The sequence below is a fragment of the Perna viridis genome, chromosome 2 (genome assembly GCF_037379345.1).
Source record: "Perna viridis isolate PV_CMFRI_1.1 ecotype Kerala chromosome 2, ASM3737934v1, whole genome shotgun sequence".
Taxonomy (NCBI): Eukaryota; Metazoa; Mollusca; class Bivalvia; order Mytilida; family Mytilidae; genus Perna; species Perna viridis.
Genome location: NC_142446.1, coordinates 65,210,552 through 65,498,909, shown reverse-complemented (window position 1 = coordinate 65,498,909; position 288,358 = coordinate 65,210,552). Strand labels below are relative to the sequence as shown.

General features: G+C 32.3%; 10 protein-coding genes and 3 long non-coding RNA genes across 26 annotated transcripts; 6 read left to right on the top strand and 7 right to left on the bottom strand.

Moving 5' to 3' along the window:
• Window positions 1–770: 770 nt before the first annotated feature.
• On the bottom strand, window positions 771–3,233 carry LOC148626517 (uncharacterized). Its single transcript, XM_088570563.1, has 2 exons — window positions 2,943–3,233; window positions 771–1,510 (listed from the first exon to the last, which is right to left on the bottom strand). The coding sequence occupies exons 1-2, from the start codon at window positions 3,184–3,186 to the stop codon at window positions 1,092–1,094; spliced, it is 663 nt and encodes a 220-aa protein (XP_088426689.1). The 5' UTR covers window positions 3,187–3,233; the 3' UTR covers window positions 771–1,091.
• Window positions 3,234–7,153: 3,920 nt separating this feature from the next.
• Window positions 7,154–21,589, bottom strand: LOC148626516 (solute carrier family 23 member 1-like). 3 transcript variants are annotated; one of them, XM_088570546.1, is made up of 14 exons: window positions 21,302–21,589; window positions 20,030–20,155; window positions 19,621–19,778; window positions 18,822–18,952; window positions 17,966–18,015; window positions 16,733–16,914; window positions 15,526–15,664; window positions 14,560–14,716; window positions 13,990–14,139; window positions 12,943–13,046; window positions 11,643–11,772; window positions 9,286–9,429; window positions 8,897–8,992; window positions 7,154–7,705 (listed from the first exon to the last, which is right to left on the bottom strand). In XM_088570546.1, the coding sequence occupies exons 2-14, from the start codon at window positions 20,114–20,116 to the stop codon at window positions 7,422–7,424; spliced, it is 1,812 nt and encodes a 603-aa protein (XP_088426672.1). In that variant the 5' UTR covers window positions 20,117–20,155; window positions 21,302–21,589; the 3' UTR covers window positions 7,154–7,421. The 3 variants fall into 3 exon arrangements, with proteins under 3 accessions (XP_088426672.1, XP_088426671.1, XP_088426673.1); XM_088570545.1 differs by having other exon boundaries at window positions 21,309–21,589; XM_088570547.1 differs by having other exon boundaries at window positions 21,496–21,588.
• An 11,637-nt stretch (window positions 21,590–33,226) lies between these two features.
• On the bottom strand, window positions 33,227–36,115 carry LOC148626515 (uncharacterized). Its single transcript, XR_015920090.1, has 3 exons — window positions 36,048–36,115; window positions 34,743–35,081; window positions 33,227–34,282 (listed from the first exon to the last, which is right to left on the bottom strand). It is a non-coding gene; the product is annotated as an uncharacterized LOC148626515 (long non-coding RNA).
• A 14,369-nt stretch (window positions 36,116–50,484) lies between these two features.
• On the bottom strand, window positions 50,485–61,550 carry LOC148626514 (uncharacterized). Its single transcript, XM_088570560.1, has 3 exons — window positions 56,866–61,550; window positions 55,803–56,039; window positions 50,485–51,274 (listed from the first exon to the last, which is right to left on the bottom strand). Exons 1-3 carry the CDS (start codon window positions 56,981–56,983, stop codon window positions 50,856–50,858), a joined length of 774 nt encoding a protein of 257 aa, XP_088426686.1. The 5' UTR covers window positions 56,984–61,550; the 3' UTR covers window positions 50,485–50,855.
• Window positions 61,551–61,692: 142 nt separating this feature from the next.
• On the bottom strand, window positions 61,693–92,018 carry LOC148626513 (importin-5-like). The gene is made up of 26 exons (XM_088570536.1): window positions 91,889–92,018; window positions 89,371–89,451; window positions 83,918–84,110; window positions 83,348–83,450; window positions 81,534–81,735; window positions 80,853–80,975; window positions 80,607–80,727; window positions 79,916–80,003; window positions 79,385–79,491; window positions 78,735–78,859; window positions 78,253–78,342; window positions 77,242–77,415; window positions 76,664–76,882; window positions 76,149–76,232; window positions 74,288–74,420; window positions 72,568–72,629; window positions 72,035–72,191; window positions 71,399–71,571; window positions 70,901–71,012; window positions 70,271–70,326; window positions 69,954–70,076; window positions 69,268–69,342; window positions 68,182–68,326; window positions 67,515–67,743; window positions 66,179–66,320; window positions 61,693–65,511 (listed from the first exon to the last, which is right to left on the bottom strand). Exons 1-26 carry the CDS (start codon window positions 91,967–91,969, stop codon window positions 65,428–65,430), a joined length of 3,282 nt encoding a protein of 1,093 aa, XP_088426662.1. The 5' UTR covers window positions 91,970–92,018; the 3' UTR covers window positions 61,693–65,427.
• Window positions 92,019–96,619: 4,601 nt separating this feature from the next.
• Window positions 96,620–142,601, top strand: LOC148626512 (cAMP-dependent protein kinase catalytic subunit 3-like). Its single transcript, XM_088570556.1, has 8 exons — window positions 96,620–96,995; window positions 107,429–107,597; window positions 116,961–117,224; window positions 130,559–130,678; window positions 132,392–132,487; window positions 135,240–135,297; window positions 136,622–136,699; window positions 137,944–142,601. The coding sequence occupies exons 1-8, from the start codon at window positions 96,899–96,901 to the stop codon at window positions 138,067–138,069; spliced, it is 1,008 nt and encodes a 335-aa protein (XP_088426682.1). The 5' UTR covers window positions 96,620–96,898; the 3' UTR covers window positions 138,070–142,601.
• Window positions 142,602–145,052: 2,451 nt separating this feature from the next.
• On the bottom strand, window positions 145,053–174,250 carry LOC148626511 (WD repeat-containing and planar cell polarity effector protein fritz homolog). Of its 4 annotated transcripts, none has more exons than XR_015920085.1 (28): window positions 174,198–174,250; window positions 173,768–173,828; window positions 173,263–173,307; window positions 172,028–172,075; window positions 171,126–171,196; window positions 170,074–170,133; window positions 169,332–169,452; window positions 168,927–169,060; window positions 167,897–167,974; window positions 163,443–163,543; window positions 162,853–162,915; window positions 162,251–162,350; window positions 159,587–159,623; window positions 158,916–158,986; window positions 158,482–158,532; window positions 157,480–157,551; window positions 156,523–156,614; window positions 155,457–155,558; window positions 154,905–155,010; window positions 152,608–152,722; window positions 151,818–151,941; window positions 151,079–151,142; window positions 150,398–150,488; window positions 149,441–149,517; window positions 148,807–148,925; window positions 147,765–147,891; window positions 147,329–147,360; window positions 145,053–146,032 (listed from the first exon to the last, which is right to left on the bottom strand). XR_015920085.1 is itself a non-coding variant. In XM_088570542.1 (28 exons), exons 2-28 carry the CDS (start codon window positions 173,826–173,828, stop codon window positions 145,979–145,981), a joined length of 2,175 nt encoding a protein of 724 aa, XP_088426668.1. In that variant the 5' UTR covers window positions 174,198–174,250; the 3' UTR covers window positions 145,053–145,978. The 4 variants fall into 4 exon arrangements, 3 of the variants coding, with proteins under 3 accessions (XP_088426668.1, XP_088426669.1, XP_088426670.1); XM_088570542.1 differs by having other exon boundaries at window positions 147,806–147,891; XM_088570543.1 differs by having other exon boundaries at window positions 147,806–147,891; window positions 174,155–174,224.
• A 199-nt stretch (window positions 174,251–174,449) lies between these two features.
• On the top strand, window positions 174,450–186,987 carry LOC148626510 (uncharacterized). The gene is made up of 6 exons (XM_088570559.1): window positions 174,450–174,566; window positions 174,994–175,085; window positions 176,463–176,686; window positions 182,027–182,186; window positions 185,098–185,322; window positions 185,723–186,987. Coding segments are annotated over exons 1-6 (855 nt in total). The 5' UTR covers window positions 174,450–174,564; the 3' UTR covers window positions 185,875–186,987.
• Window positions 186,988–191,382: 4,395 nt separating this feature from the next.
• LOC148626509 (uncharacterized) lies at window positions 191,383–198,539 on the top strand. Its single transcript, XR_015920087.1, has 3 exons — window positions 191,383–191,548; window positions 195,185–195,399; window positions 196,901–198,539. It is a non-coding gene; the product is annotated as an uncharacterized LOC148626509 (long non-coding RNA).
• A 9,474-nt stretch (window positions 198,540–208,013) lies between these two features.
• LOC148626508 (uncharacterized) lies at window positions 208,014–217,184 on the top strand. Of its 2 annotated transcripts, none has more exons than XM_088570557.1 (6): window positions 208,014–208,279; window positions 209,879–209,970; window positions 210,689–210,921; window positions 211,667–211,829; window positions 214,643–214,870; window positions 215,925–217,184. In XM_088570557.1, exons 2-6 carry the CDS (start codon window positions 209,880–209,882, stop codon window positions 216,092–216,094), a joined length of 885 nt encoding a protein of 294 aa, XP_088426683.1. In that variant the 5' UTR covers window positions 208,014–208,279; window position 209,879; the 3' UTR covers window positions 216,095–217,184. The 2 variants fall into 2 exon arrangements, with proteins under 2 accessions (XP_088426683.1, XP_088426684.1); XM_088570558.1 differs by having other exon boundaries at window positions 209,843–209,970.
• A 159-nt stretch (window positions 217,185–217,343) lies between these two features.
• Window positions 217,344–240,152, bottom strand: LOC148626507 (uncharacterized). 4 transcript variants are annotated; one of them, XM_088570539.1, is made up of 17 exons: window positions 239,994–240,152; window positions 235,507–235,655; window positions 233,759–234,641; window positions 233,197–233,227; window positions 232,496–232,559; window positions 231,132–231,192; window positions 230,036–230,153; window positions 229,403–229,550; window positions 228,707–228,789; window positions 226,397–226,448; window positions 224,473–224,550; window positions 223,666–223,810; window positions 222,558–222,666; window positions 222,035–222,052; window positions 220,367–220,423; window positions 218,995–219,109; window positions 217,344–218,505 (listed from the first exon to the last, which is right to left on the bottom strand). In XM_088570539.1, exons 1-17 carry the CDS (start codon window positions 240,013–240,015, stop codon window positions 218,377–218,379), a joined length of 2,262 nt encoding a protein of 753 aa, XP_088426665.1. In that variant the 5' UTR covers window positions 240,016–240,152; the 3' UTR covers window positions 217,344–218,376. The 4 variants fall into 4 exon arrangements, with proteins under 4 accessions (XP_088426665.1, XP_088426664.1, XP_088426667.1 ...); XM_088570538.1 differs by having other exon boundaries at window positions 233,197–233,231; window positions 233,760–234,641; XM_088570541.1 differs by lacking the exon at window positions 222,035–222,052.
• On the top strand, window positions 222,717–243,860 carry LOC148626506 (uncharacterized). Of its 2 annotated transcripts, XR_015920089.1 has the most exons (3): window positions 222,717–222,803; window positions 223,269–223,461; window positions 242,643–243,860. It is a non-coding gene; the product is annotated as an uncharacterized LOC148626506 (long non-coding RNA). The 2 variants fall into 2 exon arrangements; XR_015920088.1 differs by lacking the exon at window positions 242,643–243,860 and having other exon boundaries at window positions 223,269–224,017.
• A 2,303-nt stretch (window positions 243,861–246,163) lies between these two features.
• Window positions 246,164–257,640, top strand: LOC148626505 (uncharacterized). 4 transcript variants are annotated; one of them, XM_088570565.1, is made up of 8 exons: window positions 246,164–246,284; window positions 248,826–248,921; window positions 250,027–250,216; window positions 250,631–250,719; window positions 251,993–252,064; window positions 255,742–255,759; window positions 256,575–256,586; window positions 257,443–257,640. In XM_088570565.1, exons 2-8 carry the CDS (start codon window positions 248,861–248,863, stop codon window positions 257,589–257,591), a joined length of 591 nt encoding a protein of 196 aa, XP_088426691.1. In that variant the 5' UTR covers window positions 246,164–246,284; window positions 248,826–248,860; the 3' UTR covers window positions 257,592–257,640. The 4 variants fall into 4 exon arrangements, with proteins under 4 accessions (XP_088426691.1, XP_088426690.1, XP_088426692.1 ...); XM_088570564.1 differs by lacking the exon at window positions 256,575–256,586 and adding an exon at window positions 254,973–254,987; XM_088570566.1 differs by lacking the exon at window positions 256,575–256,586.
• Window positions 257,641–288,358: the final 30,718 nt, after the last annotated feature.

The following is a 288,358-nucleotide window of genomic DNA, read 5'->3' as shown; positions in this document are numbered from 1 at the left end:
ATCTACCCCAAAGAACTTAAGATAAAGGATGCTACAGACACTGTGAAGTCAGCCTCATATCTTGACTTATACTTAGGTAAAATCGATGGTAAAGGAAAACTATTGACCAAACTTTACGACAAGCGTGATGACTTTTCATTCAGAATTGTAAACTTCCCTTTCATCTGTGGCAACATCCCTTCAGCACCTGCGTATGGAGTTTTCATATTACTACTCATACATTATGTCAGAACATGCCGAAACTACGCAGACTTTTTGTATCGCGCTAGAACTCTATCAAGTAGGCTTCTGGAACAGGGTTATTTTGCTACAAGATTGAAGTCATCACTACAGAAGTGTTATGGTCGTCATCATGAACTCGTGGATTGTTACGGTGTATCCATCTGAAAACTGATTTTTCAACGGGTCATAATTTTCCTTTGCTCGTTTGTCTACCCCGGACTTGACTTTTTATGGGCAACTCAGCGGGTGTTTTAGAAAAGCAGAGGAAATTACCCTACCGGTACACATGATCCATACTCCCAGTTTTTGGTGGAGTCCGAGTTGCTCATTTGCTTTTGTTACTTTATATGGATGATTTTAGTTACTTTATGTTCTTTGTTGAGTATGTCTGTTTTTCATGTCTGATCTTTGTCCTTGAATTACATTCTTTTGATTACCGCTATAACCTTGGTAACCTCGGTTCCCTTGATTACTCTTTTACTCGCATTTTTTTTTTATTGTTATAAAGTTCTACTATTTGTTGTATCGTATGAATTTTTTTACAACGACATGGACGCTGCCTCTAAGTATGTTGATATTTATCACTTGAACGTACTCAAAGAAACCACGTTTTGAACAGTGATCGAAAGGATATATTCCAAGTATAAAGACTGTACAGAAGAAAATAGACAAACACAACAAATTACATGAAAAAATAAATCAAAAATAAAAATTTAAAAAAACAAAAGTAAATGAGCAATCCGGACTCCCCTGAAAACTGGGAGCATGAACCAGTTGTACAGGTAAAGTAAGCGTCCACGACATCGAATTGATCATATAATGTTACATCCGGGGTAAAAGAAGGAGCAAAAAATATTTAATACCTGGATTCAACGCCTCCTACCACTGCAGTGAGAGTATAAACGAACACAGTCATTTAAAAATAATGAGAATACAAGTACAATAAGTATCACAGCTCCAGTCATTCCTATCGTTTGAGAAGAATGTCTTTTATCACTAACAGAAATTTGTTTTCTTATAAAGGTAGAGGTAATTCTTTTGTCAATCGACAACTTTTGTTTCAGATCACGAATATATTTTTGTACATCTTCCTGAGATATGTTTCTAAAAGTTACACGATCACACGGACAGAAACAATCCGATGATTTTTTTGTTGGTGGTACTGTAGTTTCTGGTGTATTAATATTTGTAGGTTCCATCGTTTTTACTTCTGTTGTAGAAACTTCCGTTTTTGAACTCGAAACTTGGGTCGACACAGGCATACTTGTTTCTCTTTCGATCGTCGATTCTGAGAGAGAAAAAATATTGTTTGTTTGCATTTTAGGTTAGTGATATTATTGCCCAGATTATGAAATGGTATCTTTGTCAATAATCCGTCCATTTTCGGTACTTTTGTTATTTTGTAAAAAAATGAAAAAAAAATATTTTTAATAATACTGTTCCCGCTGTTCAATGTATCGACGCCATTTTGTGAATACTGATGAGTTGAGACAAAGTCATAATTGTTATATTTCAGACTGTAGGCAGAAAATGCCTTAACTACACTGCGTAACTTTCCTTACAACGACGCCAAAACAAAAATAAATAATGCAATAAACTAAATGTATACTTCAGAGAGTCAAAATCAATTTGTTATGATTTAAATGTTTTTGCATGGAGGCATCAAGCCATAAAGCCGAGTGAGTACAATATATGTGACTTAATTTTCTCGTTGAATACGTTATCATGATTATATAAGATAAACTAATTACATCTAAATAGAGAGAGAAAAGGAGTATTTTGTAACTTATTAGCACATATTAAACAGCAAATAAAAAACTTTATTTATAAGCACAAGACATTTGTTCTTTGTATTCGATACCTGGATGATAAATGAGTTGCCATCATGTCTCAGATTTATTTTTTACCTATATCAGTGATTTAGGAAAAGATGTATTTTCCTTTCCAAAAGGCTATAACACAGTGACGGAGTTTGATGCTTCAGAAGAAACGTTTTCCTTTCTGATTAAATATTCGTTTGTTCTTAAGATTTTTATGTGATGAATAAAAACCGATAAGTGATGACGCACAAAACAACACGGCCTTTGATCTATCTACGTAACTTCAAAATTAAGATATTGTTTCATGCTTGCATCTGTGTCCAAAGTTAAAATAATTCAAAACTCATAAATGAATATACCAATACTGGTATATTCTTCATATTTAATATATTTTAAGGAATTGCCACTGATGAGTGGCTGCGGTTTCTTACACTGGTATCAATACATATCTTCTGTTGCATGAGCAATTTGTGGAACAATTGAAATTTTCAATTTCTCTCACGTTTAGATACCTATTGTTAAAAAAACTCTATATTATGTAAGAGATTTACCTGTGGTCACTATTCAAGTCAACCGTGATTTTGACGTAACATTACATAAACAAACAAAGTATGTGACATCGTTTATGCCTTTCTAAATATCATCTATGGCGTATCACTTGTAAATATATGATTGACTGGTGTAGGATTTGAAGAAACATGATAAAAAAGAAAATATCATGTAAAGTTAATAATCGTGATACGACGGTGCAAATCTATGACATACATGTACAATTGACAAAATGACGTTTTAAGGTAAAAAGCAAAACATTATGGGAATATGTTCAGCGAACATTAATTAAAAATATATCTACCAGTCTTCCGACCTTTTTAACCAAAAAAATCACATCCTTGAACCTACCACAATACGGAATATCACAGTACTGCCATCTAACATTCGGATCAATGGTGTAACACCATGGACCATTTGGTTCGTGGTCAGGATTACGACAATAGTTTTTCTGGTCTGCAAGGTGTTTAAAGTAACTAATGTGAGGCGTTGAACTTCCCCATTGTTGACAAACCTTGCCAAATTCTGTTATGTTGATATATCCTCTATACTCTGCACCTAGCATCGTCAGTTTGCATTCTACCACATCAACCATATTTTCTAAAACATACTTTTTGCTTATGTATATTTCATTATCATTATCATTCATATATATATATTGAATGCAAAAGGGGACAGCGATGTTGACTAAAACGTTGATGTTTGCCTGAAGTCGCAAGATCATCTCAGATTGGTATACAAACCGTATATAAATGATGTTTGCTGAAGCAAAACAGAAAGAAAGGGTTATTAAACACGAAATAAAGAAAATAAACAGCGAACGCGATAGGTCCTAATTTTATGATATTTAAAGTCTTGAATATTAAGAGTCTTAAGGAGTCTTCCAATATAGGAGTAGTTCGTTTTTCGTTCTTTGTTGAAAATCACATTTTCCTGATCTTAGATAAAAACCGTGTGCAGACATTTAGGTCGATGCAAAAACTTCTACGAATATTGACGTCCCTGTTTGATCTAATGTTTCATTATGTCATAATAAAAGCTCTTTAAGTAGCAGTTTTTGTAAGAATCATGCAAATTCTGTAATATTCGATACACCAAAAAAAAAGACTACCCATTTTTATTTGTTATTGAGTTGTTTTATGGGTCTATACGATAAAATTGATAATCATTCATTCCAATCTGTCTGTTCTTAGGAGATGAATCACATTGAAATCCATTTCTATTTAAATTATAAAATTTTGTAAATCCTATATTGTGTTGTATTTACACCCCTTCACTTCACCTAATATAATTGGAGATCATGCCATACTGAGCAATATAAATCCTTTTAATATTAGACAGCCGTTAAAAATGGCAAATATAATACAAACAAAATCTTATGAACATCAGACAGCCGTTAAAATGGCGAACATTCTAGAATTTTGATTGGATAAAAGGATAAGTGGTATTCCAGTATAACACCCTTCCTTTGAGTATACCATCCGCTCCGACCGGAAATGTATCTTGTCCTTACCGCACCGGTATTACTGTACATTCCGCCCAAAACAAAAACACCAGACGACATTTTTAAGAATGGTTTTGCAGAGGAAAAAAACACTTCACAATGAGAAATATTAAGTCAATGGATCTTTCAATATGTGTTTATCAATAGAAGGGTGGTATACTGGTTAAAAAATATTCAATATAATATAACATATACTGCCTGCAGTTGAGGGTGGTATACTGGATTAATATTAATATTAATGGGTTTTTTTTTAGACATTTGCTCCCCTCTAAATTTTACTTACCGTTTGCTTCATCTGCTAATGTACATGGCAACTGTCGTCTGTCGCACACTATAATCCAAAACACGATATAGAGAGGACCATTACTGATGATACGTACCATATCTTGTCTTGTCATTGTATGTTTCGTTAACTAAATCTGAGAACTTCCGAATTAAAACTTTACATTCAAAGAAAGGTATATATATACTCAAACGAAACATTTCGATTAGTTCCTTTGCTTATTGGCTTTTGTGTTAAAACATATTTCTCTCACAATTGCATTATTAATACGTAAAACAGTCAATGTGTAACAGTAATTATAAAAGTACTAATTCCTGTCGGTTTATCTATCTAAAAAATAACTATAGCATTAAAAAAAACAACTTAGGATTTTCAATCGTTCTGAATTATTAATGCTCGTTATTATCAAACACTAAAGAATTCAATTACGCGGGAATACGGGTATCAAGACTGTGTTAAGTTTGAGAATTATTTAATCGAGAATTAGAGTCATCCGTGAATTGTAGGAAAATTGACGTTCGTCAAACATTTTCGATATCTGTACCTTAATAACATACAATTTGCTTGTTGAATATGGTTGATGAAAATCTCAAAAAAAATGAAGACTTTCTTATTTATATAGTTGCAAATTATGGTTTATCAGTCATTACGGTTTATCATATACAGGCAAAGGGGCGATAAAGGGCCTTATTGGCCTAAAATTCAACTAAAAATTAATCAATTAATGATTAAATTCTGAATTTTGAGACTTGAACCCTACACAAATGAGAAAACATAAAAATTCTGATATTTCTTCCATTGAAAAGACAGAAAATTTGTTTGAAGTTTACCAATATTTAGATATTTTGTCAAACTGTGCTCCTTTCGATACCTTTCTGGTAATATTTTGGCTAGAAAATAGTGTCCACACCCAATAAACAACTTCATATCTAGTAAATACATTCATTATTACATATTTTATTATATGCAAAAATGTGTAGTTGTTTCTTAAGGTGTGGACAACATTTGCAATTCTCAGCAGTTTTTTTGCTAAATGACGTAAAATCTTGGAACCATTATGACGTCATTTGAATGCCACAAAATATGATATTTCCTTATTTTGATATATTTTACTATGTTATGAATAGCTGTTATGTTATTACAACAAAGTTGATATTTATAGGCAATATTCATAGTTTAATGCCCCTGCACATTTTATCTTTCTGTAGGAGGTATTAATTTGTTGTTGAACCGAACTAAAAAACACAACACTTGTTATATAAACCGCGCGAAAAAAATCTTTCGTGGTATAAAGAATATAAACTTACTATATGTAAACAAGACTATTTCTGTCTCTTCTAAACGGCATCGTGACACATTTTTCATACTTTCCTGTTTTTTAAAACACCTGTTGGTGCTTTCAACATATTTTGATTGTTTATAATGTAATTGTAAGGGTAATCAAGGTGCCAAGATCTAGCAAAAATCAAAAGAATGTAATCCAGGGACAAAGACCAGACATAAAAAACAGACACACATAACAAAAAACATAGTAACCAAATGTACAAAGCAACGAAATAAAATGAGCAACTTGGACTCAAATAACAACTTGGAACCAGGTGCCCGCTAGGATAAGCGTCCTTTTGCATTTCCAGAAACACCCGCCGTGCTCATGTAAAGGTCGAGTCTACGCTAGACGAAAGATGAGAAGAAAAATATGATACGTTGAACAAATCAGTTTTCATGGTGCAGATAAATACATCGTAACGATCTCTGAGTTCATGATGACGACCATAAAACTACTTCCATAGTGACGAAATCCATCTTATAGCAAACAAAACCCTGTTCTATAAGACTAATACAAACAATATGCATAGTTACGGCATAACGTTTTAGTTGTGATGAGAAGCTCTAAAGGGATGTTGCCACAGATAAACAGAAAGGGGACAATATGGAATGAAAACTCATTACGTTGTCGTATAGTTTGGTCAATAATTTTCCATTATCATCGATCTCCAAGTGTAGGTCAAGATATGAGCCTGACTTAACATCATCTGTGGTTTCTTTTATCTCTTTGGGGTAGATGCGATGTATCAAATCCCCGTATTAAGGATTGTTTTATGATAAGATACGTCATTAACATGGCGGAAACTGAAATGAAAGGATCCTGCTAAACGATGTTCCTCCTTTAGGATCAGATCATTTATAAAGTCAGCATTGTAAGAGTGAAGAAATAGGTCAGCAAATAAAGAAAATTCTAACTAAGTATGGAGAATAGAAGTACACGATGTATAAAAAGTACAAAAATCACAGGCTTTATTGTAGTGTTATTGTGTTCTGATAAAAATCTTGAATTGAATGTTTCCAGAAAATCTTTCCAATTTCTAGCATCCACATTGCATTAATACAACCACCGGAGTAACATGTGTCGAGGTAGGACTTGAGACCCTCTTGAAAAGCTGTGAGTATAATAGTGAAGATAAAGTTTTTTTTTGTTTTTTGTTTTTTTATTATTTTACCGTTCAATCCAAAAACGTTGTCATTTCGGTAAAATCAATGTTTTCGAGGATTCAAAAAAGTCCATGGTATATTTTAAATCAATATGAAGTTACAGTTTTCCCTTTTTATGGAATTTCAAATAAAGTTCTGTTTAAAAATGACGCAATTGCACTAAATTCACACGAGCTTACAGATAATGGAGAGAAAAAAAATAATTAGATTGTGAACTAGTGTTTCCATTGCAAGCCAACTCCTGTGCAATGGATCGCTGAACCGTGCAAAGATAAAGGATTCCGGTCAGATTACCACATGATTTAATCAGTATTATACCCGTTCATAAAAATTTTCCAGATGTGATGTTAAGCATAGAAACATTGCCTAAGTTACTATCTATCATACTTTACTTTACATACAGGCGTTTCATAAATATTTGTTTTAATATTTCTTTTGTTTCATGTCTATTTTAAGTAGAATTACATTTAAATTTCCAAAGCTAAATGATACATCATAATTTTAAACATAACATAAAATCTCTTTTACAGATAAAGTCCTCTTTATGAACTCACTATTTCTTTTCGTGGTCAAAACATGGATTATCAGTTTTTAACTCATATCTCCCTGTATTATTATCGTCCATGTTTTTACAGTTACAGCATGTTAAAGTAGGAAACCGGATTTGATCCTCCTTTAATGTCGGACTTATTGGAATATACTGTGTCCATTTCCAAGATCGCAGTTTTGACATTCCAAATGGGAGATCATAGGTTGACAAAGAGTATCTATTGTCTTCTTCCGTTTGGACTGATGAAATTTCTCTCCATACAGAAATTCCCCTCTCCTCTCGTGTGCCTGTTTGCAAATAGAAATTTGCAATACAGTAACGTGTTTAATATTTTTTAACATTACAATTTGAGTGAGTGGTCAATTATAGCTCCCATTTACCTATGGGTGATGTTCATTCCTTTTAGTTGCAACTATCAGCTTATGGTTAACCTGAATTGATCGTACCTAAGAGCAATCTTTCAGCAATTGTTAGACACATATTTACATTTGTTTTTATAATTAATTGAGTTTAAATTTGGATCATTGTGTCCGATCGTTAGAAGACCCCGTCACACCGTCTTTGTAAGAATCTGGCAGTAGGTGAAACAAAGCATGAAAAACACACAATTTCGAAAGTTTAATTTGACTGTTTGCACCACCAGAACCAAGGAAACAAGATTTACCATATCATGTCGGTATATTGAGTAATTATTTAATTGAAATGCACTGAAAATGAACAATTCAAGGGCAGCTAACTCTGTCAAAGGCCATATTTTACTAACATTTTTTGGAAAAATCCTGAGCAAAATTCAGTGATGCATAGCTAAATAATGGTCTTTTCAAATAGAAAATGCATTCTTGACTGAAATTATGTTGCACGATCGGTGGAGTTTCTACATGCATGTTTCTGAATTTTCCTAAATTGCCTCATTCTTACAAAAGCATACACTACGTTCAGTTAAAAACTACAGGGAAAACTATGCTGGAATATTACGGGAGTGGCCTTATTCAAATCATAGAAACACATATATAGAAAATATGTGACACAGTTATTCTTTATATATTTGTACTCTGAAGATCTAGATTATGTGACAACACTTTGCATATTGTATCTTATAATGTTAATGTTATAACTTATGGTCTAAATACAGAACGCTAAATAAAGTGGTATGTCCTGTAAACCATTTATGGTCATCTTTTATAGGATGCAACAGAGCATTCAATGTTGGATTAAGGGGGGACTACTCGTTCCTGTCGTTAGGGTAATGACACTGTAAATACAAAAATAACTTAATGCACTGTACTCGTACTACTGGGGATTCGGTCAATTTTGTTACAAAAGAAATGACAAAAATAGTGATAATCAGATTATCATCACTCATTGTTTTTCCTTGTAACAGCCAAAGCGATAAATGACGAAAATCTATCATTGTAATGTTTAACTGAAATATTGACTGAATGAAAAGGAATTTGTTGTAAAACAATATTTATATGTACCTGGAATGATATTATCTAACACCAATGCAGTAAAACATGCCATAAACATTCCGTTTCCTAGCAACGCAAGAACTACCTGCATGGCATTTTCATTCCCTGAAACATAGTATACAATGCCTTTGTTTTTTTTGTTTTTTTTTTGTTTTATTTAAATTTTTTTTTTTTTTTTTGCTATTACTTTATTTTATTTTTACAAATACTTTTAAATATATGAATTAAAACGATAACACCTTTAAGAATTGATATGAAATTCCCGTTTAGGTAAAGGTTTGTTGACAGCGTTTTTAAAAAATGCTGACTCTTTTGTTCTGAAAACACGATATTTTACCAAATCAATTTTTTTGAAACTGGCATTGTTAAGATTTTTAAGAGCTAGAATATATATATACCTGTTCTGAAAATTGATTCAGTTTCCTTTGTCCATGGTGGCATCGTAAGGCCCATAAATATTGATAATCCAAATACTATCATATTTCGTGACGAATTCAAATCCACATACTGCAGGTTAGACGCACCAACAGCAGCCAAAACACCTAAGATTTTACAATTGCCATTCTTCAAAAATGATTTAAAGAAAAATGAACAAATATGATAATCAAGGGAAACAAGGTTATAGCGGTAATAAAAAAAAATGCAATCCAGGGACAAAGACCAGACATGGAAAACAGACATATACAACACAGGACATTATGCAACTAAAAGCATACATACAATGTAACAAAAGCAAATGAGCAACTCGGACTCCACTAAAAACTGGGAGTATGGGCCAGGTGCACCGGTAGGGTAAGTGTCCTCTGCTTTTATAGAAACACCCGCCGAGTTCTTCATAATTAGTCAATTCCGGGGTAGACAAACGAGGAAAGGAAAACCATGACCCGTTGAATAAATCAGTTTTCATGGTGCAGATGGATACACCATAACGATCCACGAGTTCATGGTGACTTCTGTAGTGATGACTTGCAGCAACATAACCCTGTCCCAGAAGCTTATTTGTTAGAGTTCTAGTGCGATACAAAAAGTCTGCGTAGTTCGGGACGCTTTGGTATAACGTATGAGTTGTGATATGAACACTCCATACGCAGGTGCTGAAGGGATGTTGCCACAGATGAAAGGAAAGTTGACAATTATGAATGAAGTCATCATGTTTGTCGTAAAGTTTAGTCAGTAACTTTCCTCTACCATCGATTTCTAAGTGTAGGTCAAGATATGAGGCTGACCTTACAGTGTCTGTAGTATGCTTTATTTCAAGTTCTTTAGGGCAGATGCGATGTATCAAATTCCAGAAATTAGGATTGTTTAAAGATAATACGTTATCTATATAGCGGAAACTAAGATTAAAGGATCTAGCCAAACGATATTCTTTTTTTTCGGATCAAATCAGCTCATAAGAGTGAAGGAATAGGTCAGCAAGTGAAGAAACACAATTTGTTCCCATTGGAATGCTGACCGTTTGTTGAAAAACATGTCCACTACACTGGACAAATATGTTGTCGATTAAAAATTCCAGGATTTTTTAAACATCTTCCTCTGTATATTTTGAAGATGATTTGGAATTATTTCTTACATATATGAGGAATCTCTACCAATAACTATATATTTGTATCTAGGTTTACCATCTTTTTTGGAAAAACAACGATGTATAATGTTTTTAAGTCGGGATTTTTATTGAGTATGGGGAATAGAAGTATAAAGTGTTGAAAAATCATAGGTTTTAATGCTATTATATTCAGATAATAGTCTTGAACTGATTGTCTCCAAAAGATCTTCCGAATATTTCAGGATCCACAGTGAATTAATACCACTGCGGAGTAGCAAGTGTTGTAGTAGGACTGCAGACCCTCTTTGACAGTTGTGAGTATAGAAGTTAAAAGTTTTGAAAGAGGTTTGGTGTTATATTTTGCAGATCCACCTATGAAACGTTGTTTGTATGGATTCTTGTGGAGTTTAGGAATCCAGTACATAGACGGTAAATCATAATCATCGTCCTTGGTAGAAAGACCGCTAAAACACTACAAATACACCATCATAAAACTCATTTAAAAATAGGAAATGCTTACATAGATCACACCAAACGTCTTCAATAAATGCAAGGCGGTTACACCTAGGATAATTATGCTTGAAAGCCTTATTTTCCCGAGTTAGTTTCCATTAAGTCTCTGGTTTATGAAATTTTAGACAAAAGCATACTGTTACAAATGTCTTTCTGTAAGTCCATACTGCAGATTTCATTTACTTAGTATTATAGTACATAAGTTGACTTCGATTTCATTTCTTTTTACCTTTTCCGGAAACTGTTCGTTCGATAATTAGTGTACCTTGTATTATGATATGTTCCAACTCATATGTGCTTAAGGTAGAAAATATTTGATGATACAAACTTTGCCAAGAAATCTACCTCTCGTTTTCCAAAGAGGAAGATGCAATGTGGTGAAAACAGAATAAAATATAAATATAAGTAACAGGGAAGCCTTGAGCAGAGAATGAGTTGAGATCTGGTGGTTTCAAATGAAACCGATTAAAGGGTAGTTATCTTAAATTGACAAAAAAACATTGTGTTGTGTCTTTTGTTGATCTCTATGAAGTTAGATGAAGTAAACATGCAGTAAATTGAAGACGCAAATATCACTGTCTGCCCTACTAATGCTAGCTACGCGTTCCATTTTTTAATAACCATACACATATATGCTTTTATACAACTGGTATGAACAGGATGCTGGTACCCAAACTGAAAATGTGAAAGGCTTACCAAACAATACAATGAACGATGCTCCAACAATTGGATCTGGGACAGTGACTACAAAAGCACTGAACTTGTTAAAACAGCCAAACACCATCATTAACAACCCAGCAACTAGAACGACTCGTCTACTGCCAACCTAAAATGATAGGCCGACGTTTAAAAAACATGTGTAATAATTATCTTGTATTATTTGATTTTATTATTTAGGACAAAATAGGATAGTGTTGATATTGGAATATTTACGGTACAAGTCACAATAGTAAATGCACGGAATAACTTCTGATTTAAAAAAAAACACTTAGCTTCTGGGGAAAAACAGTTGTAATTGGGTTTCCTTTATTTTTTATTGTTCTCCTTTACTTGCTTGTTTCGATTTAATACCCACAAACAAATCATTACTCTTCAATTTTCTGTCTCTCAATTCCAGGTTCAATATCATTTGTAAAGCAAAACAAATTCACACCGTCAGGGAATTTACACACATCTACATCATGACATATATTCCTGGATTAGTTGCTAAATTCCTATTCTCATTTCTGGTTCACCAAGTTTACAATATTGAATATTTGTGGAAACAATTCGTTCGTTAACACTGTTTAATTTTGTAATACACTTGTAAGTGCATTTCGACAGCATATCAATTCATCGAATTTGTTTAACTGATTTTTTTTGTATTGATGTGTGATGCCTTTTTCCAAAAATATGTTTTTCATGTAGCCACATTGATTGTGATATATTGTTATTCGTATGGCTTTGACATGAATAGCAAATTTCAAAAGCATTGCTGCATTTGAAATTTTTTGATACTTTGATACATTAATATAATAATCTAGCAAGCGCTCTTTACAAGTAATCTAGTTATTCTCTGTCTAAAAATCAGCCAAAATGTGTTTGACGTGTGGCGCATGAAGAAAAAACGAAAAGATACCATTGCCTATTAATAACTTATAGCCTCCAGAATAACCATCTAAGGGTTTTTAAGCTTCTCATTTTCAGATATTGATAGGCCAAACTTAGTAGAAAAATGGAAAAATGGCGGGAACATTTTTCTACATTTTTTTATATAAATAGTAAAACAATATCTACGTCACAGATGCTTCAAGATTAATCTTAATAGTTTTTAGAATTTTGGAATAGTATTGAGGCAAACATAATCGAGAATAATGGTGTTCCACCTATATCCTGATTTTAACATGGAATGGTACTTATTTGTCACAAGATGGATACAACATTTGACAGGTTCGATGTTTAAAACTATATCTATAAATTGTTTGCATCTTAGGGAAAAATCTTGTTTATGGCTTACCTTTGTTAAACTAATAACACCTATATTCTGACTACATGAGGTAACGCCGAATCCAAGTCCAACTGATGCCGACAGAATACAGTCAATGCCTTCGGTGAATATACCTAGGAAAGAAAATAAACTCAATGAAAATACATAAAAAGAAAATCAATAGCTTAAGTATTAAAAAGATATACTTGAATATTTCATAAGCGAAATTAGAATAACGTTAATTTAGATGATTTTTTTTTTTTTTTTTTTAACTGTAAAATTAGAAATCTTTAGATATTTGAATGATTTAGCTGTTTTAGACGCATGATGGATACCACCGATGTTTAATACCCAATCCTAACCGCTACTTTAATTGATGTGAGTCAACTAAACAATGCGAGCTATGCTATACCATTTCTTGTTGAATACTAATTTTTTTTTTCTCTAACACAAACATTTTTCAACAGCATGTTTCTGCCGACATGAATTTTTATGAAAAGTTGCCGCAATATTTACTAGTAATGTTTTTCTTCATCATCTTTCTAATCTGAAAGTAGAAGCGTCCAATGACAGGCAATTTCCATTTCCAGCACAATGCTTTTGTTACTTTGTATGTATGATTTTAGTTACTTTATGTTCTTTGATGTGTATGTCTGTTTCCCATGTCTGGTCTTTGTCCCTGGATTACATTCTTTTGATTACCGCTATAACCGTGGTCCCCTTGATTACTCTTGCATATTTAATGACAAAAGGGGACTTACTTCATAAAAATTACCTCAGATGCCCTACATTTAATATAAGATTCATCATTCTTAAACAACAAAATCAGCGTATAATATGATTTAGATGTAGAAAATTCATTTTGGCACTTAGACACATATTTTACAAAAGAGGTAACAATTTGAATAGGTGCTTCATATTGTATCCACTTGTTTTGATATCATATTCAGATTTATAAATATCGTCCTAAGTTAGGTTTGCGGACAAAAGTAATTCTGAATATGCATTTCTGTAAATAGAAATATGCTTACCGAACAAAATTGTATACTCCTTCAGTTTTATGTAAATGAATTTTACCTCTATTGATTGCGGAGGCAGGTGGAGGAACAGCTCCGGCTATTCTAGCGCATGTGTAATAATCACCAATGGATTCTATAACAGATGTAACCACCCCAGCAATAAAGGCAACAAATAACCCATAATTAAATGTTGGAGCACCAAATTTCCCTGAAAAATACCAATTAAGTATAAATTGTCTGCCGCTACTTGTCTCCGTTTATCCGGTTTGGTTTCACATGACACTTGGTGCTGAGTCACATTTACAATTAAACATCTGTTTCTTTCGTTGGTTTGGTATGGAATATGGTAGTAGATGTATACGTGTTGTTGAGAACTCCGCGACCTTGCAATTTTCCATTGAAAAAAGTCGAATTTTACTTTTTGTTTCATATATTAACTACTCTTTTTGTTGAAACATGCATTTTAGGTATTCTTTCTTACCAACCATTATTCCTGAATTGATGCTTATGGTTGGTTATCTGCTTTTGATTCATATAGGCATATTTTTTAATAGAACGCATAAATCCACTAAATAAACTTGTATCGAACTTAAAACGTACAATTTTTTGTTAAACTATATAAATTTACCTGGATATGGAAAGGAAACCCATGTTGCAGATTTAAGTTCCCTGTCCCTAAGATCTGTCCTAGCGTGATAGCCATAGCTGTCTTTTGACGTCGGAAGAACATCTGATATTGTCAAAATATAACACAGCAGCCACATGATACAGACCGATAATATAACCTATAGAAATATGCTGGAAGTAAATTTTTAGGTGAAAAGGTGTTCAGTTAATATCATCAACAGGAGAAGGAAAAAAACTCATTAAGTGTCAGTCCCTAAAAGAATCAAGCAGTAGGTGAAACATGGCATGAAAAAAATATCATTTTGACAGTGAAATTAACTATTTGCCCCATCAGAATAAAGGAAAACGGACAAGATTTTCCATATCATGCTGGACCAATGAGCTAAATTGAATGTAATGCACGGAAAATGAACATTTCAAGGGCAGACAACTCTGTCAAAAATCTCATTTTCTAAGACTCTATTGAATAATTTCTGTGCAAATGCAATCTTGCAGAGATCAAATAATAGTCTTTTCAAATAGGGAAACATCCTTGAGTGATATTTTTTATTGTCAGATCGGTGGGGTTTTCACATACATGTTTCAAAATTTTTCCCATTTTACCTGATTCTTATAAATACTTACACTTAATGATCAGTTCAGGTGTCGTGAATTCTTTCGATCGATTTATTTTTCATTATGTTTCTGTTTCTTATTTGTTTGGATTTTTTTTTTTTTTTTTTTTTTTTTTTTTGGAATGTAGAATTCGTCCCTTCTCGTGATTTCAGTTTTATTTTTGGCATCCAATCCATGGGCGTACCAATAATTTTCACATAAAATGTATTTTTGGATATATTTCGCTTGTTTTCTAACTTTTTATCATGTTCAGAATTTGACACCATTGACCCAACTCTATGGACTAAAAAATGCAATATTCATACTTGACCTTTTGGATCGAACCAGATTTTATATGCTTGAGGAAACTTACAGAAAACATTTTATGAAAGACAATGTCTGTTGTCTCTTGGTTTGCATTTCTTTCTTGCCCCTGAGACCGTCGCCTGCATGGAATTCTTATATTCAGTTTTGGAATACACTCAGATAATACTATTATAAGTGCTATTGTGCTGAAACAAAATAAGTTCAGTTTTCAGGACTAAAAAAAAAACAAATTGCTGTCCATGAGTTATGCAAATAATATCGAATTTCGTAACCTGCCTTAATTTGAACTCATTGGTTATATATTTCATTTTGTAGGTTATCAGAATGTAATGTACTGCTTATTATGTGTTTGTTTTGTGTTTTGTGTTTTTGCTTTTAAATAAATGTCTCCATGAGAACAAATTTCTTGTAAATCTCTGAAGGTTAAATCAAAGAGAAACTTTTCTTTTCTCAATAATGACAATGAACGAACATACTGTAAAATTTTAATATAAAAATCATAGGTTCTCGAACTTAATTTCGAGATAATTTAGCCTAAATATAGGCGATTTTGTACAAAAATTCATATACATTTTGAAGAGGATTTTCAGTTTCGCTAATAGTTAAACTGTTGGAAGATACTTTTTTAGGAAAAACACTTATATGGAATTATTTCATGTCTAAAAAGACAATTTGGGTCATCATTTTTTTCTTGTAATAATAATACACCTTAAATTCCCTTTTCATTTCTATAGAACATTTTCTCGCCGATTATTGCCCCCTTATAAGTTTCGTTTAATTGATGTTTGATATTTTAACATTTATAGGTTTTTGCCTAACAGTCTTTCTCAAATAATTTGAAGACAATTATTTTCCCCCCACGACACTTGATATCTTCGGTTTGATTTTATTTCTTGACGAGCTGTCAGCTCACCGAGCATGTCAATGTCGGATTTAAATCATGCCTACTCTTTTATAGCACCCGACGTCACTCCCGTTTTTTTTTTTTTGTTGGAGTTCATATTGCAAGTGCTTTACTTTTTTGCGTGCTGTTCTGCTTTCCTTGTCTTCAGTTCTTGTATGTAGTTGTGCACTGTGCTGTTCTCTTCGTGGCAAATATTGATCGTCTCTGTTTTATATTTTCGTATTTTGGATTTATGAAGATTGATGTGTATGAATTGTCCATTTGATTTGATGCTTCGGTACCTTTATTTTTTATTTTGTTTACTAATTTATTGAATTTATTTATTATATTTATTATATATACAGCTTACCCAAAAGCGATTCCCCAGTGGGTTCCTGCCATCTTGTAACCGGTTTCCACTACACCTAATCCCATCATCATTATGGTTGGTGCTACAGTCAAGGGACCTATGAACCTCAACAGAATCACTAAAACACCGCTAGCCCCAAGAAATATTTCAAATACAGAGGCTACCATTATAGAACCTGTTATCTGAATCAAAATGTAAAATATGAAAATTTGATTGCCTTTGAAAATATACTTTGCACTTTTTTCACTATTGATACACCTTTGGAATTGTTATGTCCTAAGAGTAATCATGGGAGCCAAGATTCTAGCAAAATAAAACTAAATTAACAAGTAGAAATAAAAAAAAGTAAATGAGCAACCCGGACTCCACTGATAAAATGGAGCTAAGATTAGGGGCACCGGTAGAGTATGCCTCACCTGCTTTTCACGAAACACCAGAATACCTCAATAGTTTCGTAATATTTGTTAAATTGTATGTTGATTTCGTCGGTATCTTTGCACAGGTTTTACCTTTGGTTTAGTTGTTAAAGTATAATTTTCGTCATAATATATTATTATATTTTTTTTTGCCCGTTTTGTTTTATGAAGTCTTTTATTTGTGTTAAATATTCGAGACATGGAGCAAAATTAACATCCAGCGTGCTATTTGAAGTAAAGATGATTTCTTTAAAATCCGCTATGATAATTCGTGGAAAATTTAAGATAAATCAAGTACGCCTGTTGATAGACTTGAATCATATAATGCTGACATTGATAACCCTACTGTCACGCAAAACTTTATTCGTGAACCGATCAATATCAACAATTGAAGTTGATGGTGAGGGAAGGGTGTTCAAAATTTGTTATTTTATCGGCAATTTCAGCGAAACCACAACTTCTGCAAACACATAAAAGAACTATTATTTGCAAATGTTAAAGTCTCTCTTGCTTGATGAGGAAGATCATTTTGGAGATTCAATATTAATTTGTATCAAGTATTTTGCTATGTATCAGAGTTTAAATGTTTGTTACTATTGCATAATCTCGATCTACATTGTAATTTTGTTCGTTCTATTAATGAAAGCGACCAAATCAATGTACTGAACAACCCGATTTGTTATGATTCTAAATTCCATGTAATCCAAAATAATTGAAGTTGCATTTTATATAGAAATATCTAAGTCTTTAACATAAACATGAACAAAAAAGGCAGGCAAATGTATGCTTTTGATTTGTCATAGTTGTTTATCATTACCATGTTTAAACGAACTTTCCAGTATTCCTCATTTTCGTCGGTTATATTTCCTAAAATGTTAAAACAAACGAAATACAAAACAATCTGACATGACTAACTATATCAGGTATGAGTGAATAATTTGTTCCACAATATGAACATATTTTCACAAGAAATATTTGTTTTAACAGCTACTTTGAAATGTTCTAACACACAAAAAAGAAAAACCATAGCAATAATAACCATCAAATGTCCCATAACGGCTATAAGTCACTTCTAAATACAACATCGTCCAAGTCACTTAAAAGAATTCTATAAAAGGAATATGATAAAATGGCCGTTTTTCATAATTACGAAATGCAAGCCGTTTTAGCAAGTTTTTCAAAGAGAGGTTACTCACCGACACGCGACTTTTTGGTTGGCAGTCTTATTGGAAAAAGGAACAACAGAGTAAACATATTTATTTGAAATTTAAGGAGGTAGGGCTAGGGTAAGGAAAAAAAAATCATTGGAATGTTTGTATTCAGCATTTTACATTAATCATTAATCTCATGTAAGCATCAAAGTAACTTAGACTGATGTCATTCTGTTTCAAATGGAAGCTTGATGGGCTTTTGGGGAAATTAAATATGATACAAACACATGACTGCTTTCAACAGTTGTGTCCCTTACGCTAGGTGTATCTCCTTAAACTACTTAATTATTTAAACGTATCCATGTACTTACTGCAGCTACAATGAGTCAAATATTTAATTTGAGGTGTACTTCTGTCCATTGTCGCCATCGGACAGTTAACCAGTCGATCAGATGTAAGAGTAACTTCTCTTTGCTTGAAATTTTCGAAAACGAGGTCAAAATCGGGGATATTGTTATTTACCTTTGTTGGTATTGCTGTCTGTGTTACCAGTAAATGTGACATTCGTCTCTGGACATTTCCATTTTTCGAAATTAGTCAGTGCTAACATTGGGACGATGTAGGCAAAGGCGGGGCATTGTACAATTGGAAGCCTGTTAACAGAAACCCCATAATAATGGTACGACATTGTTATGGGTGATTCCTCCTCGTTGGATTAATCTATCCTACATAGTAACACCTAGATGAACTGTCCCGTACTACCATACATCGTGTACTAAGTTACAGCCCTAGATTAGTTCTAACATCGTTGGGAATTTTTCAGACCCTTCTATATGTATATATATATATAACCTCAAATATAGAGCGAAAAATGTCTAAAATTATGCAGTTATTTTCATTATACACTTGTTAATAGATTAAAAACAACTGGTATTAAGGAATAATTTGAGAAACAAAAAACAAGATGATAGTAAAACCCAAAGATACCAATCAGATATATGACAACTTTCGACATGCTGTATACATGTTTCAAGAATAACGTCTCATCAGCAGCGTTGGAATCAAATGTATATATATATATATATATATATAAGAAATACTCAAAACCAAAATCAGTGTTTTAGGTACCGGTTATTGTAAATTGTAATATGCAAATTTTGATAAATATATTTTGGGGGCAACTATCTTCGGTTTTGCACTTTAAACAAGTTAAACCTCAGGCGAATGAATTGACAGAAATATTTATATGTTTTTGAAGTAAAAACTATTATGTATTGTAGTTCGTAAGTTCTTAAACTACACCGTAAATTAATCGTATTACCTTACACCAAGAAATGTTTGAATAACGGTGCATAGTCCACAGGCAAACAACATATTTCCCAATAATGTAGACGTCACGTGTATGTCACCCGCAGCGCAGACTATTGTTGCTAGGAGACCAGGTGTTGCTAAGTTTGAACTGAGTAGCAGAAGGTAATGCTAATAGAAAATAATGTTCATATAAATATTTAAGAATTTAAACATTTTATGCAATTTATCTCAAAATACGAATCATGCAAAGAACAGATTAACGAAAACAATAAAGTATTTTTATGATTTGTGATCTCATTTTACAACATCAAGGAACATTTGAAAGTTTGAGTATCATGAAAATAATATCCCATTGTGTCAATGTTTAATCTTATGTATCATATCATTTTAATTTTAATCCCCTTGCCAATAAATTTTACCTGAAGTGCTAGTAGAATTGTAGTTATCCATGGTGGATTATTCTCAACTGTGTACTGTAACCCGGATAAAATTCCTCCTCTTGGCATTTTCTGTTTATATTTGATAAGCACACTATCTTGATTTTGCTAATGTAAACAAGAAAGCAAGAAAATCTATTAGTCGTGAAATATATCTATACTAACGGATCAGGTCAATCTTCTTTGCTTCTTTCTTTGTAATCAGCAAAATGTTTTATGAAAAAAAGAACATTCATATGTACAATAAAACGAAAACTTACATGAATATAGAATGAAACGTTATGCAATTCTTCTTTGAATATTTTCTTTCATACCATGTTTGCGATTGTGACCATGAATAAAATGAAAATGATATACTAATTTAGTGGAAATTAAAATGAATAAATACGTACCATATTTAATGACAGTAAAACGTTTTACCATCCCACCCTTTTATCTTGTGGGAATCAAAATTTGTCGATCCTATTATCCTTGTGTCCCATCCCTTGTTTCATGTCATCATTATCATTTCATATTCATTTTATCATCCCTTTCATGTTCATCGCCTGAATTTAGCTGAAATATTGCTGCTCGGGCGTTAAATCCCAACAATCAATCAATCAACTTTAGAGTTCCCTTTGTGAAAGATGTATGCGGTGATAAGGTAATTACTTTAATTTGATGTGATATGAATCTAGTGTTCTTCAGTTTAAAAGTTGAACCGTTTAATAACTATTAGAAATTTACTGGATATTGGACATAAGCATTATTTACGAAAGGGATTATTTCTCTCTACAAAAATATGACAAACGGCCTTTAGATAACATGAGATTCGTATTATGTTGAAATTAACTTCAATCATATAACATTTGTCCGTAGACATATGACCTCCATTCAACACAAAACTGTTATCATTCTAATCTTTTGTCCGATTGTTCGATGTTTTGTGTAATCATTTAATGATTAATCGTGTGTTTTTATTGCGGATAGTTGCCGATTAATCAGGTGGTCATTTAAACTTATTATTACTTCCGTTTGTAAACAAAAATAAAATTAACCGCTATGTATTATTTTAATATATAAAGAAAAATTGATATAAATCATTATATAAAAACAAAATCGTATGTGTTATTTCTTTTTCTACATGATCATCACATGATCTCATTGCTTCCGCCTGTTAAACCGTTTCTCTCCAATATATACTGAGGAAACTGTGAAGCTTATATCAATTAAAAAGTAACATTGAAATAATTCAACTTTAATAAATATACATACTTCTTACCATACACGAAATCTACTATTACACATAATCCTAGGGTGCATGTAATAATAGTAATGCTCTGAGATGTCTATTAAGAACCGCATCACTAGTACTAATTAGAAAAGAATATGCTCATTAAGCAATCTGTGTTGACATATTATTCGCTGATTCACGTCGGCGAAACCTTTGGCAAAATATATCAAAGTACCTTTCAGTTTCAGCTACACTTTCTTTTCAATACAAATAAACAATTTATTAAGTGTGTGAACTCGTCAGGTAAATCTTGTCATCATTGACATACATATGGTTCACAACTGAATGGTTATTACTGTTATCTTATTTTTAAACGAATTTAATACATTTACCAGGTAGATGAAGGATAATTCACTCTTAAATTCTCAGTTGAATGTATCTGGCATTCATGCAATTCTTAAAAAGAAAAAGTCAACAATGTCACTAAAACGTTTTGTCTTGTAGTTTTTATTTCTACTATGTACAGACAATGCGTTTTGTAAATAATGTATTTCAATAAAAACTAATGTTGAATATATTCATACATATATACTTCATTTTACAAATGTCGTAAATTATTGAATATTATTATGTTTCTGCTTTCCATTCTTGAAATATTTTACGACATTGATAACAAATGATCGAATGCTTAATGTTCATGATCTCAGGCCTTCGGTTAATACTTGCATTGAATCCTATAAGTGTGTCACATGCGCTTAAATGATTAACGATACAACTTAATCTTTCTTATATAAGCAATCCATCACCAACAACGAAGTTTTATTGGTAAACAAATTCTAAAATAACATGTTTGCTTTAGCCGACCATGGCAAACTTATGAAAATTACTCCGATTGTCTATTTAAAAAGGCGATTCGTGACTACGTTTAAATTCTCTATTTGTAATTCTGTATAATTGTTACGAATGAATGAGTTAGTTTATAAGACCGCTTGGCCTATAAAAAGTGCGTGTTACTGTGTGTGTATGACACTAAACTAGAGTAAGACTTTAATTGGCAATTGTATCAAATGAATTTTCCGCAATTCATTTTGATATCTTTGTAAAGGTTCAATGTATAAATAGTTATAAATGAAATGTATCCATTGCCGAATATATATATTATGAATGAGTCTGTTCATTGGAACATTGAATTACTTTATAAATTTGAATTGTGCATTCATTTCATTTTTTCTGCATTATTTATGAATTCATCATTTGTTCTCTTTAAGTGGACTTTACACATGCATAGCAAGATGTAATATTTGTAATTATTCATAGGGCATTTGAACGCCATGCAGGGTATGTAGTTCATGCACTTTGTCAGTTTAGTACTAGTAGTTCTAGTGAACATTCAGTTGTGTTTTATTTTCATTGTGCATTTTTTCTTTATTTTACTTATATTTAACAGTAAATCAACATTTGGTTGTTTTTGACCTTGAGATGCATTTACGAAATATGCGCATTTATTTATTTTTTTCATGTTTAGTTCAGAATACCAAGTAGCTATTTATAAAATTATGAAAAAGTCGTTGAAAAAGCCATATGTATGTCTTGAACTGGTTTCATATACTTTAATAGAGTATCCTATACTTTCTCTACGATTTAAGTATTTAACATGTTTTACATCTTGATTTTTGAATTTCACGGAGTATTCTTTATTATTGTTTCAATGCCCATTTTATTGTGAATTACAACTGGTATAAATGAAATAAAAGAATCCAATTCACAGACTTTGTCACTAGAATCCATGTTACGTAACGAATTCAGTAAAAGTCTTATTCAACGAATAAAATACAACGTGATGACAACTAAATCAGAAATTTAAATCTCCATGTAATATTTCAAATTCTTTGTTCAAGAATAATCAAGGAAACCAAGGGAACAAAGGCTATAGCGGTAATCAAAAGAATGTAATCTAGGGACAAAGACTAGACATGGAAAACAGACAAACACAACAAAGAACATAAAGTAACTTAAATCATACATACAGAGTAACAAAAGCAAATGAACAACTCGGACTCGACTATTCAAATTATATTTCAGACTTTCAAACTATTTTAAATCCATTTAATGTTACGTCAAATGTTTGTCGTACGAAAAAAAAAGCAATTAATCCCATAATATAAATGAATCAAGTATAGAACACTCAATTTCTTTGGTTTCCGGTTGTACCAACCCATTTGATGGTTCGTCAGCATATCACCGAATAAGAATTGTTAATCTTTGACAGATCTCAAAGTGGTTTTACAGATCGGTTCATATTAATAGTACTAGTAGATATTTAAGATTATACATAGATTCAATAACGTTGACTTATATTATACAACCTTTCGAGCAGTCATGGCTAACCTACATCTTAAATTCAGATTACATATCAAACATTCTACCACAGTTGTTTGCAAACGTTTTAAAAACAATATGTCTAGGCCATATTTAACAAAAATACCAGTCGCATAAATATATCAATATTCGTATATTTTGTTTAACAGGGAAAGTTCTTACCAGAAGCATTATATAATATGTTACTGTTGACTTACAATCTTTTCTTTAAAAATATGTTTGACCAGTACTCCTCTGGGGTTTTTTAAGATTGTGAGTAGAATTATACACTTTAGTGTTCTAAGTGTTAAAATATTTATCAGTTATTCTCAGTTTCGAGGATTATAGACACGTATACAGTGCAAATGACTGCTTTCTCTATGTTCTTTGCTTCGTCTTTCATATTATTTTGAAAAAAATAAGAAAGTTTCTATAATCAAGGGAAGAAATAAAGAGGCCAAAAATGTTTAAAGACTGTCAAATTGTTCAGGCCAGGCATATGCTGATTTAACTTGGTCAAGAAAAAATGGAGATCAGACTAAACACCAAGGCTATACCAATATATAACTAACATATAACTGAGAGGGTGGTAGAGCAGTTTGTTACCCCGAGAATATCGTTGTCATCCCAAGGCGTGGCCTGGAGTGACAGTGTATTTTAAATTGGTTACAAATTTTCTATTACCATCTAAGCAATATTTTAAGTTACGTATTTTGTTATACAGAATACATCATTGTCATTCTTTTATGTTTGTCGTTACTTTCTTCATTATAATTGTTATATTTTCTTTTAACTTTGCATTCATTTTTGCAAACTATAAATATCAACTAAATATCCCTGCTCACTAACAGAAAATCATTGAATATTTATTTAATCAAACTGTTCCTGTTTTACGTAGGTCTAAACGAGGCAGTATTTACAACAACCACAGCAACAAAAGGCCAAATGACAAATGCCGTCACCTTTATGAGTTTATAGCTAATCTGATGCGAAGGAAGGATCATCGTGAGGCAAAATCCTTTGAGCCAGTTTCCGCTTTAAAGATGATGTATTATTGAAAAACAATCCTTGTTTGGGGGATTTTATACATCACATCTACCCCCAAAGTACTTAAGATAAGGAATACTACAGTCACTCTGGAGTCAACATCTTATCTTTACCTACACTTGGAAATGGATGGTAGCGGAAAACTATTAACCAAATTATACTACAAATGCGATGACTTTTCATTCCATATTGTCAACTTTTCTGTCATCTGTAGCAACATTCCTTCAGTACCTGCGTATAGATTTTTCAAATCACAACTTACACGTTATGCCAGACAATCATGTTGTACGTAGATTTTTTTGTACTGCAATAGGCTCCTTACAATTAGGCTTCTGGAACAGGAAAATATTGCAACAAGATTGAAGTCCTCACCACAGAAATATTATGGTCGGCATAATGAACTCCTGGACCATTACGGTGTATCCATCTGCACCACGAGAACCGATTTGTTCAACGTGTCATAGTTTTCCTTTCCTCTTTCGTCAACCGCAGTCCTGTCTTTTAATGAGAAACTCGTGGGTATTTCTAGAAAAGCAGTGGACGTTTACCCTACTTATGCAATTGGTTCATGCTCCAGTTTTTAGTGGAAGCCGAGTGGCTCATTACCTCTGTTGTGTTTTGTGTTTATTTTTCCTGGCTGGTCTTTGTCCCTGGATTACGTTCTGTTGATCGTGGCTAGAATATTTGTTCCCTTGACAACTTTTCCAGAAACAGAAAGTTTGTTTTTTTACATTGACGATCAATGAACTATGACATGTTTAAAAATAAAATTTGTCTTTTTGAGCTCTGCAAGGTTAAATTAAATACCACCATTCTTACATTTGTCTAATTGATACCTCAGTATTAATTAAGTATCAATTAATGCCATAATTTAAATAATCTCACCTGTAATTGGCCTTTGTGGTATTAATTACGAAAATGACTGAGGGGAATTAAGGAATATTTTATGATTTAACACTGATTTCCCCATATTTACCGTGAACATAGTATGAATAAAAAACATGTGAAAAAACGACAAACGGTAGTTGCAATGTGGAGAAGGGGAATGTACACCTATTGAAATTTAAAGCAGAATCATTTCTACATAGGCCATCGATTTTACTAATTGTCAAAATGGATGTCGAAAGTAACTCAGTTTTACTACCAACAACTACTTTAAATATATTTATCTGTATTTGTTTACTTTTACTTTAAATCAGTAGGACATTTTTTATACGAATAACATTGATTAATCTTTATACAACATATAATATAGTGTAATGGTTAGCATTGTTAATATTGAATATATTTGATCAGATAAAATGATTTATCATTGCTTAAAAGCAAGGTAATAAAAACAAACACTTCTATTTTTTAGCTATAAAGAATGTTAATGCGGGGCATTCAAAGTGTGCTTTTAAATACTTCATCACTAGTTTTCTGCTTCAAGAACTACAAAAAAGTTCTTACAAAAGGATAAATCGTGTAGTTGTTTTCGTTTAGAACTTTCACAAAAGGTAAGACGCAAATAGAGGAAGTCAAAAATTAAAGAAAAAAGACAAAAAACAAAAAAATGAATTTAATAGCATTGTAAGAAATGGTTTAGTACCTATTCACTCGATGTTTATCGTCGCTTTTATTTGTTTCCTCTGGTATTAAATGGTTTTAAGTGCTACGTCTTTTGTTGCTGTTGCTGTTGTTGTTATGCTGTTATTTGGTTGTTTGTTTTCTCGCGATTTGATTATTATTTTCATTCGTTGGAATTACTTGTGATAATTTATTACGATTTAATTCACATATGAATCATTTCCCTGCTTTAAAGTTGAATATTGCTTAGTCATGTCAGCCTTGTTGTAATAACTTAAAAGTTCTTCATAACATAGTGAAATATAAAAATATAGGGAAATATAATTGTTTGGCATTAGTTCATTGTAATGACGTCATAATGGTGCCACAATTTAAGTCATTTAGCAAAAACTCCTGAGAAGTGTAAATTTTGTTGGTTTTAGCTCACTTGGCCGACGGCCACGTGAGCTATTGCCATCACTTGAAGTCCGTCGTCGTCGTTAACAATTTTTCAAAACTTTTCTCTTCAGAAACTACTTGACCAATTGGAACCAAACTTGGTATGAATATTTTTTGGGTATTTTGCATAGAAATGATGTGGGAATTTTTGATCCGTCGAAAAACATGACCTCCGTCACTAAATATAGAACATAGGCGTCAGACAGTAGTTTTTCGCATATATCTCCAAAACGGTTACGTTCAGCCGAATTCTGACATTGGGTAAAAGTGTTCAGAATGATGAAATCTATCTGCGGTCAAATTTTCATTTTAATCTTTTAAGCTATATTGGAGTTATTGACCTTTTCACAGTTTTTTTGCTATTCTTAATGTTCTTTTTTCAAGAATCTTTTCCTCTGACACTATTTTACCAATTGAAACAAAACACGGTATAATTGTTCTTTGGGGTATCCTGCATAGAATTGAAGTGGGTTTTTTGATCCGTTGAAAAATATGGTGTCGTTTCTAAAAATAGAACATAGGGGTCAGACAGTAGTTTTTTGTATATATCTCCAAAACCGTTAGGTTTAGCCAAATTCTTTCAATAGCTGTAATGATCCTTATTTTTAGGACTACAAAAGTCTCCAGGCATAAAATTTGTCAGACGTCTTCTTATTGCCCTTGACAGAAAAAAATGACAGGATTTTCTTTTACAGTTTTCAGCCAATGTCTTTAAAACTATGATAGATTTAGACTTTCATTTACTGAAATGATACTATCAAAGTTTTCTTGAGTCAAAATTGTTGGGCAACTTCTTGTTTAATTTATTGCCCTTGAATGGCAAAATTCAACCAGGTGAGCGATTCAGGCTCCAGGGAACATCTTGTTTCGGGCATATTTTCATTCAGAAACAAACGACTTTTTTATTTTCTGAAATGATGAACTGTGTAATAATAATAATATATATATATATATATATTACGTCTCAGAATGTGACGACTCTATTCACTACACTGCTCAATCGGATCAAATTGATACAGGGAAGATAACGTAAACTTCTAGAAGGGTCTGAAAAATTCCCAACGATGTTAGAACTGTCAAATTTGCGAAGCAAATTTTTGGTTGTTTCCTCCGCGGGACTCGAACCTGTACCGCTATGACATCTATGGCAACACTGCCTGCACTAAGTCCAGCGCCCTAGACCACTCGGCCAGCTAGGCTATATAAAAAACTTAGTACACGATTTATGGTAGTACGGGCCAGTTCATCTAGGTGTTATTATGTAGGATAGAGGTTCAAATTAATGATGCATGTCACAACAAATCAATATTATACAACGTCTCAGAATGTGACGACTCTATTCGCTACACTGCTCGGATCAAATTGATACAGGGAAGATAACATAAACTCATAGAAGGGTCCTCTATCCTACATAATAACACCTAGATGAACTGGCCCGTACTACCATACATCGTGTACTAAATTACAGCCCTAGATTAATCCTACGAGGAGGAATGACCCGGCCAGCGAAAGCTATATTTTATATAGCCTAGCTGGCCGAGTGGTCTAAGGTGCTAGACATAGTGCAGGCGGTGTTGCCATAGATGTCACAGCGGTACGAGTTCGAGTCCCGCGGAGGGAACGACCAAAAATTTGCTTGGCAAATTTGACAGTTCTAACATCGTTGGGAATTTTTCAGACCCTTCTAGAAGTTTACGTTATCTTCCCTGTATCAATTTGATCCGATGGAGCAGTGTAGCGAATAGAGTCGTCACATTCGGAGACGTTGTATATATATATATATATAAACGAATGGTCTAGGGCGCTGGACTTAGTGCAGGCGGTGTTGCCATAGATGTCACAGCGGTACGAGTTCGAGTCCCGCGGAGGGAACGACCATAAATTTGCATCGCAAATTTGACAGTTCTAACATCGTTGGGAATTTTTCAGACCTTTCTATATATATATATAGAAGGTCAGACATGGAAAACAGACATACAACTCAAAGAACAAAAATAATCAAAATAATACATACAAAGTAACAAAAGAAAATCAAAAGTTAATCTGTCACCAGACAAGTGGATCCCGAAGATGACATTTTTTTTAATTTAATTTCTTTTTTTTTCTAACGAATAAGGGTACATAAGGCGCTTTAGCGCCTACTAGAAGAAATGAAATTATCTCCCTTTAATAAACTCAAAATTGTTCCATTCTTTCAAATTAAAACACTTTATTTCATCTTCATTTCTAACGAAATTAGAAGAGAAAATTTGTTTTGTTTGTAAAAGAAATAAACAAAGTAATATGCATATTCAATTAGCATATGTTAAATAAAGTAAAATACAATTACATCTTAGTGATATGTTTTACGAAATTTGTTAGACATATGTAGTAACAAAATGCGGAGGAAAACCTGGTCATAGAGGCATTTAAGTATAACGTATTTCTCTTCTGTTAAATGTCTATCTGTTGTGTGCGCATGAATTGAGCTTCGAAGCTTCAAATTAAGGAGGTCTATATATTAATTCATCTTCAGTGATGGATGTAATAATTCGTTAGGTAGTTTCAAATTGGTGCAGTCGCGCACTTAGCCCTGTAACTTCTACATTTTATAAAGCTTAAGGCAATTAATCATTTTTGTCTCCCCTTCCGTAAAATATCGTTTTACTTGAATTAAACTTGTATAAAATTTAAAAAATATATATGAAATCGTTGAGTCTCAGAGTATGTTACGCTGAAAACAGAATCATCACATCGAGATGAGGTAAATATACAAATCATGTGTTACTGTTTCTCCTCAACTACATAATAACACTGTATGAGTGGCTATACACATCTTCATAACCACTTAAAAGTCAATAATGATTCTCGTGGTTAACTACAGACAGACATACAGACAGACAGACAGACAGACAGACAAACAGACGAATCCCTGAGGAAAGTGTTAAAAGTTTTCCGAGTACAATAGCGGAAAACTAATAAGCACGTACATGCACAAATCATTGTTGATAAACTTATCAATACTTTTAGTTAAATCAATAATTTCTATAATATTTGCCAAGTTTTAAAAGATATAAATGAGAAAACTAAAATTGAAACATTATTTTTTTTGAATTGATGATTACGAATAATTGTAAATTAATGTGGGGAAGTTTGAACAAAAATACATCTATATAGGTAATTAACCTCCCGCTATCGGCCGTTCTCGGCTTGAACCTCTCAACATTTTATCATACAATCTTCAACGGTCTTGTCCGTCTCCCGGTGGGAGCTTGTGAGAGCTTAAGTTCTGCCGCTTTTAAGATTTTCGCTATTCATCAGTCAAAATAATGGGGATGAAACTGGGAAGGTAAGAGGGCCAGAGGTGACGCACTTCAATTTTGGATAAAAATAACAGGGGTTTCATTTTGTAGAGTTTCCCAAGATTAACGTCAATGCAAATTGTATCTCCGCTAAAATACATGAAAGCTTGGCATATCTTAAATTCAGGTTCGAAAACGTGTTTCAATAAATGTCACGTGGATATTCATACCACAAAACCTCAGAGGATTCACGGTCAGACCATGCTTATTTAATCTGAAACCTACATGTATAAGGCATTGTTGCACTCCATCAAATCCACCACCCGCGACGCGCCTGTTTTTTGTTTGTTTTGCTTTTCCTAATATTTTCAAGAGGCGGATAACAAAATTTTGGAGACATGGATTAAATACAAACATAACACAGGATGCAGTTGACTAAAATAAAAGACAACTTCGTTCACATAAAATATAGACGCTAAAATTTACATTAAATATTCGAAAAACCGACAAAACACTGAAATGCAGACAACAATTAGCATAAAAGGACCGCTTGGCACAAATGTTATATAAAACCTGTTATAACAAATACTAAAACCTACATGTCGGCTATTAAGCACAGATATTTACTTATAAACATGAAGAATTTACATGTACATCCATGCTCCTCCTGAGCGGGGCATCATAGTACTTCCTCAGGTAACAGCTTTGATATAAAAACGGGTATTATAAGTGTCTACATGTTTTTTGGCGTATGTGTAGGTGTTCAATAAATACGAAAGAAATGTTGGTATATTAACTTTATATACAAGAAACTTAAGCAACAGGATTTTATACACACAAAATTGCGTACAATTGACCAGCATTTTGCATATATTAAATTTGCAATATCGCATACATGTAAGGACATGTTTGATATGTGTGCATTATAAATGTATATGTATTGAAGATTTTTCCCGGATAAAGAAAGCAGTTTTGAAAGAATTTTATATAGAACTACGCTTAATCATTGTAATAGATAAATACCCAGAACCTGGATTTTTTTACAGGCAAACAATGCAAACGGCTTTTAATTTTTCTACTTTCAAAATAAAAACAGAATCAATTAAAAAGCTTTATTCGCGCTTGATATATATTATAACAGTGTTTCCAACTTTGCCCGATAGAATAAGGAAATAAAATGCTTTGCAACAATTATTACAAACAAAATTATCTTTAGAGGTGGTGCTCCAGGTTTCTGTACACTATAATGCTTATATGAGCTTATTTAAAGCATTTCCTTTTTGTACTTAGTTCCACGCAAAAGTAAATCATAATGTAGAACAATCTTTTATCGAGGAGATTTATACGGATATTAGAGCAAAAAGATATTCAAAACTATTGGATTCAAATATTAAATCCATATATAATATCCCACGTAAAGGACAGTAAAACGCGGTTCAAAGTATATAAGTGCATTCACGTACATACATACATGTTGATAGCAGTGGCTATATCAAAATCGACGTCTGATCAAAGATTATTTAAGACTTTTTTTCATTCTTTGGCATAAAGGTGAGATGAAAGCTCTTTAATTAATATATCTACTCCACTTGCTACACTAATTACACATTATAATTAGAATGGCCAAGTGCTAAATCATGTGACGGTTAGCTAGGTCACATGATACATGTACAGTTGGACTTTTTTGAAGCGATTTTAAGCGTGATTTTCGAAGGTTTTTTGTTAAATGCACATAGAGATCCAGCGTTAACCTTTTTTTCCCGTAGAAAGACTATATAAATGCATACTTTCAATTTCAATCTTTTTTGGTTAACGCTGGATCTCACTATAAATAAGTGACAGAAGGGTGAAAAAATGTTATTTTATTTACAGAATAGCCTTCCAGGCGGTTTTGTGCATTCGTTTCTGCATTGTTACTCTTTAAATCACAAGCTGAATGCATAAAATTGAAAATTTACAATATGTATTACATTATTATTTAGTTTTCTTCCGAATTGATGATATTTTGTTTACCAATTATTTCAGTAGGCAGAACAAGGCCTTACGGATCCTCATCCTTAGTCCATGTAATATCACTCAATCACAACTATTAAGGATAATCGCACTGTGGTATATGGATACACGAAAAGCGACAATTATCACCCTGCTTTGTGTAATAGGATATGGAGAGTTACCAGGTAATTACACTTGAATCTTTAATCAGATTAACCTCTGTTATTAATATTCCAAAAATTATCAAAACTAATTTAAATGAAATTATGAAGATAAAAATGGTGTATAATTTTTTTTTAATACGAGAATTGGCAATATGATATTTTTTTCAATGAGCAGTACATATATATATACCGAAATAAAGCCATAACATAATTTTAAAAGTTAACAATTCATTTTTTTAAATATAGATAATGCATCCAGAACAAAACAAAACTAATGGTTAAACAGAAAAGCATCAACATCATGGTGTTCTATGTAAGAAAAATATTCAGTTTAACCACATGTTTCGTATCAAAATCAACAAATCAAATTTAAGTATAAGATTATTTATGTCTGTGGTTAGAACTTTCAGGTCAAGACTGTAAAACTACTTTACCTGGCTTAGAATACAGTGGCAGTGTAAGCATTACGGCATCTGGGATATCATGCCAAAGATGGGATTCCTTGACCCCTCATAGTCAACCGCATATAAACAATTTTACTGGCCATTCGAATTACTGTCGTAATCCAGATCGGGAACCAGACGGACCATGGTGTTACACAATGGACCCGAATATACGTTGGCAATATTGCGATATTCCTTTTTGTGGTAAGATGTTAGATAAAATACGGCTATTTTTTTTTTTTTTTTTTTTATTTTCTATTATTTATTTATTTTATTTTTTTTTTGCAATCATCGATCCGTCTCTAAAATTTCATGATAGAATGTAACATGCAGTTGCATATGAAACAAGAGAAACAAGGGCAAAAAGATCAAAAATCATATATACATATATGTTTAATCATATTTTTAAAAAATGGAACTCACAAAACTTTTTATCCAATCGATACCCTATTACAGTGCAACCCGTCTGCACCTAACCCTTTTGAACAGGTATTAACAGTTTTTTTTCGGATTATTCAAGGTTCAGATAAGACTGGTTTTACTGTAAGACTTGTTGCTTAACCTTTTGTGATATTGCTGAAAAATCACATGATCTAAAAGATTGGACTCCTTGGTGATAATTTCAAAAATAACAATATAATAGATTTTTAGATAATTTATTAATTTCCATATCAATTTGCATCTGACATTATGGTAGATGAATCTCCACCATTCACCAGCACCAGTGCAAAAACAGCGGCAACGACGATAGGAACGACGTCAATAAGTGATATGTGCCCCTGTCAATGTCAACGCAACTATACCAGCGATGAACTCAAGCATATGATTGAAGAGCTACGAAACACTTTATCTATTGATAAAAAGTCGACTTCATCGTCCATACGTCGGCGAATATGTGCAGAAGACGACCGACAATCTTCCAAAAACATTGGTACCATCGGTATAATGTTTCTTTGTTTACCATTCGTGTTATTTCTTTTTAACGACATCGTTGGCTTGTTTGTGAAAACGTAATTAAGATAATGAATAATCTAATATATCGAAAATCAGAATAAAAATTATTTGTATTTGTTGAATGTATCTAGATATGAACAGTCATATCATAACCAAACCATACTAATGACAAAAGTGGTTTCTGGTGAAGATCTCTTTCTCGCCCGCTTTGTACTTCTCGTCGTAAATGTATTATTGTTTCTTGTACTTTGTCCTTATTATTATATATATATTCGAACGTCCCAACTAGCTCAAAAATGTAATATAAACGTTTTAGAAACGTTTCTTGAAAAAGACTGAAAACATTTTTTAGAAATGTTTTTAAAAAGGTAAAAATGTATGGTTGCAGAAATGTTATAATAACGTTTTCAATAACAATTCACTATAATGGTATTATAGCGTTTCCTTAAAAAGACTGAAAACATTTCTTAGAAATGTCTTTAAATCGCCAAAAAGTATGGTCGCAGAAATTTTATAAAAACTTTTTTAACAACCATTCACTATAATGTTATTATAATGTTTATCAATAACATGCTTTAAAAACAATCTAAGTTATGAATATGTTGATGCAAAAATCGCATACTCTTTCAGCAGATATAACATGAGTTAAAAGATTTGTAGAGGTCTCTATATTTTGTAGATATAGCGACAAACTAAACGAAATTGCAAAGATAGGTTTTGTCAGTTCACTTATTCATCTTCAGGTATCTCGAGCAGCGACATTTCCGTTCTTTGGTTTCCTGAAAAAAAAAATTGTACAGGATTAATGGTATAGTCACGATGTACATACCTACAGTAGTTATAATTTAAATACTGAAGGAAAAAAATAAACATACTATCAATTATATATCACTTGATATTTTTTGCAACACGTGTATGTTTTAATGATGGAAATACCATTGTCTGTTAGATTAAAACATGCTGTTTTATATCAAGATTTTATTTGCACTTTGAAAAACCATGAATTGAGTTTTTAAGCTGAAATTGTAGTGAGCAGAGCTATGTACACCTTTAAAATGTATGTCCTCTTCAAACAGGAAGTGGATATTCATGGTGGAACCAAACCTCCTATATGTGTTCTATGATTAAAACATTATTGAAGTTCAGCAAAAACTGAGGTGGATCCAAGAGGGCCCATGGCCCCCCTAATATTTGAAAAAAAATAATTTGATTTTATATGAAATTAATTATACTACCTACCTATAGTGACCACCCTCAAAGGCAATGTTTCCCCAACTTTTCGGAGTTTCTGCATCCACTACTGATTTATGTAAAACAGCTATTACATATTGCGGTCAAATGAATGAACAGACACACGAAAAGACTAACAAATGCCATGATCACTTGTCATGGTCCAATCAGATTCTCATCACTTTATAAAACTTAACTTGAAAAAGATGAGCTTCTTTTGTAATACTTATTCCATGCAAGAGAGAGAGATCATGTATATTTCTTATAAAGAAATAAATTAAAAATAACAAGCTTTATGTAATCCAAACTGTGAACTTTATTAGCTCGATCCCTGGAGAGGGTAAAAACCTACAATAAGCAAACGACACAGTTTTTCAAACATGAATATGCAAAAAATCATAATATTCAAAACTAAGAGAACATATTCAATATTATGGGCCCAATTTTGACAATATGTGAAGTGTAAATGTTTCAAAGTTTCTGTCAATTAGGCTTTCCATACATGCAGAGCATGAGGTAATGCTAAATAAATTGTAAAAATAACTCGCAAAGTTTCAAAATAGATTTGCTGTCAGATTCAATGCAAAATATCCGCCTAATTACTCATAAAAATAATCACAATATTCATACTACTATCATGACAATGAAAAATCGTTTAAATATACATCAATAATGCAAAACTGTTGGAAAAAAGACACTTCAAAATTATTGTAAACTGTTGACAACAAACGTCTGTAAAAGAAGATAGTTGTTCTCATTGACACATACCTTAAAAGTACGAAGTTAGGTCACTAAAGTTTGAATTTAAACATTGGCAAAACTAGTGACCGGGTTAATATCTAGGACGTTCTTTTGGACGCTCAAAACACACCTATTTACACAAAGTTCGACAATATAAACATATCAATTAATTCACAGAGACACTTATCTATCATAAGAAAATAATCAAAAGTTAAAAACTTACTCCTTGCGGGGTCAACACCTAATTTTTTGATATAAATTTTGACATGTTAATTTTGTCATCGTGTTACGGACATTAAATTGAATTGACATTATACAAAACCGTAAACGGCGAAACACGTAAATTTTCCGGAGCAGTACAAATTTTCGGGGCTTACAAATACAAAATAAAAACAAAATCAGAAGTCACTTAAGTGTTTGTCTTCACAGCGTGATGTTGTCTAGTGACTGGGAAATTGTAAAATGACTACTTGACCAGCTATATTTATAAGACAAGGTTACACAGACTAGTATTAATTTATAGTACTTTGGCATACAGTTTTTAACTTTCTAATTAAAAAGAATTTTACGTACATCTTGTTGGACAGATCCAGTTCTTTAAATCGTCCTCAAAATAGTGTGCTCCTTGCAAGATGTAAGATAATACACAAACTGATAAAGATTTGTTCTAACCTATTTCAATAGCAACATGTGGCACACCATTTACACTGTTATCATATTATGTCTATGTGTAATGATGTAATTATATATAGCCTCTATTGTCTTATAGTGTTAGATCATTGCAATTTCAATTTCATGGTTTATTTTTTTATTCTATATTTGATATTTAGGAGAAAATTGTTTTTCTTAAATATGTAATTTGAAATATTTTAGAAACATTTTCTAAATTCGTTTTAAAACGTTTTTTTAAAGACAATACATTAAAATGTTTTTCTTACATTTCTACAACTGTTTATTGAACATTTCAGAAAACTTCATTAAAACCATATCTGGAAATGTTTTAACCTGTTCCAAAGGAATGCAATAGAAACATTATCAGAAAATTTTTTTCGTAACATATAAGAAGCATTTTTATAACATATCCAAATAATGTTTTAAATATAGATCCAAAAACATTATAGTGACATGTTATTTTGAACATTTCAATAGCATTTCAATGAACGGTTCTGAAAACATTTTTTTTAACTTAAACGATGAAATGTTTTCAAATCGATTTTAAAATGTTCTGCTGAAAATATTTTAATAAACTACCAACTCTAAATAAAATGTTTCGAAAAAGGTTCGTGCTAACTGGGGTGTCGTGTCCATGGATTTTGCCTGATTAATTTACTAATTTTCATTGGCACTTTGGCACTTTTTCTGGATATGGATATCCATTTAGTTGCTCATCATTGTTAAGCCAGATCGTTTAATTACTAGTTTTTTCGTTATAAAAATGACATATGGTCTTTAAAAAATCCTAGGTTTGAGCATTTTATACATATTATCCAGCCGAAAGAACCTGAAAATGTTAGCCTCAAATCCTTTTCTTAACTGCATGGTAAGAACAAAATCATGACAAAACTATTCGTCAAACGCGATAATTTTTCATTCCATATTGTCAACTTTATATTCATCAGTGGCAATATTAATTAAACATATGCGTATGGAGTTTTCATATCACAACTCATATGTTATGCAAGAGAGCTTGCTGAAACTCTCCTTCTTAACTAGACAATTAGGTTTCTGTAACAAGTTATGTTGTTACAAGATTCAAATTATAACTGCAGAAAATAAGGGTAATAACAAAATTAACGAACACTAATCCGATCCATAATCAAGTAAAATCCAAAATAAATCTAGCAAAATAGATGTTACACCACCGAAGCAACTGCTATTGCTATAGTTCTGACTTGGTACAGGTATTTCAAAATAAATGATGGGTTAAATCTATGTTTTACAGGGTGCTAAACCTCTCTCGTCCATTGCGACATGAATGTACCGTTGGTAATTAAATAGCATTTGCATGTTGTTACGTCATAATCTGTAAATCAGCGATCACATCAGCACAAAGTACAATTCACAAAAGCAATCATTACTCGTCATTTTAGAAGAAACTGAATATTTGTAAGAGGACTTTTGAGTCGCCTTTCAACATACCCTTGATTTAGGAGTCTGTTCCGCAGATATTTATGGCGGTCAGTGAAATCAGAGTAGTTAGTACTTGGTTGTCATTATGAACTCGTAGATCTTTATGATGTATTTACACTATCTGTTCAGCGTGTCATAGCTTTCCTTTTCGGCTATCCCCGATGATGTTTTGTGAAAAACTCGGTTGGTAATTCAAGAACAGCAAATTACGTTTACCCTACGAGAGCACCTGCTTCATGCTTCCATTTTTTCAGTGGAGTCTGGGTTGGGTAAGAACTTTTGTTTCTCTGTACGTTTTTTCTCTTTTTTTTTTCTTTTTTTTTTCTCGTGTTCTCGTAATTTTTTTCAACAAAATGTACCAACGAAAGCCTTTATGAGTTAAGACCTGTGTTGTATTGCATCAAAAATTAGATGTGCACAATATCAAGGCCAAATAATGATCCCATTATGAAATCATTCAACTTCAGTCAGTAAAAAGGCTCACAATGAAATATTGAGACAGTCGCTTAAAAATAAATATGTCTGGGATTCGTAGATTGTTTCATTACATCGGGATAACTCTCCTTGAGACGCAATAAACATTCATCCCTATTGGCTAGTTAATACAGAGATATAAATGCTTAATAAAATGAACATGTTTCTAATTATTTTACCATCTTACACAATGTATAGAATACTTTCAAAAAGAATAAATCCATAAAACTCCATTTTATAGAAATGCAGCAAAACATTAATTCTTACGATGCCATAGAAAATGGACATTAAAATACAGGCAACCAGGAAGACTAAACTTACTTACAATTTATAATAAATCAGATACATGTAGTTCATGATACTACGTGTCAAGTTGCAATATATGAACCGATTAGTATCCCAAAATGAAATCAATGCATTCCACCATATGACCCTAATTATCAAGTTTTTGCTAACTAGTGATAAGTACAGTAATGGAATGAAATTGTGACCGAAAAAACGTCCTGAGCTATCAAAATCAAAAAGTTGAATAAACGGGATAATTTCAATTAGAAAAAATAATTAAAAAAAAAAATAAGAGCACAGATAATGTGCTTGTACATGTCAATTTCTAAGCTTCTAAATGAAAAGAAAGACAGAATACCAACTTGAATACTCAGACAAGAAAGAGTAGGTAAAGAAAAAAAAGAATTTCGACTCCACATTATTATTTTTTTCTGAAATATATATATAATTAGTTCAAACACGCTACCACACATGCAAGACAAAGACAAGAGGAAGTAGTCAAATTCTTTTACTGTTGGTTTAGACTAAAGGTTTACTAAGTAGATGTATTGGATGCATTTGGACTCACCTCTGGATGCGGTAAAGTACAGTTGGTTTGAAACCAGCAGACATTCGTGAATAGCATTCATTATAATCTGTGTTTTTCAATCGAGTACACATATTCTACATGAAACGAAAAAGAGAGAAAAAATAGAGCTACGTATTGTTCACAATTCAAAATGGAATATATTTCTGGTGTTTGGTGAGTGCATCAAAATAAACTAATCTACATTCTACATATTCTAATATTACATGCTTTAAAGCTCTTTAGACCACAGCGGTGGTAAAACAAGTGATAACGTATGACCAATGTCATAGGCTGTGTCAATTTACAAATTTGAAAAAAAATAGTCCTATTTGAATCGAAATAGATCACGGAAACTCCACATCATTGTTTTAAAACGAGCTGGCCGTTTATGTCGTTATTGTATCAAAACAATGCGACATAAATGACCAGCTCGTGGGAAAACTATGATTTATTCTTAAATACATGAACTGCATGTATTATAAATTAAACCAATTTATCGAATCTACTTTGATAAAAGTGGACATGTTCGAGATGTATTGGTCTACTAATATCCGCTCCGTTTGAGGTAAACATTTTCATGATATCGAATTCTTATATCCGAGGAACCATATAGGTGATATCATAAACTGCAGATATTCATCAATTCTTATTAATTGAGATGATATGACTTTTTTAAATATTGAAATTATATTTCAAACATTTATAAACGACATAATAAAATATATACATACATTCGAATGAATTATTTGTATAAACAGACACGATATCCTCGATATCAAATTAATATCCTCGATATCAAATTAATATTTATTAATCGATTGTAGTCTGATAATGACTGATAATGATAATCAATTATTACTGAATTAAGATTAAAATACATTTTAATATCTAGATTCATGTATTATTATTGTAATGGAAGAGATGTTTTGAGCTTGAAAAAAGTATGTGGCCCAGCTTTTGCAACAGGAGCCTTAAATGAAGAAGTATTTCAATTTATGACCACGTTATGCAAATAAAAAAACCTGGAGACACCAAAACATTCATATGAACGGAGCGTCCTACATATTGATTGATTGGTGTTTAACGCCCAAACATCAATATTTTAGCTATATCCGGGAGATGAACATGAAATGAATGATCAAATGAACATGAAATGATGATGAAATAAAAAAAAAAAAGGAATGGGACACAGAGATAGAAGGGTGGACAAATTGAGCAAGTGCAGAGGCGCTGTTTTGTCATTTAATACGTCGATTGATACAATTTTATATTTACTAAGTTATTTAGTAATAATTTAGAAATTATTGGCATATTAGAATGTATCAAGTTTTCCCTGCAGAAAGTATTACACATATACAAATTCTCTTTACTGAATGAGGCTTCGCTTATAGAAATACGCGGTGGGTATAAATAAAGACCAGAAAAGACCAGAAGTCAAAATAAAGGGAAATACACGCTTAATGTCTTATTGTTTCTTTATTGAGACAACATACCTCAATCAGAGGCTATATAAGCATTGGATAACATATCGCCTGATAAATTTCACCATCTACAATAAAATATGGGAGGGCGAACATATACCCGAAGACTGGAGTATAGGAACCTTAGTAAACCTTCCAAGGAATAATCAAAGGAATCAAGATTCTAGCGGAAATTAAACGAATATAATCCAGGGACAAAGACTAGACATGGAAAACAGCCAAACACAAAAAGAACATTAAATAACTAAATTAATACATACTAAGTATGTTTTTGTTAACCTGGTCTGCTAAAACACTGTAAGCATGACTGTGAGGCACTTGTTTTCCCCATCGCTGGCAGTTTTTACATAACTTAGTTATATTTGCATGGCTTTTATAATTTAGTCCCATTGTTATTAATTTACAAGTAATTACTTCTGAATAACATTAGATATTCACATAATCTAAGCTTTTTTCTGTTTGTTTCTTTGATTGTTTGATTGTAACATAAAAATCATAATGGCGTAAAAAAATAGATTCACAGTTGATGAACTATTTTTTTATTAATTTTTTAGGTCTAAAAACAAATTCAATATTTTCATTTTTTAGTTTTTTCACCTTATCTATTTCCGCAATCTAATTGGTTGTAGCTAATAAACACAATTCGAAACGAATACAATAAGAAAGGAAACGAATGTGCAAAATGAAGGCATTATGTTTTTTTCCTGTGGGAATTTCAATTGAATGGTTGTTAAATATAATAAGAGTAATCAAGGGAACCAAGGTTATAGCGGTAATCAAAAGAATGTAATCCAGGGACAAAGACCAGACATGGATAACAGATGTACACAACAAAGAACACAAAGAACTAAAATCATACATACAAAGTAACAAAAGCAAATGAGCAACTCGGACTCCACTAAAAACTGGGAGCATGGACCAGATGCACCGGTAGGGTAAGCGTCTTCTGTTTTTTCTAGAAACACCCGCCGAGTTTCTCATAAAAAGTGAAGTCCGGGGTAGACAAACGAGGAAAGGAAAACTATGACCCATTGAATAAATCAGTTTGCATGGTGCAGATGCATACACCATAACAATCCACAGCACATAACGATTGAGCACATACTACCGCAAAATGATATGTCGCAAAACTCCCATCTTTGACCGGCGTCAGTTGTGTAACACCAAGGTCCATCCGGGTGTTTATCCGGATTTCTACAGTAGTTTTCCAGGTCTGCTAAAACACTGAAAGCATGACTGTGAGGCACGTGTGTTACCCATCGCTGGCAGTTTTTACATAATTTAGTTATATTTGTATGGCCTTTATAATCTAATCTCATATCCGAATTTCTTCTGAATAACGAAATGTAACCATTAGATATCCACATAATCTAAAGTATTGGAATTTGCTGTACATGCTTTGAAGCCCTGGTTTTTTTATTTGTTTCTATGATTGTTTGATTTTTTTTTTAGCGAAGGTCTACTAATATTTCTACATTGATATTTTATATTGGTTTTTGTACTATATTTTTTATATTTATTTAACAGGAAGACATAAAGCATTTTTTTCTAATATTCATTAATATTAGCACTCTCTACACTTTCATGTTTATTTCATGATGTCAAAATCTCTCGCGACACGATATGTAAAACTACCCTTGATCTTACTTTTTCAGAATATGAATTGTTTCATTTAGAACATAATATTCTGATATATATCAAGTAAAGGATATAAAACTCGTGATGACGTAAAAGATAGATTTTAAGTTGATAAACAATTCTTTTATTACTTTTTTATGTCTCAAAAATATTCAATATTTTCATTATTTAGTTTTTTTTAGGTTATCTATTTCTAAGATCTAATTGGACGTAGCTAAAATACATAGTTCAAAACGAGATCAGTAATAAAATAAAAAAAGGTGCAAAATGAAGGCATTATGTATTTTTTCCAGTGGGAATTGCAATTGAATGATTGCTTAATATAATGAGGAAATACTACCGCATAGTGGTATGTTGCAACACTCCCATCTTTGATCGGGATCAGTTGTGTAACACCAAGGTCCATCTGGGTGTTTATCCGGATTTCTACAGCAGATTTCCTGGTCTGCAAAAATACTATAATCATGTAAGGCACTTGTTTTTCCCATCGCTGTCAATTTTTACCTAATTTAGTAATATTTGTATGGCCTTTATAATCTAATCCCATATCCGTCAATTTACAGGCAATTTCTTTTTTTATTTATCTTTTTATTTTGTTTCGGTTTTTGTTTTTTTTGTTTTTTTTTTTTGTTTTTTTTTTTTCTTTTTATTGTTTCTATGATTGTTTGTTTTTGTTTTGTTTTGTTTTGTTTTGTATTTTTGTTTAATTTTGTCCATTCATACATACTTTTTATATGGTGGTTCGACTTAAATATTGTTAAAAATCACGATAAACAAGCCAATTGAATACACAAATCTTGTTCTAACTATTATCATGTAACACTCTCATTTGTTTACGAATCTTATCGAGTGTACTCATTTCTAGCGCACTATGAGTAATTCATGTACTCACCATATTCAATGACAAATGCTTTACTCTGTCGTTGTTTCTCTTGAAATATCAATATCCACAAAACTGTACCAAATGGTGAGTTGAGAAAGCGTAAACGTCCTATATGACTTCAGATCTATGTAATGAATTTTTTTTCAAATTCCAACGAAATATCTTTAAGATTGAAACTGTTAATATGAGTTTTGCTATTCAATTGTAATTTGACTGTAAATCTAATCCATGATCAGTTTCAAACTCATTTATCATAAAATCTTAAATACGATCGGAAAATGAGCTGCTTATGATTTCATGTTATTTTTGTTATCATTTCGTGTCTATTTATTTCATGTTATTTTTTGTTAAACTGCCTACCATAGTTTTTGTTATCATTTCGTGTGTGTTTATTTCCTTCCGTTGTTCATGGTTTGGTTTTGTATGATTGTTTTTGTTTTTGAATTTTATTTGTTGGATTTTTTTTTCAAAGTTTATATTGATATTTTTGCTCTTTATTTGGTGTTGCTTGCCTGTTTATTCTTGATTTTTTTCATTTATTTATTTCTATTTTTATTTTCTTTTTTTTTCTTTTTGCCTATTATAAATAAAGAGGGCAAAGTTGTATCACTAAACACTTATAGTCGCAATGACTGTTGATAGTAATATTCAGACACAAGAGATTCCAAAAAAAAAACCATGTACCCAACGCCATTCCATTATTTTTTGTCATAAATGTACTTGATGTATTTGACGGAAGTTCTTTTGAAGTTGCAGTGCATTTTTACACATAAATATAAAAAAAATAGTTAAAAGACCAGATTTGTCCTAGCTTTTATGATATTCACCCACAAAAAGAGAAACAATTTTCAATAGACAATATGTCTCAAAAGATCGTTTTATATACGGCAAAATAGTGTGGATGATTGAATCATTTTTTTTATTACAGTATCTCAGATTTCCGCAAATTGGCAAAGAAATAGAGCAATCAGTATCATCGAACAATTCAAAACCTAATTTGGACCTTCCATTAATTATTTAACCAAATTAAGATCTGAACTATCGGTCCGATATTTCCTCTTGTTATTGGATTAAATGGCATCATTGCTATCGTGGCTTTATAAAAATTCTTATCTGGTGAGTCCACTAGGGCAAGCTGTGATATTAACCATGAGAAAGTCACTGACCAAAATAAAATGTCATTTATTCCACTTATTAGTTATTTACGATTTATAAAGGAAAACGATGTTTGTAATCTGATATTTGTTCAATATGTTACCCAAAATGTGGACTATTTTATTGGATTACCACTGATTTGTGATACAGTCATTTCAAATTTAGCAGGGAGTATTTAGCATTTTTTATCACAAGATTAATTTGGAAATATCTTTTATGCATTATTTTCAAGGATTTTTAAAATTCTTCAATGGTGAAGTATTATTATATATTTACGGTTTTGCCGGTTCTGTGTTGTGTAGTGTAAACATACACAACGTGACATGGTATAAAATATTCCATCATTTTAAATGATATATTTGACTACAACGATGACGAACCACATTGTACTATATCAAAATGTGGTATTAAAAATTGCAAAACATGCAACATTCTTATAACCGACCCGTACAAACAAAACCTTCCATACAAGATGTCACAATGACTTAAGGTTTCAAATCAACAAACTTAATATATGGATTAGAATGCAACTTATGTGGTTTAGTATATGTCGGAGAAACGCAAGAACGATTAAACAAAAGAATGCGCGGTCATCGTTCGGGAATAAACACCACCAATTTCCCGACAGTTCATCAACACTTTAATCAATAAGATCATTCAATCCTCTCCATGAAAAGTTCGTATTTTGGAAAAAAAATTACTATCCTACGAATAGTCCCGTTCTAAGTAAAAACTATCGTAGGGAAAGAGAGGAGTACTGGATACGCAGACTAAGTACTGCAATACCTTATGGATGTAGTGACAACATCAAAAGTATAGGAAACCTTTCAAGCCAATATAACAATAGCATAAATGTGATGAATTTATTTGACAAAATTCCAAGACGGGAAAGGAGTCATGGCCATCGCCGCTATACGTCACCTAAGTTACATGATGTCTCCATAGATGGTCTCCTTCCATTCATACAAAAATCTCTTGGACTTCATCACATTAGAACCAAACTTTATTCTATACCTCTCACTCTACTACACTCCCTTTACAAAACAAGTCTTGACACTCCTGGTTCTGACCCCACCTCATCATTATACAGACTTATTGCCATCATTTTGGATATTGGTTTTCACAGACTCTTTAAACCAGTTTGTGTGAAAAGTCAAGATGAAGAAAAACGATCATTTCTTCCACTACCGTTTGTCAACAAAGGTATAGATGCAATTAATTTTGCTAACATCCTCCATCATAAAAACGTTACCAACAAAATTTCCCCATATTTCAAAGACAAATCCATACCAATTATTACATATTCCTATACTTCACCCATTGCATCCAAAATTTTCAATTAAAAAAGGCTATTGCAGAACCTCGAGATTGAGGACTTCAAGGCTATACCACCTGACTATTCTTGCAAAACCTCTCCATTCAAATATGGTCCTTCTGGTCACGTCGTTACGGGAGATTTAACCATCATCGAAAACGAATATCTGCGTAATATCCTTTCTAAAGGTCCCAAGTACCGTGAACCACGCTCCATAAATTGGAATTATAACTTTAAAGTTCTTATGGATGCCATCGAGGACTATGCAAGAAAATGGATAAAATAGGAAAACATTGATTCTCTGTCAGAGTGGTTAAAGGCTGTGAGGTCTTTAATTTTGAAACGAATGAAAGATTTAAGTAGGTCAATGAGTGCCAAGGCTACATCAGTTTTCAAAAACCCTGATGTAGCAAAAACAATGTCTACTATACATGACAAATATGTTGTCGTACCAGCAGACAAAGCTCAAAACAACATTGTCTTTGTCTGCAAAACGTTTTACATCCAATGTTTATTATCGTAGACGTAGAAAATAATAGCAATGATCAGACCTATACTGCTACCACTCTCTCCAAAGACGAGATTGTGGAAAACCATATATCTGTGCTATCCTTTTTTGGTCTACCAAGGACGATGATTTACCGTCTATGTACTGGATTCCTAAACTTCACAAGAATCTATACAAACAACATTTCATAGCTGGATCTGCAAAATGTACCACCAAACCTTTTTCAAAACTTTTAACTTCTTTACTCACAACTGTCAAAGACGGTCTGCAGTCCTACCACAACACTTGTTACTCCCGTAGTGGTATTAATTCAATGTGGATCCTGAAAAATTCGAAAGATCTTTTGGAGACAATCAGTTCAAGACTATTATATGAATAAAATAGCATTAAAACCTATGATTTTCCAACACTGTATACTTCTATTCCCCACATTCAGTGTAAATCCCGACTTAAAAACATTATATATCATTGGTATGGTACACCTATATACAAATATATAGTTCTTGGTAGAGATTCCTCATACTTTGTAAGAAATAATTCCAAATTATCTTCCAAATATACAGAGGAAGATGTTTGCTGGAATTTTTAATCGACAACATATTTGTCCAGTGTGGTGGACGTGTTTTTCAACAAACGGTCGGCATTCCAATGGGAACAAATTGTGCTCCTTTACTTGCTGACCTATTCCTTCACTGTTATGAGGCTGACTTTATAGCTGATCTGATCAGAAAGAAAGAATATCCTTTGGCTAGATCCTTCAATCGCAGTTTCCGCTATATAGACGACGTATTATCTTTAAACAATCCTAATTTCGGGGATTTGATACATCGCATCTACCCAAAAGAACTTGAGATAAAGGATACTACAGACACTGTGAAGTCAGCCTCATATCTTGACCTACACTTAGAAATCGATGGTAAAGGAAAACTATTGACCAAACTTTACGACAAACGTGATGACTTTTCAGTCTACATTATCAACTTTCCTTTCATCTGTGGCAACATTCCTTCAGCACCTGCGTATGGAGTTTTCATATCACAAGTCATACGTTATGCCAGAGCTTGCTACAAGATTGAAGTCATCACTACAGAAATGTTATGGTCGTCATTATGAACTCGTGAATCAATACGGTGTATTCATCTGCACCAAGAAAATTGATTTGTTCAACGTGTCATAGTTTTTCTTTCATCTTTCGTCTACCCTAGACTTGACTTGTTTAAGAGCAACTCATTGGGTGTTTATAGAAAAAGCATAGCACGCTAATAATTTGGTTCCCTTGATTACTCTTTTGATATCATTTCTATAATGTTATATATGAAAACGCAATCATGGAATTGTCCTGTATGAGAGTTTGACATATATGTTAAAGCACGGGTTTCTATCTTTGGTGTTACTATCATGAAACCATACACTGATTAAGTATAGAAATATTTTAAAAATCTAATGAAATGAGATAAATGTAAAACGTCTTAAACATGTCTCGATTATATTAAAGTTCATGTTATTTTACAAAAAAATGTGAAATTATCTCTGGTGTTGCATTTAATTGTTCTGTGTGTTTTTAATAAATATAACCTGCATAATTTATGTTATAATTTTTAGATTTCTGTAAGCTGTGCTGTGATTCAAATTAGTGGTTGATATAAAAGAAAAACGTCTTCTAGACAACACAAGTAATGAAAAATTGAAGGTATAAAAAAATGAATGGTAAATTTGTGATTTATTTGATTATTTCTGTGGTGGTACTTCTCTTAAGGTAACATCCCTTATAGATAGATATTACACAGACAAATCATTGAATAAATTGGCGATAAAAAGATAATGAAATATGCTTATCAATTTTTTAGTGCACTTTCTGATTCAGATTATGAATTAATAAAGTTTACTTAGCTTCCAATGTTATGAATTAGTTGGGTGGACGCCACCGACATTTATTTTTAAACTACTCTAGTCCCCTTTTTAATCGTCCTTTCACGGTTTCAAACGAAACAACTGCATTGAGAGAAACCATGTTCAAGTAGGATTTGGTAGGAGGAAAGAACACTCTCTTCCACTGAAGCAATATATGGTATCGACACAGACATGAATATGTAGAACAGATCTATGTAGTCATCTTATGAAAAATCGCTTCCTCTTTCCAGGATCTATACGCAAAATTGTTATTATTTACAGAGCAAAGCCAATCTTAATATGGAAAAATATAGAAATAGCCAGTTTTAATTGAAGGGTTAAAAAAGAAAAGATAATTAACATTTCGAAAAAATAACAATAAAACAATATAGAAATAGCCAGTTTTAAGTGAAGGGTTAAAAAAGAAAAGATAATTAACATTTGGGAAAAATAACAATAAAAAAGTACGTATACGTCAATTAAATAAATAAGATAAACTAAATTATTATGTTGAAGAAAATAAATTACGTTTTACACAAAAGGAACCTTCTTACAATTAATTTTATTAGCGATGAGGTTTTTTTTTACCACAAAAACAGAAAAGTACATTATTATTATTATTATTATTATTATTATTATTATTATTATTCATTTACTAATGACCCATTTCTGCTGTATTTTTTTTCTGTATACGTTTGAATAAGTGATATGACAAAAAAAGCGTACATCTACATCAAACAATGTCATCATTGCATTTTAATTCTTCAATGGGAATTTTGCAAAAACGTCTTTATATGGGAAAACAATAGGAAACTGTTCATTTTCTTACTTGGCGAAATAAATGACAAGTTTCTCTTCAACATTGTTAATAGTTAATCAAATTACAAAAGCCCTTTATTACCAGACGATGAGGCTAATGCTTCCGATTTAAGGAGGTAGACATAGGGTAAGGGACACAACTCTTTCAAATCATTGGAACGTTTATATTCAGCATTTTACATCAATCTCATGTAAGTGTTAAAGTAACTTTGACTATTTCATTCTTTTTCAAATGAAAGTTTCATACGTTTGGTGAAATTGAATATGATACAAACATATTACTGATTTCAATAGTTATGTCCCTTACCCTAGGTCTACCTCCTTAAAATAACTACTATTTAATTCAAATGACTGCATTTAAAATGACATTTGAATACACTAGAATTCAATAATTTGATTATCCTTCTTTAAAAAATAAAAAAGACGCCATGATTAGAAAGAAGGATGGGATATCAGTTATGAGGAAACAACGATTTGGCCAAAGCTAAAACACACAAAACACCATCAATAACATACAAAAACAATAGAAATATGAAATGTTCAAATTAAATGCCAGATGACGTATTCATATATTCTTTTAATTACCGCTATAACCTTGGTTCCCTTGATTACTCTTTGATTACCGCTATAACCTTGGTTCCCTTGATTACTCTTTAATTACCGCTATAACCTTGGTTCCCTTGATTACTCTATCAAGCAACTGTTCAAATACATTTGAAACGTTCTAAAACAAATCACACTGTAGTGTGTTCATTTCCTTGGATCTGCTATTTATTCTGAAATATATTTTGACTGGTTATATTATAAAAATTCTTATGGGAATTTTTTCTGTCCTTTTCTGTAGTATGACGCAACCAAATTTTAAGAGTTAATATCTCCAGTTACCAACATTTATTTGCGTTCCTGTTGTCGAATGCAGTTTTCATGTCGCCTACTGAAGGATTTCCAAACAAAAACATCTGGGATAAAGAAACACATGAATCACTTATCATCAGCTTCTGCTGGTTTTAAGGCAGACGAGAAATGAATATTAAGATTAGAAGTGCATGTTGAATAAGTTACGCACAGAAATAATTTTACGTTATAATACATGCGAGGTTTTCAATGGTGAATGTTTCAAGTGTATTTGAACGTTTACAATATATATTTAGTGCAAATTTTTTTACTTGTTGTTGTTTTTATTGTTTTGTTGCTATTGCTTTGTCTTCTTTTTGTCTTTGTAACAGATGGCTTCTGTTACATTTTAGCAATTGTCTACTTTCCTTTCATCTGTGGCAACATCCCGTCAGCACATGCGTATGAAGTGTTCATATCACAACTCATACGTAATGCCAGAGCTGGCCGAGACTACGCAGACTTTTTTGTATCGCGCTAGAATTCTAACAAATAGGCTTCTGGAGCAGGGTTATGTTGCTACAAGATTGAAGTCAACACAACAAAAGTTTTAAGGCCGTCATCATGAACACGTGGATCGTTACGGTGTATCCATCTGCGCCATGAAAACTTATTCAACGTGTTATAGTTTTTATTTCCTCTTTCGTCTACCCCGGACTCTTATGAGCAACTCGCCGGGTATTCTAGAAAACAGAGGACGCTTACCCTACCGGTGCACCTGGTCCATGCTCCCAGTTTTTAGTGGAGTCCGAGTTGCTCATTTGCTTTTGTTACTTTGTTTGTGTGATTTTAGTTACTCCGTGTTCTTTGTTGTGTATGTCTGTTTTCCGTGTCTGGTCTTTGTCCCTGGATTACGTTCTTTTGATTACCGCTATAACCTTGGTTCCCTTGATTACTCTAGCACATTATATAAATTAATTGCATTGTATGACTAATACTCGAGATCGGTGCCTAAAATACTGCCAAATTTAATTCAATATAAAACATGTAAGGTTGATGCCTGTATTATAACAATTTACAACGACGAATTAGTCATAAAAGTGTTATTTTATTTTATCAAGAGAAGACCAACTGTATTAATTCTCTGAAGTTCACTATTTTATTCGCTGTATAATCCTTTGGTTAAATGATGCGACAAGAAGCGGCTGATGTCATGTGAATAACGATAAATTAGATATGATTCAAGTATTGTATTATCAATTGTTGTTCCAATCTTACAACACCAACGGTGAAAATAGACACTGAAACTCGTGATCAATATCTATTTTGTAAACGCAGTAATACTAAATTATTGTTGATCTAAAAATTGAACTATTCAAAAAAAACCTTTGCTTTAATATTTTATCGGTTCCTCCTATCACAACAATATCGGATCAGACTTAGTAAATCATTTAAGAGTACAAATAAAGCTATGATGCTGAGAAAAACAATCCCAACTGTCCCTATTGTTTGTGATGATTTTCTATCATCGCTTGCAGATATATGATGACGTTTATAGGACGAAGTAGTCTTTCTGTCAATGGTCAAAGTAGATTTAATATTCTCTATCATTTCTACAAGTTCTTCATGTGAAATGATTCTGTAATTCACATGTGAACAAGGACAAAAGCACGTGTTAGGATATGAAGGTCGCGTTGTTTCAGGAGTGTATATACCGGTAGTTATTTTCGTCGATATTGCACTAAACGTCTCCGTAGTCATTTTTGAGCTTGCTGAATAATGTGAAAAGGTTGGATCTGTTTGTATCGAATTTGTCGTTTCTGAAATTAAAAAAAAAATGACATTGATTTTCTTCCAATTTCTTTTTTTCAAAACTCGATATTGTCGTCAATCTATTTCAGTGGATAAACAACTTGACCTTTGCATGATGAGTTTCAGTCTTCATGAGGTTAGGGAAAGATGGTTATATTAACGTATCTCTTGATAGAAAATTTGATACGTCACGTAACGTAGTATACTCTTTATACAATTTTTTACACAGCGTTTTAATATAATATGATATCAGCCAAATGTCATGTTATCAACCCCGAGGGATGATGATATGAATGAAGGCTGATCAAGTATATGATGCGATACAACTATGTAATAATCTGTTTATTACATATTCCAATAACTACGTCAAAAATCTTTGAAAACATGAACGAAGGCTGTCTCCTTCGTGTCCATGGTTATGTACAAATTAAACTCTTCCGGAAATGAATGGACTTTATTAAATATCTCCAAAATTGTAAGAATTAGCCAAATTCTGACCGGTCAAATTGTCAGGAACACCTATTAACTGATTTAGGCGTTATTGTCCTTTTCGTATTTTTTTTTGGGGGGGGCAATTTTTGAAGTTGCAATGTTCAAAATCGGTTTAAAAAAAAAACCGCTTATTGAAATCAAACATGACTTGATTGCTCGTTAGGTATATGCCACTGCTAGTAGACATAATATAGCATTGATACCTCGCATGTGTCTTGATTACTACAGCAGGTTACACTCATAGTGTGGAAAACTCTCCCCAATGTTTTTATTTGAACACTTTATTTGAGTTTACATTAAGGCCCATCATTTCACTTTGTAATGCATTACATCCATGCTCTTAATGAATAATATAGTTTATTTGTAAATTGTTTTAGATCAACAATGATAAAAGTGGTTCATGTTTCAAGGTGAGCGGTTCAGGCTCCTGGGAGCCTATAATTTTGTTCTATTTAGACTTTTGACATAAAACTATGTATGATAAGATATAAGACAAAGATATATTTCAAAAAGCCTCTATTAAGGGGAGTTAATTGGTGCTAAAATGTTTTAATAATGTAATTGGCATTTTGTGAAAAATGTTTGGTCCAAAATTTTCTTTTTGACAGAATATCAGATCAGTGTTCCTAAGACAAATTTGTAAGCAATTCTAAACATCTGTTTTCACTAGTTTTCAAAATAGCATTAAAACAAACCTGAAGAATATTTAAGGCTCAATTTCTTCGAAATCAAGTTAGATTACTAATTTTTTTTTAAATGTTTTCACTCAATTTAATCAAGGTCAACTATTGCTTTTTGTTTCTTCCTCCTCTCATCTGTCACCAAACCTTTTACCTACTGATTTACAATGCATTAAATATTTACTTATTTCATTTATTTTAGCTTTGAACTACCTTTGAGTTTTAACCAGTAATTAATTTAAAATGTAGTTAGTGTAACTTAATCAAATACTAGTGTATGAATTGCCATAAAATTGCTCTTTTTGACGTGACGTCACAATTTAATATGCAACATTTTGAAAAGAACAGGATATTTGGTTTGTCATATAGTAGTAACAGCAAGTTGATTGTAATATTAATATTACATGGTTACTGGATTTACAATGTATATGGTTTAATGCTGTCTCGAGCTTGTGACTGCAATACATTGTACCATCCTCTGCGAGGGGTAATATTCACCAACATGACTAAAATAACCCCTTTTTACATTATACAGTTAAACATGTCTAAACCGAACCCTTTTTACATTGTTCAGTGAACCATGTCTAAACTGAATCTTTTTTTTTACATTTTACAATCAAACATGTATAAACCGACCCTCTTTACATTGTACAGTTACACATGTCTAAAACAAACCCTTTTTTATATTGTACAATAAGACATGTCTAAAACAAACCCTTTTGTATATTGTACAGTGAGACATGTCTAAAGCAAACCTTTTTTCATATTGTACAGTCAGATATGTCTAAAACATACCCTTATTTACATTGTACAACGAAACACGTGCAAACCGAACCCTTTTTACATTGTACAATTCAAATATATCTAAACAGAACCCTTTTTTACATTTTACAATGAACCAATTAACCGAAACTTTTTTTTTATTCTACGGCGAAACATGTCTAAACAGAACACGTTTTTATATCGTACAGAGAGACATGACTAAACCGAACCATTTTTTATATTGTACATTTAAAACATGCCTAAACAAAACATTTTTTACATTGTACATTGAAACATGTCTAAAACAAACCCTTTTGTACATTGTACAGTAAGACATGTCTAAACCGAACCATTTTTACATTGTACATTGTACATAGAAACATGGTAAACCTAACCATTTTTTACACTCTAGATTAAAACATGTTTAAAACAAACCCTTTTGTACATTGTACAGTGAGACATGTATAAACCGAACCATTTTTATATTGTACATTGTACATTGAAACATGTCTAAACCGAACCAATTTTACATTGTACATTGAAACATGTTTAAAACAAACCGTTTTGTACATTGTACAGTGAGACATGTCTAAAACAAACCCTTTTTATATTGTACAGTGAAACATGTCTGAACAGAACCTTTTTTACATTGTACATTGAAACATGTCTAAAACAAACCGTTTTGTACATTGTACAGTGAGACATGTCTAAAACAAACCCTTTTTATATTGTACAGTGAGACATGTCTGAACAGAACCTTTTTTACATTGTACATTGAAACATGTCTAAAACAAACCCTTTTGTACATTGTACAGTGAGACATGTCTAAACCGAACCATGTTTTACATTGTACATTGAAACATGTCTAAAACAAACACTTTTGTACATGATGCAGCGAGACATTTTTTAACCGAACCATTTTTACATTGTACATTGAAACATGTCTAAACCGAACCATTTTTTACATTGTACATTGAAACATGTTTAAAACAAACCCTTTTGTACATTGCACAGTGAGACACGTCTAAAACAAACCCTTTTTATATTGTACAATCAGACATGTCTAAAACAAACCCTTTTTTCATGTTGTACAGTGAGACATGTCTAAAACAAACCCTTTTTTACATTGTACAAGGAAACACGTGTAACCCGAACCCTTGTTATATTGTACATTGAAACATGTCTAAAACAAACCCTCTTTTATATTGTACAGTTAGACATGTCTAAAACAAACCCTTTTTATATTGTACAGTCAGACATGTCTAAAACAAACCCTTTTACATTTTACAACGAAAGACGTGCAACCCGAACCTTTTTTATATTGTAAAATTCAAACATGTCTAAACAGAACCCTTTTTTTACATTTTACAATGAAACATGTCTACAAGGAACCTTTTTGAACTTTGTAATTTGTGGTTTTCTGATGTTTAAAAACATTTAGCTTACAAGTTAAAGTTTAAAACTATCTGGTATAGACAGGTTTTCAACTTAATCAGGATTTCGTTAGAAAGGTTTCATTGCATATTTTTTCAAGCTGCATTTGGGATATCTATTCAATATACACAAGCAAATTGCAACATATGTTTTTTATATATTTTAAAACATAGGGAAACATGTTTAGGGCCAGTATTATAGATAAATGTTTCCGCATTCATGTATTAAATCCTATCGAAAACATATAATTACCAATATGAATTTAGTTTGCTTTTTTTCATGAATTATTGCATTTGTTCCTGTTAAAAATATATTATAGGCTTTCATGTAATACAAAATTTATGCAAGATGAAAACATTGTTCCAAAAGAAAACAAAGTTGTTTACATCAACAAATATAAACACAGGCGATGTATGACTACCAAAGAGACGGTCATTCACCAAAAGCTCACGCAACAAACAATTAAACCTCTTCAGGTCACAGAACCGTCTTCAATAATGGACAAAACCTATACCATAAAGCAATCTGTAAAAGACCGTAAAATGAATGAAGTGACATAAACGACGACAACCACTAGACTACAGGTTCCAGTGTTGGGACAGACACATAAAGTATGTGGCAGGGTTAAACATGCTGTGAACGCTCAACCCTCCCCTAACATAGGACAGTGATGGTAAATTACAACAATTAAACGAACTTTTAAAAATCTGATGAACTCGAATTGAACTATTTTATATCGATACAGAATACAAAGTCATTGCAGAAATACGGAACATAAAATTCGGAAACAAAAACAGTGTATTTTAAAACAATAACAAATTGCCGTCCATTGATCGTCATGTGATACCAATATATCGATTCAAAAGTCGTATTAAAAAAGATGCTTTTTTAATAAGATTTTGTACAGGTTATAAAAAAACACTATGATATGTTTTTGCTTCGTCATAACATATAAGACATTATTATATTTTGGTACTATCGATTTATATAAGAATAAATAACATGGAGGTCCGGATTTTCAAATAAAGCGTGGGTTGACCAAAATGAGCATAACATTCGCCAAAAAATGGTAGAGAACAAAACGAGCATTACGTTTCACATAATGGTACAGATCACTATGAACTTATTATAACGCATTATGATACGAACCAAAATAAGCATAACATACCGCAAAAAGGTACATAGCAATACTCCCATCTTATAAAAGGATCAGTAGTGTAGCACCAAGGTCCCTCTGGTTCCATATCCGGGTTTCTACAGAAGTTTTCCTGGTCTGCTAAATCAGTATAGAAATGAGCGTGAGGCTCTTGATTTCCCCATCTTTGGCAGTCTCTTCTCGATTTCGTAACATTGGCATGACCCTGGTATTCCATACCAAATTGCGTATATTTACATGTCATTATTTCTATTAAAACAAGGATTTATACAAAGGAAATATTGTCTTTAACGCTAAAATGCCGCGATCCACAGTCTACGGCGATATCAAATTTGAACAAGTCCTCTACGTAAGCAACCATTGTGCTTATCTCATTGGCGGGACTGAAGCAAGTATAACAAAACAAGCATTATCATGTGGTAATGGCTCTTAACATTTTAACTCACACTTTCAAATGTTTGCCATGTAACCATGTGTTTGCCATTGATACTGAATACTATAGGGATACTTTTGAAATAACAAAAATTGATACTGAATATTTCCGGAAAAATTTTATAATGACAAAATTGATACTGAATACTATAAGAATCCTTTTAAAATCACAAATATTTGTTCTGAATATATATTATAGGTATACTTTTGCAATCACAAACATTGATACTGATACTGAATACTATAGAAATAATCTAAAAATCACACAATTTGATAATACTAAAGGATATTTTTAAAATCATCGAAATCGTATTGAATACTATAGGTATACCTTTATAATCACAAATATTGATACTGAATACTTTATACAGGAATACATTTTGAAGTTACAAAAAAATGATAATGAATACTATAGGAATACTTAAAAAATCACGAAAATTGAAACTGAATACTATACATGAAAAGTTTTAAAAAGACAAAATTGATACTGAACAATATAGGAATACTTTTTAAATCACAAAAAAACCTATAGCAAAGAATATAAGAATTTTTCCAGAAATTTAGATTATTTATAGAGAACTTAACAATTACAAAATTTACTCATCATTTAAATGAAAAAATGTATTTTTGTAAATGCACATACCATTATCAATGACAGATGATTTACTAATTAATCCTTTTTTCTGAAATAAAACTATCCAAAATATTTTGCCAAGAGGTGAGTTGAGAAAATGTAAACGTTCCATCATGTGCTTTATCATGCAGGCGTTATAATTTCCACGAAAAGGAACAATCGCCTATCCAAATGATCTTAGTCTGGAAATCTAATTGTTGAGTTGTCCATCATTAAAAATAAAAAGCAAAGAAACATTTAAAACTGACGAATACTCAATATAATCTAATCAGCGAAGGTAAAATGCAGCGGGAAATATATATATATATATTGACATTCGATACCCAGATTCGAACGCTATTAAAAAAGTAATCTTGGGAACCAAGGTTAGAATGGTAATTAAAGAGTAATCTTAAAAACCAAGGTTACAGTAGTAATCAGAAGAATATATTTTCCAAGGATAAAGACTAAACAGTGTAAATAGACACATACAACAAAGATAAAAAAAACAAATTGACACGTACACATAAACAAAAGTGAATGGGCAACCCGAACTCCACTTACAACTGGGAGCATGGACCAAGTGCGCCGGTAGGGTAAGCATCAGGACTTTACTTTTCTAGAAGCACCCGTTGATTAGCTCATAAGATGTTACGTTTGGGGTAGACGAAAAAAGAAAGGAAAATTAAGACAAGATGAACATATCAGTTCTCATGGTGAGGTGGATACGTATATGACCATCATAATACTTTTGTAGTGATGACTTCATAAATACTGTATCAACTTAATACCCTGTCTCAAAAGCCTCATTGTAAGAAATCTAGCGTGTTACAAAATTCTTCGTAATTTCGGCAACTTCTGGCATGTCGTTTGAGATGAAATATGAAGTGTTGAAGGAATTTTTCCACAGAAGAAAGGAAAGCTGCCAATACGGAATGAGAAGTTGTTTGTCTTCAGTTTGGTCATAAGTTTCCCGTTTCCATCGATCATTAAGTGTACGTCAATAGCTAGTGTATATAGTGTTCTTTATCAAGAGTTCTTTGGGGAAGATGCGATGTATCAAATCGAAAAGGGATTGTTTAAAGACAAAAAAACTGATATCAACGGATCTGATTATCACACCTTGTTCAATTCATATGATAATCATGTGGAACAAAATCAAGGGAACCAAGGTTATAGTGGTGATCAATAGAATGTAATCCAGGGACAAAGACCAGACATTGAAAACAGACATACGCAACAAATAACATGAAGTAACTAAGATCATACATACAAAGTAACAAAAGCAAATGAGCAGTTCGGAATCTACTCAAAACTTGAGGATGGACTAGGTGCACCGGTAGGGTAAGTGTCCTCTGCTTCTACATAAACACCCACCGAGGTGTTCAGAAAAAGTCGAGTCCGGGGTAGACAAACGAGGAAAGGAAAACTTTGACACACTGATTACATCAGTTTTCAAGGTGCAGATGGATACACCGTAACGATCCACGAGTTCATGATGGCGACAATACAACTTCTGTAGTGATGACTTCAATGTTGTAAATACATAACCCTGTTCCAAAAGCCTATTTGTTAGAATTCTAGAGCGATACGAAAAGTCTGCGTAGTTTCGACAAGCTCTGGCATAACATATGAGTTGTGTTACGAACACTCCATACGCAGGTGCTGAAGGGATGTTCAGATGAAAATCATATAATGTAAAATAGATAGACATATGGTACTCTTATGATCCTCATATGTAAATATTGGTTTGCCAATATGATTTTCATATGTTAGTCATGTGATAATCATTAGTTGACCGAAACATTTCTTGATTGTATCATTGTCCATTCATATTATAACCTTTTGTTTATTACTTTGTACGTATTATTTTGGTTATATATTTTTTGTTGTTTGTGTCTATTTTCCAGGTCTGGTCTTTGTCGCTGCATTACATTCAACTGATTTCCGCTAGAATCTTGGTTCCCTTGATTAATCTTGCACTTCATACTAGTCAGATAAATGTGCGTTATTTTTGGCTGTTTACATGAACATAAAGTAACTGTTTTGACGACTAATCCTGTACACATAACAGAAAGTGTCTCACTAAAATAAAAGCATTTTCATCCTAGGTAGGATATAAATAAAGTGAGTTTTAAAAGACACTTAATTGAAAACAATTAGCATAGAAAAAATCTTATGTCGCCCATTTAAGACTATAATTGAAAACAAAAATGGATTAGTTTGATACTATAAAATCTCCTATAAATCAATAATAAAAAGAAATCAGCGATTTATAGATTACAAAAGCTGAACATCACTGCGATTGGGGCCGGCAGGCAATAAAAATGTTAGCGATTTAAATGGATAAAAAAAACTAGTTCAATTCACTTTTCCCTAGTCTAAAAGTACTGAATATTTAAACGACGATTTTAATCGGTATCAACTCAACTTTTAATGTGTGACTTTTCAGTTGTAGAAAAGCTAGAACAATTTTAAAACAGTCCGACAATTACTTTCAAATACATGTTCAGGAATGCAGAAACAATAATTAAGCGTCATGCTAATGATCAAAGTCGAACCTGTTATTTTATTTATACGTATTCTGTATGCCTTATATTTATTTTTATAAATTCAATCCCCAGCTGACTTGGCTAGAATGTTAAATCGTTTTACAGGAAAGCATAAACGTACTATACGGTCAATTCTGAGAATTTGGTCTCATTTTTTAAATGAATTTTTTTTCTTGATATATGGAGATTCAAGTAATTTATAAATAAATTAGTGATTATTGTTATAAAATGCAGTACCCATGGTATCACACTGACAAAAAATATTACTGAGTTTTAATACAAATCAAGGTTGTCTATCCAACATTTCAGCCAAATACTCTTTCATATTATCAAGAACTCAGCAACAGGATGAAAGCATAAATGGAGATGGAAAAAGGTAAAAATAATAACACTCTTTTATATTCCTTTTCTCGCAATTTTAGTTCCTAAAAGGCACTAGTGTTTCGAAAATCAGCCAGCTGATGCTGAGGACAGAACCTAAGAGGAGCGTTTTTAGTGATATCATCAATTACCTGTGATTTGATTTTGGTTGCCAGAAAATCCATTGAGTGGCATGGGACACCAACTTTATATCATCACATTTTTTTCATTTATTAAGATAACTTAAAATTTCTTTCAGTTCCCTAAACTGCAAATATAACTCTTTTTAACCATTAAATAAATATTCAGTAAATAGCATAAATTTTAATAATAATTTTATATAAAATAGAGGTTTACAAATATATTTTTTAAAGTAAAAGACCTACATACAAATTATGAATTATTTTAGCTAAATGAAACATTTTACAGAACTAAAATTGCATGGGTGTAAAATAACGAAGTTTTCAAAATTGGAATTCTAATCATGAATTTTTCAATAGTTTATTTGGTTGTTTATTTGCCAACCACTTTGAAAATAGAGCTTTACAGATAACTATTATTTCAGATTTATTTTTCAAGTAAAAGAATTGCAAATTCTCATACAAAATATGAATTATTTTATGTAAATGAAACATTTTAAAGAACCAAAATTGGACGTAAAATGACAAAGATATCAAGTTCTGAAAATTGGGATTCTTATCATGAAATTGTCAATTGTTTATTTGCAAACCAATTTGACGTTTAATGATATGCAAATTAGGGAATATGACATCACTAATGAGTATGGCGAACTCTCCTATATGGCAGGGGACTGAAACGTTCCGGATATCTTTCTTCATTTAAATTACACTTGTTTAGCATTACATATATTACATCTGTCTATGTATATAACTTTAACTACATTTAAACAATAAATCCACCAAATTTCAACGCTTCAAACATTTGACTGGGTCAATTTGGGTGTGCAAAACAGTGCGCCTAAATGTAACTAATTAGTGCACGCTTGTTTAGAAACCAATCACGTTTTGTACAAATCATACAATTGGGCCTGGGGTGGAACAAGTTTTCCTCCCAAACAATATATTGCGCATGCACAACACTATTCAGCAGTTAAAACAAAGACTTTTTGCTGAACTTGAGGCTATTCTTAATTTCTGCCATCTTCTGCTCTTATACAAGTTCAAAAACATACATGCATCTATATGTAAAACCGTGCTTGCTTAATGTGTAGGTCTTGGTTACAATACTGACTGGGTCATACCGAAGACTGACATGGTATTCACACCTTCCTAGTCCAATGCAATGTTTAAAGGGGATAAGGCGCGACTGATTGATTTGATATTAGAATTATTTGTCACAGTTGGGCGAATCGCCTTCTTTGACTTGCTACAATATTAAAGATCACAAAAAGGCTTGTTTCTGGTTCCAAATATATTGGCTCAAGTTCCGACCCAAAAAAACATCCCAGACTTCCTATAGTGGTGTGGCACAATGAAGTATTGTATTATAGTTTTTTTTAAGAAATTAAGAGCGCAAGCTTCTGGCCTCTCATTCCTAAACGGTTCATATCTTAACACCCAAAATCAATCCCAGTATGACCACAGTAGTATAGAATATTGTGGAACAATACCAGACATCTACATGCATTTACTGGAATTATATAATTTAATACTTTGAATACTTCTTATTACCTGTAATTCCAAAACAGTAAGGGCAATTACCCCCAAAATCAATACCAAACTTCCTTTCGATGTTTGGAGCCCTGTGGAAAGACATTGAATGGAGTGTCTACAGATGGTGCCATACCATTATATGACTGTAATTTTTTGCAGCTATATAAAAATTTGGCTTAGAAGTGTGAAAGATGGACAACATGATTGATATTACATATCTTACTGGGGTGTGATGGTAGGGAACTGATGATTACAGGCAAATACTAGAAAAACAAATTTTAACTTTTTTATTTATAGCATTTAAAGCCTTCAACAAAATGGTTTTGTGAATCTGAAAAAAAAAAAAGAACAATCGCCCAAGACATTTTATTTCAAGTAATATTGGTATTAGAAAGCATCAAATAACTTTGTCTTGGATCCATATCAACATTAACATGACGATTATAACGAATGTACTTTGCCTGATTTTGCCATTTTTTATATACTTTCCCTTTTGACTATTGCCTAGAGTTAATCATTTCAGTAATTCTGTTAATTGCCCTTTATATATAAATTGTTGAAATTAACAAACAAGTTAAAACAAATACTTCTTAAATTGGTAAGAAATAATATAGAATACAAGTTACCAAAAATTTCTTTTGTGAATCAGATTTTGTTTCAAATATATTTAAAACCCACGTAAAATCTTTTAAAAAATACATAAAAAAATTCTGAACTATTTAAAAAAAAATTACAATCATTGGAGACTTGTCAAACACCGATTATTTATTACCTTGTCAACTATTTTTTTTTAAAACTGGTATATACTAAAGCCTAGATCACTGATGAGTTTACTGGTAGACTTAGCATTTAAACTCTTAAATGATTTATTTAATTTTCCTAAAAACAATTGGATAATTTTTATACTTAGGTTCATACTTCATTTCTTATGAATTATTAAAAAAAAGTAAAGAACGTTGAAGTTTGTTACTATTTACTAGAACAAAAAATTCTCTTCTAAAAAGTTATCCATAGATATTTGAAACCTTCCAACACACGTTCATATCAAAGTTAACTGTTTACAGTGTATTTATTTCCACTAAGGACTAATGACAAGTAATGTTCAGCTTTACAGACTTAACAAAATACCATGAAACCTACCTTAAACAAACCACAAAAGCCAATTTAATCCTTCATATTGAGTCTCCTTATACATTTAACCAGTGTAAAATAAAAACCTAGCTTGAACATACATCTAGAAAAAAACCCTTTTTAAAAATAGAAGGCCTCACTTTACCATATCAAGATCTGCATAATTAAAATGTTAAAGAATGAATTGTATAGTCACTTTAAGTGCATGTTTTTGTAAGAATCAGGCAAAACTGGAAAATTCTGAAACGTGTATATGTCAAATACCCACTGATCTAAAATATAATTCCACTATGATGCTTTCTCTGTTTGAAAAGATCAATATTTGATCCCTGCATTACTTGATAGTCATAAATTTTTCGACAGAATGTTCAAAAATTATGTTTTTGAGAGAGTTATCTGCCCTTGAATTTTCAAAATGATATGAAAAATCTTGTCTTTTTTCCTTGATTCTGATGGTGCAAATAGTCAAATGAAACTTTCAGAATTTCATACCATGTTTTACTTACTGCCTGATTCTTAGAGAGACAGACACTTTAAAATGAACAAAACAATTGCAGTCTACTACTGGCTCACCACAACCAAACTTCAGACATTCAGATATCTACTGATATATTATAATTCCATAATAACTCAAAGAAAGGTCTCAGAATTCTAGGATGTAACAAACACTTGAAGATTTTGTAATAATTCAAATAGCAATGATCAGTTATTCATATAATTCTTTAAACTGAAAATGGTTCTGTTTAAAAGGTTTCAAAGTACATGCTGTCATATAGAAGTAATCAATGTGCAGTAGATGCCATGTCTTTTGCAATAAAAATATATACTTCAGTATTAAAGTAAACAACCTTAAATAAAGGTATCTATTACACTTCTAACATTCATTCTAATTAACAAGAGCATTTTAAATGCCATTACAATGCTAAAAATAATGGTTTAACAATCAAATGCTAAGGTCCATATATGATCATGTAGCAGAGGTTTTAACCTCTAGGTCAAAAGTCAGACATGGTTATCTGACCCATCAGAATTAACTAGTAAGTGAAAGTCACTTAACTAATTAATTATTGCACATATATATAGTATACAGTGTATACAAGTAATATTTAACAAGTGTTTTAAGCCCTAAATTCTCAGAGTACAAATGGTAACATCATCAATAACATTCTTAAATCTCAGTTAGTGATTTAAAACATACTATTATCAACTTAAATCCCCAATATTTGATCTCAGAACATTTGAAATCACTACCTTGTACAAGTACATCATGTATATTGACCATAATTTAACTGCACAAATGAACATGTACAAAAACTATTCTGAATCAATTTTCTTTGTGAAGATTCCATCGCACAAATGAGTCAAATTCTTTACAATTTCAAACACTTGTTATACAACCAAAGTAACCCAATTCTGGATTTCATTCACTCTTACAAATTACTGACCCTTAAAAAATTCTTCCAACATTTTGGTTTTTTTTAAAATCTATTCTTGGAACAATATTTCCAAAAGTTCCTACAAACAGTGATGAGGTAGGAATAAAACTACTGTGGCTCTCCATAAAAAAAAAAGAAAAGTAACCAACAGCAGAGTAAGTTGTGGTTCTCCGTCACAGGAGAAAATAACACAACAGTGGTTAAGTACATCATCAACTTTAACCATAAAATGTCTTTGTATACAACAAAGACATTAAAGATCTGGCTATCAAGTCAGATCTAGGCACCATTAGTTTCTCCAAAGAGATAAAAAATAATGGTCAACAAATGTATAAACATACACATTGTACAATTAAAAAATAATTGTTCACACAATGCTTATCCCAAAAGGGATATTTTCTCGTACATAAATGTAGGAGAAATGAAAGACTGGTATCTTTTGAAGTACAAAATACTGGCATTTTGGTAATCTTTAAAACACATGCTCACATGGAATGATGTATTGCTATGTTTTGCTAAAATACATGTATATAACACACAACAACAACACAAAAAATGTTTGGTACATGAATACAAATGTACGGATCAATGGGTTGAAGAGAGATGTCAAGAATGAAACAAATTACACAAAAATCCATTCATGATCACTAAAGGATATTTCATTAGCCAATTACAATAAATCTCAATTCAGCAAAAGAAAGACACTCTTAAAATGATAAAAAAAAACAATATAGAAGAATATTGTCCTCAAATCTTATAGTATATATAACATTATATTATTATCATATATTTATCATATAATATTTTTTTTTCAACTCTTTTGGCAGATTCAGAGGGAAGGTACCACATATTTGCAAATTTCTTGCAAAATTTTGGCAAAACTGAGCAGAACAGCCAGGTAACCTCCCTTTCCAAATCTCTGGATACAGTGTTGATATTGGTATATAATAATAACCTAGAGCTGCATTATTTAATTATAAAATTACTGATGTTTCTCATGCAACGAGTTTTACTAAGAGTTACTGTTTACTGTTTAATGCGTTTCAAAATATTTTTCATAAGTTATCTTTTTATATAAACATTAAAAAACTGAGTCTGTAACTCAAACTAAAGGTTTGTAACTGTATAGTATAAACCCAGTAGGATTCATCAACATGCATGCAAGTTCTATAGATGGTACCAACATTTCCCCTACAGAACATGTCCAAGTCTTTCTGGTAGAGCAGCCAGTGGGAGACAAACCCATAGATCTACATGACAAACATTAATTCAAGGACTAAAACATAACGTTCAGGAAATAGCACAAAATCTGCTAAGGAGATTAAACAATTAACATGGTATCCAGCAGAAATACCCAGTTTATATACTTGTCGAGAAGAGAAAAAAACACATATTACTACTGCAGGCAGCAGAAGCTGCTACACACTATGTTCTTTGTAACTAGCTGCTAAGAGCTTGATGTAGAGTCTGTTGTTGGTCAGGAGTCAACATAGGTATACAGGCCTGGAATACCGCTGGATTTTGCTGAAATGTATTAAGGAAAGGGTATTAACAGTGCGTTGATAATAACATTTTATGAACCTTGTCCTATTGGGCAAGTATATGAAAATTCTACTTGCTAAAATTGACATCAAGGTTGCCATTTAGTTAATGAATGTTGAAAAATGAATAAAATTTGGTTGTCCTCCATTCAAGAATAATTTAAATTTTACTTGTCCAAATGGTAGTGTCACTTGACCTGGGCAATAGGACATCATTAAACATCATCAACTGATTAAGCATTTATTCCATAATAACTTCTATTGAGATAACAATGGTACATAAATATAGCATTACAGTGAAATCTGTCTAAACCAAACCCTGACAAATCTCAAATCCTATCAACCAGACACATGCATGTTAAATTCCCTGTATATCAGTGTAAATTTATGTTGAACCTTAGAAAACCAAACATCAGTCTTAACCAAACCAACCACAAGTCCAAAACCGGCCCTGTTTAGCCAGGTTTCACTATATCTTACGGGTTACACAAAAAATTGCATGAAAAATGTTTTTGCAGTGTTCATGTCATGTTTTACGGTCCACAACCCAAAAAGCTATATCATTTTAGCTATCTTATTAGTAAATTGTCTGTTTTACTTCTTTTGGCTTGTTAGAAATATTAAGATTTCCTTCTATCAATAAATATCACCTCTACTTGTCTGACTATATTCAACATTCTAGTGTACACATCATCATCTTTAGAAACAGCCTCTTTTGTAAGTGCCTCTGCAATTATGCAAACTATCCTAGGCAAGTTCTGATGATTCTCTCCCAAAATCAATGGATGGTTCCTAAAAAACAAAAACAATAGATAAATGCAGACCTGCCAACCCTATTTGATAAAAAGGAGTAATCAGTCGAGGGTTTTGGGGCCACAGGCCCCCAGCCACTGAAAAAACCACATCAATGGAGGTCAACACTGGGCTATTTAAGGATGATTTGGACCGTAACTATACTTTCCCACTGGATACCTTTTTTGCCTAAAAAAATTCAACATTGGACCAAAGAAAAATCCAAAAACATTCAGTAAAGTATCAATATGTTCACAAAAAAATCATTTATTGTATAATTCCATCTCTATATATCCCACAAGATAAGTAGGACCTACTCAAGATGCAGTTTAGTTTCAACAACATGTTTTTCTGCCATGCTTTTGAAAAGTAACTATCTTTAAAACATTTAAATACAATGATTTTAGGAGCTCTCAAATGACTCAGATTTTCAAAAACAAATTCTCCAATCAAAGTCAGACCTGAAATGACAAAAAAATTCGGAATTTTGGTAAAAATCATAATTTGGATACCAAAAGCGTACCAGCATAATTCGGGGTGAAAAATCGTAAAAATTATGCCAAAAATCGTAATGGTTGGCGGGTCTGTAAATGCTCTCATAGTTAATGAACGACGTCAACAAATTTATCTTATTTTGCTGAGAATAATTGTGATATAGTTCATGATCAGGAGTAAATATTTCATTCTGATGAGACGAGTTTTCATATTGTTAATAATCAGGAGTAAATATTTCTTTTCTGCGAGACTCGTTTCTATACAGTTCAAAATCATGAGTAGTTACTTTTACATTCTAGAAAATAGTAATATTCTTTTTCAATAATTGATACTCACATTTTAATATGGTTCACATTCAAAAAAAAAATAGGGCATTAATTGAACATTAATTGATACTTGACATGTAATGATGAAAAAAAAGGGATGGAAAAATGTTCAAAATGGCTTCTTGAAAATTTCATTTTGGATTCTGCTGAAAATTGAACATAAATTGTATTTATGATAATAAACAACTGTACAAAGTTTCAAAACAAGTCATTGATCTGTTCTCAAGTTATCACCTGGAAACCTTAAGGGGATGGACTGACATACAACTGTTTGGAAGGTATCACATCATACCTTGCCACTTCGTGTGGTGGGCTATAAAAAGCAAAATTCTGCTTATAAATAAAACTTTAAAAAAAACCTGCTGTCTCTTACATTTCTATCAGATCACACATATAGTTATAGACTGGATCAGCCTCATCTTCATCCTCCCAAACAGGTAACCAGGAGAACCATACAGGTAAGATATCATTAACATTGACTTGGCTGCTGTTGTATTTACAGATCTTGGCAACAGCTGAGATGGCATTCTCTGTTGGGTTGATGTTCTCTGGTAATCGAGATTCAGGACTTTGTACAACCTTAACAAGGATGGGCAATGCATCTGCAAGGGATAACATATATATGGACTTTTAGATACATTGAACTAGTTACAGTTATAAGTAACTTGTATAGGTGTTAACCTTAAAAAAATCTAAAGCAAGAAATCTCCCTCTGAAGAATTTTTCAAATTAGAGATTTGCCAAGCATTTGCTTTCACATGTTTTGACAAGAATTTGCATAATTTATTAGAATTTTAAAGGGGGAAATTTTCCAAATGAGGCCGAAATCTCCTGCTTTGACACAGGTGTGTAAACATGAGATCTTTGAATTTTTCATGAAAAATTGAGAGGCTTCTGTGGAAAGCAGGTTACTTAACACGTAAGAATTTGTTTTTGACAAAACGAATAACAGTGAAAAAACACATGACCATTTATAGCCCATACATCTAGACTTCTATATCTAAATTTCAACACAATCAAATAAAAGATTAAAATCTTACCTGCACATGTCTGGGCATAAACTTCACCTCCAAACTTTGCCATGACACCAATACCATAGGCAGATGCTTGTCTTAGCTCTGGTTGTTTATCACAAAGGTATGACAGCAAATTGGCAAGGAAGTACTGGGTGTATTTGGCAGAATGCTGTAAACAATCAAAGATACATGTACAACTTTTCTAAATGGTAAACTTTCCACTCTCCTTATTCACCTTGCCTTATGTCTCATACCTCAACATTGCCCAATACACAATAAAAATGGATAATGCATGTTAAAACATTATTTCCTTGGCAATATTCAATTAATACAATAATTTACATTTTTTTTTTTAAATTTTTGAAAATTTGTTTACCATCAATGTATGTATTCTAGTGGACTCCATCTACCTTGCCCTACTAAATGGAAAGTTTACCTCACACAGGTACTGTAGCAGACATATTCCCCACCTCCCTTGCCCTACTAAATGGAAAGTTTACCTCACACAGGTACTGTAGCCGATATATTCCCCACCTCCCTTACCCTACTAAATTTTAAGTTTAACCCACACAGGAACTGTAGCAGACATATTCCCTACATCCCCTGCCCTACTAAATGGAAAGTTTATCCCACACAGGACATATTCCCCATATTCAGTTTTACTTTATATTTCAAAGTTAGGGCACTAATGGAGCATTAGGTGATACCCCACCATGTAATAGTGAAAAAAGGGGGATGGCAAAAACTAAATTCCGGATTTTGCTGAAAACTGAACTTATCCTGTATTTTGTGGTATTAAATAAGTATGCAAAGTTTAAAAAAAACACACATTGACCTGTTCTCAAGTTATCATCTGAAAACTGTGGTTACATAATACCTCCCCACTATGTGTGGCAAGGTATAAAAATAGAATATTTTTTTAGTCCTGCATGTACCAGCAATTATGTCTTTATTTTATTAGAATTTCATTTCTGAAAGATAAATATACCCAACAGAATATAAAAATCATGAGAATTTTTTATAAATCATTTATCATCATACTTCTTTATTACTGAGAATATCAGTTCTAATCTCTAGACAAATTTTTAAACCGCTCTTAACAATACTTACTGGTCCTGTATGTTCAATTACATCATCCCAGATACATAGACCCCATTGTTTGTCTGACCAAGGCTGGTCTGGTCCCTAGAAAGAAAAAAAAACAAAAGAAAATGAAATAAATGAAATCTACTTCCGAGTAAGTTTCTTACAAAAATAAAATTTACACCCCATAAAGGCCACTTTTCAATCATGTATCCCTTAAAGACATAGTGATCAGAGCTTCTATTTCCTTCACACATAAAAAATGTGGACTGAATTAGAGATCAGTCATGCCCAAGTTGTAAAATGTCTTCAAAAATTTCGGATTAACAATTAAATCCAATAAATCTGCATATGCTGACTGACTGGTCACGGATGGACAGAATCCTCTCAAGCTTAGAATGTAGGGACTGAATCATCCTAAGCTCAGCCTGTAGGAGACAGAATCCTCTCAAGCTCAGCCTGTTGGTGACTGACTCCTTCCCATGCTCAGCCTGAAGGAGACAGAATCCTCCCAAGCTCAGCCTGTAGCTGACTGAATCTTCCCATGCTCAGCCTGTAGGGAACTGACTGGTCTGGGATAGACAGAATCCTCTCAAACTCAGCATGTAGGAGACTGAATCCTCTAAAGCTCAGCCTGTGCTGTAGGAGACTGAATCCTCTCAAGCTCAGCCTGTATGAGACTGATCAAACTAATGGTACTATATGTAACTTACAATAAGTTTGACAACAAATGGCAGCAGCTGTTCAAACAAGGGCAAGAACTCTTCCTTATGTGTACCAAATATAGAGTGGAGAATATCTGACACTTTACTCAAAACGTAGGTGTCTGCATCGTCCTGTCAAGAGAAAAAAATTCGTTTGTAGAATACATTTACAAATTTTAATCAGGAAACCACTTGCTCAATTTAATCAACAATGAGCATTGTTCAGTGAAACTAAACTTGAAATTTAAAACTTCAGTCATTTTCTATGTGCTTTGTGTATTAAATGACCTCAATACTTATTTGATTCAATATATCATGTAACAAACCTCATCTAACAGGTCTTCTTCTAAGTCTTCATCATAGTCTTCATCTTTTCTCTTTTCTAAAAATTAAATTTGTGATTGGTTAAGAATTTGTGACTATCCAAACAGTATTATAGCACATTAATACTGAGTTGTTTCTTTTTCAATACAAAATACTGAATTAATGCACTTCTGAGAAGTTAAAACAGTTGTCTTAGAATAGAATTTTTTCCTACATACACAGGTGTAACACCCATACTGTTTATTTCAAAACATCCGTGCATTTTTTTCAGTAGACCGATTTTGTTCCAGATGATTGTGTGTGTGTGTCAAGTAAGCAACCGTGAACAAGTGGACAATGATCAAATTTGAAGAAAACAAATAAATGAAAGAACAACACATGTGTTTTTGTTACTATAGCACTAACTATATATAATCATATGGTGCTCAATTCATATGTTAATCATGATAATTTACATATGAGTCACAAGATTATCAATGATTCTCATATGCTAATTTCGGATTGGAAACATATAATTACATGTTGCAAACAATATAATGCTCATGTGTAGCACTTTAAAACATTTTATGTTTGTTTTCTAATCATATATTATTAACAACTTTTTTTATATTAACAATCTATTAATAATTTACCATGTCTTTCCTCCTGTTTCTTGAAATGATTCTGTAGCTGTTTCTCAAGTAATGCCATTAGTGATACCATATTCTCATTGGACAAACATCCCTTACCAAGTTTCTCAATACACTACAAGGAACATGAAATAAACTCACATTTAACCCTGTAATCATCATACCTATATATTAAGTGTTGTCAGATTATAACAGTTCATTTAGATTTTTGATTTACATACCTGATTTAAAACAGGGTTTGAAATTATCAGGGGCCCACTCACCAATTGCACCTAATATTTGGTGTGGGCTACTAAAATTTCTACCGTGTTTGTAATAAAGACCTGATTTTACGAGGTCAATAAAGCCAAAACTGGCAATATCCAAAATAATTACACAATAAAAAATAGATTTATAAAGGCTAAATCAAAATTTGAAAAAAATGGAATTTCCCTTTAAAAGTAAAAAAAAAAATCAGGTATGCCTACTCCAGATAACACTTCCAATTTTATATACACTAACCTTAGATAATGCATACAAATGTTCTGGTAAAACTGACTGTTCTGGTTCTATCTCCACAGCCTTTAACAAGTTAGGACAGATATAACTCCACATCTCTGCTACATACTGTTCTCCTCTGATCTTAGCACAGTCTATCAGATAGGGAAGGCTTTCTGATGCAGCTATTCTAATGTCTGATACATAGTTAAGGTCGTTCTATTCAACGAAAAACCAGCATTCATACAGCTACATGTCACAAGAAATAACCACAAAAGTGTGTTTAACAATTTTGAAGTGTATGAAGTGGGGGTGTATATATTTATGAACTTTTAATATTTACAAACTATGAAGGTACTAAATTTTCTTTGGTTTGATGAAAATAGATTTTATCAGACCATCTCAGTAAATCGCTATTAGAATGAGTTTGAGCGCAGACACATTATTCTAGGATTTTAAACAATTTAAGGTTTCACCAGGAAACTTCAAATGAAGATCAATTTTCCAACAATTAAAGTCAGTTTGCAGAACTCAAATAATTCTTTCAGAAATTCAAGTTTTTCAAGGAAAGTGGAATATAGTAATAAATTAACACACAAATCTTCACTGCAGACCATAGACTTGTCTGATACTATTCAATATAAACTTTGCAAAGGATACCATCTTCGAAATAGAATTTCAAGAGTGGAACCATGATTTTAACGACTTCTTCAGCATACTCAGAAAAACCTTCCTTTAGTTCTCTAGCATAGCATACTAACATTTGACAAGCTGTTGTCTTCTCCTCCAAACCAGCTGTTCTTATACCAAAACTTTGCTGCAATTACGAAAGTCAATAGTAGGATATCTATATATAGTTTAAGTTAACCAAATCGCTGTCTCTACTATCTACCTCTTTCATGAAATTCTGTTCAGTAGTTTCAGAGGAGTTGCACAAATTGTGTGATGGAGAGACAAAACAAAAACTAAAACAAAACAAAAAATATTTTCACATAAAAGTTGGGGCCCCTCACAAAACCAGCTGTTTTAGTGTTTTGGACTGAAACCATTTTAGATTCACATCTAAATATCTAATGTGGTTACCTAATGTTTTCTACTTGGGGAAAGAACTTATTAAATCACAGAGCTGTCCACATGACGATTCAAGTTAGTATGTACTTTTGCACATAAATTAAAAAAGATTTGAAACTTACCTGTTCACCAACATTAACAAACTCCCAGTCCGTATCACTTTGCATGTCCTTAATTTCATCACCTGTAAATTAAGTATTAACTAGAACATCTTAAGCACACATGGGTTATATTCTAATGGTTTATGCTTTTCCAGTTAGACCAATAAAATACCATTTGAATAAGTAATTTTAAATGATAATATGTCACCTAATACCATATGATGGGTTATTTGGACAGGGATGACTTTATGAGGTCTACAAACAAGGAGGAAATTGACAAAATTGGAAGTAAGTATACCATAAAAAAAAAAAAGTATTTTAACGGCAAAATCCGGAAAAAAATCATCCCTGTTTGGACAGGTGTATAATTTGGCAATTTTGAGGCAAAAGGTATACAAACAGGAGGCTCCCAGGAGCCTGAATAGCCCGCCTGGTTGAATTTCCCCTTTCAAAGGCAATAAATTTAACAAGAAGTTGTCCAACAATATTGACTCAAGATGTCTTTGGTAGGGCTTATCATAAGGATCATTTAAACAAATGAAAGTTTCTTTTAATCCATCACTGTTTCCATGATATTGACTGAAAAATGTTAAGTCATTTTTCCCCTTTCAAGGGCAATAACTCTTACAAGGAGTCATCTGACAACTTTTATCCCTGAAGACTTATGTAGTCCTAATAATAAGGATCATTTCAGCTATTGAAAGAATATGGCTAAACCTAATGATTTTGGAGATATATGCCAAAAACTACTTTCTAACCCCTACACTGTATGTTCTATTTTTAGTAACAGCTGCCATGTTTTTTGACGAATAAAAAAATCCCCACATCAGTTCTATACAGGATACCCCAACCCAAGGAACATTCACATGTCTGTTTTCAATTGGTCAAGTAGTGTCAACAGAGAAGATTTTCGAAAGAAATAACATTAATTATAGCAAAAATCGTTGAAAAAGGGCAATAACTCCAACATGGCTTAACAGCTTAAAACCAAAATTTGACCAGAGATAGATCTCATCATGCTGAACACTTTTACCTTTTTATCAGTATTTAGCTAAACCTAACGGTTTTGGATATATGTGAAAAACTACTGTCTGACCCCTATGTTCTATTTTTAGTAACAGCAGCCATGTTTTTTGAAGAATAAAAAATTCCCACATCAGTGATATGCAGGATACCCCAAGGAACATTTATACCAAGTTTGGTTCTAATCAGACGAGAAGTTTCAGAGGAGAGAGTTTTGTATAATTGTTAATGACGACGACGGATGCCAAGTGATGGCAATAGCTCACATGGCCTTTGGCCAGGTGAGCTAAAAAAACTTTAACATTACTCATTTTTGGAGATGCTAAATGTGCAAGTTTTCTCAAGCCCAGAATAAATATTTTGTGGAATATATTTTGCCATTTTGGACAAACTACTAAAATATGCTATATTTAACCATCCACAAAAATCACCCACTATAAGGTAATCACAAAATTATGCAAGACGGCCTTTTCAAAAGAAATACTAACTTGACACATGACTAACAGATAAGGCAAACCATAAAATACAAAAAATTGTGAGATAGGCATGAAAAGTTATCTTACAATCTCAGGCAGAGGTCAGATACTATCTAGCAAGAAGATATTTCATTGTAAATCAATCCGGCACAAAGTTTACATCATTCCTCTGTTCTCCTGAGGGAAACGTTTGACTATATTCACAAAATACTGATATTCAAAACATAACTGACAATACTCACTATCTAGTAAAGCTACTTCAGGTTTCAAAGAAGCTGCTTTAAGTACAGGAGGCATGACTAAAGGTAGATACTCCTGGAATTCTTTACCAAGAATCTTACACATTCTAGCCCAAGCTGATATCATGTAGGAAATCTACAACAAAAAGATAAAGTGTCATCCAACAGTAAACTTGTACTGCTCATCAATAATGAACAATTATATAGCAGTGATGATTTAGCGAGGATATCAAACAGAGCGGTAACATCGGAAATAAATAAACATTAAAGAAAAAGAATTGTAACAGTAAAATCCGGATTTCAATTAGCAGAATTCAGCTAAAAAGCGGAAAAAAATCATCTCTGATATAAGGAGACAGTTTCCAGAATCTAGCAGCCGATTTCTTCTAGTAACATTTACCTATTCCTACATAGTAATGAAAAAAAAACATCATTTTGAACAAATTTTCAAAAATTGTGAGTATAAATTTATCAAAATTCACAAAGACATGTCAGATACTATCTAGCAAATGAATAATTTCATTTAATATCATACTGAAAGTGTACATCATTCCTGTCTTCACAATCATTTTAGTACTAAAAACAAATCAATTTGAAATAAAGGTTTCATACATTTCTTTTCCTTATTTACTGAAGCTATTGTAAGACGGTACTGTTAATGTATAAATTTTTGCAATCTCAGTGGAAGACAGATTAACAAGAAAAATAGTACCAGCTAAGTCTTTACAAAATAGATTTCCAAATTGTCTGACGGATACCCAATTTCGACGTTATTCTCCCATATAAGCAGTCAAGAACTTCCCAAATTTCTGCCTGACAAACTCAATTTTTGTCCCAGCAAGTCTGTTGATCAGATGGTATTTCGTAATGACTGCTAACTTAATAATTACCACTATAAAATATTAGTCATTTATTTTAACACTTGAAAATGGACACCTGCAATATGTTCACTAGACAGATTCTGTGAGACTTCACAGTAACTGAACTTGATGCAAGTTAATATACTACTAAACAGATCTGAAAGTTGTTGAAGCCACTTTTTGCATGATTCAATCAAACAACGGATTAAAAATCCTCTTCAATTTAAAACTAGGGACTCTGCAGAAAACAATGAACTTAACTCAAATAACCCATAAAATTTTAAAAATCTGTCAAAAATGAAAAACCTGAAAACAGTACGTTGATAGTGCTGTCTAAGAAGCACATGTTCTCTAAACTACAGCTAAATGACTAGCTGTCAGATAAACAAAGAGGTCAGATACTATCTAGCAAGAAGATATTTCATTGTGTATCATTCCAGCACAAAGTTTACATCATTCCTCTTTTTAAGATTAACAAAGACTCAGCTTAACTTATGTCAAAGTTACTTTTTGTTTTACCAAATAAGTACAAAATTCAATTTATGCAAGATAAAATTAGTAAAATTCCTTAAAATTAAGGTTTTTTGTGCTTTGCAGTCAATTATCTACTAGAAAATTTGGCTGGCCTTAGAGCAAATCAACAGTCTAGGACAGATAAGCTTGCTTGATTTGCTTGAATAAAGGTATATAACAAAAGTGCCAAACTGATAAGCAAAAACTCCAGGCAATAGTCAGAACAAAAGAAAGAAGTCTATACAACAAATGGCCATATCCAGGCAACACTGGTAAAGTTGGAAAAATTGTAATTGTCCTGACTTGGTACAGGCATTTCCAATGGTAATGGTAGATTAAACCTGTCCTGACCTGGTACAGGCATTTCCAATGGTAATGGTAGATTAAACCTGTCCTGACCTGGTACAGGCATTTCCAATGGTAATGGTAGATTAAACCAGGTTTTATAGCATGCTTAGCCTCCTACTATATATACATTAGCATTTTTATACCTGAGGGTCATCATCCTCCATATCACTAAGGTCTGTCTGGGTTTTCAACAACATCTGCATCACATCACTACAGTCTTGTACAAACTTTCAAAGTAGAAGAGAATTTTCTATACTTGATTTATTTTCTAGGTGATATAAAAACAATCTGGTTAAATGCTAGAAATTTCATTTGATTGTTTATTTTCATATCTGAGCAAGAAAGGTTATTTTCCTTAACCTAACTTGGTACTTTGACACCATAAACGTCGAATGGTCCACAGTCCACAATTCAATTCATTCAAAACTTCATAAGGCTATAATGAACGGAGAAATTATAATATTGACTTTAATCAATAAAATATTGAATTACAAGGTTTGTTTTTAATTTTTGATTAAGTTATGCTCACATAACCAACTTTAAGGCAGTTTACAGTTGTTCATTAACTGCTTCACCCTAAACTTGATTATTTCAAATAACCTGGTCAAAAATTAAAAACAAACCTTGAATAAAACCTCATTCAAAATTTATCAGCTACCTTTTCCTTGCCGACAGCTAATCCTATCAAACTGATGCATTCAATAGTCTTTCCTCGTAACAACCTCATCTCCTTAGATACAGCATTCTGCATGATATACTTGAGACACGGCATAAATCTGTCGTAGTACTGTGTGAATTTTTCCTCTACAGTGTCCGCTACAGAGGCCAAGGCAGTCACAACCTGTTCTAATACCAGCTTAACACCTTTTTCTAACAGCTGAAATTAAATTCACGTAATTCAAAAATAGACAAAGATCAAAGTTTCTTGTTGTTAAAACATCACAGGCTTTAGTCATTTGTAACTAATCACCATCTGATAAGAATCATAGTAAAATACACTATCTATACTGAAGTCACAAAATCTAAATGTATTTCAATTGGAGAACGTCAAGTCAAGTTCAACCACTTCAAAAATAAATGACTACTTTCCATTTCTTAAGGAATACCAACTTTACTTACAAGGACTAAAAATGTAGCAGAGAGGTCTAGGGTTCAATAACAACACAATAATGTATCTTTTTTTTTACGTGCAACTATTGTATTGAAATAAAACATAGCTCTAATTTATACCCATACCTCTTTAAATTTACTGGTGAGGACCTGCTCCATTTGGTTAAGAATGACATCTAGGTACTGGGATAGCACATTCTTTGGACATTCCTCAGCAAAGTTAACCAAGGCTGCAGCCCCATGAGACTGTACTCTGGGATTAGCATTGTCATCCATTACTTGCAATAGTTCTGGTACAACCTGTAATAAAGATGTTGTCAGGAGTCAAACTTCTACTATGCTGGTATGGCATTAAATAGTTGGGAAGACTGTGTCTTATTTATGAAAAGTGAGTACATAGGTCAGATACTATCTAGCAAGTAGATGACTTCACAGTACATCAGAACTTATAATGTACATCATCCCTATGCATTGTAAATACGACGACGACTTCATATAACACAAGCTATGAGTCTGCGTTAAAAGTTCAAACAATCACTTCCTAACTGCTTGCTATTTCCAATATTCATAACTTTCAACAGGATGATTTTGAGCCATTCATTTGTCAAAGCATCTACATTTTGAGGAATCAATGATGCACTTTTCCAATAAATGAATGTTATCTATAATTTTTAACAATATAAAAAACATGTACACTAGACTTTGTATATAAGTACTTCTCAAGTATACATGATATGGAACACATGAAATGTGTTTATCTCTAATGTATATCATTCACATATGTATCCATCCTTCTCAAAAGTTTATCCTGATTGTTTTTCAGCAGCAGCCACGATTTTTCAAGCACCTGCTTTTCCAGCAAGTTCAATATCAGCAACAATAGTCACAAGCATGCATCATTGAGATTGTGGTTTCTCTTGTTAAGTTGTTTGTTCACCAAACAATAATTTATAGCATTACAAGGTATACATGATCATCAAATAAGTACAAGAGAAGCCATTTTTTACACGACAAAAGGAAGTTATTGAATCTTGTATGTGCAGTCATTGCTCTGGTTTTCCTGATGCATGGACCCTGAATCTCTCTTAGAATATGTATTGGATATTGCATGAAGTTAGTGACAGGTTTATAACTTACCCTACTGTGATATTTCTTCTGGAACAAAGGACCAAAATCTCTACACAGCTGTCCAACAGCATTACATCCAGCATAACGAACTCTTGGATGCTTAAAATAGAAATATAAGGAAATCATGTGATAAAGGTAAGTGCTATTTAATAGTACCCATAATAGCTGTATATACACAAGATCATTTTTCATGTACGTAAATTTCGTATTACTAAGAGGTCAACTTCTGTTGTTTTACTACCCTACATGTAATCAGCAAGCTTGAGTTATTTCTGAATTGCATATGAAAGACAAAGTAGACATGTTGAAAACCTGGATACCATACAACCAGAATTTTTTTTTGTCGCAAACTAAATTTTGCAGTATTCAACACTTAACAGGAGTCAATAGTATGGAAATCATAAAAAATAATTGAATTTATTTTATCCTTAAGTAGCTCAAGATTAATGACAAGTCATCCAAAAAACAACAACACTTTGTACACAACTTACAGGATCCTTTAAGAAAGGTAACACAGCATCCAGAATGTTGTTCAGCATGCCTTCCATTTGTTGGTGACAACCTTCTGCACAGGCTGATATGGCCATTAATGCTGCATGTCTGTAACGCCAGTCACCTGCAAATAGAATATGGATTCCTAAAATATTATGTATCATCCCAAGCAGTAAAAAGTAATATTAAGGCCAAAGAAATTATATAGGTAAGTCTGGCAGATCGTTTTTTTTTTTTTGTTTTTTTTTAGATTAAATTAATCTCCATGGAAAACTTTACAGTGGAGAGAATAAAATTTCTACAATTCTAGCACATCGGTAAAGAATATTTTCAGTTTCATTTTGGTTCAATGCCAATTTCCACTTTCTGAACCTCCGAGAGCTATATACATGTGTAGCATTAATCCATTTTAAGGAACAACCGCTTTTGATCCACTTAAAATATCAGTGCACAATAAACTGGAGACTGTGCAGAAAATGCAGCAGAGTAAATTAAATACAAAAAAAAAGAACTACATGTACATGTGTATGCTCTTGACATAAGCTTGCTCTTTACAAAGAAGTTTTCAACTATATACGAAGTATGTGACTTATCCGACTGCTTAATAAGTCTCATTTTCTAATGCTAAGGAAGTATTTATACCGCATACCATTCTGTAACATCTGGGGTATATTAGCCAATATATGAGGCAACATAGTCTTCCCACCAAGAGCACAGGCTAGTCTGTCTAAAGCACTTTCTGCAGCAATACTGTTACTGTTAAAAATAAAAACAACTCATTATGTACAATTCACTTCTACAACTTTTATTGTAAGAAGAATAAAAGGCAATGGGTATATGATAGTTAAATTAGATATATTTGATAAAGCACTATGCTCTAATAACAACACTTTTCTCTGAAAGCTTTTTTGAGTTTATACAAAAATAGTTTGAAGACAAACACTGATTCAGAAAAAAAAATCCTAATTCAGAAACTCATCAAATTACAACACACTCCTAGTTTTCAGTGGAGTCTGGGTTGCTTATCTATTTTTGTTTCTTTGTACACGTTCTTTAGGTAGTATGTTCTTTGTTATTTGTGTCTATATTCATTGTGCAGTCTTTATCTTTAAAATATTTTAAATTGATTTCCATCCAACTCTTGGTTCCCTTGATTAACATCGGGTTTTTATCCAAGTACCTTTCAGTATCTTCCTCTTCAGGTTCATCTTGTAAAGACCAATCTTCTTCCTCCTCCAAATCTACCATCAATGCTAGAACTTGAGGCACTAAAAATATCAAACATTCAACTTATTTTTGTTTCAGAAAATATACATAAAAATTAGGCAACACTTCAGACAAATAGTACTAGTTATCAGATATTCCAGAATTGTGAAACTATTAAAAAAACTAATATAATCCTCGGATTCAAAGAGTAAAAAGTCCGAATTTTTAAAATTTCATATCATTAGATATCTTAGGAAAAACCAAAATTTCAGTAGAAAACGTTAGCAAAGCTCACTAAAAGATATCCCTGCTCACTACCCCATTTACCAAATGGTCAAAATAAAAACAAATTTGTCAAATAGAAGTTTAAGTCACTTCAGTCTGAAATCAAATCCCATGATATGACATACATATATACAGCATTTGTCGAGTTATCAAGTGGCTGGGTTGACGGAAAGAGACCAAAACAAATGAAATTTTAAAGGCCCTAGGTCAGAAATTGGACACTAATTTGGACCCCTGATAAATGTCTAAGTCAATTCAGCAGCAATTAAATTTCTCAAACCAACAGAAAAACAGATACTGTGAAAGCAGTATTATGCCAGTATAATAATAACCATCAATAGAGAGGGGGAAATTAGGTTAAGAGAAAGGGAAAAATATACCTAACATTGGCATATATTTGCCAAACTTTCTGACCATAGCTGGAGCTGTCTCTGACAATGTTACTATGGCTTCCATTCCAAGCTGTCGGATACTGTCAGATAGGTTGGCATCACCAATAATCTGAAATTAATAAAATATACAAATCAGACATGTCAGATATTGTCAAAAAAGTTAGCATCCTCAGCAACCTGAAATATAATATACAAATCAGACATTTCCAAACTCTATTTGGACCAATCACTTACTTTCAAGCAGAACTGTAAAAAATTGTCCATCTGTGGGCGAAGGAATTTAGGTACATTTTCTGCCAATTCTATCAAGCATTTCAGCAGACTGTCATCTTCTGTTGAGAGACTTTCAGTCATACCCTGAAATTCGCCAAGGAAAGTAAATGATTTTAATGCACTGTATTCAAATTTGCAAGAGGCTAAATTATACTTCCAAGAGAAAACATTTTTTCCCAAAAGATATCTGAACTTAATATGCAACTTATTTCTATAAATACTGTGAAAGTTATTCAACTCGTGGATACCAAATCTTGTAGATAAGGGAAAAAAAACAAGTTCATGGATTTTTTAATTTATTGTTGTGAGGTTTTAGGTATACACATCGATGGGAACCTCTTCCTCATTGGGAACCAAATTTCGTGGTTTAGCTTACCATAATTGGTACCCTACAAACAAAAGTACTTTCAAAGTACATATACGGTATTAATTCTATAATAAAAAGTTTATTGAACGAGAAACATTTTTTACCTGCAACAAATATTGTTAACAGTGACTGCAACTTAACATATTGAGGTCCGTAAACAAATAAACTAGGCTTCAAATACAATACACAAAATCTACCCATAAACTGTAGTCAAGATGGAATGTCAAACCAACCTTCCTCAACTTGAGGTAGTGAAACGTGTAAGAGTTTAATACCTGTAAAACATTAGGCAGCAAATCTTTGAAGTGATGTAGGAGATGATTATCTTTATCATTGGCCACTAGGAAGGCTGTCGTAGCTTTGATGGCTTCAAACCAGACCTGTGGGTTGTCACGATCGTGTAAACACTGGTTTAACATCTGTTTAATGACATCCATATAGTGGTTCTGCTGATTACCAAAAATTCCTGGTACATTTCTGGAAGCAAATTAAAATTAACAGATGACTTTTCAAAGCATATGTAAACTGAACTAACTTGTAAATAAAATATTCTGCCCAGCTTGAATTTCTGTCTTTAAAAATCCACTAATGATTCCTCTTAATCTCCATGCATTTAACACAGGGGTTTCATTAATTTTTCAGGCTGGAGGTACTTTACAGAAAGTAGGAGGTACCAAATTAATTTGGCAAGGGGTCTGGGGGTCGCTTAACGCCCCCAGTGGGTCCAGGGCAACGCCTTGGTGGGGGGTTTGGGGAGTAAAGCCCCCAGGAACTCCTCGATTTTAGCCTTTTTGAGATTTAAATTTTGACTTGAAAATATGGGATTAAGTCTGCAATATTTGCTTCAGTTTTGTTTAAAATATACAAATTTGAAAACAAGATATATGATGAATCATATCTGATTTAGTCTCAAAACCCAGGAGCTCCCCATGATTCACACCTGATCCATTTCTAGACTAATGCTGATAAACTTTGTTGACTGTTTAACAATATGCTATTTTATATGAAATTTTGATAAATGTCATATTTTGTACTTAGGCTTTTATTTCCTTGTGACAAAAATTTGAAAACTAACATATGCAAATAAAAGCATAGGAACAAAACTAAACATTTATTAAATGAAATTCCGTAACATGTGGTGGTTCCTAGTGCTGATTAAATTATTTTTATAATAAAACTCCGTTGTTGTTTATTGCCTAATTATTACTGTAACATGTAGAGCAATTGCATTGTCGCACTGTGAAATTTTGGTCTAAAAATCATAGTCTGGTAAGAAATTCTTTGCTTCTGAAAAAGAGCAAGGCTGGCAGTTTTAGCCTGGTTGACTTTTAGACGGGCAGAATTTTTTAAACATTACCATGCATTAATTTTCTATTATTATCTATAGAAGTGTTGAATCTCGGATCCAATGTTTTTTTTTATATTCTTGTGAGCAAAGGCCAGATATGTTCTTTTCAAACTAAGGGTTGCCAAAATATTTTTACCAAAACTCCCCCTCCCCGCTGAATCGAATGGTCATCCCTTAAATTATATTCTGTAAAAGTTTGTTTCATGTGTTGACTTGTTGTCCTAAAAATCCTGCTTTCATCTGCACAAATCACATCAAATATCGGGAAAAATGACGGGTATGGGGCAATTCCAAATACCAACCGCATTTTTTTTACACGTTTTCATAGAATCTGCACCCGTGTTTAGCTTTTTTTCAGCACAAAACAATCGGTGATTGCTCTGACATTGTTAAGTCACCACATTTTTTTCTGCTAATTAACACTGTATGTTAAATCATCGTAGGTTAAAGCACTTTACCGATTAGGTTCCGACGCGGGCCTCGACGAAGACACCAATATAAACATTAATAAACACTAAAGATCGTGATTTTGGAGACATAGCCTACAGTCAGAACGATCTTAGATGCCTATTAACTAGATTTTTCCTCATGATTTTTTTAGCTTTTATTTTATTCTGCCAGTACCAGACATTACCGTAGCCGGGTAAAAGTACTGGGTACCGGCTCTTAATGAAAGCACTGTTAACTTTCTTGCATAGTGATATAAAACTACAAATTTCAATAGAAAACACTGTTACTCACTTGAAAATATGAAGGGCACTTTCTCTCATACCAGAATCAGGAGAACCAGCACTCTCAAACATAAATTTCAAAATTTCTGGCCATGTCATATTCTCATCATCATCTACAACAGGAAAATAAAACATAAAAATTAGGGGTTGAACAAAAAGTCTTAGATCCAATTATATAAGTGCAGTGAAAAGGATTTCTACCTTTTTCTAAAGAATTAAATATTGGACTTTTAAAATTTCATATCACACTGTTTAACTGTTATCATAAAAGCTAGACACAGCAGGATCAAAACTGATTAAATTGTTTAAGATTAACAAAATTGTAAAAAAAAAATTTCTTCAAAGATGTTCCTTTTTTGTTTGTATTTTATGTGTTTAAGATTGGCACATTTGTTAACATTTACTTGTTTACAAAGATGTTCCTTTTTTGTTGGTTTCCTGTGAAATGGAGTTGTTGAGGGAAATGAATTAAAGACTTAAAATAATATTCAAACAGCAAACTTTTTTCAGCCAATCCCAAAAATATGAATTAAAAGCACAAGTAAAATATCAAGTTATTAACATTCAGCTAGGCACATACCTATCATGTTCCTTGCCAATTCAGCTGTAGCATCACACACTTTCCTTCTAACAGGGGGAGTTAACTCTTCTGTAATGGCTGCCATCAGTTTGTTTTTAACTGCTGCCTGTAGTTCTGGTGTCATCTTAGGCCAAACTTCTTCAAATTCATTTGTAAACAGTCTTCTTAACATCACTGCTGATAGAGTTCTTAGCTAATATTAAAAATATAACAATAATTATCTTAATTACTTATCACTAAACTTTGAACTGTATATAATACATGTATTTTAAAGCAAAAGAGATGCCTGTGGTAACCAGCACTGAGAATACAGTGTTCTAGGATTACCCTTTCCCGTACTTTTTAGGATCAGGAAAGTTTAAAAAGAGATGCTAACTGTCCTTGGGCAAGTAAAATTTGCCTGTAGTTTATTTTCATTTGGGCTTCAATCGCTCCGATTTATCATGATTAGATACCAAATTCTTTTTTAAGAAAGTTTCACTGACGAATTTGTGTGTTTTTACTCACGATTTGACAACATGATATTTTTCGCAGATGTTATTTTGGCGCTTGTAATACAGTGTCTGAATGATAGCAATCATTATTACAATAAGAAATCGTAAAACCAAACACAACAACCTGGATTCATATTTTCATGTGTGTTTTACGACCAAAAAGGTTGCATTTAGTTCACACATGGTAAAAACAAATAAATATCTTTTTGGAAATACTTGAACAATATTCTACTTCAAACACTTAAATGTGTATGCTTTTCTGTTTTTTTTTTCAACTCTGGAATCAGTGACAGAATTTGAAGGTGTTGTTACCGGAAATGATGTTTTTTATAATAAAAGTATATTTGGTGGGAAAATTCAAATGATTTGAAATGAATTTAGAAAAGTTTGGATTTAAATCCTCAAAAGGAGATCCCAAGCCTCCACTTGAAAAGAAAGTTAAAATTGACAAAAACACAAGGGATAAAAGTGTATGATGAGAAGAAAAGAAGCAGGTCATTATTACACATGGCTGAAATATAATGAGGGGAATAAGAAAATGTTTTGTTCGCTTTGCAAAGAATACCCAACCCTAGCAGGACATAATAGTTTTGTGTCTGGTTCTACCACCTATCACCTTACCATCATAAGGTCACATAATAGTGGCGAAAGTCATATTCAATGCATATCATGGTACAACACAGACCATTCTGCTATTGCTTCGTGCAATAAAAAAGGCCTGCTGATGAGTGCAACAGTAATGTGACAATTGATAAGGCTTTCAGTCAACTTGGTGAAACAGAAAAAAACAGGATGGCCAATTTGTTTAGAATAGCTTATTTTCTGGTCGAAGAAAGCAAACCACAAAAAAAAAAACAAAATCACACGGTGTTGATGTTGGCTCAAACTACCACAATGATCTATCTGCAAAGCAGTTTTTATTTGCTCATAACACAAATTTCTGAAATGATACATTACTGGAGGTTATGAAATCAGATTATATTTCTATACTCCCTGATGGTAGCACTAATGTTTCTTTTCAGGATCAAGAACTAGTATATATTAGGTAGGTAGATTCCTCTGGTCATGCTTAAACCATTTTAGCAAATATTGTATCACCAGATTACTCTCATGCATTAGGAATTTTTTGAATCAATTATAAATAAACTCCAAAATTTTGGTATTGAATTTGAAAGTCAAAAACACGACAGAACTGGTCCTGCTCGGATTTGTGCAAATTTTGATGGTGCCTCAGTGATGCAGGGCAGGAAAGGGGGCATTGTGACACATATTCTTCAAGTCATTCCAGAGGTCAACCCAATACACTGCATTGTCCACAAATTAGAACTAGCAGTTTTGGATTCTGTCAAAACCATTCCTTTTCTTAAGAAATATGAGGAAACTATAAAAGGAATTTTTATTCTTTACCAGTCTTCTCCAAAAAGAATGAGAGGGTTGGATGCAGTAGCAGAGACTATGGAAGTAGATATGTATAAATTTTCAGATCTAAAAAAGGTATTTAATTTTGTTGGAAACTTGATGTAAAGAATTTAAATGGAAGTAAATTTGTTTCTATGTTCAGTAATATACATGCACAGCACAGCAGTAAAATATAAATGAGCAAATCTGGCATAATATGTACCACAAAATACCATCATCAAAGTGAAACTTTATAACCATTCCAATTGACAATTATAACCATTTCATCAACAGTGTCTGTTGGCAAAATTAAATGGATTTCCTCTATCATAACAGATTCTTTTTTTTTAATTTCTTGCATGATATTTCCAATTCAAATATGTCTTCAATAATGTGATATCATCTCCTTTACACACTAAATTATAGGTAAAAAAAAAACCATCTGCAAATGTATTATTAATTTATTTCAGAAAAGATGGTCAGTAGCAAGTCAAAGGCAGTGGTTACTCTTAAAAACAACTTAGAAGTTGCTGTAAATCACTTAGAAGCAATGGTAGCATCAAATGAGGTTCCTGAGGCAAAAGCATACCACACTGCTCTTACCTCTGTTCAATTCATCAAGACACTCCATGTAATGGTGGATTGTCTTCCACTGATATCCAGGGTAACCAAGGTATTACATTTTTAATTGAATATTTATTGATGAATTTGATTTCTGAATTATTATTAATAATAACAATAATCAAACCATTTAAAGGGAAAAAAATAGTTACAAGCTGGGATTGAATGTCAGATTTTTTTCCCAGCAAGTACTGAAAATTTATACTTGCTAAATTTAAGTTTTTTGGGTTATTTCTGGACTTTACCTACCGGTATATGACATATAGAATTCCACTGACAATTTTTAGCAAGTGGAAATAATTTCTACCAGCCAAATTGAATTTAAACTTGCATTTTGCAAGTATTTCCCCTTAAATTTGATCACAGGTTACAAGTAACACGTATGTCATCAAAATGTTTCTCAAACTTTACAGTCATTGGATCTCGATGATAAATAATGATTAAAAGTAAAAAAATTAGATATATATAATTTTACACTTATGAGAATCATATTTCTGTATGACAAAAATGAAACACAATAGCAGAACCATTACTAGACTTGAAAACTAAATTTGACACCAATATCAGTTTTTTCCCTTTAAATAAGGATTTTTTTTTTCAAACTGTGAAATTAAAAAGATTCTTCTTCAGGATTTTCAGTTTCAAGATATTATGCTTTTCAAAATAGAAGAAAAGTTGGAAGCAGTAATGTTTGACTTCATCAACTTATAGAAGACACCAGGAGCAAACATGAAGGAGTTTATTGAAAAATACAACCCTCCTAAAAAGACATTGGATGGTATAAATCTAAAGCAAGCCACTCCAACTGTTGAATGGAAAGATACCACCTTCCTAGTGAAACTGGTCAATGATACCATCATCTACATTGATAAAAGGTATATGTAATTTTGAAAAGAAAATGCTGCTTGTCAATTCACTGATAAGTATTGAAAAAGAAATAAAAAAGTAATGGGAATGATGACAGGTATTTTTCTTTAAAGTTTTTAAAAAGATATTGAAACAGGGTTTTAAAATATTTGAAAGAATTAAGACTATAGTATTGATGTCTTAATCAACAACTTTATCTCTGGAAATTGAAATTTTAATTTTCAGATTTTCTAACTTTAAAGAGGAACCTTTGAGCTACTTCAGAATTTTTTACTACAGTAGATGGCCAAGGGATAGGCAGGAACTAGCTAATTTTGGTATAGCTGATCTTACCAAGTTAGTTTCCTCACATATTTCCAGAGGCGGTTAGAGAGGAAATTGGTATCCAATTTTCCTGCTTGAAGACATACTTGTTCAGTAGAAAATCTGCTGACATGAGACAGGTATAAATGTGCACTTATCTATTTAAAATTAGTATACAAAAGCATAAATTTTATGTACACTTAAAATCTCAAAACATCTATGGTAAATTATGCCAGATGTTAGGTCTCTTTATGATGCCTTTTATCATTAAAAAAAACAAAATATTGAACAAACTGTTAGAAAGTGGTCATATCTAATAATTAGTTAAAACATCTAAAAACAAAAGTTGTATTTTCACCATCCTATTTAAACTATTAATATGAAGAAATAAAAAATCAACAAACATCTAAAATATATTGGCTTCAAAATACATTTCTGACAATAATGGGTTTCCAATGTTTTTTACATGTATGTAGCTATTGTTTAAACAGAACCAATTTGGGTGAGTAACAGAAACATGAATTTGAAGTAATTTTAGTAATTTGGTTTAAAATTATGTAAGTGTTTCCTTACTTGTCCTTTTTCACAGATATATCAGCATCTAAATCTGACAGATTTTCAAAAATCATGGAACTAATAAAATAATGTGTGTGATTAGCCCATTCACTGCAAAATGTGAAAGGGGTTTCTCAAAAATGAAACAGATAAAAAATTCTCGAAGAAACAGAATGGAAGAGGACATACTACAATGTCTTCTTAGACTGAATTTCTTTGGACCCACAACAGACACTTATCATCCTGAGAGGGATGTTGCTAGTTGGCTCAAAATGGGGTACAAAACATGTCAAGGGACACTACATAAATCTGTAACTGCCGTTGCCAAGGAAAACAAAAAAAACTAGAACTGGAAGATAAATAAACTTAAGAGTGTTTATTCAATTTGTGTATAAAATAAAAAGATATCATTATGTATTTAAACTATGGTTTACTTCACCTCTTAATACAAAGACTTGACTCCTTTTTTGTATTCGAAACACTAACAAAAGCACTAACCTTAAAAATATCAGGTAAAGTTACTATATTGAAAGTAGATTTTGAGTAATGACTTTCCCTTGGAAAGTTGACATGACCAAAAACTCCTAGAACAATGGAAGAGATAAAAAGAAATTGGCAGTCGCCCAGTAGCCCATAGCTACTACATTTTGAGCTGGGCTACCAAATTTTTGGGTAAAATTTGGTTGGCTGAATAAACAAAAATATGGCCTGGGCCACCAGCCTGTTTTTCCTAATCTTTAACCCTGGACTGAGAGTACCATCTATATTCATCAAATATAAACTAATGACAGCCAATTAAAATCAAACTTTTTCTTTAATATTGTTAAAGATTCTGAATGCTTTAGAAAATGGCCCATTTCCCAAAAAAATATTCATGAATGCTACATTGTAAATGTTCCTTTATTTGTTTAATGGTATGAATGATTTGATTGGAATTGAGAGCTCCTGTAAATTTATTAATGTATAATGACAACGTACAATGCTAAAAAATGTATAATTACTGCTATAAAAAGTGTACCTCACCGTGCAAATTTGAAGAAAGTCCCCTCGGCAAACGACTACTATTCATTATTAAAAACATCTCATTGCAAAATAAAGGAGAACAGAAATTATATCAAAATATCTGGCAAAACCTTATCTATTAAATATTCTTGTAATCAATTAATTTTAAACACGGCAAGAAGCACCCAAGGCACTTGTAAGTTGCATACATACCTCAATACCCAAATTGTTGTTCGACATTGACTGAACCAGCATTGGCAGTCTTGTTGGTCCTGGAATTTTATCATAAGTTGCCTGAAAAATTAAAAATAGAGCATTAATTGAACATTAAATTAAACCAGCAATGTAATGTGGAAAAAGGGGGATGGGAAAATGATTAAAATGGCCAAACTCTAAAACTACACTTTGGATTTTGTTGAATGATAAACTTGAAGGAGTATTTTATGGTACTCAACAACTGTGCAAAGTTACATATAAATTCATTAATCCATTCATAAGTTCAACTTCCAACAGCTGATTAACCACAACGTGGGCCATGGGATTTCAGAGCTTGTCCCATACCAAAAACCTGGGATTGGTTTGCAAGTCTCATTTCTGTAAATTCAAAGAAAGACAATTATTAGTTGTTGTATATAAAACAGACAGCACTATTGACATGAACTGCACTCTATATGAGATTTGCAAACTGCTTAGTTTTACAAAAGTCTCCATGACCAGTTCAAGATAAAATATTTTGTTATTTACATTACATTTTCATTTTCAAAACACCAATTACAGCTGAAAAAAAAATACATAATATTTTCAATAGTATTATTTTGCATTACATACCTAGTTTCAACTTTTCAAGAACCAATAAGTATCAAATTTTAATCCAGAACTGAACACCAATATTAGTGTGCAAAATCCTGTGTTTTTGATTTGGGACAAGCTCTGACATCCCATGTTCCAGCTTGTCTGTGAAGTCAGCCGTTGGACATTAAAGTAAGCAATCTCAGACTATCTTATATAGGAATAAGTGGCATTTTTTTATAGTGACTATCACGGCTCATGCATGTATCATGTGAGCCTGCTAGGATGAGCCATTACATTAACCGTGATGAAGTCACTATCTTAAACAAATTGACATTTATTCCTTTTATCAGCAATATGCTACTTATATAAGAAAATGATGCTTGTTATCTGAAATATGTTTAAGATATCACCCAAAAGCATTATTTAAATGGGGACTATTTTATTGGAAGACCACAGAGTCATGATTTGTGATAGGGTCCAGCCAATATTTAGTGTGTGCATCAGTTGATGAAGCAATGTATCAGGGGAAGGTTAGTATGTCAAAAGATTAATTTGTTAACATCTGTTGTGCATTATCATCACAATCATTTTAAGGATTATATAAATTCTACAATGGTAAGTTATGACATTGCCAAGTCTCTTGAAAATAAAGTCACTCCTGTGTAGTAAATATTGTTCGAAGTACATATATATACATATGGTGAAACAAATTTTTATCATTTAAAGGTTAAGTTTTTTTTTCATTCCAAAGGCAATGATCACAAAAAATTATGAAAACCTTCATTTTCTAATTTTATTATACTACTTTCATACTCACCACATGATTTTCAAATATATTTTATCTTTGACAAAATGATGTGTGAATAAATTTCATTGTGCCATTAAAAATCCTAAATATTTGCTGATTGCTATTCGGAAATGTGCTTCTCGGGACTTATCGATTCTGGTGTTTATAAAATCTTACATGTACTGATTTAATAGCAAATTTGGATGTTTTTTAATGGAATTTCTGCATCTGGTAAGAAATTTATTTCACGTCTTTTAAATTTGTACTTCAATCATTCTTAAATATTTTTATTTGATATTACGTTATATCTAGAGAAAAACATCCTGCAGGTCAATTTGTCGGAATGTTACTCCCGCAAAATAGCGTCCAATGATAAAACCTCCCATTTGACTTTAAACAAAAAATGAAAATATCCGATGAAAACATGAAACATAAACATAAAATGCATGATTTAATGTTATAGAACTAAACGTCCTAGTAAAACAAATAATTTAATTGGCCTCCCTAAACGGATACTTGGCAGGCGCATAACTGCCGTTAGGCAAAAAAGCTTTTGCCTGCACTTAATTTTGCCAATTTTTTTTTTTTTTTAATAAAATACATCCAGGAGAGGCATAAATGATGCTCTAAAACACTATCTCCGCGGAGCTTCGGGGGGGGGTGGGTGGAGGGCTTTGCCCCCCTGCTGTAATTTTGCCTCCACTTCAATTTGGCCTCAGGTAGGCGCCTGATTGGTGCTTGCTCATTGCAAACCGACCCCAATAATTTCTTGAATCAAATCTGTTTGCCGATCCAAGCATTATCAGCAAGATCACATCAAAGGTATTTTGCTTAAATTACCAATAAAAAGAAATTTCAATGTGTATGAACATATTTTGAACTGGGAAAATAAACACTGTTCATGTGGAGAAAGGAATGCCAGCAGAATCAATTCCTCCAACATTTCTAGTTGTTAAATCACTTTTTAAAAAAACTACAAAAGAAAAAAATGGTTGTAAAGGCAACACTCCGACCAAAATCATTGGTTTTGCGCCAAATTTTCTTGACTTTCCACGTGTGTAAAATTGATCGATCTAAAAACGTACTTGAAGAACAAAATATTTAAACAGTACAGATTCAAAATAAAACACAAGTAATTTCAACGTTCGTTACCTCATTTTGTGTTCTTGTGTCGTTGTCTTCACTCATCAAACCCTGTAAAAGGGTCTCAAATTGTGCTTGTTCGTCAGCCATGATATTGTGTCATGTCGCAGATGAATTTGACCTCTGACCTCAATGACCCGCCATATTAGAGTTATCTTCCCTTTGAATATATGGGGAGCAGTTGTTTGAGAAAACTCTGGTGAAAACATAGACAAATGATTTATTTGGGATTTTCTTTATGTTAATTTCAATCAATTTTAAACTTAGAAACAAATCCTGGAAATAACATGGTACTTGCCATGGCCAATAATTATCATATAACTTAGGGACCGATCCATATTTAGATTTCATGTCGACCTGTCCCTTGGTGGATCCGTCACCAGTCGATCCGTCCCCAAGTGGATCCGTCCCCAATCATAAACTCGATGCATTATGCATTAGGAATTCATACAATTAGAATATTAAACATGAATTTTGAAAATAAATTATCTTATCCTTTTCTATATGTATTTTCTTTTTTTTCAATTTGAAAATGAATAGATTATGGCAGGGATTTATATATAACTCCTTGATTATAGTTTATAAAATAATATTATATCATTAATATAAGACCTAATTGAGTACAGTTTACAGTAATTACATATGATTTTTACATTACAAAATGAAAGGTAATTATTCAACTAAAGTTATTTTTTATCATTAAAGGGTTATTATTTTCCATTTACTTGTTTTTAATCAAGATTTCTGTGAGCGTATTCATGTGTAAATAAAACAGCCTACAAACTATGTCTTTATCTCTGAATAAATATACAAAACCATAAAATTTCTTCAACTTAGATAACTACCTTGAAAGTGTGATGACCATACTCATAAATAAAACTGGCTGCAAAAAAAGTTTCGTATATGACACTAAATTTTGTGCACATTTATTCGGTATAATTATTGGAGGGGACGGATCCAATCGATAAACTTCGGGATACGGACTAGACCGAAGTTGTGACGAATGGGCTGGGACCGGCCGGTGTGTTGTTATTAAGTCAGGACTATTACGGTACAATCTGAAAGTCAGATTTATTTTGAACTTGACTTGATTATGGGTCGAATTAGTGTTCGGTAATTTTGTTGTTACCCTTCAAAAAAATTAAAAAGTCCTTTTTTTCTAAATTACAATAAAAGTTATGTCCTATTTCATTTGACCAAAAAGTGTATCCTAACTTATCAGAAATAAGACAACATTTAAAGCATGGATACAATTTCATCCGGATAATTTAAGCTCACTAGAGCTCCTGTTGTCTCTTATTTCTAGTTCCGAATCTAAATAAAGTTTTCGTATTCGCACAGTAAATGAATTAGTTATGTTTTGAATTAAAACATAAGAAAAACTTTTATGTGTGGTTTTCATTGATACATTTGTAACCAATATAAAACAGGAACGTTTCTGTTTAGTAATTATTGAAAATGGGGAAAATACTTCGATCGAGTTCTATCACTATCAGAATGTATGCAGGATAAAGTCCATGATGTAAGAGGGTGTCCGCTATTGCACTGATCCCAACCCCCAATAAATATTAACCGGTCCCTTTCAAGGCTTGCATTTTTGTACATCCTGAAAACTATTGATTCCATTTCTTTCTTTGAAAGTTTGCCCTTTTAAAATTTGTATCAAGATACTAACCATATTTCATATTTTGACGAGTTTTAAAGTTGAAGAATTTGTTAAAAGATATCATAATACGGCTTTGCTGAATAATATATTTATATACATGTACAATGTAAGTTATCTGTAACAGAGAATATAATGAATGTTTTTGCATGAGACAGTTGATCCTAGCTAGCAACAAAATTATTAGGAATATTTCATTGTTACTTGGAGTTCCAGTTTCTAAAATGTCGGTCTTTCGTTCTCGGATTTAGATTTCATACGTTTATCATTAGTCACTCGATCGACTTTTTTGTTTGTTTTTGTTTTTACTTTATATACGAGAGTAAGCCTGAGCAGTGCCAAAAAATCAAGTAAATCAATCATCACATAGATAACTGTCACCAAAGGGAAAAACGGGAAAACATGACTTGCTGACGACAATTATATCATTTCGAATTATCAAAACTGTACTTATAGTATCTTTGTAAGTACATATATTTGTATTGTACATAGAGGGTGGGAGAGCTAGGAGGAGAACGTTTGGAGTGTCAGTTTCATAAAACTTCTTGATTCTTGCAAATGAATCGATACCAATGCAGAGCCGTATTATAAGCCTCTGCACCTAAGGATTTCGAGCGTTATTGCATGCTGGAAGAAATATTTGAACAAATTCTTTTGATGTACACACTTCTTTTAGACACGCCACCGGAACCAAACTTAAACTTTTATAAAATAGCTACAAATTCAAGCAAATACACATAAACGATGCGCATTCTTATAATACGATGCTGTACATGTCAAAGAAGGAAACACGATGTCCACAATTCTTTTTGAAAGAGGGTTATTGTAGGGAAACACGCGATCTAACCCTGTAAGAAGCAATCTGATTTTTTTTTCAACTTTTATGGGATTGTATCTAGGTAATGTATATACAAAACTGATTATGAAAGGTATGCAAGGTCAGTGTAGTGGACACAGGAAAAAGAGCGGATATAATGAAATGCAACAAATTCACCAGCGTATATAACCTAAATACAAAATAACCATGCAAAAGAGTAAATACTTTCAGAGATTAAGTAAGCTCTGAAAGGCCCTAACAACAAAAGTAATAACAACCACTGTAACAGAATGATGACACTTCTTCAAAATAAAAAAAATAAAAAAAATTTCATATAAAAATTCTTGTTTAGAGTGATACAGCGAGTGTATGTAGTATTGTAATATCAAGTCCCCGAGTGATACGATCGGGCATGATATGCGTAGTATGATCAAATATTTCGTTCGGACTTGCTTAAATCTTTATGAATCATGTTATTAAAGCATTTGAATACAAACTAATTTAATTATGTCTTGACAATTACAAAAGCTTTTTGAGTAGAAGTCTTTCTTTAATTAGAAATCAAAACTTGTTAATTGAAGAACAAAACTACAGTTTTATAAAAAATAATCCTCACAAACATACCGGTAAATGGATTTACCATATACAATAACGGGAAATCATTGATTCTTTTTCCTTAATAGCTATATAGAAACTGAATTGAACCATAATGTGTTCTGGTATATATTGTAATTTGAAAATAAAAACTAAGAAAAACATTTATCGGTCATCAATATTTTGAAAAAATTAACCGCAAAAATACTTCTTTGCTGGCTCCAGAAAAATAGCCTCTTATATAAAGGTACTGTTTTACCGGCTTTGACGAAAATAACTTTTGCCGGCTCTGGCAATATAGCGATTCAGTCATGTTTATAAAGCTTGATTAGTAGTTGGCAGTCTTGATTCAATTTTATCCTATTTGCATATTTGAAACAAACTCCTGAAAATATAGAGATTTATATAAACTTTTGCTGGTGATGTGGTCCTTTACTCTATCATTGAATAAGGAAAAAAGTGAATTTTGTGGATGTTGAAATGCGTGAATCTCCACCTATCTGATATTTATAAAGAGTGCTACTAAATCACACAACACACCCCGCTAAGTTTGGCTTACATGAGTATATCTAATATACCGGCTGTGGACATCACTTTGAAACAGTATGCAACATATACGAAATTTCATCATTAGATAAACTGTTCAAACAGGGAGTGTGTATAAAGTTCCAGCTTCAAGCATTATAAACATGTTTTCTCGTCATTCATTTAAGACCCATGATGACCTCTAGCTGACATTTTTCATCCCGATGAGAGTGTTGTCTCTTTGACATATTCCCACATCCTTTCTCTTTACACATACACACGTATGTATATATGTTTTTAAGAAGACGTATATTGTTATTTTGAATTTTTAAAATACACAACATTTAGTATCTACATTTATTTCCATTTATTGATAATTAATTGCATGTAGATCCCCTGAAATTAAACCCACAAAATAGCCTAAAACTACTTATTGCTGGAGTGGTAAGCTAGAAGGTAAACCAGGGGAACAAAGATTCTAGCGGAAATCAAAAGATTGTAATCCAGAGATAAAGAACAGACAGGATAAACAGACACACACACAACAAAGAACAAAGAATTTCTAAAATATATACGTACAAAGCAACATAAGTAAATGAGCAACTCGAACTCCATTAAAAACTAGGAGCACGAATCAGGTGCACCGGTAGGTAAGCGTCCTCTGCTTTTGTAGAAACACCCACCTAGTTGCTCATAAAAATTCAAATCCGGGTTAGACGTAAAAACCTATATTTATCGACTGGAGCTTAATTACTGCCTGTTTATAAATGATCGAACGTGCTTTATTTTCCTTTTGACATTTTTTTCCAAAGTTTTATATACGAGGGATTTCGATGTTATCACTGAATATCAGAATCTATCAAACTATTTTATCTAACTTCGATAACAGAGTACGTATTAACAACAGCAAAATTAAAAAAAGGAATCTTTTAGAGGGAAAATGCGCTGAACTGGTTTAATTTATCATATACTTTTACCATGTAAAAAAGCGCACAGCCAATGTAAGCAGTAATCATGATAAAAAACTATAAGAAAACATTTACATTGGGAGATTATCTGTTTAATTGTTAATTGAACAGATTAAACAACCGCCCCCTGATTGGAGCAGGTTATTTTGGAACAGACTATAACATTTCATGACAAGCAAGGGGAGGCAACTCCATTGTTTTATTTGGATACAGAAGTGAACACAGGACTGTGCAGAAGGAATTCAAGAAACGTCTGAATTCAAATGAGTTATTATGACACATTTTTGTGATTAATTTGGATACAATTTTCTGGTGGATAAACGACAATATTCTTTTATATTATGACAAATACTGAAAGAAATAGAAATGTGATTTTAAGTTAAAAATGGATTTTTTGTGAGGTTTCTGAAAACAATATTTCCTGACAGGTGCTTGTTTTAAAAGTAGTTACAATGGCTTCAGCCAAAGTGGCAAAAGTCAAACGCACAACTGCTGTTAAAGAACCAAAAGAGGATAAATGCAAGGAATATGACATATTAACAACTTTAGGTAAACATACAAATTAAATACAATACTATTTAGCATACATGTATATACCCCCTTCTTGAAGTTGAATACTAAATTATAGTTAATGTGAATTATCATACAAACTGAGCATTTTCTATCTAGGCTGGCAATTTGCTGCTTAACTGCACATTTTTATGGTCCTTTAATATTTTTTAATGATATATTGCGACTTGAAAAAATATATTTTTTTACTTGTCTGAACAAATTGCATATTTTAACTTTTTCCCTACATTGCATGGATATGTTTAACTAGAAAAATAAGAATATTTCTGCTCGACTGAAGGAAACTTTGTTGGATATGCCTTTGGTCAAACACATTTCATCATGACTGGCTTATGTATGAATAAGAAATTTACATGTAAATACAGTTCTGTAGTTGTGTATATGTAGCTCAGTTTCCATCAAAAGCAGTTGAACTGTTAGTTGTGAAGTCATCATATCAACTGAAGTTATAATTTTTATCATACATTCATGATACTGTTGACAATGGGACACGGTCAAATTTATATTTCTAATGGTCCATATACATTTTGTCATGCAAATGTACATGTACATGAAAAACCAGTAGGCAATAGATGAATCATATTTTTGCTTTGAAGGGTTTTAAGCAAGATTTGTGATGGACAGCACCCCTCTAACTTTTGATTAACTCTGTCTAATATAAGAATAGGGAAAATAATTTGTAATTGTCATAACTGTCTGATTAAAATGTTGAATCCCGTAAATGGGTTTTCATTCATGTACACTAATACTAATTAATGCAGAGAAATTGAGAAAAACTAAAATTCTTAAGCTTGCTTTTTATTTTACTCAAAAGTAAATTAAACGTATCTGTGCATTTGTATGCCGTTTTAATTCTAGTGAAACTTGTTAAGGAGCACTCCACATAAGAATCATGCAAAATGTGATTCATGGCTGGAAAGCCTACATATTTTTATTTTTGATATTTTGTTTAAAATGTCATAGTAAACAGAAAATAACATGCGGTCATACAGCCCATGTTCATAGGAGATAAAAATTATATAGAATGCACTGTAGATTTCAAAATTAAGGGAGATAACTGTAAATGACACTCAAATACAATAGAATCTATTGATTTTTCAGTGTTGATTATCTCTTAAGAGCAGGCAGATATGAATGAATAATTACATATTTCACAATGTAGACCCATAAGACAACTTAATTACAAAAATAAAAATATGTAGCCTTTTTTGGGGTGTATCACATTTTTCAGATTTTGCATGATTCTTACAAAGACTGCTACTTAACATCTCTTTTCTTCTAAAATGGTGTTGTCTGCATGTCTTTTCTTATGACATTGTCATAATAATCCATAGAGACAAAAAATATACATCAATGTCTTGGCATATATTAATTTTTAATGCAGTGAAAAACGATCTTGTATACTACTACTTCCATATTCATCACCAGATTTTCTATATCCATATAAAACACATTTCAGGTTAACCAAGATCTTTCAGAAGATCAAGATGAAACTTTGTTCAATGATAAAACATCATACTCATTCCCTGTATTCAAAAATCCACACTTCATTTCAGAAATACAAGTCAAGCATTTAAACTATATAAAATTGTTTTTCAAGTAATTAAAGACCTATATAAAATCAATTTTCCTTAGTTTTGACATACAAATCGATCAAAACATTGATTTGTTCTATATCAAGTCCTTAAGATATGACTTAGAATACTGGTACAAGTTTTACTAATTGTCATGCAGGATATTACACATAATAGCAATTACATATGGCTCATAATAAAACTACCAGTAACTCAAAAGATATACATTGTATTTAAAGACTTAGCATACTGTCAGTGACTTTTTAGTCTTAATTATTCCAAGAATGGAAACCTAGATGGAACTTTAAGGGGGAGGTGGTGGGGGGGGGGTCAGAATTCTGGATCCCCACTTGGAAATATTGGGATACTGACATGTACATGTACTTATACAAAATGTACAGTGTACATGACAAATGTACTTAGATCAAATTTACTTTTGTTTTTTATTTTTTTCTTGAAGAAAATCAGCAATTTTAATAAATCTAAGTTTTTTGTTATCTTGCATGACAATTTTCTTTGAGACAATTTAATGAACTACATTTATGGAGGCTAACTGTACATGATTTTTTAACTAAATGTCAAATCTATCCAGTCTCTTGTTTTTGAATTTTTCATCAGCTTTAAATTCCTGTACATAACTGTTAGATAGTATACATGTACATATATTATGCAGGTACTTGTATTACTCAAATAAAAAATATTGAATTTAAACTAATTGTAATGTTTTGCATGTAATCGTTAAATATCGAACCATATCAATGTATTGAAACCAAGATAGCACTGTTTGTTTGTTGTGAAACTAGTTCATGCCGTTCTTTTGATTGGGTATTAAAAGACATACATGTATATAATCGGCTTGTGTTTAGTTGTGAAATATTCTATGTATAGAAGGAAACACAAAACACTGTTGCCAGTCCCTTTAAACATTGTCTTCATGTAAATTCCACCTGAATGGAATACACCAAGTAGACAAAAGAATGTTAAGAAGAAGATATTGTTACATTTTTGCTAAATCATTCACTTTAAAAGCCTTGATGGTTATACTTATATAACTTATAGCATGGGTCGAAGAAAGATATAATGTACCAATCAGTTCTTCAGCCTCCTTTAAACTAATTAAAAGAAATAATTATGATTTAAAGGCATACATATACCATGATGTATCAATCCTTTAAACCAATTAGAAAAAGAAGGAATTACGATTTGGAAACTGTCCAAGTCCAGGAAGTTGCTCCCTCTCCCCAGATGGTTTTAAGACTGAAAAAATGTCCCAATTCAGGAACTTGCTCCCTGTCTTTAGAAGGCTGTATAAAGACTAGAAAACTGTCCCAATCCAGGAAGTTGCTCCCTCTCTTGTGATGGTTTCAAGACTAGAAAACTGTCCCAATCCAGGAAGTTGCCTCCTCCCTCCTCTGATGGTTTCAGGACAGGAAAAATCAAATACTTTTTTATAGATATGAAAAAAAGGGGACTGCAAAAGATTATTCTTAATATAAGAAATGTATATACTTGTGAATGTGACTACAATTATCAAAATGCCCAGATTGAATTTCATGACATTGTAATACTATTCCAAAAATATCTCTTTTAACCATGAAATAATTTAAAAAAAACCTATTTATTTTCATTTTTAGACTGATTTGAATTAGGAATAAATATATTCAAAGACGCATTCTATTGTATTTTCATTGCTCAGCAAGGCTCTTCATACAAAATCAACCGATTCTTTTGTCTGGTCAACAAGTCTATCTTTAGAATCTCTTGAATATATAGGTCTGTGTCACAAAGCAATTATCGAGCCTTGAACAAATGTCTTTATTCTATTTAAATAAAGCCTTTTCATGACATTGATTGACCTAATCAAAAAAATGTTTCTATTCATCTTGGTACAAAAGGATGTCTATATCAGACTTGGCTATGACACAGCACAAACATTTTGGGTAGTGTTGAATAAAAAACTTGACATTATGCTGATTGTCCTTCAAATGTGGAATGTGGCCTGTGCTAGTTGGAGAAATAGAAACAAGTTTACATCATTGATTTTTTTTTCTGTGGTTTTATCCTCATATTTAGGGAACTCCAAAATGATTAATAAACTCTTACTCACACAATTATTGAAACAAAGAAAAGGATTGTCAAGATGTACTGAAATATTAGGTACTGTATTCTATTGAAGAAACTGCCAAAATAGTCAATTTATTATCAGTTAAAGTTACATTTTGTACTCTTACATGTTCATACATTATACATGTATGTAAACTTCCTTCAGCATGAATTTTATTCTCTCCACTCTACAAGGCAGAGGAAAAAAAGATAGAAAAATTTAAAAATAATTTTACCTCAGTTTAAGTTTTAGTTGAGACACAGTGGGGTTGCATTTGTGGAGCCAACATTTTTCTCCATGTGTAGACTGGAGAAATTAAAATTCATGCGGATGGAATTGTATTCCGGTGTTTAATTAAAGGTCAAACTCATTACTCTTACATGTATATGTATTGAACTTACATGTATTGAAAGGTGAATTAATTGCTGTAGTAAAAAGTTTTAAGGATTTGGTAAAGTAAGCATTGTTGTCTCGTGGATGTCAATCATTGGCACTTATCCACATTATGTGGTATTAAAGAAGATACCAATAAGCTGACTGGTATCCTTTTGTACCCAGATTTGTATTTTTATGTTGTGTAATGTACAGCCAAAATTCTTTCAGTCATTGTCTCAAATATAGGACTCATAATACACATATATATATATATGGTACATCATACAGTGTACATTGTACACCTACTTGTTTGAAATCACAAATAACATTAAGTTCATTCCTACATGAGTCAACATGAAATATTTCCAGCAATGTGGTGGTCTTGTGAAATGCAAGGGGAATAACTCTGCTTTTTGCTTAGGTTCTTCAGTTCTGATTTACATGAAATGTAATTTTCTTACATTGCTCTAATTTTTTGCTTGCATACTAAGTATTATATCTGCAATGAAATATGTACATTTTCACATGTACATGTATCATTATTCTATGTTTTGATGTTTAGTTCATGTCTACAGTAGGTCAGGCCTGTCTGCAGGTTTTGGCAAAGGAGGGTGTTGAACAGGGTCTGGGAGGGGCCACCTTCTCCAAGATGGTAGAAAATTTTAGAAATTAAGAACAATTTTGGAAACTCCTGGTCCTTTCAACTCTAGGTTACAATGTTTATGACTTCAGTTACATTCTCATTAAGTTTCAACATCATACTAGAGACATTGATAGCTGCATACTCTAACAAGTCCATCTAGTTCAATTTTGTATTATTACTAACATCATCGTATGTTATATTGAAAAGGTGAAATCAACATACTTTACCAAGGTTTAAAATCATTCTTTACAGTTTTAAGTTGTATTTATCTATTGATTTTCAGCTTTTTTTTCTATCTTTTTTCGGGATTTCTTGAATAACACAACCCAGTTCTTACTGCCTTGTAGTTTAAATACTGTACATTTACTAGCTAGTACATTTCACCTAGGCATCTCAAAAATTATTTGTCATTTGCTTCTCAAATCATGTGACTGCACTTTATTTTGTACAGGATTTGAATTAGGTCATTAGCAAACCTTTATTGATCTTAAACACCAAAAAAACTCCACTTTAAGGCCATAAAGCTTCAATACTGAAAGCTAGTTCAGTATTCTGGTGTTTCAATTATGTTCTAGAAAGTTTGAGTACCAGCCTCTGTAAAAATCAGGCAGTGGGTGAAACTTACACCATATTTTGCTTGTTGTACTAACAGATTGAGGAAATAAAGGCTTGATTTCACTTTCCTTATTTTTTTTCTATCAAAATACACTGGAATTGAACAATTCAAGTGCAGATACTAAATCTGTCAAAACTGTTTAACATTCTACATGTAAATAATATCCCATGATTTATGGTTGGTCAAGAACTTACACTAGTAGTACAGGGGACTGTTATGAGTGATAATGTATCATTGGATTAGTATGACTTTAATACTTGATCTGTTATGCCCGATTCTTACAGAGAATAATACTTACTTCACATTTATGTAACCCTCAGTTCTCCTGACTCCTGTATCTAATCATTATTATGTTATTGGTTTCTTAATCTGGAGTAAATGACCATGATACACATCTGAAATAACCATCAGAAAGGTAAATATAGCTGATGTTGATAATGCTGACCATCCATGAGTCATAATGAGAAGTTGTTACCTTGCTAAAAGCATGGCAAATAGATCAGTTGGAATATATTTAGATTTGTTGATAATTCTGACCAGCTGTGATTCATAGTCTTTAACTAGTGTTTTGTTTTCTTTTTGTCATAGGCTAAGCTCAAGGTTGGAAGATCAGATGAGGATGATACATGTAGTGGTACATGCATTTAATGTACTCAGTAATACATACATGTATACATGTATACCTACACTACTGTCAACACAAATTTTAATTTCTCCACTCTCCACAGTGGAGATATTTTGAGTTGAATCTCAGTGTCTCCACTCTCCACAGTAGAGTCACCATTTCAAGAATTATCTGTAAATAACTTCTCCAGTCTTTATGCCAAGATGTATTTTATGGTTCTAGCAGTTTAATAACATTTCTGTAAAGGGTAGGAAAAAATATTGAAAACTATTGAAATTGGGCAATTTTGTCATGGTTTTTACTTTGGTGGAATCACAGTTGAGGACATCAGTGGAGAAATTAAAATTTTGATTGACAGTAGTGTATACTTCTTGAACTAAATACACTATAGTCTTAACTGAGTGATATGCTGAATCCTGGGGCCTAATGTTTATAGATCTTATGGAGGAAATACAAATTTGTTGATATTTCTATGACTTTGAAGCCCTATTCTGAAACTAAAGTTTTGTAGTTTTGCATGAGGCATTAACTGAGGTTTATAGATAGGGCATATTTAGTTATGTTGATAATTCACTTAATAACTACAACACAGTATGAATTAAACAAAGGTCAAGGTTGCTTAAATCAGTGGTCACTTCAAAGGTAAAATATTTTGTCCTGTTTTATATATATACATTTGTACATGTACATGTATGTTTCATTGAATTTCTTCAGGTTTTTCATTCTTAGGTACAATGTAGTTTGAATGTTTGTTCCAAGGTTAAAGCAGAGGTTGTTATTCTCTGATGATGTATAATTCTAAAGATGACAAAAAAGATTTTATTTTGTGGTTGTGAAAAATATCAAAATTATTGTTGAAACCAGAACTCAGGCCGTCTGGAAAATTGCAGAGAGCTCTACTGATCTAAAATGACTTTCCCTGAGTGTGCAGTTTTTTCTCTCGCTCTGATCAAACTGCATGTGTAATTATTATGCCAAGGAACAGATTTTTTTGTGGTAAAACATATGATAAGAAATTAACTTAGAACAGATGGGCAGAGAATGATAAATATTTGACAGTGTATAATTGTAGACTTCGTATTATAAGTAGCAATAGAAGAGGTGATTATGGATATTAATAACTTTGAACAATAGAATTCACAGACATAGAGAGCAATGTTCTTGATGTACTGATGGATTGTTTTGTTGTTTGAATAGAATTCAACATCAACATTTAGATTGATATATCGGTAGTTGGACTCTCTGTCGGTTGGCAGGTACATGTATATACCGGTAGTTCTAATCACTTATCTGTTTAGTACATCCTGCAACAGGTACATTTTTATACATGAATGCATAGCACTTGGAGAGTGAAAACTGTCTACTCTTTCTATTAAAATTATAACATTAGCAATTCACCATTCACCATTCACCATTTACCATTTACATGTACAATACACCATTCAAAATTAAAGACACACCATTCTACATTTACCATTGAAGATATACCATTACCCAGTTACCATTTATCATTTACCATTACCCAGTTACCATTTATCATTTACCATTACCCAGTTACCATTTATCATTTACCATTTACCATACCCCATTCACCATTTATCATTTACCCCACTCATCATTTACCATTCATTATTTACCATAAACACAATTCACAATTCATCATTTACCATTTACTTTGCCCCATTTCCATCTTGAAGATTTTAGAATACATGTTTTCATGGTAAAGAAACTGATAATTGGCTACAATTATTCTTCATCAGTAACCTTGAGTAAATGTTAGGACTTTTTGGTAAAACATTTCATTATCCTTGAAATTGTGTGTTGTTTCTAAGAACATACACATTTACATACAGAATAAATTGTATGAGGAAAAGTAAGTTTTCATGTACTCAAAAATAAAAAAAAAAACATACCAAGATTTTACCCCAGTAACTACTCTTATCAGTGAAGTTTGTCTGGTAACTGACCTATCATGGGTTGATAGATACTTTGTTGGCTTAATCTTACTTTGTATATAATGGGTATGAGACAACTAGGCTTGCTGTGATTAAATAGCTGCTTAAATTGCATTGTCATTTCTTTCATGTTTTTATATACATTGCGTATATGTAACAAGGCCTGTTTTTGTTATTAGTTGGTGGTCAATGCTTTTATAGGATACGTGTATATGTACATGTAGTATAGTAACTGACCTCAAGTACTCGTACATGTACTGGTCATGTATTTATAAGAATCATACTGTAGGAGTTGAATCACTTCAAATATGGCTCCAATTGTTGAAAAAATATGTTTAAAAATTGAAAAAGTTCTTCTTCAACAACAATACATGTACATGTATATTATGTATTACACTATGGGATAGAACAAGATACATGTGCTTGTCAATTTTCTACCAATTATGCTAAGAAAATAGAAGTGACAGCAACAATTTTGACAACACTGAGTTATCTCAGTCTTGATAAATTTGTCCACCAAGTTGAAGAAATATGCCACGGCTGCCTGTATTTTATTGAAAAGTTACTTTAAGCTTAGGTAGGCATATTGTATTTTTGTAAACATGTTATTCCAAGCAAGCAATAGCGTGGTCTATTCTTTATTGAGTATTTTAGCATTGTTGGAACATGTAACCATAGTCTCCTTTGGACTTTGCTGCACCCATATAGATTTATAAATATAGAATCAGAAATCTTTTGAAACATAATATGCATATGGACAATAAAATACAGAATACTATTAAGGAGTTATGGGCTTTTACCTTAATGTACGAAAAATAAACAAAATTAACAGATGCCAACAGTGCTGACAATGACAATGACAGGGTGATACCATTATATAACTGAAAAAAAAGTTATACAGACATATAAATAAATGCAGGGTGTCTTTGACCACAGATCAGCTATCTCCAATTTTAAATATCAAAAAGAAGCCTTTTCACCTATCAACTTCAATTTAAATTTACATGTATTTCAACATGGCATTTTCAAGGTAAAATAATGACTTTGCATGAAGGGGACTTTCACAGGAACATAAAAACAAAACAAAGAAATGTACCCCATGCACTTATACTTTTTAAATAACTTGTTATGCCAAAGTTGAAAAATCAAAACGTTTTCTATTTTCACTCATTCCACATACTGTGCACTTGTACTTTTAAATGTTGAATTTTCACAAGTGTCTCTTATTACTTAATTTATTTTTACAGTTGATTGCTCATTTAATTAAAGTCTTTCTTACAATATCAAAGTATTGTTGATTTAATTTTATATTGTAAATAACTTTCATTCATCCTGTTAGCACAATATAGTTACATATTTACATAGAATGTACTTATAAGCTGAAAGTTTCTGTTGTATGGCTGAAAGTCCTTTTCTGGGTTCTGTCTACCTGAGAGTTCTCTCTACCCCCTTTTTTTGATAGTCTTGATATTTACAATGAAATAGAAATGTGTCTGTTGTTCTTATATTTTAGAAAGCCAAGTTTTTCCATAACAAAAGAATTAAAAAAAAACTCATGGTAAAATTTTTAATTGCATTCATTGGCCAATTAGAGCTGGTTGTTTAGTCTTGGCTTCTTCATGTTGAAGGCTCAATTGCATTTTATATTGTATACTATTTCATTTGGTAATCTTCAGATATGCATTTCTTGATATTTTTGCTTCATTTTTTATTATAGTTCTGATGCAGTTGCAAGGGTTCAAATTAGTGGTATTCCTAGGTCTAGACTCTTAATTTCTGACCTAGGACTTTTCAAATTTCACTTTACCATGGGCCCTGGTCCCTCACCTTTTAACTAATAGTTTATAGTGGACTTCTGTTTTTCCCCTTGTAGACCCTTTGGGTTAGGGTTGGTTGGTTAGGGTTAGGGTTAGGGTTAAGGGTTAGGGGTTAGGGTTAGTGGACTTTTGATTTTTCCTCATGTAGACCATTTGAAACTTGGAAAAGTCCAGGACCTTTCACTCTTAAGTATAAGTTTTTGTAAGAATCATGCAAAATGGGGAAAATCAGAAACATGTATGTCAAAACCCTGCTGATATAATTTCACTCAAGGATGCTTTAAATGAAAACACCTTTCTTTGATCTCTGCATCACTGGGTTTGCTGAGAAATTTTTCAAAAGAATGTCAGAAAAATGAGGTTTTTGACAAGCTTGTCTGCCTTTGAAATGTTCATTTTCAGTACATTTCAATGAAATTATAACTCAGTTTACCAAAATGAATAAGAAAATCTTGTGCAAATAATCAAATTAACCATGTTTCACCCACTGCCTGATTCTTACAGAGACTGACACTTAAGATTAAAATTAGCCCCTGAGGTGTAAGTACACCAAAGCTTAGATAAGTAGAAAATGTTCATTTTTCACAATTTCCTAGTGTTGGGACTAATACTGACAGATTCCGCTGTGTGTAGCTCATATGATCTGTATTGCATCTAGTGTAGATAAGATTAATATTTACAATTTCCTCACTTTTTCTTTCAGGTACAGGAACATTTGGACGTGTGGTGCTCACAAGGCACAAAGAAAACAAAGACTATTATGCATTAAAGATGATGCGCATTACTGAAGTGATTCGACTGAAACAGATAGAACATGTCAAAAATGAAAAAGAAATTCTTGCTCAAATTTCCCATCCATTTATTGTAAATATGTAAGTATACTGTTTTTTCCCTATACTACAAAGATTTATAGGCTTTAAGCTTTATGTAATGAATGTTTTTACTTGTGGTTGACCCAGTTATCATATATTAACTTGGTGTGATCTGGTCTTGTTCCACAGCATCCACCAGTAATATTGAGGAGTCCACCCTTGGCAAAACTCTAAAGCATCAATACACTGTGTTGAAATTCAGGAAAAATACTACAGCATTTACATTACTCAGTAATTTTCTTGTATGTAAATTTTCAGGATTTTTTTTTTGAAACATTTCGGAATCTTATTTTTAAGTTTTGCCATTGTTAGTTTTCAATTTATCATTTTTGGGCTTTCAAACTTTCAAAATGAAGATATGTGAGATTTGACAAAGTTTTGATAGAACAAGAAGAGAAAAATGGTAGATCAAATTAAAATGCAGCCAGATCAGTCTCAAAATGCCCTAGTCTCACATTAATGTCGTGCTTTGTATGAACAGAAATTCTTACAATCAATTTCTTTATTAAAATTTCAGTTGAGAATTATTTCTTGGTATTACCAGTAATGCATATATACATTTATTTTGACAGAAAATGGCCATAATGCTTTAAGCAATTGACCTTAAGATGCATTAGAATCCCAGATTTTAAAATTCTTATAGTTAAACATTATACAAGGTCTATGTATGGAGCTACATAAGTCAAGTAGAAAGCACATAATTACAGGACCAAATACAAAAAAGTTCAAACAGAGTTGATGACAAGGTCTTTAAAAGTGGAATAAACCTATTTATGGTCAAGGGTTAATGGTACCATCAGAACCATCATTCTCAGCCTTTTGATTCTTTGTTCCTCTTGAACTTGGTCTCAAAACAGGACATATGTTGTTACTGGTAGGTCACGTATGAAACAATGCTCATTATACAGTGAAAACTAGTTTAAATGAAACCCTGAGTAAACCAAAAACCTGTCTAAACTGAACACTGAGTAAACCAAAGACTTGTTTAAACCAAGCCCTGAGTAAACCAAAAACCTGTCAAAAAGTTTTGAAGTAATTTCAAATCAGCTGAAATGTATTTTGAACCAGGATAGACCAAACACCTATCTAAACTTGACAAATTCTACAGTTCAAAAAAAGGTTTAGTAAATACAGATTTCACTGTAGAAGCATTTACAATAATAGGAGTTCATCTTAAGGTTTTCAAATTGCCAATGATCAACAGCTGAAATTAACATGAATACAGCCCATAAAGAATTAAATAGTGGTCACCCACAGTTGTACAATTAAATTATGATGTCTATCTTGTGTTTGAGGTAAATGAGTCATCTTTGTAAATCGGTGATTAAAACATTTGAAGTCATGTTTTGTTAGAAGATGATTAAATCTCATTACATTTTAATGGCAGTATATCATATTTTAGCACCGAGCTACTTAAAAAGTGAGGAAAGCTTTGATAAATTTATGAACTGAACAATTTGAAATAAATAACAAAACATAAAAAAGTTTTAATAGTTTAATGTTCTATTTTCAGAGTGATATCTGAAATTTTATAGTCTATGCTTTTGATCTTTGACAAAAAAGAAATTTTCAAATGGGACTGTATATGAATGACAAGTGTCACAAAAGGAAAAAGTAGGACCAGGTTATATCTAAATACCCACAAACATCGATAAAACAGTAAAAGTTTGTTGATATTGTTCATGTATATTTGAACAATCAATATTTTGGATTACTTGTAAACTGCAGCATGTTTGTATTGGTGAATTGTGGGTTTAAGCTCCCAGGCTGTCATGGGCCCTAATCTTCTAGACTCCTATATATTTATATTGACAAAGTATTGATTATAAATTTGAGGGAGAAGTATTTTTCTGGTTAGAGCATTTCACATGGCTGACCTCAGGGAGATTTTTTCCCAATTTTATAGGTGGGGTGGGTTCAAAAAGTGTCCCCCTCACCCCTCTGAATCTCCCACTGATGATATACATGCCTACTTTTGATGGGTAACATAACCCTTTTCTTTTAAGGTTGATGTGCTATGGGACATTTTGATAAGACATCCTTGTATGAATCAGGCAGTTGAATGTAAACCCTGCAAACATTGTTCAATGTTGGAATGTTACTCTCAGACCTGCCTGATTTCAACATGAATTTGTACACAATGTTTATGATAATAATAATTATCATAAAATAATCTTATACATGTAATGTACCTTATCAGCGCCGTACATTAAGCTAAAAATAAAACGAACATCAAAACGAACATCAAAACATAATACTGAAGTAAACCATATTTACACATGAAACCATGAAATTATGAAACCAAGTTTAAAAAAGGGAATTTAAACATCACAAATCTAAGCTGTGTATTTGGTTATTCTTGTGGATTAATAGGTCTTTAGGATTAAAGCCTTAAAACTATATGTTAAAATCTAGATGTAATAATGATCTTATTTTGGGGTCACCAGGAACATGCTATTCTGAAAAGTTTCCATTGTATTTGAAACATACACTGTAAAATATTCTACACTGAAAATCCTGAATTAACAACAAAACTTGTGCATATGAGACACTATTGTGTCAGTTTAAATGTATTTTGAACCTGGATAAACCATACCCTGTCCAATCCAACCAAGTTTTGCAGTCTGAAAGAGGATCATTTTAGTGAGGTTTCACTGTGGTCTATGAATGGTTAACCTAACACTGTAAATAACTAAGATTATGTATCAGCAAGGGCCCATAGGAGTTGTTTTTGGTTACATCCTTTTACTTTTTCAATGGTCTTGCAGTTGGGTAAAGAGGCTGTAATATACATTTAAAAAAGTGTATTTATGAAATCTTGCAGTATTCAAAATTCAATAATACATAAAACACTGAGGCTTCATTCCTTGCATTGCGTATGGTAGAACCTCTCGGTAATGGATTTGGCTTCCTCTTTCGATATATTTGGTTATGACTACTTCTTGTATACAACTAATATTTTGATTATGATCTTCCTACATATTTGAATTTAATGCTGCTGATGAGAGGTTACTCCTTGAAACACCTGTACAGCATATCGAAATTTACAATATATAAAACTGGTATTTTTAATATTCAAGTTAGGCCTTCAAAATGTGGAATTACAAAAATATTTTCTTCTTGTAGAATATCTTGCATTTTAAGTCACTTAAATACATGTATCTGTATATATGAAGTGTTTTTGTGAAGATTTACTTCTCCATCCAATTAAAATAAAATAAAATAAAAAGTAAAATGACTTTTCATTTGAACATCCATGAAAAAATGGATTAATACTACAATCAGTATTCCAAACCTTCAAGAATGTAGCACCCTCCCCCTTAATTTAGCTGTATTGCTGTCTTGAAGTAAATCCACAATAAGGCATCAGACTTGTTTATAATGTTGAAGATAGATCTTCATATGTTAGGTTGCACTTTTACTGTTAAATCTGGCTTAGAAAATTACCAATAAATGATTTGACACTGTGCTTAGGCTTGTGTAGGAGTGAATTTGATGGTTTTATTGGCTTCGCTGCGTGTATAATTGCGTAGGATGATGAAACCGCTATTGTCTGCAGGTTTTTTGCTTTTCTTTAGGTTAAGTTTAACGAATGGTATTTTAGTTTTAATCAATATTCATTATATTCAAATTGAACCAGATTCTCATTATGACTGAACATTATATTCTCAGCAGATTTGAAGCTTTCTCATTGAATATTTTCCCATGAGTTTGTCAATATATGTTCTTCAAAAGGTTAATACATTGATAAGGCTTTGAAAAAAAAAAGATTTGGTAATAAAGTTTCTGGTTGTCTTATTTTATTATTATAGATAATTTTAGAAGAAATAGAAAAATAATGGATAGATTCACAAGTAACATAAGGGATGGGCGAGATATTTCCAGCAGTCATTATTGTATCAGATATTACAGCGAATGATATAGTTAATTTCAGGGCATTAAGTTGGTCTTCCCTTGATTAAATGACAGTAACCTGATGAACTTTCTTAGATAGTTAACTGGACAATTGACAGAGAGATTTGAACTTTCTTTCAAACTTAGATTAAAATACCTATGAAATAGTAGACAGCTTAGATCTCCTTGTTAATTGTCTAATTAACTTTCAAGGACATTTCATCAAGTAAAGATCATTCAGTCAGTGCGAGATCAACACTATTCACTTAAGTTAACTATATCATTTGCTGTAATATCTAATTCAATATTTCCTGAAGTTAAATATATTACTTAATGTAACCTCCAAATGAGACTCTTAAATTTGAAATGTTTGATGATGAAAGCACATGGAATGGTGATCCTTGGCAGTTTCTTGTACAGTGTTTTAAAAATACTCATTTTGCAAATGGTTATCTTTCTATTCTGGATGCCCAAGACCTGAATTGAATTTAATCTAACAAAAAAATTGCACATTTTTCCTTTCATCATTTTGATCTGATTATTATATTATTTTATCTTCTAAATTTTGACAGATGCAGTGATGATGAGTGGATAAAACTTACGGTGTGTCTGTTCATGTCCATTATGTCTTTACAACCCATGAAAATTTATGGCATACAGTAAAAGTAAATTTTTTACTTTGATTTTTTAGGTAATTCTTTCTGAAATTGAAATACTATAAGATCTATATGTTGTATGTGTATCACAAAAGGTCTGTTGAAAAAAATCTGAGCAGGGGCAATTTAAGATTTTTCCCAATTTTATAGTGTTGTGGGGCGAAGGAGTGTCCCCTCATAAAGTACATGTATGGGGCAGGGTGACTGTGTGGTTGTTATCACTAAGGTCATTGAGCCCAACACATCTTTAGGTTTGGCAGGCCTCTACCTTATCCCGGGGTTATACTGATTTTTCAGCCTTGAATAAAAGACTTTCCTTCCATGTTAGCCAAATGGTCCTGAATCACTCCAATGGTTAAAAAGTTCTGCACTGCTTATGTTAATGTTGACTTGTACAGGCATGTGTATTCACCTTATAGAATAAATTTTAACTTCACTTTTATCTTTTACATATATATAAATTCTAGAAATAACTCCTTTCTAAAGGTTGCCATATGGGGCAGGGCAAGTTGAAGTTATTTTTAACTTGCCTAATTGAAAACACATTATTATTATCTTTTATCAATTTGACTTTTCCAAATTTTCAATCATTGTCAATCTAGTGAGCAAGAACTGAATTATGACACTAATCTGTCTATCAATCAGTCAATCAATCAGCCAGTTATCTTGTAGTCAAATTGAACTACAATTCTTAGATATCATTTTGCAGACTGCTCGCTTTTTGGATACATCCACACTTCACCAATTTAGTAAACTTTACATAGGAAGCCATTAATTAAGTCCGTATGTGAACCATTAGCAAGTCTACCAGTTCTAAGGCCAGTCAATAGATGGAATCATTTATCATCACTGTATCAGAGGGAAATGGATATGTTTTGTAAATTCTGACCAGGTGTGAGTGTTTGTTTGATCTACCTTTGATCTCATGAGAATACACAAAATGATTGTGTTACTATAAATATATATGTTACAACAGATGGTGCCTATTCTAAAGAATGGCTGCATCAATGGTTTAAATTTGATAGAAAGTGGCTGTCCTGCAGTATTTATACTGCCCTACAAACAAAGTTTGGGTTGTATATAGTAATTGTTGCTTCTGTCTGAGTCTTTGTCTTTCCACATTTCTTGTAAGCACAGCTCATACTACGCCACTCAAAAGATTTTAGTGAAGTTTTATTGGAAGGTTAGGTATCATATGTAGATGTGCATAAAGGAATATAATTGATATATGAGCACTCCAAAGGGAGCTTGTTTCAGTATCTCAGTATCTTACAGTGTGTCTTGAGATGAGAATTAATACTGCTAATTTTTTGTTGTTTATGAAATTGAGAATTATTACAGAAGACATATTTTATAGGGGCTAGTGCTTAGAGGATAAGTCAGGGTTAAGATTCAGTATCTAACAAAACCCAGAAAAAAACAGAAAGCCTGACTAAACAAGACACTTTTTGAAGTCCCTGTGTATCAGTTTAACTTTATTTTGAACCTCTGTAAACCAAACACCTGCTTTTAAGTCTTTCCAAAAGAGACTATGGGTTCAGTTTTGGTAGGTTTTACTATATTGATTTCAATATAGCATTCTTAGTTTCCAAGGATAAAGATCATAATCATTAAGTATTGATGATAAAAATTGTGTTAGTATCTGGTTGCATATGCATCTACTAGGTACCTATAGTTGTGAATCAGATCAGATGTCTTGTTAAATGAAGTAATATATCACTTAGTTAGATATAGCTAGGTGAAAGTTGTTAAGAGTTTCATGATAAAAAGGGGGAGGATGATGGTGATTTATCTTAAAATGTTTAAATGCTGCTATGTTCAGTGCTAAATCTCAGAACAACATTGCAGTTCATTAAGTGACATGTATGCTAAAAAAAAATTCATGAAAAAAGCGGGGCCTGAATCTGTGACATTTCAGGAGCTGTTCAGATTTTGATAAAAATATCAGTGTCTGAGTTTTCATTGTGATTAAAGAGATCAGCTGCCCTATTGATGTGGGAATATTACAGAAGGCAAAAGATAAACTCAGAAATCACTGAACAATGGTTGCTATGATTCCAATCAGCCATGATTTATTATAGTTATGTCAAAATTAACAGCCTGTTTAAATAATGTAAAACGTTTTTACCTCTCAGCCATTGAAGTTTGATTGATATTATTGATGTCCTGATTTTTTCCATGTGCATTGGAAGCACTTAGTCACCCCTCCCCTTCTTTTTTCAAGGTACTTTAGATTTCAATGAGTTTTGTCCTTTTATGTTATAAATGAATTTCTCTATCTTTCAGAGATTTAAGTGTTTTAAAAGTTAATTTACCTTAAGTTTTGTGGTTAACATACTCAAGTCATCTATCAAGGCAATAGAAAATGGGGGACTAGATTTTCAATTATCATATATATAATATAAGAATTTCAGGTATTACTTGTTTTCTAGTAAATTTCAGTTGCAAATGTTTTATGTGTTATTATGTTATCTGATAGATAGTAATATTGAATATAAATGCACCCTGCAGGATCATATTATAATTCATATAAAATACTATGTTTTTCATTGGTCACAAAGATGAATTATTCTGTGTATACCATTCTTCCGTTAAGGATATGTATGATCCAATCAAGCCAAAAATCTTTCTTATAATTTCTGTTTTGTTCTCTGCTTTTTATACTTCCACCAAAAAACTAAAAGATCAGGCATAATTTGTTGAAAATAGATTTTGTAAATGTAAAAAAAATATAAGAAATTTATAAGCAAATGAACACAACAAATTGTAACAATGAATTGTGCAAGGACAAATGGTATTGTTCACTTTCTATTCAAAAATGGTGTATCAGATCATTTTGAAAACTTATCCAGGGTTCCTCAAAAAAAGGGGGGTGCTAGGACATTATTGGCCATATTTTGTCAATTTTACACATGAAAATGACAAATTTTCCAATAAAAAGTGCCAACCTGCACCCCTTGTGGATCTGCCACTGCATTACAATATTACACTTACATTTGTACTACCTACAGCTGTGGCTGCTATACATGTACTAGAACGCTAGACTCAAAATAAGATATGACCCTCCATTTCATCTCAGGCGATATTCTTCTGTGGTAATGTAGTATACCACCTTCAACTGCAGCCAGACTGTGTATAATAATACAATGTGAATTTGAATTTGAATTTAAATTAAAATAGAATATGCTTTGTCATGATGGGAACTAAAGGGGTGGTCATAAATTATTAAAAGACCTTTAGGGTGTCAATATCCTCCTGATATAACCACTGGAGGTAGGGTAATAACCGGTCAATTATAGTTTGATTTGAGAATATCAAGGGTCTTGTAAAAAAATCCAGGATGATCATGGAGTCTTAGACTGTCATAACTTGATGTGTTAAATTGATTTTTTTTTCTGTGTTGGGGGTCATTCAGATATTGGGATATTTTAGTGCAACTTACAAAAACTCATTTTATAAAAATTGATCCCAGTTTTTATAAAATTTCAAAAACAAGTTTCATAGTAAACAATTTATCAATTTCTAAAAAAAATTATCTGTAGGGAATAAATAAGTGTATGTACTAATGTACATGTATATCTGTGTTGACTGTAGCATGCTATGTTTAATGAGACAAGTCATTACTTTGTATATTTATATACATGGCGTAATGCAGTAAGTATAAATATGACTGTCAGGCATCAAAAAATGTTTTAGGCTGGCAAAGTCTTCTAATATGAACTTATCAGGTGATTCATGAGTTATCTTAATATATACAGAAAGCTGCATTGATTAATTCAGACACTGATTGACAGTCATGAGGTTTAGAATGGCCCGACACTCAACATATCCTGATGCAAGTTTGGCACTCCAACTTAATCTGAATTATCAATAGTCTAAAGTTGATTGTCATTGTCCTTGATGAGGGTAAAAACTATGTTAGTGACTGGCCTTTGTGATAAGGGTCTCCTACTTCTGGGTTCATATAGTGACATGTACCTGTATGTACTTTATGAAAGTATAAAAAAAAATACTAAAACTAAAATTCAGCTTCACCTAATAAATAGGAAAATTTTAAAAGAACTCAGTCATGAGTATAAAGTTTTTGTCAACTAAAATCTTATAAGATGGCTAAGCTATAGTACAAAATACCAATACAAAAGTAACAGTTGGATCAAAAAATAAAAAATCTGTCAACCTAGACTAGTTTTTTGTTTTATAGTCTAATTAAGGTCAGGAAAGTAAGAAATCAACCTAACAGTTGAGTTGAATTCTGTTGAAATTATTTCTGATGATTGTTTTTCTTGCAATAGCTAGATCATGACAGAAAGGGTAACCAGTCAATTTATTTCTCCTTTATCCCAACCTTACTTATTAGCTAAATGGATGCATTCCACCTGATAAGAAAGATGACAAGAACTACAGACAGCTTCAATTTTATATTGTTATGATTTGTCTGTGAGTTGCTGTGTCAATACAGTGCCATAAAGAGGACAGTCTTACTTTAGGGTAAAAATCAGAAAATATTTTAAATAGAACTTTGAACAATATTATACATGTAATTATTTCTGTCCCTGCTAGAAAGCTCCAAGATTTTTGTTGATAATTGTGCATCATTTTTTTCCAAAACAATAGACTTACTTAGAAATTCAACTTCTTACCTCGTATTCAACATTGCATCATTGCAGCACACTTATATATGTAACCAACGAGGAATGTCATAATCAAAAATTGCAATCCCAGAATGCCATTGTCAGTTTCTGAATGGTCCATTTACCTATGGGCAATTGTTTTCTTGCCTCCTTTGTTTATGTTTGATCTTTTTCTCTTTCAGGATGTGGGCATACCATGATGAAACATATCTCTACATGCTTTTGGAATTTGTTCCGGGTGGTGAGCTGTTTTCATATCTCAGGAATTATGGCCGATTCAATAATTCATGGTCAAACTTTTACGCATGTGAAATTGTGTGTGCATTAGACTATTTACATGCCAAAAACATTGTGTATAGGGACCTGAAACCAGAAAATTTACTTCTGGATAGGGAAGGACATTTGAAAATCACAGATTTTGGATTTGCAAAGAAATTGGAAGACAGGTGAGTTCAGGATTTGATATACATGTTTTTCTTCATGCAACATATAAAAAAAATGTACTAATTTTATATCTCATTCTAATACAAATGAAAACCAATCGAATTAAAAATAAATTTCTTCACAAAAGCTCTTGTCAGACTGTATTTTTATCAGATTGAATGTAGACCAAATAAGAGAGTGCTGGTTCCTTTCCTGAGTTTACAATGATGCATACATACTTCTTAGCCAAAAGCACAATCCTAAAAATGTTATGATCAAACTAGGATTTCAATTTACTGGTTTAGAATCTGTTGTTTGATATTGTATTAAAAATTTAATGAAAAGAATTAGAAGACAATTTTCAAGAAATAAGCTATTGATCCTATGCAATTTTTAAATGACTGATTAAATTCATTATCCTGAAGGTGGATGATAAAGCAATTTTATTGGATTATTTATTACTGTGAAAGCACTATTGTTCGTGGGGTACCAATTTTCGTAGATTTCGTGGGTAAGGTAAACCACGAAATTTGATTCTCAACAAAAAGGATTATTTACTTGAATTGCATGACAGGATCATCAAAACCACAAATTCAAGAATCCATTAACTTGTGTTTTTCCCCTAAACCACGAAAATTGATACCCACAAATATAAATACTTTCACAGTAGCTCAATTGGGCGACTGCTATTGATGCTTTTACTAGTCTTCTCTAAATTTTACCAACCAGTCAGGCTATAGGGTTGATCTTAGTATAGGACCCTGGCTGGGTTGTTAAATAGTAAGAGATATGAGGAAAAGTACCATATAAAAACAAAACTTGATTGTGTAAGTAAACAGTTAGTAGGACACTGTCCTGCAATATTTGTTAATAAACTGGATAACACATAAATCTCAAGCTGCTATCCATCTAAGAATCATGCAGGAATGATAATCTATGGGTTTAACAATTTAATTATCAGTAATCTGTACCTTTTTTCTTTTGATCTTGTTTACAGATATTTTTCTACCTCTGGTACATGACAAAATATTCAAAAGTAACAGTCAGAACATTTGGAGTGATTGTGACGTCATTAAGCCTTTAGAGTTTCAAATGGAAATGACATCACACACCAACAATTAAAAGTTGCACTACTACTGGTAGATTTTTGCTTAAAGGATCAAAATGCTATTTTTAGATTACTGATAAACAGAATGATGGATACTTGTGATTTTGATACTGACAATACATGTACATGTATCATTTGGAACATCTCAACTTGCCTTACACGTTTGCTGAGATATTCAACATGATATTGAGAGTATCAAAATTGAAATTATTATTCTCTATTTTGTTGTTTAGAATGCTTCAGAAAGTTCAGAGTATTGAAGGTTATGCAAAATATCATATAATGTTCATAATTTGTCTTCTAGGTGCTGAAAAAACATAAATAGAAGGCATTGTGATTTTTTCTTTTAAAGGGAGATAACTCACATTTTATCAACCTAATCTATTTCAAATTTCCCTGCAAATAACTTTTTATACTTTCTTATGAAAAGTCATTGTCAATTTCAATATATAATTAAACTGCCTAAAGCTAACTCTTGTCAAAAATTAAAATATGTGATCCTTTTTTGAATGAATCACTACATTGAGGCTTTGCATGATTCTTACAATAACTTCTACTTTTAAAATTTTTATTACTGGTTTAAATTTGAAAAGCATGTCTTTATATGGAAAGGTGTACTTATTTCTCAAGGCTAAGTGGCAGATATGAACATACAATAAAAAAGCAGGATGTCAGACTTTGTGGGAATATAGAATTGACCTTGAACTGACTATTTAAGTACTTAAATAACTCAAAAAGAAGTTTTCGGATAAAAAATAGTCTAGGTTTCGGTCAGGAAAAAAAAAAGGATGTCGGTTTCCTGCTTCTTTACTTACCCTATTTTTGCTGTCTACCTTCAACATTTTATGGCCATTTTGGTTCAAGCATCAATCAAGTCTAGATGGTTATGTAACATGAAATTGTTTTTGAGAAATAAAACAATTTCCCTACCTGCCTACCCTATTTTTTTCTTGCTGGTTGCATTGGAAACAAGTTAGTTTTTGACCTCATATCCTTTAATAGAGTGTTGTCAATTTTATGCATTTTGTGAAAACTTTCATTTTTTTGGAAATTTGAAAGTTTATACTGTGTATTTTAAACCTGAACATGTATAGATACCAGTACAACATCATGGTCATGATATTGCTCATAATGGAACCTTTTATGAGTAATATTTTCATAATTTTATGCTGTTTGTTCAATTAAGTACTATTTTCAGATATTCACTGTTTCAAATTTTACATTTTATTTTTTGGTCTTCATATATACTGTAAGCATATTAATTTCTGAGGTGTTCTAAATATCGTTTTTTTGTTGTTTTTTTTTTGTGATGGACGTAAAAGTGCAAAAAATAGTACCCCTGAAATCAATTTTTAACACTTTATAACTGTAATCATTTTATGAAACTGCGAAAATTGACACCCATGAATATATTCCCTTAAAAGAATCCACGAAAATTAAAACATATACAGTACATGTTTAGTTACAATAGCTTAATTTCATAATAGAAGCTTTTAAGGAATGCTTTCATTAGGATTTGATACATTCTCCATGTACAAATGTAGGACATGCTTCTAACAGCGGAACTGTATTAAGTTTAAGCTGTGTAAACTTGACATAGTTAAACACCTGTAAAAATATATAGCTTTTAATTTATTTTAAGTGCAACTGGTATAGGAAGTACTTTAAATTAGAGTTCCTAGACTGTATTTTGAAATGTTAGAATCACAAATTTCAGTTAATTGAATCTTATTTTTAGAAAATTTTGTTTGAATCATGTATCAAGCTTTTAAACTTATGTTACATTTAGAACTGTAAAAACTAAAACCTAGCTGAAAGGGTTTGTTGCTTTTAAGGACTAAAAACAAATTGTGATTTAAACAAAAATGCATTTGTAGTACATTTCCTTAAATTTTTTAAGTAGCTGTCTTTGTAAGAATCATGCAAAATGTGAAAAATGTGATACACCACAAAAAGGCTACATATTTTTATTTTTGAAATTAAGTTGTTTTATGGGTCTATACTATGAAATGTGTAATTATTCATTCAAATCTATCTGCTCTTAGGAGATAATCAACAATGAGAATCCAATAGATTCTGTTATATTTGAATGTCATTTACAGAGTTATCTCCCTTAATTTTGAAATCTACAGTGCATTCTATATAATTTTTATCTCCTAAGATCACTGGATATATGGGAAACCTGATTAAGCATATATAGGCAGATACATGTAGAATATAATTCAATGGTACAATTCAGTAATTCAACTTCAGCCCTGCTAAACAGGGTAACTGGTAAAGTATGTCTTAACCAATCAGGGACATTATGAACAATAGCAATCCCAGAATTCCATACAGTTTCTGAATCTTTGACTCTTTAAAAATTCACAAGACTCCAGGTATTGGGTTGTGTGGTAAAAATAAATGCCCAAAAAACCTGCTTTGTAATTTCAATACCAATATTATTAGAATTATTGTCTGGAATTAATAACTTTATAGATTCTACAAGACAAGATTGGAACCAATCCAAATCGAGGTTTTATGTTAAGTACAAGTCCATTTGAACTTCAGGCACTACTATTCTAGAGGTGATTGACATTGTAGAAAAAACCCATTAAACAAACGATGCTTTGTTGATCTACATACACTATATTTTCACTTAATTCTTCATCCACTAAAAATTCAATTAAATCAAACCACATCAAGAAGGACAACTCTTTCAAAATGCCAATTTCACACATAAATTCAGTCTGCTGTGTAAACTTCAGACAACAAGCCCCTACCCTTAATCTGAAAAGAATTTCATATAGGATTTATTGGCTTGGAAGCTATTATCTCCTCTGAAACTACTCAACAGATTGTAACCAAACTTTGTATGAATATTCCTAAGGGTATTTTTAATAATCCTTGTCTAAATTTTATTTACAAAGGTGCAACAACCAAATGACACATTAAGACTCATTATGTAGTCTGTAATTGTTTCTGAATGAGAAATTAAAATGAATTCAGTGAATATTTGACATGCATGAATTACCCACTGTATGATGTTTAGAAAGACTACTAACTTAAAACCTGGTAATCTGATTATTAATTAAACAATGACCATTTTGTTCCAAGGTTTGAATCTCTTTTGTTATAACAGGAATGATATCTTTTGTGTTTAACCTTAATGAATGGTTTATATCCTTTGAAAAGATTTAAATTGTGTCAGTAAAGAATTGGCTGACCTGGGTTAAAGGTTAATTTGTTCATGGTTTCAGATAGTGCTACAATACTTTTTGGAAATATTATGCAATGATTTTTTTAAGATTGAATTAAAATGACTTTCTAAATTATATATTTTATGTAATTTTCTACGTTTTGAGTTTTATCAGATTTTATATCCCATTAAGACTTTAGCATATTAGTTTTTTTTTAAGTCTAAAGATTGAAAATAAATATCTTTCTAAATTTATATATTTTATGTAATTTTCAATGTTTTGAATTTTATCAGATCTTATATCCCATTAAGGTCTTGGGCATATCAGCTTACAGTTGGTCCTTCAGTTTGTGCTTTTGTTTGTTTTTCTGGGCATGTTTTTCGTCAGTTTTTCAACTTGAGATCCTTATCAGGAAAAATTTGTGATATTCTCCCAATACATTTAAAAAAAAAAACATCACACCTAATTAGCAGTCATACATGTACAGGTATTCCAATTGTTAAATTGTTCCCTTGCCTTCCTATATCATAAAAGTACCCTGTTCATTATTGCCCCTTCTCTCAAACCACCAAATGTTCTATGCAACTACTTCGCTCATATTTTTCTACTTCCCCTAGCATTGAATGAGTCTTCAACAAGGTGATTTTTGAAGTGAAAGAGTATAAAGAGTTATTTATTTTCATTGACAGACAAGTGTAATATATTTTATCTGATATCAATAAGACACACATTAGAATTGAACAAAAATGTATTTGAATAAGCACAGAAAAAGTAAATGGAATTTGATAAGGAATGAATTAACACATGTTTAAATGCTGTTATTTGACTGGTAGATATATCTGATTTATAAACTCTCAGATTTTGAGTAGTCAAAATATTGCGTTTTTATCAAGTGATTAAATATATTACTGTCCATTGATAATGTTCTATATGAGAAATCAAAAGGAGGAAGTTGAAATAATTGGAATTCATAAATTGATGAAAAGCAAATGAAATACTGCTGTAACTCAATGCTTTTTCTGATGTATAATACTTACAGTGCATAACGGATGTGAAGGGGAAGATCAGTGGTGGATCCAAGAAGAGGGGGTCTGGGGTTTGGAAGCACTTAACTTAGAAGAAATTGTTTATTTTAATTTCTTGTGCAAAATTGTACAAAAAATGAGCAAATGATAGCCTAGAACCCCCTTTTTAAAATCTCTTAATCATCATAGAAATATACATTCACTTCTCTTCAGTCGGTTTTCAGGGTTTGACACTAGTTTTTCTTGCTAGGTACCCCACAGGACTGTTTGGTAGATTAATAAATTAGTCCTTAAAATAATTGTGCGGTCCTGTCCTTAGGACTAGTAAAATTTTAAGAATAAACTTAAGTAGCCCATAGGACTACCAGTTAAAATTTACAAGGTAGTCCTCTCTCAAATTAGGTAGGCACAGGACTACCGGACCACTGTTAGTGTTGAACCCTGGTTTTAGACATTGGTTAAAGATTTAGTCTTCTATTTTAGTTTTAATTTTAGTCAATTGCTGTTATAATCTCCGTTTATGTCATTCTGTCTTTGTGTCTTTAGCTCTGAAATTAAGAATAATGATTTGATAACACTTGCCCTTGAATACAATGTATATTTCACACAAAAACAAACACAGTATAATGTACTATAATTGGTAAAACTATATGCATGAAACTTTGTTTTGACAAGTATTTGGATGAAAACATGTAAATGTCAATGCTATCTGCATTACATGTAAGACCGTCTAAAACAGATAACAGTGGTCTACTAATCACTTTCTCAGTCCTTGAAATGTTTTTGTATGATTATATATACTGGTTGTTTTTGATATCATGGTTACATGTACATGCAGGATTTAGCATTAGTGAAGATTTCATGCTTAAAAGATGCATGTTTGCTAGTTTCTGAGAGTAAATTGGTACAACAAGAGTTCAAATTATAGAGGATCTGGGTTCATGACATGTATGTAATCATTGGAAAGAACTCTTTTACTGAGGTTCTGGACTGTCTATTATTTATACTGAGGTGCTGAAAAATGAAAAAGAACCTAAAAACATATTTTTTCTTTTTACCCTCTGATTTAAACATCATGTTATAAGTCTTTGACTTTTTAATTTTCAAAATCTAAGGCTACATCAAGTTAATTTGTAGATTCTCATCCACCAGCAACTGAAATAATGGGATGGGTGGGAGGATTTTATTTTTTATTTGTTATAAAATCATACATACAAAGTAACAAAAGCAAATGAGCAACTGTTTTAAAACTTAAAATTTTGCTCTTTCAAGTCAAATGAAGTTTAGGTGGTAATTTGCTTCTTTCTCGTTGTGTGTGTGTGTGTGGTTTATTTGGTTTCTCTGTTATTAAGCAGTCTCTGTTTTCATGTCTTGGGTGTCATCATTGTTTGTACAGTGGTTAAATCCTAAAATGCTTATTCTCCTCCTTAAACATCCTTTGTTTATGTTATAATTTTGCAGAGTTTAATGGAGGTAAATCAATCATCTTCCAATTTCCTCTTCAAGGATTTATTCAAGGACAACTCATATGAGAAGCTAATAGCTTTTTCAAGACTATTTAATTCAAAATAGATTATAATGTTTAAAGAGAGAAAAAAAAACAGTTTATTCCAAGGTTGCACAATTGCGTGATTTTATCATTGGAGGACATTTAGTGTTACTGGCATATGTACCAGTATACAAATGTACATATAATGTCGAAATAGACTTTAAACTTTTTGTCAGTTCTTTTGTATTGCCTACAATCATGCAATCTGTTGAATTTAAACTTAACTGTTCTTTTATTCAATGTTATTCAATGTTTAATTAGCCATTCAGTTGCATTAGTCATTGGAATTAAACTTACCAACTTGCCAAATGAACTAGAAGTGATCGCGTAATGTTGTGTAAATGATAAAGCTTTAGTGACCAATAAATATATATGTCTGTTTAAGGTTACAACGTGGTAGTCAATAGACCAGAATTTATCTGGCACTAAAAGGATAAAATATGCTATTGTTGAAATTCATTTTCTGACCTTTGATTATGTTTTGCATAATATAAAATTTCAAAACCCCATTGAATCTAATCAATGTTAAATCTTTTTTTTTTATTTGGCAAATTGTAAAAGCCTTCTCTTCATAAATTTTAGTTTCTCAATGCTTATTGGCAAAACATACTCTTCATAGCTTGTAAAAAGAATTGGAGCACAGTGTGTATAGTTCATTCCTACTGAATTTTGATTTCCCTGTAATAGATAAAAAAAGTACTAGTACTGCATATATATACTGTAAATGTACTATTGTTTGGGGGTACCAGTGGCTTTTGTGGGTAAGGTAAACCATGAAATTTGATTCCCAACATAAAGGATTATTTATTTTAAATTGTATGACAGGATCATCAAAACCATGAATTCAAGAATCCATGAACTTGTGCTTTTCCCCTAAACCACAAAAATTGATACCCACAAATATAAGTACTTTTACAGTAATTGTAATTTTTTGAGGAGTTCAGCCTAGGCCACTGTAGTTTTTCAGTTATGAAGATTTGCAAAATCTGAAAACTAATTTTAAAAAATATATACAATTTTTGTACCATTTTCATCGTCTGACCTGAAAGGACAAGATTCATAAAATGTTAACATCATACCCTTAATCATCATAGTGCGATCTATTGTAGGGGATATTTGAGAATTTTGAAGTCAGTCCATCCAAGACTCAATTTGTAGTTAAGGATGTTGAAAAAACCTTTTGAGCAGCATTTTATTGTTGAGTTTTACAACATTTATTGTGCAAGATGTGAAAGTACTTAAATTTATGGGTACCGATTTTCGTGGATTAGGTAAGAAATACAAGTTGATGGATTCTTGATTTCATGGTTATGAGATTTATTAATGGAAATCTCTTTTTCGTTGGGAACTAAACTACCTGGTTTGGCCTACCCATGAAAACCACGAAAATTGGTACCCCATGACCAATAGTACTTTCACAATAGCCGTCTTTCTCTACTGATTTGCTCAGTTAAGACAATACATTTCTATAACCTATTTCCAAAGGTCTGATCTTTCCTTCTCTGAACTATAATACATAAACATATATTTGAGAGGAGGATAAAAGATCTTCTTTTGATACAAAATAGGCCATTATCAGCTGTTTGTTTTGATAACTTTCACTGGCTTTAAAGTTAAGGTGAACCTTAATAATTTGCCATTCAGACAGAATAAATATTATCTTCTCTATCATGGATTTCTGTTACTGCTGAGAGCATCAAAAGAAGGTGACAATTATATAAACATTCAGTGTAAGTGTTCGTAAGAATCAGGCAAAATGAGAAAAATCAGAAACATGCATGTCAAAACCCCACCGATCTGATAATAAAATATCACTTAAGGATGTTTTCTCTATTTAAAAGACCATTATTTGATTTCTGCATCACTGGCTTTGCTCAGAATTTTGTCAACAGAATCTTAGAAAAATGAGGTCTTTGACAGAGATATCTGCCCTTGAAATGTTCATTTTCAATGCATTTCAATGAAATTGTAACTTACTGGTCTAGCATGATATGGAAAATCTTGTTTTTTTTTTTCATACCATGTTTCACCTACATGTACTGTCTGATTTTTACAGGGACTGACACTTAATAAAAAAGTATGTAGTAGATAATTATTATATGTTAATGTATGGTAACTTTTTTTCTATAATACAGCTTCTTTTAAGAACAAGGCTGCAGTGCTTTAACTTTTAAAGTACTTATGTCTTAACAATCTCAAGTTAAAGGTGATTCCAATTGCTATGTTTATGATAATGTGGGAACAAATCAACTTTTGTTCAAGCTTGCATCTGTCTGTAGTGCCTAGGCCACTATAGTTGTTCTCATGTTCCTATTTTGGAAGTTTCATAAAAATGTTTGTAGTAAAATCCTACTCTTTTTACCTACATGACTCTCACATAATGAAATAATGCTTTAATCTCAATTTCTCACAGATGTAAGCTAAAGACAAATAAACTGATTGATCTGAAGATGTCTATTTGTCTTGTTTGTGTTCAATTTGAAACACTGGAACTAAGAGGGTCAAGGCAGAATTATATGAGGTTAATTCCCCCATTGCCAATTCATATCCATAAAAAATCTTAGATTGGCAATAAAAAGTACCAGGGTACATGTAGGTGATGTAAGATCATAGATTGAAACAGGTCTAGTACCCGCCCGTCATGTTTAGGGGTACCTACTTAGTGTAAAGTAATCATTGTTATTTAGACTATGCTCTATGAGGATACACACGTTGAAAATGTGCACCTCCTATTATCGAGAAATTTGATTAGTTTTTTCCTACATTTTTTGGCATATTGAACTTAACCTTTTTTTCAGCTGTATAATATGCTATCACAGTATATTATTTTTGGAAATTTGTAACTCACACTATATTGTTTTAACTTGTTTAGTGTTTATATACATATTGAAGACACTCATTTGCTGAAAATTATTTGACATTGACAAGGGTCCAGACATGCATGTATTGGGTTTGTTTTCTTCTATAAGGTCTATCTTTGTTTTCCTTTTAAAATCCAAACAAATAATATTTAAGCTAAAGTCATTCAGGTGAATTCAACCTATAACTTTTGTATTATATGGACAACTTCCTATGAAAAAACTCACCCATACAATAGATATATATACAAATAGAGAAAACTTTTTCTAGGTCATTCAGTCCTTTTTATCTTTGATAATGACCAAATAATGAAGGTCAAGGATGAAGTCATTGAGATGAATTCAACCTATTTCCAAGACATCTAAAAAAAACTTCACATACAATAAATATACCAACTGAAAAGACTTTTTATTCTACTTTGACACTGACCCAGTAATGAAGGTCAAAGCTGAAATCAGTTGTGTATTCCTCTGCCAAAACATCACTCTCCAATGAAAATCTAGACTATATGACATAAATACAGTATACAAAAAAAATTGAATAGAGGTCTTTTGTGTTGTTCAGTCTAATTTCCTTTTTCTTATTTTGATATTATTACTAACCATTGAATCAGTGAAGTGATTTCAACCGACTACCAGAACATCCCCCCCTCAATAATCTTGTCTATCTCTTTGTTAATTAGGGGTGCAGTACCTACCGACCTTACAAATTGTAAAAGTTGCACATCTAACGAGGATGTCTTGTCTTGATGCCAACACTAATCATCTAATGGTTTTAACAGTAGGGATTAGTTTGTCTGTGGTAGAATCATATTTGTCAATTTATCTCGTTTTAACTAAAACAACACATGCATACAGGTACAATTTGTTTACATTCTGCGCAATGATAAATTTTATAATTGATGATGCACTGTAAATGTACTTTTATTTGGTGGGATACCAAATTTTTTTGTTGATTTCCGTGGACCAATTAACTGTAATGATAGTGTGAGGTTTGGCGCACTATAAACCTGGTTCAACCCACCATTGATTTCCGTCATAGACAAGTCCAGTCCAGACCATTGTGGTTATTTCCAACTTTCTGGTTTTTGCCTTGATATTACCATTTGTTATATGGACATCCCTCATTTTCACTATTGCCCGAGTTTATGCCTATAAGTTTGGTAATTTCTTTAATGAGTTCAACTTCTCAACAAAATTCATATTTTCTTAAAAAGTTCCGACTGTATGTATAAGATCTGCAAATTATTTCCTATTAAAAAAAAATCTGCTAACACATAGTTGATCCTTTATTTATACCACAATCATTTACTCTGTCCCTCTGTTCATGCCCAGATGAAATGTTTATATATTTGATGTATGACCTGTTACTGTGCCTCCCCTTGCCTGAGGCTTAAACCATATCTACTTCCTGTTTACTTCCTGACAGAATATTTAATGGTGGGGTACTGGGTGTACTTCATTTCATGAAGTTACCTCTTGATTTTTGAATACATATAAATAAAAAAATGACCATTGAATATTGTGAAGGAACAAACCTATTTCTTTTGTAGTTGTATTTACATGTACAAAATGTGTATGTATTCAAAAATGTATGCAAACTTGGGGTGGTTATATTTTGTTTGTAAAATTGTGAAGTATTTGATAATAGTGAGGTAGCCTTATAGTGCTATCCTATAAATGTATCTGGGATTCTGGAACATGAATGGCTCAAAATAGTCACAAATGACATACAGAAGTGAAAAGGTTTTGCTTGAACTTTTAAGTACTTAAACTTTTACTGTCAAAGTGTTTATAAAGTTTGCTTTTTTAAGATATTGATAGGTGAAATTTAGTTGAAATGCACTATGGATAAATGGCAGGAAAATTTTCCCAAACTTTTTCCTTATATAAGCAGTCAAAAAATATCTATGTCACCAATGCTTCAGGATAAATTGAAAAAGCTTTTCAGTTGTTTTTTAGATGTATTTGAATGTTTTAGGAAAAAAGACCAAATTGAGAAAAATGATGTGTTACTCATTGCCTGATTCTTCTACAGAATGGTACTTAATACAGGCGTAGAGAAGGTGTTCTAGGAAGTTTTTACATACATATTTTGGATCGTTGTTTCGTAATTTTTTATTTTGAAATCTGATTGCGTAGATTGCCTACTAAAACAAAAACAGTGGTACCTACTTTTTATTAATGAATAATGATTCTTTCGTAGCGGAATAGTCATGAACAACAATTAATTCTATTTATGAAATTACTAATTGCTTTTGTATCTTTGATTGTTGTGAACTTCCTCAGCTAAAATAGTTGCTTTGCAGAGGTGTAAGTTGGGTAAAAAAAATATGTATGTTTTATTGTCATTGTTTCCACAATTGCAATAAGTTACTGTGTTCCTTTTGATATTTAGGGAGAGTTATTGAAGATGAAAGAAGCCCATACTGTTATATCATCAACGATTAGATTGATGATTTAATAATGTCTTAAGAGTTACTATTTATAGCCTCTGTACCCAATTCAAGATGTGGTTGATGACTTTGCCAATAGTTAATTGTTAGTTTTAGCAATGAGTGCTACAAAGTGTATTGGTTAAGTGAAAACAAACTCAGATTATGTAGCAGTGGGCAATGGTGCATCAACTCATTTTGTATTGTGATGAAAGAGAATATCGTCCAGGTGGTCCTAGTCAGTTGAAATGTGCATGAAATTCTTCCATTCTGACTGAGTGATTCAATATACATGTGATGTTTTAATCCCAGTCTGTGATTAAACTTTTGAGAATATAACTAGTGTATTTATACTACGATTTTCTGGGGAAAAACCCATTTCTTGATAAGTTATTTTTCCTCTCTCTATGGCAAGATCCACATTCCTTAATTTTGACAAAGTTTTGTACATACCAGGTACTACCTGTAAATTCCTTATATCCAGAATCCTAATGATTTTTAAGGTCATAGTGCAAAGGTCAAGGTTACTCACTCAACACTTTGTTAAAACTTCATAGTGGTTACAATAGTACTTGATATTGATGTCTTTTGAATAATTATTCTGAGTCAACTTAATTGTCTATCCCTTTGCTTGATGTCAAAGTGCAAAGGTCAAGATTTATTAGTACTTTATAGTGGTTACAGTAGTAAATGATATTTGTGTTTTTGAATAATAATTCTGAGTCAACTTAATTGCTATATAATATCCTATTGCCATAACGTGTTTGTAATAAGAAAAAGAAACAGCAAGCTATGCCATTATTCATAGATCTAAATGTACCTTTGACTCACCTTGTCAATCCTTAACCTTACAGTAAATTCACATGCACGTCCTTATTAAATTCATTACTGAGAATACATGACTATCAAAAACAAAATCTCATTACAGATTTAATTTCAAAAGAGTACAAATTCATCTATTATATAATGCATTTTCATTCTATCTGACTCAAAAATATTTTATCTGTCACTGAAGGGTAACATTATTGTTTTGGTGTATCACTATAGATAACAGGAAGTTTGTACAAGGCATTTGAATGAACCCATTTTTCTAAAGATGTCAGTTTTGCAGGAATATTAACAGTCCAGACAAATGGATCAATAGACCTGGAAAATCTTGAGCCAGTGTGAATTATCGTTTTGGTAATTTTTTTTCTTTTTCAGAACATGGACGTTATGTGGCACACCAGAATACTTAGCACCAGAAATCATTCAATCCAGGGGACATAATAAAGCAGTAGACTGGTGGTCATTAGGCATACTGATATATGAAATGCTTGTAGGGTAGGTAACTCTTTGTACTGGGTGATTGTAGCTATATGCTCTTTATAAAAATACAGGGGATCATACTTCTTTTTTCCCCTCCAAGTATGTGAGGGGAGGGTAATACCCCTAATGCCAATATCATGGAACATATACTGAAATGCAATTAAATTGATACATTCATAATAGTCAAGAATTGGAAAGGGAACCCTCCATGCAAGTATATATTATATGGAATTACATAACATTTCAGCTAAAGCTTATAAAGGCATACCACCCAAAAATACTGTACTGGGAAGTAGACCTTCACCAAACAAAGTTTTTTTTTCCATGCTGTTGTTTGATAAGCATCCTGAATAATTTCTGCATATGCTTTCTGTTTTATCACTTACTAAAACATTACATGTATTACATGTATGTTTAGATTATGTATTTATGCTTGTCTTATTACAAATATATTCTATTAATCATTAAGATGAAAACATCCACTTTCTGTGAAGTACCTGTTTATTTTGCCAAGGCTCAAAATATTATCAAATTCTGATTTGATTCTCTCTGCATTACTATGCACTGTTTGGTCCTGTTTGTTGATTATTTAAGATGCTGAGGATAGAAAAAATAAACATCTGAGTAAATTTGTTTATACCAATAACAATGACCTAGTTCTTCCCATAACTACATGTAATCAGAACTTGTTTTTCTTGCACTAAAATGAGATAAGATATTTGTAAAACATAACATCTTGTATAAGCAAGATAAAAGACAAATTAGGTACATGGCAGATACATGTACAATGTACTTAGAAGGTAGATACATGTACTTAAAATTTTAATCAAAAAACATAATGTTTACTCAGTGATCTCCCAACGGCCGTATAGCATCACATTGCCGTGATGCTATATTTTTTACCAGGATGCTATCCTAAAAGAAGATCCCTTAGGGAAAATACAAATGTGATACTATAATTTTTAGATGCAAGATGCCATATTGAAATTAAGGGAGATCACTAATTTTTATCCTTATACATTTTTTGTATTGTTCCTTTGATGAAGTTAATTGCTTTGTTTTGGTTAAGAAGTCCATTTGTAGGTATAAATTATATTAAACAAAATGCAATTTCAACAGATGGAAAAATATGCCATTTACATCACAGTTAAAAAGACAATTTTTTTTTCTTGTTTCATTTTTGCAATTTTATGAGTTACACAACATTTTACTAGAATGTGTCATAAGACATTGTTTACTGTATATTTTTGGATTTCCACACTGCTATTTTTACAGACTGCTGATAATTGACAGTCAATAATAGAAAGTAATCTTTGAAATGTGATTAGATAATAAAATTTCTTCTTGAGGAGACAATTAATGTAGCATCAGGCTTCATGATGTAAAAATAAATAGGATTAAGTGAGAATACTTGAGACACTAGCAGTTTTAGGCCAACTGAAATATTTTGGGTTTCAGCCTTCTCTCATTTAACTTTTGGGTGCCTCTATATACATTTTTATTGCCATATCAATAAATAAATAAATCACACCCTTTCATTTTGCTGGCAGTGAACAATGCAAAATGTACCCTCAACACTTTTTTAGGGCAATTTAAAAGGAAAAAAAAAAAATTTCCTCCCACGTTGGTTTTGATGAAAAAAGACATGACAACTAAGAAATAAACTTTGAATGGCCTTTGTGCTCTACATGTATGTATTTTGTTGCATTTTTTAGTTGTATTTTTCAGGTATCCTCCATTCTTTGATGAAAATACATTCAAAATATATGAAAAGATTTTAGAAGGCAAAATAGAATGGCCTAGGCATCTAGACCCAGTAGCTAAGTATGTATTATTTAAGAAAATGTTACGAGCATCAACAAGTGCTTTGAACTTGTAGAAGACTCCCTTTTTAAGGCAGAAAGTAGGCACTACAAATTTTTTTTTTTTCAAGAATTACAAATCTTTTGAATAAATATTGTTCTAAGTTCAAAGTTTAAAAGTTTTATTTATGTAAAACATTAAAACACAAGCTCTAATGAGCATTTAAAACTGACATATATAACAGAAACAATACTACACACAAAACGCACAAGACATACATCATTAAAATACATACAAAGCAGCAAAGCAAGGAAATAAAAACGGCAATAATTCAAGAGACAGATCATAAAAGGAAATGTCTCGCTATGTTCTACCCTTAAATTACATACATGCTAACTGTAAAAATTAACTTAAGACTATAAATAAACTAAGGCTAAAAATTGTCACATGAGAAGACTTACATAGAAATACATACCAGGTAATTGTTTAATGGCAACAGTGTCAATCTTTTATTGCTGTCTCTCACCTTCTCCTCCCAAAACTCCCTCATTCTTTAAAGTTTTTACATATGAAACAGTAAGAAAACTTTGATGTCCGTTTGTCTGTTCCATTCATTTTTTGTGTTAAAACTAAATAATTTAATGGAAATGGTTTAATATTGATATGCAGGTAGAACATGACGAAATATACCAAATGTGTGACTCGTCTGTTTAGCACATCAAGGAAGACCAACTCTAATGCCTGAAGTTAAACTGTTTCTAACTGTAAAATATCAAGACTTTCTATAACATGTCCAAAATTATTTCCTTCCTGCATCCCAGGCTCCTATTGAATTTAAACTGATTTCCATTTAATGTAAAAAATTGAAGGAAGTAATTATCAATATTCAGATCTCTGTAATGTGTTCCTTGTCAATAGAAAATAATGCATTTAATGAAAAAAGATGAAAATTGCTTCCTTGACGAAAAATAATCATGGTCTACTTGTATTGAAAGTTTTTATTACCCAGGAGTAGCCAAAGTAATACTAGAATGCTTCCGTATGGATTAATGACTTTATTTTATTGTACAGTTGGTGTGAACATTTATAATGAGGAGTTTTCTTTTGTTACTCATTATCACTTAAAAAAAGATAGAAATTTAAGATTGAAGAATTTTGTCCTTTTTGATAACATCTTTTTTTTTTTTTTTTTTCTCTGCAAGTGTTGCAATTTTGGGCAGGTATTTATCAGCTTTTTAATTCGTATATATCTATATGCTTGTCTTGTGATAAATATATCACTGCTAAGCATATACTTTTATGTCCAATCAGCCTAAATTAATGTAGACCTTGATGTGTGAAATTCATGTGAAAATCATGTGATATAATTTTGCCTTTGTATTCATTTTCATTGTATTTAAATTTATCTTTTCTGAGGTATGGGACTGAGAAAAGGGTCCAAAGTTGTTTATTGGCCAAAGTTGTGTTAACTCTTATAGTAGTATTCCAGCTAAGAATCATGCAAGAGTAATCAAGGGAACCAAGGTTATAGCGGTAATCAAAAGAATGTAATCCAGGGACAAAGACCAGACATGGAAAACAGACATACACAACAAAGGACATAAAGTAACTAAAATCATACATACAAAGTAACAAAAGTAAATGAGCAACTCGGATTCTACTAAAAACTGGGAGCATGGACCAGGTGCACCAGTAGGGTAAAGGTGATTCATGATTGAAAAGCGTACATATTTTTGTTTTTGATATTTTGTTTAAAATGTTATAGTAAACAGAAATTAACATGTGGCCTTTCATATAACTCTTGTTTTTAGGAGATCTAAATTGTATTGAATGTACTGTAGAACTCAAAATTAAGGGAGGCAACTCATTAAATAACATTTAAATACAGTAGATACTGTTGGATTTATAACATGAATTATCTCCTAAGAGCTGTCAGATTGGAATGAATAATTATACATTTCACCATATAGACCTATAAAGCAACATAATAAAAAATAAAATGTGTAGCCTTTTTTTGGGGTGCATCATACTACAGAATTTGCATGATTCTTACAAAGACTTGAAAATTACAAGGCTTGAATTATAATTCACTTATCTTTATTGGTCAATTGATCTTTTCTATTTCTATTTTATATGATCTTATAATCAATATTTGTATCTAATTCAGATGAAATTTTACAGTGTCCTGGTGATATTTGTACCAAATTAATCACATTACTGTGAAACCTCTCATAACTGAACCTGAATAAACCATAAACCTGTCTATACCAGACAACATCTAAAGTTCCTCAATGTCTTCAGTACTTAATGTCAATTCCAATGAATTTAGAACCTTTCTCAATCAAAAACCTCCCTAAACAGAACAAAATCAGTAATCACAAATTGGGTTCAGTTTACAAAGGTTTCTCTGTTTATTGAACCTATGATTCTATTTAAAGCTAGTAATACACTGTGTGTAGTAATTATAAATCATTTCTATTTTTGTTGGTTTTAATTGTGATTTCTGGTATCACTAATGTAGGTGTTTGTAACAATACTGTTAATTACATTCAATCCTTGGGAGGTCATTGACGTTCTAAAAATTGCAATCTTCCTGTATTACGTTTTGCACCAGTGCATTTATTTCATTTCACTGTAATATCCATTTTTTTCCTAGTAAAGGTTTGTATGAGATACCGGTAAAATGTAATTAGCACTGTCAGAACAATTTGAAATCAATGTTGCTTTTGAAGTTGGAGATTAAAGTTTACCACAATTTTTTTTCATTTTTCAGGGATTTGATCAAAAAGTTGCTGGTCCAAGACAGAACAAAGAGACTTGGTAACATGAAGGTACATTTATATGATACTAATTGTCAAGACACCACTTACGACATTTTACAGCACATGCATTGATAATGTTCATGGAACATGGTTGTCACTTGATAAAATTGGTACATTTATATTATACTAATTGTCAAGACAACACTTACGACATTTTACAGCACATGCATTGATAATGTTCATGGAACATGGTTGTAACTTGATAAAATTACTATCACCTGATGAACTTCCTGAGGTAATTTACTAGACAATTGAGTGGAAGATATAAAATATATCTATTACATTGCCTGATGGAAGTTTTCTCCTTCTCATTTATCTAGCCAATTACCTAAGGAAGTTCAGAAGAATAAATTTTAAATTAAATAAAATTTATTTAATTTATTTTATTTAAAATAAATTTAATTAATGGAAGACTAACTTTATCCCATGAGCTTCATCATTGAATGCACTATAAATAAGGAAAACAGTTAGCATTCCCAAATCAGTAAAGTCAAGGTATGGTGAAAATTTCTAGCAAAATTAGATAATTGACAGAAAAAAAAACTATGAGCAATTCCTCACTAAATTGATACCCCATTCCCCCATTTGATATCTATGCACCTTTTGTCCTTCAAATTGATTTGGATCAAAATCTAAAATAGGAGGTGCTCAATTAGAACAGGTAATATAGATTCTGTGACTGTTTCCTTGAATTCTATTCAGTGGTGTGCGAGGAGTAGTGGATAAGAGGTGGGTCCTTTGTGTAACTGAATGTAGGATGGACACCCCTTTATACTGTAAATGATTAATGTACACAGATTCTGTCAAATGAACATATATATCCACAAGTATCATTTTTGGCGGTGTGAAAAAAGATTATTGTTTTATAGGGTTAAAAATCAATTTCACAGGTATTTTTTTTTTCACGTTTTACTGTCCATCGCGAAAATAGCAAAAATCATATGTTAACAGTATCCCCACTTGTAAGGGTATAATAATATATAAAAGAGGGCACATACTGTAGAATTGGACTTTACAGCAAGCATGTAATATGAATCCTTCTCTTAAAGTGAGCAAAACGCCAACATTCCTCTCTTAGTTCTTAAAAAGGAAAAAACAAATGTCAAATTCTAACAACATAAAAATGTACTGGTACTGACTTAGTGAATGTAGAGAAATTGGATTATAAATCTTCCTGCACTACCGAAAGAAATCAAATCCTTGTTTTTCCTAACTTCAAAGAACAGTGACCAAAAGAAGTGTTCAGCAGTTTAATGAAATGTTTAAAACATGTAGATTAATCAACCCATATGTTGAATATGTATTTTTTAAAGGTGGTATTTTGTGATTTCAGAATAGTACAGATGATGTAAAACGACACAAGTGGTTTAAAAATATCCTATGGGATGATGTGTTTGCCAAGAAATTAAAGGTATTTACCGATATGAATCAATCTGTCTAAATTGTATTCTTTTAAGCTCTACCATTTAAGGACATTTCTAATAACCTGTAAGAGGATGTGGTTGAATATATTAGCATTTTTAAGAATAATCATGCCATGAACCAGGATTATTTATTTTTCATCATGACTTTATAAAACTTAAAGGTGTGAGCTATAAACATTTTGTTTTTGTTAAAATACAAAAGTAGTAAGATCTATACTCTACATTACTGGTTGTTGACCAGGATTTTACAACACATACTTATGTTATTCATTTGGTTACCAGTATACCTTCCTGAGGTTAACTTCCTATCTGACTGAAATCATGCTCTCAGTGCTTCTAAGGTCAAAGGTTAAATTTGTATTGATTACCAGAGGTTAACAATACTCCATTAAAACATATAATGAACTAATGGCTTCTTTTTTTGCTTGGGCACTACTTCACAGACGCAATTTTGAACTAATTCATCCACTTTGTCAAGAGTATTGACAACCTTCAATGTGTAAATTTTAAAAAAATCCTTTTATTCGTTTTAATGGAATAGCCCTATACAAATATTAATGAAGAAATGTTTCTAATTTTTAACAGATTAAGAGAAATAACCTTGTTTGCTACAGTTAAAACTTATAGACCATTAAGATGTTTATAAAAAAGTGTACACTGGCCAAACCACATTGAGTATAACCTGTTAAAAAATTAGAAACATTCCTTATAATTAAATTTCTAATGGATGACAGTTTAAATGCTAGTAATTGATTCATAATCAAAACAATATCTTGTTATTTGAATTACAGAGTATGGGCCAATCAGTGTTAATGTTGTCATGGTACCAAGCCAGGTTATACAATATAACCTGGTTTGCTCAAAGAAAACCACCCAATCAGAAAGCATGTTACAAATCAAATTAAATTATAAACAAATAAATGCAAAAATTGCCAAAAATGGATAACTGCTTCTTGTTTTATTCAATGATCTGTTTCACAGAATAGAAAGGAACATTACAATTAAATAATTTGGTACTGATCGTTGTAAATAAACCATAATATCTTATTATCTTTACCTTTTTTTCAATAAGTAAATTGTGAAAACAAATAAAATATTTAAATTGGAAATTCCAAATTTTACATGACTGTAATAATCAATTTGAAATTATATTCAGTGTTAATAAAGTGGTTTGTAATATGTTCTATTGATAATTAAATTTACATATCATTTCTTTGGGTTTTCTTTTCAGGCACCAATAGTTCCAAAATTGTCACATGCAGGTGACACAAAAAATTTTGACGAATATCCGGAAGCTGATGTGAACTCTGTACCTGCAGCAACGGAAGCTGAAATTGAACCTTTCGTAGACTTCTGATCTCAGGCTGTCAATATTCCACTTATAAACCGTGTGTTTGAATATGAAATGTTGTCAGGGGCAGTAATTCTTTCAGTTCAATGAATCAGCTCCACTGAGTAACCAAATGAGGGGTGATATTGTGTTTATTACCAATATTAAAAGAAGAAAGAATGATATAAGTGCCAACAATACAATATTGATGCATATTGGAAAGAAGAAAGAATTTATAAAAGTGAAATAAGGTTCACAACGAAAAATAAAAGTTATTTGCAGAATAGAAGCTTGTGAATTTTGTAACAAGTAATGGTATGCTTCTTGGCTGCTTGAGAAGATCATTTTAGTGTGAGAACTCTTATCTTGTATCAAAATTCAAAGCGTTCTTTTGCAATTTTGGCCCAATATCGAAATATGTACCACAGTGCACTTTGAGCTTAGTGTTTATATGTTTACTTCTGATGTTATATTTTTGCACACAATACAGATATAGAATTATTTAAGCTGGAACATTGAGATATAGAAATGATTTTTCCTTTCTTGTTTGAACCTAGATTCATCTTGTTGATGGAATTATTTGATTTAGTAACAGGAGAATATACAAAGAATTTAGTTTTGGTCATTATAAGAACCCTGCAAAGATTTATGCAAAAACAGGCATTGATACGAATAAAGCACAACATACTTCTGCATAATATTCCAGCATTACCATTAAGACATAATATATCAGTCAGTTGTTATAATTAATGCACTATGAAATTTGTGTTACCTTTTGGCAACTTTAATACATTTGAGGCATAAAAACTAGAAAAACTAGAAACTGTTTTGAGATCTTATTCTTTGCATGATTTTTATATTGACACATACTTTAGCTTGTCACTTTTTTCCTGTGTCACAATTTGGTGACGCACTGTTTTTTTTTGTTTTTTTTTCATTATACATATCATTCAACTGTTTATCTTCAAAAATGTTTAATTTTTGTACTTTTTAAAAGTACAAATGTAAAAATGTTTGATTTGCATATCATTTACAATGTATATTTTAGATAACTCTAAAAGTTCTTAATCAATACAAGTGGTTAGTGCAGTTGTTATTTTTATTCGTAAGTTATTGAGTTATTCCTAATTAACTGGCTTTAAAAGTGCTCCAAGTGATTTTTCTATATTTAACTTAAATTTATTTAGTGAAGAGAAATTGTTCATGTCCAGAATTTTAAACACTTCAGTTATTAAAAAATACAGACATGATTTTTTTCCGCTTTTTAGCGGAATTCCATTATTTCAAATCTGGATTTTATCGTTACAATTCTTTTTTTAACTGTATATTTACTTCCAATTTTGCAAATTTCCGCTTTGTAGACCTCTTAAAATCATGTCTGAAAATACCATGAAAACAAAAGTTTGGCAAATGATAAGAATTAAATCAGTGTTCAGAAATAATCATTTGTATTTAAAAATTGGAACAAAATATCCTTCATTTCAAATTTAAAACAAAATGTACAATTTCTTAAAAAATCTTATTACTGCAATTTTTAAAAAATGACTGTTTTTGCAATAACAGAAAATTGCAATAATTTCTTAATTAGCCATATACTACAGTATTTTACCTTATTCTGTCAGTAGTCATTATTGATTGGAAAAAAAAATGAGAATGTTGCTCAGTGAATCAGACGACGTAAAAACTCATTTCATATTTTATTGAATATGAATACACTGTATCCGTTTTATTTATTATTTTGTGTGTTGTAGCTTAACTTTGTTTATTTTACATGTTCAGATTTGTATATAATATTCAAATTTTATATTTATAATTTATTTAATCAAACCAATCACAATGTGCCAAGTAGACCTTGCAATGATTTTATTTTACTTATTATCAGAGATTCTTGAATACTTACTTTTTCTGGAGAATCTTTTTCCACTACCTTATCCTACCTTGATGTTTTTATTTTCCAACTTTGTTTTAGTGTTCGTTTTTATTTAAAAATGTTTTTAAAAAAGATAAAAGAGACCAACATGAAAATGAAATACTGTACAAACACCATAAACTTATAGCTAAAAATAAATGTTCATTTGATAAAAAATAAACCATGAGAAAGCAAGAAGGGGAGATAATATGAAATATAAGGGAGATAATGAATTCAAATGATTTTACTTTTCATTAAAATTTTGCAATGTTTATTTTTATTAGGAGATATACTAGAATAATTAATATTTTTAAATTAAAGTTAATGGTTCAATTAGAAATAAGTGTAAATTTTGAGTAATGCACATGTATGAGACAAAAATTTGAAGGAAGATCTAGTTGAAAACCAATAAAAAATGCTTGTGCAATGAGATAAACAATATCAAAATTATCAAATATTATATTGTTTTAAATGTATTTTTCTTCAAATATGGTCTATTACATTGATCAAAATATGCATTTATATAAACATTTCACTTTAAAAAGATTATTCCTATTGTCAGCATCATCTTCTATTTCATATTATAGCACAATAATTCTCCTGTAAATAGACTGTCATCTTCTTGCACAGTTTCAACTCAAGTTCCCTCTTATGTGGAAGGATAGTAGAACTTACGACTTACAGTAAAACCAGCATTGGCTGAACTTTATTTAGACTGTTTTTAGTTTACTTAGAGTAAAGCTTAGACTGGTTTTATAGTGATATGCTTTGCACTAGGTAACTGTCACAATATAACTCGCTATACGTTTTGACCAAATACATGTGACTGGTAGATACTGTTAACTGGTTATTACTGATATCAAGTATAGTCTGTGAACACCCTAAGTATTAACCCCTAATTTCTATTAGGTGACTTAAATGTAGAATTGTAGTCCTTATCACTAATGTATGCAAATGTGTAAAAAAGTAAAGTTGTGGTAGTATTATGCATTTAAATAAGTTTCAATATCTGTTATGATGTCTCTACTCAGACTTAACACCAACTTCATTTCCTTTTGCATAATTAGTGTTTTCATTATAAAAGACAGTTTTAAAGTGGATCTTCTAAAAATACTTCTGTAAGCCAAGAAGTTGGTAGACCGGCAGGGTTTTGGAGATTTTTGGGTATTCGGGGGTTTCGACTTATTATTGATCAATTTTTGTCCCTAATTGCAAAAAGTTCAAAGTTTTCCAAACAAATGGTTTGAACTGCCCATCCCTCTGTATCCAACAAATATCAAATATGGTAGAAATTTTCAAATCATCTAGGTGAATCAATTGCTCTGCATTTGTGAGTGTTTGTATTCCATTGTTCAGTTAAGTCAGTCAGTAAGATAGAAAAAAAAGCCAGACATTTTCCATGAGTGAAAACTGACTATGGCATTATAGTACTTCTTTACAACACTGTAAACATGGAAATTTTTGCTGGGTGATATTTTCGCATTTTAGAAGGTCGAACATTTGGCATAGGGGAAATTTTGGAAAAAAAATCTTGCTGCTCCTGCTGATTTACAGACTGATAAACGGAGGTGCATTGAAAGGCAAAATATTCCTGTGAGGATTATTATCGTATATATTTTCTCGATGCCAATGTAGCAGAAATAGCCCCTACATGATTTTTTCCAATTTCCAATTTACAGTATGTTGTGCATGTAGTTGTCACACAAAGGGTGTGTTCATTTTTCAGCTATAGAGACATTTATAGACAGGTTAATTAGCTAATTAGGCATATACATGTACATACATGTAGGTGTATATAATTTGCAGACATGGAATCACTTTAATCGCACTGCTCCATATAGACCAGCCTAATCTATAGGTAACTATAGTTAAAAAATGAACAAACCCATCTGTTATTTATCGGTCAGCTTGTTGCTGTGATATTCTGTTTTTAGTTGTTAGTAGAGAGTTTACACAAATGGATTTTAAGAGATTTATATCTCTAAGGTTTTAGTAATTATTGTGAATTTGTCTACAGAGTCTTGTTTTATACACATATCAATCAAATCAAATTATATTTTATATCTTATTACACTACAAATTTATATCAGAACAAATTTTAACTTAATCTCTTTATCTTTACATCTTTAAAATATGTATGTAGCCCCTAATTGGTGTTACATTAAAGTTGTTAAGTTCTAATTTTTAAAAAGGATAATGATACCTTCGAGATTTTTTATAAAGAAAGATGCATCATTTTCTCAAAGGTAAAAAAGAGACATAAGTCTGGATGAATAAATGTGGAAGTATCCTGCTCGATGAGTCAGAGTAAATGGTCCATCTCTATGTCTGTTACCTTTTTTTCAATTTTAACTTTTGTTCCACATCAATGCTGAATAAAACATGTACATGTATTCGACCCCCTTTTTTCCACTCAGTTTTTGTTTTGTGTCAATTTTTTCATGCAAGTCCCTCCAAAATGTTCTATATATGTTGAATTCCATCAGAATAATGATCTGTATATGAAGGATGATTTTGATATGAAAACTTTTTATATTTCATCCGAAGGAGTGAAGACAATCTTTCATCATTATTTTGTGATTTATACTGTTCTGTTTTCTATACATTATTTTGTATTGAAGTTTTGAAATAAATTTTATTTCAACCATGACTATTCTTTGTTGTGTTGAGGGAAAAACTATTATTGTGAGTAGCCTCATCGAATAACACGATCCCTTATGTTGGGAAAGTAATTAACTGGAATAAATTCTTTAAGATGTATTATCTCCCTTTGTAGGAATCGTAGAATATTTATCTTGCTTCATGCACTTCAAATAACAATGCCATAAGTAAATATAAGACCTAATTAAAATCAATTGAATAGTTAAGGAGAAGTACAACTTAAGAGGGTGTCCATCAAAGACCCAGATGGTGGGTGGCACATGCCAAATTTTGTTTTCACAATTTTTTCATCCATTAGAGATCACAAACTCATGTTTCCTAAAAAATTGAATTTCAGTTTGTAACATACTGAAACGGTAAGAATGACATAAAGGTGTCGGGGTATTAAGCTATGAATATTGCCTAAAGATATTAACTTTGTTGTAATAACATGAAAGTTGTTCATAACGAAGTAAAATATACAAATATAAGGAAAAATAATATTTTGTGGCATTAGTCCATTGTAATGACATCATAATGGTACCACAATTTTATGTCATTAAGCAAAAAGTGCTGATAATTGTAAAATTTGTTGTTTTTTTTTGTGACTTATTTACATCCAGAAAATTTTGTCCACATCCAAGAAACAACTATATCTTTACACATGATAAACTATGTAATAATGAGTGTATTCACCAAATGTAATGTTATTTCTTGGGTGTGGACACCATTTTCTTGCTAAAAATATGACCAGAAAGTGACTAAAATGTACAAAATATCTGAATATTGGTAAACTTCAGGCAATTTCTCTGCTTTCAATGCATCAGCAGTCTTTCTCATTTGTGATGGATTCAAGTGTCCAAATTCACAATTAAATCAACGGTTGAATTTTAGGCCAATAAGACCCTTTATCACCCCTTCTCCTTACATAGAAAGCCCTGAAAAATTCAAAATAAAGGAATATAATTCCATGATCTATTCATGTTAGGAAAACCAACCATACTGTGAAAGTACCTTTATTCTCGGATACCAATTTTCATGGATGAGGAAAGAAACACAAATTGGTGGATTCTTGAATTTGTGGTTTTGAGGTTTTCAGTATACACATCAAAGGGAATCTCCTTTTCGTTGGGAACCAAATTTTATGGTGTCCACACCCAAGAAAACCCTGAAAATTGGGGCCCCAATTATAATAGTACTTTCACAGTACATTCTGAGTCATCCACTTTTGATACAGAAAATCCATGTTCTTCCTAACATCATAATGAGCTTTACATTATATTTGGAAAAAAGATTGGTTGCATAAACTCAACTCTGTGTTACCAATTTTATAGGATGCATAGGTTTGTACATGGAATGTATGTATAATATGTATACACACAGATAAAAGGATATTGTGATTACTGAGCGAGTTGGGGATGAGATGCATGATCGAAGGTTACCCACAGATGCATAATTGAAGGAAACTATGTTAACAAAATAATGGCAAAAAAGCCAAAAGGAGAACAGATGAAAAATAAATCATACTAACAGAACTAACTGTCCTAAAATTAAGAAGCAATTAGAAACTCAGAGTCCACCAAAAACTAGACACATATCTCTTGTTTTAACTTGAAATTATGTTAGGGCTGTCAAAGAATGTAAAACAACTTTGAATGCCAAGGGAATGCAAACCTTATGTTATTTTTTATTATTATATCCCATGTTTAGTAGGGGAGAAGGTATACTGTTTTACCTGTGTCTGTCATTATGGTACACATTTTTTTGTCACAAAATTCTCAGCTTCTGTAAAGTGCAGGCAGTGATTTTTGTAGCTCTCATCATTTTCATCATTGATGAAAGACTTTTCAGGATGATGAAAATAATCTGGACTCATTTTGTCACCTGAAGTCTTTTAAAGTAAAAAATACATTAAGAGCTGTAAGTCCAACATTGGTTCGTGTTGCAAAAGTGACAATTTTATTACCTCAAGCTAATTACAACTCTCAACAGTTGTCGAAAATTTGTGTAAACAATCACCTAATTCACTAATTATTCCCATTTCACCTTAGTACTTTTTTTACCTATTTTTACCTGTAATACACAGCTAAGGCAATATTGGAATACACCATTACTTGGAGTAAATGTCAATCACTCAAGCATGATTTTAATGCACATAGTTAAAGGTCTATAAAGTTCAAATGCTGGTAAAAAGTTTTGCTTTAAAATACTACTTTAAAAAAATAGATCATTAAAATGGTCCTCATTTTCTAACATGAAAATGACAAAGGCTTTCAAAATCCTGGAAAAAAACCCTGACAGGCTGTTGATATTTTAAATAAACAGCTTCACACTGTACATACTTGTATCACATCTATTTCCTGTTGGTGGAAAAAGCAGTGTATCACTAGTGAGTCGTCTATCACAGATTTCTCTTTACTGTAGCACAACTACTTATTACTGAAGCCATTAGAAGAACTAATACACAACAATGTTTTATTTTGATATTTTTAATATCACAGATCTTTGTATAAAATATATAAAGAAAGTATAAACAATATATATACACATGCATAAAAATCTGTCATAATTTTGTATTGACATTGTATATTAGCCCATCAGGCTAGGACATTGATGCCGACCCTAGTCCACAATAAATTATTGGAACACAAAGAAAGGAAGCCTTCTTCCAACAAAATGTACATAGTACCAAAAATAGGGCATTAATGGAACATTAAGTGATACCCTGCCATGTAATGGTAAAAAAGGGGGATGGCAAATTGTTCATAATGGCCTAACTCGAAAACTGCATTTTTGATTTGGCTGAAAATTGATTTAAACTGTATTTTCCAGACTCAACAACTGTGCAAAGTTTCAAAAATATCTTGATTCATTCTCAAATTATCATTTTAAGCTGGCAAAACTGAATTATTACTGAATGCATTTCCAACTGATGAAATACAGCAGTGAATCTTAACTCCATTCTTCCCCTCAATTATTGTTGCAATGACCAATTCAATGTTTGACTGATAATAGGCATTTTTTATTTAAAGTATTTCTCATTGTATGTAGTGCTGTCATTTAAAGGCCAAATACATTTCATTTAAATTATGTCTTAATGATACCCTTAATATCCCTTCTCCTTTGTGCTTCTACTTTTTAAATTGTATTTGCCCAATTCTTAATGAGGTGTATAGTACATTTGTACTTAACTGTATTAAAATTTAAAAAAAATAAAAACTAATACAGTTATTAGGATTTTTCATTGAACATACAAAAAATGGCACTTTTCACAGGAGTGGTGAAATAATAATTCATGACTCATATCTATCAACAAAATTTCATGTGTGTTGATATAAGTTGCCATCATTAATGTTGCATCAGTATGTATCACACACAATCAGATCTTCATACAATACCAAAATGGATAACTTTTACTGACTTAGGCTTGTCATCTTCTTCCTGCAAGATACATGCAAAATTGTTCAAATGTATTTGTTTGAACTTTGAATGTTGCAATAAGAAATTAATTTAAAGAGTACAATAAAACCTGTCCAAACCAAACCCCTTTAGGACTTTAAGAAGGTAGACCTAGGGTAAGGGACATAACTCTTAAAATCAGTGATATGTTTGTATCATATTCAATTTCACTAAAGCCTTTCAAGCTTTCATTTGAAACAAAATGAAATCAATCCAAGTTATTTTGATGCTTACATGAAAATGATACAAGGAGCCTGAATACAAACGTTCCAATGATTTTTAAGAGTTGTGTTCCTTATCTTAGGTCTACCTAAAGACAGGTAAAATTTGGATTATTCAGAGTTTGGTTTTGACAGGTTTTACCATAGTAGAAAATATTTTCCAAACTGATGAGATGGCCAATGATCAAGTACACATTTAGAATTTGATGTGAAATCCAGTTCTGGCATTTCCCCTAAAGGATTTTATTAAGGAACTCTATGGAAATGTCAACACAATTTGAATGCTAATTTACTCTTAATTTCAGTATCTTTACACTCCTTTCACAGGAGTGCAACTATTTAAATATTCTTTTACAAAATGTTTCAGGAGAGACATCAGTTCCAGAATATCACAACAAATTATACTAATTTAAAAACTTCTTTAGATATGTCACTTAAATCTGGTTTGACAATACATTAAAACTTGCTTAAACTTTCAAGTGACATGAAGCCTGTCTACATCACATATATCATATTAATTCTCAAATATAAGTCTAAATATAGATTCTCCTAAGGTAATGACTGCTTTAAATTAATTCTCTACTAGATGGTAAAATTAAAATTTTCAAGTGCAAGCTTTAGTGAGGATATTAAAATCTTAATTTTACCATAGAGAGTGGAGAATAGAATGGGAGAAATGCATTTATAATTTGTGTAAACCAAACAAATGTCTATCAAAACTGATCAAATCCAGAACAAGTTTGTTTAAGACAATTTTCAATATGTTTATGAATATATGAAAAATCCAGGATTTAGCTAAATTCAGTGTTGATTTTTTTAAAAGAATGTATGATTTTAGTTACTTTATGTTCTTTGTTGTGTATGTCTGTTTTGCATGTCTGGTCTTTGTCCCTGGATTACATTCTTTTGATTACCGCTATGGCCTTGGTTCCCTTGATTACCCTTGGTACTTATGTAAGGTTAATACTATATATTTCAGTAAAAACCAACACCAACATTTTTGAATATATGTGGTGAATATTAATACTAATACCAATTTAATCATAATTTTACTTACAGATGATCCATTCTGATCACCAGGATTTCGATCTGAAAAATAAAATCATATCAAGTGAAATTTTTGTTAGTTTATTTATTAATTATTCAATTTCATAAGTAACACGGTTTCTGATTGGATCAAAAACTTTGTTTATCACCTCACAGACCAAATTTCAAATTATCAAAATTGTATCATCAATGTAAACAGGATTTTCTAACTTAACATTTGCATTAGTGCAACCAAGTTTGTTTAAATTCAAAATTTATTCACTCTGAATGGGCATTACCCCTGTATGTGTACAAAGAAAATTGGTATAAGCAAGAAGTTGCATGTTACGTAATGCTGAGAATACCCAACTCAACATTTTCTGTCAGACCTACTAAGACACACTAAATGTCAGTAGATCATAGAATAATAGAAGCTGAGAAATTAATAATAGAAAAGTGTTACACACAGACAGACAGACCATTGTACATCTTTACACAACCTCCCTACCATGGTTTGTCCATTGAGGTTCTAACTGTAAAGCTGCTGTATAGTCTGATATCAATTCTGCTTCTATGTCTGATAACACAGAGTTACTGAAAATACAAGAAAAAAGTATTACAATAATCTAATAGCAGTGCAGTGGTTGATCGATGTAGGGGGCTCATTAGAAAGTATGTCATTTTCATGTGTAAAATTGACAAATAATGGCATATAATGCAGGCGCGTAGCTCAGGCCAAATTGAAGTGTAGGCAAAATTACGGCAGGGGGTTTGGGGGCCCCTTAAGGCCCCCAGCAGGTCCAGGGGGCGATGCCCCCCAAACTCCGCAGAGATAGCGTTTTAGAGCATCATTTATGCCTCTCCTGGATGTATTTTATCTCCAAAAAAAAAAAAAAAATTGGCAAAAATAAGTGCAGGCAAAAGCTTTTTTGCCTAACAGCAGCTACGCGCCTGTAATGTCCTAGCATCCCCTCCCCACTTTTCTTAGGAACCTCAACAGGAACTCTCCTTTTCAAAGTATCTGGATCCAGCCCTGCAGTGTCCTAGGATTCTACTTTCCCGTCATCCAGGTCAAGTACAATTTTGGTGTGGGAAAGTTGTTTGGCAAGTTAAAAATTTGATTTGTTTAAAAGATTTGTTCTGTCTAGTATGCAAACGTCAAGCGTCGGAAAGTTGATATATTCATTTAGAGTTTTTCTGTGGAAACCAAAAAATTTTGAAAATTCCTAGAACACTGAATAGGATGCACTTAAATGAGGTAAGGAGATTACAGGAAGAGTCAATAATCTAAATGTAATTTATATCAACAAACCAAGTTTCAGTTTGAAGATGAGTTATAATGCAAATATTTTATATTTTTGCCATTTGCCTTTGTCTAACTCAACAAACAAAAACAATTGTTATGGTTTACAAGCTGTAGTGTTAAACAGGGCATCGCATCCCAACTGAGTTACTTACAATCTTTTCATATGATTGAAATGACAATATCACTAACTAGTTTAAATTTACCTATGATCTTGTCTGTTATCACCATTTGACAAATTACCTTCCCTGTTGCCATAGTTATGAGAAGAATGGTAGCCATTTTGTATACCTCCATTCCTTACATCACCATTAGACAAGTGTGCCTAAATTTAATATAAAAAAAAAATGTTCCATCAACATTAGTTTCACAACAGTAAGCAAAAAAGTTTGTGGTTATAACCCTATTTTCAATATTTTATAAACTACTTATTTCAATCCTAAGAAAACAAAATTAATATGAATTCCTTCTTTTCAACTGCCTCTGTGGTCTCCGGATAGCGGGCCTCAAGTTCAGGAGGTCATGGATTTGATCTCAAGCCAAGTATTCATACTTCATGTGCTTGATGTAGTCCTTGATGTGATCTATTTTTCAATTTTTTTGCTATATGCTTTTGTGTTCTCTTAACTTTTCAATACCTCATGTGCTAGGTGCTTTTGTGTGCTTTCACAACTTCTCCACACCTCATGTGCGAAGTGTTTTTGTGCTTTATTTTCTCAATACCTCATGTGTTAGATGACTTTGTGTGCTTTATTCATACCTCATTTGGTAGATGTTTTTGTGTGTTATTTTCCATACCTCATATTCTAGGACTTTTTGTGTGCTATAACTTTTCCATACCTCATGTGCTAAATGCTGTTGGTTGATCTGATGAAAACCATTATCAACGAAATCATCATCATAATCATCAAATGAATCTGTACAAAAATAAGTTTCAGCCATCACCAATGTGCAATGTAATCATGTTCAACAATGTCAGGCGTAAAAATAATTGTGCATGTATCCGTATCCGTGTCCCCAAGAAATATTGCATTTCAAACATTTCAAACATGATTTCAGATATAGGACACAAAATGTACAGCGAGAAGGCAATTAGTTACCATGGGATTCAACCTAGCTTTTCAAATGATTTGTTGTAGTTTTTTCACCACAAATTTGACTGTTAGATTACCATGGATTGTTTCTCTATCAATACCTACTGTAACACTACATCATTCGGATTGGATAATCAACGCTGTCAAAAAAACATTATAGGAAGTGATACCGGTTAAAAATTATTCTTTTCCTTGTAAAGACAAATAAATAATTACAAAATAATGCTTGTTTGTTGCACTAAATAATTCCTCAAAATTTAAGAGGCTGTCCATGTAAAAGTCAGGCAGGTCTTATAATATGGGAGGTGCAGGGTAAAGTTTATCCCACTAATTGTTTTGTTTCAATGAAATGTATATATCATATGTATGTAAAGTAGTATTAAAAGTTTTTAAATCAACAATGGATGGCCCAGAAAATGACTTTAAAATTCAAAATAAAGCAACCAAATTTTATTTCTCTTTAATTAATGCAGTTAATCCAAAATTAACATGAAACTTTCAGTAAGGATGCTTTTGTCATAAGAACTGGGTGAGAAGTTTTTGAAAAAATGTGCCACCCATTGCCCAGTTTTTGCATGGACTCTTTCTTAAAAAGAAAGAAAAGTAATGAATTTGCATGATCATTTTCATATCCCTACCCAAACAGGCTCCAAGATATGATAAAATGAAATTCAATACTTTATCGGAGTGCTACAAAGATTACCTAGTGTTTCTGACTCAATCTGGTCAGCTTTTCTTTTAGCTACCTCTGCTAAAGCTGTTTCTCCTTTATCTAATGCCATATAATGAATGTCCTGAAAATAATAAAATAATTGGGCCACAGACAAATACAGTATTTTGACATCACAGACATAAATCAATATCACAGATGATAGCTCTATTGTTCAATTGAAAAAGAATTACTATAAAAAACAACATTTAATCCATTTTTTCTAATGCTTATTAACCTTATAAATACCAGTCATAGTCCAAAGAATCCCAAAATGAGTTTATATTCATTCTGATCCTCTGCAATAAAGCAACTGCCTTAATCAGAACCATATTTTGTGAGAAAAAGCCCCCTGCTTCAGTTAGGCTTAAATTGGACTTGCAGTGACCAACATGATGCAAATCTATGTATGATGCCTAACCATTATGTAATATTACAAAAAAGCATTGTGTCGTTAAGACCTCATGTTAGATTATCTCCCTTTGAAAGCTTCATTCACATCTGCAAATGAAGCCTTTCCTTCCTATGGACCATTGAGTAGTGCAGATTTATGTTTAAAAGATATATAGCCAGAAAAAAAAAGAAAAGAAAACAGATGTTGTTTACAGAGGGTATGAAATTATCACATTATACAAAATCTGAGGTAAAGAAGGATATAGATGTACAGATACCTACCATAAATAAATCTCTGGAACCAATATCAACAGCCAACAGGAATGCTTTGTCAAATCTAGAATACCTGAAACCAGACTTAGAGTTTCTAAATCAAATTTAAGCACCTGATATAACAGCATCATGCATTTATACGATCATACAGTTTAACAAAATATATATGTAACATCAATATCATATCCCCGCAAAAAGCAAGGGAACATCAGCATGCAAATATAGTTAAAATTTGTGACATTATCCACGATAAAAGTTCATTTTAAACAAGACTAAATTAAATTGCTATACAATAAAAGGGTTATTGCATGAATACTGGAGAATATTGTCTCTCTTTGAATGTATATTGCACTCATAAACAGGGCAACATGAAATTCTATTCAGGATAATATTCTTCAGTATTCATGCTCTAACCCTATAGTGTCATTGATAAAAATATTAATAAATGTATTCATAAATTTTTAACACAATATTAAGACAAAACAATAAATGTTTCCTATTACACTTTTGTCCAAAAAAAGTTTACATAGATATGGATTTTCGTCTTTATTTCATTTTTATTATTCTACATTTAATCTCTGAGAAAAACATTCTGACTTTAACAATACTCAAAAAAATGTTGCTGTACCCAATTAACAGCCGAAAAAAAGGGTGGGTTAGGTAATAGGAAACAAACATCTTTTTAAGTTGGCATATTTTAAAATTAATGTTAACGAATAGTTTGATTTGTTTTCTTTGTTTTAATTACCTGAGAAGATGATGGAAGAATCGTCTAGCCAGTCTACTTATGGGATCTCTGTAGTCCATTATAGTCACCTCAGAAAGGGGACGCTTTGGAGCATAAAATGTGCCCAATGTTGACTCCAACTGAGCTAAAACGGAAAATTTACTATTTCTCGTATCAATATAATATCTTGTACACACACAAGTAAACATAACACACATTAATATTCAAATGTCAATTCAAATCCACAAGAGTTCTTACATGTATAATAAACATAAACATGTACTAATCCCAATCATAAAGGTAAGGGTCATAACCCTTTTGATATTTTCTACCTTAGAAAAAAAACCCATTAAAATGAGTATTTATCAAAACAACAAAATATTAAGGTAAATTATAACTTTCACCATTTCCAAAGTGTCGAGTAACAATTTAACTATTTTCTCTATATGTATTTGTAATATCTCAGCATATGCACGAAACAAAGAAATCCATTTAAAATAGCTACAGGCAGAAAAAGTGAAAAAAAAAATGCCAACAGATTTGAGCAATCTGTTCGATCATAAAACTGAAAACTTTTTCATGTGAAATTCATGTTAATCTAGCCTCATATGAAATTCACTTAACACAAATTGCATGTAAACAATTCACGTGAATTTCATATGAAGGCAGGATTCAACCAAATTTCATGTGAACTCTGGAACAAAGTTTATTTGCTCCATTCAGGTGAATATCATGTGAAAGTCGTGAGAAAATCGTGAGAAATAATTTTGTCTGCGAAGAGGAACATAGAATGGTACAGGGTTAGATATACCTTCTCTTTCAGCATTTAGTGGTTGTCTAAGTAAATGGTTGACTATAGCAGACAGACCAGAATAACATGTTGGTCCTTCCATATCCCAGTTCATGGCCTTGAGGAGCTGTACGGCCTGAAATATAATGATCATCAGTGTTAAGTCACATTTTTATCAAAAGAGAGTTTGGGAGTTACGGTGTTTGCTGTTGACTATAACCGACAGATCAGAAAAAAATTGTTGGTCCATCCACAGCCCTGCTCTTGGCCTTAAGTTCCTGAAATAGCTTGAAATATAGTGATGACCAATGTTAAAAAAAAGAAAATTTATGTTTCGTGTGTATACTGCTGATTATAGTCCACAAAAATGCAATATCCAATCCCATAGCTTCAAGTACTTTTATTCGTGGATACCAATTTTCGTGGAATAGGGTATAAACACAAGTTCGTGGATTCCTGAATTCATGTTTTTTGAATTTATCAGTATTCACAATGGAAATCTCTTTTTTGTTGGGAACCAACTTTTTGTTGTTTGACCTACCCACAAAAAACACAAAAATTGGTACCCCATGAACAATAGTACTGTCACAGTAGAATAATTACAATATATGCTGCAAACCTAGAAATGTTTGTCTTACACTGATGGTTTCTGGTATCAATCTACTTTTGTGCATTTTTAAAGTAGTAATAGATCCTCAAATCATGTGATAAAGTTCTTTCCGGGAAATATTCACAAAAGTTTAATTTCTGCATTACAAGTCTCTTACTGGAAAAATGGCCAAACATACATGATAACTGGACAGAAAGAATGTGCATAATGATTTTGATTATATCACCAATATGTAAAGTTTTCCCCAGTCTTTGTTTTGACTGTTCCTCCCTTTTATGTTAGGTACCACTCCATGTAAGAATCATGCAAAATATGATTGATGGTTGCATAGCCTACATATTCTTATTTTTGATATTTTGTTAAAAATGTTATAGTAAACCACAATTAACACATGGCTTTTCATATAACCTGTTCTCTTAAGAGATAAAAAATTATATAGAATGTACTGTGGAATTCAAAATTAAGGGAGATAATTCTGTAAATGACACTAAGATACAATAGAAACATTTGGATTTTTAATGTGGATTATCTCCTATGAGCAGATGGACAGATAAGAATGAATGATAATACATTTCATCATACAGACCCACAAAACAATTCATTAACAAAAAATAAAAATGTGTAGTATTTTTTTAGGTGTATCACACATAACAGAATTTGCATGATTCTTACAAAAACTACTTAATACCGTATTCTTCCATGCATACCGCTCACTTTTTTTCAATTTTTTTTTGTTCCAGAAGAGGGGTACATGGTATACACCAAAACAATGAGTTTCTAGATTTTTTTCTGGAGACATAATTTTCAGGAATCAGAACCAAAGTCGTCAACTAAAGACAACATCAAGCCATTCAGTATTTTTGAGAACAGTTTTATGTGAAATAAACAAATAAAGTTTTACTGTTATTTAATAGTTGTTTTATCCATCAATGCTGTTTCCTTGCATTTCATAGTTTGTATGAAAATCACAACTTGCTTCTTCTTGTTCTCTCTAAACAAGTCATCTAATTATAACTTCTTCACCTGAGTGCGGTGGAGCATTAAATACACAATACTGGTGGTGCCAACCTGTCCTCGGGCCCATTGTCATTTAATTATCAAATAATAAAAGATAAATTTAAAAGGTGAAACATTTGTTACTAATCCTTTAATCCATTTGATGAACTGTTCCCAGATGTCAGATATCAATACACAACTTGGCAAATTAAAACATCTTTTTTATAAACCGTCGGACTTTATGACATTGTTTTAGTGAAATACCCAATTTGCATTCGAACAGGAAATGTAAACATTTCTGACTCTGATCCAATACATCAATATATAAACTATTTAAATTAATAAATGGCTTGCAAATGCAGGGAAACATAGAAAAATAGTTTTCTTTAAAAGATTAATGTTGAAAGGATACACATTTCAGAGAATTTACCAGAATCCTTTCATCTCAATGTGGTGATTTTCCTGGCTTCCCAGTGTGCGTTTTACATGGAAACTAACTTTTTTCGTCGATCTCCCTTGCCAAGAAGGGGGTGCACGAAATACAGACGCAGGTAATGGTAATATATGGAAGAATATGGTACATAAAATGCACATATTTTGTCCATTTTTAATACAAAATTTTCATTCAACAATGTTATGCCTGAACATTTTTCAACTAATGCCCAGAAAAGCTCTAAAACTTTGCTTTGTAACTTTAACTGCTCATACTTACCTCTTCCTCTTGCCTGTGTTTGAGGTATTCTTTAATGAGTTCCAGACTTGATAATCTCTCCTTACTAAGTACTCCAAGGTGAAGGATAAATACAACAGGTGGACCTCTGAAACCCAGATGAAAAAAATCAATCCATAGTTAATGAGCAAACAAACCATTCAGCACTGTGAAATACTAGGTATCATAATATAATCTCTGTAATTAAAATTAAAACAAACTGTGAAACCAACTCTATAAAAAACAAAATGTCATTTACCCCCATAGATATTTAAACAAATAATCTCAATCGTGTGGTCATGCAATTCAAGTGTGCACCACAGGCATTGAGGTTATTTCAAATAGACTGAAAAAATATATCAGTCATTTCGTACAATTTAATTTCAGTACCACATGGTCAATGATTAAATCATATAAAAATGCTGATTAAGTCACAGTCACATTACAAAATTTGTTCTATGAGATGATGGACAAAATTGTTTATCCAATCAGAAAGCATGTTACTTCTTCAATTGAATCATAATTTTATCTATATGTAAATTTATGTGTACCTACCTATCAAAGTGCATGTACATGGCATCAGAGTAGTCACCATTCCATTCAGGAGACTTTGGATCATACAGACACCAATTTATATCCTTCAGAGCTAACTGTGTTCTACAAAGATTACAAGAAATCTATGAGCAATGGCTCACTAGTGATGCCCGTACTTTTAATCACGATATCAGGAACATAAACAAAGTCCTCAGTAAACAGAAGTTGTTTGTCAAATTTTCTGAAATGAATCCCACTATATGGCATAATTATATAACAACAAAAAAATTGTGTTAAATTTCAAACCACTGTGATGAGTAGTTGCTGAGGAGATAAAGTGTGAGTAAACTTTCGAATATCAAAAATATAAAGTTAAAAAAAAATAAACAGTCCTTGGTAAAGAGGAAGTTGTTGTAGATTTTTTTTTTTTCAAAAATGTATCCTACCATTAAAGGAATGTATTAAAATTTCAAGCCATTGTGATGAGTAGTTGTTATGAAAAATGCAAACAAAATTTCAATTCTCAAAAAAAAAGTTCTAAGTAAACAAGAAGTTCTTGTAGAACAACTTTCAAGCTGCTGTGATGAGTAGTAGATAAGAAAGATAATATGGGTGAAACAATTCCACTCCAACGGTTCTGATATGGATTTTTCAATTGTAAGTTAACTCTTGTTGTGTTGCACCCGAACCTGTTTGGGATTGGCCATGGTTCTGCTTTATTTGTTCTGGCAGTGTTAATCTTATTTTAGAAAAAAGCAATTTGTGTCCATCTGCAAGCAGCGTGACTGTACTTTAAAACTAGGCTATCTGATATAGAGTTTGTTAAAAAATAATGAAGTGAAAGCAAAAAATAGAGGTCATGAGTTTCTGCTGCCGAAAAAAATGAGATTTTTTAGGGAGTAGGGTTCATTTCTTGAACCCTCGCCAGAGCAGAATTAATCTGTAGTGCTCTATTTCACCTGGAATTTGAGTGACAGACCAATTTTTTCGCAGACAAACAGCAATCTATAAACAACCCATCCTTGTTTGCTGAGGGGGTACAATTACAGTTTTTATATGGTCTATTGGAATGATGTAGTATACTTACCTAAAAAACTTCCCCAGAGGCAAAATTCTATGTGTACATGGATCCTCAGACACCAGCTGCAGTTTTAAGGGAGATAATGCCATGTCAAAAACCTGGTTAAAAATTAATCAACATTTTTGTGGCTGTCCATGTAAAAATCAGGCATATCCTATGATTAAGGTGGCACAGGGTAAATTTTATCCCACTGAATTTTTTGTTCCAATGTAATGTATACATCACATGTATGTCAAATAGTCTAAAGTTTGTTTTCGATCGACAATGGATGGCTTGGAAACTGGTTTTTAAGTTCCCTAACAAATAAACCAAATTTTAGTCAAATTCAAGAGTTATCTTGAGTAAAATTTGGTTACTAGCATTTAATAAAAAAACCAACATTTAACTTTGAGAAAGGATACATTCGTGATATGAAATGGGTGAAATGTAACTACAAAATCTGTCATGTGCCACCCATTGCCTGACTTTTGCTTGGACTCCCTCTTAAAAGAATCATCTTACAATAAATAATCAAAATAATGCAATAAGAAATTAAGTTAAGATACAATTGATCATACAAAAGCAATGTACCAAAAAAATCTAAGCATTCCCTTCAACAGAAGCTGGGAAATCTGTCACAGGAAAAATGTGTTACCGAATGAAAGAATGATAGAAGCAGATAAAACAGTATACTCCTTCTCCAATGGAGTGGGGGGTATAATTAAAACAACATTACAATGGATCAAATTAAAGAAGAGTAAGGTATCACTAAATAATGACCCCTAAACAGCTAAATGTGCCACATACATGTACGATAATCATATGAATTGAGCATGACATGATGATCATATGTTTGAATTTTCATATGAATATTGTATGATTTTCGTATAATAATGGCATATTTTCCAAAAACATATGATTATCATAAGTTTTCAGACCAAAATTACAACAAGAGAATCATGTCACATTTGCCTTTGTATATACCTGAACATCTCCTCTGGGCCCTACTACAAAGAATACCGTCCCTGTGGGATGCCAGGATATTGCAGCTGGTACCTTCAATAGATAAAAGAGTATTATCATCAGAATTAGATAAAGTACATACATAGTATCTGTTAATGTTTCTATTGTTCACAGCTGGTTATTGTGTGTCACCCTTAAGAGCAGCTTCACTGTGGGAAATTCATTTTGATATTACATTCATCTCATAAACATGTATGTTTCAAAGTCATAGTTGAATATCATAATATGTTATATACACATTTAAATGTACTGTGTATATTTGTTTGTAGAGTACAGATTTTTGTGGTTTTTGTCGGTTTGGCAAACCAAAAAATTTGGTTCCAAACAAAATGGAAATTTCCCATTCAATTGTATGATAGAGTTGTAAAACCAATGAATTTAGGAATCTATGAAACATTTTTTCCCCAAAACTATGAATACTGGTATCCACGAATAAAAGTACTTTCGTGGCAAAGGATTCATGAGTATTATGTTGCCTTACTGAAAAGTTGCAAGGAATATGTCATTTTCAATATCTATAATACTTCCCTTAGATAATGCTGTACATATGTTTTTAAAATTTGATAGCTGTAGGAAATCATAAGTATTTACTAATATGTTTGAATAGCAATGAAATGTTCATAGAAAAAAATTGAAACACATGTTTTTATGTTTTAGAACATATGTTCAGAACTGAAATTGAAATATATATAGTTTTGTGCCTATAAAAAAACACATGAAAACAGTTTTTTCCCCAAATTATATGAAAACTATACTCTTTTAATTCATTAAGGTCTATGGAAGGTATATATTTCCCATGATTTATATCTATGTTTTTATTCATTAATTTATTTGTCAAAAAGCGTATGTTTTTCATATTTTTCATGGTAGTTCTAAACATAAGTTTTTCAGGTTTTTTTTTTCAAACATATGAAAAACATATGTTGCAATTGTTCCTGTGTAATACGTTGCTACAATACTCACAACTGCAGCCCTAACATAGAATGTTGACTTTCTTCCTTCATCATACAGTACCTAAAATAAATCATTGCAAAGCTAACTTTAATACCCTTCATGCTGGATGCTTCATAAATCATATTCACAAGGTAATTTTGGCAATTTGCTCTATGAATAAAGGTATTAAATTTTTGGTCTTTTTTTCGTGACCTCAGATTTAATGGTATGGAAACTATCTGGATTTAAATTTGGCAAGCTTTTATTTTCCAGATTCCCAAAATCCCACGAAAATTTCTCTCTACCCGGTAATATTGTGTTGTCTGTGCAAGATTTGCAAGAGAAGTCAAGGTCATTAAAACCCCCATCATCATCATGCTTTAAATTTGATTTAAATATTTTAAAGAGATACATGTTTTGGCCCCCTTTTGTAAATCTTTGGATCCACCACTGAACAAACCTACCACAGAACCATCAGCACATCCAAGAATCAGTTTGTCTTCCAGGTGATTTCTACTTTGGCAAGTTACTTGGCCTAAAAAGTGGATAAAAATACCAGAGTACCAACTTAATAAAAAATTATTTGAATAGTTAAGAATTCGATGTTAATATGTCAAAATAAGAAAGAGAATTTAACAAACCAATGCAATTTCACAAGCAATTTTTTTTTTCACTAGAAGTTATAACTAAAGCAATAAATACCTAGAAGTAGAAATATTTGCAGCAATCTTATTTTCTTGTTATTACACAGTTGCCAAGAAATTACAAGAATGGTAAAATATGATTTCAATTTATGTTTTCTTTAAGTCACTCAATATTAATTTCAAGTTTCTCATACACTGCTATGAGCCACAAAAATTAAATTCTCCAAAATCTTTCACACATTTTCGACAGCAAACCTAAAAACATTCTTTTCATTAAAATTGCCAGTTATATGCAGCGATTTTTCTCACTTAGTCATTTTAGTCATCTACTTATCATTTTCTCAAGTGTCTAAAGCTTTTACCGGGATTTTACCCACAATGTGTATGCATTTGTACAAATTCCCAAAAAGTGAATAAAGCTTTTGAAATCCTGGCAAAAGCAGATATGGTAGCACATTTTTAGGTATATGACATAACAAATTAGTACTTACTTTTTAATGGAATGGCAACATTAGAAATTCTTTGAATCTGAAGGAAGATTAAACTTGTATGAGTCAACACAGTTATTATCAAAATAGTTTATTTATGAAAATATAAATAAAAATGTTACATTTTGAATTCCATGCTTTTACCATACAAAGAGAGAAATTTATAAAACTACAACTGCAATTAAGGTCACTGAGTGATATCCCACTCTCACATGCATCATGTGAAACCCTCAAGTTCAATGATCTCCCTTTGCCATAATCCTTTTAAAATTATCTTTCTTCATGCATATCAAAAGATGATATGTAACCTTTTAATATACGAAGTTTCATTGAAATCTTTTGATTAGTTTTGGACTTGCATGTACAACATAAAAGGACAGTGAGACAAATGGACCGATGGAACAAAGAAGATATATGTGTTAAGTACCATTGTGTGTTAGAATCAGGCAGTGTGTGGCACGTTTTTCTCAATTTGGTATTTTTTGCATTAAACATATTCAAATACATATAGAAAACAACCGAAAAGCTGAAGCATTGGTGACTTAGATATTTTTTTACTGCTAATATAAGGAAAAAGTTTGGGAAAATTTTCCTGCCATTTTTCGGTAGTGCAGTTCAAGTAAATTTGACCTATCAATATCGTAAAAAGGCAAACTTTGAAAACACTTTGACAGTAATTTCTTAAGGATATGAGGTATAAACACTTGGATAATGCAATAAAAATCTCTTTTACTTTATGTGTCACACCTTATACACATTTTGCCTTATTCTTAGACAACAAAAACAGCAGACTGACTCTACATGAAACTGATACAAGGATGAGGCCTTAAACTGTCGGAAACCTGAGGCTGCACAGAGCATATTCAACTTTCACACAGAATTTGCATGTTGACAAGTCAGTGCACGGTCACTGTTTTTAAGTAGCAGTCTTAATAAAAATCATACAAATTCTGTAAAATGTGATACACCCCAAAAAAGGCTACACATTTTTATTTTTGTTATTAAAGTTGCTTTATAGGTCTATATGATGGAATGAATAATTAATCATTTCAATCTGTCTGCTCTTAGGGGTTAATTCACATTGAAAATCCAATACAGTAGATTCCGCTTAATTGCATAGCCTATTTGCCAGTAAAAATTATGCAAATAACCAGGCTATTCTTATAACCGAAATTACGATTTTACCGGAAGTGTGAGTTCAGGTAAGACAACGATATTGTGGATCAACCAGGGATATCACTGTTCAACATTTCTGATCTGGTATTCAATTGTTATAGGCCTTCACATTGTATTGTTCTTTTATCAATAAATAATAATATATATTGTGTTTATCTTGTTTGTTGACCTTCTTTACGTCGTGTGTATTTATAAGTAAAACCACGTGTTTCTCATCTATAAATAGTCAAGTAATTTCCTGACCTTTCTATGAAAGAAAATCCCATATTTCATATTTCAGACAGGATTCAGTATAATATTCATCAATGTTTGCAGTTTCTGGGCTTTTGAAATGGTCTGTGCGTTTTTATTCCTCTGTTCCATCACCATTGTACACTGATAGTTGTGAATTATACGTGTCATTGACCTCAATATATTCCTATGAAGTGTGGATAGTATGGGACACCTTAGGGTAGTTGAATTTCATTAGACATTGTACTGAATGAATGAGGACTTTTAATTTTCGGTTGATATTTATGCCTAGTAACCCAAGCTCACTAAAATCTGTTCAGCTCATTAAAGAAAATTAAATTTACATTGATAATCATTTGTAGTCGGAAGAATTTAAATAGGGACAAAAAATATCCCAAGCGGAACCCCAAGCCGCATCATAAGGTGATGTTTGGCATGTCGTCAGAAGTCATTGTTGACCTAGGTGCTTGTTTATTTTAATGCAATTAGAAATCATTTAAATTGTCTTTTATGTCCATTATGTTTTAATCCATTATTAACACCTCCTGATTGATGATAACCTAGTTTTTACAACAATAAATATGACTGACATATTTATGACCCGAAGGCTTAAAACAGAATTTGGGTAACCCTGTCTTTACCTCGATGAGGCAAAATTCTCTATGCAATAAACCGAAATGCACCTGCAAGGCCTATGCAAATAAGCGATTTTTTCCCTAATAGAATAATAGGAAATGGTTTTGTGCAGGAGAAAATTATGCTAATAACCGAAATATGCAATAAAGCGATATGCGATTAAGTGGAGTCGACTGTAGTTTCTTATGTATTTTAGTGTCATTTACAGAGTTATCCCCCTTAATTTTAAATTCTGCAGAGCATTTTATATAATTTTTTATCTCTTATGAACAAGGGTTCTATGAAAAGCAACATGTAATTTTCCGTTTACTTAAACATTTTAAACAAAATATCAAAAATAAAAGTATGAAGGCTTTCAAACCATGTATCACATTCTGCATGATTCTTGGCTGGAGTTCTATCAAAACTGTAACAAAGAATTCAAAAATATTTGTGCAAGAAGAAAAAAAAATATTGTGTTTTGATACAGGATAACATCCTGGCATTTTCAAAACAATGTAAACAAACATATATTCAGTCAGTGGCAGTACACGTATATCACTTGCAAATATATAATCAATGCATTTTGGCTGATTAAAAAAAGAATGGTTGCAGTATATATTAATGTAGACACCAAGATATTACCTTTCCTTGAATAATTTCATAAGAACAGGAATGAGCAGTTGTCTCTCCTCCTCCAGTCTGAGACTGTTCTACTGTGAAGAATCTGTGTGGCTGAAGACAACTAAAACCAGAGTGTCTATTAGATAATAAGTTCCAGCAAGACAGTAAATACAGTGATACCTGTCTAAATCAAACCCCTTCTGAAATGTACAATTTGTTCAGTTAAGACAGATGTCTGGTTTACTCAGGTTCAAATACATTTAAACTGACATAGAAAAATTCAAAAGTGTCTGGAGTAGACAAGTTTTCAGTTTACTCAGGGTTCAGTTTAGACAGGTTTACAGTTTACTCAGGGTTTGGTTTAGACATGATTTCAGTTTACTTAGGGTTCAGTTTAGACAGGTTTCACTGATTCAAGAAAGACTACCATTCCTCAAACATTACAGAGTTATAAGCTGACACTGTTATAAATAGAAAATTCAATGAAGTAAATGTTGAACTCAGTGCCTGAAGCAATAAAATGCATTTAACCTAATTTAATCTCAATTTAAACGATAATTTATTCCTCAAATCATGTTTTGCAATAGTAAAGTATGTACAAAATACAAGAACAAAACCTTTACCTAAAACTGGCATGGATTGGATCACACTCAGTTCTGTGATAAGCAATGATGTCTACATTGGGCCTAAAATTAAAAAAAAAAAAAAATTAAAATACATGCAAACAGTTCAGCAAGGGTTTTCTGTAGTTGTAAGGTTCATTTGTGTATTAATAATATAGGGATTGAACTATTATACTCTATTTAAGTCTATTTCCTGTATGAAAACTCAGTCATTAAGTCAAAAACATAATATAGTAAGATATATTTTTTTAAATTGCTCCTCTAACTTCCAAATTTGCATCTTCAACTATATATGCAATAAAAGGACTTTCTTACGAGTTGCTCATTTGCTTTTGTTACTTTGTACGTATGATTTTTAGTTACTTTATGTTCTTTGTTGTATATGTCTGTTTTCCATGTCTGGTCTTTGTCCCTGGATTACATTCTTTTGATTACCGCTATAACCTTGGTTCCCTTGATTACTCTTAGAACAGTCATATTTACCCAACTATGTAATAATAAGGCTATACCAATTATATTAGCCTCGTCTCCCCCTCTCCAAGACCAGAGTTCTACACTATATATGATCCACAATACTCAGCTATACTCACCCATGTAATGATAGGACTATCAGATTAGCCCTGTCTCTCTCATTGGACATAGGACTCCAGGGCCATGGTTCCACACTGGAAGTTGGCCACCAAACTAAAACCTGAAAAACAAATGTAATATCTTGTTTTATCTAACAATAGAATATTGGAATTAAAATTTGTTTTGTCTTTAAAAAAGGTTTGTCTCTCCCCATTCAAAACTTCAAAGAGGAACAATTCCAAATTTAGTGAATCATAAGTTCCTGGTACACATGTAATTTGCTGAACTACATATTCTGTTTTATTATATAGATAGCAATGTTTTATCAAATGTTCCCAGCGAAATAAACTTCGATCATTCATACTGTGAAGTGAATTTGATAATTTCACTCTTGGACTTTCTCCCACCAATACATCATATCTTTGAAATCAATCCGCCGTTCAATAAATTTGAAACTTATGTTGTAAATAGCAACGAATAATCGAGGAAATCTATACAACAAACAGGGTATCTAACAAAAGAATATTTGGAATTAAAATTTGTTTTGTCTTTAAAAACATTTGTTTCACCCCATTCAAAACCTTCAAAGAGGAACAATTCCAAATTTAGTGAATCATAAATTCCTGGTACACATGTAATTTGCTGAACTACATATCCTGTCTTAACTACCTACAAAGTTTCGTGATACTTGTTGTAGTATTTTCACAAATTTATTGCAAAAGGAGTCAGGGACAGTGTAAGAATTACAGTAGTATTTTCACAAATTTATTGCAAAAGGAGTCAGGGACAGTGTAAGAATTACAGACAGCAGACAGACAGGACAACACAATTTTTTTGCAAAAGGAGCCAGGGACAGATCAGGGACTGTGTAAAATTACTTGCAGAGCAAAGTGAGGGAAAATACAGTTTTCCATTAAAAAAATAAACAACCCTCGAGATGAATATTTTAAACCTACTCTTAATATAGGAAAAGGTGAAAATGAAAAAAAACTTAATCTATATTAATTTTAAGAGTCTCCAACGAAAAGATTGACTTTTTTATTGGTAGTACATTCAAATTAGTAATTTATAAATATTGTTTTAGACTATCAATCAATTATTAAGATATTCAATTGATTTTATTGATTAAATAACAAGAAGTGTTGTTTTACAAGAAATCTTGATCACATGATTAACAAATCTAATTAATTATACATGGACCATATGCTAAAAATCTAGCTTACCAAGGTGATCCTCCTCAACAACAAGCAAACATTTAGTTCTTATTTCTATAATTCTTGTCTAAAATTGTTGGGAAATTATGTCAACAAAAAGGTAAGCAAACTTTCTTCATTTTTTTTAAATTTTAGTGGCATCATTTATTCTTTAAGGAGAATGCATTAGTGAATGATAGCCATGTTTAAAAGGTAAAAAAGGAACTAAATACAAATAAAATTAAAGAATCTTAGTGAGCGCGCTAACATATTGCACACGTCCCCATGTTGGATACTCAGGTAAATTTGTTTATAGTAGAAATATATATAGAAGGACTGAGGGACTGGTAAAAAACATTATACCCTTAGCAACTTTGCTGCGAGGGGTATAATAAGAATAAAGCATAAAAAAAGCAAATTGATAAATGTGATGCCAAATTTTCGGCCTTGCAGACTTTGTCAGGGGCAAACCTGATGAAGATCGTAAAGCCAAAAATTTTGGCTCACATTTAACAATTTATTTTTTACATTTTATCCATCTTTTATTTGTATTTAGTTCCTTTTTGACCTTTTAAATGTGGCTATCGTTCATAAATTCATTATTCTTATTGACGTTTAATTTTAACCCTTCAAAACATAGATTATTTTCATTTATTCTTGACTTTCTGTGTCTATTCTTTTTCGGCTAATTTCTATCTTAATGATGTTTTGTCTGTGTTAAATCATCGAATATAAATGCTGTAAACATATTGAAATGAGTACAAATCTACCCCTTCCACGACTTTTTTCTTAATTATCTGACTTTAATTTGAATTTTTCAATAAAATGATTAAAATATTACATTAATGCACATTTTAGAAATTTCTAATATGAAAAATATTAAAAGATATACCAATTGTTCACATAAAAAAAACATTCTTAGCAATTCGTGAAGTTAAAAAATCTTTTGACAGAACATATATACTTGGTACATTGAATGAATGCATTTGACAGCATTTGGAATATAGATAGATTTCTGACTATTTACAGCTAGCATTTATAACAGATACATGTATTATAAAAATATATAGTTAACTTTTTCAATGAATAACATATTAAATTCTCTTTTTTAACTAAATCATAAACCATTAAAACTCCATGTTTCTATATTTTAAAGAGTAGAAAGTAGAAAAATTACAGCAGAACCTGACCAGTTTAATTTCACTGACATTATTGGTAACAATTCATGGATGTCAGACTTCCGTCAAAATTATTTGAAGAAACAACGGAAGCAATTCATTGACAGCTCATCAGAAATTCATAGGGAATTATTTCGTAGATATGACCTATGCAACAGCCTACTCAACATGTACATCAAACAGGAAATTTTAACAAATCTACCGAGAGTAAGATTCAAGGCTTGTAATGACTTGTGGGAATGCCACGTAAAATCAAGGGAGACAAAATTAACAGACAAAATGAAGTCATTCTTACAAGTTTTGAGTCATAGAGGTTTTGAATTTTTACAGACAGAAAAAATATTTCAAGACTTTGTAGAAATTGACAATACAACTGAAACATTTGTCAAATACAAAGAAAAGATAGTAAATCTAAAAATAGTGCTCGACGCTGTCTGTCCTCAAGAACAGACTACCTTGGTGGATGCTGAAACTACTTTAAACACAATTTATGAATCACCAGAAATAAAAGCTTCCAGTGAGAGTCAACCAAGAGTTGACCTTATAAATAACAAGAATGTTTCATTTGATCCAGCAAAGCCGAAAAAAGGAATTTTAAAACGATCAAGAAACGTCGAAAGTTCTTATCCTTATGACAGATTTAGTATGCAAACTGTAGTCGAACTGGATGACAGTGATTGTGATGAAGACGATGTAACAAAACATTTAAGCAATGAGAAACCTCAAACAAAGTCATGTGATACAATAATCTTGAACTTTGTACTAAGTGTCAGAAAATCAATACCGGCTGAAATAGTTTTCAAGCAATTTCTATCTCAGCAAGTTTTTCATCAACAGAAAAATCTTATCCTTGTTTTTCATATTGGACCTCTGGTCAAAGATGAGGAAATGATGCTGTATAGTTATGAATGTAATACAGAAGCCAGGAGGTTTGAAATGGAAAATTTCCTCAACTTTGATCAACTTTTGATCACATGGTTTCAAAATGAAGGAAAGTTTGTGCATCAATTTTCAGATTCAAAGGACAGCATAAAAAATTCAATTTATGATTATCAAGGCTTGGAAAAATTTCAAAATCCTACAAAGAAGAAAGAAAAAGTTAAAAAGAAAAACGAAAGAGCCAAAAATGACAAACAAAATTGTGATGATCAAGTTCTAAACGTCAAGGTCAAAGATACTGCCACCTAGAAAACAAATATGTCAAATGGTAAAATATATAACAAAATATAATAAGCAATATGACATGACAAAACTGCTGTTAATTATAGTGAAGATTTCAAAGTTGCTGCTGAAAACTTGATGCTGATAACATAATTTTAAGTAGCACATATATTTCATTGAAATTCTCATTGGTCACATAACCATTTCACAAACTCTAGGCATATACAGGCTATAAATCTTACCCAGACACAACATTTCAGGTATTTTAAGGCCCTTCTCATATTAGAATTATAAAAGACACTTTAAAATATACTCTAAAAAAGTTTACTTTAAATCAAATTAATATTTTTGAGAGTGTTTTAATTTTGTTTATTTTGGGAGCAAGATAAAAATTTGCAGCTGAAAAGCATCTATAAATAGATAAGAGTACATCTATAAATAGACTAGAGTACACCTTCGAGAGTGTGTTAGACACATGAATAAATAGCTAAAAAATAAGATTGACAAATTACAAAAATAAGAATCAGCAAAAATTAATTTGTTTATAGTAATTATTTCATTTTGATGAGTGTTTATAGAGTCAACTCTATTCTATCCTGAACTTACCATATCTTAGTTCAAATTTATTTATTAGGAAATTTGCATATTTTGTCATCATGTCAAATAATTGAGGACAATGTACTAAAGCAAATTACCAGTAATAACAGGATTCAAAAACAAGACTAAAAGTCAAATCAATCTGTCTCCTGAAGTCATGAATTATAATTCTATCACTGACATATAGCAAAACTCAAGAAAGTAGTGCTCTAGTGCTCATAATGAGCATTTAGTGAGTTGGGTGCAAAGAGAAGAGGTTGATATTTAATGTTTTAAAATTTTGCTCAAATCATAATTAAAAGGAAATTTCCAGAACAACACAAAGGAAGTCACTATAACTTTTACCATATCTTGACGAGTGTTAACAGAGAGCTTCCTTTCCAATCTTCTCCCAAGAGGTCCTGGAATATCTATTTGAACTGTCTGAAAAAAAAGCAATCAAATATATAAAACCAGATTAAAACAACACAACATGAAGGAACTGAGAAAGTGTACACAAAATGCACAAATTCAACATTCAAACGCAGGCACTCTTGCATTGTTAACAGTTTCTGCTTCTCACAAGACACCCTCCATGAGAAGTCTGGTAAAAATGAAAGAACATCTATGACAAATGGAGGTTGCATTTAATATCAAAATGGAATCCAAGAAGTTGGAACTATAACAAGAGATGTTATAATGGAAGCATACTGTACTTACATAAATGGTAGAAATAAAGAATATATACATGTAACTATAGTCAGTTAATATGAAAATACACATAACTAGGGCCAGTTAATATGAAATTTCTCGAGATGTGAGAAATTTCATAATCAACAAGCTTAAGTTGTAGATTGTGTATCTCTTTACAAACTAAAGTTGTAGATTGTGTATCTCTTTACTTTCAAAATGAAAAAAAATTCAATAGCGAATTCTCCCCACATATATTTTTAGCTGACATGGTTGATACAGGCAATCAGGACTTGAAATTACAAATTATTTCTAAGACAACTTTTGGGATTACAGAACATATTTCTTAGACCAATAATTTTAATATTATCGACAACAAGTCGCTAAAATTAATTAAAGATATAACAAAGACACCTACTACGATCAATTACAAAACAGTTAAGAGAAATGTCAAAAAAACCATGCCTCTTTGTATTTTGACCAATGAGCTTCTAAATTAAATAAAAATCATACAATGTTTTCTTTTTGAAGGAATAAATAAATGAAATATAAATTTCTCAAGTTTCATAGTTTCATACATTTGGATAATTAAATCATTTCATTGAATGACAGAAATATTTTTTAATTTGAAATTTGAATTTCTGTATTTGATTTGATTTTTTTAATAATAAACATTGCCAAATTTTCACAAATTTTAAAACTTCACCTTTGGTTCCCATGATGACAGTTTTTCTAGTCTCTTTATAGCTTCCCCAAGTGGCGGTCTTTTAATGAAGAAACCATAGTCTATTTTAGGTCTGTCTGGATAAGCTGTGATGTAAAACTGGTCAGACACAAATGCTGAAATTACAAATGAAAAAAAAAATAATAAGCATAGATAAAATCATTTAAAAGAATAAAAAGCTCACTTAGCCATTATTTGATTGAACAAAAACACTACCAGCCCTTTTTTTATAACAATAACACAAAACATACAAATGGTTCAAGAGAATTTAAAAAAAGAGGAGTTCATGAAATTAACAAAATTTGGGCAACCTGGAACATTCCATCTCTCTTCTATCCACAGCTGAAATGTATTTACAATACACTCAATATTACAGTCTGTTTTTACCTGCTGAGGCTGTTTCTCCTATCCCTTTCCCGACTAAGGACTTATCAATGAAGACCTTTTCTGCATCACCACTGAAACAGCTGAATACAAACGTAACAATGACCATGTTACTCAGTCCCACCTATAACATTACAAACAAAACATAAATGTAAAAAAACTTTCAGATTATTCAATCCTTATCAAAGTATCTCTACAAATTATTCTGGACAAATGCTTCACCACGAAAAATAATACTAAGATGGAAAAAAAAATGTTTGGGTGATTTAATAATGACAATAAAAAGTAAATTGATTGATTGATCAAAAGAACAGACCCTGCTTTATACAAGTCTGACAGGTTGAGCTGGATCTTAATTGTGCTAGCTCACAGAAGCAAAAGCTGGCAGGAAAACATGCAACTCTACTCAGACACATAATTCTTACTCCAAAATGACCAGTCAGCACTATATCCTGTTATGTACACATGTACCACGTGCTTGGCAGAGAAGCAGTAAGTCTCATGTGTGATTTGACCAGGGATCAAATACACCACTATATTCACTCAAGACACACATTACGGGGGTTCAAAGTGTAAAAGAGACTTCCTCTAAAGATTAGAAGAAACCAGACAACCAAGGCTCTTTATGATGACCTTATATTCCAAAATAGGTAGTTTTATTACATAGCAATACTGATAACAAATATTCTAAATAAACTTACAATGATATCAGAATAAAAAATATAAAGTAAATAAATAAAGGTACCTGAAGGACTTTCCTACTTCTCCATCTGATGTGAATTACTTTATTCTGTGTCATTAGTTCCTATGATAAACAAAAAAATCATTTACTTTTTTCTACAGAGGAAAAAATGCAAAATATGTTACATGTATATGTGTTAAAGCATGAAGAAACATGTATTCTGGGATCACATGGAAATTTATAGTTTTGTATATGTAAAACCAAACTCTAGACATTTAAGAACTCCTACGAAAAACATAATCAAATTAAAACTGTCAAAACTGAGCCCTTTTGGGCTTTCAAGGAGCACCCTGATAAGAATCATGCAAAATGTGATTCATGGATGGAAAGCCTACATATTTTTTTAATTCTGATATATTGTTTCAAATGTAATAGTAAACGGAAATTAACATGGGGCTTCTCATGTAACCCTTGTTCTACAGAATTAGTACAGAATTTGCATGATTCTTACAAAGACGGCTACTTAAATTGGTTTAGACAAATATTCAGTTTACAAAGTTTAAAAATTCATTTAAAGTGATATAAAGGGACTTTAAAAAGTGTCTGGTTTGGACAGGTCTTTGGATTATCCTCATACATGTATAGTGTCTTAAAAATATCGAAGGTATGGACAAGTGTTCACTTTCAGACAAGTTTCACTATAAGTACAAATACAGTAAGTACCGAATTATATATGTAGTTCATTTTTACACCTCAAAATGTGCATTTCAGGTTTCTTTTTTTCACAGCAGTTTTAACAGTGGTGGGGAAAAGGGTAAAAATTTAACACATTTTCACATTGTATGTAAACAAGCCATGGAAATGGCCAGAAAAGCAGCATGATTTTGCAATAAATAACTTGGTTCATGAAGCTTAAGGAGTAATACATAAAACTTCTTGATGTTTATGGGTTTATAAACAAAGGCATAACTTGATAAATGATTTCGCATTAAAAGCAATGGGAACTTTTTACTGAATATATTTCTACACAATGTACTACTACAATAATATTCATGATTTCTTAAAGAAGCATTTCTACGTAAAAAAGAAATCACAGTATTTTTTTTTCAATTTACCTCCACTTCTTTGAGTCCATCTTTAAGTTTTTCAGGTCTTTTATTTTTTGGTGACCATATCATGTCTTGTGCTAGTTAAAGAAAAATCAAATCATTGTTACACAATGTAATTACATCATGAATAGCAGAAATGGTTCCACAAATTTTCTGGTCTAAATGGTCAATGTATTGCTCAATAAATTAATATTAGTTAACTATGACATGTCCAAAATAAATATACAAGTCTCATACAATGTACAAGTATCTTTCATTTCAAATCACTTAATAATGTTTCAAGTTTTGTTGTGCTGGGCAAAAACTTTAAAGTCCTATTCTCTGTAAGAATCTGGCAGTGAGTGAATCATGATGAAAAAAAAAACTCAAGTCTTTTAATGAATCTTAATATTTGAAATGTTAACTTAAATGCAGTAATGGCATGCATTTCTTTTTTTAGTGTCTATAACCCAAAGTATAAATTATATGAAATGCATTGCAATATCATCATCAAAGGGAGATAACTCACATCTCCCCTACTATTCTATTATGACTTTGATCTTGCTTTCCTGCATCCTCTAACACCTCCAAGATGAATGAATTGTCAATTCGTCTTCAACAAAACACAAACTAAAAGGACACATTGTCAAATTTGTGTGTGTTTTTTTTGTGATCATGATTCATTATTTTTTAATTATACAATGTACCAGATTCATATAGATTCCTGTAATAAATACCTGTTCTCCAAACATGTACAATTATACTGAAATATTATACTATTTAGTCTAACAATAGGTTAGAAATATAAATATGACTTTCATGACTTAATTATCAATAATGTCATCTCACAATAGAAAAATTAATTATTGCAAACCTAAACCAAGCCAATAAGTAAAAAAATTTACATGATCGTTGAACTATAACTGTACCTTCAGTAAACAATTTTTTCTCTTCAGCATAGAGGACATCTGTGGGACCTGCAAGAAAAGAGGAAACATAAATGAATACAATTACATAAACATCCTTTCAAAGTAGACAAAAATGCTCAAATTAAGGAGGTAGACCTATGACAAGGGATATAACTCTTGAAATTAGTGATATGTTTGTATCATATTCAATTTCACCAAAGCCTCTCAAGCTTTTGTTAGAAGCAGAATAAAATCCATCCAAGTTAATTAGATGCTTACATAATATTGATGTAAAATGCTGAATACAAACATTCCAATGATTTTTAGGAGTTGTGTCCCTTCCCCTAGGTCTTCCTCCTTAAATATTGTTTTATTTCTTACTTAAATATTATTTCTAGGTTAAATTTGTCTGTTTAAAGAAAAATGTGATACATATAATTTCATGGCTGCTGTTGTATTATGAAAAGAATGTGCTAGTTTACACTTATCAAGGGTAAACTGGCCTAAATCAGGATATTTGGTATAACCAATTCAAAGATAAGAAACATACCTTTATTTCAAGTTTAAAGGTTTCAGGTCCAAGTATTAAGAATGAATTTGTATTCAAAACATTTTGTTGTTTGGTTTTATTTGATTAATGGACTGAGGACCAGTAGACATTAATGACATCACATTACCAAACTAGTTAAAGCTGCATTAGCTACCAAAATGTTCAGTTTTGATTCTACCGAATTTTGCTGATTCAATGAAATAAGTTTGTAGTAATGCAACTGAAGCAATAAATGTCAATAATACCTACAGAATATTGTGAAAACAATCATTTTTTTTCAATCAAAGAAGATCGATAGCTCTGATCTAATTATTTTTCGCCATTACTTCCGAACATTGCTGACAGAACATTCACATGGGTTAAAAATACTTTAACCTTGGTAAAAAAATAACAATAATGGAAATTACAAAAATGACAGCTGATGCAGGTTTAAAAAAAAAGTAACATATTTGCTAAAATAGAACCAATCAATCAGAAAGTTTGTTACAAATCAAGTTAATTTTTCATCTTGATGGTATCAAAGTCTGTATCTAGAATAAAAAATACATTTTGCTTCAGGTTGTCTTTAAAATATTCTATCACAGAGCTCTGATGGCTTATGCTCATTTTGCATGTAAACTTAAACTTTCATTTTTATTATTTTTTTTTGTATTGTCTTGAGGATATGTTCAGGAACCATTCCACCTAGACAAACAAGCTATCTTACCAGAATGTGACTTTTCATGATAACTATGGCAACCAATTACATCATCTGAAAAAGAATCCCAGACTTTTAAGCTACAAATGTATGTCACACATATTCTAAATCAGTTTCCCTAACTTTCTTTGAATATCTAAATGAAATGCTATATAGGCAGACTTGTTTAGTTAATGGCATTAAAAGTCATGATAGCATAACATTGAATACATTTTCATTTTTGCGGTTCTAGTATTTTGATTTTTGAACTAATTGTGTGTCTTGCCAATTACAATAAGCAAGATTCAAACTAATTCAGTCATGTTTTCAACAGAACTACACACAAAATGTACATGTAAGTATTGAAATCTCTTTGTACATGTATTATATGTGTCACTCTCGAATTGGTTGTGTTTCCTTCTTTAAAACAAACATAGAAATACCAGTACCACAGGCACTAGATGTTAAAACTTGAGTTTCACATACATTTGTGCATAGTATCAGGCACATTTTCATTTTTTTTCAATTTGCTTACCAGGTATGTTATATTGGTCTTTTAAAGATAAGATAAACAGTTCACCCATGCAGCTTGCCATCTGAAATAATACATTTAATTTGTACAGTTTAAAATACAACAGAAGAGAATGGATGATATGTTAAAAGTTGCTCAAATAGATTTAAGACTCATAACCTTTCATCAAACATGGCCTAAATTTCACAAGTAGTTCCCCTCTGACTACAGACAAATCTGTGTATCTAAAGTAGAAACTTAAGTTTGCCTGTCCTCACAGGCCGTGGCAGGGTTATCAAATTGAACTTGAAGCCAATGAAGGAGAGGGGAAAAATGCACATGAACATTCTTAGTTAGTAAATCAACATGAACGCAAAGAAATCCAATCTGTTGGTGATATACAACAATTACTGTGTCGAAGAATGAGCTTTCATGATTTTAAGTGTCTATTTACCCTGCCATCAAGACCAGAAAGTATTTGTTTACTTCAGGGGAGGTAAATCTTGTATAAAAGATAATTTTCGATACAATGCGGATTGATTTTATTTCCGGAGTTATACATACTTGAGTGCATGCAATATGTCATCCATTATGATTTAACGTATTAAAAAAAAACAATAAACCATATACGCATTATTTCAGTGTAATATCTAGAGTGTTAGTGTGAGGGCATTACATTCTCTCTTGTTGAATAACTAATTAAGTCATTGTGAAATGTACGTTTCGGGAGAGGAGTCACTGTGAGCAACAGAAATTTTGAAATCGTTGGACCGTACAACAGTGAAATCGAAGTTAAGAACTATGGGTCAGCACATTTTTGGATGTAAGTATTATTTCAATCTTTTCTATATATATCCTACGAAGAGAAATGACCCGGCCAGCGAAAGCTATATTTTTATATTAGCTGGCCAAATGATGTAGGGCGCTGGTCTGTGCAGGCAGTCACTGCGGTACGAGTTCGAGTCCGGCGGAGGGAACGACCAAGAACTTGTTTCGCAAATTTGACAGTTCTAACATCGTTGGGAATTTTTCATACCTTTCTATGCTTACATTAAATATATATATATCTATATATATAGAAGGGTCTGAATATATTATACAAAATGTACCGTATATAGTAACCCATTGTTTGCAGGTTGCTAATCGCCAAAATGTGAATGACCTCATACTTAATAGTCTCCTCTGTTTCTTCCATAATTTTAAATATCAAAATCGGCCAATTGTAATTTTTATCATTTTTTTTTTTGCAGGATGTACCAGAAAATCTGTTTTCCAGATTTTGAAATGTTATTATTTTTTCTGATGAATCTGTGCCTTTTGATTAAAGAAATTCAGGCAAAAGGTATGCTTAAATATTTATTCACTAAAAATTTTAAAAACAAAACTCTTACTCTATCCCACAATTCGTTCGTTTTTATGTGTAGGATAAAATTACGGTTATAAAAATGCACATCAGGTGCGGATCCAGAAATTTTGAAAAGGGGGTTCCAGAGAAAAAAGGAGTGTCACATTAAGCTAATATTTGCCTTTTTTTGCCCAGAATAACAAAATCTTCCAAAAAGGGGCGTGCCAAACCCAAAGCCCCCACCCACTCGGGTCCGTCACTGTAGTCAATGTATCAATATATTAGTTTCACACGGACTGGACGCAGTGAATCGAAGACTGTCAGACAACCTCGTTATTATGTTGAACGTACACCCTGTGCATGAATGAAACTTTATTATATGTCATGTATATGAAAACCATAACACAAAATCCATTTGATCAATACAAAAATTCTTCAAAAATATATTAGATATTAAATCCACTATAGAGATCTTACGATAGCAAAGTGTATTTTAAAATGTTGTCATGTGGAACAGATGAAATCGACTAAGGCCCATAGAGACATAAATATTCTATATTGATATGTATGATATGAATAATATTATATCTCATCGTGTGACTCGTATCAATATTTATTTCTTGTGAGCCTTGGGAAATGACTTTAAAAGTGACTCTTTTTTTTCTCTAGAAAAGCAGATTGCTCTTACCCTACCCGTGCATTCGACCCACTCGTCCAATGAACAGCCGATTTAGTTGCACATGTATTGAACATCACTATACATTCAGAATATTTCATGTCAAAATTTGTATCACATACATTGTCAACCCGAGACTTCGGCGGGGTGATATAGATCGAGGGTTGAAATGTCCTGTTCATTATATATATTTTAACCATACTTCAGGTATGGTCTGTGAAGGGGTGCGATTTAGGTCTAGGGGTGTGATATAGGGTATGCGATATAGATCTGGAGGTTTGAAGAGGGGAGAAGATACAGGATTTTAACAAATACTTTTAATGCATATACAAAAAAGTTATATATTGAATATTACATGTCAAAATCTATATCACATGCTGTATCAACCCAAGACCCCTATATCATCCCAAGGACCATCGGCCCACGGGATGATATAGGTCGAGGGTTGATTCATCCCTTTCTGGATCCGACCCAGTACACTTTCTTCGTCAGTAATATCTTAATAGTGATTCAATCTTCTTGTCAATTATTTTTTGTAAGTGTCATGTTTGCCCTGTTCATTCAGGCTACAACTACATGTACTTCTTCCTTTTGCCATTTTCGACGCCTTAAAAAGAAAACTTGTCAGTTTTTAAAATTAGTCTTCTTGCGAAGCGATAGCTACAATTTATAATGATAAGCAAGGCATATATTTGTAGATGTACATTTTACAAAATCTGACTGTGATGCATACAGGCATTATTTGAGGTCATCAGACGTTGAGTACCAAGTTGTCTGGGACGGAGAACCTTACCCTAGGTTGTGTAGCTTACGCTTCGCCAATGGATACGCTGGGTTGGACGACGAGTGGCATATTTGTGCCGAGATCACAGACTTATATTTGGAATGCGGCAAATCGGAAGTCGTTTATAGTTATTATAAAGTAAGGGTAATAACAAAATTTCCGAACTCATATAAACTAATCTTAATTAATAGGAAATATTTAATAATACATGAACTCTGGCAAAGTAAAAAATAAATCGGGAAAAAAAAATGAAATTAGCCACAATATTTCTTACTTAATACGGGCAACATAACAGCCGTCACAGATTTTTGCATGCCCCAACGATAATATGCTTTCAGTCGTTTTCGGAATATTTATAGTGCACATTTGTCTTCTGATTTGTCCAAAATTCCATTTTATATATTTACAATTAAATTCTGACCAAAAATATAAAAAGTTACAATTTATACATTATAGTAGATATTCTGTCTATGAGTTGTTTTAGATTGATCTAGTATTCAACTGGTAAAAACAATAATTCATAACCAGAAATTATTTCGATACCGTATTTTTATAGTATTCGATTTCTTTTTTTAAGTGTTCTCGAAGTAAATAGAAAACATTTCATCCGTTTCAAACATTCCTTAATTCATAATTGCGGATTAAATATCAGTAAAATTTAATATCATTAAATACATCAAATGTGTTGGTGACCTGTTCACACTTCACAGAGAAGTGAAATGCTTTTAAGTGCTGTTACTCATAGTATCTGGCGATGGCTAGTTTCGGCAGTAAGAGAGAGTCAAGTGCGTTCAAATGTTATAGCTTGTACACTATCAAGACTCATGCAGCGCCATCACGTGGCAATGCATAGTAACTGGAGTCCTGCGGCTTTTGGCGAAATGTGTAAGAGATCTCGGAGTAGCAAGAACACCAAAGGAGAGAGTGCATGCTCACCGGCACGTGGATATGCCCTCATTCTCAATAACTTTGGTCAAGCTATGGGTCAAATTACTCCACTTTCTGATGGAAGTCTTTGGAAGGACAAAGTCTATGGAAGTAAATCAAGAAATAAAATCTGGGTAGATGGAACTCGTTAGCAAAAGCTTTGTCTTAGATAGAAACAAAAACAGAAAAACTGCTGGCACTACAAGTGCAGGGGTTGAGCGTAGAGTTAATCCCCAACCTTGGAAAAATGACCGATTACAGAAACAGTCACTATAAAACAAATACTTTTTCTGGCCGAGAATATGAGGCAGAACAAATCAACAAAAGCAGAAAATAGCAGATGATGCAAAGGCCCACGGAGCTGTTTTCAGCCAGATATACCACCAGAAGAGGCACTTTGAAAGTAAGAACAATGTACCAAAGCGGTAAATGTGCACACGCAGCAAAAGAGATGGACATTTACAAGATTGAAATCTTAGGATTAAGTGTGGTTCGATGGAATACATCAAGCATGTCAAGTATCAATTCCGGTCACTAGTGGTCTATACTCTGGAACCACCAACGCAGACGATCCACAAGAGAAAGGAGTTAAATTTCTGCTATCAAGAAATTATAAGCACTATTCGAATGAAATCCAATCTGACCTAGAATTACTAATACAGCCAGTTTCAACAAAAGAAAAACAACAACAATGATTCAAATACATACCCAAACAAATGATGCCAAGACGAGGATTAGGAAGACTAAAGTGCTGAAAAGAGATGAACTGATACTAGTTAGCGACTTCAATGCTAAGGTTGAATCAGATAGGAAAGGAATGTAGAGAGAAATTGGCCCACATGGTGCAGGAAAAATGAAAGAGAATGGTGAACTATTTGCATACATCTCTGTTTTCAACAACCTAGTTATAGGAGGGACACTCTTACCCCACAAGAACTGTCATAAAATTCCATGGGTGTCACCAACTGTAAACGCACGGAATCAGATAGACCAATGATGGAGATCATCGTTGCAAAACTACGGCTAAAAAGGGGTGTAGATGCAGCATCAGACCACCACTTAGAAGTATGACACATCCACCTCAAACTTAGCCATTAAACAAAATTGAAAACAAACGAAAAAATAATAATGAAGGAAAACTTTAAAGGCCAAGCCGTCATAGAGGAATTCTAACCCTGTTTACAAAATAGATTTTCTGTTTTAGAAGATAAGGATGATGATGAAATCAACATGATAATCTGGGAACAAACAAAACAAGCAATACTAGAAACTTGTCAACAACGAACCTAGGATTTATTCAACACAAACGTAAAATTTGGATGTCAGATAATACTTGGAGTGATATAATGGTAAGGATAAAATGCAAAGAAAATGTTTTAAATGTCACCATGAGACAACAAACAAGGCTTGCACAGGAGTAGTATAACAAGAAAGATAATGAGGTTAAGAAGGGCTGCAAACAAGATAAGAGCGGTTATGTTGAACAACTTGCAGTGGAAGTTAAGTTTCAGAATTTTAACATTCAATCCTTATAACCCCAGTGAAAGACAAAAAGGCAAAAACGAAAACAGAAAAAAGCAACTGAAACGTTTGCAGGGACATTTCCAGAAGTCATGAATAGATTTCCCCAGTAGATCCACCAAATATAGAAAATGGGCAAGTTCTGAGAATCAAGTCAGGGCAAATAACTATAACAGAGGTAACCACTGCAATCAAGCACCTAAAAATGTAAAAGCTGGTAGAATAGGCAACATACCACTAGAGGCTATGAAAGCATTGGATAATATCTCGATTGATAAATTTCATCATGATTCTACGAAACAAAATATGGGAGGGCGAACATATACCTGAGGACTGGAGTATAGGAATCCTAGAGTAATAAATTGAACCAAGATTATTAGTGGAAATCAAAAGAATGTAATCCAGGGACAAAGACTGGACATTGAAAACAGACACACACAACAAAGAACATAAAATAACCGAAATATTACGTAAAAAGCAACAAAAGTAAATAAGCAAAGCAAGAAGAAAGGTGATAATTTCATCTGTGGAAACTGGAGATGTATGATTTTACTTTCCATTCCCAGTAAAGTTCTATGCCATATCATCTTGCAAAGAATGAAGAAAGAAGTTGATCAGATACTAAAATACGAACAAGCAGATTTCAGACAAGAAAGATCATGTAACAACTAAATTACCACCTTACGAATCATCATAGAGCTAACAATTAAATGGCAGACACTGTTATACCTCACATTTATAGACCTCGAAAAGGCATTCGACAGTATTCAACCATCAAGTATTATAGAATATCCTCAGGTATTAAGGTATTCCTGAAAAAAATCGTATCTACCATCCAAAAACTTTATGATGGATTCACTTGTCAAGTTATCTATGATAGAAGCTTTACAGATCCCTTTCCCGTATCCACTGGTGTCTGGCAAGGATGGCTACTCTCCCCTCTTATTTTTTATGACAATAGACTAGGTCACCTGAACAGTTTATAGGACACCTTTGGGTATTCAATGGACATTACAATTATCTTTGCCGACAATATTTATCAGCTTTTACATCACCATCAAGATTCACAAGACCACGCAATCATACTTGAAACAACTGTCAAAAAAATGTAAGGCTTAATATTACTCCAAGGAAGACAAAAACTAGGAGGATAAAAACAAATATCTTAGAAAATCTAAAGATAGAGGTGCAGAAATTGAAGCTGTTGAACAATTAATATATCTTGACGTGTCATCAGCACATTAGGAGGGGCCGATGAAGACATGCAGACAAGAAAACGGAAAGCCCAAAAGCCTTTGCTATCCTTAGACCAATCTGGAGGATCATAACTCTCAGAACATCCACTAAAATCAGGATATTCAAGTCAAACGTTAAATATGTCGTTCTGTTATACGGATCAGAGACATGGGGACTAACTCAAGCTTCCATCATATTATACAAGTCTTCTTAAACAGGTGCCTAAGAAACATCATAGAAATAAAGTGGTCCATCAAAATAAGCAACTGGAACTTGTGGCAGAGTACCAGACAAGAGCCTATGACACAGAGAGTTATAAATGGGAAACAAGTGGTAATGGATTGGGCACACATTGTGGAAAACAAACACCAATGTGACCCGTCATGTCTTGGACTTAAACCCACAGGGCCACAAAAAAGGCAGACCCAAAAACCCATAGCGGAGGGATCTAACATCTGAAGTTCCGAGGATCGGGAAGACTTGGGAATAAGTTACGACGTTGACCAAAGACAGGAAAAGTGGAGGGCAGCACAGATTGCCCTTATGTTCCCCATAGGACGAAGTGGATTAAGTCAAGTATATACATCAAGCCTGTTTCAAGTGACCTTCCAAGGAGGGGAAATTGTGGTCATATAGAAAAGGTTGTCTATACATAAAGGATCATTGAATTGACCTTTCATGGGGGAGAAAAATATGGTCACATAAAACAGGATCATTTTACATAGAAATCATATTACATAGAATGGATCTACATATGGAGACGTTTTCTAAGGCGTGTTATTGCTGAATGCAGGTAGTGGCTAAGACTGTTGACTGTAATTGGAATTTTATGCATATTTATAAATAGCTTAAATTGTGTAGTGGCTTTTTGTCAAGTTCTTAAAATCAAAATAAATTGTCCTTTCATTATTAATTTTTTTAATTAAAGATTGTTTTAACTTAATTCGTGTATTCTTTAATGTAAATGCAATCAATTGTATTGTAAATTATAATCCCTGATAAGAAAGCGTTTGTTACACTTGTATCTAAACATACTATAGTTATTAGAAATAATGATATGTTTGTGTCACGTCTCCTTTAAGATTTAATTCTTATTAGAATGTCCATAATCCTACAAGTAAAACCAAAATTATGCTTTTGTTTAGCCTGGGTTTCAAAGATGCCACAATAGAACGAGTTCGAACCTCAGGGGCAGATTCAGGCGGTGGCGTGCGCCCCCTATAATTTGCAAAGCATGGGTTGTCAAAGGTAGTTTTATGTTGAAACTTGAATTTCTCGCAAATTTTTACCATAAAGATATCTACACTGCACCTGCTCTGGAAGAATATTTCAAAAATTTAACCTCAAAAAGTTTTTCGCCTCGCTACGCCCGATGGAATTTTAAATGTGCACCCCCAAATCTAAAATCCTGAACCCCGATGTAGGAAACAATCAAACATTGCTGTGTGCATGAATTTCGTAGTTATAACATTGTTGAGATTTTTGTAGACCTTATATGCATACTCTATCATCCCTCTACTAGTATTATGAAAAACATAATCCAGTGGAGAATTCAAAAGCCACTGTTACAACATACTATATGGTTGGAGGAAACTGTAGGTTAGTACTGCTCCAACCGTGCCATTAATTTAAAAAATCAACTTGATGAAACAGTACCAATATTTCGCATATTATGTATGTAAAATATAACATTTTTAATATTTGGCCTGTCAATGAAAATCCTTTGCTACATCAGTGTATAAGTGCTCCTTGCCGCGGAAATATTAATACCAGTATGTTGTTTTTTCATTGTAGAGTTTTACATGTAAAGATCGACTTCCAATTAAAAGGTACTGTGATACCCATTTCATTTATATCAAGCTTCTTCACTTTAATACTGGTTCTTCAGAACAGACAAATGCCAGAGTGAGAATAAAGGTGACACGAGTTAAGATGGAGAAATCCGATTCTTCAGGTATGAAAATTGTTTTAGATCAAAACAAAACAAAACAAAACAAAACAAAATGAATATGGAAATGTTCGGGTTTTGTACCCCCAAACTGTATAGGAATTACCCTGTTTGTGTGTCTGTCGATTCGTCTGTCCGCATATATTGTAAAGAGAAAATTCTCCTAAACCAATGCAGGGATTTTGACCTATTAGGATGGCTTGGCATCATATGTAGGTGAGGAAATGAAAGGGAGATAACATAACTTCATGGTTTACATGTTTAGCCGGAAGGCCAGGTGAGCTTTTGCCGTCACTAAGTGTCCGTCGTCCGTAATTTTTTAAAACATCTCATCTGAAATTACTCAACTGATTGTAACCAGCTTTGCATAAATGTTTCTTAAAGTATTTTTATTAATCCTTGTGTGGTGATTATGCAAATAATTGGAAAAAAATACAGTTGGGTTTAGCTAAAATCTGGTGTGGAGTGAAACTGTTTAGCATGATGGGATTGACCTGTGCCGAAATTTTCAGGAAGATCCGTGAACGACTGAATGAGTAATGGGAATGTTATGTGGAACATGTTTAACAATCTGTGTCTGGGGATTTTTTTATCTTGCGTAAAAACATGGCCGCTATTACTAAAACTAGACCATAGACTGAGGTCAAAGTGCAGAATTATGCAAATGACTCGAAAACGAGTCGGTTTGACTAAAATCTGATGGGAGTAAAATTGTTCCGCATGATGGGATTGACCCATGCCGAAATTTTAATAAAGATTGGTAGACAAATGAATGAGATATGGGTCCTTAAATGGATTTTTCCCAAATTTTACATTTCCAGCTTTAAAAATCTTCTCATCTAAAACTACTGGCTGGATTGAAACAAAACTTTGCTTAAATGTTATGTAAAAAATGTTTAACAAACTATGTGTTGGGATTTGTGATCTTGCGAAAAACATGACCACCGTTTATATATATAAAAAAAGATGGACCATAGGGGTCAAATTGCAGAATTAGCTAATATTTGGCAGAAGTAAAATTGTTCAGCATGATGGAATTGACATGTGCAGAAATTTTCAGAAAGATCCGTAATGATGAATGAATGAGAGATGGGTACTGAAATGGATTTTTGTTTACAATCTTCTCTTGGAAAACTTTTAGGATGGATAGTAAATAAACATGGTATGAATGTTTGTTAGGATATCCTTAACAATTTTTTATCTGTCGGAAACATGGCCACCACTACTAAAAATTGACGAATTGTTGAAATTTCTTGAAAACAGAAAGGTTTAGCCTAATTTTCTAGGGGAAATATTGATCACTAAAGTGAGACCAACCTATGTCGAAATTTTCATAAAGATGTGTTGCTCAATGTTAGAGATATTGCCCTTGAAGAGTAAAAAATGACTATATGAAAAATATGAAAACCCGATAACCGGATGGATATCTACGATGCTCTGTATTGATTGTTTCTGTGACACAAGTACAATAAGGTCAAGCGTCCAGCTTTAGAAATTAAGCTATAAAAACCAGGTGTGCGATTCAGGCTCTCTAGAGCCTCTTGTTTATAGTTATCGCTACTCGGACTCCTCCAAAACCGCTCGAGGGAATCTGATTAAATTTTATAGGCAGGTGGAGCATCGTATGTAAATGTGCATGAGAATTGTATTTATTGTCAGAGGAATCAAAAGGGAAATATATCCAATATCACTGTTTTATTTCAAAAAACCCTGTAAACGCAACAACTCATTAATAAACGGGTATGACAAGACAAAAGGGGCAAAAATCAATATTTTTTTTTATATTAGAAAATAAATTTTTAATATTATAAATAATTTTTGTTAAACAATATAAATCATTATTTAATAGATATTCATTTTGTAATATTAAAATATTATTTTCTAATATTACAAATTCCTGATTTAGTAATATTATAAAAAAAAAATATCACACATTTTGTAATATTACAAATTGAATTTGTAATATTAGCAAATGAATTTGTAATATTAAAAAAATGACTTTGCAATATTTCACAATCAGTCAAATTTTTAATATTACAAAATGATTGTTTCATATTAAAATTGTAATTGAATACAAAAAATCAGTTTTCTAATATTAGAAAATCAATTTCTAATATTGAATAAACGTTTTTTTTTTTTAATTTAGAAATTCATTTGAATTCTTAATATCAAAAAATGATTTTTTTTTTTATATTAAAAAGGGTTAGAAATAAAATTTGTAATATTAAAAAATGAATTTTACTCATACGCAGGTGCTGAAAGGATGTTGCCACAGATGAAAGGAAAGTAGGAAAGTTGACAATTTTGAATGAAAAGTCATCACGTCTGTCGTAAAGTTTGGTCAATAGTTTTCCTTTACCATCGATTTCTATGTGTAGGTCAAGATATGAGGCTGACTTGACAGTGTCTGTAGTATCCTTAATATCAGGTTCTTTGGGGTAGATGCGATGTATCAAATTCCCAAAATTAGGATTGTTTAAAGATAATACGTCATCTACATAGCGGAAACTGAGATTAAAGGATCTAGCTAAACGATATTCTTTCTTTTGGATCAGATCAGCTATAAAGTCAGCCTCATAAGAGTAAAGGAATAAGTCAGCAAGAAAAGGAGCACAATTTGTTCCCATTTATACCACCAAGGGAAGACTGGGATTGATTTTGGCGGTTAAGAATTCAATCTTCTAGGAATTTGTTTGAAATTTGAATGGTGTGTCCATAATTGTCTCAACTGTTCAGGGTTTGACCTTTGTGGTCGTATCAAGATGCGGTCTGCCAAACATTATATTATTTTATGTTCACTTATCTATTTTGAATGCACCACGAACTCAAAGCGATAAAGCTTTGATTAAAACTAATTTTTCCTGTCCTGTTTGGTCTCAACCAGTCTTATTGGTTCATAAATTCATGTATTTTACAGGAACAAACACCTTAGCAATAATTTTACCAATTATGGTTGCCTTAGTTATATTCATGATAACTGTTACAATCTGTGTATACAAAAAAAGACAAAGAATCCTCCGAGAACAGATGCGAGATACTGGAGGAGTTGTTGTTCTTGGTCGTCGTGGCGACATGGTTATGATGGGTGTACCTGCAAACCGGGCCAATGATATGATGGCACATGCAGCAAATCAATATCGAGGTAAGTCGGAGCCTCAATCAGGATTATACAAATAGCTATATAAATATTAAAAAAAATGCAAACATTTCAGAATTTACATTATTTGGACATGCAAGCTATATTTTAATATAGCCGAGCTGGCCCAGTGGTCTAGGGCGCTGGACTTAGCGCAGGCGGTGTTGCCATAGATGTCACAGCGGTACGAGTTCGAGTCCCGCGGAGGGAACGACCAAAAACATCGTTGGGAATTTTTCAGACCTTTCTATACGTTTATATATCTTCCCTGTATCAATTTGATCCGATGAAGCAGTGTAGCGAATAGAGTCTTCACATTCTAAGACGTTTATATATATATATATATATATATATATTACTTTTTAAAATATTTTAATTATAAAATATGAAATTTGAATGCTTTCAGAAAACCCAAACAGACCTTACCTACCACCCACACAGAATCAGCAGCATCCACAGACATATACAGCTAGCCATAATCCAGACACATCATCGCAATCATATACTACAAACGCTCCACCTTCATACAATGAAGTAGTTTATCAAACAAAATCGTAAATGCAAAAGCAATACAAAGCAGTTGAGGTTGTGGGGTATGAACAATTTTAAAAGGAAACTTCATACAATACAATAAAGAGATTTGTTCAAGGGATATAATAATTATCGTAATATGTGTGTTTTGTGATTTATGTGATTTACAACGAATTAAATGGTTAACTTTTGGCAAAAGAGTTTCTTCCTAGCCTTTACCATCACTTGTTAAGAAACTAACTGGACTCAACTGAGAGGGAGATACAGTCTTTCTATTATTCCAGATTGAAGTCAGTTTTCTAGTTAAACGACATAAGTAAGTTCATCAGGTATTCGTATTTCAATCAACGTAAGACCACTCCGTGTCCTGAAGTTAACTACTTTACTTGCTGTAAAATCCGTACTTTATATTCAGGTAGATCAAACCAGCATAGTATTTCTTGTTATAAGATTTTCATATTTTTCTGTAGTCATGTTAGATGGGCATACTTAAAAATGAATGGCATTAGGTCACTGAACTTTATTTCAATGTGATTGAGCCTTGAAAAATGTGAATTGCATAAGATTTTATATAAATCTTATGAGGAATTTTCTATTAAAAAAAAACAATTACAAAAAAACAATGAAAGACACAAAAAATTATATTTTCATTGTTGTACTAAAACACTTCTGTTCAAACTCTTAAAAGTTTTGTTTTCTTTTTGTTACCAAACATCTTTTAATTCTATCAAAGGAAAATATCAACTTTTTTTAAATACATATTTGAAGATAACATCTTTACATCCCATCAAACGCAATTTGTTCAAATTACATATTTTTTAAAAAGATTTGAAAGACACCCCCCCCCCACCCCTAAAAAAAGAAAAAAATGATGCTCCGTGAAATAGGTATGATCAATCAATAACCATTTAAAAATAAAATGATTGTAAAAATTACCGCATTGCAGATTAGTTCATACATATTTACATGCATGTATATAATTTCCTTTTCAATTGTTAATGACTGAATTGTTTATTTATGTTTTCATTTTTAAATGTTATTGTTTTGATAAACGTATATAGGTATTTTTTTTTTTTTGAGATATTGAAAATGTATATGTTCAGTATGTTTACATCAAATAATAATAAAATGGCGTTTATACATCGTTTTTACTCTTAAATATCATATGGAATTTTTCATAATGTTAAAGAGAGCTTTCCACACAAGATATATGTATTTACACTTTCCCAAAGTTTCATTTTAATCGGTGTAAGCATTCTTGAGTTACTGTGCACTTGACCCACTTTGTTATGGATACATTTCCGTAACCTGAATTGTGTATTGGATTTTTTTTTTACAAAAATTAAAAGGAGTTTCCTACTGTAGGTATACTAGTATACACTTTCTTAAAGTTTCAATTTAATTTGTGCTTGCAAGGTTTTTTGGGAGGTTATCGTCCGAAAACGTGCGGGACAGACGGACGCGAGTAAAACAATATGCCCTTTTAGATGCGGGGGGCATAAAAATTCCAAGGAGTAGCCTGTTACAATACAAGGTAAAGAATGAGTGTAAAAGAATCCCTTGTGTCCTTACATAACACCCTGGCCTACAGTTACAATACCATTGGTAAGCACTGGACCTCTGTCGAGAAAAACTCCAAACTTTTCCGAATCACATATGATTGCTTTCAGACTACCAGACAATGTGTAATTACTGGCAGCAATACTATAATCCCAGCTTAACTCCAGGCGTGAGTCGCTTCTGTGTTGACAAATAGTGTAAATACAGCAAACGAACAAAAATGCTCATTTATAGCATACTGAGAATGATGCTCCTTGTGCGTTTAAGATATATACAATACATATTCAGTGTCCTAGCATATCGGAAATATGGGTACGAGGCTAAGAAACGGGGATTTCGCGAGGCTTTTCCGAGCGATTTACCCCCGTTTCGCGCTGAGTAACTTTGGATAACAATGTCAACAAGTCTTGTCAAACGCTTTTACTGTATCATGACGTCACGAAACGAGTCATTCATGCATGGAATTCCACGGTGGATGCATGTAAACATTAAGATTCTGGAAATTCAACGTCGGCGACCAGTCCATCTTAAATTGCGATGCAGGCTCCGTTTCATTGTCGGAAGACATTTGTGGACGACTACCGGTCGTCTGCAGTGGAATGCGGAACGAGAGGGATAGACCAGCATAAGGTATACAAAATAACAAAAAATACCCAGACACCATTTATTTATACATCACATAACAAACAAGTCACGATTTCAATACTCAAACTTTTAATCTCCAATGAGGAGAAATATAACATACAGAAAACGTACAACATGTATGACTGATTTTCTATGCGAGATCAACATGGAGGCCGCTATATTGCTTATTTACAGTTTCCAAGGCAAAAAGTAGTTCCCACGTTATTCTAAAAATAACTGCCCAATATCGATTTACAATAATGGCCATGCAATATTGGCAGAAAATGCGCCGTTAACAGGATAAAAAGCTATATATGTGTCAAACTAGGACAGATGCTAAAATTTCGATTTCTTAGTCATGAAATAAAACGGTGAATTTTCAGTATATAAATAGATTGTATATGTATGACAATATTTTTTAGTGATCACTATTAAGTAAGTGTTTTTTTCTACTGGTCCGATGACATTTTTTTTTTTTTTTTTTTTTTTGAATAAGTTTTGATATAGGCCCTACTAGTGGTCATAATCCAAGGGAAAACAGTCCAAGCCCTTTAAGTTAATTTCAAACTCTAGTAATAGTTAGGATATCTTCGTTGTTTTAAAATGTCAGTAGTATTGCATCTTTAAGTGCCAATCCCCACACCCCTCTGCACCTACCACAGTAGGTATAATCATTTTTGCTTCTTTGAAACCTTATAGATTGTTTTAATGAATGATATAAAAGTTGTTTTTATCTATCAAAGTTTCTAAGATATTGGCCAAATATTGACATTTTTTTGCCTTTCAACGGCAATAATTCTAACAAGGAGTCGTCTGACAATTTCGATCCAAAGAGACTTTGTGGGCCTTATCATAAAGACCATTTCATCAATTTAAAGTGTTTTTATCTACATAAAAGTTTTCAGGATTCGGCTGAAAACGGTATACAAGAAATGTGCCTTTCAAGGGCAATAATTCCAACAAGTTGTCAGACAATTTTGACATGTAGAGACTTTTGTATGCCTTATCATAAATATCATTTCATCAATTGACTTTTTTCCCCCTATCTATTAGTTTCAAGATATTGGCTGAAAACTACAAAAACAGTCATTTTACACCTTTCAAGGGATTTAACTCCAACATGGAGTCCGAAAAATTTGACCCAATATAGACTTTTGTAGGCCTTATCAGAAGGAACATTTGGTCAATTGAAAGTTTTTTTCCTATCTTTTATTGTTTTCAAGATATTGGCTGAAAACTGCAAAACTGTCATTTTCACTTTTCGAGGGCAATAACTCCAACAAGAAGTCGTCAGACACTACTGACTTGATGCAGACTTTTGTAGGCTTTACCATAAATATCATCTCATTTATTGAAAGTTTTTTATCTATTATAATAGTTTTCAAGATTTCGGCTGAAAACTGCAAAAACCGTTATTTTTCACCTTCCAAGGGTAGTAATTCTAAGTCGTGTGACAACTTTGATCCAATTGGAACTTTCGATGAATTCTTCAAGCTGAAGAAAAAATGTCATATTTATTTTCAAATATCTTTATTAGTATATGATATATATGTAGAAATTGGTGACGTGACCCCTGTGGTCTAAAAATAGTAACGGCAGCCATGTCTATCGACTGATCAAAACTCTAAACACAACTTCTGTGCAAGATACCCAAGGGAACATTCGTGTAAAGTTTCATTTAATTCTGCACTGTAGTTTCAGAGAAGAAAATTTTCGAAAGAGTAATCAATGGAACCAAGGTTATAGCGGTAATCAAAAGAATGTAATCCAGGGACTAACACCAGACATGGAAAACCGACATACACAACAAAGAACATTAAAGTAACCAAAATCATACATACAAAGTAACAAAAGCAAATGAGCAACTCGGACTCCACTAAAAACTGAGAGCATGGACCAAGTGCACCGGTAGGGTAAGCGTCCTCTGCTTTTCTAGAAACATCCGACGAGTTAATAGCTCATAAAAAGTCAAGTCCAGGGTAGACGAACGAGGAAAGGAAAACCATGACCCGTTTAATAAATCAGTTTTCATGGTGCAGATGGATACACCATAACGATCCACGAATTCATGATGACGACCTTAAAACTTCTGCAGTGATGACTGTAATCTTTTAGCAACATAACCCTGTTCCAGAAGCCTATTTAATAGAGTTCTAGCGGGATACAAAAAGTCTGCGTAGTTTCGGCAAGCTCTGGCATAACGTATGAGTTGTGATATGAACACTCCATACGCAGGTGCTGAAGGGATGTTGCCACAGATGAAAGGAAAGTTGACAATTCTGAATAAAAAGTCATCATGTTTGTCGTAAAGTTTGGTCAATAGTTTTCCTTTACCATCGATTTCTAAGTGTAGGTCAAGATATGAGGCTGAAAAATTGTTAGCAGGCGACGACGACGAAGCCAAGTAATAGCAAAAGCGCACATGACTCTTCGAGTGAGCTAAAAAGGCAACTAACGGCTCGGTTCGCTAGTTCAAAATGATATAAGGAACTTCTCAGTATGTTATGCACAGCACGAGTTGCAACTGTATGCATTAATTTACACCAAACATGTACCACTGAAGGCTTATTTGAATAAAACGTGTAGACTCACCACTTGTTAAAGCTTAGAATATTCAAAGTTTTTTGTTTACTTCTTAATTATTTTGAAATTTCTTGGCACAAAGAAGTTACGCATGAAATATATTTTTGCACATTTAACATTCTCTTGCTATCATCAAGACATGTAATGTCATGTCATTTTTTCTACATCATGTCTGTTTCAATGACTTTTCAATATACGTATGTCGTACATGTATCTAGGGCATTTATAAAAATATTATTTTTTCTCTAATCTTAACAAATCTTTTCGGTGCTATTGAAACATTATTTCAATCAACTGTTTCATAACATTTTAACGGAAAAAAAATCAGTGCTCCGGGAGCAACCATCTGATTATTATGCGAGGGGAGGGCTAGGGTCAAATTTACTACCCTGCCTTTTTATCTGAAATAATAGGTCCTGCTCTTTTTTTTTTCCTTCGACGAAAAATTTCAATTCTGCCTTTTTTATTCTAAATTTTTCGAACCTTGCCACCCCACCACGCAATAAAATCAAAGATATTTTACTAAAATTAAAATTATAATTGTATTTACAACATTGCTTGTCACGTTATTAACATATATTTACATTTAATTTTATTTCGCTTTTTATCGAAAAATAATCTTCTTGGTCTTATCATCTTTTTCTTGACGCTTCTTACCACTATTGAGAACCTTTGGAGGAAATAATTTTCGATACCATCTGGATTGATTAAATTCCCGGGGTCATATTGCGGTCACATTTCTATTTAAAATAAACAGTACACTAAGTCGGTGACCGAAGGTGTTACATAGGAGATACCCGTATTCCCTCTACATTCGGTTAAAACAATATTGTGTTGTACACTTAAATAGAACAAGCACGGCAGAGCTAGGAAATGAAAATCGTACGAAATTCTTATTAGATTGGTTCAACCGGTACTCGGGACCGGCTTCGATGTGAGTATTATATTTCCACCGATACACACATTACATAAATTCATAAATGACTATCGTGTATAAAAAATAAATAGCACACAAATTCATTCTTTGGCTGTCGCCAATCGCCAAAATGTTTTTCACGGTTATCCATGTGTAGTTTTTGAACTTTATTGAAAGCATTTCTCTAAAGTGAAGACGTAGAACGTATATTGGATAACCTGTATACGTGTGTTTGACAGGGCTTTGGTAAAAAGAAATTTTATCTTAAAAAAGAATTAAGTCTACTGAAATAAGCGTGAATGCTTTAATCAGTTTTTAAATAAATAATACAGATGTGGTCAATGGAACCAGTATAAAATCATTTTCGTAGGAAATTGCATCACATTTTACGTAATACATCAAGTGTGAATTTAATTTAGTAGGAAACACCATGTTATTAATTCACAGGCGGATACAGAGATTTCGACAAGGGGGTCCGGGATATTATTTGCTCAAATTTGCCCAAATTGTACACGGGGAAAATCGAAATTTTCTAACTTTTATATGGGGTCAAATAAATGCAATATTTATTTTCTGTAATTGAGGCTATACTTATCGACTAGAGTGTCTTAGGCGGGTTCCTGTAAACTGCGGAACGAATAAAAAACGAAACGGAACGATATGGGCGGAAACGAAACTAAACCAGAATGAAACGAAATGAAAATCATATGTGTAATACTTGACGAAAATAGCATACAAAGTGGAAATAACTATCTCGGACCCCACTTAAAAGCGTTTTGCTGTTGCATTAGTCTAGAGATTGATCCGGCAGATATCCGCTCTTCCTATTTTTAGTGCATGACATTTATATTAAATAATCAAATGTGTCTGTTATCAAAATAAAGAGATTCACCCGCTCATATTTATAGTTAAATATAGATCGGCCATAGTTTTGGAGATCCGATTTACGGTTTCAGAGAAGATGCTTTTCAAAGTAATCAGACGACCTAAACAGCAGGTGACAGACGGCACAGGAGCCACGTGAATGGACCACTAGAACCTTGTAGTCAGTTTTGATTTTAAAGTCCTCAATGTTTTCGGCCGGAATGAAAGTTTTGTATTCTGTAGTTTTATACTGTACAAGACAACCTAAAACGTTTTCTGTGCATTTTGATTCCCCATAATGATACAAATGTAGTTAAAAGATACCTAAATATAACTTCGATGACTCTAGGGGTGGTCACGGTTGATCCAATGGACTACAAATCTCAACTTTTTACAGATCATTTGCAGATCACAATTGTTTTCGGGCATGAGAATTGCCCTGTGGCGTCTTAAAAGCTAGTTATACCATGTGCATCACGTTCAGAAAACAGATCGGTGTACAATTTACTTGATGAATATGTTCTCTACAAATGCTGTTAAAGAAATTAAATGTACAGTTTTTAAATACCTGACATGCTATGTGTAGCTTTCCTTGTGTTATATTTAAGAATAATATTTGTGAAAATAGAAAAGAACATTATCTCTGTGCTTATCTCAAACGTTAAATTGGTTCAAAAGCATCCTTTTAGGAATTGTTTTGACGTAATATAGTATTTTTAATCTCATATATTTCTGAATAGAATGCATATTTGGTACCCTACTAAACACTTTCCTCCCTTCTTCTTCAGTATCCATGGTTGGACTGGAGGAGCGATTCGCTATATGATTTCTATCATAATGCTTTATTGTTTTTAAACAGCACCACCGTCACTAATTTTACAAAACAGTAAACGTTCAAATACTGTACCATTTAAGTAAAGCGTCACCATATGTTCACGTAAGGTGAACTACATGCATACATTAATGTTTAATCATACAATGCAGAAAGAACGGAAATAAAATTTGGCTACATAATCATTGTTAATCTTAAATGTGCAAATGGCATAAGGGATCTGCTTGGTGACCTAGTTGTCCGTCACCTTTGTTTTTCAGTATTTGATAATCCGTTACAACTTAATTAATGTTTTACTTCTTATCCTGTTTAATTGGTTATCAACAAATATCAAGCGAGCCATTGTTTATTTTCTGGATTGTTTTTGATGATGCAGCGATTCCGATACTCATTACTTTAATTTATAAAACTTTCAATTAGTGTCATTCGGTCCATTTCGTTCCGTTTTTTTTTTGTTTGTTTTTGTTCTGCATTTTACATGTACCCGTCCTGGGCATAATCCTAACAAATTTTAACTAGAGCTTTTATATTCATTTTTATAACCTATTTAAAAAAATCTTCTTCTCTGACAAAAAAACATAACTATTTACATCCTTCCATAATGAAACTATAAGCAAATTCATACGAGAAATTAATGGTCTTTTCTCTCGTACCACTTCTCTTTACTTCTGAAAAAGATGGAATTTCTCAACACTTGTAAGAAATTCCAGGTCTTCAATTAGTATGTCGCTAAGGTAAGCTGAGGAAATGTTGCCTTTATACTCGAGTGTGTTGGGTGGTGGTATATAAAAAGTCGAGTAGCACTGCATATTTAAGTGAAAATATGCGCATAAATGGAAAAATATACTGGTAGTTTGATAAACATGCTATGTTTAAAAAAAATGGGGGAAAATGAAAAAAAAAGAGAGGGTAAAGTAGGATCATTACACCATGTACATGTACCTGTGTTGTACATGTAATGAAAACCATGCATCCGTTTTAACCTAGTCATTTTTTAAGTCCAAAAGGGGTTCGATTTTCGTCTTTTATAAATAGTTTCACTTCATTTACTTTGGTGTCTTTTACAGCTTGCCTTCTGGTAGGGGTTTTATCTACATTGAAGACCTGTGGTGACCTGTAGAAGTCTTGACTTTTTGTGGATGACTGTCTCATTTGTAATTATACAACATCTCCTATTTACATATTAGACAGGTTTCACTGCATCAAAACAAACCTTAAAAGTAGTTCAATGGAATCATTTCGCTAGCCTTTTTTCTTCTCGCTAAATTCTATATGTCTCTAATTTTTAGATTCATTCGGCTAATACAATACGAAAAATACCAAACATATAACTAATGTACCAACCAGCAGTATCATTTATTTCAGAGTAACAGTTATTCAGATTTTCCGCTGAGGTTAATATTTCTTCTGATGAACGTCGTTCTTCTATTTAAAGAAATACACACTAAATGTATCATTGTTTATCAATGTGTGCATCTGTAAGCCAAAATGCAATTTTGATTTATTCCGAAATTGTGAGGGAGTATAATGAGTCACTGTGTTTTGTTAAGACGGCCATACGAGGGCATTGGCTCTCGCCTTTGACAACCAAAATCAGTGCATTGTTGACGACGTCACAGGTGATAATGATGGAACACAGGTAGCATGCATCATTTTAAGCCAAAAATAAGTACTTACACTCGTCCCTAGTACAGCTCTGAGATTTTTTACTCGCGTGATAATTTACTCAACCAACTGCGCTTCACTACAGCAAAAGACGAAATTTCACGACACCCGTGTGAAAAAAATCCAGGATCTCCATTAGTGACCCTCGAGATTACGAAGCGTAAGAGCTGTTTAATGTGCAGCTGTAAGTTCCTGAACAAGCAGAAAATATGTCTATACCATTTTCTCCTCATATAATTAAAATTCTAATAAAATTTCACTGATAAATAAAATTGCTACACATTTATTTATAGATCTGCATTTTACTAACACTGACTGCGATGAATACAGGCACTTTTTAAGAGAGCCAAATGACGAGTATCAGGTTGTCTGGGACGGGGAACCGTATCCAGAGTATTGTAGCCTACGCTTTAATAATAACGCAGGATCAGATAAATGAATGGCATATTTGTGCAGAGATCACAGTGGAAGGTCAGAGGTTTCTTACATTTATGCTGAAGATATACAGGTATAGTCGTCACACGTGTAGGTTTATTTTATTTTAAGCATGTGCATTTTATTTTTGATGCATATTTTCTACAAGCATTTAAAAAAACATTGATGCTTTACCCAAATAACTGTTTTGGTGGTCTGGTTGTGGGGGTTGTGGTTAGTTTCTATCCTTAGACAAGTCATACCGAAGGCTTTTGAATTGGTAGTCATTATACAGTCACTGCTTCTTTGTTATGCACATGGTACATTTTGTAAAGATAGAAAATGGTTGGGTAGGGAGTCAGAATAATGTGTCAAAGTAACACGAAATGAAGTGACCCCGAGTTTCCGAAGCATGACTGCTGTATGACGTGCCTCATTGAGTGGATTTGCTTCTTCTATGTAGCACGTTCTATGTACATTAGAAATCCGGCTAAGGGCATAAAAATAATAAATATTATGGTCATGTCGTTTAATCGAACGTTCCCATCCTGGAATGCATGAAATGTTAAATCACATCAATTCAATCAGTCAATAGATTAAGCTTTGCTAATTGGTGGCAATTCGGCCTTTGACATTTCAGTTTCGCATGAAAATGCCTCTCCCATTTTCAAATTCCTTAAAATTTGCTGTGTTTCCTAATGCATGTATATCGTATGTTCCCAAAATGTTCCCGTCCTGCAATTATAATATCGATCCATTATCCTGTTTTTTGTTATTATAGAGATTTACGCGCAATGATCGACTTCCAGTTGAAAGGTACTGTGATAACAGTATCATTATCATTAAACTACTTCACTATTCCAATGGTTCCTTAGAACGAACCGAATTCCAGACCGTATACATGTCAAGATCAATCTACCTTACTTACAAGAGTAACCAAGGGAACCACGATTCGAGTGGAACTCAAAATAATATATTTTCAGGGTAAGGGCTAGACAGGGAAAACAGACACACACAACAAAGAACATGCATGAAATAACCAAAAATAATACGTACAAAGAACAAAAGTAAATGAGCAACCCGGACTTCACTAAAATTGGGAGCTTGGACCAGGTGCACCGGTAGGGTTAGCGTCCACTGCTTTTCTAGAAACACCCGAGTATATCACTTGGTAGACGAAAGAGGAAAGGAAAACTAGGATACGGAGACAAAATCGGCTATCATGATTGCTTTGTCATAGGATGTTAAACCATAATAAATAATTCAATTCAGTCTCACCTGCGCATGGAGTTTTCATCCCTCGACTCATGCAAGAGCTTGCCAAATGAAACTCTCCTTTTATATAATACTGGGATAGGCTTTAAAACTAATGGGCACAAAGAGGTGTAGCAGCCCTATCTATCTTACTCTCATGTATCACTTGGATCTATTTCGACACACACACACACACAAAATGTGTATATATCAAAGATTGTTCAACATTTCATTTGTTATGTCCTGCATGGGCAGAAGTGGCTCTATCTGACATTTTATTAAGCCTAGATCTCATTTCTTTATTAGTCAGTAACATCCCAGAATAGTATTGCCTATTTTAGGTTTCGTATTGGCGATTGGTATAGCTGTTGCAGTCTTTGTATCTACAAAAAGACAAAAAGCCTCTTGTTGGCTTTGCGAAATGTGGGGAAATGGAGGAGTTGTGGTTCTTGGTCAGCGTGGTAATATGGTAATGATGGGTGTACCGGTAAACCAGGCAGATGGCGTGATGGCTTTTGCAGAAAACCAACATAGAAACATGATGAAAATCATTTCTCGGATTACGTAACTTTTTTACACTTGATGTCTGAAATCCAATTTGTAATTGTAATTTAGGGTGTTTAGTTGGGTTCCCAGGATTTACTTATTTAAACCACTAGACCACAAGAATAAAATCGAGTTGCTTATGTCCGTTGCCTTACAAACATATTATAAATGTATTTGTCGAAACTTCAAGGGTAAAACAATAACGCTTTTTTTGAAAAAAGATATATATTGATGGATTAGTCACTGAAGGTGCTCGTTTTACCATTTGAGTGGATATATAAAAGCTTCGTACAGAAGAGCAGAAAGTTTCTGTGTATACAAAATTGAGATCGCGTAATTCCTAGAAAGTGTGATGTCAATTTTAGAAAAAAAATGTTAAAAGTTCTTCTTAAAATCATTTCGGAGAATCAAAGTGGAAACAGACCTTATCCATCACCGGAACAGAACCCACAGCAGCAACCATTGATTTACCCAGCTAGTGATAACCAGAATCATGTACAGAGTAACACAGTTCTACAACAGTGCGATCCACTCGCTCATCCATCTTACAATAAGGTGGTTTATAAAGCCTAAGTGTAAAAACGAAATTAGTCCTGTAATAATATTAACCAGGTGATGTGACTCCATGTATACATTTACCAACGATCAGACTGATTTGAAAAAATGCCAGTAATATAGCAGGTCTGCCAAGCTTCCAAGGCACAAATGCGTGAGATTTTGTAAAAGTTAGAATGATCAAACTTTAAGGCAAAAAACAGTGGATCAAAGGAAAATATCACCAAATCAGATTCGAAATGCACGAGTCTCGACACATTGCAAGAGAGTTGGCACTATTGGTATAGCCTATACCACATTAATATAGTGTACATATAATTCTAGTTTCCTTTTTATTTAACATTTAAGAATGAAAGATTCAATTTTGCAGCTTGGCATTGGCTTCAAGTTATAAAAGCCGATGCGCTTTGATGTAGCTATACAAATACTTGTATAGTGCCCCATATTTACTTCACTGATGATTTGTTCTGGTTTATTGTAGTAAGGTCCGTTGACTTTTTTAACATTGCATGTAATAGTAGGTATGACAGTTGCATATTATTTTATAATGGCAGATCCAGGTGGAAGGTTACGGGGGTTGGAACACCCCCTTTTGTTGAATAATTTGTTAATTTCTCGCAAAACATGGGCAAATAATAGCCTAGAACTCCCGTTTTCCTGAAATCCCTCTGGATCCGCCCTTACTTCCTGTTAACCTTGATGAACAAGAATTCAGTGTTTATACATTTAAAGGGCAATTCATTTTATTGCGGGTTGTATACATTAATATATGAAAGTTTTATTTTATCCATTTTGTATTCGTATTTATTTTGTATAGTTATTGTAAAGCTGTATACTAGATATTTTTTCGATTGTAGAATTAAAAAAATCATGACCGTCTATTTGAATTTGAATTTTATATGAAATTTATATACATGTACATTTTTTCTCTTTTCTATACAAGATAATACATATGAAAATAGGTAGGCCTTTGGGGCCCTATGGGAGTTAAGGTTGATACAAATGTACCTTATGTGTTACAGATTTTGACATGTAATGTATATCACACGCCCACTGTGCATAAGTGCCACTCGTTTAGTCGTACATTTCCGTGATTGGTCTTAAATTTCATGCACAGACAAAAAGCACATGCAGGAAGTTGAGGTCATGAGTTAGATCCATTTAATGAATCTAACTCCTGTGACAAAAAAAGCGGCGACAATAACAACATCAATTCATCAAACATGTGGAACAAACATTTAGAAAGAAAAAAACAGTAAATAGGTGACATCAACATTTTATTGAAATCGTTGAGGGTCGACGATGTTTTGTGGAGTTGGAGGAGCAATTTTTGTTTATAGAAAAGACAAATGCTGAAAAGGTCCAAACGAACCCATTTCAAAGGTTTTTGTTAAAAGACTTAATGGAGAAATGACAATATGAATATAATGAAAGGCAGGGAGCTCCATCACTAAACAGAGGTTTTATTTTCCAAGATGAAGAACTGGGGGCTGTCGGTATGAAAGTCCAAATAATAATGCCTTCTCTTTGGAGGTTAGTTTTTATTTTGCTTGGTCGCCATCTTGATTTGTAAGTGAGGTATAAACGTCATGTTAAAAACAGCCTCAGCAAACGCCATAAATATTGGACTTCGAGCATGGGATCTAAACAATTCACCATGGAATAAACTAGGAAAAATTGTGAGCAATGTACACTATCTTCATAAAACCTATTTCACCATTTGATAAAATGCATTCTTTCACCTCCATACTGATTTTGAACAAAATCTAAAATTTAAGGCGCACAGTGAGAATACATAATAAGATTCGGTGAATGTTTTATTAAATTCCATTCAGTGGTGTAGAAGGTGTAACGGATAAGAGATGGGTTCCTCCATATCCAAATATTCATTAGTCCATGTTTTGCTATGTGAAACCCCCAAAATTGATTTTGATCAAAATCTAAAATAGGAGGTGCACAAAAGGATTTCATTCAGTGGTGTACGAGGAGTAACGGATAAGACGTAGGTCCTTTATGTCTGCATTACAAATAAGCGCAGTTCATGTTTTGCTACAAATGTATGTGAAGCCCCGAATTGATTCAGATTAAAATGGTAAACAAGAGATACACAATGAAAACATGGAATAAATATTCTGTGAAAGTTTCATTCAATTCCATTCAATGGTGTGTGAACGAAGTACTGACGAAAGGGCGGACACCTCTATCGCTATATACCGATCCCTTTGTAAGTAAGTGGTATAATAACTTAACTTAATGAAAATAACTTTTTATGTCATTACAATCATTCAGACTGTTTATTTCTTTAAACTGAAAAAAATGTATTTTTTTTTACAAATCATATTTTCAAGTATTGAAGTACTTGATAAAAAAAGGCTGTATCACAACATCATTTGTCATATCAGACCCAATATCAACCCACGGTCAATATCATCCCTCGAACTCAAGAAAGCTCTTGGGCTAAAATCATATATTATGAGTCGGTCCTTGCTTGATTTTAGGCAGACCGGTTACCCATACTTACATATACGTACGGTAACGTAAACAATTTCTAAACATTTTCATCCAAGGTGCATGCAAATATTTTGATGATTCAATGGGTTAATTTCAATGAGAACATATCAAAATAATAGATTTCAAAAATACTGGTAAGACGTACTAAGATTGACCTCAACTCTCATTAGGATGATGTATGCATATCATTACTGATGTTTCGATTACCATATTTATTAAATAATGTATAACAATGTTCATTATATTTGTAACAATTGTCCTTGCCATGTATTGTTAATGAGTTAATGCCAACTAAGTATTTAGTATTAAGCGTATAAATTTAGTCTTCTAAAATTAGGCAAAAAAACCCAAAACAAAAACAAAAAACAAAAAACAAAAACAAAAACAAAAACAAAAACAAAACAAAAAAAAAACAGAAAGTGTAGTGTCCGGTATAAAGGATTTTGAGAAGGGAGATGGGGGTTCCAGAGCAACGGAGGCCAAGGTTTGTGTCCAAATTTTGAACGAAATTAACATTCTCCAACCAAGAGGAGATTGAAAAAAGAACGGATATGGTGAAAAGTGACAAATGGCTCAGCGTATAACTTAAATACAAATTACAGTAGTGAATACTTTCAGACATCACCTAAAGGTATTCAAGAAGTGTAAATACATCTTTAAGTAAGTTATGAAAGGCCCGACAACAGAAGTAGAACTCTAATCTTCAAATTAAAAAGTAACATAACGACACAATGACACATTAATGACCAACATCTCCTGAATGTGGACAGGCGCGCGGTAAGGTTAAACTACATTTAGTTTTATAAGGCCGTAACCATCCCCTTTTAAAGGATATTGTAAGGTAAAAAAAAATTAACTGAAGCAACAAACACACCATAAAATTCACCCAATAACACATCTACTTCTCTCCGTGGAATACCTCAACATACACCGTATAGACAACATGAAATATCCACTTAAAGAACGCTCGCAGTTACTGAAACTTGGCTCAGAACATATTCCATATTAAAGAATGACAATACCACCAAAACTACCATTGTTAGGAATAATAGGTCACTGCAATTTGAAAATCGTATCATTTATCAATAAATCTATTGAGGACAGTCGATAAACCCATCGGAATATGCTTTCTTTTTCATAAAAAACTGGGTGAGCAATGCCATTTTTAATTATAACAAAAATAAAATAAAATAAAATAAAATAAAAAATAAGGCAAGTGACTTAGTGCTTTTTTACTTTTGTATCAAAGTGTATACTTTTGTATCAAAGTTTTGTAAAGGTGAAATTATAACTTAGCATTCATTTTTAGAATTGAGTTTGATATCGATACCCTCCGGGAAAAAGCCTTTCTGTGATGAATTTATTGCGATCATTAAAATCGGACACTGTAATTTATTACAAATACGAGGCAAACGGACCAGCTGTGAAAAATAAATACCAAAGGGGACGCTTCGGTGAAAGGAAAATTACCAATAGAGAAATCAATATAAGATCTTGTCATAAATTAAGTAAGCAATGTGCAACTTTCTATTGTAATATTTAAATAAAAAAGGTGTACGGGTGCTTTGTTAATTGTTAGACTTAATCAAGTTGGGATTATTTACGGCCAAAATATCATCAAGATATATCCAAAAGTATTTTGAAGGATCTTTTAAAGAGTTTAGACACGAACTCATAACAGTAGAGAAACATTTCAGCAATGAGAGGAGAAGAATCATTTCCCATGCATTTGAATACCAACAACTTGTCTGTATAGAGTACTAGTATAACCGAATGGAAAAAAAATATTGTCAATTAAAAAATAAATTCTAAGCATTAATCTTATCTAAATGAATTTATCCTGTCTCCAATCATTGAAAAATTCATTGTAAAGTCATTGCACAAGCCTTATATGTACAATTATGGCGGACAGGGTGGAGGTGGTGGTTTTGTTGTCTCTTTGAAAAGGAAATATGGATGGATTTGCTTAAAATGGGACTGTTTAATGTATATAAACTATTTGTGTAATTATATCGCTCTTTCTAAGTTCAACTCCACTTTTGTGTGTAAACAAAGAAAAAAATGGCGACACCTAATACAGCTGTGAGACAAAATGATATGGCCACTAACCAGCAGCTACAGACACATGCAACCCCAATCGGTAATCATATTGCTGATGCAAGAAAGGTGTTATATGAACAGCACACTATCAACCCTCCTGAAAATACACCTTTCAATACACCTTACGCCCTTCAGGATCATGTCGCACAGACATTATCATTTGTTGACAGCCCAGTAGACCCCCATTTTACATCGATGCCTCAATCGTTATTCACAATGATTGGTGATCTTACTGCGAAACTTGATCAACTTGGTGCCTTACCTAATCTGATGGAAAAATTGAATCTGCTCCCTAGTATTAATGACAAGATTATTCAACTTGAAAGGCGATTTTCTTATATAGGAAGTGAAATTGTATCGATAAAACATGACATGGGTAATTTCAATGCCAGAATCAGCTCTACTGAGACAAATATGAATGACTTGTCTAAAAGAATAGCGGATCTTGAAGCTAAGAAAAACGACATTGTCAGATAATTCCGAGCTTAAAGAAAGAGTAATAGATGTTCAGACAAGGTCAATGAGAGAACTTGATTTTTTCTGGTGTAAATGAAGCAAATAATGAACAATCGAAAGGAGCAGAAAATATAAACACAGAACAACAACTGAAACGCTTTATTAAAGAGGTAATGAAAATAGAACAAGAGATACCGTTCCAAGTCGTTCACAGACTGCGGCCGCTTACTGACGGTAAGCCTAGGTCAATCATTGCCCGATTTGAGCGCCGAAAGGATAGGAATCTCGTCCTAAAAAGTGCACCCACAACACTTAAAAGTACAACGTAAAGTGTGTATGAACAATTACCAAAAGAAATCTATGAAAGACGAAATAAACTTTGGCCAGAGTTCAGTAGGGAATAAAGACTGGGGAATGATTGCAAATTTAAAGGTGATGTGTTGTATGTTAATAATGTACCTGTTTATCCCGAGTCGAAACGGCCGACTTACAAAAACCAACGGAGAAGGCGAAATATTCCAGACTCTGATGAGTCCCAGCACCGACGCTCCGATAATCAACGGAATGATGAGGGTTCAAAATAGGACAGGCCAACAAGAGGACAGAATGTTTCTGATAATTTAAAACCTTTTAATGATATTAGATTGACTTGTATTAATGTATGTGGCCTTGCCAATAAATTATTAATACCTGAATTTAGTGAAACAATTCAAAATTATGACGTCTTTGTATGCTTAGAATCTAAAACTGATAAATTTGATTTTTTGAATATACCTCCTAATTATTCCTATCATGCAAAACATAGAGACAAATGTTCTAGGAAATCAGGTGGTATTATCGTTAGATAAAAAAAAATTAGAAGATAAAATTAAATTTCCAAAATCAAACTGCGATTTTGTGCAGTGGTTGAAATTTTCAAATCCATTCTCCAAAATGGACTCTTTACTTATTGGGTGTATTTAAATCCCCCCTGAAGGTTCAAAATATACCTCTGTTGATGCTTATTTGGACATTGAAGCTGATATGCTATTACTATCGGAGGAAAATATGGAATTTTTACTAATTGGCTAGAACTGGTGTTTTGTCAGATGTCACAGAACCTGATGATAAATTATTAGATATATTAAATATTGATACTGTGCAAGAATCACTACATTCAGTTAATATTCTGAAACAAATAGCCCCGTGCAGGTCCGGGTGTTAAAAGAATAGGCCTGCAGCAGCGCTAAGCTTGTCGTATAAGGCGACTAAATAGTGCTCAGAAACCTAACCAGGGGCTAGGCGCTCTGCCCACAGAGCAACTGAGATGTGTGCCCCAGGTGGTGGAATGGGGTACCCCTGGCGTGTTGCATGCTGGGGTTGTCAGGCTATAATACGGAAAACCTGACCGCAAACCATAGTGATGCACCGTGTTGGGAAAGATGCCACATTCCTCGCACGTTAAAGAACCCTGCTGTGGTATTCGATAGGAGTAGGAATCTTTGCGCTCCGCCACAGGAGGCTAAATTGCCCGACCTTACCCATCCCCCCTTTTTCCAGTGGCAATCAAAATTTGTCGACCCTATTATCCTTGTGACCCATCCTTTTTTTTTCATTTCATGTTCATTTTATCATCCATTTCATGTTCATTGTCTGAATATAGCTGAAATATTGCTGCTCGGACGTTAAACCCCAACAAACAAACAAACAAACTGAAACAAATAAATGTCCCTCTATCTAGATGTAATGAGGATCAGGGTTGACCAAATATCTTTGGATTAAAACTAATTGATTTTTGTGTTGACATTGAAGTTTTTATAGTAAATGGTAGAATTGGTAAAGATGCAAATATAGGGAGAAAAACATGTTAAAATACAAGTTTAATTGATTATGCGATTGCATCACCTAATTTGTTTGTTTATATAAATGAATTTGAAGTCCTTGAATTTAACCTTATTTGTTCCCATATACACAGTCGAATACACATTAGATTACATTCATGTTTGAGTGAGAATACAGATTTAATAACAAAGCGGAGATTAAAGTTCTACCTATTCGTTGGGTAGCAGACAAACAAAACCAGTATATTGATAGTATGCAAAATGACCGCGAGGCGATTGACGATTTATTTACCGAAGCGGAAAAACGAGATGTTCATGATAGTAATTTTCAAACGGAGCTCGATATTGTCATTGAAAAAGTTAATAGTATTTTTATTGGAACGGCGGAACCGGCGTTTGGAAATCGAAAACGGATCGGTAGTGTTAAAAAGTTGATCAGCCTTGGTTCAACGCGGATTGTAAATTGAAGCGCGCAGCTCTTCATAAAGCAAAGAAAAACTATCATGCTAATAAGAACGAGACGAACTGATTGTGCTTAAAACAAGCAAGTAGCGACTATCATAGAGTCATTAATAGGGCATACAGAGATTACGAAATTAAGGCTGAGAGTATAATACGCGAGAAGGCTAGAAGTGATCCGAATAGATTATGGAGGCTACTAAACGACTTCAGTAATTGTAATAAAAACAATACTCCCAACATCTCAATTGAGACTTTACGTGATTATTTTGAAGAGCTAAATAAAAATAAAGAGAATGCTATAGATGATTTTGTACCAAATTTTGAAAATGTTAATGATGATGTAATTAATGATATTATCAATGGATATATATATATCAGATGAAGAAATAATGGTTATTGTGAAAGGCCTAAAAAACTCGAAAGCCCCAGGCATTGATAATGTTATTAATGAATATAGAAAAAGTACTGTACGTATTTTGTTACATTTCTATGAAAATATATTTAATAAGATACAGGACTCTGAAAAAATACCAGAATCTTGGTTAGTTGGAATTATAGTACCAATTTACAAAAATAAAGGTGATCCGGCAGATCCAAATTCATACAGAGGTATAACTATCGTGTCAACGATGGGAAAATATTTTACAGCGATTCCTAATTCTAGGTTAAGAAAATTTGCAGATCTACTTGATATGATTCCGCCTTCTCAGGAAGGCTTCAGAAAAGGTCACTCCACAACAGATAATATATTTTGGTTATATTTACTTATTCAAATCTACTTTTCATCTGGAAAGAAGGTATTTTGTACATCTGTGGACTTTCGAAAAGCATTCGATACGGTTTGGCGGAGTGGCCTGTGGTAAAAAATGATAAAAAATGGGGTAAACGGAAAAATGCTTAAAATAATTTATAATATGTATGATAATATAAAATCTTGTGTAAGAAGTGGGAATGATTTATCTGGTTTCTTTGCTTCAGAAATTGGTGTGCGTCAAGGCGAAAATTTATCGCCTTTTTGTTTTCAATATTTCTATCAGAGTTGGAAGAATATTTCATTCAAAATGATATAAAATGCCTGGAAAGAGTTAATGAAGATTTTCAAAAAGAATTTGATGTGTACATGAAAATATTTTTTATTATATGCTGCTGACACAATCCTATTGTCTGGAACTGAAGAAGATTTACAGCTGCTTCTACTTGAATTTAGTAAATATTGTAAGCAGTGGAGGCTGTCTGTAAACTTGGATAAAACATAAAATCATGGTTTTCTCAAAGAGAAAATCAAACAAAAATATAGATTCATATTTGATGGCGTTATTATTCAAGTTGTTGATTCTTTTCCATATCTAGAGATACTGTTCAACTATAACTGCAAATTTTCACTAGCACAAAAACATTTAGTTGAACAGGCTCGAAAGGCCATATACGCATTGATACATAAAACTACAGGATTGTGTCTACCAATTGATAAACAGTTGAAGCTTTTTGATATATTAGTAGTATCCATTCTATTATATTCATCCGAGATGTGGGGTTTTCATTGCAAGAAGGAAATAGTTGCATTTGTATTATTTGAAACTTATCTTAGATGTTAGATCAAATACTCCTAATTACATGGTTTGCGGTGAAACGGGGAGATTCCCGTTGGATATACTTATAAAACAACGAATGTTATGTTTCTGGTCAAATTTATTGAGCCAAAGTAAATTATCAAGTTCTCATTATAATTTTGCATATGTGTTGTTTTCTAATAATGATGTAAATATAGCCTGGCTTTTGAGTATGAAATCATTATTTGATAATCTAGGCCTTAGTTATGTGTGGGAATGACAATCAGTTTTAAGTAAATTTGATGTTAAATATGTAATAAAACAGACATTGATTGACCAATTTTGTCAGAAAATGAACAGTGATATGAATGTTTCTACTAGGGGCCAACTTTATTCAAATTTAAAGATAAGCTGGTCCATTGAACCATATTTGTTGAGACTGCAAAAATTCTTCAGAAAATTGATCTGTAAACTCAGATATTCGAACGTAAAAATACCGGTAGAGACTGGTAGATGGGTTGGGGTACCAGGAGATGAACGTTTTTGTCATTTGTGTACAGAGAGGGTAGTTGAGGACAAATTACACTATTTGTTTTTGTGTAAATGTGCAAAAGTTACTGAAATCCGTGATAAGTATATTTCGGCATATTATATAAATAGACCATCGAAAGAAAAAATGTATGGTCTGTTGACGTTGTGCAATATAACAGTGCTTAAAGAATTGGCATTGTTTGTCAAAGATCTTATCAAATTACTATAATTTACATTCAAGAATAATAAGATTCCATCTGTCTCTGGTAACATGTTAAATCCACTTGTATATAAAGTATCTGGGCTCAGATTTTAGCACATGCTTCCTGATCTTGAATAGTTTTTGAGTTACCGATCGTGATTATGTCGGTCAATATATTGTTCATACAATGTTTGTTTATGTGTATGAAAATTTACTATTTATTTGTATGAATGTCCATCTTGTCTGTCATTGTTGTATTGTAAATGTGTTAGTTATCTGCCTCTTGTTACAGTGTAATACCTGTCGGAGAGTATTAATAAAACTTCAAACTTGAAAAAAAAAGCAGTCTTTAAAAAATTCAGACTGAAGTCAGGATGTGTAATCATTCATGTCAAAAATTCAGAATCGGTAACACAACACATTTTCATTCGGGTGTTGTGCTTTTGAGAAAAAAAATATATAGACTGTACATAAAACTAGCACTTTGCAAGAGTTATCTGCTTTGATTTGGTTGATTTTAGTGTGAAATCAATTTATGATTTTCTCAAATTGCAGATCTGAATACAGAAAAAGACTATGTTTAATACCTAAAAATATATAGCATTACAATTGTTTTTTTTACACCAAAAATCACCTGTAGCATAGGCAGTGTCTGAATTTTATATGGAATTTTTAAATAATAAGTTCACTGGTGATAAAAATAGCCTTGAAGTTCTTGTAAAAGGGAAGTAACTCTAGATGAATAAGATAAACAATAACACATTTTACGAGAGCCATTTATTTATTTCATATTGAAGGTTACTAGCGTGTGCTTTCCAAGAGTTTTGGGTTGATATAATAGGCATAATAATTACATTTATTCTACCCTCAGGACTAAATTTGGTGATAAAGGATATATAGAAAAATACAGAGCAAATGCAAGGTCGAATGAAACGCTATTATTATTAAACTACAAGATACAGAGATAAACAAATAACAGCCGTAGAAGTGAGTATTCTGTCGAATAAATTATCAAAAAACCTACAGATCCATAGCATGTCTGTCGTCAATCACCGAAAAGTTTCATAGCAATACTGGTTGCCCAGGTGATTTCATGACATTACTGAAGCCCCAGGGGTAACTCCGTGCATTTTTCATTCTTGTTTTCTGGATTTGGGTGATCGTAGTGTTTTTTTTCTGTTTGGTAGACATTGTCCATAAATGATGCGTGACATATGTAAGGGTGTCATTAGCTAGCTAAATATAGATTAAATCCCTATAAATCAACAATTTTCCACCTGATTCATTCAGCCTATATGAAGTTGTGGATTTGAGTACAAGAGTACGGATTTCATTTTGAAAAATGCACACTCCCGTCATAAAAAATGGAGTAACTTCTTCTCCTGCAATTTAGGATAAAATAAAAAAAAATAGCCTTTTTTCCTAGCTGTATATTGTTATAATGATTTATAATCAAATAATTATAATGATGATGATGATGACTAATGGGATGCTCTCTTGACTTTGGTAGTGCTAAAAAAAAATGATAGCTAAGCGCTTTTTTATAAATAAAAAATACCATTTGAATGTGCTAGAGTAGGCAGTAAAAATAGGGTAGGAAGGGTAACTTTATGAACAGTCATATTTTATGGCCTTATTAAATGAAATGAATGAAATCGTTACAACACAAAAATATACTCTGAGAGACAAAGTCGGGGTCCACGGGAAAGGGGTATGTTTCGGGGGTTTTAATTCCCCTTTTATTGGGAAACGGGAATTTTTTTTAATGATCAACCATAGCCAATATACCCCCCCCTTTTCCTGAAGCCACTACTAAATAATAACAAATATTAACAAACGAACTTTCGATCATCAATTACACATATGCACATTGTTTAATTTCTTCCATCTTCTATCTTTTGTTTCTTTTATAAATAGCCCATTTTCTCAACTGTTCGTATTTTGTCCAAGACATTCTTTTTATCAGATTTTTTTCCAATATAATCGTTTAATTATAATATATTTACACCTATCTCATGTCTTGGACTGATTTCATTCTGTTTCAAATGAAGGCTTGATAGGCTTTGATGAAATTGAATATGATACAAAGATATCACTAATTTGAAGAGTTGTGTCCCTTACCCCAGCTCTACAATCTTAATAAATGATATGAGGGAAATAGGGTGTTTTGGTTACTTCTTTTTTTCAGTGCATGTGTTATTAAAAACATAACAGAGACAGTTTAATTGTGCACTCACATTTGGTATTGACCTCCTAATTTTTGAAAGATTAATGTTATTACCCTTTTTTAGAGAATTTGTCATTTCCATGTGTAAAATTGATAAAAAATGGCAAATAATATCGTAGCACCCCCTTTTTCTGAGGAACCTCTGCTTACACCCCTTCTTTTCAATGTGTCTGGATCCGACCCTGTCTTGGTGGGATGAAGAACTTGGATGATCAGCGCGGAATGAACTGTTATATAGCTGTATCTATCCTCTTCTCAACAACACTAGTTTAACCTTTAATACTTTGTGTTTGTGATACGTTTGCTTAATTCTTGCTTTTCAGCCAATCTCAATACAAACTTTGATCGTTTATTTCCAGTATGTATCTGAGATTCTGCTACCAACATTTTGAGGGGTTGCTTTATATTTCAATGAATATCTTCTTTTTCGTCAAAGAAATACAGACAAAAGGTATGGTGCCATAAAAATGCATACTCTATTCAGCCCAAACCTTAGTTAAGCACGAGGAAAAAAACAATTGTTTAAAACGTTTTCATTTAAAGTATTTTCGACACAGAACGCAAAGACAAATTTATCTTTACTGTTACACTGTGAAAAAGCGCATAAAATCTTATGCCGATGCGAGAAGTTTGTTTTAAGCTCTACTTCTCCACCAGATCGACGCTGGGTTTGGCATTTGGTTTCCATGTCTCCGATTTTTTTATCTAATATATCTTTTGATTTCCTGCGTTTGGACTTGTGTATATTCACAGGGGAACCAAAAAAGACCTGAACTCATGACGAAAAAAAAAAAAAACATTCAATAGGAATGTAACTTTGTATGGTTCCACAAGAGTAATCAAGGGAACCAAGATTCTGGCGGGAATCAAAAGAATGTAATCCAGGTACAAAGATCAGACATGGAAACAAGGAGTTTACGCTTCTTGAAACGCTACGCGGTTGATATGAACAAGCTTAAATTGTCCCAAAGTTAGTTATATATTTCAAAATTGACAAAATTGAAAAAAAATAAAATCCTTATAATCCATTCGATTAGATTTGTCCCTTAATCAAAAAGTTCTGCATACCAATCGATGTTTAGTTTATACATAATAACTTATGTTGCCCAAAGAAAACCAACAAACCAGAAGACTTATTACAAATCAAATTTAAATATTATTATTTATAGATTTACATTTTACAAAGACAGACTGTGAAGAATACAGACATTACTTGAGAGAGTCAAATGACGTGTACCAAGTGGTCTGGGACGGTGAACCGTATCCGGATTTTTGTAGTTTACGCTTTTCTAATGGTTACGCCGGTTTAGACAATGAGTGGCATATCTGTGCTGAAATAACATATTTAAAATTGGAATGTGGCAAATCAGAGGTTGCTTACTATTATGCCGGAGATATACAGGTACAGTCACTTCAGGCTTTTGTATGCCCAAACTACGGAAGTGTATTAGGGCCATTCTCTTTTATGTATTTTTTTTCAAATTGTCGACTTTAATCTTGAAATTTCCAACTTTAGTCTTGGAATTATCAATTGGTCCGATGCTCATTAGAAATTTCAAGATTAATTTTGATAATTCCATGATTAAAGTGGATAATTCCAAGATTAATGATGATAATTCCAAGATTATTTAGTATCGATAATTCCAAGATTAATGTTGGAATTTCCAAGTTTAATGTCGATAATTCCAAGATTAAAGTTTATAATTCCAAGATTAAAGTCGGCTATTTGAAATAAATAGAAAAAATAAAAATAAAAAAGGAGGGCCCTAATAGACTTCAGTCGAAACAACAAACATGTTTTAAAAGCATTCATCGTTATAAATGCAACAATATTTTTCACATGTTTTTCACGTGTTTTATTTTCATGTTTCGAATCAGATGAAAGCATGTGTTTTCCTTATTTTTTATATGATTATAGCTTCGAAAACATATGTTTCCAGACCGGTCGATCCTAAACACATGTTTCCATATGTTCGAAAACATATGAAAAACATACAATGTATATAGATTCTTCCATTTATTGAAAAATGTGGGTAAAGATAAAGATTTCGTTTATATAAAGTTTCTATTTTCCCATTTTCAGATTTTTATTAATAAATTTGCTTCCTTGATGACATTCTTTGGTATTCTTTGTTTTATATCCATAGAGATTTACATGTAACGATCGCCTTCCAATTGAAAGGTACTGCGACAACAGTATTATTTACGTCAAACTACTTCACTACGTTGATGGTTCATCGGAACGCACAAACTCAAGACTACGAATCAAGGTGACTAGAGTTTTTATGGAGAAAGATAGATCAGATTCAGGTAGGAGTACAGTTGAAATAAGTTAAACCTCTTTAAACCTGCTCTGTTTGCCAGCACCCAGTTTTTTTGTGGCGTCCGAGTTGCTCATTAACTTTTGTATGCATTATTTTGGTTGTTTTATGTTAGTTATTGTGTGTGTCTGTTTTTTCATATCTGGTCTTTGTCCCTGGATTACATACGTTTGATTTCTGCTAGAACCTTAGTTCTCTTGATTACCCTTGCAGAACAGTTCTTGAATTATTTGAACTGTTGTAGGAATTGTTCAATATGCATGTATATACTACAGAAATAAATTAATTAAACATTCGACCAACAATGAATACGCAATGGGATAGAATATGTCCTGACCTAAAATTCTCAGAAAGCGTTTTTTCATAGCGATGACAGCATTTCGTTTATCAGAAATCGTTAATTTCCCGCAGGGTGGTGGGGCGGTGGGGGGGGGGGGGGTACTTGTTTATACGCGTTTACTGGGATGTGCATTTTTGTGGGTCTTTTTTTATTTTTTTTTTAAATTGCATAGATTTTGGTGCATTATTTTTCCTTGGAAGACCTAATTAATATACTTGGTACAAATTATCTAATGATCGTGACATACATGAGTGTTAATTTGCATCTAATTCTGCATCCTTTTTGTTACTTATGTATATACATGTATTTACTACTTCAACATTATATGTATGTACATGTATATAGGAGAAATGGAATAAAAATTTCTGTCAGATTGTAGTTTATATATTGGTTACTTAGATTATGAAATTAATTTTGGTTTCATTTATACAAAGATTTGGTTATTGAAAATCGTCATCCGTAGATTTCCGGACTTGGGTTTACATAGATTTTGGATTTGGGTACGAATATCATTTTGTAAATTGCGCAACCCCGTCTTATATCATGGAGTACCCCCTACAGAAATCTGACATAGGAATGCCAGGAATTATTTTGATCTACAATTGTCTGAAATTGTCAATCCTAAAATTTTCAGGAATCCTTTAGAACTTGAATTATCACAGATTGCCAGGATATATTTTGAACAAGAGCTGTCAAGAATTTTCTTATCTAGAATTGCCACCAATCGTTCTGACTGTTCAGGAATAATTGTTCTGATCTACAAAATTGTCATAAAATTGTGATAAACCACTCTGACCAAGAATCGCATGAAAAAGTTATAGTTTCTGACACAAGTTTTCATTTATGTTCTAAAACTGTCAGCAGGACAATTGAAGACGATTTTGAAAATTGATTTGCTTCCTCCAAGGTATTACAATATATAACACTTTTACTACCTCCAATTAAGGAAACTATTTAACAAAAATAATTATAACAGATTACTGAAATTTATGAATCTTAATATTAACTAAATAAGTAAAAAGACATTGGTTTTAAAGATAAGAGTCGGAAATTCGATCACATATTTACTATGAAATCAGTCATAGATGAATATATATCAAAGAAACAAATAGTGTTTACTGCCTTTATAAAACTAAAAGATCTTAGAAAACCGTTTGATACAGCATTGGGTTGTTTTATAAACTTATCAAGTTTCATCAAGTTTAATAATGGGCTAATTGCCCTCTTTCTTATAGAAAGGGGAGTGAAGCAAGGAGATGTTTTATGCCCTGTTCTCTTTTATTATTTCATTGACGACTGTATGAAATAAAACTTTATTTAAAATTGATATTAAGAATTAGAGATCAATGCATTCAGTATCGAAATGCAAAATAAAATATCTCGAGGTCTCCAAAATAAGATATTTTTCAGAATCATTCATGTTAATAGTTATAGACCAGTTTACCTTGATATTCTTAAACTTTTAAAGGATCGAGCAGCAAGTGCTAAGTTTCGTCTTAGCGCTCATAATTTAGTAATAGAAAAGGGGAGACATCTTAATATTGAAAAAAAGAAAGAAAGTACCAAACTTGCAAAGAAGGAGTATTGAAGATGAAGAACATTTTTAATACACAGAAAACGCTTAGTCCTATACCTGAAAACGCTTAGCCCTATACCTGAAAACGCTTAGCCATATACCTGAAAACGCTTAGTCCTATACCTGAAAACGCTTAGTCCTATACCTGAAAACGCTTAGCCCTATACCTGAAAACGCTTAGCCATATACCTGAAAACGCTTAGTCCTATACCTGAAAACGCTTAGCCCTATACCTGAAAACGCTTAGCCATATACCTGAAAAAAAATCAACTACTACAAAATAAACAAAATCAATAATTAACTTGTCTGTAAAAAGCATGTTGAATAATAAGTCAGTACATTGCCTAAAACTGACTTCTTTGTATATATTAGAATGTTTAGAAATAAAAAAACAAATTGTTTTGATTTTATGCAGTACATCATTTGTTAACATTTATAATATGTGTAACATATTATATCATGTTTGTACTTCTGACCTCTCTCTAAAATTGTCAACGTCTTTTATAGTTGGTACTTCTTTAAGTGATATCGATGGGGATTCAAGATTGTCGATATTATAGCTACATGTACGATAACATTGTTACAAAGAATGAAATGCTAGAAAATAAAGATAAGTTTATACATCAGGACCGATTCCGGTCAGTTTGAAAAGGAGGGGTGCCAGCCAAGGTTCCTCTGAAAAGGGGGGTGCTAGGAAATAATTTACCATTTTTGTCAATTTTACGCACGAAAATGACAAATTTTCCAATAAAAAGAGGGTTTTCAACCCCTGCATCCTCCCCTGGATCCGCCACTGAAACTACAAGTTTTCCCTCTGACTGTGAGGATTTAGTTTGGTTATCAATGATCAAGGCCATCATAGTCCTGCTTCTATTTGTATTTACAGATTCAGGGACGACTTTGGCAGCGGTTTTACCACTTTCGATTGGCATGGTTGTAGTTATGATTACTATAATTGTATGCCTATACCTCAGAAGACAGCGATTAATGAGAGAACAGGCGCAGGATACTGGAGGGGTTGTGGTTCTTGGTCGGCGTGGCAATATGGTAATGATGGGTGTACCAGCAAATCGAGCAAATGACATGATGGTCCACGCAGCTAATCAGTATGGCGGTAAGTTAAGATAAGGATAGTACATTACTTATCAAAGACAGCTATACAGTACCTTAATTATTTTTTATTATTTAATGCTCATAGTTGGCCCTACTTCAACATTGCTAGAGGTTTTCTGGCAATCTTTCATTTTCTGACTTGGTGTCATCATATGACTAGTGTATGGAATAACATAATTCTAACCTCTTACTTTGTAAGAGTAGGTTGGCTCCTTCTTGGTCAAGGTAATCTGCAGTTTTAACATGATATTAGATGACAATATGAGCACTGTAACCTCGTTCACAAAAAGAATGTTAAACCATACGTCGATGAAAGCCACTACAAAAAAAGTTTTCATTAAGAATCAGTGGGGAGGGAAAATTACGCAGAAACTGTATAACAAGTAGCCAAAATGTTACATAATAACTTACACAACCATAATTAGATCAGACTAAACCTGATCTCGGAGTATGAACATGCTTTGATCCTCTGCGTTTCAGTACACTCGGGTTACACATGCATGTCCTGTCCAGTTGCTAGTCCGAATATCCTCTCACCCTGCAATAGTTGGATACAATGCAACCAGTCTTTCTAGTGAATTACACAAAAGAAAATCTTAATTTTTAGTGTAGCGGAAATGGCCGAGTAGTACCGAATGTATTTGGATGTTGATGTATCGGGTTGGGACAAAAACTTGTATAAATCAGACATGTGATACACAGGGGCGGATCCAGGATTTTAATTTTTGTTTTTGTTTCTTGTTTTGTTTTGTTTTGTTTTTTTTTTGGGGGGGATTAATTGAATTAAATGCCATGCAAAGCAAGGCAAAACATATGGAGTGAAACTTGTGATTCGCGCCTGAATACAGTCCTTCTATATAATTTAAATATATTTTGTACATTAATTAAGTACCTGTCAAAATCGAACCCAAATCTTGAAATCCAAATGAGGTTTAATTTAGACAGATTTCACTGTAAAATGAAAGTCCATTTTATGACAATTCTTGGGTTGGGGGGATTTCAAGCACAATAAAAAAAAACCAGCAACTTTAAAATGTACTTTCAAATGCTTTCAGAGAATCAAAGACCAAATAGACCTTATCCATCAACGGAAGAGTACCCTCAGCAACAGCAAGAGATGTATCCCGCTAGTAATCAACAGAATTTTTCACAGATTAATCCAGTTCAGCAGCATGTTTCAAATCCTCCGCCTTCATACAATGATGTGTTTATGACCAAAACGTAAAAGCAGATATGACTATTATAAGAAAAATCTACAGGGAGCAATGATGTAGTTTAGTATATTCTCTTATTATGTGGATAAGATATAAACCCTACACAAGAAAAGCATAAAGCAGCCTATCTGTTGCACAAATGTTGGTCATGTATTTATCACTTTTTTACCATGGCTGTGGTCTATAAAGCTTTTATGCACGTCATATTAGAAATAATTATAATGATCATGCAAGATGAAATGGTGTGATATACCATTAATTGTAATGGTTTATATGTATACAAGTTAACTTGTTTATTTTGTGGTTGTAGTCTTTTATTGTGACAGTTTTCATTTGATTGATTGATTGATTGATTGTTAGGGTTTAACACCTGAGCAGCAATATTTCAGCTATATTCAGGCGAGTTTTCGTTTGAATATGCCTCATTGTATTGATACTGTTTATACAATGTAGTAAATACATTATTAAATTTTAATTTGTGAAACTGGTATAATATACCTTCAAAAAGTGTGAGGTACATTCACAGATGAAATTGGCCCCTTATTTTCCTGGAAACTGATGTTTGAGTCAGGGCAACTTTTTACTTGCTGAACAAAAGTGTTATATCTTAAATTTAATTGTCTATATTTATATCTCAATCTCATCTGTACTATATTTAAGTCATAATCATTGGTCAAAATAGCTGGTTTTTCTTAAATTTCACAAAACCAGGAAGTTAATTACCCATTCCATATGAAATACATTATACAAGTATCTGCACCAATATAGACCCATGTGATATCTTGATATTTTGATGCATAAGCAAGATTGCACGAAATTTGTCCGATTCTTACAAATTCAGGGGTTTCTTTCGAATTCATATATTAACAAAGACATTGACCAGTCTATTATAACTGTTGAGTACAATGTATATACATGTAGACTTAAGTCCAAGTAGGTATAATAAGCATATGTGTCAACTCTCCAGATTTCCCCGGGAGACTCCAACAAAAAAGACCTTTCTCCTACAATTAGATAGTCTCCTGGCTGGGAGGCACAATCTTCCCATTAACTGCATAAGACAGTATTCATATGTCTCCATCTAATCAACAAAGGACAAAACTCTGTAAAAAATAATGCAACTAGATTCAAACATTACATTCAAACAAGAAGCCATCAAATTACATCATTCACAAACAAGAAGCCATCAAATCACATCATTCACATATATTTGTCAAAATGCCTCTGTTGAAGAGGAAGGAGGAGGGCAATAAAAAGCTATTATCTATGGGCGATCATGATTTATTCATGTATACACTTTCAATACACAAATCATACATTCATTTTACAATGGTACAAAAAATTAAAAATAACAACCAAACATACATACATTCATCATCAACCTTTCAAAAGTATCTAATTATCTGTCACACCTATGAAAACTACAATCATGAGTTTCTACATACATAAAAAAAATAATCTGATATTGATTAATACCAGACCTGCTTCACTTGTGTTTCACTTGTCAATATTTACAATGTATATCTTCAATAAACTGTAAATTCAATATCTTGTACCACATTTTTTTGGGAAATTATGAAAACTGCTAGCAATTATATTTATTTTTAAAATTTTTTCATTCAATTGCAAACTTCAACATGAAGATGCACACATTCTTGTGCTAGGTTGACCCTTCTGGTTCAGCACTCAAAATCTCTAACATTATATAAAGTCACATACCAAATTAAAAACCAATCCATCTATTAGGAACCGAGATAATTTGTGACATAAATTTTACACTTCACAGCAGGAATTTAACTTCACTTTGAAATACTGTTCTTTTCCAAGCTAAAAGTAATATTAACTCTTAATGTTTACGAAATATACATGTATGTTATACATCTATTTATAACTAAGCATCTTCTTGAAAATCTACTTTTCTCAATAATTTCTGAAGGCAGAAAATAAAACACACTTTGAAATTCAGACTTTCTAAAATACATTATAACCTGGAAAATTTTTGGATTTTTTTTTTGTCAGCTATATTACATTAATATATAAATATTTAATAAATTTTTAGTTTCCAACAAAATATTGTTTTTAAAAATAACCCATATAATTTTTTTACAATGACAGAAAATTGAAAAACCGTAATGTTCAAAAAAGACAAAAACCAAATACACAAAAACCTCTAAAAATATTTCCATAAGCTGGCAAACTATTTTCTAATTTTCTGAAATTTTTGTTGAAGATATTCATCGTATTTTGGAATAGCACTTTGTAATTTTGTAACAAACATTTGATATCCTGCATTTTACAGAGCCATATTTCTTCCCTCGATACTGATTCCAACAGCTCTCTGTGATTTATTGTTCTTTTTCCGATCAGCAAAAGCTCGGACATGCTTCTCATATCTCGTAGGATTCTTTTTACTTTTTGTTACCTATAATTAACAGAACACATATAGTACAATTCAGTTTTACAGGTATTTTTTAATAGTTAAAGAGTCACATTCAGCAGTTTTTAAGCAAGAATTTTGTTCATGAAAAATTTTAACACATCATAAACACCTCAAACAAAAGTTATTTAGTGTCACATAAATATTTTGTCTAGGAGACTTTTAAATCTAAAATTGAAGGTCTTCAAAAAAAAAAAATAAATAAAAATCTCCAGTTTATTAAGTACAATTATTTGTAAGAATTAGGCAAATTGTTAAAAAAGAGAATAATGCAAAATGAGATTTAAACTTTTGATTACAAAAAGTTTCAAATACCTATGTAAAATAAAAAGTTAAAATTTCCTTGTCAATTGATCACTTAACTACCTGAAACATTTCATCTGGTAATGGTCATTCAATTAACCGAGGACAAAATCTAATCTCTGAAGTTTACAGTTTAATTTGCTGTAATTTACATGGAAGAAAAGACAGTACCTTCATGTCCATTTCATACTCTGAATTCCACTTTGGTCTGACAACATAATCTTTGTTAGAGGGCATTGGTACCCTGGCTCTCATTATAAACCCTTTAGATCCTGGTCTCGTCGTCCTGTAAAACAAAAAGAAACAAGATATTGCATACTATGTTATGCTGAGAGTACCCCTCACTCAACTGTTTCTGTCAAATTAAGGAGGTAGACCCAGGGTAAGGCACATAACACCTGAAATCAGTGATATGTTTGTATCATATTCAATTTCACCAGTCTTTCAAGCTTTCATTTGAAACAGAATGAAATCAATCCAAGTTACTTACATGCTTACATGAGATTGATATAAAGAGCCTGAATACAAACATTCCAATGATTTGTAAGAGTTGTATCCCTTACTTTAGCTCTACCTCCTTAAATTGTATGGTAAACAGGAAGTAGATGAGCAACGAACCTTGAAAGGGGAGACATAGTCATCATGCAATGTAAATATCTCAGCATTTCCTCCAATAGAAGCTGAGAAATCTGTTCCATAAAAGTGTAATGGACAGATTGATGGACAGACCAGATGTTTCAATTAATAAGAATGGCATAAAAACAACTTATGTATCATTTCAGGTTATACCAAGAAATCCATGAGTTAATGCTCACTTGTGATACCACAACTTAAGTACATGTGTATATGTTATAAACTGAGTCATCAAACAGGAAGTAGTTCTAAGTTGAAACCAAACATAACATTCAAAGACAGATGTATGAAACACATAAAACATGCCAAATAAGAGGCTATAACAAGAAGTTGTAGAAAAAAAAATATTACAAAAGGAAAATAAATGATGGACAGATGGACAGACAAAGGTCAGCAATCTAGTAAGGTAAAAAAAAAAAGATAATAATAATAATAAATTACACTGTAGGTAAATTATAAGACTTGTATGACTGGTTTACTGATTGTAGTTCTGAATCAATTTATCAACATCTTTTATTATGCATCATTCAAGATAAGAATCATGCAAAATGTGATTCATGGTTGGAAAGCCTGCATATTTTTATTCTGATATTTTGTTTAAAATGCTAAAGTCACAGAAATTAACATGTGGCTTTTCATATAAGCCTTGTTCTTAAGATATAAAACTTATATAGAACATACTGTAGAATTCAAAATTAAGATTTTTTTTTACAGATAACTCTGTAAATAACACTAAAATACAATAGAGACTGTTGGATTTTCAAAGTGGATTATCTCCTATGAGCAAAGAAATTTGAATGAATACAAAAATAAAAATGTGTTGCCTTGTTTTGGGTTACATATTACAGAATTTACATGATTCTTACAAAGACTACTACTGAAATGTGTATAACTAAAGTAATAAACTTACTGATCTTCTCCAGCCAAAACTCTGTCAATGTCTCTCCTTGGTGTCATTCCTTCTGCACTGTAACAAATATTCATATACATGTATATCAAATGTATCGGTAAAAGTAAATGTATTTCTGTATAAAGATGATATCAAAGTTACAGTCATGATTTTATGAGGAACAAAAGGAAAGTGAAACTAATTACAAAGAAAAATAAAGAATGAAAATGTAAAAAGAAGAAATCAATTACATTCTGGAATAATTTAATATGACCATTTATGCTGTCAGAAAGAATGTCAACTTTAATTTCATTTTGATAAAAAATGTTCCCATCACCTGATCAATACACAAGGTCGTGAACTTTAAATCACACCCCTTTTAACAGAACTACTTTTATCAATCAAATAATCATGTCAAGTGGTTTGTGTATTAGAGTAATTTAATATAATTTTTTTATCATAGTTTTTTTTTGCCAAAATACTAAATTATAAGGAATGTAACTAATATCTAAATATATTATCTTGTATACAGGACTTAGGTTTGATTTACATAGAACAAGCCATGAAGCTGGTTATGTTATACGTAAATATTAGTTACATTCCTTAAAGAAAATCAACACTGAAATTTAGCAAAAAGTTGCTAGAATCTTACTTTTTGTCAAGTAATAAAATTGGTACTTACATGTAGAATTCAAATTTTAGGACTTTTTCTTTTAAAATCTTATTAAAGTACAATTTAAAATTTCAAAATATTGAAAAAATTTTAACTAATACATGACTTCATCACAGTGAAACCTGTCTAAATCATACCACTTTTTGGCTTGAAAGATTTGGTGTTTTACCCAGGTTCAATATGCAATTAAATTGATATAAAGGAACTACAACAATTACTATCACTAAAAATGATAGCCGATACATTTTCCTGCTTTGTTCATTCCAAATTTATTATGTGAACTGTGTGAACACTGCGCTACATTTAGTAATTAAATTATTTAATTGATTCAACAAGTAAGCTAAACCCAATTATTCATTTTATTAAAGATTATAATTCAATGTATCAACATGACTGAAAATATTCCAGACACCAATGCTCCTAATGGAGCCTTGAATTTCACGGTTGCTATCTCTTTAGTTGAATGAAATGAGATGTTGTAAGCTCAATCGGTTATGTTGCCACGAATAAGCATCATAGGAAAAATGTGATGTCAAAAGGGAACTCAATAACAACTGCATCAGAAAAAGTGAATTATTTAAGGTTCAGTATAGAAAGGTTTCGGTTCCTACGAAAATCTCTGTCATTAATATTACAGGGCTTAGCTTCATACAAAATAATTAATTGATAAGTCTGACAAAATAATTAAAATACTCCTATATATTGTTACTATGAGAGTTCAGAAAATTCCAAGACTAAGTATTTTTAAAAATTGAGGCACCAAGGCTACTTATCCACAACACAAATCTTTGAGAAAAAAAACACAAAAGATAGAATTCAATACATCTTGTCCTAAGTGAAATGCTGACAGAACCATATATTTAGACAAAATAATTCCATGTGGGCTAACTTTGACATTCCAATTATAAATATTGAACATTAGAAAAATGAGAACAAGAATCACATAAATTCATAAATTGAAAAAAAAAAAACTAACAACACAAAAAAATAAATAACTAAATTAACAATGTTACTACCAAGCACTTTTTTCTGCCCTGAAAATGGTATACTTGACAATTTCATTCTGGTTTGAAAGACGTTTGAAGTCCTTTAAATTAATAACTTTTTTCATTCAAAGCTTATAAGAATGTTTACAAATGATCTTCATTTTTCAATTTAACAAAAAATCTAGGAGTCCTATTGATGAGTCTATCACATTTCAAATTGAAAAGTGGAACATCAGTAACATTTTTATACTATGCCACAAAGGGACAAGGTATTATATGATACCCTACGGAAAGTTATAATATGTTCCTTGATGATAACTTGTGAACTCATTAATGAATTTTTTAAAACTTTGTACAGTTGTTCATTATCATAAAACAGAGGTGATTTAAAATTTTTGGCAAAATCTTAACTGAAGTTTTCTAGTAAGGCAATTTTGAACATTTTTTTCTCTATCACTTGGCAGGTTAACACTTAATGTTCCATTAATGCCCTATATTACAATTTTCATATTCAAAGTATTGAGGCTCTGACATCATATGACTGAAAGCCTACCTCAACCTCCTCCTCTTTGGTAAATGAGCATAATCTCTTTCCTCTCGTTCTTCTTTTGACATCAGTCTGTGATTGGCTGTTAAGCTAAAAATTGGACGAGACCATTCATCTGAAATAAATACAAGTACAAATGTTAAGACTTGATGTTACTGCATAGACAAGAAATCTAACGTGGTGTGACCAGTGACAGCCTGACAAGGAGGAGTTTTGTTGGATATGTGGACAGATTAACAGATGGTGAGACAGGTGATCATTATTATCTCTGAAGACTTTTGTAGGCCTTATAATAATGATCGTTTCAGCAAGTAAAAGAATTTGGCTAAACCTAACTGTTTTGAAGATATATGTGAAAAACTGTCTTACCCCTATGTTCTATTTTTAGTAACAGTGGCCATGTTTTTCAATGAATCAAACATCCCCACAACAATTCTATGCAGGATACCTCAAGGACCATTCATACCAAGTTTGGTTCCAATTGGTCAAGTAGTGTCAGAGGAGAAATTTTTGAAAGAAATAACATTAAAAATAGCAACAAAAAAAACGTTGAAAAAGGGCAATAACTCCAACATGGCTTAACGGATTAAAATGAAAATTTGACCACAGATAGATCTCATCATGCTGAACAATTGTACCCTGTCGAAATTTAGCTAAACCTAACAAATCTGGAGATAATTCGAAAAGCTACTGTCTCAACCCATGTTCTATTTTTAGTAATGGTGGCCATGTTTTTCAACAGATCAAAAATCCCCACCTCATTTCCATGGAGGATACCCCAAGGAACATTCATACCAAGTTTAGTTCAAATTGGTCAAGTAGTGTCAGAGGAGAAGATTTCTGAAAAATTGTTAATGGCGAAGATGACGGAGGCCAAGTGATGGTAATAGCTCTCATGGCCTGCTGCCAGGTGAGTTAAAAACTACTGTCTGACCCTACGTTCTATTTTTGGTAACAAAAAAATTGTACTTCTTGAAGTGCATGTGACCTAAAACTTTGACAAAATGATCCAAAAATCATTAAGTGACTTCTTTATCCTTGAGACGGGAGACAAAGTCTTTTTATCAACCAACTCAATGCAAAAGTAATACAGCGTAAGACAGAAACAACTTACTGATTAACTTTCCACATCTCTCCCGATTTTCTCTTGTTTCTCTGGGGTGTTTATATAAATACATCACAGCTTTACCAAGTCCACTGTTCTTTAGAGAGTCAGGGTTTATACAGGCCTTATCTGTATCAGGACTTGATACTGGGAACTATAAGAGATTTAATGTTACTAATGTTTATTTACCATCAACAGGCAATAAGTGGGCACATCATCTTTCTCATTTGATCTTTTTTGCCTATTTAAATTTACCTTGAAGCATCTGACATAGATATCTTTACAGCGTATATGGGGAAGAGTGAAGGAAATTTTTTTTTAAATCACATTACAAATGGAATTAAAGGCACTTAATTTTTAATATTGACTTTATCAAAGGTCCACCAGCAGTGAATCTGTCAGTGTAAGAAGTTTTGTCTATTTCACAAGGCCACAGCCAAATGGTAGGGATGCAAGTACCTTTTTTTGAAATAAATGTTACATTTTAAAGACTACTTACACATAGAATACAATAATTATCTCCAACAACTACAATTGTAACATTGTGTCCAAAGCTGAAGTCAGATGCTTTTGTAAACATTATCAACATCAAAAAATTTCTTTGTATGATTTTCATGTGAATTTCTGGCAAAGCTCACTAACCTGAAAATGTGCCTGTCTATTTTGTTCATTTTGGAGAGTAAGATAACTATGACCTTTTTGAAGTACTACTTCAGACAAGATTATGACCTATGTTGGATCAGTGACCTGCCATGGTTAATCTCTACAGAAATTTACCATTTTTAGAAACGAGTCTGATCTATATATTAAACTAACCATCTGTAAAATTTTTAAGAAGTTATCTCTGATTTGCAAATGCACCAAGCTTTTGTCAGGTAAAGGTGCCAACCATTCCTGAAAAAAAAAAACAGAAGACGTGATCATGGATCTTATTGGTCTAAAATTCGATGAAAATTAATCATAAAAAGTTGAATGATTTAATTGTGAATTTGGAGACTTGAATCCATCACAAATGAGAAAACATAAATACTTCTGATAATTCTTGTATTGAAAGTAAAGAAGAAATGCTTCAAGTTTACCAATATTCAGATATACTGTCAAATTTTGTACTTATTGGCCATTTTCAGGTCATATTTTAGGCAAGGAAATGGTGTCCACACCCAAGAAACAACTTCACATTTAGTGAATACATTCATTATTACATAGTTTATCATACGTGAAAATATAAAGTCGTTTCTTGGTAGTAGACAAAAAATTCTGGATGTAAATATATTTGAAAAAAATAACAAAATATACATGTCTCAGCAGTTTTTGCTGAATGGCATACAATTATGACAACATTATGACATCTTTAAAATGGACTAATGCCACAAATAATTATTTTTCATTTTATTTATATATTTTACTATGATATGGACAACTTTTATATTATTAGTATACTGTAAACATACCAATTCTTGTGGTGTTCTAATTTTTTATATTTTTGGGATGGACAGAAAACCACGAAAAATAGTACATGCAAAATTGATTTTTAACACTATAAAACACTAATTATTTTTCTGAAACTGCAAAAATTGTTACCCGCACATGTTCACTTGACAGATCCATGAAAATTTGAAACTGTGAAAATTAATACACTCACAGTAATAAAACAAGGTTTATATTTTTGGATAATGTTCATAGCTTAATACCCTTTTACCTTTAACATCTCTCACAATGCAGGACTAAGAATTACCAACCTACACAGTATATATCTTAGAAAACTGAGACTTGGAGAGAAATTGTTTACATTATACAGTGTAACTCATAATTTGTTCAGTTTGGCCCGATGTTTGATTACTATGGTTCAAAATAAAATTTAAATTGATGAAAATGGACTCCAAAAGTGACTGGTTTAGACAGGTATTCATATCAAAGACAGAAATTCAATATGTTTATATTCTCCAAGCAAAAGAAAATATCTTTTACATTTACATTAAGTTGTTTAATGTCAGAAATCCAATTTAACTACTGTGAAGTACTTTAATTCATGGATACCAATTTTCATCGATTAGGGAAGAAACATGGTTTTGTGGATTCTTGAATTTTGATGTTTTAAGGTTTTCAGCATACACAGCAATGGAAATCTCATTTTCATTGTGAACTAAATTTTGTGTTCCGGCATTCTTACCACATTAATACAAAAATTGGTACCCCATGAACAATGGAATTTTCACAGTAATAAAAATGTAAGATAGATTAATATTTTACAGAGACCAAAAGTAATTTCCCTCAGTGAATTTTATTGTCAGTTTGTTCTTTCAGTTCATTTTTTACTTTCCATCAAAATGGGATGGCTAATGCCTATTAAATCAAATCTAACCCCACTTCAGATTTTATGCCCCTGTCCACAGTCAGGAAATAATCTAACCCCACTTCAGATTTTATGCCCCTGTCCACAGTCAGGAAATAATTTAACCCCACTTCAGATTTTATGCCCCTGTCCGTCCACAGTCAGATGTTATAACGTTTTGGTTTGATTTAGAAGAAGTGTTATAGTTGTGCTATCATGGATTTTATTACTTTTGTTGCCAGGGCCTTTCAGAGCTTACTTAAAGGTGCGTTCACACTTGTTGAAAGACCTTTTGGTAATCTCCGGCAGTATTTACTATTTTGTACGTAAGTCATACCCTGGTGAATTTGTAGCTATCAGCATTCCTATTTATTTCTATTATCTCTACTTGAACAATATAAAACTTACAGTCATAGCACTAAGAATGTGATTTTCCAGGAATGCCTCTTGCAAGTCTGCCCTGAAATGGAAAACAGGTTTGAAATGTCATGTGAAGGCTAAATCAACATCATTAAATGGTTTTCAGACCCCAACCCCTTTTCATCTGCAGGGTTTTAGCTAGGATTTTGAGGGCTTTAATCACTTTTGCGTAGAGCACGAATGACATATGATGGGCAGCAGAATTTTGTAAATAGTCAATAGTATCATAAACTAAAGGCATAAACACTCTTAATATATTTATTTTAAGTTTACAGATACAGGCATAACAATTAATACAATAAATGTTACAACAACATAACTGTTATTTTCTATAAGAAAACGTGTGTTACTTAATAAAATAAAATACTTACTATTAGAAAAATAGTAAAATAGAAATTTTTTTTTTACATCATGACAAAGTTTTGATGCAGTCTAAAAATAGCTATTTGACATAAGCTACTATTATGGTATGACCTGACACTCAACTAATAAGAGAAAATCCTCCTGTCCTTTACCAAACACCACACCTCAAAAGCCCTCTTCAACCTAAACTCCTCAAATCAGAAGGATGGAGACAGATCTTTAGAAGGGAATTGATTGATGAAACCTTGAGCCTGTTCCTAAGATAGGTCTTGATCAGATAGTACCTACTAAATCACCTCTCAGTCACCAGAAGATAACGCAGAAACTAGACGGATAGAAAGGAGGTTGGCCACATCGGCATAGTCAACTATAGAATGTTGCACTCTGTAAGCGGTTGCTGCGTGATATCTCTTACTGTTGGGTGGTAATTTTTTTGTGACCTTTGACCCCAGATCATGAGTAGAATTGAAGACCTTTATAATCAATGTGATTTCGTTTCAAGAAGAAAAGAGAATTGTAAAATAAATATTTATCCTTGATTAATACTTCCTAAATATCCGGCCCAGTGCAGGTCCAGCTGTCAAAAGAATAGGCCTGCAGCTGCACTAAGCTTGTCGTAAAAGGTGACTAAATAGTGCTCAGAACCCTAGTTGCGGGCTAGGGCGTTCTGCCCACAGAACAACTAGGTTGTGTGCCCCAGGTGGTAGAATGGGGTACCCCTGACTTGTTACATGCTGGGGTTGTCAGGCTATAATACGGAAAACCTGACTGCAAACCATAGTGGTGCACCGTGTTGGGAAAGATGCCATGTTCCTCGCACGTTAAAAAACCCTACTATGGTATTCTCCCAGAGTAGGAACCATAGGGATCCGCCACAGGAGGCTAAATTGCCCAACCCTACCCACCACTCCCTATTTCTAGTGGTAATCAAAATTTCTTGACCCCTTTATCCTTGTGTCCCATCCCACTTTTCATTCATCATCATTTCATGTTCATTTTATCACCCACTTCATGTTCATCGCCTGAATATAGCTGAAATATTGCTGCTCGGATGTTAAACCCCAACAAACAAACAAACAATCTAACTATCCGCTATTGCGTTCAAATTAACTGAAATCCATGAGATGACCAGTCACACATCGAGACATTGTTTTTGTGTGGATTTAAATTTATAAAAATAGATAGCTATATATGTTGCGAGGTTCGTGAAGGGTTTGTTTATATATAGGAGTAAAATCTGCCAGTATCCATTAAAGATCGAAATCGTTTAACACGACTAATCCTAAAATAAGGATATATGTAAGTTACATTTTAAACGCACTTAAAAGCAGAAATTTCTTGAGTCAACTTGATGCTTTTTTCGGCGGTCGAAAACGACTGGCTGAAGTTAAGTGAGAACCCCGGGATTATCTTTTGTGGTCCTAATGATCAAAAGATTGATAAATTGTTGTTATTTTAAGAGATTATTAACGATGCACATATCAGGGATGCCAGGTTACCAACAATAGAAAAATGTATTTCACAGCGGGTTGACCGGGTAATTACCAAGCTGGGGGTCATAAACTTGTCAGAGTGTAAGGCCAGGTGAAATTATGTAACTTTCGATTGACAGTATTTAACATTTTTATCCAAGGTGACGAAATTTATGTGAAATACTTTTTGAATGGAATTTTTTTTTTATACACTTTTCAAATTTTAAGTGACGAAAACGATCTAAAACATTTTCGTCATTCATGAAATCCTTTCGTAAATGGCGAAAATGACGAGCGCTAGCTAAATCACTGCATCTCTTTTGATGGTGTTACATTACCCATTTTTATCATCATATCAATATAACAGAAATAAAAAGCACCCATTAGTATTATGGGATGTTAAATTACAACACCAAGGCAACAGATTTCTTGCCAATTCTATTATGGTTGTATAAGAACTTACTTCTGCAGATAAGCAGTAACTTCAGGTAACATACACAACTTCTTAACAGCTGGTTTCTTTAACTTGTTTAATTCTCTGTCCTCCTGCGAACATAAAATAGCTTTATAGAGACTATGGTATTTACAACAAGCCAAGACTAATCAAGTAGCACTCCAGATAAGAATCATGCAAAATGTGATTAATGACTGACTGGAAAGCCTACCAGTACATATTTTAATTTTTGATATTATGTTTGAAATTTTATAGTTAACACAAATTAACATGTGGCTTTTCATATAACTCTCGTTCTTAGGAGATAAAATTTATATAAAATGTACTGTAAAATTCAAAATTAAGGAAGATAACTCTGTTAAGTACACTAAAATACAATAGAAACTATTGAATTTCCAAAGTGAATTATCTGCTATGAGCAGACAGATTGAAATGAATAATTGAACATTTCATCATATAGACTTATAAAGCAACTTAATAACAAAAATTAAAATGTGCAGCTGTTTTGGGGTGTATCACCTTTTACAGAATTTGCATGATTCTTACTCAAAACCATAATGAAAACAATAAACATCATACAGGAACTAAAGAAAACAACAGATGAGTGACCTTGACTCCAACAATTACTCAAAGTATGGACCAGGTACATGTACACAGGTAGCAGTGAATCTATATGACGTCCCAATACGGGGTCAAAGTTCATACCTCAGCTGCTTCCTTCATTCTACAAATCATATCAGCTATCAGGTCATCATGGTCGTTAATAGCAACGCCATCTTTTCTACTCTTACGTCTATTTTTTCTTTGTTCAGCCTTTTTTTTTTCCATCATGATATCAAAGTCTGACATAAATCTGGAAAATTAACATTACATGTACATGTAGTAAGAGTCTTCATTATTTCATATCAGTAATGGATCAAAGAGAGAAAGGGGAGGGGGGCTTAGTGAGGTAAAACTGATTAGAGGGAAAATCTGGGAACATTTGTTTGAATATAAAAAGTATTGTTGAAATAGACCTTAAGGACTAGTTGCTGTTTGTTTTTGAGTGAAATATTATTTTTTATTCTGCCTTGCTTTTCAAAATAATAAAAAAAAATATTTCAGTTTCAAAATATTGATGTGAATGTTAAGTGACACCAGAAACAAATTTATTTTCAGTGATCCTTTCCTCAGGCAATTTTGTTTATTTTAATGCACTTTAAGAGTTCATCCTATATCTCCAGAACTGTCAGAATGAACCTAGAGTAATGGCAAAACTTATCAATTGGAGCATGATTCTTTTCCTTCACACTCAAGGAAAATAGTGACAAGGCATTACTGACATAAAACTTGACTTACGCTCCTCTGTCATCACCTTGCCTCAATGCATCAATATTTTCATCATCAGACAGTTCAGGCACAACATCATTTCCTGCTCCTGTTGCTTTTTCACCATCAGAATCATCAGATACCACAGCTATAAGTAAAAATGTATAATTAAATCTGTACTTAGGTAACAATACTTTTAAGTGCATTTTGATATCCTTATTGAGGAAATGAGATATGAAAAAAGAACACAGAAACAAAATTGACAAAATGAGAAGAAAATATACAGTAAAATAACAAATCATAATAACAAACTCCAACAGGAAAATTAAAGTTTAAAATTTAATCATTCTAACTATGCAAAACGATGGCTACCAGTACCAAAAATTTGAACCACTAAGTTATAATGTTTGCATACAATAAACTGTTATCACAAAGATCAGTCTCACCTGTTCCATATTGTCAATATAATGGTGTGTTTGTTACATATGATTTTTTGTGTTGATTTGATATTTTGTAGCCCTGTGCGGGTCCCGGTGTCAAAAGAATAGGCCCGCAGCAGCGCTAAGCTTGTTGTAAAAGGTGACTAAATAGTGCTCAGAACTAGCCGGGGGCTAGGGCACTCTGCCCACAGAACAATTGGTTTGTGTGCCCCAGGTGGTGGAATGGGGTAACCCTGGCATGTTTCATGCTGGGGTCGTCAGGCCATAATACAGAAAACCTGACCGCAAACCATAGTGGTGGAAAGTGTTGGGAAAGATGCCATGTTCCCCGCACATTAAAAAACCCTTCTGTGGTATTTTCGCAGAGTAGAAACCATAGGGCTCTGCCACAGGAGGCTAAATTGCCTGACCCTACCAATCTCTCCAAATTTCCAGTGGCAATCAAAATTTGTCTACCACATTATCCTTGTGTCCCATCCCATTTTCATGTCATCATAATTTCATGTTCATTTTATCATCCATTTCATGTTCATCGCCTGAATATAGCTAAAATATTGCTGCTTGGGTATTAAACTCCAACAATCAATCAATCAATCAAAAAATCATATTTTGAAAATATTACTATGAAAATGAATCCCAATACACCTGATGATACAAATATTACTATGAACATGAATATAAAATACCTGTTGACTTTTTCTTTTCTTTTTTTTTATTGGCTGCTTCAATATCATCTTTATCAAAACCCTGAAAGAAAACAAAATACCATATTTTAAATTGATTATTGAATTATGAACATGAAATAATTCTACACATAATATATGATGATATGATGATATATGATCACAACACTTCATCGGATGAAAAAATACTTTATTTTAAGTCCACTAGCTTCAAAAGAAACCTCCCATCATCAGGGCAAATAAAAAGAATTACGATGTGCAAGTGGTGTTGTAGATATGATAAAGGTTTTTAGAAAGAAAAGTCTACACAAAATAAAATATTTTGCAAATTTTGCATCCAATGAAGTTTTGTTGGTGCAGTGATGATTTGATTAAATTTTATACATGAACAACTTTTCATACAATGTACAGGTACATCCAGGTATCAGTACTTACATTTGACTTAGGCAGCATTCAATCGTTTCTGATTTTAAAAAAAAGTTATGGCTTAAGGAGGTAGACCTATGGTAAGGGAAGTAACTCTTGAAATCAGTGATATGTTTGCATTGTAATTAATTTCACCAATGCCTATCAAGATTTCAACTGATACAGAATGAAATCAATCCAAGTGACTTGGACACTTACATTATATCTATGTAAAATTGTATATACAAACATACAATTGATTTGTAAGAGTCATGTTCTTAACCTAGGTAAACCTCCTTAAAAGAATTATATCTTGATTCACATCAAGTTTTGTTTTAAAATATAACAGAACTGAAGATACTGTTACCAAACAGAGAAATTCATGCGAAGAAATAAATTTTGAAATCATCAAAGCAAAGAAATGTCTGTGTTGTAGCTTTCAGGAAGTCTATATTGAATAGCAATCCAAATCACTTACAATGTAAACACCTTCCAGATAATTAGTGATTAATCCATCCATAAATAACCCAGAATTTTGTGACAAAAAGTTTCTGTATCATTCCATACTGTGAAAAATGGCAAAGTTGGATAACATATGCCCAATCTATACCTGTGTTCTCCAGGCATTTAGTATTGTGGTAATCTGATGCTATTTTGATTTGATTTGATACTATCTGAACTGATTTTTCTGTAGATAATGTTACAAATGTGATGCTATTATTTCAAAGGAAAAGATGCTATCCAATATTCTAGTTTTCCAAGATGCCATTTTAATTTCCTTGTTAGAACACTGATAAAGCCACAAGCCATTTATAAAATCAATTCATCCCATGGAAATTGAGATAATTGCAAATAAATTTGGAAAGACAGAATAACGGACAGATAAGGTGACTCCAAAATACCATCAACTCATTGAGTGGTGGTATAAAAACATCTTAATCAATACCTTATTATTTATTTACCTCAAACTCCTCTTCTTCATCACTGGAACCAAAAATGTTGGCAATCAGTTCACCAACTTCAGATCTGCAAAAAAAGACAAAAGGTTTCCAGTAATGATTTTCATTCCGATCAGGAACCAAGTAACAATGCGTAACATTAAAAGAATAATGACCTAAATTAGCATTGTAGTTGAAAATAGATAGTAAATGAGAGATTTAAGAAGACTATTTACATATATTTCTGGTTGATTTACTGTCTGGCGCCAATTTCCCAAAGAAAACAAAAAAACAAAAACAAAACAAAAAAAACTCATCAGAGTAAAGTTGATCGTACCTTATGACATCACAATCTAAAATGATATTTTGATGTCATAACTTAAAATAAATTTTACACTAAACAGTTTTTATGAAAAGGTCTACAGGTTTACATATTTTTGTTGTTAATTTAAGGACGTAGACCTAGGGTAAGGGACATAACTCTTGAAATCAGTGATATGTTTTTATCATATTCAATTTCACCAAAGCCTTAAGCTTTCATTTGAAACAGAAGAAATCAGTCCTAGTTACTTTGATGCTTACATAAAATTGAAGTAAAATGCTAAATAAAACCATTTGAGTGATTTGTAAGAGTTGTGTCCCCTACCCTGGGAGATGAGACAATTTTCTAGTAGACTTAAGGTCTGCTTAGACAGATATCACACTACAATGTAATCTAAGCTTACTCTTTATCACTTTCATCTTCATCGTCGCTACCTGCAACAAATAAAAATACCTCATTACTGCAGAAATTAAAAAAAACAAGCTTGAATGTCATTTAATATGAAACAGTTCATTGAAGTTGCCCAGTCTCTAAAATCTGACAAAACTTCAGTATGACTCTATATTGTTTCCATCCTTGTACTTAATTGAATAGGAATTAGACTTTTTTCAACAACAGACCAGGATTAAACTTCAAAGAGTGACTACCATTCATTTCATAATTTTCAAGTTTTCTATAATTTTAATGAGTGAAATTGATTCTTCTTCAGATAAGCCTTAATTTAGGCTATTTCTTACACTCTAAAACTGTAGATTGCTTACTTAAGTTTAAATATTGAAAAATGGCATATTACTTTTTAAATTGTAATTCTAAACAATTTTATAACAGTATGACTTTGAGTGTAAAATTCATTTTTGAATAAATTAATACATTTTAAGAATTTAAGTCTGAAAAGTCACAAATATGCCTGCTAAGGTTTTCTGATATATAAATTCTCTGAGCAAAACAAAGCTGTATCAAATTACCCTTCTTCTTTTTGGCTGTTCCTTCTCCATCACTTCCAACAGGAGATGGTGATCTACTCCTTACAGGTGAACCAGATCTGCTTCTACTTCTGGATCTTGAACCTGATCTACTCCGTGGAGATCCTGACCTGCTCCTAGGTGACCCTGACCTACTTCTCAATGGTGAGCCAGATCTACTCCTAGGTGACCCTGACCTACTCCGTGGTGATCCTGACCTATTTCTTGGTGATCCTGATCTGCTTCTTGGTGACCCAGATCTACTTCTTGGTGACCCTGATCTGCTTCTAGGAGATCCAGATCTGCTTCTTGGTGAGCCTGACCTACTTCTAGGTGACCCTGACCTACTTCGTGCTGGAGAACCTGACCTACTTCTAGTTAGGGAACCTGATCTACTTCTAGCTCCAGGAGAGGCAGATCTACTGCGACTTCTTCTAGGACTTTCACTAGCAGCAGGAGAAGCTGGTGCACTGCCACTTCTTACCGAACGAGGAGATCCCATTGGACTTCCTGTGGGAGACTGAAGACCACTTTGAGTGGATCTTGGACTAGCACCTGGTGATTGTGGACCACTTCGAGGAGAGCCCATATGACTTCCAACTGGAGACTGCGGACCACTTTGAGTTGATCTAGGACTTGCTCCTGGTGATGCAGGTGGGCTTCCAGTAGGACTTTCAGGTGGTGATCTTGGTGACATGTTTACATCTGGTGACCTTGGTGGACTACGGTCAGGTGAAGCTGGGCCACTGTTTGGTGATTGTTCAACATCCTGTTCTATTTCTTCCCTCTCCACCTCACCCCCATCACTAACATACTCATCATCATTGTCTGCTAACATACCACCTCCTCCTCTATCAATTTCATTATCACTTTCCATCTCAGCATCCTTAAATATCATATACATATGTTATGGAACAATTGTGATGATTTTAGAAATACAATATGGCTGTTGAAACCTTGTAACTACAAGCAGTAGTTTCTTAACTTCTTGCATCAAAGGGCAATTTGGAATTTGGAAATAAATTACTGGAAATAATGCAAATACAATTAACAAAAATACTTCTAGGCAGAATTCAAGAAGACAGACCTAGGGTAAGGGACATTATTCTTGAAATCAATGATATGTTTGTATAATATTCCATTTCACCAGCATGCATCAAGCTTTTATATGAAACAGAATAAAATCAATCCAAGTTACTTTGATGCCTACTTGAGATATATGTAAAATGCTAAAATACAAATGTTCCAATGACTTGTAAGAGTTGTGTCCCTTATCTTTGGTCTACTGTAGAATGTTCATAAGAATTTTACTGAAGTTTTTTTTTTTTTGCCATTTTTTACAAGCACTATCATAAGTCTGAATATGTCTCCAAAAAAAAAAAAAAAAAAAAAAAGCCAAAAACTTTTGCCTACCTACCAACTACTTTTTTTTACCATATTAAGCCAAAACACAGTTTTTTTGTCTTACTGAAAACTATAGTTTACATATACCATATACAATTGAATTTGTTTAACTATGTCTTATTTTCTTACACACTAAGTCATTGTGCTAATTGCATCAGTTGTACTGTAAACCGTGAAATTAACACGAAAATTAAACGGTCACAAAAGTTTTCTTCAAAGAACATTACAGTACAATTTAAAGAACAATCACGATTTTAAAGCTGTGAAAAAGCAGACTTATACCAGAAACTGTGAAAAAAAGACAGCGCGAAAGTTTCCTGGTTTACAGTATACAATCAAATAATTACATTTGGTGACCCTTTGCTACCATACGGCCTTTCATCCTGTACTGGTGTCATGCGACCTTCATCTTGTAATGGAGTTCCTGGTTCTAATACTTCATCCATAACAGGAGTGCCGGGAGCCTCATCCTGGACTGGGGTACTTCCACCACTTCCTGTAATAACAAATGAATGTTACATGTATATTACTGGCCAGTCCTTTCTTTGAGAATTTTTGATAAATGATTGAACACTTTCAATTGAAAACCATTCACTATTCCAATAGCCCAAAACATGGAAAGCAACAAAATCATTTCATTAGTCTGAATGTTTATATTTACAAAACAAGAGTTACATAAATACATATACATAGTGGTTGATGCAAAAATCTTGAGTACACTTCTAAAGTAAATCTTATTCAACCTACAAGCCCCTCGTCACATATCATCTTCGCCTGAATATAGCTGAAATATTGCTGCTCGGGGTGTTAAACCCCAACAATCAATCAATCATGGTCACATATCAACATTTACTTAACTAACTACTCTAGTATTCCCCAAAATATAGAACTTCTTAATACAAAAAGGATGGAAATGGTGAATACATTGATGAGACTCCACCAGAATGAAAAATGTTAGCTCAAGGACACCCATGTGTCTTCAATAAACGCCAAGGAAACATTCACACAACAGGGTGAGCTGCAGCTGGCCCCAAAAGAACATTATAGACAGGTGGCCTTATATACTCCAGGAACATAAAAGTAAACTGAAAGTGTTAAAAACAAGAAGCTCTCCAGGAGCCTGAATCACTCACATGGCAAACCATGTCCTATTAATTAAGTAATGGTATCATGCTCTGTTTAACAAAAAAATTGCTGAAAAAGAGCATATATTGATGAAAGCTATAAGTTCAACTGAGTACCTAAGGCACTGTAAAATGTTGGAAATGACTTCAAAGTGTTTTAGAATGTATGGAAAAAATTTGGGCAGGGGCCCCCACATGCCCTATTATTCCATTAGGTCTGAGGGGCATTAGATCGATGAAAAATTTTGAATGATCAGTTTGTGCAAGAAACCCCAAAACAAAATCATACTAACTTTGATCAAATTTTGTGGCATACATAAATGTAGCTTCAGAGAAAAAGATTTTCAAAGTTGTATACGTGACAAATGAAAAAAATCTGTATCAGGGAAGGGGCCATAATTTCTATATTGGGTGACAAATCATTTTGAAAATTTTCATGTAGATTTGTCTTCTGATGGTGAACAATTTCACTCTCATCATAATTTTATTAAATTAAAAGGTTTTTGAGTAATTTGCAAAAAAAACTACATTTTGACCCTTACAAATGTATGTTATATTTTTAGTAACATTAGCCACGTTTTTTCATGAATCAAAAATCCAAACAGTCATTTTGTGCTGATACCATAAAAAACAATCATACCTACTTTCTTTGAATTCTGCACAGTAGTTTTTAAGAAGACTTTTGAAAGTAACAACTAAACTGCAAAAAATGTCCAAAACGGCGATAAATCCAAAATGGGTCAACAGAATTTCACCAAAATTTGACCACAGATAGATATCATCATGCTAAACACTTTCACAATATCAGAATTTGATTACACTTAACAGGTTTGGAAATATATGCAAAAACTGCTGTCTGACCCCTATGTTCTATTTTTAGTAATGACAGCCGTATTTTTTAACGGATCAAAACTCCAAATAATCATTTTGTGAAGGATACTCGTAGGTATAATCATGGTAAGTTTATCCAAATCCATTCAGTTGTCTCAAAGGCCAGGCGAGCTAAAGATACATAAAAAGGCCAGAAATTCCTGACTTGGGACAGGTGCAAAAAATGTAGCAGGGTTGAAGTACTCTGTCACGACCATGTCACAACCCTCCCCAGTTTAAATCTGGCAATTGTAGAAAATTACACAATATTACACAATTTAACACACCTACATGTAAAAATCAGTCCAAAGAGTACTGAGTCCCTTGTAAAAACAGAAATAAAGAAAATGATTTTATGTTACACAGGACTACTATCAAAGGCCATACATGTGTACCAGCTCCAGACCAGTTTTTACTATATCTCAAAATAGTTACACTCCTTGAGACGTTCACGTTTTCCATTTTAGTGTTCGTGCATCGTTTATCATGCGTTTACACATTGTTTTGCATTCGTTTAAATGCACAATAATTGCACAATAGAAGCATTCATTTAAACGCACGATAGCAGCTTTCGTTTAAACGCACAATAGAAGCGTTCGCTTATTTTTGTACTTTGATTATTTCCTTGATTTAGCTGTTATTTAAATATTTTTTGCTATTATTAATTTTTATAATTTCATTAATTTTATTTTCTATTTTTTTCTGTCTTCATTATATGTCTATTATTTTTTGTCGTTCGTCTATCGTGCATTTGGTGAGCGTTTAGCGTACGTTTGGGTATTGTGCGTGCAGGAAACCTAAATGTTTCAAGGAGTGTATGTCCTCATGGAATGTAATATCAATCCCAATTGTTCCAATACAAGGTTAAGAACCAGGGTACATCATAACTTATACAATAAGGTGACAAACTGTGTCATGCCAAAAATTGCTTTAAAATATAGTGTCTAGTTTATATGTAAAGACCCTAATGTGATTGGGATTAAAATTTTGCCAATGGGACTATGGTCCCCTTACCTTCATTTCAATGGGACATTTTCAATTTCAATGGGCCATCATAAAAAAAACCATGGGACAAAATTTGGAATAGCAAATATGGCCAGCTATGTGTAAATATTGCAGACCAAATGTAGCATAAATCAACACTGCAGATTAATTGTTCATTAAGACTTAAATTGTTTGTTATTCAGTATTGTACATGTATATAACTGTCAATGTCAATTAATTGTCACATCAGATTACTTTCCTTTTCTGTTGTTTGAGTTTTTATACTTATGTATTGTCTAGTGCTTTATCATAGTCCATAGATCCCTAAGTGATTAGGTGAGAGCCTATTACTTTTTATTTGTTTAGTTACAATTAAAGTTTGCCCACTTCTCTTGGAAATGTTTTGTGGGTTTAAGGACCAGATGACTCCACCATCATCATTATTTTCAATAGGAGGGTTCAGAATCATGTTCAGTTGGCAAGTCAGTTTCTACATTAATTGGAGTTTGATTCTAGTTACCAACTTTAATATTTTCATTTGTTTGCAAAAGATAACTTGTGTTGTTTAGAGTCAAGCTTAAAAAAAAACTACTTTGGTGGCATTTTCAATTTCAAATGGGACCGCCAGTACATACTTTTCTGATATAATCATATTAATTTAGGTTCTTTCAAAATACGATATTAATTGTTCTTTCTTTCAAATGCATAAATGATGAAGAATATGCAATCTCAACAAATCACAATAAAGAACCATTTCATTCCCTGGTCTTCCAATCCCCTAGAAAATGTGGCGAGCAAAACACCAGCATGTAATAAAAACCATGTTAAAAAACATGCCTTTTTAACTGCCATAAGTAGCGGACAACACTCCACCATCAATGATGGAAACTTAATGTGTGCACATGACGCGGCACATCAGTCACTCAATGCACCATTTTAAGAGGAAATGCAACTATGGAGCATGGCGCACGGTAATCCCTATCACTGACACTATGAACAAGATAATATTAAACCAAAAAATGCTACCTTTAATTATGTTTATCTGTAGGTCAGAAACTACATGCACATGAATACATGTATATAGTTCTTGAAGTTGCTTATTGCAGCAAGTTAATCTAAATACATACAAAATACTTTTGTCACTTCCTGAAATGACAGAGTTGATTTAATTACATACATTTACATAGTGTGTACATATAGATAATAAACTACATACAGACACATGAATTAGGCCCTTTAACACCAGAATAAACACTATCATTAGTACCAACAGATTTTACCATATTTCCTCCTAAAGATTAAGTATCCAGTCACCCTACATGTATGTATAAATCTTAGGGCTTCCAATATAGCATGTACATGTACCTTCTCTGATCTGAAATTATACTGCTTTCCCTCCAAAGGAAATAAAAAGAAACAAAAATCAGCTGAAGAAATAGTTGCAAATACATGTAGATACAAATCAGTGTTCTAGGATTCCTATTTCCCGTTACCCAGGGCAAGTGAAATTTGGGTCAGGGAAAGTTAGGTACTTAGTTATACTTTCCTGTGGCAAGTTGAAAACTTCATATGCTGTAAGGATTTGTTTTGTTAGCAAAGTTGATTTTTGAGTAATAAGGTACAATAAATATGTTAAAGGGCTTGATAAAGTCAGAAACTTTGTTTCACTACTGGTTGACTCTTTCAGGAAAATAAGCTCTTTTTGATAGGACACTCGTATTTAGCGCTTCATACAGTACTCATTGATAACATATCGAGCTCTCGTGAAAGCATGCATACAAATTACGAAGTTTAAATTAAAGCCTTGTAGAAATTTCTATCAATAATCTGTAGTTCGTTCGTTCAATAAGTCTTACTCGGAGAAGCATCGACATCCATAAATCCCGAAATTAAAGTTACTTAAGCGTATATAGATTGTCTTTCTCTTTTCACAGAACCAATAATTGTAAAATCGCTGTGTTTTTTTCTTTTGGGCGGAAATAAAACATTAGCTGACAGGGGAAGTAACTTATGTATGAACGCTCTAAATTGTGGATTTAAGACCCCGATGTACAACCCAGTCTGCTAGACAATTTTACAATAAAAAAACTATTAAAACATTCTGCAAGATTTACCCCTGCTCCAAACCTTAGTAACGATATTGCCAAAATGTAACCTAAGACAGGGCCGTATTTTAGGCTGGCCACAAACTGGACAGGGACATATCACTGTACATGTGAAAATCAGCATGTTAAATATCATTATGTTAACTTCTATAATATTTGTAACAAGTTACACCAGGTTGTTTATATTGCATGTATGTTGTAACTGGGTCATAACTATATTGCCTTTATATGAGTTTGTGCCAATAAAGTATTTGTATGTCCCTGCTCTGGGCAACTTTATTTTAATTTTGTGCCAAAATGATAAAAGAAAGAGAAAAACCAAAATAATTATTATTGAAATAACGGAAACCAATTGATTTCCTTAACTGAAGAGACATGACGAAATTGACTTTTTTTCATTTCCTTCGAAATTCTTGACGCAGTGTCAGTTTTTTCTTCGCACGATTTATTGCTTTATTATATCAAGTTCAAGATCAAATATTTCGACATGTTGATGTAGTCCCATATTCTACGATGATTTTTGATTATCTTAATCTCATTTGCATGTTTCGGATAATCCACAATTTCCGCATTTTTTACTTTATTTACAGCACATGAATCATATAACTTGAGTATGAAACATTTTTATTGGACTATTACCGCATTATGCTCACTTGCTTTATGCATGGCTGGTGCCGCTGATGGAGCACGACATACATTCCCTTGTCATTCCCGTTTTTTTTTTTCTTGGAATTCATGTTGCTGTTGCAGGCTTTAATTTTTGTGTTACATTTTGTTTTCCCTATCTTCAGTTTTATATGTTATCTCAGACATTTTTATATATTTGGTTCGCTGCACTTTTCACTTTCAGGATATAGGTTTCATTGCTGACGCATCGGTAATATATACAGACAGTGACATTTATAAACATTGTTTGTTTCTAATGCCTTTGGTGCTGCTAGTCACCAGTTTTCATCTTTAGCTCAATGAAACAGATGTGCGCATGGGACTTAATTGTTAAATCATTTATGATGCACAACTCTTAAGAGTAGAATAAAAGATAATTATCTAGCTAACTCATCCATTCGTCCACTAACATATCAAAGGAGACGTGACACCAAAAAAAATCTTTTTTTAATTTTTGGTTTATTTGATTTATTACACCTAAAATTTATAAACAAAACGCCCCCTGTAGTCACTTAAGTCATTAAATTGAAGAAAAAATTATTCAAAATCGACGATGAACCAATCCATACGAATTTAAATTAGCCATGTGGTCACGTGACCGTTTTACGTCATTGGTTCTCAAATCTTATATCGAGTGTTTGAAGTGCGTGTGCCTCTGCATTTGTTACATGATTTTAAGCAGAGGACGATTACCCTACCGGTGCACCTGATCCATGCTCCAAGTTTTTAGTGGAGTCCGAGTTGCTCATTTACTTTTGTTACTTTGTATGTATGATTTTAGTTACTTTATGTTCTTTGTTGTGTATGTCTGTTTTCCATGTCTGGTCTTTGTCCCTGGATTACATTCTTTTGATTACCGCTATAACCTTGGTTCCCTTGATTACTCTTTTAAATAATAACATCAAAAATAAGCAAAAGTGTCGAAAAACGACAATAACTCAAACATCAGCAGACATATTTTCACGAAAATCGACACACAGGTAGCTTACATCATGCTGAACACTTTTATCATGCTTGCAGAAAGTGCCTAAACCTAATGATTTTTGAGATTTATGCAACAAACTGTTGTCTGAATCCTATAGCTATGTTCCTTTTTTAGTAACGGCGGGTTTTCCAGCGGATCAAACTTTGTGCAAGATATCCAAAAGCACAATTATGCTAAGTTTCGTCCAAATCCATTCTGTAGTTTCAGAGGAGAAGATGTTTGAATAATTGTTAACGACGACGACGATGACGACAGCTAAAGATATAATAATGAAAAAAAATAAAACAAAACAAACAAAAGCAAACAAAACAAACAAATACACAAACAAACATTAACAATATCATAAACTCAGAGAGTAAAAGGGAAATAAAGGAATATTCACTACTTCACAACATTTATAAATGAACTGCCTAAATATTTCCAAGTTTAAAATTGAAAGAAAGTAAATCGTCATTTAAAACACAGACCAGCTGTCATACTCATACTGTGTCATACTGTGCATAAGGGTTTCAGTGATTTCCACTGTTACTTCATTACGAATAGTTGTCAATCCTAAAACTGCGATTCTGGCATTTGTTTTGCCCCACATTCATTGAAGACTAGGCTTTGTTAAATGTGAAAGTTGAATAAACACTTACATTCAGTAAAAGGGTGCACGGGTTCTCCGTTTTTCTCATCTTAAAATAAAAGCCGAAGGCAAAACATGCATGGCAAAAAGTTGCATAGATCTCCCCCTTTTTGATTTATAGGTAAGAATCACACAAGCAGAAACAAATGACAGACTCTGAAAGTATGAAATGTTCGTAACTATCGCCGAAGCGCTTTCCAATAGATTTCAAATTGTTACGAAGAGATCATGTACGTACATGTAATTACAATAGCTATAATGTGTTAAGTGGTTACTCTAGTCTACGTTTGGCTCAAAGTTATTCAAAAAATAATAGTTTTTCACATCTCAGCTCATATAATGTGGTGTTACCAGATTCCATTTCCCGTAAAAAATCAATCAAATCAGCCAAGAGCAACAACTAAGTCGAACTAAAATTCATTTCGATATACATATGTATTACTAATCTTGTATCTACAATACTAATCATGCATTATATACATTTATATAGATAGATATTCTAATCCATTGACAACTTATGCACGTTTAATTTTTTTTATTTCGTAGTTTAATTCGTAGAAATAAAACTGAAATGTGAATTACTATTGAAGCACTCTTTACCCAAAGATTTACTGTGTTAGAAACAAGGATAATAATGTCACTATGTTCAATCACTTTTTGAAACTCTGTTCGGCATTCCATTTAAAAAAAAAAACTTTTCATAAGTCTGGAAATGTCTGTTATTGAAATATGTACGTTGCATGAAAACGCAATAACAATACTTGGAATCCATGTGATAAAAATTGGCACCCGCCATATTTATACCAATGTTGACTAACACCTTAAATATGGATTTCAAAGAAATTTTCTAAGATCGAGAGCAGTTCATCAGTTTCCATTAGAGGTAGGTAAATATATAACTTAAGCAAATCCCATGTTACAATGTACTTGTACATATGGGAGTAAGTAATAATCAGGTACATACACATTGTGTACTTACATTTCGATAACCTCATACTAGCTGCGATCTTTCCTTCAAAGGACAATAATGTTAGAAAATCAAGAAATGTTCATTACTTTTGGTAACATATATTTCATAATTTCAAAGATTACTATTTGTTGTTAATTCGACTTCCTTGGTACTTGTTCGACCAACACGTGACCATTCGTATGTATAAAGACACATTTCACAAGCAATTCAAATCGTAATATCATTTTAACAAATACACAATCAGCAAAAGATAACATAACATAACCTTTATGATACATTGTAATTAAACATTTGGTTTGAATACTCACGATTTACAAATGCTTATAATAGCTTTCGATATCGAATATATTGTATAAAATAAACAAATGAAACCACCATTAACGAAGTCAACTCCTTTTATTGTTCTAGTGTTCAGACAGTCAAGTTCCTTTCCTGTTTCTTCATGTTGTTCTTTTGGAACGAATCGGAATTTTACATTACGCATTGTACATTTTGATGACTAGGTCCCTATAAAAAGTTATTTTGCATCCTGAATAACAACTTTGCCTGGTTGTCTGTCACCCGTTTTATACTTCTTTGTTTCGAAGAATGAAGAAGAGTACACAGAAAAGGGAAATACTAAAATGATTATAAGAATAGTTATGGTATCAAAATAATTCAGGATGCAAAATACCTTTTTAAAGGGACCTAGGTATCAAAATGTATGTAAAATTCCGATTCGTCACTAAAGAACAACTTGAAGAAACAGGAAAGGAACTTGACTCTCTGAACATTAGAACAATTAAAGGAGCGATGAAGAAAGGAACTTGACTCTCCGAACACTAGAACAATAAAAGGAGCGATGAAGATTCATGCTGTTATTGGTCAAGGTTCAATCAAAATCCTTGTAAGTGAAGTCATCAGTTACTGTGAAATATGTGGCAAAAAGTGTGAGTTATATATGGACATTAATGCATACATCTGGCGACATCATTGATTAACAAGCTAAAGATGAGAACAAAATCGAATTTTCAACTACAAGCGATATTGAAGAGTAGATGAGTGATGGTGAGTCGGATGATGTCAGAAATCTTCTTGTTATGTACGAAAAAAAGGTGGTTAGTCGGAAAAATTGAATATCCTGATAAATACATCTACAATACATCCTCCAAATAGAAACGAAAACAAATGTTTCAGTGGCCTCGTAATAAAGATGTTTTTTATGTGCTAAGGTATTGACGTTAAGTTCAAAGTGAATGGTTTAACTGCATCTGGAATATCTGCGAGGATATTCTATTCAAGTTAGATGATACTGATTGGGACAAAATCTCAGGTCTTGAGCTGTAACGGACATTTCAGTACAGATGTCTTTCCAGCATTGGTTTCTTGTTTACTTTTAACATTGAATTTTAAATTGTTATATAGCGTGTTTTTGTAAATATAATGATAATCCGAATTTAATTAACTTTGAAGATTATTCTTACCTTAGTAACATACATTTTGTATGAAGTAAGACAAGAGTGAAAAGACCTGAAAGATGAAATCATTTTAATAGTGAATATAACTACTTATGTACATTGAAGATAGTTATGCATACAATGAGTAAAAACTTTAATTTATTGACTGTTCAACTTCGGAAGAATATTTCTTTGCATACAAATGTACGTTACATTTCCCTTAATCTTTCGTTTTATGATTTGTGTCGAATATGGATGTTATCCACATTATGTATGAAATCTATTGTCAATAATACTCATATAAATCAAATATATTACTCTATTGAATGGTATGCGGTAACTGAAATGTTTGGAGAAAAAATTCTAGAGTTTGATTATCTCAATAAGGTTGAAATTTAAGCTATTTTCTAAAGAACAAGATTGTCATATTTTCGCATGCAAATAATCAATACTATGCTTCTAAATACACTGGCACCTTTTCTTTTCCATAAATGAAACTCGAATTGACGCTCAGATAAACATTTGATTCATTTAAGCTGCTTTAGAAGAGCGTGATATAGAAATAACGTACATGTTCAATGAACAATTTGACATTTGGTTTTCACTTTGATGTACTTATTTATTGCTCAGCATAGATTAAAATTTCAAGCCATTCCATTGTGGATAGAGCTAAATATGAAGCCTTGGGAAATATTTAAAACACGCAATTCCGCGTTTTTTAAAGATCCTTTCGCTCCCGATAATGTCAAAATTTGATGCAGTGAAATAAATATGGATATGAAGCCAGTCAATGCAGAGTTTATTTTATTCATATTTTGTATATCTGTAAAAAGAACAAATAAAGTTGGAGAAAACGAGGAAATGAATACTCAGAACAGGATAATCCAGAAACAGCACCAACTGAGATCCCGAGTTTTTCCCCTAGAAGAATGAAAGGAACACGAAAATTAATATCGATATTTTAAGGGAAAAAATTGCCTCACTTGCTTCGATAGTATTTACTTCCTTATTTACGAATAAATTAGTGGATGAGTCAATGTTTTCAGACTAAAAGAAAATAAAATGGTTTGTGTAAAAAATACCTACCAGCTGTCATGCATTTTTATGCTGCTTTTCTCTAATATTAACTATAAATAATTCATCTTTTTAAATTATATCACCATGAAGCTATATGTACACTGTTCAAATGTATAAATGTATCCACGATTTTATTTTGTACACAAAAGAAATGTATTTTTTATGAACTGACAGCTGACGTGGTATTATTGTGGATACTTCTCATAAAAGAAGGATGCAGTGTTAAAATTGTTTTTAACTCTGATATTCTAATACACACTGGACAGAGTAGACATTGAATGTAAGTTCTATCTTGTTTATATTTATTGTTATATAAGTTTTGTTATCCATGTTTAGCTTGGTTTACCTAGAAAAAAAAAATGAACTTCGTTCTTGTTTTGAAAGGGGGGCATTGAAATATCACCCACTGTAGTTTAGATTCAAGTAAAATTTAACATGTCCTATGATGTTGATCACAGATCAGCAGAATACTTCCGTGAGGTAGGGCTTAGGATAGAAAAAAAGAATTTTCATCGCGGAATTGGATATCAGCTATCCTGCATTTAACATGAAAAGGTCTGTATTGTTACATCGGAAAGAAATACGGTAGTTTTGTTCCTGAAATACAGTTAACACAATACATATCCATAACTATTGCTTTTGTTCGATTAGACAAGTTCTATTAACTCTTACTTTTTAGGGTGTTACCCTGTCTGATCTTTGTCCTTGGATTACATTCTTTTGATTTCCGCTAGAATCTTGGTTCCCTTGATTACTCTTTTAGGCTTTACACAAGGGCATTGTTTCACAAAGCACTCGTAAAAGTTAACTACACGTAAATTCATAACAAACCAATGCTGAAGTGAACCCTGTCTAAACCGATGTTACCCTTTCTGATTAACGGTTTTATTACTAAAGCGAACCCTGTCTAAATTGATGTTCACCCTTTCGGACTGACGGTTTTATTACTAAAGCGAACCCTGCCCTAACTGGTGTTCCTCTTTCGGACTAACGGTTTTATTACTAAAGCGAAACCTGCTAAAACTGATGTTCCCTTTTCGGACTAACGGTTTCATTACTTAAGCGAACCCTGTCCAATCCGATGTTCCACTTTCGGACTAACCGTTTTATTACGTAAGCGAACCTTTTCTAAACTGATGTTCCCCTTTCGGACTAACGGTTTTATTACTGAAGCGAACCCTGTCTATTCCGATCTTCCCTTTCGGACTAACGGTTTTATTACTAAAGCGAACCTTGTCTGATGTGATGTTTCTTTTTCGGACTGTTTTATTTCGGTTAAGGCAGAAGTTCGGTTTACAAAGGTTCATTTGTGATGAAACTGATGTGAAGGGACTTCGACAAATGTGTCTGATTTATAGAAGTGCATAAATTTCTGGTTCTGCGAAAGTTCGTTTTAGGCAGGTTCATTGCAGCAACTTATTTTTTCGAACATAATGTGACAAGAATACGAAACAATATGCAAAAACATAAACAAACTTTACAAAATTGATAAAATACTTTTTTTATGTTGTGCCATCCCTCACGGTACAATTAAAAGCGTCGTTAGTCAGTAATGTGATTAAAGACAAAATATAAAGTAGATTATTACACGTATGTATTTACTGATATCAATGTATGTAAATGAAATTGTTTTTTTGTAAATAGAACACATATCATCCATTACAAAACAACATTCCTTTCTTTATTGCAAAATAAATGACAACCGGAGCTTGCTACTTGATTGTGTGGCATCTGTTATGTATTCAGGACGTAGAAAGTTTTACATCGTGTAAAATGGTTAACTTCAGGGAAGAGAGTTGGTCTTCGTTTGATTGAATGATAATCACCTAATGCAATGTATTAACTACAAAATTAATAAGGAGAATTAATCTTTTTATCATTAGACTTGCATTTCTATCTTAGTTTGATAAAAAAACGTGAAAACTTTTTGTCAACTGTAATAAAGTTCACAAGCTGATTGTCAGTCAATCTATAATATCCCATGAGGTTAACACTATTTCTCACTGAAAGATACTTGTACATTTTTCTCACTATTCAGATGGTAATTTCAATTCCATATATTATTTACAAAATTGTATATCAAGCATGTCATTTAAAATATATTCTAATACACTTTATTTAAACGGACATAATTTTTATGTATTAATTTTCTCATTTAATACTCGTCTTGGTCCACATGGACATGAAGGGGTGTTATCCAAATAAAATTATGAATAACTACATTTATTTTACAACAGACATTACTGATATTCTGGAAACATCAACGATCAAGCTGCAATACTTGACACTCATTATTGAGAGGTTGCATATAAACAAAGGGTAAAAAACACAGATCGACCCGTTCTTTGATAAATCCACGTAGTCAACTTATATAGGGTATGCAAGTCTCGTCACGTGACTCCGTTGTTTCACGAGATTTTTTCACAGTCTGCAATTCAAATGCATGGAGATTGACCATTGACAAAGCGTTGAGTTCTGTATTAATTTAAAAAAAAATGTGTAAAAAAAACCGATTAAAAATTATACAATATCCAGTTTACATCATAAAGATGTTAAGAAAAACATAAAATAGAAAATTTTGCATTGTAATGCAGCATTTGAGAACCTAGAAGTAAACAATAAGATGCAGATCGTTCGGATTTTAATACGTTCTACATTGAAAATTCCGGACAGGAAAATGAAACTAGAACGAGACTTACAAACCTTACTATGTACATAAATTTTGTCGATGTGATAATTAGTTAGTTTTACAGAAAATGTTAGGATGCACTGTATCACAACAATTCTTGTGAATAACAGTATAATATATTTCTACTTTAAGTGACTGGAAGTTCTGTTGATAACTTCTTTGAATCAATGGGTTGTTTAATTAAATATATCGTCTTAGCAACAATTGTAGTTGGATGCATATTCACAGGTAGAGTATATAATGCGTTATCCTATTTTGTATACAACTAATATTTTGATTATGATCTTCCTACACATTTGATTTTAGTGCTAGGTTACTCCTTGAAACATGTGTACAGCATATCTAAATTTCATTTACAATATATAAAACTTTTTTTTGTATTTAAGAGTAATCAAGGGAACCAAGGTTATAGCGGTAATCAAAAGAATGTAATCCAGGGACAAAGACCAGACATGGAAACAGACATACACAACAAAGAACATAAAGTAAATAAAATCATACATACAAAGTAACAAAAGCAAATGAGCAACTCGGACTCCACCAAAAACTGGGAGCATGGACCAGATGCACCGGTAGGGTAAGCGTCCTCGGCTTTTCTAGAAACACACCGAGTTGCTCATAAAAAGTCAAGTCCGGGGTAGACGAAAGAAAACAGTTTTCATGGCGCAGATGGATACACGTAATGATCCAGGAGTTCATGATGACAACCAGAATTGTTTCAAGTTGATAAAACAAAACCTGTGTGAAATTTTGCTGTATGTTTTTCAACACAGTTTCATGCGAAAAATACTCATACAAAATTGAAATAAATTTGATCAATACTGCCATAATTAAATGCTCGACTTTCTGTGCAGGATAATGAAATCATGGCTTGGCATCCAAGTCATGAGTTCATCTCCCTTGACAAAAACTTGTTCAGGGAAAATAGTCACACACAACACAAAGAGTACGAAATAACTACCCAAATGAAAAGAAAATAATAAAAAAAAGAGTAATCAAGGGAACCAAGATTATAGCGGTATAGAATGCAATCCATGGAAAACAGACATACACAACAGAGAACACAACTTAACTAAAACCATACATACAAAGAAACAAAATTAGCAACATGGCATCCACTAAAATTGGCATGGACCAGGCGCACCGGTAGGACAAGCACCCGCTGAATTTCTTACAAAAATGTCTCTTCAACAAACATAAAGATACCTGAAGATAACATACCATCTTAATTAAAAAATTGTGCAACAAATGCCTAAATCTCATGCAGATGTTTATGAAAAGACTAGTTCACAAAGAAACATGTTAAGTTGACATTTATATTTAAATGTTTCAGTCGAGGTATTTGGGATTTGTAGCTTTCCTTGCAGCCAGCAATGTACAGCAACAAATGCCTTGAACACCGTCAATGTCTTACGAGTGGTTGTGAATCAAAAAAATTCCTCCCAATACACTAACTATTACCAAGACGGTAGAACTAGTGAATATGAATGCATTGAAAGAAGTGGACCATTTTATCTTGTCAGGTAATCAATATAACAATTTCTCCCGTTCGAAACCGGGGATTAAAAATGCACTTGTTTTTTAACAAACGGACAGTGATTAAATTTCCCCACAGCCCCCCCCCTTTTAAAATTTTAAAAGTTTTCCTCATATTCCATTGAATAAACAGATTTTCCTCAAATATGTTCCTGATTAAAATTTTTTCTCCACTCTCAATGGTAAATTTAAAGATTTAACATGCTCATTAAAGCTGGTATATTGAAAATGTGAATTTGATCATCTCAGGTGGAGAAATAATTCACACAAATCATTATAGACGGAAAAAATTACTTATAATGATATTTTTCATAAATTGTTTAATCGAATGTCATGCTAATGTTTATAGGTATTAAATACGTATACTTTTAACATTTTAAACATCCGTTATTATATTGCAGGGATATTAACGCATTGAATTATGTATGTGCCAAGGAGGTTCCAAGTGACAGATTCTCTCATGTAGTTTGGATATATCAGACAAATTATAGTAAGTATAAGCGTTTAGTCTTAATTGTCTTTTTAACTATTGACCATTTAACATGTATCTGATTATGTTAACATTTTAGTTATTTACTCGCAAAGTAACACCTATAAGGGTCTAGCTAATACGTAATAATAATTAAAAAAAACAACAAACAACGCAAGAAGAAACTGCTATACATCTAGATGTAGTGGAGAACTCTTGACCGATGTATTCACAATAGATTGGTTTGTAATGTCAGAATAATTTGAGTGTTGTTTTCACACCAGGAATTGTCAATTATTCTTCATTCATTATAAAGTTTAAGTATTTGTAAGAATCAGACAAAATGGAAAAAAATCAGAAACTTGCATGTCAAAAACCCACCAATCTGACAAATTAAAATCTCTCAAAGATACTTTCTCTATTTGAAAAAAGACTATTATTTGATCTCAGCTGGCTTTGTTCAGATATTTTTCAATAGAATGTTAGTAAAATGAGGTTTTTGACAGAGTTGTATCTGCCCTTGATACGATCATTTTCAGTGCATTTCAATGAAATTGTAACTCAATGGTCCAGCATGATATGAAAATATTGTCTTTATTCCTTGATTCTGATGGTGAAAATAGTCAAATTATACTATCAAAATGATGTTTTTTATACCATGTTTCACCGACTGCCTGATTCGTAAAAAGACTGATACTTAATAATTTCAAAGATTTTTCATTCGTTACAAAATTGATCGATCTGCTCGTGACCGGTATTATGTCTAAAAAACTGAAAAATTGTTGCGCAGTCGTTAAGGCTTATTTGTAGAATTTCTGGAACCACTTGTCTGTGGACCGAATTGTCCCATTTTTTGCAAAATCGGACGTACTCGTTAAATGGATATACCAATATTGACATCGTTTTCTATTTTACTGATCATGTTATAATCGAACGGTCTTCCTCATTTTGGAAGGATGTTCGCTGCTCTGTTTAAGAATAACAAAAGGGTTGTGAAATCCATCAAGTCTTTCAAGCTAGAAAATTTAAGTAAGAAAAACAGTGGGCCAATCTGCTCATTTTTAGATATAAACATTTGAAATTTTGGCACGGAAAGGATTTCTCTTGATTTTCCATAGATTTTGACTTTTATCTATTAAAAACCCCGAAGACATAACAAGACTTTAATAAAATCGTTCTGAAATAATATTTGACAGTAGGTTTAATGAAATACTTATGCTTTGAAATGGTTAAAACCGACAGAGCCCGAAAATCTGAAGAATCAAGTGCAGTAAGTCTTGAATTGTATTTACAGAACAATATAACAGTACTCCCTCTATGTGTGATGCATGTACAGGAATAATAGACCATGCTAACGTTTATGCTAGTAAGTTAAATAATTGTCAGAAATAATATACAAAGTGATCTCAACCATTAAAAACCCTCATGGAATGGTAAAGAGTAATCAAGGGAACCAAGGTTATAGTGAAATTATATAACTAACATACAAGAACATGTTGCAATAATAAGTTCAAGACCCTCTTACACTATAAAGAATTCAGCGAACGAACTGCTAATGAATTGTAAAAATAGAACAAACACTTGTCCATCATCTGTCAGATGAAGATTTGATGTTTTAAACGAGGAAAAATCGACCATACAACGGGTAAAAGGGTGTTCAGAACGATTTATTTACGAACGAAGAACGAATTTAAATGTCAGTATGGATCAAGCATCAACGTACTTTATGTACGTACTGCAAATGATCTGATAAACAAGTTGTTAAAGAATGAATATATTATATATGAATGATAATTAAATTGCATTGTGTGGTGGAAATAAAATACACAAAAAGGGAATCATAATTATAAAATTTATTTTAAAACCCCCAAATGAAAACTAATACTGGTAATGTGATCTACGACGGTTTCTGAACAGGAAATGAAACTGTATTCGGTGGGTTTTTGACATGCATGAATCACCTGCGGTCTCATTTTTTTTTAAATAAAAGCTGCTAGTCAATACTTATATTTACAAACAAATATATATCAAGTAATTATGTAACATTCTTTTTAAAGTGACTTTCCTACAACCATGACTCTCTTTTGTTACCAATCTGCTGAACAATTCAAAGGAATGACAAAGCTATTGGGACATTTAAACTGACCAGTTGGTATTGTAAGAGTAGATTTATAGGTAGCCACTCACCCATGAAAATTTACCTGGTCAGGTGTAAGGCAGCCAATACTTGCAATATTTCACATCATTTGGAATTTTCGCAGCTTGTGAATATTACTCACAATGTGTTATAAGGGAATTTAGTGTTTTTTTTTTACATAATTGATGTGGAAAACTATAGGATATAAATATTGTTTATATATTTTCAAGAAAAAAGGTTTAAACCCACAGGTCCCCAAGTGGATAGCAAATATGAAATGGTAAATTGAAGTAAAAAAAGTAACACTTTCATGGAATGAATAATAACTTGAAGTTACAGTGTTATGCTAGTATTTATTTGAATTTTCCCATCATAAAGCTGAATCCATTGAATACTGGTTTTTATATATATATATTGAAATATACTCCTTCATTATTCCCTTCATTACTCCGTCAAAGTATCTAATTTAACAATAGTTCGGATTCTTATAAATTTCTTGCACGTTTTCAAATTATTTAAAATGTATATATAGTTCTGATGATATTTAATGCACTTCAGCCATAAGTATAATCCCAATAAATCATTTTTCACATAAAACACACAAATCAGAACTATTAATCATAGCGCTTAATACAGAACAACAATTAAAAAAAAAGATATAACTACGAAATATTCTCCATATAATTCCAGTTACATGTATATCATTGCACGTAATCCCCAGCTGTACTTCCAATGAAAAAAGCTATTAATCCAAATCTTTAATTTAAAAATAACCATTGCACTAGATCCCAAACTACATTTTATGGTAATGAAAATCATTGCACTTTGAAAATGCACTAAATCACAAACTGTTACATTTGAATGAAAATCTTCGTACTTTAATACTCCACAAAAGTTTCAAGGAAAACAGCATTTCAATCCAAATCTATAAATTCAATGAACTGCACTTTATCCACAGAAGTTTCAATGTAAATAACACTTATTACAAATCTTAAATTTCATTGAAAATCATTGCACTTATGATCCCAAATTATAATTTCAATCACACTCAATGCACTAAATCCAAAACTATAACACAAATAAATATCATTATTAACATGAAACTTAATCCCAAGCTATGAAAACCAGTGCAGTTATTCCGGAACATCATAATTCCAAAGGAAATCCTTCACAATTAATAAAGCACTTAATTCACTTTTAAGCCTACTCATTCTCAAAATTGAATAATATAAACTCATAGCACTATTTAAAAAAATGTAATTCATGTGAACCTCAAACTGTTTGCATTTTGTATAACACTTGTTTCTTAACATAGTATGAATCACATAATTTCCATTACAAGGGCAACTTAGTAGGCCTGTTGCAATTTATGAAGAAGGGAATAAATATTAATTAAGGTATCATTTTTATAATAATATATAAGACTTCTGTGCAATGTAGTTAAGATAAAATGAATAATTAAATATAATATTCTAAATAACGGTTTTCAACCTTGTCAACAAAATACAATTTATTACAGTAAATTTGAACTCCCCTCACCAATGAAAAAAGAATAGCCCAGGTAGCTGATTCAGATTTAAAAAACCAGGATCTAGCTATGAAAAGATTCATAGGTGAGTATTTGTCATCTCGTTCAATAGCAACTGGTCAGTTTAAATGTCCCAATAGCTTTGTCAATCCTTTGTATTGTTCAGCAGATTGGTAATAAAAGATTGTCATGGTTGTAGGAAAGTCACTGTAAGAATCGTACAAAATCTGTTAACATGATACACCTCTGAAAAGGCTACATATATTCATTTTTGTTATTAAGTTGTTTTATAGGTCTGTATGATGAAATGTATAATGATTCATTCCAATCTGTCTGCTCTTAGGAGATTATCCACATAGAAAATCTAAAAGTTTCTGTTGTATTTTATGGTCATTTACAGAACATCTCCCTTAATTCTACACTGCATTCTATATAATTTTTATCTCATATGAACACGGGTTAAATGAAAAACCACATGTTACTTTCTGTTTCCTATGATATTTTGAACAAAATACCAAAAATGAAAATATGTTGGCTTCCCAACCATGGATCACGTTTTGCATGATTCTTAAAAAGACTACTAATTAATGACAATGAAGTTTGTTTCAGGTGAAATGTTTCCTTGTGAGTATAATGTATATCCAGTGAAACCTGTTGTAACCGAACCCATTCTAATTTAAAGAAGTAGACCTAGGGTAAGGGACATAACTCTTGAAATAAAAAATATGTTTGTATCATATTCCAATTCACTATAGCCTTCATAGCTTTCCTTTGAAACCAGTCCAAGATACTTTGATGCTTACATTAGATAATGTAAAATGTTAAATACAAACTTTCCAATGATGTTTAAGAGTTTTGTCCCTTACCCTAGGTCTACCTCCTTAAAAGATGGCTTTGTTTTGACAAACGCGCTTTTTACTAAGGTATAACATACATTTGAAATGATATGAGGAACTTTATAGACATGTCTTCAGATTATTCAGAGTCCTGTTAAATCAGATTTGTTAGTATACTTCTTTATATATTTTTCTTTAGGACAATTTGTGTAAATCATCTATTATAAATATCCACCATAAATGCACGAAAATGAAAATATTGATAATATTGTCAGTTGATAGATATATTATACTGGGACAAATTTTAAATTAAAAAAGTAAGAGTAAAAATGAAAATCGCCCTAATTCTTTGTAAATCTTATAAAAGAATAACACAGTCAATTAAACATTGTTAATCTTAATGCATGGCCGGAGTAAAAAATACACGTTTACATACTTGTAGGAGAAATATTAATGCTAAAAGGCGACATACATAATGTATCTAAAGAAAACAGCGTTTTAATTAGATGTTGTTACAATTTGTATTTTTCCGTTTTTCACAGTTGAATTAGCGAAAACAAGTGAGTATTTGCTTGCATAAATATTTAAATGAAATGTAGAAAAGCATTGACGTATGTCGACAAAATAGTTAATAAAAAAATTGAATTGATTAAATTATTATTTTAAGTCGTCTCGGTTTGTATAAACCGACAGAGAAATATATCAAAATACAACAGGATTCAAGTTATCTGCCCATTAGAAACATGAATATATTTATTTTTCAATATAAGTCAATTTCTTATAATTAAGTGGTTAAAGTTTGTTTATTTACATATAAACTTTTTCAAACATTTATGTTAAACGATTTGCCGTGTTAATAGCAATTAATATTTATATTAAAATGCAGCAAAAAAAACCCATTTTATGTTATAATCGAGTAGAAAATTTCAGCGACAGAAATGATCTTTATGGATAAACATGTCTTTCCTTTTTCCCATTTGAGTACCAATCAATATAAACTACTATTCAGACACTGTCCATGGTAGAGGTGATTTTTAGTGTAGAAAAGAAAACACCAAACAAATGGTGCTTTTTCTGTCTACATATAATATATGTTTAGGTAGCGGTTGTCCTTCCTTTTGTCAAATCTGTTTTTTTAACCATACATTTATCTTGCACTAAAATCAAGTTAATAAAACCAAATCAAGAACTCTTGCAAGGTACCAAAAAAAAAAAAAAATAATGACTGGTTATTCGGTAATTGTTTCTGAATTAGAAATTAAAGTTACCTCCGTACGTTATTGATATTCATGAATCACCTCCTGTCTAATTTTTATAGAGGCTGATACTTAAAATGTCATACCTATTCCGTTTCAATAAACATTTTTTTCTTCAGTTACACCAGGCCGTAAGTAGATTAACTTAATCCTTGTTTTAATTCAACTATTTTTCACCAATTTTCGCCATTCTATAGTGGATTTAGAGCGAGAATTCTTGCGGTTAAAAATTCCTTTTTGCTTGAAGATTTTGTAATTTTTGCGCAGAATGTTAGCACAAATTAGCAAGTTATAACCTGAACCCCCGTTTTTGGAACCCCATCTGTTCAAAATCTCAAGATCCACCTGTGTGGTTTTCATGGTTTGTAAAACCACGACTTCATATCTACAAAGAAATGACATACTTCAGTTAAAGAGTAATCAAGGGAACCAAGGTTATAGCGGTAATCAAAATAATGTAATCCAGAGACAAAGACCAGAATTAAAAAAAACTGGAATGGATAAATGGTATCAACGGTTTCAAAGGGTAATCAAAGGAACCAAGATTATAGCGGTAATCAAAAGAACGTAATCCAGGGACAAAGACCAGGCATGGAAAACACAACAAAGAACATAAAGTAACTAAAATCATACATACAAAGTAACACTAAAAACTGGGAGCATGGACCAGGTGCACCGGTAGGGTAAGCGTCCTCTGGAAACATTGAGCATGAATCAGCAAAATAACTTTTTTTTTATATAATCAACGAGAACTGATCGCTATGTTATTGCTTTCCAACTCTTTCAATTCAGAGTTAAGGACTTGCGTGCATCCGGCATTTCTAATGTCATATATTTCTCTTCATTTTATAATTTCATCATCATCTGATGAAGCGTGTCTAAAAAAACTTTATTGTTGAAAGCGAAAAAAACCCAATTTTGTTCAATTTTTAAAGTACATAGCTGAAAACATGCAAAATCATGTTTTATACTTATTCATATTTTTAGCACTTGGTTGTAATCTACCTTTTAACTGTCCCGTCAAGAACACACTCCTTGACAAACCATGCACAGGATGTTATCCATACAAAGACGATGGTCTCTGTTGCAGATGTAAACAACAAGAGCACCACTATGGGTACCATGGTTATCATTGATACCATGGTTAACAAAGCGGGTCATTGTCTTAATAAAGGTCTTAGGATATTTCTGAATGTTTTTTTGATTTCGTTAAAATCCACCCATAGGTAAATTATGGAAAAAAAAATACTGTACAAATTTGTACTTAAGTACTTAAGTTCAATATATTGTTGATATATATTGTTAATATTATAAACAAAATACATAAATATATAGCAGTGATTAAAAACCTTTTTAATTTTAGATCAATAATGTGTGTATGATTACAAAACTTTGAACCGAATTGATTCCGCGCCTTTCATTAAAACAATTCTCATCGAAGACTTTATTTAAAGTACCAGAAACACACAATTAAGCACAAACATCAAATATTAATCTGAAATGGCAATAAACAGTGGCGGATCGAAGAGGTGGTCCTACGGCGCACCGGATCAGCACTTGTCGAAACCTCATTTTTTCAGGGTATCATTTTCTCAAAGTATAGTGATAGTTACGTAATTATCCTTTCATAGTAATACTTGATTGGATTGCAATATCCCGAGGTATTAAAATGGTGCATAGTGATCAATATTTAACTGTTTAAACAACCTCTAGAATTACTTTTAGGTCATCATGGTTACAAAAGCAACTAGGAGCAGGTTGTCGTGTTAGTATTTTAACCAAAACAAGTCACAACTGTCGAGTTTAACAGAAGTTAAGGACGCTCATTTGTTCAAAGCGTCACATTCAAAACATACTGAACCATTATTCTTTAGAAACCACCACCGATTCCTGCTATATATAGTTTTGGTGCTTTTGCTTGTTAGCAACAAGTCAGCAGTAAACTGAAATAACAATTTTTATAGAAGACTTTAAGATACTTGCTTCTAAAAAAACAAAAAAACAAAAACAGAATTTGGAAGAAATATAAGGCACTCAGCTGTCTTGGTGTGATAGGAGCAATTTAAAATACCATCAGTTGTTCTTAAACCAAACACGAAATAATTTTAAAAAATTGAAAGAAAAGTAGTTAAACCCGTCATTTGATGATAAATGTGGAGTTTAATATTGAGATCAAAACTTGCTTTCGCGAGGTTTTATCATAGACGACGCATTAACAGACCGTGAGCGGGAACTCAACTTTTGCAATGACTCGGGGATGAACAAAAAATTAAGCTAATTGACGTTCACTTTTTACCACTCCAATTTATTTTACTGGAACCCCCACTGATAAACCCTTCATTAAGTTATGGGTAAATCTTTGGTTATCTAAGAGGAAATTAAATTCTTAATCTAAATCAGATAGTAATATTAATTTATACTTAAAGTCACGAGCCGCCTGTTTGTTTTTTGTTATGTAATGCGAAAAAGATAGCAAATGCTACATATTTGTTTTATTAATTCAGCCTTAATTTCATCATTTGTTTAATACTTATACAGTTATGGACGATCTAAATGTTTTCGTCATTATTCAACTTTTTAAAGAAATAAATAAAAAAATACTAATCTGACGAATGAACGCTTTCATAGAAATTATTAAAATTCACAACATTTTTTAAAATTTTTGTTCGGTTTTAATGAATACTTTAACAAGTAGACAATTTTGAAAAAGAAATAGAATTCTGCAATGGGCTTAACTATCTCACAAAAAATATGTGCGAAGAAGCGCTTCATGAATTCATAACTCAGAAGTGAAGTGTAGAAAAGCATGTGATTTACTTGACACTATGAAAAAATACACAGTCAGCTGGATCATTGTATTTAATCTGTTGAAATAACAAGATGATACGTTTGAGTATTCGAGGATTGAATAATAATCATTAACATATACGACATACAAATTTCTTTTCAGCTTTGATAATGATTATGCTACGATAAAACAAATTATGCTAGAATCAAAACTCACTTGAACTACCATTAACACAGGAAAAACATATAACAAAATGACATACTTATTTTACACTGAATTGATGTTTCTTATGAGATAATTAGACGTTAACTATTTTTAAGTTAAAATAGTTATGTTAACTGACTACCTTTGGGATAAAAATATTCCTGGAACGAAAGCATTAAACAGTTAGTATTGTCAACAAGTGGACATATCAACTTTGGTTCATAAGGTTTATTTAAATGTACATAAAAAAAATCCTAAAGTATTCCGAATTCACTCCTGGTATTGCACATGCTAGAATCATTCGATGGTGTATTTAACTTTTTTTCAATAGTTTTACTTTCGAGAGTACTTTTTGTATGCAATATGGTTTTGGATTTAGATCTTCCTATGTATTTTTATTGTAACGCTTCTGATAGGAGGACCCTCCTTAACATATGCACATGTCATAATTTGCAATATCAATATGGTTTGTACTTTTGTACTTGAAATGCTATGATACTTATTTGACAAATATCTTGATCAAAATTGTTTAACTGCATCAAAATCAACTATTTAATGACCTTTATGAGAATAAGAGAAAAGGGTGTAATAGTTAAACTGGGTTATAAGTTTGGGTTCAGTTATTTAATTTTGAATTTTTCATGTTGATCAATAATAACAATGGTGATGGTAGATAATAGGGTATGTAAGTCTCGTCACGTGACTCCGTGGTTTCGTGAACATGGGTCCTAGTCTACTATTCAAATGCATGGAGATTCGTCATTAACATAGCATTGAGAATATATTAAAAGCAAAATACTTTTTTTGTGTAAAAATAGTGATAAAAATTTTAAGGAATAAAATATTAAGGAAAAACATAAAGTAGAAGATTTTGCATAGTGATGCAGCCTTTAGATTTCCCGGGAGTAAACAATAAAATGCAGATCGGTCTTCGGATTTCAATACGTTTTACATTGGAAGGGAAACCGAAACTATAATGAGACTTACAAACCCTATACGAAAATGATTAAACATTCCGTATTTCTGACAAACAATATGAATTGTTTAGTTAAGGCTTTCATTTGTTTGGTTAGTAGTGAAGAATGGAATGGAAGACTAATATCGACCTTATTACATAAAAAAATAAGCAACACAATTTCTTTCTATAAATGTCTTAATAGTCATGTGATTTCTGAATTCTATACTGTTTACACTATTACAAGGTAATTAAAAAAAACATTCTTCTTTGCCATATTAATAACAACACAAGAAAAATAAAGGTTTCAAATCATACAGGATATGGTTATATCACAAAAACAGTTACCTACCGTATGTAAACGATTAAACCTTTTGATAATCAATTGAGCAGTTATTTGGTTTAAAGAAATTCTAAAATTAAGGGTCTGTCTCTGTAAGAATCAGGCAGTGAAAATTCAATATGTCTATTTGCATCATCAGAAAAAAGGAAAAAAGACAAAATTTTCCATGTCATGTTGGAGCGAGCATTGAGTTATAATTTCATTGAAATGCACAGAAAATAAATATTCCAAGAGAAGATAACTCTGTCAAAAATCTCATTTTTCTAACATTCTATTGAAAATTTCTGAGCGAATCCAGTGATGCAGAACTCAAATAATGGTCTTTTCAAAGAGTAATCAAGGGAACCAAGGTTATAGCGGTAATCAAAAGAATTTAATCCATGGACAAAGACCAGACATTGAAAACATACATACACAACAAAGAACATAAAGTAACTAAAATCATGCATATATTGTAAAACTTGGAAACCGAGCGGAAATCTACGAAATAATCAGAAACTGATGTGTATAAAAAGAGCTATAAAGCTTACCGTTGACTATATAAATATCCACAAGTCCAAACGTGGCAAATAAACAGGTCAAAGGAACGACACGGCCGATCCCTGGGACAGTCGAATTTCGAATTCCTAACTTTGTTTTCAGTAGAAACACCAACGTCAGATTGTTGACGACAACGCATGAAATTTCCCGCAATACACTAATTTCGCAGAATAAAAGACGTTCACAACCCTGTCGCAACTGACAAATATGCAGAACGAATAAAACATAACTATATACAACAATATTCTATAACAAGACTAATTTACTCAAAACATGGAATTTAAACCCACATCTAACCAGTCCTGGTATAAAAATTAATGTACGCCAAAAGAACGATAACTCTACTTTGGCGGAAAATGTAGACGTCAAAACAGCGACAGACTTCTGTTAAAATGATAATAATTAATAACTTAAATGGTAAGACAATGCTAAACCATTATCCCTAAGTATATTTTTGTCTTCCCAAAATACTTCAGGATAATTAATATATATGAAAACGTATTTCACAACACATACAAAGTAACAAAAGTAAATGAGCAACTCGGACTCCATTAAAAACTGGGAGCATGGACCAGGTGCACCGGTAGGGTAAGCGTCCTCTGCTTTTCTAGAAACACCCGCCGAGTTGCTCATAAAAGGTCAAGTCCGGGGTAGACTAACGAAGAAAGGAAAACTATGACCCATTGAATAAATCAGTTTTCATGGTGCTGATGGATACACCATAACGATCTACGAGTTCATGATGACGACCATAAAACCATGTAGTGATGACTTCAATCTTGTAGCAACATAACCCTGTTCCAGAAGCCTATTTGTTAGAGTTCTAGCGCGATACAAAACGTCTGCGTAGTTTCGGCAAGCTCTGGCATAACGTATGAGTTGTGATATGAACACTCCATACGCAGGAGCCGAAGGGATGTTGCCTCATATGAAAGAAAAGTTGACAATTTTGAATGAAAAGTCATCACGTTTCTCGTAAAGTTTGGTCAATAGTATTCCTTTACCATCGATTTCTACGTGTAGGTCAAGATATGAGGCTGACTTCACAGTGTCTGTAGTATCCTTTATCTCAAGTTCTTTTGGGTAGATGCGATGTATCAAATCCCCGAAAGTAGGATTGTTTAAAGATAATACGTCATCTATATAGCGGAAACTGAGATTGAAGGATCTAGCCAAACGATATTCTTTCTTTCTGATCAAATCAGCTATACAGTCAGCCTCATAAGAGTGAAGGAATAGGTCAGCAAGTAAAGGAGCACAATTTGTTACCATTGGAATGCGACCGTTTGTTGAAAAATGCGTCCACCACACTGGACAAACATGTTGTCGATTAAAAATTTCAGCATTTTGTAAACATCTTCCTCTGTATATTTGGAAGATGATTTGGAATTATTTCTTACCAAGTATGAGGAATCTCTACCAAGAACTATATATTTGTATCTAGGTGTACCATCTTTTTGGGAAAAACAACGATGTATAATGTTTTTAAGTCGGGATTTTAATAGAGTATGGGGAATAGAAGTATACGGTGTTGAAAAATCATAGGTTTTGAACTGATTGTCTCCAAAAGATCTTTCGAATTTTTCAGGATCCACATTGAATTTATACCACTACGAGAGTAACAAGTGTTGTGGTAGGACTGCAGACCCTCTTTGACAGTTGTGAATATAGAAGTTAAAAGTTTTGAAAGAGGTTTGGTGGTACATTTTGCAGATCCAGCTATGAACTTTGTTTGTATGGATTCTTGTGAAGTTTAGGAATCCAGTACATAGACGGTAAATCACAATCATCGTCCTTTATTAGAGAGACCAAAAGAGGATAGCACAGATTTATGGTTTTCCACAATCTCTTCGTTGGAGAGAGTGGTTGCAGTGTAGGTCATATCACTGCTATTATTTTCTACGTCTACCTCTGATAATAAACATTTGATATAAAACGTTTTGCAGACAAAACCAATGTTGTTTTGGGCTTTGTCTGCTGGTACGATAACATATTTGTCATGTATAGTAGACATTGTTTTTGCTACATCGGGGTCTTTGAAAATTGATGTAGCCTTGGCACTCATTGACCTACTTAAAACTTTCATTCGTTTCAAAATTAAAGACCTCACGGCCTTTAACCACTCTGACAGAGAATCGATGTCTTCTTGTTCTCGTTTTCTTGCATAGTCCTCGACGGCATCCATAAGAACTTTAAAGTTATAATTCCAATTTATGGAGCGTGGTTCACGGTACTTGGGACCTTCAGAAAGGATATTACGCAGAGATTAGTTTTCGATAATGGTTAAATCTCCCGTAACGACGTGACCAGAAGGACCATATTTGAATGGAGAGGTTTTGCAAGAACAGTCAAGTCGTTTAGCCTTGAAGTCCTCAATCTCGAGGTTCTGCAATAGCCTTTTATAATTGAAAATTTTGGATGCGATTGGTGAAGTATAGGAATATGAAATAATTGGTATGGATTTGTCTTTGAAATATGGGGGAATTTTGTTGGTAACGTTTTTGTTATGGAGGATATTAGCCAAATAAATTGCATCTATACCTTTGTTGACAAAGGTAGTGGAAGGAATGATCGTTTTTCTTCATCTTGACTTTTCACACAAACTGGTTTAAAGAGTCTGTGGAAACCAATATCCAAAATGATGGCAATAAGTTTGTATAATGATGAGGTGGGGTCAGAAACAGGAGTGTCAAGACTTGTTTTGTAAAGGGAATGTAGTAGAGTGAGAGGTATAGAATAAAGTTTGGTTCTAATGTGATGAAGTCCAAAAGGGTTTTTGTATGAAAGGAAGGAGACCATCTATGGAGACATCATGTAACTTAGGTGACGTATAGTGGCGATGGCCATGACTCCTTTCCCGTTTTGGATTTTTGTCAAATAAATTCATCACATTTATGCTATTGTTATATTGGCTTGAAAGGTTTCCTATACTTTTGATGTTGTCATTGCACCCGTAAGGTATTGCAGTACCTAGTCTGCGTAACCAGTGCTCCTCTCTTTCCCTACGATAGTTTTTACTTATAACAGGACTGTTCGTAAGATGGTAAATTTTTTCTAAAATACGAACTTTCATGGAGAGGATTGAATGATCTTGTTGATAAAAGTGTTGATAATTGTCGGGAATTTGGTGGTGTTAATTCCCGAAAGATGACCGCACATTCTTTTATTTAATAGTTCTTGCGTTTCTCCGACATATATTAAACCACATAAGTTGCATTCTAATCCATATATTAAGTTTGTTGATTTGCAACTTAAGTCATCGTGACTTCTTGTATGGAAGGTTTTGTTTGTAAGGGAACTGGAGAAGTAAGGGTCGGTTATAAGAATGTTGCATGTTTTGCAATTTTTAATACCATATTTTGATATGTTACAATGTGGTTCGTCATCGTTGTAGTCAAATATATCGTTTAAAGTGATGGAACATGGTTTAATAATTTTAAAATAGTCAGAATTTTTGTACTGGAATAGATGGTCTGCAGACTGAACGTGTGATTGGGTACTTTTAGTTGAATTGGTCGGGGCACTTTCCATACCAGATGTGAGTGTGCTAAGATTCCCATCTGGGGACACCACATACATACAAGACAACAGAGTGACCCATCTGCTGTCATGTTCGGACCTTTTTATACTGGACGACGTCCGAGCCTCCTTGAGTGAAATTATTCGTGTTTCTTATTACATACGTCCATACGTAAATGGATCAAGATATGAACTACCGTAAGGCGGTTACTACTCTTCATTAATTTTTACCATCAATAATACCAAACGACTCTGAAGTAACCTTTTTTGAATTGCTTCGTCTTTTGCTAGTGTAGAAATATTTGCATGTAACGGAATTTTAGACAAACCTGACGTTTATAACAGTAAGTAAAATATTTGTCAAACAATCAAACAAAATCAAACAATTTTACATTATATATTAAAGATTTTCGACAAGTATATACATATTTTTTGTATAGGTCGGAAGGTAACTATATAAACACATCGAACGTTTGTATAGAAAGTATGACTTATTATTGGTTTTATCATTGATGTTTACATGTAACTAATTCAATACACCATTTATATCTAGTGTAAGAAATTCATTGTAAGTATTACTTATTACGATTTTCTTTTTTGTAGTGCAAATATTTCTTCACATCTTTAAACGTTTCGAAAAGAGGCGAATGATAGAATAGTTTTGAACCTTAATACATACTATCTTGTTTTATTAAATAAATATGAATATCGAATAATTTGTCCAGGTGTTGACAGCAATGAATCATGTCACTAATTTAACATTGCTGTCTAATCCGTGCAAGACACACTGCTAAATCAAGTTAACTTTCCTTGTTACGAGCACTCAGATAAAGATCAATCACTTTCTCAATATTTGATAAGAACCTTCAGTTAACTGCTTTAATTTCACTGTCTTGATTCAAAATTTGAGAGAACCTGTATTATCAAGATCTCGGATTGAAAGTAAACGTTCAGTAAATGATACTACTTGATTCTGAGTGTCGTTCTTAGCTACAATGACTAGTAAAGAAAATATATGTTGAATACATTCTGACTAATCCACTTTTTTTGCAAAATAATCCATGTTCTCCCTGACAATATAACGAGTTTAACATTTAATCGAAAAAAAAAGTTGTTGACGAACTCTGAGCCGCCCTTATTATAGGATTGGCTTGGTTTCTACTTGGATAGTTTGTAGAGTGCTTCAGACACTTTTTAAATTATATAATCCATAATCCATAATAACAATTTGGTAATTTTTAATATTGTCTTCCTTTCTTTTTCCCACAGTTAATTTAGTATTGTCAGGTAAGTACATACAAGTAGTGGCACAATAAATCATTAATCTTAAACCTATACGTTGAAATTCAGTTAGTTATAGTGAAATTTAACTATATACTGTTATGCTTTTGTTAATCGGCTTTGTGATTTCAATAGTGGAACATATTTTGCTACCGATTTAATAAGGGGATAGACCTAGAGTAAGGGACATAACTCTTAAAATCAGTGATATATTTGTATCATTATCAATTCAGCAAGCCTTATCAAGCTTTCGTGAAACAGAATGAAATCTAAGTTACTTTGTTGCTTACTAGAGATTGATGTAAAATTCTGAATACAAACGTTCAAATGACTTGTAAGGGTTGTGTCCCTTTCCCTAGGTCTACATCCTTAAACACTCATAGAAAAGGACTACATAATTGTGCTATGAATTTCAATTTGCGGCTAGCATATGATACAGGTGCATACTGGAATTGTTTTTAAGTAACTAAGTTTTGGTACGCTCGATCTATGTATACTGGATACAATGTTTACGTTGATATTCTTGGAATGATCAGCTCAAATGATGTGACGATATTGTTTGTTGCTTATGGTTTTAACATTAACCTGCGTCAATAGATGTCCGTTTGTTGTTTTGATAGTGACATTTGGATTCTGTAATAATCGTGATTATTATTGACTTGTGTTGTAAAAAAACTGCGAAGTTGACTGATCTGGAAGAAGATATTATTTCTACAGGTATAATTAATTGGTCACGCCAGTGTTGTAGTACCTTTCCTGAAACATTATTTTTTTTGTTTTGGGTCGATATTTTGTTACAACTATAAAGTGTATTGTCATTTATTATAAATTTTATTCTAGTATTTTTCAGAGGCAATATTATTTGTATGTTGGCAGTACCTTTGGAAAGGTTTGTTTGATTTTAATCTTTGTTCGTGTTAAATGTACTTTAAATCCGTACAAAGCTGCTATCTATACTATCTATACACACCCACATAATTCCGATAACGTTTAAGTGACCAGAGAAAAAACATTTATCCAATTGAAACGGAGGCCACACTCATACTGCCTGTTAACACTTTGTGTTTATACATGTAAATATACAATAAAAGATTTCTCAATCAGTACTTCCTTCCGCTTAATAATCTCCAACTCTAATACCAAATAATGCCGACATTTAGAGTACCTACTTAGACACTTAAATGCGAATATTAGATACAGAACTGTTGCTACCCCGCTTATATATTTAGTGCAAAATTGTTCAAAGCATAGTCAAAAGGATGCTATTGAATTGCTTGATTTTTTATTACCTGAAGGAGCAGCAATAGACGTCACTGATACATACGGATACACAGCATATGACTATGCAAAGGCAAATAGATTAAAAGTGATGAAAGAGACAATTAAATTTGCAATGAAATTACAGTCCATTATTGAATGTTTCTAATTCCATTATCATTTGGAATGTTAGTTTGAAGAATTAAAATGGAGAGGAGGCAGATATGAAATTCTATATGGATTACATTTTCGAACTTACAGGAGAATGTGTTTTATATAGATAACAGGGTTTTAAAGAATGTTCCAGGTGTTATAAATTTCGATAATTCACACTGTGAGATAAATTTCACTCTCGGAATATCTCCTCCCAAATTGTCACAATTTTGATATCGATCAGTCAATTACAAAATCTAACGTTCATGTTGAAAATATAGATAAATTATTAAGAAAATCTATATAATAAATAAGATAATCAATTGATTATCATTAAAAATCCAAATATGATCACTCGTGCGAAGAACGCTTCAGGATTTATCTCTTGCTCGGAACAAGTTCTGCACACTCGTTTAGTCTAGTCGTTCTTCGGCACTCGTGATAATATTTTGTTTATTCACTCTTTCCAATAAATCATCCTATTAATCATTAAGCTTCAGGATGTTTTTTTCTGACAAGTTTGAATAATTTCAAGTACATATTTCTATATTCAAGACTGATTTGTTCTCTCATATTTATGTATATTCTTTTACTGAAGCTTGATCATTTATCATGAACATAATAAATTGTTTGATGCTCAATTTGTTTTATTCTTCTCCCTTGGTTGATATTTGGCAATCATAAATATTCATTGAATTAAATGACATAAAACACGGAAAGTAGCAATTACTACATACTGGCAAAAACTCCCCCCCCCCACAAAAAAAACAAAAACAAAACAAAACAAAACAAAACAAAAAACACACACACACACACACTAAATAAGCAAATCAAAAATTTAAAAACAAAATTTTACAAAAAACTATATGGAAGTGTACTTTTTGAATTGTCGAAACTTATTTGTTTATGAATTACCTAATTTTTTTATCGGTAAATGGTCATAAACTCTTTTTTATAATATGGAGTTTCTTTATATGTACATTCTATTTCTTATCGAAATGAGAAAAAATGATGATATTAAACTATTTAAGGTATTTTTGTCTTTGAGTCACACGTTATACTTGTCTCACATCCATCATTGACAATTGCGATAATTGTATTTTTTTATGTAGCTTTATCTATTTGTGCCAAATTGGTCGACATCACGTCTTTTACTGTTGTTTTCATGCCATCTTATAAAAGAGTAATCAAGGGAACCAAGGTTATAGCGGTAATCAAAAAAATGTAATCCAGGTACAAAGACCAGACATGGAAAACAGACATACACAACAAAGAACATGAAGTAACTAAAATCATACATACAAAGTAACAAAAGCAAATGAGCAACTCGGACTCCACTAAAAACTGGAAGCATGGACCAGGTGTCCCGGTAGGGTAGGCGTCCTCTGTTTTTTAGAAACACCCGCCGAGCTGCTCATTAAAATGTCAAGTCCGGGGTAGACAAACGAGGAAAGGAACACTATGACTCGTTGAATAAATCAGTTTACATGGTGCAGATTGATACACCATAACGATCCACGAGTTCATTATTTAAGAACAGATTATTTGATGGCTGGGTATCTATTAACAGTAAAAAGTCATTAGTGATAATAAAATTATGTTGCCAGTTCAAGTCAAAACATTCTTCGTCAGTTTTCTATTACGCTCGGGTCATGTCGCTTAGTGCTTCCAATTAAGTATTGTTGTGTATAATGTCAACCTAACAAAATAAAGTGGTAATTATTTTCCATTCATAAATAGACTGCAGTTAAGTACCTACCTAATTAACAATCAAGTAAATGGGCCAAATTTCACATATTTTTTTTATTTTGTTCAGAATGTGATAACAACAGTTTAAATCGTATCAAATAAACAAACAAGCAAACAAAAACAAAAACAAAACAACCCCAACAAAAACAGACTGAATTAAAATAAACAAAAAACCACCAAAAGACCAAAATCTGAAATACATCAAACTTATTGGGTATTATGTAACATTATTAAAATATCATGCTGTTACACTACGAAAGCGAGGACATTTTGTTGAATAAAACTGGCTAATGCAAATTTGTTCAGCCTCATATCTTGACAAACTATGACACAATCGCGAAGACTGTGCATTCCGTATTGTCAACTTACCTTTCATTTGTGGCAACATCTCTTCAGCACCTGCGTATGGATTGTTCATATCACAACTCATACGTTATGCCAGAGCTTGCCGAAACTACGCAGACTTTTTGTATCGCTCTACAACTCTAACAAATAGGCTTCTGGATCGGGGTTATGTTGCTACAAGATTGAAGTCATCACTACAGAAGTTTTATGGTCATCATCATTAACTCATGGATCGTTATGATGTACCCATCAGCACCATGAAAACTGATTTATTCTACGGGTCATGATTTACCTTTCCTCGTTTGTCTACCCCGGACTTACCCTACCGGGGCACCTGGTCCATGCTCCCAGTTTTTAGTGGAGTCCGAGTTGCTCATTTACTTTTGTTACTTTGTATGTATGATTTTATTACTTTATGTTCTTTGTTGTGTATGTCTGTTTCCCATGTCTGGCCTTTGTCCCTGGATTACATTCTTTTGATTACCGCTATAACCTTGGTTCCCTTGATTACTCTTTACGTCGATAATGCTGTTGAGTCGGGATTTTCACTGAGGATGGGGAATAGAAGTATAAAGATTTGAAAAAAACCTGAATTTAATACTATTGTATTCTGATAATGATATACTCACAGCTGAAGAAATGCGTTAAAATGCTATCATAAATAGAAAACAAAACTACATACTAAAGAAATTCTGGTTAAAAAATGTAAAGAAGCACTAAAAAAGCAAAGCGCTAATATTCTCATACAATAGGAGAGTGATAATTTAAGTTCTAGTCTAGTTTTTCTCTTGTTTTCTCTTGTTTGTATTCTTTCATTTAATATATCTCTTTTTTAAATGGAAATTAATTCAACTGATTTATATAATTCCTACTTCAAGGTTTTCTTCATGATACTTAGTTATGAATGATTTCGCCCAAAAGTGTTTGACACGTGTAAAGTAATTGAATTATGGCTAAATATTCACTTAAAATATTGCAGGTGACAATGGGTAGTACATATTGTTTTCGAGCTCTGATATCAAAACAACTATTTGACCTCCCCTCCGCACAATAAAAATAAAAAAAAAAAATAAAAAAAAAAATAAAAAAAAAAATAAAAAAAAAAAAAAAATAAAAAAACAAAAAAATAAAAAAACAAAAGTTCCGATAAACAAAATACTGCTACAGTGTTTGGTACAGTCTTTTATTCGTGCCTGTCTTTGAGTAAGAAAACTTTTTTGTAAAAACAAACATTAAAATAACCAGCTATCATCCTAACTTTATGCTAAATACTGTAATTGAAAACGTGATATCAATGTTCTAATGTTTATTTGAAGTTCAAGTACACACACCTTTATGCCACTACAAGCTGACGATGACATTGTGAGGATCAAGTGACTACAACGTAAATTGATCAGCAAAAATCAATCGAAAGTACAATCTCTACAATATCGTTTGATGATTGATTTTTTTTGGTTCAAAAACACTCTTTTACGCAACTTTAACTGAAGATTATCATTTTACCTATTCTTTCACTTTTATGTGGCAGACTTTCTGATCATATATTGAAAAAAAACATCGTTTGGCGAAGTCCTATGGTCTCAGTTTCTGGTACATAAATGACGTTTTGTCCTAATTCGGAGATTCTCGTACATCAAATCTTAACAAAAAAAAACATGAGATAAGATACACCACACAATGAAGTCATTATAGTATCTTGACTTACTGAAGGAAAATTCTTGTCTAAACTTTACGATAAACGCGATGTTTTTCTTATTTTGCATCATCGACTTTCCTCTCGTCTGTAACAACATCCCTTCAGCATCTTCGTATGGATTTGTTATACCACTCATACACTTATACATTAAGCCATAGGTTACCACAATTACGCTTTAACCTTCTTACAATCATGCTTCTGAATCATGGAAATATTTCTACAAGATTAAAACCATTACTTTCAAAATTTCATGGTCGTCATCATGAACTCGGCACCGATTCCCACGCTGTTTCCATTTATATATGCACTGATAATTGATAAGTACAAAAATAACTCAAAATAATTACAAACATATGTATGCTGTACACGTGTTTCTATCAACTTTTGACTTTCACCCCGTATAAAAATCACACAAATGAACCAAAAAAAAAACAAACAAACAAACAAACAAACAAAAATAAAAAAAAAGGACAAAGCTTTTACTTTACAGTTAAACATGGATAGAAGCAAATCTAACAATTGATCATTTCAAACGAAAATGAAAAGAAAAGCCCTAACAAATAAAGAAATGTAAACGTTCAAATGAAATAAAAAATACTCAACAACCAACATTTTACAAAATAACATGGAAGTGTAACACCGAAGGCCAATTATTGACAATCAAGAAACTCATAATGTCATACTACGAAAGCGTAAACATATTTTTTGAGTAAAGTTGGACAATACAAATTTGTTTATGACTGTTTCATGGTTAGAAAAAAGTCTTCATAAGTTCATAGTTTGCAGCAATTTATTTCTCACTTAACTGCATTTGAAGGTATACACAAACAATAATTTTTCTGCTTATAACATGAACAAGTGAATGGCACACTGTCAAGTAAAAGTTGTTGTCGTTAAAAAAGTATGCATTTAATTGTGGCTCGGTTTCTTAAAAACATGTTTCATAGCAGTTCAATTAAAGTACAAAATTACCACTCATATTAATATTGCAAATTTCCGTATGTATGCTGAAAAGAAATAATACAAATACTTAGATAATAAAAAAATATACACGACAAGTACTCAGAAAAAAGCAAAGCCCTAAGACTCGTATCAACAAGGATGTAGTAACCATTTAGGTCTTGTCTATTTTGTCTCTCTTGTTGGTATTCTTTCATTTTATATATCCCTTTTTTAAAGGAAAATTAGTTCCACCGAGAAAAGAAAAAAAAATATTTTATCTAGTTCGCTTGTTCAACAGTATCAGATTTAAATCCGTATGTTATGATTTATCCTTGGAATGATACATATCTGTTTGTTATGGTTATTCTGTTTGTGTCACCCTACAAATCTCGACGATTCAAGTCAACGGATTAAAGAATAATCAAGGGAACCAAGGTTATAGCGGTAATCAAAAGAATATAATCCAGAGACAAAGACCAGACACGGAAAACAAACATACACAACAAAGAACATAAAGTAACTAAAATCATACACACAAAGCAACAAAAGTAAATGATCAGCTCGGACTCCACTAAAATTTGGGAGCATGGACCAGGTGCACCTGTAGGGTAAGCGTCTTCTGCTTTTCTAGAAACACCCGCCGAGTTGCTCACAAAAAGTCAAGTCCGGGGTAGACAAACGAGGAAAGGTAAACCATGACCCGTTGAATAAATCAGTTTTCATGGTGCAGATTGATACACCATAACGGTCCACGAGTTCATGATGACGACCATAAAACTTCTGCAGTGATGACTTAAATCTTGTAAAAATTGACAAAAAGCGTACATTTTTAAGTGTCAGATTAAGAATATGATAAACAAAAACGTTTAGTCCCTATTCATTGGGGAGTTTACTATATGAATTTGGCAATAAAATCAACATCTTTTTCAGTCTTTAAGGAAAATAGTGGGTTTTTTAATCTCAGAAATTGGATTTCACAAATTTATCAATTTTTGTCGAAAAATGCTGTGCCCGGCATAGTCTAAAAATGTATGCAACTGTCATGAAGTTATGCGCATTTCTAAATAGTTTAATTTTAGAAGTACATGTTACACGCTTTTTGATTGGATTTGAAAAATTATCCATCATCTCATTGATCAAATTATAGCAGCCAAGTGATATGATAATGACCTGAAGAAATCTTCGTGAACAATTTATTTTATTATCACAGTTTCTCCAACTTCACGTTGAGTTAACCATTTATGTATCCGTTGTGTAAATACCGATAAATTCACATGTTGCCTGTTTGAATCCCACCGTAACGTCATATAAACAGTGTTTTCGCTTTATGAGTTTACGCATAAAGGTTAGGAGAGTTTGGCATTTTAGAACATAGTAGTAAAGTTAAACTCCGCAGTTTATACAAGAAGACAGTATTGATTTATTTATGTTTTACTTTTTATCAAAATAAAGGAAGGTGAATATGTAGTATTTCTCAGCTAAAAGATATTTGGAAGCATTTTATCACTTAAATTTCTAATTTTGTTACTTAAGAAACTTTAAAAAAAGAATGTCACACATTATTACTCGTGGATTGTCTTATTTCGCCGATAAAAAGAATAATAGGCATGTTCCGTTGTTGAATAATGAAGTAAGCGTATTCATTGCGTAAATGGTGATTAAAGCTTTTTCTAACATGTTATTTTCTACAATAAGATGATGTATATTATGTATTGAGGAAAAAGTCTTACTATCACTTTACCGCCAAGTATAAGAAAAGGTAAAAGAGTAATCAAGGGAACCAAGGTTATAGCGGTAATCAAAATAATATAATCCAGAGACAAAGACCAGACACGGAAAACAAACATACACAACAAAGAACATAAAGTAACTAAAATCATACATACAAAGTAACACTAAAAACTGGGAGCATGGACCAGGTGCACCGGTAGGGTAAGCGTCCTCTGGAAACATTGAGCATGAATCAGCAAAATAACATTTTTTTTTATATAATCAACGAGAACTGATCGCTATGTTATTGCTTTCCAACTCTTTCAATTCAGAGTTAAGGACTTGCGTGCATCCGGCATTTCTAATGTCATATATTTCTCTTCATTTTATAATTTCATCATCATCTGATGAAGCGTGTCTTAAAAAACTTTATTGTTGAAAGCGAAAAAAAAACCAATTTTGTTCAATTTTTAAAGTACATTGCTGAAAACATGCAAAATCATGTTTTATACTTATTCATATTTTTAGCACTTGGTTGTAATCTACCTTTTAACTGTCCCGTCAAGAACACACTCCTTGACAAACCATGCACAGGATGTTATCCATACAAAGACGATGGTCTCTGTTGCAGATGTAAACAACAAGAGCACCACTATGGGTACCATGGTTATCGTTGATACCATGGTTAACAAAGCGGGTCATTGTCTTAATAAAGGTCTTAAGATATTTCTGAATGTTTTTTTGATTTCGTTAAAATCCACCCATAGGTACATTATGGAAAAAAACTCCATACTGTACAAATTTGTACTTAAGTACTTAAGTTCAATATATTGTTGATATATATTGTTAATATTATAAACAAAATACATAAATATATAGCAGTGATTAAAAACCTTTTTAATTTTAGATCAATAATGTGTGTATGATTACAAAACTTTGAACCGAATTGATTCCGCGCCTTTCAGTAAAACAATTCTCATCGAAGACTTTATTTAAAGTACCAGAAACACACAATTAAGCACAAACATCAAATATTAATCTAAAATGGCAATAAACAGTGGCGGATCGAAGAGGTGGTCCTACGGCGCACCGGATCAGCACTTGTCGAAACCTCATTTTTTCAGGGTATCATTTTCTCAAAGTATAGTGATAGTTACGTAATTATCCTTTCATAGTAATACTTGATTGGATTGCAATATCCCGAGGTATTAAAATGGTGCATAGTGATCAATATTTAACTGTTTAAACAACCTCTAGAATTACTTTTAGGTCATCAAGGTTACAAAAGCAACTAGGAGCAGGTTGTCGTGTTAGTATTTTAACCAAAACAAGTCACAACTGTCGAGTTTAACAGAAGTTAAGGACGCTCATTTGTTCAAAGCGTCACATTCAAAACATACTGAACCATTATTCTTTAGAAACCACTACCGATTCCTGCTATATATAGTTTTGGTGCTTTTGCTTGTTAGCAACAAGTCAGCAGTAAACTGAAATAACAATTTTTATAGAAGACTTTAAGATACTTGCTTCTAAAAAAACAAAAAACAAAAACAAAAACAGAATTTGGAAGAAATATAAGGCACTCAGCTGTCTTGGTGTGATAGGAGCAATTTAAAATACCATCAGTTGTTCTTAAACCAAACACGAAATAATTTTAAAAAATTGAAAGAAAAGTAGTTAAACCCGTCATTTGATGATAAATGTGGAGTTTAATATTGAGATCAAAACTTGCTTTCGCGAGGTTTTATCATAGACGACGCATTAACAGACCGTGAGCGGGAACTCAACTTTTGCAATGACTCGGGGATGAACAAAAAATTAAGCTAATTGACGTTCACTTTTTACCACTCCAATTTATTTTACTGGAACCCCCACTGATAAACCCTTCATTAAGTTATGGGTAAATCTTTGGTTATCTAAGAGGAAATTAAATTCTTAATCTAAATCAGATAATAATATTAATTTATACTTAAAGTCACGAGCCGCCTGTTTGTTTTTTGTTATGTAATGCGAAAAAGATAGCAAATGCTACATATTTGTTTTATTAATTCAGCCTTAATTTCATCATTTGTTTAATACTTATACAGTTATGGACGATCTAAATGTTTTCGTCATTATTCAACTTTTTAAAGAAATAAATAAAAAAATACTAATCTGACGAATGAACGCTTTCATAGAAATTATTAAAATTCACAACATTTTTAAAAATTTTTGTTCGGTTTTAATGAATACTTTAACAAGTAGACAATTTTGAAAAAGAAATAGAATTCTGCAATGGGCTTAACTATCTCACAAAAAATATGTGCGAAGAAGCGCTTCATGAATACATAACTCAGAAGTAAAGTGTAGAAAAGCATGTGATTTACTTGACACTATGAAAAAATACACAGTCAGCTGGATCATTGTATTTAATCTGTTGAAATAACAAGATGATACGTTTGAGTATTCGAGGATTGAATAATAATCATTAACATATACGACATACAAATTTCTTTTCAGCTTTGATAATGATTATGCTACGATAAAACAAATTATGCTAGAATCAAAACTCACTTGAACTACCATTAACACAGGAAAAACATATAACAAAATGACATACTTATTTTACACTGAATTGATGTTTCTTATGAGATAATTAGACGTTAACTATTTTTAAGTTATGTTAACTGACTACCTTTGGGATAAAAATATTCCTGGAACGAAAGCATTAAACAATTAGTATTGTCAACAAGTGGACATATCAACTTTGGTTCATAAGGTTTATTTAAATGTACATAAAAAAAATCCTAAAGTATTCCGAATTCACTCCTGGTATTGCACATGCTAGAATCATTCGATGGTGTATTTAACTTTTTTTCAATAGTTTTACTTTCGAGAGTACTTTTTGTATGCAATATGGTTTTGGATTTAGATCTTCCTATGTATTTTATTATAATTTATTGTAACGCTTCTGATGGGAGGACCCTCCTTAACATATGCACATGTCATGATTTGCAATATCAATATGGTTTGTACTTTTGTACTTGAAATGCTATGATACTTATTTGACAAATATCTTGATCAAAATTGTTTAACTGCATCAAAATCAACTATTTAATGACCTTTATGAGAATAAGAGAAAAGGGTGTAATAGTTAAACTGGGTTATAAGTTTGGGTTCAGTTATTTAATTTTGAATTTTCCATGTTCATCAATAATAACAATGGTGATGGTAGATAATAGGGTATATAAGTCTCCTCACGTGACTCCGTGGCTTCGTAAACATGGGTCCTAGTCTACTATTCAAATGCATGGAGATTCGTCATTAACATAGCATTGAGAATATATTAAAAGCAAAATACTTTTTTGTGTAAAAATAGTGATAAAAATTTTAAGGAATAAAATATTAAGGAAAAACATAAAGAAGATGATTTTGCATAGTGATGCAGCCTTTAGATTTCCCGGGAGTAAACAATAAAATGCAGATCGGTCTTCGGATTTCAATACGTTTTACATTGGAAATTCCGAAGGGAAACCGAAACTATAATGAGACTTACAAACCCTATACGAAAATGATTAAACATTCCGTATTTCTGACAAACAATATGAATTGTTTAGTTAAGGCTTTCATTTGTTTGGTTAGTAGTGAAGAATGGAATGGAAGACTAATAACGACCTTATTACATAAAAAAATAAGCAACACAATTTCTTTCTATAAATGTCTTAATAGTCATGTGATTTCTGAATTCTATACTGTTTACACTATTACAAGGTAATTAAAAAAAAACATTCTTCTTTGCCATATTGATAACAACACAAGAAAAATAAAGGTTTCAAATCATACAGGATATGGTTATATCACAAAAACAGTTACCTTACCGTATGTAAACGATTAAACCTATTGATAATCAATTGAGCAGTTATTTGGTTTAAAGAAATTCTAAAATTAAGGGTCTGTTTCTGTAAGAATCAGACAGTGAAAATTCAAAATGTCTATTTGCATCATCAGAAAAAAGGAAAAAAAGACAAAATTTTCCATGTCATGTTGGAGCGAGCATTGAGTTATAATTTCATTGAAATGCACTGAAAATAAATATTCCAAAATCTCATTTTTCTAACATTCTATTGAAAATTTCTGAGCGAATCCAGTGATGCAGAACTCAAATAATGGTCTTTTCAAAGAGTAATCATGGGAACCAAGGTTATAGCGGTAATCAAAAGAATTTAATCCAGGGACAAAGACCAGACATTGAAAACATACATACACAACAAAGAACATAAAGTAACTAAAATCATGCATATATTGTAAAACTTGGAAACCGAGCGGAAATCTACGAAATAATCAGAAACTGATGTGTATAAAAAGAGCTATAAAGCTTACCGTTGACTATATAAATATCCACAAGTCCAAACGTGGCAAATAAACAGGTCAAAGGAACGACACGGCCAATCCCTGGGAGAGTCGAATTTCGAATTCCTAACTTTGTTTTCAGTAGAAACACCAACGTCAGGTTGTTGACGACAACGCATGAAATTTCCCGCAATACACTAATTTCGCAGAATAAAAGACGTTCACAACCCTGTCGCAACTGACAAATATGCAGAACGAATAAAACATAACTATATACAGCAATATTCTATAACAAGAATAATTTACTCAAAACATGGAATTTAAACCCACATCTAACCAGTCCAGGTATAAAAATTAATGTACGCCAAAAGAACGATAACTCTACTTTGGCGGAAAATGTAGACGTCAAAACAGCGACAGACTTCTGTTAAAATGATAATAATTAATAACTTAAATGGTAAGACAATGCTAAACCATTATCCCTAAGTATATTTTTGTCTTCCCAAAATACTTCAGGATAATTAATATATATGAAAACGTATTTCACAACACATACAAAGAAACAAAAGTAAATGAGCAACTCTGACTCCACTAAAAACTGGGAGCATGGACCAGGTGCACCGGTAGGGTAAGCGTCATCTGCTTTTCTAGAAACACCCGCCGAGTTGCTCATGAAAGGTCAAGTCCGGGGTAGACTAACGAAGAAAGGAAAACTATGACCCATTGAATAAATCAGTTTTCATGGTGCTGATGGATACACCATAATGATCTACGAGTTCATGATGACGACCATAAAACCATGTAGTGATGACTTCAATCTTGTAGCAACATAACCCTGTTCCAGAAGCCTATTTGTTAGAGTTCTAGCGCGATACAAAACGTCTGCGTAGTTTCGGCAAGCTCTGGCATAACGTATGAGTTGTGATATGAACACTCCATACGCAGGAGCCGAAGGGATGTTGCCACATATGAAAGGAAAGTTGACAATTTTGAATGAAAAGTCATCACGTTTCTCGTAAAGTTTGGTCAATAGTATTCCTTTACCATCGATTTCTACGTGTAGGTCAAGATATGAGGCTGACTTCACAGTGTCTGTAGTATCCTTTATCTCAAGTTCTTTTGGGTAGATGCGATGTATCAAATCCCCGAAAGTAGGATTGTTTAAAGATAATACGTCATCTATATAGCGGAAACTGAGATTGAAGGATCTAGCCAAACGATATTCTTTCTTTCTGATCAAATCAGCTATACAGTCAGCCTCATAAGAGTGAAGGAATAGGTCAGCAAGTAAAGGAGCACAATTTGTTACCATTGGAATGCGACCGTTTGTTGAAAAATGCGTCCACCACACTGGACAAACATGTTGTCGATTAAAAATTTCAGCATTTTGTAAACATCTTCCTCTGTATATTTGGAAGATGATTTGGAATTATTTCTTACCAAGTATGAGGAATCTCTACCAAGAACTATATATTTGTATCTAGGTGTACCATCTTTTTTTGGAAAAACAACGATGTATAATGTTTTTAAGTCGGGATTTTAACAGAGTATGGGGAATAGAAGTATACGGTGTTGAAAAATCATAGGTTTTGAACTGATTGTCTCCAAAAGATCTTTCGAATTTTTCAGGATACACATTGACTTTATACCACTACGAGAGTAACAAGTGTTGTGGTAGGACTGCAGACCCTCTTTGACAGTTGTGAATATAGAAGTTAAAAGTTTTGAAAGAGGTTTGGTGGTACATTTTGCAGATCCAGCTATGAACTTTGTTTGTATGGATTCTTGTAAAGTTTAGGAATCCAGTACATAGACGGTAAATCACAATCATCGTCCTTTATTAGAGAGACCAAAAGAGGATAGCACAGATTTATGGTTTTCCACAATCTCTTCGTTGGAGAGAGTGGTTGCAGTGTAGGTCATATCACTGCTTTTATTTTCTACGTCTACCTCTGATAATAAACATTTGATATAAAACGTTTTGCAGACAAAACCAATGTTGTTTTGGGCTTTGTCTGCTGGTACGATAACATATTTGTCATGTATAGTAGACATTGTTTTTGCTACATCGGGGTCTTTGAAAACTGATGTAGCCTTGGCACTCATTGACCTACTTAAAACTTTCATTCGTTTCAAAATTAAAGACCTCACGGCCTTTAACCACTCTGACAGAGAATCGATGTCTTCTTGTTCTCGTTTTCTTGCATAGTCCTCGACGGCATCCATAAGAACTTTAAAGTTATAATTCCAATTTATGGAGCGTGGTTCACGGTACTTGGGACCTTCAGAAAGGATATTACGCAGAGATTAGTTTTCGATAATGGTTAAATCTCCCGTAACGACGTGACCAGAAGGACCATATTTGAATGGAGAGGTTTTGCAAGAACAGTCAAGTCGTTTAGCCTTGAAGTCCTCAATCTCGAGGTTCTGCAATAGCCTTTTATAATTGAAAATTTTGGATGCGATTGGTGAAGTATAGGAATATGAAATAATTGGTATGGATTTGTCTTTGAAATATGGGGGAATTTTGTTGGTAACGTTTTTGTTATGGAGGATATTAGCCAAATAAATTGCATCTATACCTTTGTTGACAAAGGTAGTGGAAGGAATGATCGTTTTTCTTCATCTTGACTTTTCACACAAACTGGTTTAAAGAGTCTGTGGAAACCAATATCCAAAATGATGGCAATAAGTTTGTATAATGATGAGGTGGGGTCAGAAACAGGAGTGTCAAGACTTGTTTTGTAAAGGGAATGTAGTAGAGTGAGAGGTATAGAATAAAGTTTGGTTCTAATGTGATGAAGTCCAAAAGGTTTTTGTATGAAAGGAAGGAGACCATCTATGGAGACATCATGTAACTTAGGTGACGTATAGTGGCGATGGCCATGACTCCTTTCCCGTTTTGGATTTTTGTCAAATAAATTCATCACATTTATGCTATTGTTATATTGGCTTGAAAGGTTTCCTATACTTTTGATGTTGTCATTGCACCAGTAAGGTATTGCAGTACCTAGTCTGCATATCCAGTGCTCCTCTCTTTCCCTACGATAGTTTTTACTTAGAACGGGACTGTTCGTAAGATGGTAAATTTTTTCTAAAATACGAACTTTCATGGAGAGGATTGAATGATCTTATTGATAAAAGTGTTGATAATTGTCGGGAATTTGGTGGTGTTAATTCCCGAAAGATGACCGTTCTTGCGTTTCTCCGATATACATTAAACCACATAAGTTGCAATCTAATCCATATATTAAGTTTGTTGATTTGCAACTTAAGTCATCGTGACTTCTTGTATGGAAGGTTTTGTTTGTAAGGGAACTGGAGAAGTAAGGGTCATAAGAATGTTGCATGTTTTGCAATTTTTAATACCATATTTTGATATGTTACAATGTGGTTCGTCATCGTTGTAGTCAAATATATCGTTTAAAGTGATGGAACATGGTTTAATAATTTTAAAATAGTCAGAAATTTTGTACTGGAATAGATGGTCTGCAGACTGAACGTGTGATTGGGTACTTTTAGTTGAATTGGTCAGGGCACTTTCCATACCAGATGTGAGTGTGCTAAGATTCCCATCTGGGGACACCACATACATACAAGACAACAGAGTGACCCATCTGCTGTCATGTTCGGACCTTTTTATACTGGACGACGTCCGAGCCTCCTTGAGTGAAATTATATTGTCAGATAGGTGGGTTTCAAACATGCATGTTTCAGATTTTTTCCATTTTGCCTGATTTTTTCAAATACTTACACCTAATGTTTGTGTTTCTTATTACATACGTCCATACGTAAATGAATCAATATATGAACTACCGTAAGGCGGTTACTACTCTTCATTAATTTTTACCATCAATAATACCAAACGACCCTGAAGTAACCTTTTTTGAATTGCTTCGTCTTTTGCTAGTGTAGAAATATTTGCATGTAACGGAATTTTAGACAAACCTGACGTTTATAACAGTAAGTAAAATATTTGTCAAACAATCAAACAAAATCAAACAATTTTACATTATATATTAAAGATTTTCGACAAGTATATACATATTTTTTGTATAGGTCGGAAGGTAACTATATAAACACATCGAACGTTTGTATAGAAAGTATGACTTATTATTGGTTTTATCATTGATGTTTACATGTAACTAATTCAATACACCATTTATATCTAGTGTAAGAAATTCATTGTAAGTATTACTTATTACGATTTTCTTTTTTGTAGTGCAAATATTTCTTCACATCTTTAAACGTTTCGAAAAGAGGCGAATGATAGAATAGTTTTGAACCTTAATACATACTATCTTGTTTTATTAAATAAATATGAATATCGAATAATTTGTCCAGGTGTTGACAGCAATGAATCATGTCACTAATTTAACATTGCTGTCTAATCCGTGCAAGACACACTGCTAAATTAAGTTAACTTTCCTTGTTACGAGCACTCAGATAAAGATCAATCACTTTCTCAATATTTGATAAGAACCTTCAGTTAACTGCTTTAATATCACTGTCTTGATTCAAAATTTGAGAGAACCTGTATTATCAAGATCTCGGATTGAAACGTAAACGTTCAGTAAATGATACTACTTGATTCTGAGTGCCGTTCTTAGCTGCAATGACTAGTAAAGAAGATATATGTTGAATATATTCTGACTAATCCACTTTTTTTGCAAAATAATCCATGTTCTCCCTGACAATATAACGAGTTTAACATTTAATCGAAAAAAAAAGTTGTTGACGAACTCTGAGCCGCCCTTATTATAGGATTGGCTTGGTTTCTACATGGATAGTCTGTATAGTGCTTCAGACACTTTTTAAATTATATAATCCATAATCCATAATAACAATTTGGTAATTTTTAATATTGTCTTCCTTTCTTTTTCCCACAGTTAATTTAGTATTGTCAGGTAAGTACATACAAGTAGTGGCACAATAAATCATTAATCTTAAACCTATACGTTGAAATTTAATTATATACTGTTATGCTTTTGTTAATCGGCTTTGTAATTTCAATAGTGGAACATATTTTTTTACCGATTTAATAAGGGGATACACCTAGAGTAAGGGACATAACTCTTAAAATCAGTGATATATTTGTATCATTATCAATTCAGCAAGCCTTATCAAGCTTTCGTGAAACAGAATGAAATCTAAGTTACTTTGTTGCTTACTAGAGATTGATGTAAAATTCTGAATACAAACGTTCAAATGACTTGTAAGGGTTGTGTCCCTTTCCCTAGGTCTACATCCTTAAACACTCATAGAAAAGGACTACATAATTGTGCCATGAATTTCAATTTGCGGCTAGCATATGATACAGGTGCATTCTGGAAGTGTTTTTAAGTAACTAAGTTTTGGTACGCTCGATCTATGTATACTGGATACAATGTTTACGTTGATATTCTTGGAATGATCAGCTCAAATGATGTGACGATATTGTTTGTTGCTTATGGTTTTAACATTAACCTGCGTCAATAGATGTCCGTTTGTTGTTTTGATAGTGACATTTGGATTCTGTAATAATCGTGATTATTATTGACTTGTGTTGTAAAAAAACTGCGAAGTTGACTGATCTGGAAGAAGATATTATTTCTACAGGTATAATTAATTGGTCACGCCAGAAAAAATATTTTTTTGTGTTGTAGTACCTTTCCTGAAACATTATTTTTTGGTTTTGGGTCGATATTTTGTTACAACTATAAAGTGTATTGTCATTTATTATAAATTTTATTCTAGTATTTTTCAGAGGCAATATTATTTGTATGTTGGCAGTACCTTTGGAAAGGTTTGTTTGATTTCAATCTTTGTTCGTGTTAAATGTACTTTAAATCCGTACAAAGCTGCTATCTATACTATCTATACACACCCACATAATTCCGATAACGTTTAAGTGACCAGAGAAAAAACATTTATCCAATTGAAACGGAGGCCACACTCATACTGCCTGTTAACACTTTGTGTTTATACATGTAAATATACAATAAAAGATTTCTCAATCAGTACTTCCTTCCGCTTAATAATCTCCAACTCTAATACCAAATAATGCCGACATTTAGAGTACCTACTTAGACACTTAAATGCGAATATTAGATACAGAACTGTTGCTACCCCGCTTATATATTTAGTGCAAAATTGTTCAAAGCATAGTCAAAAGGATGCTATTGAATTGCTTGATTTTTTTATTACCTGAAGGAGCAGCAATAGACGTCACTGATACATACGGATACACATCATATGACTATGCAAAGGCAAATAGATTAAAAGTGATGAAAGAGACAATTAAATTTGTAATGAAATTACAGTTCATTATTGAATGTTTCTAATTCCATTATCATTTGGAATGTTAGTTTGAAGAATTAAAATGGAGAGGAGGCAGATATGAAATTCTATATGGATTACATTTTCGAACTTACAGGAGAATGTGTTTTATATAGATAACAGGGTTTTAAAGAATGTTCCAGGTGTTATAAATTTCGATAATTCACACTGTGAGATAAATTCGGTAATTTCACTCTCGGAATATCTCCTCCCAAATTGTCACAATTTTGATATCGATCAGTCAATTACAAAATCTAACGTTCATGTTGAAAATATAGATAAATTATTAAGAAAATCTATATAATAAATAAGATAATCAATTGATTATCATGAAAAATCCAAATATGATCACTCGTGCGAAGAACGCTTCAGGATTTATCTCTTGCTCGGAACAAGTTCCGCACACTCGTTTAGTCTAGTCGTTCTTCGGCACTCGTGATAATATTTTGTTTATTCACTCTTTCCAATAAATCATCCTATTAATCATTAAGCTTCAGGATGTTTTTTTTCTGACAAGTTTGAATAATTTCAAGTACATATTTCTATATTCAAGACTGATTTGCTCTCTCATATTTATGTATATTCTTTTACTGAAGCTTGATCATTTATCATGAACATAATAAATTGTTTGATGTTCAATTTGTTTTATTCTTCTCCCTTGGTTAATATTTGGCAATCATAAATATTCATTGAATTAAATGACATAAAACACGGAAAGTAGCAATTACTACATACTGGCAAACCCCCCCCCCCCCCCAAACATAAAAAAAAAAAAAAAAACAAAAACAAAACAAAAAAAAAAAAAACAAAAAAAACACACACACACACACACTAAATAAGCAAATCAAAAATTTAAAAACAAAATTTTACAAAAAACTATATGGAAGTGTACTTTTTAAATTGTATTATATGTGTCGAAACTTATTTGTTTATGAATTACCTAATTTTTTATCGGTAAATGGTCATAAACTCTTTTGTTATAATATGGAGTTTCTTTATATGTACGTTCTATTTCTTATCGAAATGAGAAAAAAATGATGACATTAAACTATTTAAGGTATTTTTGTCTTTGAGTCACACATTATTTTCCATTCATAGATAGACTGCAGTTAAGTACCTACCTAATTAACAATCAAGTAAATGGGCCAAATTTCACATATTTTTTTTATTTTGTTCAGAATGTGATAACAACAGTTTAAATCGTATCAAATAAACAAACAAGCAAACAAAAACAAAAACAAAACAACCCCAACAAAAACAGACTGAATTAAAATAAACAAAAAACCACCAAAAGACCAAAATCTGAAATACATCAAACTTATTGGGTATTATGTAACATTATTAAAATATCATCAAGATCATGCTGTTACACTACGAAAGCGAGGACATTTTGTTGAATAAAACTGGCTAATGCAAATTTGTTCAGCCTCATATCTTGACAAACTATGACACAATCGCGAAGACTGTGCATTCCGTATTGTCAACTTACCTTTCATTTGTGGCAACATCTCTTCAGCACCTGCGTATGGAGTGTTCATATCACAACTCATACGTTATGCCAGAGCTTGCCGAAACTACGCAGACTTTTTGTATCGCTCTAGAACTCTAACAAATAAGCTTCTGGATCGGGGTTATGTTGCTACAAGATTGAAGTCATCACTACAGAAGTTTTATGGTCATCATCATTAACTCATGGATCGTTATGATGTACTCATCAGCACCATGAAAACTGATTTATTCAACGGGTCATGGTTTACCTTTCCTCGTTTTTCTACCCCGGACTTACCCTACCGGGGCACCTGGTCCATGCTCCCAGTTTTTAGTGGAGTCCGAGTTGCTCATTTACTTTTGTTACTTTGTATGTATGATTTTATTACTTTATGTTCTTTGTTGTGTATGTCTGTTTCCCATGTCTGGCCTTTGTCCCTGGATTACATTCTATGATTACCGCTATAACCTTGGTTCCCTTGATTACTCTTTACGTCGATAATGCTGTTGAGTCGGGATTTTCACTGAGGATGGGGAATAGAAGTATAAAGATTTGAAAAAAAACCTGAATTTAATACTATTGTATTCTGATAATGATATACTCACAGCTGAAGAAATGCGTTAAAATGCTATTATAAATAGAAAACAAAACTACATACTAAAGAAATTCTGGTTAAAAAATGTAAAGAAGCACTAAAAAAGCAAAGCGCTAATATTCTCATACAATAGGAGAGTGATAATTTAAGTTCTAGTCTAGTTTTTCTCTAGTTTGTATTCTTTCATTTAATATATCTCTTTTTTAAATGGAAATTAATTCAACTGATTTATATAATTCCTACTTCAAGGTTTTCTTCATGATACTCAGTTATGAATGATTTCACCCAAATGACAAAAGTGTTTGACACGTGTAAAGTAATTGAATTATGGCTAAATATTCACTTAAAATATTGCAGGTGACAATGGGTAGTACATATTGTTTTCGAGCTCTGATATCAAAACAACTATTTGACCCCCCCCTCCCCACAAAAAAAAATAAAATAAAAAAAAAATAAATAAAAATAAAAATAAAAATAAAAAAACAAAATAAAAAAACAAAAGTCCCGATAAACGAAATACTGCTACAGTGTTTCGAACAGTCTTTTATTCGTGCCTGTCTTTGAGTAAGAAAACTTTTTTGTAAAAACAAACATTAAAATAACCAGCTATCATCCTAACTTTATGCTAAATACTGTATACTGTAATTGAAAACGTGATATCAATGTTCTAATGTTTATTTGAAGTTCAAGTACACACACCTTTATGCCACTACAAGCTGACGATGACATTGTGAGGATCAAGTGATTACAACGTAAATTGATCAGCAAAAATCAATCGAAAGTACAATCTCTACAATATCGTTTGATGATTGATTTTTTTTTGGTTCAAAAACACTCTTTTACGCAATTCACCTGAAGATTATCATTTTACCTATTCTTTCACTTTTATGTGGCAGACTTTCTGATCATATATTGAAAAAAACATCGTTTGGCGAAGTCCTTTGGTCTCAGTTTCTGGTACATAAATGACGTTTTGTCCTAATTCTGAGATTCTCGTACATCAAATCTTAACAAAAAAAAACATGAGATAAGATACACCACACAATGAAGTCATTATAGTATCTTGACTTACTGAAGGAAAATTCTTGTCTAAACTTTACGATAAACGCGATGTTTTTCTTATTTTGCATCATCGACTTTCCTGTCGTCCGTAACAACATCCCTTCAGCATCTTTGTATGGATTTGTTATACCACTCATACACTTATACATTAAGCCATAGGTTACCACAATTACGCTTTAACCTTCTTACAATCATGCTTCTGAATCATGGAAATATTTCTACAAGATTAAAACCATTACTTTCAAAATTTCATGGTCGTCATCATGAACTCGGCACCGATTCCCACGCTGTTTCCATTTATATATGCACTGATAATTGATAAGTACAAAAATAACTCAAAATAATTACAAACATATGTATGCTGTACACGTGTTTCTATCAACTTTTGACTTTCACCCCGTATAAAAATCACACAAATGAACAAAAAAAAAAAAACAAAAAAACCAAACAAAAATTAAAAAAAAAGGACAAAGCTTTTACTTTACAGTTAAACATGGATAGAAGCAAATCTAACAATTGATCATTTCAAACGAAAATGAAAAGAAAAGCCCTAACAAATAAAGAAATGTAAACGTTCAAATGAAATAAAAAATACTCAACAACCAACATTTTACAAAATAACATGGAA

What these genes read in the sequence shown, in the direction of transcription:
- LOC148626517 (XM_088570563.1), bottom strand. Translation starts at nt 3,186, where the DNA reads ATGGTTGATGTGGTAGAATGCAAACTGACGATGCTAGGTGCAGAGTAT. An exon ending in CTGTGATATTCCGTATTGTG is followed by an intron (nt 1,511 to 2,942) that starts GTAGGTTCAAGG and finishes TTTCTCTCTCAG; the next exon opens with AATCGACGATCGAAAGAGAA.
- LOC148626505 (XM_088570564.1), top strand. Translation starts at nt 248,861, where the DNA reads ATGGGTTGTTTAATTAAATATATCGTCTTAGCAACAATTGTAGTTGGA. An exon ending in AGTTGGATGCATATTCACAG is followed by an intron (nt 248,922 to 250,026) that starts GTAGAGTATATA and finishes TAAATGTTTCAG; the next exon opens with TCGAGGTATTTGGGATTTGT. An exon ending in GATATATCAGACAAATTATA is followed by an intron (nt 250,720 to 251,992) that starts GTAAGTATAAGC and finishes TTGTATTTACAG; the next exon opens with AACAATATAACAGTACTCCC.
- LOC148626514 (XM_088570560.1), bottom strand. Translation starts at nt 56,983, where the DNA reads ATGATAAAGCACATGATGGAACGTTTACATTTTCTCAACTCACCTCTT. An exon ending in ATCATCTGTCATTGATAATG is followed by an intron (nt 56,040 to 56,865) that starts GTATGTGCATTT and finishes TTGTTTTAATAG; the next exon opens with AAATAATGACATGTAAATAT. An exon ending in TTGCTATGTACCTTTTTGCG is followed by an intron (nt 51,275 to 55,802) that starts GTATGTTATGCT and finishes TTTTAATTTCAG; the next exon opens with AAACGACAAATTCGATACAA.
- LOC148626511 (XM_088570542.1), bottom strand. Translation starts at nt 173,828, where the DNA reads ATGGCAAGCTGCATGGGTGAACTGTTTATCTTATCTTTAAAAGACCAA. An exon ending in GAAGTAGGAAAGTCCTTCAG is followed by an intron (nt 169,453 to 170,073) that starts GTACCTTTATTT and finishes GTAATGTTATAG; the next exon opens with GTGGGACTGAGTAACATGGT. An exon ending in AACAGCATTTAGCACATGAG is followed by an intron (nt 148,926 to 149,440) that starts GTATGGAAAAGT and finishes TATTAAATTTAG; the next exon opens with GCACACTTGTCTAATGGTGA.
- LOC148626508 (XM_088570557.1), top strand. Translation starts at nt 209,880, where the DNA reads ATGTATCTGAGATTCTGCTACCAACATTTTGAGGGGTTGCTTTATATT. An exon ending in CAAAGAAATACAGACAAAAG is followed by an intron (nt 209,971 to 210,688) that starts GTATGGTGCCAT and finishes TATTATTTATAG; the next exon opens with ATTTACATTTTACAAAGACA. An exon ending in CGCAGCTAATCAGTATGGCG is followed by an intron (nt 214,871 to 215,924) that starts GTAAGTTAAGAT and finishes AAATGCTTTCAG; the next exon opens with AGAATCAAAGACCAAATAGA.
- LOC148626507 (XM_088570538.1), bottom strand. Translation starts at nt 240,015, where the DNA reads ATGGATGTCGATGCTTCTCCGA. An exon ending in GGATGTCGATGCTTCTCCGA is followed by an intron (nt 235,656 to 239,993) that starts GTAAGACTTATT and finishes TTGTTATTACAG; the next exon opens with GAAGTGGTGGAAGTACCCCA. An exon ending in GTTTTGGCTGGAGAAGATCA is followed by an intron (nt 219,110 to 220,366) that starts GTAAGTTTATTA and finishes TTTGTTTTACAG; the next exon opens with GACGACGAGACCAGGATCTA.
- LOC148626512 (XM_088570556.1), top strand. Translation starts at nt 96,899, where the DNA reads ATGGCTTCAGCCAAAGTGGCAAAAGTCAAACGCACAACTGCTGTTAAA. An exon ending in TGACATATTAACAACTTTAG is followed by an intron (nt 96,996 to 107,428) that starts GTAAACATACAA and finishes TTTTTCTTTCAG; the next exon opens with GTACAGGAACATTTGGACGT. An exon ending in CATCCATTTATTGTAAATAT is followed by an intron (nt 107,598 to 116,960) that starts GTAAGTATACTG and finishes TTTCTCTTTCAG; the next exon opens with GATGTGGGCATACCATGATG.
- LOC148626516 (XM_088570545.1), bottom strand. An exon ending in CAAACATTTCTTGGTGTAAG is followed by an intron (nt 18,953 to 19,620) that starts GTAATACGATTA and finishes TTCTGTTAACAG; the next exon opens with GCTTCCAATTGTACAATGCC. An exon ending in ATCGTTCATTGTATTGTTTG is followed by an intron (nt 9,430 to 11,642) that starts GTAAGCCTTTCA and finishes GTAAAATCTTAG; the next exon opens with GTGTTTTGGCTGCTGTTGGT.
- LOC148626510 (XM_088570559.1), top strand. An exon ending in TAAAGAAATTCAGGCAAAAG is followed by an intron (nt 175,086 to 176,462) that starts GTATGCTTAAAT and finishes ATATATTTGTAG; the next exon opens with ATGTACATTTTACAAAATCT. An exon ending in GGAGAAATCCGATTCTTCAG is followed by an intron (nt 182,187 to 185,097) that starts GTATGAAAATTG and finishes TGTATTTTACAG; the next exon opens with GAACAAACACCTTAGCAATA.
- LOC148626513 (XM_088570536.1), bottom strand. Translation starts at nt 91,969, where the DNA reads ATGGCTGACGAACAAGCACAATTTGAGACCCTTTTACAGGGTTTGATG. An exon ending in TACCTTTCTTAAAGGATCCT is followed by an intron (nt 78,343 to 78,734) that starts GTAAGTTGTGTA and finishes TTCTATTTTAAG; the next exon opens with CATCCAAGAGTTCGTTATGC. An exon ending in CATTTGTTGTCAAACTTATT is followed by an intron (nt 69,343 to 69,953) that starts GTAAGTTACATA and finishes TTTTCTTTCTAG; the next exon opens with GGACCAGACCAGCCTTGGTC.